At 39.0% G+C, this 288,358-nt stretch overlaps 1 protein-coding gene and 3 pseudogenes across 10 annotated transcripts; all 4 read right to left on the reverse strand.

Moving 5' to 3' along the window:
* Positions 1 to 9,942: 9,942 nt before the first annotated feature.
* NR3C1 (nuclear receptor subfamily 3 group C member 1) lies at positions 9,943 to 136,365 on the reverse strand. 7 transcript variants are annotated; one of them, XM_081232056.1, is made up of 9 exons: positions 136,119 to 136,365; positions 130,544 to 131,755; positions 43,715 to 43,881; positions 37,377 to 37,493; positions 30,243 to 30,521; positions 29,627 to 29,771; positions 25,571 to 25,701; positions 14,425 to 14,582; positions 9,943 to 13,854 (listed from the first exon to the last, which is right to left on the reverse strand). In XM_081232056.1, exons 2-9 carry the CDS (start codon positions 131,740 to 131,742, stop codon positions 13,702 to 13,704), a joined length of 2,349 nt encoding a protein of 782 aa, XP_081088182.1. In that variant the 5' UTR covers positions 131,743 to 131,755; positions 136,119 to 136,365; the 3' UTR covers positions 9,943 to 13,701. The 7 variants fall into 7 exon arrangements, with proteins under 7 accessions (XP_081088182.1, XP_081088179.1, XP_081088177.1 ...); XM_081232053.1 differs by lacking the exon at positions 136,119 to 136,365 and adding an exon at positions 135,349 to 135,469; XM_081232051.1 differs by lacking the exon at positions 136,119 to 136,365 and adding an exon at positions 134,961 to 135,326.
* On the reverse strand, positions 90,558 to 92,001 carry LOC308616064 (large ribosomal subunit protein uL4-like; annotated as a pseudogene). Its single transcript has one exon. The product of its transcript is annotated as a large ribosomal subunit protein uL4-like (transcript).
* Positions 136,366 to 177,960: 41,595 nt separating the features above from the next.
* Positions 177,961 to 178,734, reverse strand: LOC308617045 (chromobox protein homolog 3-like; annotated as a pseudogene). The gene is made up of 2 exons: positions 178,246 to 178,734; positions 177,961 to 178,023 (listed from the first exon to the last, which is right to left on the reverse strand). The product of its transcript is annotated as a chromobox protein homolog 3-like (transcript).
* A 100,788-nt stretch (positions 178,735 to 279,522) lies between these two features.
* Positions 279,523 to 280,423, reverse strand: LOC308616037 (NADH dehydrogenase [ubiquinone] 1 alpha subcomplex subunit 12-like; annotated as a pseudogene). Its single transcript has 2 exons — positions 280,187 to 280,423; positions 279,523 to 279,829 (listed from the first exon to the last, which is right to left on the reverse strand). The product of its transcript is annotated as an NADH dehydrogenase [ubiquinone] 1 alpha subcomplex subunit 12-like (transcript).
* Positions 280,424 to 288,358: the final 7,935 nt, after the last annotated feature.

Below are 288,358 nucleotides of genomic sequence, written 5' to 3' on the forward strand. Positions count from 1 at the left end.
ATATATATGTGTTAGCACACGGTATTTGTCTTTCTCTTTCTGACTTACTTCACTCTGTATGACAGACTCTAGATCCATCCACCTCACTACAAATAACTCAATTTCGTTTCTTTTTATGGCTGAGTAATATTCCATTGTATATATTTGCCACATCTTCTTTATCCATTCATCTGATGATGGACACTTAGGTTGTTTCCATCTCCGGGCTATTGTAAATAGAGCTGAAGTGAACATTTTGGTACATGACTCTTTTTTTTTTTTTTTTTAATTATTTATTTATTTATTTATTTATTCATTTATTTATGGCTGTGTTGGGTCTTCGTTTCTGTGTGAGGGCTTTCTCTAGTTGCGGCAAGTGGGGGCCACTCCTCATCACGGTGCGCGGGCCTCTCACTATCGTGGCCTCTCATTGCGGAGCACAGGCTCCAGGCGCGCAGGCTCAGTATTTGTGGCTCACGGGGCTAGTTGCTCCACGGCATGTGGGATCTTCCCAGACCAGGGCTCGAACCCGTGTCCCCTGCATTGGCAGGCAGATTCTCAACCACTGCGCCACCAGGGAAGCCCATGACTCTTTTTGAATTATGGTTTTCTCAGGGTATATGCCCAGTAGTGGGATTGCTGGGTCACATGGTAGTTCTATTTGTAGTTTTTTAAGGAACCTCCATACTGTTCTCCATAGTAGCTGTAGCAATTCACATTCCCACCAGCAGTGCAAGAGTGTTCCCTTTTCTCCACACCCTCTCCAGCATTTATTCTTTCTAGAGTTTTTGATGATGGCCATTCTGACCAGTGTGAGATGATATCTCATTGTAGTTTTGCATTTCTCTAATGATTAATGATGTTGAGCATTCTTTCATGTGTTTGTTGGCAATCTGTATATCTTCCTTGGAGAAATGTCTATTTAGGTCTTCTGCCCATTTTTGGATTGGGTTGTTTGTTTTTTTGTTATTGAGCTTGCATGAGCTGCTTGTAAATATTGGAGATGAATCCTTTGTCAGTTGCTTCATTTGCAAATATTTTCTCCCATTCTAAGGGTTGTCTTTTGGTCTTGTTTATGGTTTCCTTTGCTGTGGAAAAGCTTTGAAGTTTCATTAGGTCCTATTTGTTTATTTTTGTTTTTATTTCCATTTCTCTAGGAGGTGGGTCAAAAAGGATCTTGCTGTGATTTATGTCATAGAGTGTTCTGCCTATGTTTTCCTCTAAGAGTTTGATAGTTTCTGGCCTTACATTTAGGTCTTTAATCCATTTTGGGTTTATTTTTGTGTATGGTGTTAGGGAGTGATCTAATCTCATACTTTTACATGTCCCTGTCCAGTTTCCCAGCACCACTTATTGAAGAGGCTGTCCTTTCTCCACTGTACATTCCTGCCTCCTTTATCAAAGATAAGGTGACTATATGTGCGTGGGTTTATCTTTGGGCTTTCTATCCTGTTCCATTGATGTATATTTCTGTTTTTGTGCCAGTACCATACTGTCTTGATTATTGTAGCTTTGTAGTATAGCCTGAAGTCCAGGAGCCTGATTCCTCCAGCTCCGTTTTTCGTTCTCAAGATTGCTTTGGCTATTCGGGGTCTTTTGTGTTTCCATACAAATTGTGAAATTTTTGGTTCTAGTTCTGTGAAGAATGCCATTGGTAGTTTGATAGGGATTGCATTGAATCTGTAGATTGCTTTGGGTAGTAGAGTCGTTTTCACAATGTTGATTCTTCCAATCCAAGAACATGTTATATCTCTCCATCTGTTTGTATCATCTTCAATTTCTTTCATCAGTGTCTTATAATTTTCTGCATACAGGTCTTTTGTCTCCTTAGGTAGGTTTATTCCTAGATATTTTATTCTTTTTGTTGCAATGGTAAATGGGGGTGTTTTCTTGATTTCACTTTCAGATTTTTCATCATTTGTGTATGGGAATGCCAGAGATTTCTGTGCATTAATTTTGTATCCTGCTACTTTACCAAATTCATTGATTAGATCTAGTAGTTTTCTGGTAGCATCTTTAGGATTCTCTATGTATAGTATCATGTCATCTGCAAACAGTGACAGCTTTACTTCTTCTTTTCCAATTTGGATTCCTTTTATTTCCTTTTCTTCTGATTGCTGTGGCTAAAACTTCCAAAACTATGTTGAATAAGAGTGGTGAGAGTGGGCAACCTTGTCTTGTTCCTGATCTTGGTGGAAATGGTTTCAGTTTTTCACCATTGAGGACGATGTTGGCTGTGGGTTTGTCATATATGGCCTTTATTATGTTGAGGAAAGTTCTCTCTATGCCTACTTTCTGCAGGGTTTTTATCATGAATGGGTGTTGAATTTTGTCGAAAGCTTTCTCTGTATCTGTTGAGATGATCATATGGTATTTCTCCTTCAGTTTGTTAATATGGTGTATCACATTGATTGATTTGCATATATTGAAGAATCCTTGCATTCCTGGAATAAACCGCACTAGATCATGGTGTGTGATCCTTTTAATGTGCTGTTGGATTCTGTTTGCTAGTATTTTGGTGAGGATTTTTGCATCTATGTTCATCAGTGATGTTGGCCTGTAGTTTTCTTTCTTTGTGACATCTTTGTCTGGTTTTGGTATCAGGGTGATGGTGGCCTCGTAGAATGAGTTTGGGAGTGTTGCCCCCTCTGCTCTATTTTGGAAGAGTTTGAGAAGGATAGGTGTTAGCTCTTCTCTAAATGCTTGATAGAATTCGCCTGTGAAGCCATCTGGTCCTGGGCTTTTGTTTGTTGGAAGATTTTTTATCACAGTTTCAATTTCAGTGCTTGTGATTGGTCTATTCATATTTTCTATTTCTTCCTGATTCAGTCTTGGCAGGTTGTGCATTTCTAAGAATTTGTCCATTTCTTCCAGGTTGTCCATTTTATTGGCATAGAGTTGCTTGTAGTAATCTCTCATGATCTTTTGTATTTCTGCAGTGTCAGTTGTTACTTCTCCTTTTTCATTTCTAATTCTATTGATTTGAGTCTTCTCCCTTTTTTTCTTGATGAGTCTGGCTAAGGGTTTATCAATTTTGTTTATCTTCTCAAAGAACCAGCTTTTAGTTTTATTGACCTTTGCTATCGTTTCCTTCATTTGTTTTTCATTTATTTCTGATCTGATCTTTATGATTTCTTTCCTTCTGCTAACTTTGGGGGTTTTTTGTTCTTTCTGTAATTGCTTTAGGTGCAAGGTTAGGTTGTTTATTCGAGATATGTCCTGTTTCTTAAGGTAGGATTGTATTGCTGTAAACTTCCCTCTTAGAACTGCTTTTGTTGCATCCCATAGGTTTTGGGTCGTCGTGTCTCCATTGTCATTTGTTTCTAGGTATTTTTTAATTTCCTCTTTGATTTTTTCAGTGATCACTTTCTTATTAAGTAGTGTATTGTTTAGCCTCCATGTGTTTGTATTTTTTACAGGTATTTTCCTGTAATTGATATCTAGTCTCATAGCGTTGTGGTCGGAAAAGATACTTGATACAATTTCAGTTTTCTTAAATTTACCAGGGCTTGATTTGTGACCCAAGATATCATCTATTCTGGAGAATGTTCCATGAGCACTTGAGAAAAATGTGTATTCTGTTGTTTTTGGATGGAATGTCCTATAAATATCAATTAAGTCCATCGTGTTTAATGTATCATTTAAAGCTTGTGTTTCCTTATTTATTTTCATTTTGGATGATCTGTCCATTGGTGAAAATGGGGTGTTAAAGTCCCCTACTATGAATGTGTTACTGTCGATTTCCCCTTTTATGGCTGTTAGTATTTGCCTTATGTATTGAGGTGTTCCTATGTTGGGTGCATAAATATTTACAATTGTTATATCTTCTTCTTGGATTGATCCCTTGATCATTATGTAGTGTCCTTCTTTGTCTCTTCTGATAGTCTTTATTTTAAAGTTTATGTTGTCTGATATGAGAATTGCTATTCCAGCTTTCTTTTGGTTTCCATTTGCATGGAATATCTTTTTCCATCCCCTTACTGTCAGTCTGTATGTGTCTATAGGTCTGAAGTGGGTCTCTTGTAGACAGCATATATATGGGTCTTGTTTTTGTATCCATTCAGCCATTCTGTGTCTTTTCGTGGGAGCATTTAATCCATTTACATTTAAGGTAATTATTGATATGTATGTTCCTATTCCCATTTTCTTAATTGTTTTGGGTTTGTTATTGTAGGTCTTTTCCTTCTCTTGTGTTTCTTGCTTAGATAAGTTCCTTTAGCATTTGTTGTAAAGCTAGTTTGGTGGTGCTGAACTCTCTCAGCTTTTGCTTGTCTGTAAAGGTTTTAATTTCTCCATCAAATCTGAATGAGATCTTTGCTGGGTAGAGTAATCTTGGTTGTAGGTTTGTTTTTTGTTTTTTGTTTTGGTACGCGGGCCTCTCACTGTTGTGGCCTCTCCCGTTGCGGAGCACTGGCTCCAGACGCGCAGGCCCAACGGCCATGGCTTATGGGCCCAGCCGCTCCACGGCATGTGGGATCTTCCTGGACCGGGGCACGAACCCGCGTCCACTGCATCGGCAGGCGGACTCTCAACCACTGCACCACCAGGGAAGCCTGGTTGTAGGTTTTTTTCCTTCATCACTTTAAATATGTCCTGCCAGTCCCTTCTGGCTTGCAGAGTTTCTGCTGAAAGATCAGCTGTTAACCTTATGGGGATTCCCTTGTGTGTTATTTGTTGTTTTTCCCTTGCTGCTTTTAGTATGTTTTCTTTGTATTTAATTTTTGAGAGTTTGATTAATATGTGTCTTGGTGTGTTTCTCCTTGGATTTATCCTGTATGGGACTTTCTGTGCTTCCTGGACTTGATTAACTATTTCCTTTCCCATATTAGGGAAGTTTTCAACTATAATCTCTTCAAATATTTGCTCAGTCCCTTTCTTTTTCTCTTCTTCTTCTGGAACCCCTATAATTCAAATGTTGGTGCATTGAATGTTGTCCCAGAGGTCTCTGAGAGTGTCCTCAGTTCTTTTCATTCTTTTCTCTTTATTCTGCTCTGCAGTAGTTATTTCCACTGTTTTATCTTCTAGGTCACTTATCCATTCTTCTGCCTCAGTTATTCTGCTATTGATCCCATCTAGAGTATTTTTAATTTCATTTATTGTGTTGTTCATCATTGCTTGATTCATCTTTAGTTCTTCTAGGTCCTTGTTAACTGTTTCTTGCATTTTCTCTATTCTATTTCCAAGATTTTGGGTCATTTTTACTATCATTCTGAACTCTTTTTCAGGTAGACTGCCTATTTCCTCTTCATTTGTTAGGTCTGGTGGGTTTTTATCTTGCTCCTTTATCTCCTGTGTGTTTTTCTTTCTTCTCATTTTGCTTATCTTACTGTGTTTGGGGTCTCCTTTTTGCAGGCTGCAGGTTCGTAGTTCCTGTTGCTTTTGGTGTCTGTCCCCAGTGGCTAAAGTTGGTTCATTGGGTTGTGTAGGCTTCCTGGTGGAGGGGACTAGTGCCTGTGTTCTGGTGGATGAGGCTGGATCTTGTCTTTCTGGTGGGCAGGCCCATGTCTGGTGGTGTGTTTTGGAGTGTCTGTGGACTTATTATGATTTTAGGCAGCCTCTCTGCTAATAGGTGGGGTTGTGTTCCTGTCTTGCTAGTTGTTTGGCATAGGGTGTCCAGCACTGTAGCTTGCTGTTCGTTGAGTGAAGCTGGGTGGTGGTGTTGAAATGGAGATCTCTGGGAGATTTTTGCCATTTGATGTTATGTGGAGCTGGGAGGTCTCTTGTGGACCAGTGTCCTGAAGTTGGCTCTCCCACCTCAGAGGCACAGCACTGACTCCTGGCTTCAGCACCAAGAGCCTTTCATCCACATGGCTCAGAATAAAAGGGAGAAAAAGTAGAAAGAAAGAAAGAGGGTAAAATAAAATAAAGTAAGATAAAATAAAATAGTTATTAAAATAAAAAAATTATTATTAAGAAAAAAAATTTTTTTAAGTAAAAAAAACCCCAAAAAACGGACGGATGAAACCCTAGGACAAATGGTGAAAGCAAAGCTATACAGACAAAATCTCACACAGAAGCATACACATACACACTCACAAAAAGAGGGAGAGGGGAAAAAATAATGAATCTTGCTCTCAAAGTCCACCTCCTCAATTTGGGATGATTCGGTCTATTCATGTATTCCACAGATGCAGGGTACATCAAGTTGATTGTGGAGATTTAATCCGCTGCTCCTGAGGCCGCAGGGAGGGATTTCCCTTTCTCTTCTTTGTTCGCACAGCTCCTGGGGCTCAGGTTTGGATTTGGCCCCGCCTCTGTGTGTACGTCACCGGAGGGTGTCTGTTCTTCGCTCAGACAGGACGGGGTTAAAGGAGCAGCTGACTCGGGGGCTCTGGCTCATTCAGTCCTGGGAGAGGGAGGGGTGCGGATGCAGGGCGAGCTCGCGGCGGCAAAGGCTGGCGGGACGTTGTACCAGCCTGAGGCACACCATGCGTTCTCCCGGGGAAGTTGTCCCTGGATCCCGGGACCCTGGCAGTGGCGGGCTGCACAGGCTTCCCGGAAGGGAGGTGTGGATAGTGACCTGTGCTTGCACACAGGCTTCTTGGTGGCGGCAGCAGCAGCCTTAGTGTCTCATGCCCATCTCTGGGGTCCGCGCTGTTAGCTGCGGCTCGCAGCTGTCTCTGGAGCTTGTTTAAGCAGCGCTCTTAATCCCCTCTCCTTTTGGGAGGCCTGAGGTCTTCTTCCAGCGTTCAGTAGGTGTTCTGTAGGAGTTGTTCCACGTGTAGATGTATTTCTGGTGTATCTGTGGGGAGGAAGGTGATCTCAGCGTCTTACTCTTCCACCATCTTCCCCCCTGCCAAGCATTTTATTTTTATCTCCATTCCCTGCAATGCTAGCAAACAACCCTAATGGTTTTGGATGACCTAGATTCTTATTTCCAGCATAATCCCGTGTATACTCAAAGACAGTTCTTTCCAAGACGTTGCCACATTAATAGAAAAGCTATGGCTTATTTACATTGTGTACACATATTGACGATTTATGGTGAGGGTATAGAAGGTGAACAGTATAAACTGTCTTTTATTCAAGTGGGTTGGATAGAGTTAGGAAAGTTTTTTGGGTTTCTGATATGGTCTATATCAGCGGTCCCCAACCTTTTTGGCACCAGGGACCGGTTTTGTGGAAGACAATTTTTCCACAGACTTGAGAGGGGGGAAGGTTCAGGAGGTAGTGCGGGCGATGGGAAGCAATGGGGAGCAGCAGAAGCAGCTTCGCTTGCTCGCCCGCTGTCGCTCACCTCGCCTGCTATCGCTCACCTCGCCTGCTATCGCTCACCTCCTGCTGTCCGGTTCCTAACGCGGACTATCAGTCTGCGGCCTGGGGGTTGGGGACCCCTGATCTGTATGAACTGTTCTGAGATTAGCATGTCTGTAACCGAATAAAGTAAAAAATGTTTCCCTAGCAAAATACTGTTTCATTTTAACTGCGAAACAGAAGCTTGATAAAAGAAAAGGAGAGTGCTATAGTTACTAATGCTCTTAAGAGCCACTTACTGCCAGTTAATAGAGATTAGCTGAAGGTCTAAAAAAATATTCAACTAGTGTAAATGCCTCTGTATTTTCAACACCCCAAATCAGGCTCTTACTTGCCAAACTAAATAAATTTTGCATCAATTTTCATTTACAAACAACTGTCTTCCTCACTTTGAGTGTAGCCTATGTGCCCTCTATAGCTTGAAGAAGTAAGTTTGTTGATTTTCCTTTAGGTGTTAGTGAGACAGGTTCCTTGTATATTTGACAAACCAAAGGGTATTGTCATCTCTGGGCAGCTGTTTTTACCATCAACATCCCCAAGGGATAGGACACATGTTTATTTAAAAATTTATTTATTTATGGCTGCGTTGGGTCTTTGTTGGTGCACACGGGCTTTCTCTAGTTGCGGCGAGCAGGCGCTCCTCTTTGTTGCGGTGCACAGGCTTCTCACTGCGGTGGCTTCTCTTTGTTGCGGAGCCCAGGCTCTAGGCGCGCATGCTTCAGTAGTTGTGGCTCACTGGCTCTAGAGCGCAGGCTCAGTAGTTGTGGCGCACAGGCTTAGTTGCCCCGTGGCATGTGGGATCTTCCCAGACCAGGGCTCAAACCTGTGTCCCCTGCATTGTCAGGCGGATTCTTAACCACTGTGCCACCAGGGAAGCCCAGGACACATGTTTTTAAGAGAAGGAATTATCATTGTTAAATGTCTAAGTCAAAATCGATATGGTAGTAAAAATGATTAGATTAAATGAGATCATGTCAAAAAGCTGATATAGAATGGTCAATATGGGTTCATTTAATCTAGTTAGGAGCTTTGTATTAATAATTTCTCAGTAGTGCTTAAGAATATGGACTTTTGAGCCAGATGTCCAGTGTTTAAAAAAAAAAAAAAAAAGTTGTACTTAACTGCTTCCAAGCTTTGTGACCTAGGCAAGTTAGTTGTTTAAGCCACAGTCTCCTCATATTAATACAATGAGGTTAATAGTACTACTTTATAGTAGCACTTTATAGGGTTGCTAAGTTTAAATGAGAGAATATATTGAAACATGATGCCTGGCACAAAGTAAGTGCTCAGTAAATGTGAAACACTAGCTTAGTTTAACAACAGAAAAGCAACACCAGTTCCCTGGGAGCTTGTAGACTAGAGGCATGTTCTCTGACATGGGATAAATGTGGCCTCATTACAAAGATTTTTCATTCAAACTTCAATAAAATGGGAGTTAGTTAGCAGGTATGAATCAGTTTAAACTCTGAGCTTTTCCCCTTTTTTTATAAAATAGAGTTAATATCTTCCTCAGAACTTGTTTTTATTTCATTCATTTATTGGGTAGGCGAGGATTAACTAGTCTACTGTATGGGAAAGTGTTCTACAAATGTAAGGTTAATACTTGAGGTGAATGGGAAAGCAATAATGTGTATACATACTACTGCCATATCATCTGGCACTTCTGCATTGCACCTTAAGACACGGGGAAAGGAGGTTTGTTGTATACACTTTTGCAAGTGACTGAGGGTAGCAACAGTATTTTTCTTGTTCATATTCTAGCTTCAGTATTTATCATATAGTGGGTACATAGCAAATACGTGGTCCACATATGATGGGTAAGGCAAACTTGGTTTTAAAATCATAATACCCTTAGGGATGGAGGTCACTTGTGGAGAGAAGAGTATTGATAGGAAAGTTTGTTAGATCATCCAGTTCATGGATATGACCTGAACACAGTATGCTGCTTTTGGAAATACTATATAGATTGTATAGAAGAGCTGGCTTACCATTTTACCCCTTCTGCTTTTATTGTCTATAATGTGCAACATTGCTATATTTACTAAATGTTTATGTCCTTTTCTGGAGAAAGAGCTGATTTTAAATTAAGATAAGAATTTTGACTAGATAATACATTTATTTACATAAAATATCAATTTTCATGATAAAGAAAGACTGTTACAGTTGGAGAAGGCTTAGGAGTGAGTGAGTTCTTCCTTCCCTTAATAGCCTTTGCAGTAGTTGGTACATGACCATTTGAGGCATAGATGGGACAGTCTTTGGGTCTTTGAAGCCAGGGTTAAGCTCATTTTGAATTTCTGCCATATTAACATGTAACCATTGCCACATGGACATTTAAATGTCCACTTTAGCATCTTACGTCTTCCTGAAGTGGTAACTCCACCTTCAGTAGAAGAGGGAGGGAAAAAGCAGGAAAATTGGAACTGCATGAGTTCTACAAAAGCATGTTGGAGTCATATAATGAAAAAGCAGATTCTTTTTTATTATGTTTCTCCATATTTGGCATTGCTGTAAATGGCTAACTAACATTTACTGCCAATTCAGTACAAATGTGTGGTTTGGTAATACCAGAACAGCAAATTTAAATGAAAAATAAAAGTTAAACATTTCCACACAAGATTTTACAGTCTGACATTTCACTGCGTAGGTAAAAAGACACTTTTTTTTTAAACTACAGATTATTATTCAGCATGAATAAAAAACTACAACTTTTATTTTTAAACAGGAGTCACTGGTTTTAATTTTTACACATTTTAAAATTACTTTGATAAAAAATAATGAAAAAGCTTCTTAATAATGCCATACACAGTATAATATAGATTTGTCCCCATTATATAGCATTTGTTTAATATACAAAATAGAATATTGACACACTTGAATCTATGTGTAGTTAAGCAAGTTATTCGAGGAGGGTATTTTCATACAGCCTTTCATCAGAAAATAAAATCCTTCTTTGAGGCATTTTCTAGAGAGAAGGTAATCCTTTCCCAAAAACCTGGTAACTAATCCTTGGTGGACCAGGCTGACTGAAAACGATGAACTTTCATTCCAAGTGGTTAACATGTCCTCCTTACACTCTTATTTTCTCCTCCAATTCTCAAACCAGGCACAGAAAAACACTTTCTTCTACAGCTACAGTCTTTTGGGTGATCCACCAAGATCAAAATCTCACTGAGGGCTGCCACAGTTCTTGACTTCTATCAGATCAAAGTATAATAATATTGTTTATCTCATGGCGATGTAGTTTTAGGATATTTAACAGAGAACTAAAATGATAAGACTTAACGATAATAGGTTGTGTAGATAGATAAGTGAAATTGGAATTGCTCATTCTCCCATCCCCCAGTTCTGAAATGAGGCTGGCTTTCCTTTATATGCATATCCAGAGCTCATCCTATGCTAAATATTAAGCTCTTCATAAACACTAATCATGCTAGTTTTCCTTTTTGGGTGTCTTTTTTTTTTTTTTTTTCAGGAGAAGGAAGGTGCTCTTTTTAGGGTCCCCTCATAGTTTTAGACAGTTGGGTATACATATCCCAAAGCACTTGTATAGTATCCCATAGCAAGGCCTAAAAATACAGAGAGGGTCACTTTTCTCCACCAGTAATTAAAAATACTTTTCAGGATTTGTTGTGAGTCACCTAGGCACGTCACCTCTCGCTGAAATTACTACAAACGTCAACAGTTTGGGATGGCAAGATACCACATACATAGAAGATGAAGCTGCTTTCAAATAGCACCATAGCTTTCTTCACTTAAATCCATAATTATACTCACATATAATTCAGGTAAATTTCTTCTTTCCCACATATCCTAAATTGTCACAGCTTCTTTTTCCATTTAATGTACAGCCTCCTATAGTTTTATGAGTGTCAGTCCATTTCCTTTTAACCACAAAGTGCACATATCTTTTATTCACTGAGCTCTATTTTTGGGGAGCCAAGGTCGTTGGGGCTAAAGTCCAGATTCCCGTGTGATGTGCATTCTGCAGCGTTCTATAAATGAATAATTATCTTTCAGAAGCTCTTTCTGAAACGTAACACTGTCGCTGATGATAATATTCAAGCGGTATTTCTTAGGCACCAAAAATTTCACATCCAGCTGGGTTACAAACCATTTTAAAATACTTTGAGATCAATTTAAACAATTACAAAGGAATAGCCCCTTTTAGAGAGCATTCAAAAAGCAAATGATTACATTTTTTATTAAATAATTTCTCTAAAATACCGAAAAATAACATTCAAAAAGCATTCAAAGAAAACATAAACATGTCCTCATTTGGAAATGAACTCTTGTAGGAAAGAAAGGAATTAGTGTATTATTGGCAACCTATGAGATTCTGCACTATTTACATATTGCTGGTACCTCTATGCATATTATTGCCAAACTTCTAAAGCCTCTGTTTTTATTAAACTGTTGGAGAGGCCGTACGTGATGGTGCCTGTAGGTGTGTAAGCACCACCTTTCTGTCCCCTGATTACACACTTCAGTGCAAGGGGAGGTTCAGTAAACTAAACCTGCGCGGACAGACTCACTGTTGGAATGAGAAGGGTGGCCATTCTGGGAGGCAGAGGGTTACTTCCTCTCTGACCTCAATGGGACGGAGCCTCGAGAACCTTCACAGCACACAGGGCCAGTCTCCATTTCCCTCTTCCTCTAGAGCAGACCTGTTTGGTTTCTGAGCCCACTGCTGCCTGTATGAATGCTCGCACACATTATAAATCATAGAGGTTATCCGTCAACATTTCTTTGACCCCTACAAAAAATATATAACATGTCATGATAAAACAATCTCATCTAAAAATCATTCTTATTTTACACTATACAAGCTATTTTACAATCATTTTAATAAATTGCATGTAAAGCTGCAGTAGCCCTTCCCTTCCCAGATTAGTGAATACCAATATGATATATATCTGAAACTATAACTAAATATAAAAATATATTAGAAGTTTCATATTTTTAATATTAGATTTTCAGTTTTCTATTACACAAATAATTTGGCCACCTTGAATAGAAATCAAATTTCTTGTGGCTTAGTAAATACAAGTTTTTGAGTTTACAGAAAGTTGGTAAGGTGCACACAGAAAGGGCTACTACAGCTTCTATCTTGTTTAAAATGATAATTTTCAACAGTGAGGAGGAGAAATTCACATGACTTTTGTTGAACTCCATGGCACACATAAGGATGTGAGGGATGTATAGTTTTACGAACATGGAAGTCTGACATATAGTCCTAAATCAGAAAAAATCAGTAGCTGAGCTTTCCTATACCCCCAGGAAAGAAAGACCAATTGGTGACAAATGGGAATGTGAAAATGGGTGTCTAGCCACTTTTGCCATATTACAGATTTGGGGGGGGGTGCGTAAAGTTTAGTGGGAGGAATTACTTGGACAGATTAAAATCTTCTCAGCTGTGTTTCAGCTGGTTATCTGGAATCATAACTTTTAAGAAGTTATACAAACTACAACAAAAGGTCCTGAAAGACAGTTTACCAACTTTCTTGCCATCTAACCATTGCAGAGATAGGGCATTAGGTACAAACAGGGCCTCTTGGTAGTTTTATTATTTTTATTTTTTATTTTTTTATTTTTTTTAATTAGTCTTTTGTAATCCATGGTTTACCCAGCAGGTCACTGGACTAGGGGCTCTACACCAGTTAGGACGGTTCATTTGCACAATCTATATAATTCTCCACTGAAGCAGATATGTACAAAATATGAGCTTTTTTGACAAGAAAACTGGAGATTTGAGTCAATTTTTGTGGTCTTCTGATAGCTAAGTGCCATCAGGTTAGAAGCACCAACCCATTTTCACACAGAAGATTAATGTTTAGAGTTTATTTAGGAAAGCTATGAACTAGCTGCCCATCTTAAACAGCTGTACAATAACTTGAATACAAAAATTATGTAAGAAAAAATGAGCAAGCATAGTTCACTGAATATAAAGGAAATTGTTAAAACCAGACAGTAATAGCTATAAAAGGCACAACTTCCCTTTTCTGATATACACTTGTAAACTTTTTTCAGGTTTCCATGCATAAATCAAAAAATGCTATCCTAACTATACAGGGGAAAATACACCAACAAAAAGTCTAGAAAATTTTGTCCAGCCAACTGTGAAAAGTATGAGCAGAAAGTTCAGCACACAGACTTCAGGCACTGGTGGTTTAGGTGCCATCCTTCTCTGAAAGTGGAGCTTACCCCCATGTTATTGTTTCTAATTTCTGGGATCCACCAACTATCACTTTCTACTTTTCCCATCACTGAAAAGTGATGGCTCAACTGCTTCTGTTGCCAAGTCTTGGCCCTCTATAAACCACATGTAGTGCGTATTTAAAACAAAACAAAAACCAAAACCAGACAAAAACAAAAAAAAGAAAAAACTGCTACAGGACAGATTGACAGTGTGTACAATAAAAGCTATAAATTCAACTTTCTTTAAGGCAACCTTTCTTATTAAGGCAGTCACTTTTGATGAAACAGAAGTTTTTTGATATTTCCACTTGAATATTTTGGTATCTGATTGGTGATGATTTCAGCTAACATCTCTGGGAATTCAATACTCATGGTCTTATCCAAAAATGTTTGGAAGCAATAGTTAAGGAGATTTTCAACCACCTGCAAGAGAATATATAGTAATGAACAGTCAAAAAATTAGCAGTAGGGATATCTCATGCTTGTTGTTGGCCTCTTTTTTTAAATTTCTGACTTAGAATATACCAATCTCTGCTGGAATTCCCCAGGTGAAAAAGAAGTTTACCTAAATAAAATGAGCACTCAGGTACCAAAAATCTTTGAATTTCTTTAATTGTATATAGAATTATATGGAATTAAGTATTTTGTGAAGAATTGCAGCACCATAGTATATGAAGGACACATTCGAACTTACTGGATAAATGCATACAAAAATAAGGAATTCTACCTTTTAAAAAAATAGTGCTGTTAAATTCTGTACTAGCATCATGATGTTAGATGCACATAACTAGATGAAACAGTATTTCATAATTGGTCTTAGGAGAAATGTGTGCCAAGCTGAACTTTACAGGTTGAAATCAAACCATCACAAAAATCCATAAATGGGAAAAAAAAAACCCAACAACTACTGGTATATAATTATATACACTAATCAGGACATACTTTATGTCTCAGAAAATTCTTTTGATATTTGGATTTTTGTTTGACACTTACATCATGCATGGAGTCCAAGAGTTTTGTCAATTGGTAAAACCGCTGCCAGTTCTGACTGGAGTTTCCTTCCCTCTTGACAATGGCTTTTCCTAGCTCTTTGATGTAGGTCATTCTAATTTCATCAAATAGCTCTTGACTCTTCAAACCTTCCTTAGGAACTAAAAGGTTAAGATGTAATCAATTAAAGAATTTTCTTGTGATAACTTTTCATTTATACAAGTAGGCTATTTATTAGTAGTAGCACATTTCATGATTTACATAGTCTTATCTGTTCTTAATGCACTCCATTAAAACATAAGCATTTTTGAAGGATTATGAAACTACAGCCATGAGAGAATATGGGATAATAGAAAATTGGAGGACTTAACTTTGGGTTTATCACTTTGTTTCTCATCTATGAATGGAGCTGGTAAACACCTTCCTCCCTAGTTCACAAAGCTAATTTGAAGACCAAATAAATAATACATTGACTGTCATTCTGCCCTTGAGTTTAATTCTAGTACAGACATAGACGGTTTCAACAAAACAGTGTTTATTCTTCCAATTACATCTTGGAATGTCTGTGATATCACCAGTCAATTAGGACCTTAAAATCAGCATGCAGTACATTTTATTAATCAATGTGTTAACATACTGAGTTGGTATAATTCCAATCTAAAAAGAAATTTGATTTTTTATGTGGCTTATATATATGCCTTACTGGGGAGCAAATATCTGCCTTTCCTTATGTATAGAAATATAGAAAATACCTCATGGACCATAAAGTTGGTATAAAATCAGTTTTTTATACTATTCTTCAAAAAATGATGCCAGTAAGAAGGACTGTGAACAGAGAGTTAACCATGGTTTCACTTAGTCTTGCAGAGATTATGACTTATGTGGATGCTACATTTCTGAAAGTGTGCTCCAGTTCTGTGTTAATGATGATTAGGGAAAAAAGGATTTGATGGTCAGAACTTAGCAAAACTAAGTGTATAATACAAAGTTAGGCAGATTTCTGGATTTCAGGACTGCTCAGAGCTATAATTACACACTCTCTAGGGAGGGGAACACATTGTTTCCCCAACTTAAACTTCATTGCTGCTGACATCTTAGAAAATGCTGGAACAGAGGAAAAGCAGTGGGTTCAGGAGAAGGAAGTCTTTTTCATTCTTACTTGCCCTGTGGACTTGAGTATAACCTCCCTGAGCCCGTTTCCTACTCTTTCTCAGTGAATTAAAAAAATTTTTTATTTAAACAAATTTAGATATAATTAGTATATAACATTACATTAATTTCAGGTGTATAACACAATGATTCAATATTTGTATATACTGCAAAATGATCACCACAGTAAGTCTAGTTAACATCCATCACCATAAATTGTTACAAAACTTTTCTTGTGATCAACTTTTTAAGATTTTACCCTTAGCAATTTTCAAATATACAGTATCATATTATTAACTGTAGGCACCCTGCTGTACATCTCCATGAATTATTTATTTCATAGCTAGAAGTTTGTACTCTCTAAACCCTTCACCCATTTCTCCCATCCCCCAACACCACCACCCCCAACACACACACAACTCTGGTATCCGCCAGTTTGTACTCTGTGCCCATGAGCTTTTTAGATTCCACATACAAGTAAGATTATATGGTATTTGTCTTCTCTCACTTATTTCACTTAGCATAATGCCCTCAAGGTCCATCCACGTTGTTGCAAATGATGAGATTTCATTCTTTCTTATGGCTGAGTAATATTCCAGCGAATATATATACCACATTTTCTTTATGCAGTCATCCATCAGCGGACACTTAGGCTGTTTCCATATCTTGGCTATCATAAATTAATCTGCAGTGAACGTGGGGGTGCACTTCTCTTTTCCATATCTTTTTTCCTATGGTTAAATACCCCAAAATGGAATTGCTGGATCATACAGTAGTTCTACTTTTAATTTGCTGAAAAACCTCCATACTGTTTTCTATAGTGGCTGCACCAATTTACATTACCTGAAGAGTGCACAAAGGTCCCCTTTTTCTCCACACCCTTGCCAACACTTGTTATATTTGGGCTTTTTGGTAATAGTCATTCTAACAGATGTAAGGTGTGGTTTTGATTTGCACGCATTTCCCTGATGACTAATGATGTTAAGCACCTTCTTAGTACTTGTGGACTGTTTGTATGTCTTTGTGAGATGTCTGTTCAGGTCCTTCGCCCATTTTAAAAACCAGGGTATTTGTTTTTTTGCTATTGAGTTGTATGAGTTCTTTATATGTTGTGGATATTAACCCCTAATCAGATATATGATTTGCAAATATTTCCTCTCATTTGGTAGGTTGCCTCTTCATTCTGTTAATGGTTCCCTTTGCTGTGTAGAAGCTCTTTAGTTTGATATAGCCTCATTTGTTTATTTCGCTTTTTGTTGCCTTGGCTTATGGTGTCCAATCCGAAAAATCAACCCCAAGACGGACATCAAGGAGCTTACGGCCTATGTTTTCTTCTAGAACTTTTATGATTTCAGGACTTATGTTCAAGTCTGATGTATTTTGAGTTAATTTTTGTGTATGGTGTAAGATAGTGGTCCAGTTTCATTCTTTTGCATGTAGGTGTCCAGTTTTCCCAACATCTTTACTGAAGAGACCGTCGTTTCCCCATTGTATACTGTTGGCTCCTTTGTCGGTATACGCACGGCTGTATTTCTTGGCTCTCAATTATGTTCCATTGATCTATGTGAATGGTTTTATGCCAGTACCATACTGTTTAGTGACTACAGCTTTATAATATAGTTTGAAACCAGGGCGTGTGTTCAGCTTTGCTCTTCTTTCTCAAGATTGCTTTGGCTATTCTGGGTCTTTTATGCTTCCATACAAATTTTAGGATTGTTTGTTCTGTATCTGTGACAAATGCCATAGGAACTTTGATAGGGATTGCACTGAATCTGTTGATTGCTTTGAACAGTATGGACATTTTAACAATATTAATTCTTCCAATACATAAGCACAGAATGTCCATTTATTTTTTATTTCCTTCAGTTTCTTTCACTGAAACGTCTTAGTTTTCAGCGTACAAGTCTTTTACCTCTGTGGTTAAATTTATTCCTATGTTTTTTTATTCTTTTTGATGCAACTGTAAATGGAATTATTTTCTTAATTTTTTGTAAATTGAATTTGTATCCTGCAACTTCACTGAATTTATTAGTTCAAACAGTTTTTTTGATGGCATCTTTAGGGTTTTCTATTTATAAAATCAGATAATCTGCAAATAGTGAGGGTTTTACCTCTTAAAAAATTTTTTTTCAAATAGTTTTATTGATTACAATTAAACAGGCAGTAATAATTAGACCACCCAGGATGTGCAGACCCCAGTTAGAGTTTTACTTCTTCCTTTTTGATTTGGATGCCTTTTATTTCTTTTTCTTGCTTAACTGCTCTGGCTAGAACTTCCAGTACTAGGTTGACTAGAAGTGGCTAGAGTGGGCATCCTTGTCTCTCATTCCTTATTTCAGAGGAAAAGCTTTCAGCTTTTCACCACTGAGTATGACATTAGCTGTGGGCTTGTCATGTATGGCCTTTATTATGTTCGGGTACCCTATCTCTATACTGGGTTTGTTGAGAGTTTTTATCATAAATGGATGTTGAATTTTTTTTAACATCTCTATTGGAGTATAATTGCTTTACAATAATAGTGTGTTAGTTTCTGCTGTGTTACAAAGCGAATCAGCTATACATATATCCCCATATCTCTTCCCTCTTGCGTCTCCCTCCCATGGATGTTGAATTTTGTCAAATGCTTTTTCTACATTTATTGAGATGATCATATGTTTTTATCCTTCATTTTTTTAATGTGGTATATCACTCTCATAGGATTTTGGTTAGGATTAGACCAAAGAATACATATGAAAACATCTTGATTCCATAAAGCAAAGTTGACACTTCTGAGATGTCAGTATTAGTGTGAAAATGAAGGCCACTTAATCAGGAGTGATACTCTTATCACTGCCATGTTTAAAGTGGGTTAATTTTTACACATTATTATATTATAAATAATCTAGTTATTGCTAATTTTTAAAATAATGACTGCTTATTTATAAATTTTTTTCCCTGCTGGTTGTCCTCTTCTAAAAATAATTAGGGGAGAAATCCTATTCAGTATTTATATTTAAAAGAATTTCATCCATTCCAAATTACCCCCAATAATCCTTGGGATTTTTGCTTTATGTAGTTCAGGGCCATATATTCAGAATTATTTTCCTGGTGAGTAGAATGCTTTATCTAATGAGTATCTTTAAATATAGAACTGTTTTGGGGGGCCTTAGAGTCTATTTTGATAATAATGTAGCTGCTTCAGCTTTCTTTTGGGTGAAGCAGTGGTCAGCAATGACCTACTACATGCAGCCTGTTTTTGTAAATAAAGTTTTACTGAAACACAGCCATACCTGTTCTCCTTAAGTATTGTTGATGACTGTGGTCACGTCACAAGGGGCAGAGTTTGAGTACTACTGACAGAGACTGTATGCAAAGCTGAAAACATTTACCATCTGGCCTTTTACAGAAAGTTTGCCACCACTGGGTTACACTATGCATAGTGTATCAGCCACTCAACATCTTTATTTAGGTATATCTCTTATAAATAGCACAAAGTTGGACTGTTTTCTTAATCCAGTCTTGCACTTTCTATATCTTTTCATCTTGGAGCCTTGGAGCATTTAATTCATCTATATTTAATGAAATTGCTGATATATTTGAATTTATTTGTACTATCTATTTGTTACTTCCTCTTATCATGCCTTTGTTTATGCTTCCCCACCCACTGCCTCTCATTTCTTTTATTCTTTTGGATTGGTTTTTCTTACCATGTTCTCCCTCCAACCCCTCATGGTTTGGTATGTACTTTGTATACTCTGTACACTCTATTTCTTGTTGTCATCCTTGAAATTTAAACTCATTTTTAACTTATCAAACTTGCCTTTTAAAAAAAATAAATGTATTTATTTTATTTATTTATCTTTGGCTGCAGTGGCTCTTTGTTGCTACGTGCAGGCTTTCTGTAGTTGGGGCGAGTGGGGGCTATCCTGTAGCGGTGCGCAGGCGTCTCTTGTTGCGGAGCAGGGGCTCTAGGTGCGTGGGCTTCAGTAGTTGTGGCATGTGGGCTTATTAGTTGTGGCTCGCAGGCTCTAGAGTGCAGGCTCAGTAGTTGTGGTGCACAGGCTTAGCTGCTCCACAGCATGTGGGATCTTCCCGGACCAGGGCTCAAACCCATGTCTCTGCATTGGCAGGGGGATTCTTAACCACTGTGCCACCAGGGAAGCCCACCTTCTTGCCTTCTTGCATGTATGTAATTATTGTGTACTTTAGTTCTATTTTTTAACTCCCCAAAGACACTATTACTGTTATACAGTGTTAGTTTAAATGTATCTAAATATTTACCACTTTCTTTGTTCTTTTTTCTCTCTTTAAAGATGGGATTACTTTCCTTAGCCTAAGTATATCCTTTAATATTACTTTACTGAGGATCTGTGGTGGCACATTTTCTTTTGACCTTCATTTAAAAAAAAAAGGACTGGGCTTCCCTGGTGGCACAGTGGTTGAGAGTCCGCCTGCCAATGCAGGGGACGTGGGTTCGTGCCCCGGTCCGGGAAGATCCCACATGCCGTGGAGCGGCTAGGCCCGTGAGCCATGGCCGCTGAGCCTGCGCATCCAGAGCCTGTGCTCCGCAACGGGAGAGGCCACAACAGTGAGAGGCCCGCGTACCGCAAAAAAAAAAAAAAAGAAAAGAAAAGAAAAAAAAAGGACTATTGGTATACTTAGGCCTTTCAAATTTAAAGTGGTTGAGATATCTGGATTAATATCTACATGTCTGTGACTGTTTTCTACTCACTCTTGTTATTTCCTTTTTTCTTCCTTTTCTAGTTTTTATTGTGTTTCATATGATTCTATTTTTCTCTCCTCTCAGTATATCATTACTTCTTTTTAAAATTGTGTTTAGTGGCTGCCCTAGAGTTTGCAATGTACATTTACAACTAATCTACATCTCCTTTCAAATAGCACTGTACTATTTTATAGGTAGTGCAGGTGTCCTTAAAACAGAGTATTCCCAATTCTTCACCCCCATCCTTTTAACATTGCTAACATTCATTTCACTTATCCATGTTATAATTATCCCATACACTGTTGCTATTATTACTTTAAACAGTTATTAGATTAATTAAGAAGAAAAATGAAATTTTATTTTCATCTATTCCTTCTCTAGAGCTCTTCCTTTAAGTAGATCTGTGTTTCTGAACTAAATTAATCTCCTTTCCTCAGCAGAAGTTATTTTAACATTTTATGCAAGGAAGGTCTTCTAGCGACTAATTCTCCCAGATTCTTTTCTGAGAAAGTCTTCCTTTTGCCTTCACTTATGAAGGGTACTTTCACTGGACACCAGATCTTACATGGGTGATCTTTTTCTTTCTTTCAACACTAAATAGTTCACTGCCTTCTTGCTTGCATGGTTTCTAATGAGAATTCGAATGTAATTTTTATCCTTATTCCTTTATAAGGAACAAGTAAGCTGTTTTTTCCTCTGGCCTCTTTCAAGAGGCCAGTAACCAATAACTTTGGTTATTGTCTTTGGTTTTCTGTAATTTGAGTAAAATATGCCTAGGTGTAGATTTTTTGCTATTTATTTATTTTTCTGGGTATTTTCCGAGCTTCCTGGATCTGTGCTTTGGCGTCTGTCATTAATTTTGGAAATTTATTGGCCTCTATTGCTTCAAATATTTCTTCTGTTCCTCCCTTTCTTTTACTTTTGATATTCCCATTACTTGTAGGTTACACCTTCTGTAATTGTCCTCACAGTTCTTGAATATTTTGTTGCATTTTTTTTCATTTCTTTTTCTCTTTGCATTTGAGTCTGGGAAGTTTCTACTGAGGTATTTTCAAGCTCAGTGATTCTTTTCCTTGGCTGTGTCAAATCTGATGAGCCCAGCATTCTTCATTTTCATTACAGTATTTTTAATTTCTAGCATTTCGTTTTAATTCTTTCTTAGAGTTTCTACCTCTCTGCTTACAAAACCCATATATTCTTGTATGTTTACTTTTTCCATTAGAGCCCTTAATATATTAATTGTTGTTATTTTAAATTCCCTGTCTGATAATTATAACATCAGTGTCATGTCTGAGTCTGGTTTTGATGCTTTTCTCTCCAGATTGTAGTTTTAAATTTCTTGCTGGAAGCTGGATATGACATATCAGAACTGAGGTAATTAATTAGGCTTTTAATCTGGCTAGGAGCAGGTTGTGTTTAAGGCTTGCTGAAGCTACAGGCATTAAGAGGTTTCAGTTTCCTCTAATTTCCTTGTTCTTATTTTTTTCCCCCTGTTGTCTTTGAGTTTCCCTAAGAACACCTTCTTAAACAGCTGTGTTCTGTAGCTCTCCCAGTTGTAATTCTGGATTATACTGGAACTCTGTTAATATGGTTGTCAGGTGCTGGGGATGTGGAGTGTTTTATAACTTTTATGGTTAAATCTCAGGTTTTTCTTTTTTCTTTTTTTTAAATTAATTATAGTAGGCCTGAGTCCCTAGGCTCTGACCTTTAGATGTGCTTCTGAACCTTTTTTTCCCTCCTTCTCCTCCCTTACATGAGATACGAAGGTAAAGGGGGCTGGAATTATCTATTTGCCCTTTTCTCCAGGTCAGAAACATGAGGGAATCTTTCTCTGATCTTCACCTTGAAAACCTGGTGGGGCTTCTGGAGGTAAACCCCAGAAAACTGTGGGGGACACCCCCCTAAGACTGGGTCCCCAGAGTTTTTAACATGCCAGCTATTCTTCACTTGATCTCCAGAAATTCATCAAAAATACTGTAAGTGTTCCTATGTTACTGGCTCCAGTAGCTTCTGTTTCCAGAAAGCTGATCTTGGCTGAGCTTCTCTGTATTTGCCTGTTTCTCCAGATTTTCAGGTAGTGGTTTGCCCTGTGACCTTACTTCACTGATGGATCTAAAAAAAAAAAAAAGTCATTGACTGTCAGTTTGCTCAGCTTTTAATTATTTGTGAGGTTGGGAGTGATAACTGCCAAGCTCTTTAATTGTGAGAGCTGAAACTGGAAAGCCACTCTCATTTTTCATTTTTTTTTCCTTAGCTTTCTGAAAAAACTTACTCCACTTTCTTCAATTGCTGCTGTTCTGGAAAGTTTTCAGCCATTATATCTTTTCACCTTTCATTCTGGATCTCTGATGATTATAATAAGACCAGAGCTTTTTTCAACTGGTGTGCTATGAATGGGTTACGAATGTGTTGATAATGTCTGTTATGCTGGTCACCACTGGTTGCAAGTAGCCTTATTCATTTACCTCATTGTGCTATGTATGAATGCTATTTTTTATGTTCATTATGACACGAAAAGAGTTGTGAAGCACTGTTTTAGACCTCCCTCAATCATGCCTCTTATTGTTATTCATTTACATACATACATAACACACATATAAATATGAATACATGCACATGTATACACACATATATATGCATCTTAAAAATTGTATTCTGGCTAATTTCTTCAGATATGTATTTCAGTTTAAACTCTCTTCAAATGTGTCTAATCTGCCTTTACAGCCATCATTGTTTTTTTTTGTTTGTTTTTACAATTGCACTTGTCTTTAAACTTACTAAGTATACTAATTTACCAGGCGTTGCAAATATCCTCTAAGAGAAAGCTAGCTTCAGAATGCAGCTTACCTCTTTCAGTACCTGCCTGCACAAAGTTTTAGTCCAGCATTTTTAGCAGGAGGTAAGGATACCTATCAATCAGTGTTCTATCAGAATAGAAGTCTAATTATATCTTAAGGTATGTATTTTCATTCTTCTGATTTGATTTTATTTTTAAAGAACCAGTGTTATATACTGGTTCAATTTACTTTTTCTTATCATCTACAATAAAAAAAAAACCATATAGCTCAGTGAGTCTGGAATGTATAAAACTTAAAGCATCATTTTTTACCAGTAAGGTTAGTCAGTATCTTAGCACTGACCTGTACCTGGATATTACCAATCAAAATGATTCATGATCAGAAATTTAATTGTTTCCTCAAACAACATCAAGCTCACTTCTTTAACAAGAGTACTGCTACAGGTAACCTTAAAAATTAGTATTTTTAATGGGTTGTGGAAATTTTTCTTACTTTGATTGAAATATTAATATTCCTTAAATCTAGTGACATTAAGCAACCTTTTGTAAAATGAAGATAGTATGAAAGCATTAATATTGATGTGTGCTTTGGAAAAGCTTAGCTATAGTCATGTGCAGCATCCATAGCTTACAGTTATTTAGCAACTTTGAAACCACAGTTACTAATGGAATGAAGCCTTCTTTTATTAGTTGTTGAAAATGCCACATTTTTACTAAGATAGATAAAGATACTTTGTATTTTTCAAAAGTTTTCTAGTATGCCTTTGCTAACTGAAAGTAGTCTCACTGAAGTTCATATACCAATAACTTCATCCAAACTTTCAAGATTGTTCTATAAACTTTAGATAGAATACCTCTGTCCAGCAGTCCAGCTCCAGTGCTGCATTAACCAACCTTCTAATAGTAATCAAGCACACCTTTTGTAGGTTATATCTTTTTCTCCCATAATTTTTTTAAATTAATTTTTATTGGAGTATAGTTGATTCACAATGTTGTGTTACTTTCTGCTGTACAGCAAAGTGAATCAGTTATATTGTATATATACATATACCCACTCTTTTTAGATCCTTTTCCTCTATAGGCCATTACAGAGTATTGAGTAGAGTTCCCTGTGCTATATGGTAGGTTCTTATTAGTTATCTGTTTTATATATAGTAGTGTGTATATGTCAATTCCAGTCTCCCAATTTATCCCTCCCCCCGCTTCCCCCTTGGCAACCATAAGTTTTTCTACATCTGTGACTCTATTTCTGTTTTGTAAATAAGTTCATTTGTATCATTTTTTTTAAGATTTCACGTATAAGCAATATCATATGACATTTGCCTTTCTCTGTCTGACTTATTTCACTCAGTATGACAATCTCTAGGTCCATCCATGTTGCTGCAAATGACATTATTTTGTTCTTTTTTATGGCTAATACTCTGTTGTGTATTACCACATCTTCTTTATCCATTCCTCTGTCGATGGACATTTAGGTGGCTTCCATGTCTTGGCTATTGTAAATAGTGCTGCAGAGGACATTGGGGTGCATGTATCTTTTCGAATTATGGTTTTCTACAGATATATGTCCTGGAGCAGGATTGCTGGATCATATGGTAGTTCTACTTTTAGTTTTTCAAGAAACTTTTTATACTGTCCTCCATAGTGGGTGTATCAATTTACATTCCCACCAACAGTGCAAGAGGGTTCCCTTTTCTTCACACCCTCTCCAGCATTTACTGTTTGTAGATTTTGTGGTGATAGCCATTCTGACTGGTGTGAGGTGATGTCTCATTGTAGTTTTGATTTGCATTTCTCTAATAATCAGTGATGTTGAGCAGCTTGGCCATTTCTTTGTCAGTATTTCTTTGGAGAGATGTCTGTTTAGATCTTCTGCCCATTTTTGATTGGGTTGTTTGTTTTTTTGATATTGAGCTGCATTAACTGTTTGTGTATTTTAGAGATTAATCCCTTGTTGGTCACTTTGTTTGCAAATATTTTCTCCCATTCTGTGGGTTCTTTTCATTTTGTTTATGGCTTCCTTTGCTGTGCAAAAGCTTTTAAGTTTTATTAGGTCTCATCTGTAATTTCTTATACACAGTAGTACTCATTGTATAACTAAAATTTTTCACCAAATAACAGTGTAGTAGAGAAACAAAAATCATTCTTGTTGGCATTCCTTCTCTGTGTCTTCTATAGTGGCATTGTCAAAGGTTGCAGGAAGGAAGAAGGCTGTAGATATTCCAGATCGGTAGAGACCTCCTCCTCCCTGCCATGTGATTCTCATATACCTCTCCATTTCTCCATGATACCTATCTATCTTATTAATCTTGGTATCACTGGCTGTACCTTTCTAAAATTTTAAATTTATGAAAATCTAAGGTACCTGACTAGCAGGAAATAGTAGACTTGGTATAATTATTAGTGCTTTGTATACAAATAAACCTTTGTTTCTAGACTTCTATATTTTATGCTTTTGAATATTTAGGTGAATATTAGAAGAGAGTAGGTGTTCTACCAACCTGAAGAGAGAAGCAGTAAGGTTTTCATACAGAGATACTCTTCATAAGATACCTGAAGTCTGTTTAACTCAGAGGAAACATATAGCATATGTTTACATTGGTCATACATGCAGGGTAAAGCCATTCTCTGCCTGTGAAAGACAAATATCAGTGTTTGAGTTAGGAAGAAATAATTCTTGTTCCCCAAAAAAGTACTTTTTTGTTCTATTTTGCAAAGCCATGAACTCATCTAACTATTGCAATTAATGCTAATTCTCTCTGGATTAGAATTTTGGTAAACTTTCCTTAATATAGTGGAGAAATTGCTGTTCTACATTTGTTTTATTTAAGTATTTTAGAATTTATTTCTACAGAAGTTATTACCAGTTATTCATTTAAATAAAGGTTTTATGGTAGTATCTGAATATGTCCAGTTAGACACAGTTTTAAATCCTACCCATTTGAAAATCAAATGGTATTTTTTCTCACAGCATTCCATTCTAAAGACAACTAACTATATGTGTTCTGTTTACAGTTACGTAGAGGGTCAGAATTAGAACTTGACTCTAGGCTTTCTGATACCCCAAATCTGCCTCTGACTATGAGGCATTATGAAACTGAATATTCTTCCAACTAAAGGTACCCCAAATGAATTCTCAGTTAGGATTCTCAACAGTTAGTATCACATCTATGATTTTCAAATAGACTCTCAAACTTTTTAAATGACACTAAGAGCCTCATTCATGCTTTTAAAAATACTTTAAGATCTGTTTTTTTTTTAATTTTCCGACAGAATGTGATCTTGGACTTAACAGAAAAAAAAAAAGATGATTATCACAACAGCATAAGGATACAGAATGGGAAATAAGAATGCCCACTTAAAGCTATTGTTTCTGTAACCCATTTATCCTCCAATAAAGTTGAACACTGAGAAAAAATTTCTGTTAACTCCTACTTTATATAAGAAATACCAGGTTATGCTATAACTGTTTAAGTCTAAATTTGAGTGCCCCCCAAATAAAAACTCTGAATTAGATTAATTTTATAAAAGAGGATATGTTGATGTTTCATATAAATCTGTTCACAGTTTTAATCCCAATTAAATGACTTCAAATTGCCTTTTAGAAAGTGACTATGAAGAGTAAATATAGTCAACGTGTTGTTTTGGTTTAAAGATTTTTTTTTTGACGGGGACCATTTTTAAACTCTTTATTGAATTTGTTACAACATTGATTATGTTTTGGATTTTTGGCTGCGAGGCATGTGGGATCTTAGCTCCCCAACCAGGGATCGAACCTACACCCCCTGCGTTGGAAGGCGAAGTCTTAACCACTGGACCGCCAGGGAAGTCCCTGTCAACATGTTTTTAACTTTTTAAGCAAGCATGGTCAGATTCTGAAATGAGGAGCAAGTACTAAGAAATTTCAAATGTCTTTGATCAAACTTAACTGATAAAAATAAGTAGCTTATATGTATATTCAAACAACTTAAAATCTTGTCAAATTGTGATGCAGTGGTTTGAGGAGTCTTTTTTTTTTTGGCAATAGATAGTCAAGGTGACTTCTTTCTTTAAAGTAGATACCTAAGAGTATGTGTGGAGATCTGGTCTGGTGAACCACATGGCAGTGCCTACCAACTGACGGCAGAGATATGGCCCCTTCTTGGAATACAAAGAGTCTGATTATAGTACATATTTCACATGCCTCTTGTCATGTTTCTTCTCACTATGAAGACTGATCTTCTCCTTCAGGTCTCACTCAGCTCAAATGAATGACACCTCCTCCAACCAGCTATTAGCCACCCTATCTGAAAAAGACCTCTCTCTAGTAAAAACTCCATCACAGTCTGAGATTATTTTATTTATTTGATGGTTATCTGTGTCTCCTCAACTAGAGTGTAAGCAATAAAGGTCAGGAACTTTGTTTTTCTTGTTCTCTGCTGTAGTTCTTTGCTAATACTGTACCAGGTACAAATTAGGAGTGTGGTAAGTATTTGATGTTCCCCTGTAATCCACTTTTCATCATGTTTTCCTCTGTTTGAACCCCCCCTCCCCCACGCACTGGCTTCTTCATGCTCCAAGAATAAAATCTAAACTCTATTTCATGGCCTACAAGATGCTGCTTGACTTGGTCCCTGTCCACTTCTCTAAACTCATAGAACATCCTCAGTGACTTTCTCTCAGTTCCTTACACATGCCAAGGTTGTTTCCAGCCTTTGTACTCATCTTTTCTGCCTGAGATGCCCTACCTTTCCTATAAACTTGTTCTTTTGTACTATTTAGCACTCAGCTATTTAGAGAGGCCTTCTATGGTCCCCAAATCTAAAGTAGCCTATACCCCTCTCCCTTCCCCTCCCCCCCCCACTATTCTATCATGGCTCTCTGAAATAATTTTGGTCATTTATTTGATTTTCCTCATCAGTATGTTAGCAGGGGCCTCATCTACTATAGCTCAAGCTCTTAAATAGTGTCTGGCACTTGGTAAGTACTCAAATATGATTAAATGAATACTGTGCTGGAAAATAAGTATTACCAATAGAGCAACAACACCATGTTTAACTCAATAATTCAGCCTCTTTTAAAATATTTAGAGCTAGCATCATTCAGTCTCTACTAAAATAGATACAATAATTTGAGCTTATTACATAAGGCAAGCCCCCTCCCACTTCACACTCAGTTCAGCTCTAATAGATGCTCTTCTATAACTTCCACCTGTTATTTTTGTGCCTGGCATACCCAACAGATAAAACAATATGTTTGCTTTATCTTCACAGGATATCTTTTTAGGCTGTCCTCATTGTTCTCAAGTGTCCTTTTCTCCTTCCTCCATTCATCCTCTGTTCATCAGTTGATGTTAATTTCCAAACTCCTTGCCACTCTGGACATATTTACAATTATCAGTCACTGTTACTTTTAATATGGCATCCTAAACACAAACTACTAATGATGGGTTAACTCACATAGAGTCAATGAGTCTAATAATGTGGTTTAAGATTTCATTAATTTTTTTGGAATCCTTAGTCAGTAGCACCCAGAGCTCACAATTTTAAAATCTCTATCTTTTTTCACATGAACACAAATCTCCTTCAGTTTTCACTGTGCCCAGACCAATGGGTATGTACATGTGAGTGTGTGACTCTCCTGTTTGCATTCTAATAAAGGAAATAAGCTGTGAGTACGAAAAAGTAGTAATAAAAAGGTAGAAAGTGATAAGAGCTAGGGATGTACAGCAGAGAGGTTTTACATGGTGGTATGAACATTATGAGCTAGGGGTATGTTTGAAGAATAGATCACTCTGAGTGGGAACAAAGAGTATGTGAAGGAGAACAATGAGAGATAAAATGAGGCTGGATTCTGGAAAGCCAGAAACCATGCTGAGTATGCACTGAGTGCTTACTGAAGACACCTGTGTGTTGGGTGATACATTATATGATCAAACTGCGTTAGGAAGAAAAACTTAGAGGATAATGATGGAGGATAAATTGGAGGTGGAAAACTAGTTAGAAAACAGCTGCAATGGGTACGGGGGAATGGATATCTGAAGTATGTCACAGGCCTAGAGGACTAGAGAATAGCTGATTTATCAAATCTTAAAGTGTGGCTGGTTCCCTCCCGAATTTAAAAATAAAATCTTGTTCCCATGTTCTTTCCAAGTCACAGACATTGATTGAGTGAGCCTTGCCATGCAAAGAGATACCTCTTGTCTCTGGGTCCATACCTGTCATCCCCATCTGTAATTGTCCCTGCTGAAAGCAAGATCAGTATGAATTGCATCATGCAATGCAAACACTGCATCTGTTTCCTTTCTGAAATAGGGTTACATAATTAAAACAACGCCACAGTAAGATTCCTTTTTACTTGCTGTAGACTTTACTGACCCAAAGCGATGCTCACTATTTAAAAAAATATCCTTAAATTACAGTAATAATGCCACATGTAATTTGGTCTGCATTACACTTGGCCTGCCTTAAGCACTGATAAACTCTATTTCAAGTTTGCCCAGTTCCAAGATACCTGGTAGGATTGATTCAGTCCTGAAGGAATATGAATGCAGGGAAAATGACTCACAAATGACTTACTCATTAATAATCAGATCAGGAGCAAAGCACAGCAAGTTTGAACTTGATTGTCTATATGATCTCCACCCCAGGGCGAATGACATGAGGAACATCCATGAATATTGCAGTAGGGTCATTTGGTCATCCAGATGTAAGTTCCTGAATCCTGAATTAAGAGGAATAAAGGTATGAGGAAACATTCTAGTTGCCAAAGAGAAGATCATCTCTCTGGGAACTGCCAAAGACAGTTTTGGAGGACTCTTAACAGATAGAGGAAATGAAGCACAAAGTGGGCACAGTTTTCCTTTGTCATCTGACATGTTAAGACCAAAGCCCTCAGTACTTTTTAATAGCATTCAATGTAAGAAAACTTAAGAGTTGCCAGTTTTTGTCACCTTTTGCCTATGGGAGTAAACATGGACTAAATAGTAAAATAGAAAGCCAAGAGTCCTGTCCTGGGATGTTACTCATTCAGTGAATTTAAGTTAAAAAAATTTCCCCTGATATTTATACCTCTTTCCCCCTTGATGGAGTGGGGATGGCAGGAGGCCATGGGACCAGGGCGATAGAAAGCCCGAATGTTTTATTTAAAAGAGTCTAAGACTTGTGCCTTAGCTGCATTATCTTTGCATCTTACCTGGTATTGCCTTCGCCCACTTCACCGCTGCGATCACCTGCCGCCCACCTAACATGTTGAGTGTAGTCATGATCCGCCAAGTTGTATCTGGAATGGAGCTGTCGTAGCCCGCATATATCACCTCCGGCTCAATGACCTCCAGCAGTGACACCAGGGTAGGGGTGAGCTGTGGTAATGTTGCAGGGACTATTGTTTTGTTAGCAGAATTTTCAGAAGTTTCTTGTGAGACTCCTGTAGTGGCCTGCTGAATTCCCTTTATCTTTTTCTTTGTTTTTCGAGCTGTGGGTATATTAAAAAAAAAAAAACCAGAAATCAGCTGTAATGGGAAAATCTGGGCAGCACAGTTAATTAAAGAGGTATTTTAATTTCTGCAACTATTTAATTTGAAAGAGGAGAAATCTTTTATTTAGCAATTATGATAAGAGAAAAACACATTTTTGCCTGAAAGCAAAGGATCAAGAGGAACCCGTTCATTTATCAATTTCCTCTACAGATAAGCCATTCTTCATTATAGTTATACTTTATAGCAAACTGTCTTACAACACTATGTTAAAACAATATAAACAAATCACTCACCTAGATTCTTCCATAAAGTAATTTCTGTCTCAGTTTCACTCCAAAGTAAAAATTTTCACTACTTATACAAGGCAAATTACTTTTATTATCAACTGAAAGAAAGAATCTCAGTTTGTAATCCCAGACTAGTAACTGTGGCTTACGGTTAATCTAATTATGGGTATATGTAATGAAGAGAGTGATACTGTTTATACGTTTGCACGAAGTCCCCTTCTTATCAAGATAGTAAGATTACATAGGAGATCACACACTAAAAATAGTATTAGTTCTAACAGCAGAAAAATCCACTTTTTACCTTTATATGATGGATACTATATGGGACTTAAAAACCTTTGTGGAAATGAAGAGAAAAACTTTAAATTTCTTTACATAAATTACCAGTGGGTAATTTCCTTTTTATAAGAGATTTATATTCATGACTCTATAAGCCTAAAGTATCCATTTTCATGTAATATATAAAGTAACTAAAACCATCTTTTATTTTTGACTTAGTTTGGGACAGTATAATCAAATTACAGCATGGATTCTATAGATTTTTTAGTATTCATACTCTTGAAGTTACTTGTTCTAGTGACAAATAAAAATATTAGGCAAGAAAAGAATTTCAGTATTCCTAAAGAGAAAGTACTCAGAACTCCAAGGAAGGGCAAGGAATGTAATTTGTGTGAAAGAAGAAATGTACCTGTCTCAGTTGTCAGGTATGCGAACCATTTTGCTAAGGGAAAAGTAAATGCTAATCACATTTTAAAATAATTATTAGATCCCCTGTCCCTAAAATGCCAAAGTACCTAGTTTGTGGAGGACAGATGTGGTGGCGAGAACTATGTATCTCAATGTACAGTGTTGGAAAGGAAAAAAACCCTGTTGTTTACATTGAATAGAATGGTCCCATTTCTTATTGTGCTCTGTGCTGAGACATTTAAGAATTTTTAGTTAACATTTCAAAACAGAGAAACAGGATCACGATAGATCTGTTCTAATTTATTTTACCACGCTCTATTGAAGATACAGTATGCTGTAGTAGTAGAGACAGCATAAATATGAAACCAGCATGTTTGAATATAATCCTGGCTCTGCCACTGAGTAGTTGGGTATCTGTGCAAGTTATTCCCTGGGCCTTAGTTTCCTCTTCTGTAAAATGAGGATAATATTAGTACCTACCTCATACCGTCTTGTTGATAATTAAGTCAGTTAAAATATATAAAACACGTAAAACAGTTCTTGGCGCATATTAAGCACTATATAAGAATGATCATTGCCACAACTGGTGGTAAAATACAGTTGTAGAATATTTTGAATTCACATTAGTCCAAGTCTACAGAGGAGTGATGAAGTTTTAAAAAAGGAAGAGCTCCTACACGTAAGGAAACCCTTTAAACAACCAAAGGTTCTCACTGACACCCAGATCTCCAAATCGTGGAATGTACTTTGTTGACAAAGTAAACAAGAACATGCATATCCCCAGTCAATACACTGAAACAGTACGGTAAAAACTTCAATTAACCATAACTTTAAATTTGTCTAGAATGTGTGTTCCTACACTCCACATTAGAACAAAGAAGAAAGGACAATGACAAACTGGAGGATTTTAAAGTCTTCTCACCATAAAAACTCCTATAAGAGAACATAGGCAAAACATTCTGATATAAATCGTATCAATGTTTTCTTAAGTCTGTCTCCCAAGGCAACAGAAATGAAAACCAAAATAAACAAATGAGACTTAATCAAACTTACAAGCTCTTGCACAGCAAAGGAAACCATAAAAAAAAAAAAAAAACAACGAAAAGACAATCTACAGACTGGGAGAAAATATTTGTAAATGATGTTACTGACAAGGGCTTAATTTCCAAAATATACAAACAGCTTATACAACTCGACAACAAGAAACAAACAACCCATTCGAAAAATAGGCAGAAGACCTAAATAGACATTTCTCCAAGGAAATACAGATGGCCAATAGGCACATGAAAAGATGCTCAACATTGCTAATTATCAGAGAAATGCAAATTAAAACTACAATGAGGTACCACCTCGTGCCAGTCAGAATGGCCATCATTAAGAAGTCTGCAAATAACAAGTGCTGGAGAGGGTGTGGAGAAAAGGGAACCCTTCTGCACTGTTGGTGGGAATTTAAGTTGGTATAACCACTGTGGAAAACAGTATGGAGGTTCCTCAGAAAATGAAAAATAGAGTTACCATATGATCCAGCAATCCCACTCCTGGGCATATATCCACACAAAACTATAATTCAAAAAGATACATGCATCCCTATGTTCATAGCAGCACTGTTCACAATAACAACCTAAGTGTCCATCAACAGATGAATGGATAAAGAAGATGTGGTACATGTACACAGCGGAGTGCTACTCAGACATAAAAAACCCCCCAAATAATGCCATTTGCAGCAACATGGATGCAACTAGAGATTAGCATACTAAGTAAAGTAAGTCAGAAAGAGAAAGACAAATACCATATGATATCACTTATATGTGGAATCTGAAATAGGACACAAATGAACCTATCTACAGAACAGAAACAGACTCACGGACACAGAGAACAGACTGTTGGCTACCAAGGGAGAGTGTGGTGGGAGAGGGCTGGATTGGGAGTTTGGGATTAGCAGATGCGAACTGGTACATAAAGAATGGCTAGATAACAAGGCCCTAATTTATAGCACAGGGAACTATATTCAGTATCCTGTGATAAAGTATGACAGAAAAGAATATGAAAAGAATGCATATATATGTATAACTGAGTCACTCTGCTGTACAGCAGTAATTACCACAACATTGTAATTCAACTATACTTCAATAAAAAATAAATTTAAAACGTAAAAAAATAAAGATCAAAGGAAAAAAATTAAAAAATCATCTTCTATACTCAATATATAATCAGTTTAATTTCTTACTGCTTATCTATAGTCCTAAGAGAGAACTGATGCTTGTGAATAAAGCTCAGAAAGGCCTATCGGGCCCAACTGTGTTGTGCTGAATATGTACTATTTTCACGTAACTGTGGCAAGGAATCGTTAATTGAATTAGTTAAGCAATCACTATTTTTAATCACAATTTAGTTAATAAGATTTTTCTCTAAGTAAAGTTCCTGACCCCTTGGAGCATACAGGAGATTAGCAGTCAATATATGATCTCTACAGAAGTGTTCATGAGTCTGTGATAGCTCCATTTCATTCTTAAGTAAAGAAATCTTACTTAGCTTAAAACTTAGCTTAAAAATATTAGTTACGAAATCTGATACCATAAGCCTCCTTGCCTATAAGTTCCACTTGACCCTTATGACAAAAATAAAACTATAATTAGGAATGATTACAATACACCTTAAAATGAAAAAACATTTAGGATCACCATTAAAAAACTTACTGTACTCAAAGGCCAGGCACTTTAAGCAGCGAAGAAGGTTGCCTTAAAATAAATCTTGAGAGTCACTTGGTATGGAGCAACAGTATCAAAATACAGCACTTGCAGTACTAAATTACATTTATGGAGAGCACTGGGCTCTGAGAGAGTTGACTGCTTCTGCAAAATTACTCTGGGGCTATCGTGAAACTGCTTTGCTTAGGGGAAACACTCCGATGAACAAGAGAACATTTTTAAAGATTGTTTAAAAAAAACCCAGAAGAACAGTGTAGTTCAACCATGTGTTTCATGCTTAAGTACTAAGTAGTATTAAGTATTATTGCCCACCAAATACTTCTGGGACACACACATACCTACTCCAAATAGAAGTTTTTATATATACTGGAATAATTAAAAACGAAAGTGAGGCTTTCACACTAAAACCACATATACACAAAAACTCTATTAGATTTTCTAAAGCCTTTCTTTAAATTTTTCTACGAGTTATATGATCAACTGCATGATATGTGCTACCTAATAGCTAATATATTATTAAATAACAAACTAGAACTGTGTAGTGTAAGTGGACATACGGTTAACCTTGGTCCTACTTGAAGGTGGTTTTAATATGAGGGTCCAAAATAACCTCTTTGAGTAGAAGAATGTATATCAAAGACTAGCATGTAGTAGCTCTTGACAAAGGCTAGTTTCCCCACTATTCTGATATTTTATATGACAACTTATAGAAGCATGCAGTGTGGTTGTTTTTTATTTCAGTGTTTTGAGAAATTGCAGCTTAGTTTAATTGTACGTTTAAATTTTACTCATTCAAAAAAGTTGACTTTTCAACGGAAGACCTGATTAGAAATGGCAGTGATGGTATATTTGATAATACAGAGAAAATGAGATGTCACTCGCTGCCTTGGTCTTCTGGTGAGGTAAAGGCAAAGGGCACTACAGCTGTTACTAAATTGTAAGAAGGAGGAGAAATGGGACAAACTTACTAACCTGGTCCACCAGAATCATTATTTTATAGGTGATATATCTTATTTCTTTTGAATAAAAAAATTCCCTTGGGCCTCCCTGGTGGCGCAGTGGTTGAGAGTCCGCCTGCGGATGCAGGGGATACGGGTTCGTGCCCCAGTCTGGGAGGATCCCATATGCCGCGGAGCGGCTGGGCCCGTGAGCCATGGCCACTGGGCCTGCGCGTCCGGAGCCTGTGCTCCGCAACGGGAGAGGCCACAACAGTGAGAGGCCCGCATACCGCAAAAAGAAAAAAAAAAAAAAAAAAAAATTCCCTTATATTTGGGATAGGGGAGGAATTGCTCAAAAGAACATTATATGCTTAAGCTCCAAGATCAAAGTTAAGCTTGATGTGTATTTGGGAAAGCATCTAAAATGTTACTGGGTAAGCAACCACACTATATTAGTGATATGACAGAATTTTATTTGAGCTTGTCCTTTGAGTAAACTTATTTCTAAATATAAAATAGCTGAGATGAAAACATGGGGATTAAAGGAAAGTAGTAAAACTGGGGCTGGAGAAAAAAATATATAAACCGAGCACTAAAACCTGACATGCGTTAATACATATTTATTTAAATGGTGAGAGAACATGAAACTAAAATATGCACAGAGATGTGATATGTAAGAAAGTTAGGAATAACTATCTGGGGTTTTTTTGTAACAAGAAGAAATTATCCTTGTGGTACTGAAAGTGAACTTCTACATGAATGTGTAATCAATCTTTGTAGCTTTTGTAACACCTACAAGAAGATGGGCATTTATCATTTTCTTTTTTTTTTTTAAGTATTTTTGGGGTTTTGTTTTTTTGGTCGCACCATGCAGCATGCGGGATCTTAGTTCCCCAACCAGGGATTGAACCCATGCCCCCTGCATTAGGAGCGCAGAGAACCGCTGGATCGCCAGGGAAGTCCCAGTTATCATTTTCTTTAAAGCAATGTTTAACATGTTGACACTCTATAATAAAGTGTTTGGTGTGTCATGAAGGTCTGTAAACATGGTGAAGAAAAGACTAATTTAATCTGCCTTTTTTGCTATCGAAGTAATATGAAGGAACTGAGAAGATAATGTTGTGTGTCTGGTTTGCGGAATTAGACTACAGTCACATCCATAAATCTACTTTATATTTAAAAACATATACACACAGTGTGTACTAGATAGCATCGACAGTCTCTCTTCTGTCGAAAGAACCACATGGTTTCCATTCTCCCTCTAATATCACCATATTAGACAAGATTAGTCTTTCCAAAATACAAGTCTGATCATGTCTCTGCCCTTATTTTCCACCTACTCCTACTCAACTTCTCTAGATTTAAAATTCAATGTTGCTTCTTCTAGGAAGCTTTCCCTGCCTTTTAGGACAGAATTAGGTGACCTTCCTCTTGCTCCTGTAGCTCTCTATTCCTTCTGTAGTGTGCTGTACCATTTTGTCATTGACTGTGCAACCTAACTAGACAGTAAAGTACTTGAATACAGGCACTATTTTACTGATGTTGAATGCAGACACAGTTTTATGTCTAGTGCTTGCCTTGATGAGTACTTGCTGAATCAAAGTGCACAGGGTTATTAGATCACCACTACCACCTTCATGGAACTTGCAGTTTCAACTAAGGCAAAATTCCAAACTTTTTTCCAGAGGAAAGATTTTGAATAATGAGATCAGTTTTAATTATACAGCTTGTTATATAAACCAGGATATGAAACGTATAACTAGTTTCAGATTTCTTCTTTGCTTGAAAAACAAAACAAACAAAACCCATCCAATGCCTCCTTGAGGAGTTTCCCCCCCCTGCAGGTTTGTAACAAAAGATTTATATATATACATATGTGCCAAGTAAAAGGTAAATAACAGAATAATGGACATGTAACTATACCTGGTATAAAAACATTTCTAACCCTAGCAAATAGTTTTAAGGTTGAAAAAAGAAATACGAAAGATCAAAGTAATGTTTCTTCAAGTCTTATAAGTTTCATTATTACATAATTTTCTTTCTTAGCATATAGTCTGGCTACACCGAATTCAGTGTGTACAGTAAAAGTTGGTGAATAAACTTAAGCAGAATATGAAATACTCATTAAAAAATCCTTTTAATTATTACATCTGCTTATGTATATTTTAAAAAGTAAAACAATAAATTTTTATATGATGCAGAGACAGTTCATTTTTAGATATTTACATTACCTTCCAGGTTCATTCCTGCTTGAAGACATTTTCTATAGCGGCATGCTGGGCAGTTTTTTCTTCGAATTTTATCAATGATGCAATCATTTCTTCCAGCACAAAGATAATTGTGCTGTCCTATATGGAAAATAAAGGCACTATTAAAATTTCACAGGCCTTAAAGGATATTTTTATGGAGAGGCTCTTTGCTGTTGTTGTTGTTTTGGGGGGAACATAGCCAAGGACCAAAGGCATTGATTAAGGAACATATAGTGTACTTTCTTACATTCATTACAAAGTTGAGAGGTCAACTTAAAATAAAAAGCCCTTTGTATTCTGTTTGACATAGTTCATTAAAAAAAACTTTACTGCAGTATACATATAGAAAAGCTCACAAATCCTAAGTGTACCACCTAACCTAATAAATTTTCATAAGCCAAACACTTCCATGTAATCAGCTCTCATATCAAGAAGCAGAACAGTTCCCCCACAAACCCTCTTGTCGCCCCCTTTCAGTCACTACCTACCAGGGGTAACCTCCTTCTTGATAAGCTGTTCTTTAAATTGTGCTTTAAAGAGTTGTTTCTTCTAACAATTACAGAAGATCTCTGTATTTTATTTATTCTATTTATAGAAGATCTCACTATTTTACTATGACTTCTAACTTAATGCTAAGGAGGACTAGAGAAAGAGGAAACTGGTTTAAAAATACTGTGAGAGTCGCAAAGGAAAAATGACTTTAATTCAGCATTGCACCACCGTATGCAAATAAAGTGTGCTCCCCTTCCAAATTTTTAAATAAAGTGATAGGTAAACACTTAAATTATGTTAAGGTTGCCAGCAATTAGTTAGGTGTATCACAGACTTGGCAAACTAAGCTACTGTATATAGGACTTAGGGAGATTTGTTCATTATTTCACATGCTTTGTGACTCCAAATACTAAGGATCGTTACTGTCTAAAATCTTCTGCCACCCAGTATTAAATGTGCTAAGAGGTAGAAATGCAGTTTTCACCTGTCAAAAATTGGTGGCGCAGTGGTTAAGAATCCACCTGCCAAAGCAGGGGACACAGGTTCGAGCCCTGGTCCGGGAAGATCCCACATGCTGTGGAGCAACTAAGCCTGCGGACCATAGCTACTGAGCCTGCGCGCCTAGAGCCTGTGCTCTGCAGCAAGAGAAGCCACCACGATGAGAAGCCTATGCACCGCAACCCACACATAGCAATGAAGACCCAATGCAGCCAAAAATTAATTAATTAAAAAAGGGTGGGGGGACAGACAGAAAGTCTTCCTACCCTCTCCCTCCCCTCAACTGTACCCTCTTTTGTTGAAGAAAACTATCTGAAGATTTGCTAGCCTGGCAAAAACTGAAAGGATCCTCCTACACAAGACCAGCATATCTAAATAGATACACTAGATAATTAAGAGTCTGTGTCTTTACACTAGAGGGGATGGTCTTCAGAAGACTACAGGACATTTGTCTTCTCAAAAATAAATCATATTCAAAGAAAAAAGAAAAAATCATAATCATCAATTCATTAGGTTGAATATACCTAGTCTAATTTCTGGGAAAAGATACTTTATGCATAGCATAATCTACTTGACTTGGATGAAAACAAACTATATTCATTTCTTCCTAACATGTTAAATCACAGTGCTTGTTGAGCATTAGTTTGGGGTAGATGGTTAACTGTATCAGGTTCAATTCTTTGGAAGAATTAGGCCACAGAATTGACTAATGGTCTACAATTCAGCTTTGTTCCAGAGTTGTTCTCCGATGCCAAATGTGGGTACGAGCTGTTTCAATTCCTTTCTGTATTGTGTAAGTTTGCTACTTCTTTACTTGGACATGAAATGAAGGCACTAGTGCAATAATTCTATCCTCTATACAGTTTAAGTAGGAACAACAGATGCCATCATAATTGAAGCAGTTATAATACAAAGAAGTTCTACCCCATAAGAATATCCCTGAATCACTGTCCTGTAGTTAATTGAAAAAATTACTCATTGCTAAACACAGAAAAAGTTTCAGTGTGTTATTTATACCTAACCAAAAGATGAGAATGTGCATGTTATGCTAATAATGATTTCTTTATCCCAGGCATGTCTTGAGCACAATTAAGAATCTGAGCTACACGATCAGGGGGCATTGTACCTTCGTAAGTTCAAATCAGCTCTTTCTGGTTATTAGTATGAAGTTGGACAAGCCTTTGGGTGTCTTATCTATAAAAAGAGGAGTTTCGAATAGTGGTCACTGTTTACAAGGCATGGACATGTACCACTAATAGTCACTCCCTGTCAATCATTTTGATAAGACAATAAGACATCTTAGTTTGGAATTCCTGTGTCTTCTACCACTTGGTAAATTCCCTTTCTAAGTAAAAGAGAGAGTAGATGTCAGCAGAAGAGCCTTCGGGCCAGCTGGAATTTCTCAACATTGTTTTGTTTGCATTGTATTTATTTTTATGGTAAAAACCTATTTTTGGCAATTGATTCTATTTCTATTTCTGGTAGGTGTGGTAGCCAGCCTCCAAGATGGCCCCCAGTGGTCTCTGTCTCCAGGTATTCACACTCTTAGATAGTCCCTTCCCAAACTATACCAGCACTGGTCTGTGTGACCAATAAAATACGGCACAAGTGACAAGTATGTCACATCTGAGATTAAGTTATAAAGATACTATGTTCCCATATTCATCACAGCCTCTCTTGTGGGTCACTTGTTCTAGGGGAGGCCTGCTGCTATGTTGAGAGCAGAACTAGAGGAGGTGCACATATTGAGGAACTGAAGCTTCCTGCGAAAAGCAATGTTAATGGACTGAGAAGTGGATCCTCTAGCCCCACTCAAGCCTTCAGATTACTGCAGCTTCCACCAACAGTCTGAATGTAACTTCATGAGAGTCCCAAGACTACCCAGCTAATAAGCTGCTCCCAAATTCCTGACTCTCAGAAGCTGCGTGATATAATAAACATCTCTTGTTTTAAGCTACTAATTTTGGGGGTAATTTGTTACACATCAATAGATAACTAATATAGTAGGGATAGTGAAGTTGTTTTAAAATGAAGTTATAAAGAAGAGTGATCCCCCAAAAATATTAGGTAGTAAATAGAACAGTGATGCTTGGACATGATCAAGATAATGAAAGTGGTATAGGAAATGGGCCGCACAGCAAAGGGCATGTCCTAGGGTTTTCCGTAGTTTGTATACTCTATTGGAAGTATCCAAGTTTCAAATGTGAACTGTGACTGTCAGCTTGAGCATCTTTCTTTACTGCTCTCAGAAACAGTGTGGTATAGTGCAAAGTGCACTCGGCAAAGGGCCAGGAAGCCCTTGGTCTGATTTGCAGCTCTACCGCCTAGCTGTGTGATCTCAGTAATGTTTATGAACCTCTCTGAACCCCCTGTTTCTCCATCTGTAAAGTTGGAACATTAGCACCTACCTTGCTGTGCTTCTGCAAGGGTTAAAGGCAGTTGTGTAGAAGGTTCTTAAAATAGTGCCTAGCACATTGTAAGCACTCAATAAACACTAGCTAGTAAATAATTCCCTTGTTATTGCTTTCATCTCAGTATTTAACTAGATTATAAATGGCCAGGAGATGTGATTTTTATCCTTTCAGGAAGTCAGTATAGCATTGAGATTAAGAGCCTGTGTGGAGACAGCTATGTTTGAATCCTAGCCCTGTCAAACTGTGTGAGCTTCAGTTTTCTAGTCTATCAAATATGGATCATAATAGCATCTAAGATCTCACAGAGCTGTTAATTAAGTGGTATGACATATAAAACATAGTGCTTAGTACATCTTAAATTAAGGGTAGCTGATATCCATCTCCATTATGACCCACCAACAAAGATTATATGCAATTTGTGCAAAGGGAACATAAGAAAAAGGGACTCAGTGAAAAAAAAGATCATTCAGCTAGTATACATCTAAAGAAATGGAGCTACCCAAATTCTTCTCTGTATGCAAAAAAGCAACTCCCAGAATAATGAATAAAAAAATTCAAAGTATCAATCCTCGATCTGGGTTGTATGGATAATAAATAAGTAAAACTTTTGCAAATTTCTTAAAAATATTTAAATGTTTGGGTATTTACAATACTTTGCCAGTTTGGTGGACAACCTATAATTTCTAGCAGGTGTTAAAAATGGAATGAATGTAGTATAATGAAAATCATACAAGCTTCATCTTTGTAACTGTTCAAGAAAGTGCTCCAAAATATGTACCTGGACTTAAAAACAGATTTCCATCATGTCTAGAAAGGAAAAGTAGAACGGCCATGAGTTAGGTTAGCAAGTGATTACAGAATTTTAGAGCTGGAAGTGACCCTGGAGAAAATTTAAGTCCAAATAAAGGATTTACTTAACACAGTTCACATTTTAACCTTTTCTTATTAATCATGTAATCTAGCTATCATATTTAACTTAAATACTTATATGATATACATTTTGAAATAGTATAGCTAATATTCAATGAAAGTTTACCTTAAAACAAGTATAAGAATTTAATTCTAAAGCAGAGATTAAGCCCAGAGAGCATATGGCCTGCAGTGATGTCTTATTTGTAGGATGTTTAGCTTATTTTTTTTTTAATTGTATTTGGATGCTTTTAGGTAGGGCATGCTTGCACTCTCTAACATAAATAACTGCCCTTTTTGCCCAGTTGTATTATATTTGGCCAGAATGACCCACACTCAGTCCCTGTAGGCACTGGAATTGGAATTTGTAGCCCGTTTTAAGGAATGATTTTAGTTAAAATGAGGACAAATAAAAAAATGTTTTTTAATTCCTGTATTTCTCTTAAGGCTCCATTGTCTCATTCTGAATTTCACTTTCAGAATTAAAATTTGTCAAATTATTTTGATATACAGGAATACTGTAATACTGTTATCACTGCATTTATATATACCATGGAAAGAACTAATCAGCGAAGAAAGTGCTGAATAAACAGCGAAGAAAGTGCTGAATAAAGTAAGGACAAGAAGAAGCTTCTGTCTGTGGTAAATAACATCTACTTTGGGGCTTCCCTGGTGGCGCAGTGGTTGGGAGTCTGCCTGCCGATGCAGGAGACGCGGGTTCGTGCCCCGGTCCGGGAAGATCCCACATGCCGCGGAGCGGCTGGGCCCGTGAGCCATGGCTGCTGAGCCTGCGCGTCCGGAGCCTGTGCTCCGCAATGGGAGAGGCCACAACAGTGAGAGGCCCGCGTACCGCAAAAAAAAAAAAAAAAAAAAAAAAAAAAAAAAAAAAAATAACATCTACTTTGTTAGAGACATTGCATTAATTAGGGGTGGGCTTTACTTAATGACTCTACTCAGTAGTTGGATGATACCAAACTGGTTAAAGCCTGCATCTCTGTGCTCTCTGCGGGATAACCCAAGTAATTTTATAGTTTGTTAATATATTAAAAGCAATCCAAACAAAAGAAAATGACTCATCTAACTCTTAAGGACATGCAAACTCAACTGAAGCCAGATAATAATAATCTTTCTCATACTGTGAATGAATATGTTAACTTTTAAAAAATATAATTATCTAATCAGAGCTTTAGGTAATCCATTCAGGCCACACTGCCTTCCAAATGCTTTACAAAAATAACTAAATTACAAAACAGATTTTTCTAAGAGGATTCACTGGTAATATTAAAAAATTTTAGTGTGACTTCCAATAATTCGCTTATGGAATCAATTTTTCCTTCTTTAAGGAGCTGACGTGCAGGCTGCATCTGTAACAAGGGTAAAATTTATATGAATATAATATTTGTCAAGTGAAATCACCTTCTCTAAAACACCTTCTTTCCTGACCTCCTCAGGCAGTTTGTCACTTGCTCCTCTGTATTATAATCTCTGTACCTTGTAACTGTTAACTCATCTTTCACTTCCAAGTACACTGTGACCTCCCAGAGAGCAGGGATCAGGTCTTACACCACATTTATATCACAAAGCACGGCCCTGGCTTATTGGAAAACAAAACAAAACACTTTTCCCCCTCACAGTTCTCATTATCACTAATTTTTGCCAGTTGGTGGCTTTAAAACCAGCTAATTCATGGGAATTAAAGCCCATAATACTAACACAGTGAGCACTAGTTACTGCTGAAACCTAACACCATCATTTCACATGATAGCACTTCCTTAGTTATCTTCTGTTCTCTGACCATACTCCCTCCCTTCAGTTTATAGTTTTCTATTTTATTCGTCTGTTTTTTAAAGTATTTCTTCCCCACTAGAGCACTTAGGAGTTACCCACCTCTCCCTGCTTTTACTGACTTCTAGCCTTAATGGGCTTTGCATATAATAGAAATTTCAGAATCCACTCTGAGAAATAGGAACCAAACAGAGGAATAATAAAACTCTTCAAAACACACACTACCTTCCACTGCTCTTTTGAAGAATACTTTACAGCTTCCACAAGTTAAGACCCCATAATGACATCCCGAAGCTTCATCAGAGCACACTAGGCAGAGTTTGGGAGGTGGTCCTGCTGCTGCTGAGGAGCTGGATGGAGGAGAGCTTACATCTGGTCTCATTCCAGGGCTAAAAAAGGAAGAAAGCAGTGTGACGATTTAACTGTCATGATTGTCACAGAAGTATCAAAATACAGTTCTCTTACCTTCTCACTCCACAGTGAGCATGTTCACACTGAACTCTGGCTTCAAGTACTAGCAAGCATTAAAATATCCTACCTAGATATAGTCAAATAATATTTTATTCTTCTATACAAAATTAAGAGTGAGGTAATTTCTTTTTAAGTATTCCCTGGCAGTTCCCTGGCAGTCTGGTGGTTAGGATTTGGTACTTTCACTGCCGTAGTCCAGGTTCAATCCTTGGTCGGGGAACTGAAATCCCAGAAGCCATGTGGCGTGGCAAAAAAAAAAAAAAGAAAAGTATCCCTTAAAAAGAATGGACTTAGATATTATAATTTTTAGTTGCTTGGGAGTTGTTTATAATCACCTTTACTAAAGTATCATTTACGTACAATAACATTAACCATTTATAAGTCTACAATTGATGAGTTTTGTTAAATGGATAATTGTGTAACTACCACCATGATCAAGAGATATAGTATATATCCATCAACCACCAAAGATTCCTTAGGACATCACTTTTTTCCCTCTAATTTTAAGATATTGTACAGGGATCTTTCTAATTTCATTCAAGTCTCATTACAATTCTACCCATTCCTCTGCTTGAGTTAAAATTTCTTACAATATACACATAATTTGCTCTATTGTGCTTCACTTTATTGCACTTAACAGATGCTGCAAAATTGTCAGATGGTTAGTATTTTTTAGCAACAAAGTATTTTTTTTTGAATTTTATTTTTTATACAGCACATTCTTATTAGTTATCTATTTTATCCATATTAGTGTATACATGTCAATCCCAATCTCCCAGTTCATCACACCACCCCCACCACCACTTTCCCCCCTTGGTGCCCATAGGTTTGTTCTCTACATCTGTGTCTCTGTTTCAGCCCTGCAAACCGGTTCATCTGTACCATTTTTCTAGGTTCCACACATATGCATTAATATATGATATTTTTCTCTTTCTGACTTACTTCACTCTGTATGACAGTCTCTAGATCCATCCACATCTCTACAAATGACCCAATTTTATTCCTATTTATGGCTGAGTAATATTCCATTGTATATACGTACCACATCTTCTTTATCCATTCGTCTGTCAATGGGCATTTAGGTTGCTTCCATGACCTGGCTATTGTAAATGGTGCTGCAATGAACATTGGGGTGCATGTGTCTTTCTGAATTATGGTTTTCTCTGGGTATATGTCCAAAAAAGTATTTTAAAATTAAGGTATGTACATTGTTTTTCAGACACACTACACACTTAACAGACTATAGTATAGTGTAAACATAACTTTTACATGCACTGGAAAGTGACTTGCTTTATTGCAACATTTTCTTTCTTGCTGTGGTCTGGAACCAAACCAGCAGTATCCCTGAGGTATGACTGTATTAAAGTTTGGTCCAGCATCTCTCATTCCCAATGTCATCCTAGCTGAAATGACAGTTTTTTATGACTTAGAAGAGAATGATGCAGAAACATTACCTCCTATAACTTTCTAGTCTGGCTTGCAGCAAGTAAGACTTTTTTCCAGCACTGGGCTTTCAACAGTAAGGACTATGCTGCCCTCCCCACTCTGTGTACATATGCCCTGGAGAAAAAGATGGAAAATGGGAATCTGCTTCTCCTGCTAGGTCTTGTTTTCATTTTATAGATTTCTCACCACAAAAGATATTCTTTTTCTAACTTGTTGTTTTGAGAATTTTCAAACACTCAAAAGTTGAAAGTATTGTGCAATGGATATATAGCCTTTACTTATACTCACCAATTCTCAACGTTTTGCCACATTTGCTTATAAAGATATATTTTTATAAACCAACGAAACAGCGATCCCTTTAATGCTAGAGGAAAAATTAACTATAAAACTTTCATTATAGATGATACAGTGGTTTCCAGTGTTGTATATTTCTAAGGAATGTTCATCTTACATGCTAACTTTAGAACCAAAACTGTATTGTGTATTGTATAACTCAAAAGAGTTCCTAACCTTTCTAACCCTGTGTAACTAAAAAGAGTCCCTGAAAATAGTTTCTAGAGACTGCTAATTCCTTCTCTGGTTATGTGTTCTTCAAAAATATGGATGGTAGCAATCTGTTGATTTTGGAACTTTACACATTAAAGTGTATTGTTCATCACCTATATAAGAAATCTCTCTCTGAGATTTTCTTTATCTGCCTATTCTCTAAAAGAGATGGCATTTAGGGATAAATTATTCATAAATAATACATTATTATTAAATCTCAATTACAAATATGCTTAAACTAAATCACAGAGCAGACTGACTTAAGAAATTGTTTGGGTTATTAACATGGTTAGAAATTATATTTATTAAGTAACATCTTTTTGTTATTCTGTTTTTGGAATAAAGTTAAAAGTTGGACTTCCCTGGTGGCATAGTGGTTAAGCATCTGCCTGCCAATGCAGGGGACACAGGTTTGAGCCCTGGTCCAGGAAGATCCCACATGCCGTGGAGCAACTAAGCCCGTGCGCCACAACTACTGAGCCTGTGCTCTAGAGCCCGTGAGCCACAACTACTGAAGCCCGCGTGCCTAGAGCCCATGCCCTGCAACAAGAGAAGCCACCACAATGAGAAGCCCGTGCACTGCAACGAAGACCCAACACAGCCAAAAATTTTAAATAAATAAATATAAAAAAAGTTAAAGTTAATGTAGAATGACAATTTCTTTTGTAAATGTCACTTTAAATAATTAGGTCGATAAACTCCAGAGCTCCCCCTGAATTCTGTCCTCAAATGAAGCTAGCCAACCCTATATTTATCTAGAGGCTCAGCGATTGACAGCATTCCCACCACTCCAGTTCTGGGAATAGGCCCCAGGGTTTCATATTGTTCTCTGAACACTGTGTCAAGGAGAATTTCTGGATGCTTCCGTATCATAAGGCATTGATCCCCTGCTAGATTTGGGAGAGTGTACTGAGTGCATATTGAAAGCCTACAATGGAAGAGAATAACCTGAAATGACTCTGCTGTAGGTCTGGCACGAACCATCCTCGATTAATGGAAACTTGTGACTAATGTAGCAGAGCTGCTCTGGGCCAGAGTTTTACAGAGAAGTAGGAAGGTCTTGGAGTGAGTGAACAGAGCAATGTGTTAGGGAAGCAAAAAATTCCTTGGCTCCTGTTCTGAAGATGCTCCTATTCCTGTTCAGCCAAACTCTGTCATCTGACATCTATTTTTAGGGACCAACCAGTTGTTTGTATATTTAGTTTATGGAAAATAAGTGCAATATTTATTGATTTGAAAGGTTAACTCTACAATGTTTCCTCAACTAATTTTATACACACACACACACACACACACACACACACACAAAGAAATACATATTAAAAATTTTTAAACAGTACTTTGGTAGTAGTTTATAGTTTTAAAACACTTTCATGAATAGAATCTCATCTGTCCTCTCAACAACCCTGTGAAAAGGATGCCATCACCTCTGGATGAGGTCACGTAGTTGTCGGAGGTTGATCAGGGAGCCTGTTTGTGGTCAAATTGACATGTTTCAGATCCCAGTTCTACCATTTCAAAGCTTATGTGACCTTGGATAGGTATCTACTACTTTGAACCTCTGTTTTCTCACAAGTAAACTGGAAGGACATCACCTGTGTGTGTGTTGTGAAAACAAGAGAACACACAGAAAGTCTAGCACATAGTTCCTCCCTCCAGCAGGCACCTGATAAATGTTCATTCTTTTCTCCATCAGGAAAATGAGATTTTATGAGAAAGCCTGATATAAGTATTATGTAAGTAGTATTAAGTCTAAAATCTAGGACAGTATTCCCAAATTCTCAGTTATAATTAGAGCACATGCAAAACACGTTCAGGCCACTCAACTGTGAGCTAGAGATAGCAAACAAAAGAGAAAGTTAAAAAACAAATGAACAGGGCTTCCCTGGTGGCACAGTGGTTGAGTCCTCCTGCCAATGCAGGGGACACAGGTTTGAGCCCTGGTCCGAGAAGATCTCACAAGCTGCGGAGCAACTAAGCCCACGTGCCACAACTGCTGAGCCTGCACTCTAGAGCCTGTGAGCCACAACTACTGAAGCCCATGCACCTAGAGCCCATGCTCTGCAACAAGAGAAGCCACCACAATGAGAAGCCTGTGCACTGCAATGAAGAGTAGCCCCTGCTCGCCTCAACTAGAGATGGCCCGCACGCAGCAATGAAGACCCAATGCAGACATAAAGAAAAAAAAAAAACTACATGCACAAATGGACTGATCAAACTGCAACTTTTTGACCCACCTCCTAGAGAAATGGAGATAAAAACAAAAATAAACAAATGGGACCTAATGAAACTTCAAAGCTTTTGCACAGCAAAGGAAACCATAAACAAGACAAAAGGACAAACTTCAGAATGGGAGAAAATATTTGCAAATGAAGCAACTGACAAAGGATTAATCTCCAAAATTTATAAGCAGCTCATGCAGCTAAATAACAAAAAACCAAACAACCCAATCCAAAAATGGGCAGAAGACCTAAATAGACATTTCTCCACAGAAGATATACAGACTGCCAACAAACACATGAAAGAATGCTCAACATCATTAATCATTAGAGAAATGCAAATCAAAACTACAATGAGATATCATCTCACACCGGTCAGAATGGCCATCATCAAAAAAATCTACAAACAATAAATGCTGGAGAGGGTGTGGAGAAAAGGGAACACTCTTGCACTGCTGGTGGGAATGTGAATTGGTACAGCCACTATGGAGAACAGTATGGAGGTTCCTTAAAAAACTACAAATAGAACTACCATATGACCCAGCAGTCCCACTACTGGGCATATACCCTGAGAAAACCATAATTCAAATAGAGTCAGGTACCAAATGTTCATTGCAGTTCTATTTACAATAGCCCAGAGATGGAAACGACCTAAGTGTCCATCATCAGATGAATGGATAAAGAAGATGTGGCACATATATACAATGGAATATTACTCAGCCATAAAAAGAAACGAAATTGAACTATTTGTAATGAGGTGAATGGACCTAGAGTCTGTCATACAGAGTGAAGTAAGAAAGAGAAAGACAAATACCGTATGCTAACAGATATATATGGAATTTAAGAAAAAAAAATGTCATGAAGAACCTAGGGGTAAGACAGGAATAAAGACACAGACCTACTAGAGAATGGACTTGAGGATATGGGGAGGGGGAAGGGTAAGCTGTGACAAAGCGAGAGAGTGGCATGGACATATATACACTACCAAACATAAAATAGATAGCTAGTGGGAAGCAGCCGCATAGCACAGGGAGATCAGCTCGGTGGTTTGTGACCACCTGGATGGGTGGGATAGGGAGGTGGGAGTGAGGGAGACGCAAGAGGGAGGAGATATGGGAACATATGTATATGTATAACTGATTCACTTTGTTATAAAGCAGAAACTAACACACCATTGTAAAGCAATTATACTCCAATAAAGATGTAAAAATAAAAAAAAAATAAAAAAAGAATCTGGAACTTAAGTCAGGCCTTCAGCATCCCTTCTGGCAGTCAGTCTAGGCTACATCAGATAAAAACTAAATACGTGGAAAGCTTCTAAGTGTACCACTGACCAATGGAAAAAAATCAGTTTCTGTCACACAAATATGAGCACTATAATGGCCTATAGTGAACACCATTGGGAGAAATGAACGACCACAAAATGTTATTCAATTGCAAACGTGACCCTATGATACTGCTAAAAGGGCGGGGATTCAACAAAATGGTTAGAACTCAAAGGAGAACCATATGGAATCATCATCTTTTAATAAGGATACACGACAACAAGAAAGAAAAAGCACACCATAATAAGACTGCATATTACACCACCCCCCTTTTTTTTTTTTTTTGCGGTACGCGGGCCTCCCACTGTTGTGGCCTCTCCCGTTGCGGAGCACAGGCTCCGGACGCGCAGGCTCAGCGGCCATGGCTCACGGGCCTAGCCGCTCCGCGGCATGTGGGATCTTCCCAGACTGGGGCACGAACACGTGTCCCCTGCATCGGCAGGCAGACTCTCAACCATTGCGCCACCAGGGAAGCCCTACACCCCCTTTTGAACAGAAAAGCTGAATTGTCCCGGTCTTTTGCTCAGTGTGTTTACAGCTGTGTCAGACAAACATTCTGAAGATGCTAAGAGGTTCTATTATGAACTGACTGTAGCCAGAGTGCTTTCTTTTAAGTGAAGAGTGGAAATAACAAAATGTGTTGTTTCAGGTGAATACTTGAATGCTGTCTCCCACTCAAAATGGAAAGTGTGCTGGACATCAAGTTATTCCTGAGGCTACTGAGTTTACATTAGAGAGAGAAAAGACACGTATAAAGCAGGTTTTTCTCTTTAATTTTCTTGCAAGAAAGGCAGTTGATGAAAGGAGGATCACGGATGGATGGAAGTTACTCACCTTGAGAAACATGTAAAATGTGCAGGTAAATTACACCCTTTCAGCACATGATTCCTGGCATCTGAATGCCAGGCACTGTGAGGATACAGAGGTCATATCGTACATGAAAATGTGTTACTGAAATGATAGTGGACCTAGAAACTTTGATCTAGGTAGGAGTAGCAGAATATTTTTGGCTGCTTCAGTGTCATGGTAGTACTACTAGGAAGTGATTCAGCTATATATAGAGACAAATCTGGACTTACATCCTAGCTCCAGAGCTTTAACAACTGTGTGACAGTGGCTAGCTGATAAACCCTTGACTCTTTTTCCTTATTAGTACCATTTTAGGACTTTCTGTGTAGGTTATATATTTGAGTTACATAAAGTACTGGCACACACTTGGCGATCATCAAACAATATGTTTCTCCTTAACCCTCAGGCATTAACTTCTTTTTTCTCCCTCCTCCCAACTTCTCCTTCCTTTCTGGAGGATCCCAAGGAATGAGAAGTGCTTTGAAGAACCTTCTCTGTGAGCCAGGGGAGGTTAATGGTCCTCCAGAAAACTTAAGTTCAGGTAATTGTAGATAGTCTTTCTTGATTCTGCACCAAAAATCGACAATTCAGTTTTGTAAAGGTTAGTGTTGCAATGAGGAATCTAAAACCATATCAGTGCACTTTTTTGTATCTATGTTACATTAAAATCCACTGGTCTGTCTTGTACTTTGAATGGATCTTTTACCCATGCATGATTTTGAACTATCATGCATTAGTCATTTGGAAAATACTGGTTCACTAAGTTATGCAGATCTTCCAAATGTTGACACAGTTCATTATACAATATAAGAGTTGTATTTGTCAAGCTCACAGTGGCAGATACAAGGTTTCCAAAATTCTGAATTTTGTTTGGAAAACTCTAATTTTTATTGATTGGCAACAAGTACTGTCAGTTGTCTTCCTTGAAGTGATAAGTTCACTTCAGTCATTTCTGAGAAAACATTTGCCAAATTCCCAAGGCTGAAAACCCGTAGTTTATCCATTCTATACCATGAAAAAAGTAGTTTGTTCAACTCACAACTTAAAGAAAAGCACATGTAAGACTGTTTGAGACAACCATCAAATACTATATGCAGCATAAGTGCTTTACACAAAATGGATATTAAGAAGACACATATATTAAAGGGTGGAGATTTAAGTGAATTAGTATGTTGCTTCCTCAAAGGTATCTTTAAGTGGAACTGGCTTTCTTTCTTCTTTAACTGTGAGTATACTGCAGTTAAATACAATGACTACTGTACCCTAAGACACCAGCAGTTTTACTCATCATTGGTTTTGGTACCATCAGTGCAAATGTTAACAGAGTGAAAAATGCAAATAAAGACTATGTATTATCATGAAAATAGTTTTGAAAAGAACGGGGACTCCCAGGGGTCCATAGGTCACATGTTGAGAACTGCTGTTAAAGAGGACAGTGAGGACTTTAAGTGAGACATGCTAGAATTCATAACCTAACTGCAGTGTAGTAGCGTGTAATGTCTCTAAATCTCAACTGCCTTATTTCTAAATGGGGACTGTAATGTACTTGGCAAAATGATACAGTATTGCTACTAAGTGAGAGGCTTTCCCCCACAGAGGAAGGAAGAGAGATGATAAACTACTATAAACCCAAATGGTGTGGTTGGCTTAGCCTTCAATTTAAGTGAATTTAATCAACAATTTTTCAATAAAATGCAAGAAATTCATTTTGGAAAAAAGGAAAACTGATATTATCTCAGAGAGCAAATATTAACATGGGAAAAACTCCTGGAAATAAAGCTGCTACAACTCGATTAATTTTTACCAACTACAAATGGAATAGGTATATTCTCACTGGCTTACTAGTTTTTGTCCTAATACCATAAAGCAGTGGTTCTCAATTGGGAGCAGTTTTACTCCACAGGGGACATCTGGCTACCTCTGGAGACATTTTTGGTTGTCACAAGTCGGGAAATGCTACTGGTATCTAGTGAGAAGAGGCTAGGGCGCTGTTAAACCTCCCACAATGCACAGCAGACAGTCTTCCACAACAAATAATTATCCAGCTTCAATGTCAATAGTGCTGAGGTTAAGAAATCCTTGCTATAAATCTTTAAGCAACATAAAGTGGAAAAAAAAATTCAACAAGGACCAGAAACTTATTGTAAAACCTTCTAAACTATCTTTTAAACTGGAGCAACTGCCCTACTGAGGTAGCTGTAAATATTCTTTGATTCAAGACAAGTCCAGAAAGAGATTCAAAACAGAGCTGAGGCCAGGGACTACACAAGTTTAGTGATTAGCTTGAGTTAGTAATTTACTTTTATTTTTCCCTCTAGCACTAGCACTAAGAGGTGATTTTTACACATTAAAGTCACCTGCACTTTTCTTATCTTTGTTCATTAGGAAAAATGTAAATACTCAGCTGCGCACACCAGGTGATTATGTTTTCTGACTGCCCATTTATCCCTGCATTAGCTAAAGGATTACTGATTTGTTTGATAATAAGCTATGGAATAGTTTTCAAATCAAATAGAAAAATACTCTGGGGTAAGGCTTTCACAATATTTCTGTTAAATGGTTTTAGCAGAGTGCATTTTATCTTACTTAGCAAGCCAAAAAAAGAAAAAAGACTGATTAATCTCTTTGCTTTGCATTTGTTGAGAGAGGTTTCTATTGGTTTTAACTTTAGGTGCCTACTAAGACAGTTTCGTCAAACTATGCATCATTTATACTCACTCATCTTAGGGAGGAGGTTAGAGCAACAAAACCTGTACTGTAAACCTGTACTGTAGTGTCCAGGAACATTTTCAGTAAAGGATGACTGTTGGAGATGTCTTTTTTTAGATCTCTGAGACACCAATGGCCTGTCATTTAACATCTCCACACTTAGTTTCCCTGTCTGTAAAATGAAGGTGTTGAATCAATAAACTCCAAAGAAGCTGTCACTATTTCCCAGGGGAGGGGTAGGAAGTAGGCAAGAATATACTTGGGTCTGTGAAAGACTTCTTTGGACCTGTATTTTTATTTATATGAAGAGAGAATATGGTCACCCTATCTATATATGCTCCTTTCTTAAAGTCTAATCTAACATGTTTTCCTCTGTTTTTCTTTCTCTCTGGAAGGGTCAGTCCTCAGTCTAGTGATGGTGCTGGGTAACTTAGTTCCTAAGAGATGAAATCTTGTTTCGTGTTTTCAGTTCCATTTGCTCAGGCCTGCACTGAGGGACATGAGTTTCAATGAAAGGAGGAGTAATGATGTTCTAGTAACAGAACACTAAGACCAAGAGTAAGTAGCAAGCACAGTGAGGAAAAAACTTTTTTCATTACATGGTTATTTCTAGAATGAAGACCTGTTTTCGTTCTATTTGATGCTTTCTTGCTTTTTAAGAGCACACAAGAATAACTATGGTTTAGTACATGCAGAATTATGAATGTGACATCTTCAAATAAGGCAAGAACAGGTTTGAGACAATGTTACACTTACTGCCTTCTTCTAATGTATATATTTATATATCTAGGGTTGATGGCTGTGGAGTTATATTTTTGAGCTTGAATCTCACTTGTGATTAATTTTTTAAAATGTCCTTTCATGACTTGTTTTTTCTCATATACCAATGTATTTGTAGTTTTACTTGGGTTTTATTTTTAGGGAGTGGGGTGGTAATAATACCTTGTCTTCCTACAGTGCTATTCAGTAGGTAACTTAGGAGTCAAGTCCCATAGCTGAATGCTGTTGTTATAATTATTTGTAATTCCATTATAAGCTTTAATTGGGGCTTGTACCTGCATTTTTTGTATTTTGTACATTCAGTTATTTGGAATTTGGGAGTCCTCTTTGGTTTTAGTCATGTGTGTCACTTTGTAGATTTCACCAACTGTGGTCTATTTTGGGTTTGTACTTTAATTTAGAATAGTGTTAAGTTGGTGGTTTGTATTTTATTTCATTTTACATTAGTTTGAAGTAAATTATTTAATTTTCAGATTCTGGAATTTTGATCATTTACTGTAATTTGTAATATAACTGCTGTGAAATGCTTGACAAGAAAAAAACGCTGTGCATTTCCACCTCAACTACAACCACCACATATTTCTAAATATCTTACTCTGTTCTCAGAGAGACCTGACTTCCTCTCACTATACTTAGTAACCCTTAGTACTTAGTTGCCAGTTCCAACCCTTTTCCACATCCTATTTATTATTCCCTATGATGTACCTTTCCCTTTCCATCCACTCTGCCTCCATCTTAATGCATGTCTTCCCTCACCTCTTGCCTTAACCACTGCAGTGGTTTACTAAGTAGTCCTCCTGGCTCTGGCTGCTTCTCTTTCCATTATGTCCCCTACAATGCTAAAACTCATTTTTCTCATCATAATTAAAAATCTCTTAGGCTCTTCCATGTAATAAGCAGTACAAGCCCAACATGGTCCACAATCTGGTTCACCTTTCTTTGTCCAATTTTATGTCTTCCCTCTCCTCTACACGAACAATTTGGTTTCTTTATCACCTTAGGGATCCTGTATTCTACAAATATTTATTTTTTATTTAATATTTATTTTATTTATTTATTTGGCTGTGCTGGGTCTTAGTTGTGGCACATGGGATCCTCATCATGTACGGGATCTTTTTCAGTTGTGGCATGAGGGACCTAGTTCCCTGACCACAGATCAAACCCAGGGCCCCTGCGTTGGGAGCGCAGAGTCCCATCCACTGGACCACCAGGGAAGTCCCTCTACAAATATTTATGAAGTTGACTACTATGTGCCTCATTTCCCTCGAAGCTTGTCCTAAGATCTCTTCTTCCAGCCTGGAGTGTCTGCCGTGGCCTTTCTGATCCAAGACAACCTCTAGACTCCCTTAAACACTGCCATGTAGCACTTTACACATGATACCTTTTGATTTATATTTCCATCAATAATTCCTTTTAGGTAGGGTCCACGTCTTAGGCCTCTTATATCACCAGCATCTTGTTACAGTGTCCAGTATATGTTATTTTATTTAGCTTATTTATCTGTTACATCTTTTTATATTCTGCAAAAGAATTTGAGGCAGCTAACATGTTAACTGTATTATGGGTACAATCTCAGAAACATCTATCACCTCACTACTACTAGGAGCTACTCTGCAAGCTCTTTCTTTATATACATTGTCCCCTTTAATCCTCTCCACAAACGTACGAGGTGGGTACTGTTTTCAGTGTTTTACAGATGAGGACGCTGATTTAGAGAAGCTGACTTGCCTACAGTGACACAGTAACTAGCAAAGTCAGGATTCAAATGCCTATCTTTCTGACACCAAAATCAGCGTTCTTAACCAGTATTCCACCTCCCTCACTACAATAAAGTGGCAAAACTGAGAAGACGAGGTAGATCTAGGTCTTCAAATTGAGGAATGAATTGCCTTCTACTTTGAGGGCTGTGGTTTGATGTCTCAGTGATATACAGCAAAAGGAAGCAAATTCCCTGTACCTGCTTCCAAACATGATCTGAAAAAGATTTTTGCCCAAATAAGGATTGCCAGAGCAGGTCAAATAGGTAAAAACAATTGCCTTATAACTGTGCGACAGTCTGTGTATCATTTGAAAATTTAGTCAATCTAATGTATATCTCATACTGTACAATTAGCACAATTCCTACTAAGATGTTTATAAAATCAAACAAAATGCAGAACAGCTGTGTCTACATTCATATTTATTTTAGTATAAAGGAAAGAACAAAACCCTCAAAACCAACCTGAACTTGGTCTAAAGCCACATACTCCCACCTTCAGTCAAAAGCCAAGACTTGATTCCTAAATTAGATTAGATTCTTAAATTAGTATGAGAATTTCCTTGCTTATATACATTTTCCTCAGGTTTTGATGATGATGCTCTCACTGCACACCCTGATTCTTAGATACCCACCGAAACAATTTAAAGTATTTATATACAGTGAGAACACTGGTGAACTTGTCCCTAGAAGAGGAAGGAAGAAAGGAATAAGAAATTAGTCTCTGGAATGATGTCAAAGTTACTTATTCCTTTCTTCCTTCCTCTTCTAGGAACGTCTGCAATGCAGGCAGTTAGATGAAAAATTTAAGACTAGGAAGGTTTTCAGGTAGGTGGAACAAAACACTCCCATCATAGTAATAATCATATTGGACACTAACTGGTTGACTTTTAGTTCTACAAACCAAGATCCATGGCTAAGTACTTTAATAAATGTATTATCTCAAATAATCCTTACCACTAGTCCATTTTACAAATGAGAATACAGAAATTAAGTCAGGTGTTTGGCCAAAGTCGCATTAGCACAATCTGGATTTGAATTCAGCACTGTCTGATTCCAAAATCCAGGCTCCTTACCCTCATCACTGTGTTATCTGGCAGGGACCCACAGGTTAATATCTGTTCAGCTTGACAGAGTTTTTAAAAGAGTGTGTGAGTCATCAAGTAGATAGTCCTGAGGTAAAGGTAAACATCAAAAATAGTTTCTGTTTTTCCCTCTTCTGACTGTCCTTGTTATCACAATGAAGTAGAAATTATCTATAATTAAAAAGATACAGAAGTATCCTAGTCACTTCCATTTTTCCTTTAGATTCTTGTTTTACTGACTTAAATCTTAAATTAGCATATTCACATTCTACATTATTAAGACAATGTCACACGAGCCATTAAATACCGAGTTAATAACACGGAGACCTCCAATCAAAAATACAAAAATAGAAATAGGAGTGTTTTGCATATTCAAAACACCATTTTTGCCCTTAGAGGAGCTTTGAAGCAGTTATGCCTGACTACCATATTAGACCTTAGATTTTTTTTTTTTTTTTTTCGTACGCGGGCCTCTCACTGTTGTGGCCTCTCCCGTCGCGGAGCACAGGCTCTGGACGTGCAGGCTTAGCGGCCATGGCTCATGGGCCCAGCCGCTCTGCGGCATGTGGGATCTTCCCGGACCGGGGCACGAACCTGTGTCCCCTGCATCGGCAGGCAGACTCTCAACCACTGCGCCACCAGGGAAGCCCTAGACCTTAGAATTTTTTGAAATGCATTTAATTTTTATGAAATATACTGCTCCACCAAAGTATCCAGCTGGGGATATACAATGATGTGAATAATTTCTGTATTAGTTTGAAAAATTCATAACACTTAATAGGATACAGCCTTAACTAGAAAGGAGCTGTCTAGCCACACTACCAGTTTTATAGATGGAAGATTTACGTCTATTGACTAGAAGAAAATCATGGACATAAATTAACATGTCCACTGATGTCAAGAAGACTGATAGAGCCAAAAAAAAAAAACTGTAGTTATTTAATTTAAAAAAAGGTGCTAAGGTAGTAGAATTATATATTCAACTGGACTATATAATAACCGCTACCATTTAGCACTTCTTATGTCTTAGGCACCTGATATATTCTGTAATCCTCATTAATATCCTGAAAGCAGATGTTACTAATCCCGTTGCATAGAAGCATAAATTGAAACTCAGAACTTAGAAATTAAAGCTCAACTAGTTAGAGAACTAGTCCCAGGACGCTTTATACAAAATCAATACACAGAAACACAGAAATCTGTTGCATTTCTATACACTAACAATGAAAGATCAGAAAGGGAAATTCAAGAAACTATCCCATTTACCATCACATCAAAAAGAATAAAATACCTAGGAATAAAACCTACCTAAGAAGGCAAAAGCCCCATACTTGGAAAACAATAAGACGCTGATGAAAGAGATCAAAGATGACACAGATGGAAAGATACACCATGGTCTTAACCTGGACGAATTAATGTTGTCAAAATGACTATACTACCCAAGGCAATCTACAGATTCAGTACAATCCCTATCAAATTACCAATGGCCTTTTTCACAGAACTAGAACAAAAAAAACCTTAAAAATTTGTGTGGAGATATGAAAGACCCTAAATAGCCAAAGCAATCTAGAGAAAGAAAAACAGAGCTGGAGGAATCAGGCACCCTGACTTCAGACTATACTACAAAGTGACAGGCACCAAAACAGTATGGTACTGGCACAAAAACAGAAATATACATCAGTGGTACAAGATAGAAAGCCCAGAAATAAACCCACGCACCTATGGTCAGTTGATCTATGACAAAGGAGGCAAGACTATACAATGGAGAAAAGACAGTCTCTTCAATAAGTGGTGCTGGGAAAACTGGACAGCTACATGTAAAAGAATGAAACTAGAACATTCTTTAACACCATATGCAAAAATAAACTCAAAATGGATTAAAGACCTAAATGTAAGACTGGATACTGTAAAACTCTTAGAGGGAAACATAGGCAGAACAGTCTTTGACATAAATTGCACCAAGATGTTTTTTGATCCATTTCCTAGAGTAATGGAAATAACAAAAACAAACAAATGGGCCCTAATTAAAATCAAAAGCTTTTGCACAGCCATAAACAAAATGAAAAGACAACCCACAGAATGAGAGAAAATATTTGAAAATGACGTGACCGACAAGGGATTAATTTCCAAAATTTACAAACAGCTCATGAGGCTCAATATCAAAAAAAACAAACATTCCAATCGAAAAATGGGTAGAAGACCTAAATAGGCATTTCTCCAAAGAAGACATACAGATGGCCAAGAGGCACACGAAAAGATGCTCAACATCATTAATTATTAGAGAAATGCAAATCAAAACTACAATGAGGTTATCACCTCACAGCAGTCAAAATGGCCATCATCAAAAAATCCACAAACAATAAATGCTGGAGAGGGTGTGGAGAGAAGGGATCCCTCCTACAATGTTGGTGGGAAAGTAAATTGGTGCAGCCACTATGGAGAACAGTGTGGAAGTTCCTTAAAAAACTAAAAACAGGGGCTTCCCTGGTGGCGCAGTGGTTGAGAGTCCGCCTGCCGATGCAGGGGACACGGGTTCGTGCCCCAGTCTGGGAGGATCCCACATGCCGCGGAGCGGCTGCGCCCGTGAGCCATGGCCGCTGAGCCTGCGCGTCCGGAGCCTGTGCGCCGCACGGGGAGAGGCCACAACAGTGAGAAGCCCGCGTACCGCAAAAAAATAAAAATAAAAAAAAAAAAACTAAAAACAGAGCTACCATATGACCCTGCAATCCCACTCAATGGATGGACCTAGAGATTATCATACTAAGTGAAGTAAGTCAGTCAGAGAAAGACAAATATGACATCACTTATATGTGGAATCTAAAAAAAAAAAAAAAAAAAGATGTAAATGAACTTATTTACAAAACAGAAACAGACTCACATACTTAGAGAACGAACTTATGGTTGGGGGCAGAGGGGATAGATTAGGAGTTTGGGATTGACATGTGCACACCGCTATATTTAAAACAGATTAACAACAAGGACCTACTGTATAGCACAGGGAACTCTGCTGAATACTCTGTAATAACCTAAATGGGAAAAGAGTTTGAAAAAGAATAGATACATGTATATATATATAACTGAATCACTTTGCTGTACACCCAAAACTGACACAACATTGTTAATCAACTATACTCCAATATAAAATAAAAAATACTATTGAGAGGCAATGTCTAAATCTGAATCAAAATTCAAATTAAAAAAAATTATTTAGATGTATTTTTAGTTTATTTGAAAAGTCTACTGCTTTTTAAATTTTTAGCACATACAGTAATAGACTTCTGGCTAACTATATGGTAGATTAAATTAGTACAACATTATAGTGATAATAGGATGTTAAGAGCTCCTATTTCAGAGAAACTAAGGTCAAGTGATACCCAAAGTAACAGTTACCATAGATCTAGAATTACTACTTTTCACCAATACTCATTTATTATCTATTTACTGTGCATTCTCCAGACATAGATAAAAAAGGCTGACTACATTTTGAAAACACATGTGAATTGTTCTAAAATTCCTTTGCTAAATTATATAATTAAATATCAGTCAAAACATACTGAAAATATAATGTACTATGACTTCAATATGTTTGTGTACAGATTTTCTCAATAAAATTTCATAAATAACAGTGATAAGCAACGTAAGCTATCATATAGTTTCACTTCGCTGAACTTAACAATAAAGAACAAGCAAGCTTTAATTTTTCTGTAGATTACTGCAGTTCAATTTAGAATATTACACAAGTAACTTGTTTCTTCTAAAATGGTGTCTGCTAACATTTCAGAAACCATATGGGAATGGAAAAGAAGCTTTGAAAGCAAGTGATGACATGATTTTTGCTTTAAAAAGTTTTGGGGATATTCCTAGGAGTATAAAAATTTCAAGGGCACGAGCAGCACTTTTTTGAGAACAGATAAAAATGGTAGCTACTGTTGCAGTGGGAAACTTGCAATCTGCAAGCTCTGAACTTGATATGCAATTATGATCAAATAATAGTAATTCTTTTTCTAAAATAACTTGCAGAAGATTTAAAAACAAAATGAACGCTGTATTCTCACAAACTTATCTTAAACGCTTTATCAAAAGTATTACAAAAATTGTTTTTAACCAAACCACATCCCGTCCTTAAGAGAATAAGAACGTGAATAGCCATTAGTGTTTTAAAATTGAGTTCTTATGTAAGCAGTTAGTTCTGTATGCAGGAAACAGAACGTGCTGAATACCAGTGCAGATCTGACATCCCTGTTTGAAATTTCAATTTTTCTCATAGTCCCCAAAAAGAGTAATATAAAGGAAAATTTTTATTTTTGAAATGTAGTGTAAGCCTGAAAAGAATGAGAAACAGTTTTACGATAGAGAACATGAAAGGCTCACACTTTTCTTGCCACTGCAGTGGGTAGCTGAAATAACTCGTTGACTCTATTTGTGGGCTTGAAGGTCTCACTTGGAATAGAAAATTGCTTTTCTCCCTGCAAGCATCATGTGCAGTAGAGTGTTACTTGCTAAGGCGGTTCTAGGTGTGGACTTGCCCCATTTTTCATTCATGTGGGAAAGGAAAACTGAATAAACTCAATACAACTATGATCGCCACACTGAGGAAAACTTGTTACTATGTCCATAAAAAGCCCAAACTATTTTTTCCTTGTTTATTTCTTTATATCTAATCCATAATCTACTCCAAGATTGCTTTACATTCATTTAGAAATATACAAGTAGATACATTAAAAAAGTAATTTGCCAAATAAAGCTAAACTGGAGGATACTTTTTAAAATTATAAAAATAATATTTAGTTAAGAAATTTGGAAAACACCAAAAAGTTTAAATTAGAAAAAATGCCATCTTACTTTTGTCAGAGAAAACCCAGCAAACACTTCTATACAAATACTTCATCTTATTTATTTTGGGGATAACACTATAGATGGCTCAGCATTTTATGTGAGACATGGTTCATTTGTTGTTCGTTACTTAGCATTTTGAGAAAACATCCTATATGTCAATAGATAATCTTTTATTACATGATTCTCTGATGGTGGCAAAGTTTTAACTTAGCCAGTCCCTCATTATTGGTCATTCTTTGTTTTTGATTTTTTCACTATTAGAAATACCACTGCATAAACCTTTCCAAACATCTTTGATTATATACTTAAGTTAAATACCTAGAAGGGCAAGGAAAGCCAATGGACAATTTAGGGCTTTTCACACATGGTGTTAAACTGCCTACCCTCCCCTTGTTCCAGGAAAGCAGGCACATGCATGTCCCTACATCCATTCCAAATAGAAAACAAATCTGGTCAGCTGTCAAGTGATGATCACTGCCTATTTCTCTACTGGGGTGTTTGTCTTCCCTTGATTTATAATAATGTTTTAGACATTAAGTATTTCAACACTTAGTCCATTGAGGATGTATCTATAAAGCCCTAACTTTAAATCAATTTAAAAATATTTCAAGTCTGATGGTACAGTCTGTGATGATCAGAGCCTGTACTATTGCTCACTTGATACTTCTTTTAGCCATATTATTGTTTGAAGTGTCTGTGAGCTTGAAAATAAAATGTCCAGCCATCTATAGTTCTGGTTAAAGATGATATTTTTAACGCAAGCTTTTATTTCAGCTCCCTCTGGAGCCCAGTAAAATGAGAGTAATGACATTTGTTTTAAAAGGCATAAACCTCTAAGAATAAAGATAAGAGAAGTGATTTTTTTGTCAATTATACCACAATAGCGCTGGGGGGAAAAAGAGAAGAGACAATACCAGCAATATTTTATATTGGATTGGGTGTTCTGGGGTCTGTTAAGTTACCAGTGGGGAAAGCTAAGAAGCAACCTAATTAGTATGACAGAACTTCCAAAAAGCTCAGAAACTTGGGTTAAAGGTAGGGTCAAAATCAGGAAGATTGGTTCAAAGTCCGTTGAGCATTTACAGCTTTCTTTTTTAGAAATGGCAGGCCAGGTTATGGGGCCAACTTGCCTGACAAAAACAAAATGCTGGATAAAAAATTTTTTGAAAAATCACCTTAAAAGCACTAGTGAGCTGACAAAATGATACAGGATTTAGGCTAAAATCTAAGGAAAAGCACCTTAGCCACTTGTCCTCTGAGAATATTTACAAATTTAGGTTTCAACTAAAAGGACAGAAAACCTGCTAGAAAAAATGGACAAAAAATGTACACAGATACTTTATAAAATAGGAATTCCAAAATTTTATCAGCCTTGTTAGTAATCAGGGAAATGTAAATTAGAACCACTATGAAATACCATTATACACACACGCCAGATTGCCAAAAATTAAACATTTAACAATAAGAAGGAACTGAGTTTAAATGGTACATTACTTTTAAAGGCAGTTTGGCATTACCCAGTAAAGATGAAGACAAGAATATCCTAAGATCCAGCAACTGCACCACCTGACATATACCAAGAAATTAATATTCATCAAGACATTAATGTGCAGATACAGTAAAATGTATACCAATGCTGACAGCAGCATTTTTTGTAATAAACCAAAACTAGAAACTACTCAAATGTTCATAATAATGGAATGGATATATAAACTGTGGTACAATTCTAAACAGCAGTGAACTACAGTTCAATATAGTAACATGGATGAATTATGTAATGTAGAGTGAAAGAAACTAGACACAAAATAATACATGTAATATTATTCTATTCATTAAAGTTCAAAAAGATGCAAACTAAGATATTGTTTATGGGTGTATGTATAGGTAGTAAGGAAAGCAAGAAAATATAAGTGTCAGGATAGTGGTTACCTCTAGGGAGGGGGAGCAAAATGGGACTGTAATCTGGGAAGGTCACACTGCAGGCTTCCAGGGTACTGGCAATGTTCTTTTTCTTTTCCTGCTTGATACTGACACAAGTGCTAGCTTTATAATTATTCAATAAATTGTATATACGTGTGTTTTGTTTATTCTTATGTATGCTTTGTTTTATAGTAAATTCTTTTTTAAACTCTAAATAAAATAAATAGGGAAAGGCACAAATAACTTAATTCCTATATTACATCTCCTATTCCAATCCCTGATGATTTCTTTCCTTTTGTTGTCTACATTTTCTTTTTCTGGAACTCTTTGGTCCTCTCATTTTCTCTCCTATTTTCCATTTCTTTGTCTCTTTGCTCTTATTTCTGGGTTAATATCCCTATCCTTCTACTGAGCTTTGCATCTATGCTGTCATCTTTTTAATTTCCAAGAGTTTGCTTTTATTCTCCAAAACGTCTTCCCTTTTTTAAAACCCCTTACTCTTATTTGATGAATGCAATATTTTTCTTATCTCTGAGCATATAGATGATAGGTTTTTGGAAAGTCCCTTCTCTCTGCACATTTTCTGTTTCCTCCAAGGTGGATTCCTCTGTTATTTTGATCCCAGTTTTTGAAACTAGAAGTTATCATCCTTCCTTTCACCCTATCTATCCCCTCCTAGACAGAAGATTGAAGGCCTTTCTCTGTAAAGAGCAAAATAAAAGGGCTCTGGAATGAAGGATTCCAGACAGAGCTGAGGGAAGAGGTACCTTACAAAAAACAGGAGGATTAAGTGAACTGTTACATACCCAATATCCATGGAATTTTCATATGGTCTGAAGAACAGAGAGGTAAAAAAGACTTGATGAAAAATTAATAGTACTTAAGGGACCTGAGAGACGATATCAAATGGCCTAACATACATGTAAATGAAGTCTCCGAAGTGGAAGACAGTGAGAACGAAGCAGAAAGATATTCAAAGAAATACTGGCTAAAAAGAAATTGGAATAAAACAATAAATTTAGTATGGTGACAGAGCACAATATATAAACATCAACCCTCTTTCTATATATTGCAACAAACAATTCAAAAATGAAATTTAAAATTAACGTCACTTACGATTACAGCAAAACAAATACATATATATACACACAAAACATAAAAATAAATGGGAAAAAAAGGTAAGAGCTCTAAAGGAAAATTAGAAAACATTGTTGAAAGAAACTAAAGAAGATCTAATTAAATGGAAGGATATAAAATGTTAGTTATGTGTATTCTCACCATACTGATCTATAAATTGAATGCAATACCAATCATAATCTGAGCAGGCTTTTTGTGTGTGTGTGTAGAAACTGACAAGCTGACTCTCACAATTTACATGGAAATGCAAAAATTTCGAAGATCCAAACCTTGGTTCTGCCTTCCGGGAGGGTTAAATATTTTGAAAGATGGTATCATTCATTTACCAAATATTTTTGAGTGCCAGCCATTAAGTATACATATTGAAGGCAGCTCATCCATTAAAAATGAAACAATTTTTCAATCTGTGGGCGTATGCAAACTCTTCTTTCAGATGTTTTATAAGCTCTTGTAGTTTCAAAATATTAACCTATATTACTTGGTTTAGTCAAAAGCCTGAAATATATTAAACAAGTCATGGCTCCAAAGAAAAAAAATCAGCAAAAATTGACAGTGGAAAGTTAAAGGAAAGCAAATCAACTTAAAGGAAAGTTCCTTTTGCCAAAGGCTTGGTTGGATGTGTTGACTCCGAATTATAGTTGTTCTCTAATTTATGAGGTTCTCATTTGAGCACTTTAAAAAATTAAAGGTAAGTGCTCTGATGGCTTATAGTAAAAGGAGGTGCTCTACTTAAGCAAAGTCATTAGAACAATAGTGAGTTTGAACAGAAGAACTGAAAACAGAAGTCAATCACTCAGCAACCAGAATGCCAATCTGTATAAAAGTACAAAGAACTACATCCACCATTGGTCTTTTCAGGGACATCTGTATATACTGTTCACAGCTGCCCTAAGGAACATGCCTTTTCAACGCCAGAAGACAAGTCGTCTAACTGCCAAAACTCTTTTAACAGGACATATGCTTCATATCCTTTAGTATTAATATAGTTATTTTGCTTTACAACCAGAAAGTTCAAAGTGAAATGACATTAAATACTTAATATAAACCTGCTCTTAAATATTCTTAGAGAATTATTATTCTTTCATTATTAAAGTAGAATCCTTGGGAAAGAAAAGACCTATTTGAAATAAATTATGACTGAATATAGCATTATTCAATTTACAACAGATAATATACACAAATGCCCTCAATTTTCATTATGAATTGAGCTGAAATGTTCTTACTATGGAACATTTGGGCTTGACATGACTAGAGTTTTGTGGCAAAGAAAACACAAAGAAGGAAGAGAGGAGAAATGAATGTCTTTCATCACATCATGTCCTGGCTCACACCCATTTGATGCTTGTCCAGGACGACGTGATTGGTGAGTCATAAGCTCTTCTACTGATGCCACGTTCAAAATGACAAATTGGTCTCTCAGACTTTCAACAGGAATCCAGGACAGCCACAGTCAAAACAGTATGAATAACAAAGAGGTGCCTTGCAGGTGTTGCACAGAAAAAAAAGGCTCTGAAACATGTTCTAACAGAATTTCTTTCCTTTTGGTTACCTCATTTAATCTGTTAATTTGCTAATTTAATCTACAATTAATTATTGTTAATTTTCACTTAATATGTGTTAGGCACTGTGCCAAATGCAGCACAGGAATTATCTTGATTATTTTCATCTTGGTGACATCTTTCGGAATGGGCTCTACTACTATCCTCACTTTAAGAATAAAGAAACAGGGCTTCCCTGGTTGCGCAGTGGTTAAGAATCCTCCTGCCAATGCAGGGGACACGGGTTCAAGCCCTGGTCCACGAAGATCCCACGTGCCATGGAGCAACTAAGCCCGTGCGCCACAACTACTAAGCCTGTGCTCTAGAGCCCACGAGCCACAACTACTGAGCTCACGTGCCACAACTACTGAAGCCTGCACACCTAGAGCCCGTGCTCTGCAACAAGAGAAGCCACCACAATGAGAAGCCCTCGCACCGCAACAGAGTAGCCCCCACTTGCTTCAACTAGAGAAAGCCCGCACGCAGCAACCAAGACCCACCACAGCCCCCCCCCAAAAAAAAGAATAAAGAAACAGGCTCAGAGGGTCAATTGTCCAAGGCCACCAAGGTGGTAGCTCTTTGAGAACTGGAATCTAGATTCTCAGACCTCTTGCTGAGGAGTTTGTTTACTGAGTTCTGTGCTCCTCTGCATTTTGATGACAGATCAATAACATTTACTATGCATACACATTTGAAGAATCAATTTTTAGGAGAAGTTGGAAAAGCCATCAAAAGGCAGTTAGAGAAAAATGTTAGCAAAACCAAGAGAAAGACATGCCCCAAAATGTTTTGAGATGGAACCAGAAAGTCCTGAGCAAGGAAGGAAGGATGACCGAATTCTTAACCAGGAGCTATAGGAGATAGGAAACGTGCTATGTACTTAGGATTACAATGAGAAGTTAGACACAGATTCTGTTTTCATGAAGCTTCTATAGCCCACTATAAGAGACATGCAAGGAGATGGGCAGTTATAATATTCTATGATTCATGCTGCCATGGGAGAATATGGAAGGACCTTTAGGTAGAGAGAGGTGTCAGGGAAGTATTCGTGGAGGAGATGACATCAATGCTAAAAGTTGGAAAGGTAAGGAGAAGAGGGAGTGAGGTCAAGGGAGAAAAGACAGCATGTGCAGAGGGTCTTTTGATACAGAGTATGGCTCTTTTGGGAACCTCAAAGTAAAGACAACAGAACAGGACCAAGAAAAATACTAAAGGACAGTAGAAAATACTATCTAACCAAGGTCCCAAGAGATCTGGAAGCCATGAAGTACAAACGTTAGATAGCATCTAGGGAAAGGTGGTAAGACAGAAATTTTAGTAACAAATGGCCATAGTGCATTTTCATATTTAGAAAGGCACAGCATTTTAGTGCAAAGCAGATCCCTGTACCCCCCATTCCCAGAAATGGGCAACCAGAGAAATTCCAGATGTCTTACCACCAACTCACTGAGTGACCATCAATAACTCATTTAGCTTCCCTGGAATTTCAAGCTCCCTTTTCTGTGACTCACAGATAAAGCCACTTATCTTGCAGGTGGCAGGAGCTGGACCTGATACTTTTCTCAGGATTCTTTCAGTTCTAATATCCATGATTCTCTAACTCAGACATATAATGGCAAACAACCAGAGATGAACAACAACAATAACACTATCTTAGAACCAGTAATAGCAGGTGTGTATTAAGGACCAAGCAATGTGAGTGAACTCGACATTCCTTACCTTAATCAATCTTCACCACTGCCATATGAGGTAGGTACTATTACTATCCCCAAACAGACAAGGAAAATGCAAACTCAGAGAAGTTACCTGTCCAAGGTCATGTAACTAGCAATTAGTGGAGCCAGATTTCTCTTCTAGGCATTCCAGCTACACAGAGTCCATGCCCTTAACTAGCAGCATGTGCTCTATGCTGCCTCTCTTTTATGCACTGTTAGTAGCAATAGTCCCAGTACTGTCATCCTGTGTATACTGATAATACTTAACCTTTTCAAAGTATTTTCACATTAGAAATTGGTCTTATTTTCATAATATTCTTGGAAGGTAAACAGTATTATTATCCCTATTTAGAGATGAGGTAGCTGAAGCTCTGCAAGGTCCTGAGGGATTTAGTGATGGCACTAGGACTAAAATCCAGGTTTTATGACCTCCATTTCTGTGCTCTTCCAAATACAGCAAGTAATATAGATTTAAAAAGCTAACATTACAGAGAGATGAATTGCATATGTTCTCATTCAACTGTTTGTGGATAATTTATAAAAGGACAGTTAATAAAAAGTATTTACTTTTATAAATCAATTTTAGGCTAGCATTTTTTCTGAATTACAGTTTTATTAATTATGTTCCTGTAAGGTATAACATGGAGCAGTCTTTAAGTTACTTTACTCTGATACAGTACTTAGCATTTAAATATTATATATTACTATATCTAGTTTGGGGAATCCAGATTTTAAAAGGACTAGGATAAATTAGACACAAAAGAGAGAAAAATAGACTCCCAACAGTCTTCCACTACTTATCATCATTTTGTGTAAAAGTTTGCTTTTCTCTAACATGAAGTCAGTTCTTAAACTTTATTTCAGTGTATCCTGTTAGCACACAAGTCAACCAAATAGAGCCATATCAAAATAATAGCAATGATAACAATTAATATTGAGTAATTACTATGTACTAAACACTGGTCTAAGTATTTTATAAATATTAGCTCTTTCTAACCCTTATAAAAACCTTACCTTATTCAATCCTCACTACAACCATATGAGGTAGATACTATTATTATCCCCAAATAGCCAAGGAAAATGCACTCAGAGAAGTTACCTGCCCAAGGTCATAACTGGCAATTAGTGGTGTCAAATTTCTCATCTTGCACATGCATTATTATTAGCCCCATGTTATGGATGAAGAAATTTCGGCTCAGAAAGGTTAGGTAATTTTCCCAAAGAAAGTGACACAACTAGAAAATATCTGTATCTGGATCCCAGATGAGGTAGACCACTCCAGATGCCACTCTCTTAACCACTATGCTAAACATACAATGTTATACCTTTAATAAAGGGCAGATTATTAAGAGGCATACATTGCATGCTGTCAGAATCCTAAATCTAGGTTATCAAAGTAAGTTACTGAAAAGCTAGAGACAACTGGCAAGCGACTGAGCTGATATCCACTTGGTTAAATGAGCAGTGGCTGTGGCCAGCCAAGGGGCTATGTCAGGGTCACTGTTGCACTGTTTCCTTTTTTCCCCCTTCCTCACAACAAACTTAAGATTTCGGGCATTTGCCATTTTAAGTATGGCACAGTCTCCTAATTTGTTCCCACCTAGGTCCCACCCACAGACCTCAAATCTTCAATCCATACAGAGTGGTCTCCCAAAGAAAAGATGAGACAGGATGGAAGAGGAAAATAGGTCTCTATCCAGCTACTTAAAAAGTCAGCATCAGTTTATGATTTTTCCATCTACTATGCCATCAATACATTAAAATAATTTGACAAAAGGCCTAGGGCCTTGAACAATATATAGGAAACTGGATTTTTGTGTTTCTAAAATAAAATTATAAATCTAGAAAATTAAAATTTCCCAAATTTGGATACTCTCAGGATTACAAGGAAAAGACTGCCACCAAAATAACTTTCAGATCTCAGGAGTGGTTAAAATGAAACATTTAAAAGGTGTTAATAAAGTATAGCAGCAAAACTGAAATGACCAGAAACTTCAAAACTTAATCATACTTTTAAAAACTAAAAATGTAGCAAGCAGTTTTTAAATTTAGGGAGAAAAAATTAGAATCAGAAAATCAAATAAGATTCTTTTATAATTAAAGGTTGCTTGGCAGAAACACAGTACATGTTACAAAGGTTACTGAAAACTGGTTTCTAATGTTACCAAAGCAGCAGTAAGAGGGTGACCTTGTATGTGCTCAGTGTCTTATGATTTACAATACAGGCTTCAGTAAGTAGCACTGTAAAAGACATCCCTTTTCAGAGGAGAAGCTCCTCTTAATAAGAAGTCCCCCCTCAATCTTTTCCTGATGCTTAGATGTAACAGTATATAAAATGTATATTTGATACAGAAAATGCCAAATATCACATATCCATAAATATAAAAATCTTTTGCAATTATCTTTAACTGCAATTTATTCTAATTGTCTTTTATTAAAGTGGTAAGAAAGTAGAGACTAAAGTTCAAAATATTCTCATCTGTTACAAAAGGGAATAAAACCTGTAATATTTTTATAAATTGCAGTCACTACCATTTGTAAGAAATGAAACTGGAATTAGTACTGGCATTTCCCCCTTACTTCTATTAAAAAACAAACAGAAGGGCTTCCCTGGTGGCGCAGTGGTTGAGAGTCCACCTGCCGATGCAGGGGACACGGGTTCGTGCCCCGGTCCGGAAAGATCCCACATGCCGTGGAGTGGCTGGGCCCGTGAGCCATGGCCGCTGAGCCTGCGCGTCTGGAGCCTGTGCTCCACAACAGGAGAGGCCACAACAGTGAGAGGCCCGCGACCCCCACCCCAAAAAAAAACAAAGAGAAAAAAACTTGCACACGAAAACTTGCAACTTAAGCCAGTGCCACTACCTCTGTGCCCCAAATCTTATGTTAATTATTTTTACGGGGTTATCACACTGTTAAAGAATTAAAGGCCACCTTCTTCTCTTGTAAATTCCACTTAAATTACATGACATTTCTGATATCTGTCATAGACATGAGAGGGCATACACAATGACTTTTTGGGAAACCCATTTTACTATGCATAGAAATGGAGATTGCCAAGAGCTTAATTAGGTAGGAACTTTTGGTACCCACGAACTTCAGCTCAAAAAGGCCACCACCTCTCCCTAGTCAAGAATGTGCAATCGCACTCCCATGGTAGAAACTTAGACCAAACTGTACACAGAGGAATATCATTTGGTGAAATGACATCGATACTTTCAGGCAGGTAAAAGCTCTATCAACTATATGTCACTAAAATGCAGCTTCTGGGGCTTCCCTGGTGGCGCACTGGTTAAGAATCCGCCTGCCAAGGCAGGGGACATGGGTTCCAACCCTGATCCGGGAAGATCCCACATGCTGCGGAGCAATGAAGCCCGTGCACCACAACTACTGAGCCTGCGCTCTAGAGCCCATGAGCCACAACAACTGAGCCCACAAGCCACAACTACTGAAGCCCACGCGCCTAGAGCCCATGCTCTGCAACAAAGAGAAGCCACCGCAATGAGAAGCCTGTGCACCACAACAAAGAGTAGCCCCCGCTCACCGCAACTAGAGAAAGCCCGCGTGCAGCAACGAAGACCAAACGCAGCCAAAAATAAATAATTTTTTTTAAATGCAGCTTTTATGCAATCCCTCAAAAGATAATAGCTTTGCTTTGTAGAAGATAGAGGCCAAGTTTCTTCAGTTAGCAAGTACAGCTCTCCACTGCCTGTGCACAGTCTGCCTTTCCAGGTTGAGCTCTTGCCCCTTTAAGTACACACTCCAGTGTCAGCTTTCAGACTCTGTCCTCTGACCACATTATCTGAATTCCTGTCCATTTGTGTCGTTTTGGTCTGAGGCCTAGACCCTCAAAATACAGGTAGCCTGATAGAGTTACCCTGCACACGATTCTTTAGTATTCATCTCAAATCTCAGGACCTCCATGAAGGTTTAAAATTTTTTCCAGCTCAAAGTTATGATGATAGATATCTGTTGATTTTGCCTCACATTCTCAACTTACCTTTCGTATAGCATACTTTGGGACTTCAATTATAAGATATGAAACGTGACTTCTGATAAAACTACTGAAAATGCCCACTGAAACTATAAGCTACAACATTGACTAAAAATCAGGGCAGGTTCTAAGGTACTGTAAAACTACTTTTAAAAACTGATTTAATGATCAGATAAACTGGTATAGGTGATTCTCAGTATTTGCAGCTTCCTTATTTGCAAGTTCGCCTACTTGCTGAAATTTATTTTTAACTCCAAAATCAACTGCTCACAGTGCTTTCCTGGCCTTTTGTGGATAAGCACAGAATGGTGAAAAATTTGAGTTAATGCACATGTTCCCAGCTGATGTCAAACAAAATGACACTATGAAACCCTATGTTTCAGATCTCATACTGTAAACAAGTGTCCTTTTTGTGGTATATTTAATGCCATGTTTTTGCATTTCTGTGTTTTTTGCTGGTGACTTCCCTGTTTAAAATGAACTGTTTAGTATTCCTAAGCACAAGAAGGTTGTGATGTACCTTAAGAGGAGTGATATAGTATCAGAAAGGCTTTGATCAGGCCTGATTTATAGTGCTATTGGCCATGAGTTCAATGTAAATGAATCAGTGATACTTACTAAATAAGGCATCTTTAAATAGGAACACACATGAAACAAGGTTACATATTGATACGTTGGCAAAAACACTGTGAACAAAGGATCATAGAAACCTAACCCTGTATTTGTCCTGGTAGTATCTGGCTCTCAGTTTTTGCTAATTCGATGTTCATTGAGAGTACTCTGGAACATAACTAGAGTGAATAATGAGAACAGACTATATATATCCATATGGTGAATATCATACACCCACTGAAAAGAATCATTAGATGAAGGGTCAGCAATTTTTTTCTGTAAAGGACTAGACAGTAAATATTATATGCTCTGTGGACCGTGTGTCACGTACTCTTTGTTTACTTGTTTTTACAATCCTTTTAAATATGTAAAAACCATTCTTGGCTCATGGCTTTTGAAGGGCCAGGTTTGGCTTGTGGGCTGTAGGCCTGTCAACCCCTGATGTAGATCTAGATGCATTATCCATACCCATCCATTATCCTTATCATTATGCATATCCATCCATCTTTCCATAAATACGTTCATGCATTTATCCACTGAATCACTCCTTCATTCAACACATTATTATATGAATATACTTTTTTTGTCAGAATATTAATTGCTTTTCCTTTTTAAAAAAATCTAAGGGCTCAATTTAAAGTTTGTATATGAATATAGAAAGAGAATGGGTTTTACTATATTGTAAATATTTTTCCACAAATACTCCTTGGATTGGCAGAGGAAAACATCCAAATAATTACTATTCTCTCCATGCATGCCATCCTAGTGAAATTTTATACAAATTCCTAATTATTGCTGAGTAACGTGTGGTAAAAACTGAAATAAGGAATGGGTGGAGGGTAGAAGCTTCTTACACTCAGAAGAATTCTTCTCTTCTTAGCCCTCCCAAGTCCCTGAGAAAGGATGGAGAGTCAAAGATGATCATACTGTCTTTTTTTGGTGGTGGTGGTGGTTAAAAAATGTTAGCACAATCTTCCTTAGCTGCACTGCTTTACAAAACACCCAAGCTTCCCCCTTGACACCATTTTCCTTATGACACTGTCTGACCATGGCTACTCCTCCTCTCACAGCTTCAATCTGAGATAAAAGGCCAGGAAGAGGAATTAGAAATCTCTTCCTTCCCTCTACCACTGCTGTGACTCTCTTTACCATGACTCAGTAATCCCTTATATGCCAGAGCTGTATGTGGAATAGGCTTATCTTTCCATCCCCTAATCCTCCTTGCTAGTATTTATCATTTTAGAGGACTTTACTCCTTCTTCTAGGTCTACTTTGGAGCTTGGATATCCTTCCATTCTGTCACCTACCACGACCCATTGTTTGATGAGTCTGCCCACACCCAGGCCTCAGTTTTTTGCTTCAGTTACAGTGGTCTAAAACACAGTATTTCCTAAAACAAATTCAACTCTTCTACCTCTTATCCTGCTCCTTTCCCACATCTTTCATAGTCTTGTTTCCTTGCCTTCCAACTTCCTCTCTCTTCCTGCTCACTTTTTCACATTTATTTTTTGCATAAATGCTTTGAATATTTATGAATATTTATTGAGCACCCATCATGTACCAGGCACTGGGTACATCACAGTGAAAAAGACAGACACACTCCTCTACCCTCACAGAACTTTTAGACTAATGGGAGACAGAGATAAGTAAACAGGTAGCTGTAATACAATGGGATAAATGCTAGGATAGAGAAAATGCCTGGTACTAAGGAGGGACATCTCACCCAGATGTGGGGGATCAGGAACGGGCTTGCTTGAGGATGTGAGTTTTAGCTGCCTTTGGCTACCCAGGAGGAGGAGCTGGCTAGCCAGGTGGAAAGGATATGGAGTTAGAGGTGGGGTGATGTACACACAACAGCATTATGCAAAGGCACAGAGGCAAGAAAGAGGGAAATAATAGCAGTTTGGAAAGGTTACACAATAAAAAGCTTATTGCCAGATCCTAAAATTCCTTGAAATCACGGTAAACTGTTAGACTGTCCTGAAGCAATGAAGACCTTAAGGCATTATAAACAGGGGAGTGATCTGATCATTATCTGTATGTTTGAATGCTCTAGCTGCAGGACAGAGTATAAGATCAAAAAAGGAAGCAAAAGGAAGCATGGCTTGGAATAAGTTGATGAATTATTTTGGACATGTTGAGCTTGAGAGGACTACAACTCATCCAAGAGAAGACAGTCAGTAGGTAGTTGGAAATAAGTGTCAGGAGGTCGAGAGAATGCATCTGAGCTGGAGATACAGAAAATACAGGTCCACTGCATATGGACAGGTTGTAGCCAAAGCAACAGAAGAGATAAGATTATTCAGGAAGAGGGAGAAAGTGAGATGAAGGCCTAGTTCAGAGCTCTGAGAAACTCTAAAAGGAAGAGGAACTTGCAAAGAGGAGGACAGAGAGGTAGAAGGAGGAAAACTAGAAAGAGTAACTATGTTACAAAAACCATAGGAAGAAGCCTTTACAAATAGGATCCTGGTATCTGGCATAGGGCTGGTACACAGTAGGTTCCTGGAAAGTGTCCACTAGATTTAAGAACAAGAAGGTAATTGGTAACTTTGGAAAGATGTCAATAGTGTAGACAAAAACCAGTGATTCTCCAAGGTCAATCGGTTGCCTCATCATATCTTCCAAGTGACTCTCAACGTCTGTCCATGCATTTCCTTCTCCACTGCCACCACTCCAGTTCATGCTTTTACTACTACTTGCCTGACCTTTGTTAATGGCTCATATAACCACCTTTCTATATGGTCTCTCTTCTGCAGCTCTCCCTTCCTCAAATAAAACAAAGCAATAAATATATAACTAATCCTACAGGTGACTGCCAGAGTAATTTTTTTAAGATACAGCTTAGAGCAAATTAATCCTGGGTCAAAAACATAATGGTTCTCTACTGCCTTCAGAATAAAATCCGAACTCCTTACAGTGACACTGAAAGACTTCCATTATTTTGTACCAATCTGTGTCCAGTCATTTTGCCCACACTCTTAACAGCCCACACTCCACACACTTGACTTTGTAAAAAATGATCTTAAAATTTTTTTAACATTTTAAAAAAGTCAAGATTTTAATTATAAGCATGTAGGTGAGAGTAATTTTTTCTTTTATTAAAAAAAAGGGGGATGGATGGGTCCGGGGCTGTATTTACCCCGCCACCATGAACAAAAACATCTGACAGAGCAGAATTGTCATATAACTCAGATACTCCCTGTTGTGTTATGGCATGAAACATATAGCTTAAAGAGGGGAAGTGGTGTTTTTTTTTCATTATTTTATTTTATTTTTTGGAAATGGTGATTTAAACACTTAAAAATGAATTTTATAAATACTAAACTGTTTGTAGAAAATATTTCCACCCTCTTATCAGTTCACTCGTTCTACTACATTCTCAGCTAAGTAAAATGACAAGAAATAATGGCTTTCTTTTTAAAGGTTTCCCCCTACCAATCTTGCAGAAGCTGTCCAATGGTTTGTAATTGGAAGACAGTAGTTTGTACATACTGCACTAGACCAGCAAGTGTCATAGCTTCATAACTTTCCAGTTATACCACATGCTTATTAGGAAATAATTATATGGGTCAAAAACCATTTAAGACTTTCAGACCAGTTTTACTCCAAACAGATCAGAGAGGCCTGGGACACATCTAAAAGAGATATTAAAGATGACCTAACAGGTCAGTGGGTTTTGTTATGTAATTTTAGGCATAGCTGAATCCCTCACAACATTCCCATTCCCTTAATTTTGGGGTTTTCTTTTGTGGCTTTCTAAGATTTTGCACAATGACACACGTGGGTAAACACACACTTGATGCAATGCAGTGATGATAAAAATGCTTAGCAAAATGTTGCCCTTTTATAATTTGTGCTGCTTGCCTTGGTACTACATTACGTGGTGAATGAAATAAATGATACACAAATATAAATGCATATATAAGTTCACATATATATAGATATATAAATGAAATGATCCTAGGATCAATCAGAAGATTACTGTGCACTTTATAAATCCAATATCCCAAACAAATAATATTTATGAAAAACTTTTTCTGAGATCGGTACAGCAAAAATTTATTATTGTGAACTTAAAATTTCACTTACTAGCATGAATTGATTATCATGGACATATCTTCTTGGTTTATAGAGGAATGCCATGAAGTCTGTTTCCCTTCTGTAATTGTAATTTATCATGTTCTCAATTAGAGAAAAAAACATTTTCATTCATTGCTGAGAATCTCAATATCTTCTATAACGTGTCCTTTTTTACATGCCGGGTTAATTTTTCAGTCACAAAATATTGTTAATACCTAATTATGACAGAATACTCCTATAATGGCCACCGCTATCATATTACCAGCAATTCTCAGAAGAAATATCTGAAGCATTTAGAAGGCTTTATCAGTATATAAATAACCAATCCTGAGCCCCCAAATTCAAATTTATTAAATCTGCTATTTTCTCAGCAGCCCGAGAATTTCCCACAGGATTCTAATTTGGTGATTAGCTACTTTTTACTCATCACAGTCTTTGCACCAGTTAGAAGTGATAGAACATATAACTTATATGTTACACTTTTGGGGCACACAATCAAAATAATTTGTTTGGTGCCTCTGTCATTGCTAATTTCTAGTTTAATTCAAATTAAGATAAATGTCCCGACTTCACGTTTTTTTGGTAAATTGCCATGGATACTTTTTAGAGATAATGGCCAATTTCTTAGTACTGTTTACATCATCAAATATCCTAATTTTTAACCCATTATTACAATTCAAAATAAGTAAAGCATTATTGTACGAAATGGCAAATGCTAATCCCAGTACTGACCTGCTTTCTTAGTTTTTAAGAGGAAAGGAGTTTCACATTATTTGAGTTCCATAAACTTTGGTAACAACAGAGATGTTCAAACCTAACCCTTCTAGATTTTATTCTTTCTGAAATGTTGACAGAACCATAGGGCTTATTTATTAACTTGAGTTTCATGAATGAGCTTTAGCTAGTTCCAAGAATTTCGTCATTGGTAAAATGATAAAATATTGTATGTATCTGTGCCTCGTGAAGTTTTTCTTTGGGAGCAGGTCAGTTACTTTCATCAGATTCTCAAGAGGGTTTATGGCCCAAGAAAACTTAAAAATACTGATTCAGGGAGAACTGAAACATTCACTAAAGTACACTATATGCTCTAAAAAAATTATTTTGATATTTTAACAATGAAAGAAGGACAGGCTATCTAAAATCAAATGTCCTTCTGTTTACAGCTTGTAGTTATATTAGTTTTAAATGCATTGAAAGAACAGACAGGAATTTAAGTGATCTTAGAAAGGGAAACATATGCCACCTCAATAAATGTCTCTTCACTGAAAGAAAACTTACTGATTTGTTTTAATAATCAGGTATTATGCCACGCAGTTAAATCCTACCTGAAAGACTTTCAGGTATGAAAGAGGTTTTAAACTATTTAAGGGTGAAAGATACAAACGAATGTACTACTTTATTCTTAAGTGATAATATAAGATTTTACTGTCAAAAGACACATATTTTTCTTAGATTTTAATGCTCTAATTTTTTCTTAACATCTTTATTGGAATATAATTGCTTTACAATGTTGTGTTAGTTTCTGCAATATAACAAAGTGAATCAGCTACATGTATACATATATCCCCATATCCCCTCACTTTTGCATCTCCCTCCCAACCCTCCCTATCCTACCCCTCTAGGTGGTCACAAAGCACGGAGCTGATCTCCCTGTGCTATGTACCTGCTTCCCACTAGCTATCTATTTTGCATCTGGTAGTGTAAATATGTCAGTGCCACTCTCCCACTTCGTCCCAGCTTACCCTTACCCCTGCGCATGTCCTCAAGTCCATTATCGAGGTCTGCGTCTTTATTCCTGTCCTGCCCCTAGGTTCATCAGAACCTTTTTTTTTTTTAGATTCCATATATATGTGTTAGCATATGGTATTTGTTTTTCTGACTTACTTCACTCTGCATGACAGACTCTAGGTCCATCCACCTCACTACAAATAACTCAGTTTCATTTCTTTTTATGGCTGAGTAACATTCCATTGTATATATTTGCCACATCTTTTTTATCCATTCATCTGTCAATGGACACCTAGGTTGCTTCCATGCCCTGGCTATTGTAAATAGTGCTGCAATGAACATTGTGGTACATGACTCTTTTTGAATTATGGTTTTCTCAGGGTATATGCCCAGTAGTGGGATTGCTGGGTCATATGGTAGTTCTATTTTTAGTTTTTTAAGGAACCCCCATACGGTTCACAGTGGCTGTATCAACTTACATTCCGAACAACAGTGCAAGAGGGCTCCCTTTTCTCCACACCCTCTCCAGCATTTACTGTTTGTAGACTTTTTGATGATGGCCACTTTGACTGGTGTGAGGTGATACCTCATTATAGTTTTGATTTGCATTTCTCTAATGATTAGTGATGTTGAGCATCCTTTTATGTGTTTGTTGACAATCTGTACATATTCTTGGGAGAAATGTCTATTTAGGTCTTCTGCCCATTTTTGGATTGGGTTGTTTGTTTTTTTGCTATTGAGCTGCACGAGCTGCTTGTATATTTTGGAGAGTAATCCTTTGTCAGTTGCTTCGTTTGCAGATACTTTCTCCCCTTCTGAGGGTTGTCTTTTGATCTTGTTTATGGTTTCCTTTGCTGTGCAAAAGCTTTGAAGTTTCATTAGGTCCCATTTGTTTATTGTTGTTTTTATTTCCATTTCTCTAGGATGTGGGTTAAAAAGGATCTTGCTGTGATTTATGTCAAAGAGTATTCTGCCTATGTTTTCCTCTAAGAATTCTATGGTGTCTGGCCTTACGTTTAGGTCTTTAATCCATTTTGAGTTTATTTTTGTGTATGGTGTTAGGGAGTGTTCTAATTTCACTCTTTTACATGTAGCTGTCCGGTTTTCCCAACACCACTTCCTGAAGAGGCTGTCTTTTCTCCATTGTATATGCTTGCCTCCTTTATCAAAGATAAGGTGAACATATGTGCACGGGTTTACCTCTGGGCTTTCTATCCTATTCCACTGATCTATATTTCTGTTTCTATGCCAGTACCATACTGTCTTGATTACTGTAGCTATGTACATCCCATTCCTGGGACAAACCCCACTTTATCATGGTGTATGATCCTTTTAATGCACTGCTGGATTCTGTTTGTTAGTATTTTGCTGAAGATTTTTGTATCTATGTTCATCAGTGATATTGGTCGGTAGTTTTTTTGTGACATCTTTGTCTGGTTTTGGTATCAGGGTGATGGTGGTCTCGTAGAATGAATTTGGGAGTGTTCCTCCCTCTGCTATATTATGGAAGAGTTTGAGAAGGATAGGTCTTAGCTCTTCTCTAAATGTTTCATAGACTTTGCCTGTGAAGCCATCTGGTCCTGGGCTTTTGTTTGTTGGAAGATTTTTAATCAGTTTCAATTTCAGTGCTTGTGACTGGTCCGTTTATATTTTCTATTTCTTCCTAGTTCAGTCTCGGAAGGTTGTGCTTTTCTAAGAATTTATGCATTTCTTCCAGGTTGTCCATTTTATTGCCATATAGTTGCTTGTAGTAATCCCTCATGATTCTTTGTATTTCTGCAGGGTTAGTTGTTACATCTCCTTTTTCATTTCTAATTCTATTGATTTGAGTCTTCTCCCTTTTTTTTCTTGATGAGTCTGGCTAGTGGTTTATCAATTTTGTTTATCTTCTCAAAGAACCAGCTTTTAGTTTTATTGATCTTTGCTATTGTTTCCTTCATTTCTTTTTCATTTATTTCTGATCTGATCTTTATGATTTCTTTCCTTCTGCTAACTTTGGGGATTTTCTGCTTTAGGTGTAAGGTTAGGTTGTTTATTTGAGATTTTTCTTGTCTCTTGAGGTAGGACTGCATTGCTATAAACTTTCCTCTAAGAACTGCTTTTGCTGCATCCCATAGGTTTTGGGTTGTTGTCTTTTCATCGTCATTTGTCTCTAGGTATTTTTTGACTTCCTCTTTGATTTCTTCTGTGATCTCTTGGTTATTCAGTAGTGTATTGTTTGCCTCCCTATGTTTGTATTTTCTAGTTTTTTTTCTACAATTGATATCTAGTCTCATAGTGTTATGGTTGGAAAACATACGTGATACGATTTAAGTTTTCTTAAATTTACCAAGACTTGATCTGTGACCGAAGATATGATCTATCCTGGAGAATGTTCCATGAGCACTTGAGAAGAAAGTGTATTCTGTTGTTTTTGGATGGAATGTCCTATAAATATCAATGAAGTCCATCTTGTTTAATGTGTCATGTAAAGCTTGTGTTTCCTTATGTATTTTCATTTTGGATGATCTGTCCATTGGTGAAGTGGGGTGTTAAAGTCCCCTACTATTATTGATTGGGTCGCTGTCGATTTCCCCTTTTATGGCTGTTAGCATTTGCCTTATGTATTGAGGCGCTCCTATGTTGGGTGCATAAATATTTACAATTGTTATAACTTCTTCTTGGATTGATCCCTTGATCATTATGTAGTGTCCTTCTTTGTCTCTTCTAGTAGTCTTTATTTTAATGTCTATTTTATCTGATATGAGAATTGCTGCTCCAGGTGTCTTCTGATTTCCATTTGCATGGAATATCTTTTTCCATGCTCTCACTTTCAGTCTGTATGTGTCCCTAGGTCTGAAGTGGGTGTCTTGTAGACAGCATATATACAGGTCTTGTTTTCGTAACCATTCAGCCAGTCTATGTATTTTGGTTGGAGTGTTTAATCTATTTACATTTAAGGTAATTATTGATATGTATGTTCCTATTACCATTTTCTTAATTGTTTTGGGTTTGTTTTGTAGGTCTTTTCCTTCGCTTGTTTTTCCCACCTAGAGAAGTTCCTTTAGCATTTGCTGTAAAGCTGGTTTGGTGATGCTGAATGCTCTTAACTTTTGCTTGTCTGTAAAGGTTTTGATTTCTCCGTGGAATATGAATGAGATCCTTGGTCGGTAGAGTGATCTTGGTTGTAGGTTTTTACCCTTTCATCACTTTAATATGTCCTGCCACTCCCTTCTGGCTTGCAGAGTTTCTGCTGAAAGATCAGCTGTTAACCTTATGGGGATCCCCTTTTATGTTATTTGTTGTTTTTCCCTTGCTGCTTTTAATATTTTTTCTTTGTATTTAATTTTTGATAGTTCGATTAATATGTGTCTTGGCATGTTTCTCCTTTGATTTATCCTGTATGGGACTCTCTGCACCTCCTGGACTTGATTGACTATTTCCTTTCCCATGTTAGGCAAATTTTCAACTATAATCTCTTCAAGTATTTTCTCAGACCCTTTCTCTCTTCTTCTTCTGGGACCCCTATAATTTGAATGTTGGTGCATTTAATGTTGTCCCCAAGGTCTCTGAGACTGTCCTCAATTCTTTTCATTCCTTTTTCTTTATTCTGCTCTGCATCAGTTATTTCCACTGTTTTATCTTCCAGGTCACTTATCCGTTCTTCTGCCTCAGTTATTCTGCTATTGATCCCTTCTAGAGAATTTTTCATTTCATTTTTTGTGTTGTTCATCATTGTTTGTTTGCTCTTTAGTTCTTCTAGGTGCTTGTTAAACGTTTCTTGTATTTTCTCCATTCTATTTCCAAGATTTTGTATCATCTTTACTGTCATTATTACTCTGAATTCATTTTCAGATAGACTGCCTGTTTCCTCTTCATTTGTTTGGTCTGGTGGGTTTTCTCCTTGCGCCTTCATCTTCTGTGTATTTCTCTGTCTTCCCATTTTGTTTAACTTACTGTGTTTGGGGTTTCCTTTTCACAGGCTGCAGGTTCGTAGTTCCCATTGTTACTGGTGTCTGCCCCCAGTGGGTGAGGTTGGTTCAGTGGCTTGTGTAGGCTTCCTGGTGGAGGGGACTGGTGCCTGTGTTCTGGTGGGTGAGCCTGGACCTTGTCTTTCTGGTGGGCAGGGCCGTGTCCGGTCATGTGTTTTGGGGTGTCTTCGAACTTAGTATGATTTTATGCAGCCTCTCTGCTAATGGGTGGGGTTGTGTTCCTGTCTTGTTAGTTGTTTGGCATGGGGTGTCCAGCACTGGAGCTTGCTGGCTGTTGGGTGGAGCTGGGTCTTAGTGTTGAGATGGAGATCTCTGGGAGAGCTCTCGCTGACTAATATTACATGAGGCTGGGAGGTCTCTGGTGGTCCAATGTCCTGAACTTGCCCTCCCGCCTCAGAGGCTCAGGCCTGACACCAGGCCAGAGGACCAAGACACTGTCAGCCACATGGCTCAGAAGATAAGGGAGTAAAAAAGAAAGGAAAAAAAATTTTTAATAAATAAAATAATTAAAATAAAAAAATTATTAAAATAAAAAAATAATAAAAAAAGAGCAACCAGACCAATAAAGAAATCCACTAATGATAAGAAGTGCTAAAGACTATACTACGATAAACATAAAAATCAGAAACAAGTCAGTTGCAGAAAGCAAACCTCAAGTCTACAGTTGCTCCCAAAGTCCACCACCTCAATTTTGGGTTGATTGTCTATTTAGGTATTCCACAGATGCAGGGTACCTCAAGTTGATTGTGGGGATTTAATCTGCTGCTCCTGAGGCTGCATGGAGAGATTTCCCTTTCTCTTCTGTGTTTGCACAGCTCCTGGGGTTAAATTTTGGTTTTGGCCCCACTTCTCATGTAGGTTGCCCTCAGACTTCTGTTCCCACCCAGACAGGATGGCGTTAAAGCAGTGGCTGATTGGGAGGCTCTGGCTCACTCATGCCAGGGGGAGGGAGGGGTACGGTAGTTATAATTGGAATGCGGGGTGAGCCTGCGGTGGCAGAGGCCAACACGACATCGCAACAGCCTGAGGCGCGCCATGTGTTCTCCCAGAGAAGCTGTCCCTGGATCACACAACCCTGGCAGTGGCGGGCTGCAAAGGCTCCGGGGGCGGGTAGTGGATAGTGACCTGTGCTTGCACACAGGATTCTTGATGGCTGCAGCAGCAGCAATAGCGGTTCATGCCCATCTCTGGGGTCCGAAGTGATAGCCGCGGCTCACACCTGTTTCTGGAGCTTGTTAGGCGGTGCTCTGCCTTCTGTGGGCAGACAGGGAAGGAATCCCCTCTTCTCACGCACAATGGTCTCTTGCCTCTTAGGCAGGTTCAGAGTTTTTCCTGGACTCCCTCCCAGCTAGCTGTGGCGCACTAGCCCTCTTCAGGCTGTGTTCATGCAGCCAACCCCAGTTCTTTCCCTGGGATCTGACCTCCGAAGCCTGAGCCTCAGCTCCCAGCCCCCGCGTGCCCCAGCAGGTGAGCAGACAAGCCTCTCAGGCTGGTGAGTGCTGGTCAGCACTGATCCTCTGTGCGGGAATCTCTCTGCTTTGCTCTCTGCACCCCTGTTCTGTGCTCTCCTCCGCGGCTCCGAAGCTTCCCCCCTCCACCACCCACAGTCTCTGCCCGCGAAGGGGCTTCCTAGTGTGTGGAAACTTTTCCTCCTTCACAGCTCCCTCCAGAGGTGCAGGTCCCGTCCCTATTCTTTTGTCTCTGTTTTTTCTTTCTTCTTTTGCCCTACCCAGGTACGTGGGGATTTTCTTGCCTTTTGGGGAGTCTGAGGTCTTCTGCCAGCGTTCAGGAGGCATTATGTAGGAGCTGTTCCTCATGTAGATATATTTTTGATGTATTTGTGGGGACGAAGGTGATCTCCACGTCTTGCTCCTCTGCCATCTTGAAGGTCCCCCCTAATGCTTTAATTTTTAAAGTAAATTTTAATTTAGACAAAATATCCTTCATCCAATTTCCAAGTAAATAAAGATCTACAAAAATCTTTCAGAAACCTTCAGATCAATAACTTGATTCCATAAAACTGTTCTAACCTTAATAAAAAAAAAAACTAACCACAAGCATTTCGTGAATTGTGGATACAGTATAATAGAATATTCAAGAACACCATTAGGCCTTGGCTAGTTTTTCAATAAAAAATTGTACAGAGTTCAGGAGCCTCCACTTTTCATGCAGGGATGACTCTCAGTATAAAAATCTACAGAAATCTTTTAGAAACCTTCAAATTAATAATTTGATTCCACAAAACTGCTCTAACCTTAATAAAAATAAAAAAAAACTAACCACAAGCATTTCTTGAATTGTGGATACACTATAATAGAATATTCAAGAAGACCATAGGCCTTGACTAGTTTTTCAATAAAAAATTGTACAGAATTCAGGAGCCTCCACTTTTCATCCAGGGACGACCCTCAGTTGGCTTAGGTGGTTAAATTATTCACCAGCTCCAAACAATTGCTTTGGGCATAATACATCTTTAGAGGAAAGGTTAAGTTCTTTCCCTCTTTCCAAGATATTTTTTGGGTTTATCTTATGTAAGTAAAAAAATAAAATGAAAAAAAACTCAGTTTTTTATACAACATTTTTTCCCCAAAATAGTGTTGGCCAGTAAATTAAATTCTTTGAAACTAGGTCAGAGAAGCTCCCAAATAGAATCCCAAATAGACAAGGTGAGGGCAAGCCAATTCGAAAATTTTCTTTTAATATTTAAAACTGCCTTTTAAAACTTATCATTGTTACGTGAGAAGTATTCAGATCCAGTGAAATAGTACTGATAAGTTCCATGGGATTCCTAAAGATCTTGTAAGCCTTGAAAGATCTTATGAGGTACTTAAATCAGTATAGTTGTGCCTTTTTTCCCTGTTTAAAAGAAGCGGAAATGAATAAGTTAAAAGGCATTTTTCTAACCCTGACTGCAAATCACAAGTTTGAGGCTGCTTGAAGCCAGCTGGCGTGGTGCCCATTTACAGTAAGTTGTTTACTCGTTGTCGACCAATCATGCCACAAAGAATGAATGCCTACAGACAGAGTCAGACTGTCTTTTCAAGACAGAGCAATAGAGAGGTTTATAAGCTTTATTAAATTCTTAGAGGTATTACTTTTAATACTGCTGTAAAATATTATAATCCAGTTTCCATAACCTCAGCGTTTTAAAGTCAAATAATTGCCCCTCAATAGACAATCTTAAAATAATAGTTTATCAGTGGAATGAGTGGTGTCCTCTAATCATTTTAAGTACCTTTTAAGTATAACTTTTAAAGGCTACAATATCTTAAAATGGATTGGAACTTGATTAGACGGAAACCTTTAAATACACAGTGTTTTTAGCATGCAGATTGAGAATAGTAAAAGAAACAATGTCCAGAGGAGGAGTAAAAAACAGAAAAAATGAACTCTCATTAACAAGAGAGACGTGGGTAAGAATAACACGATGATTCAAACAAGTGATTCCTGGTCTGCCCTCAGAAATCATGTTTGCTACTTGGCACTTGGAGAGCCTCTTCCCACCCACACTGGCTAGTTTAGGGAAAACCAGGTAGTAATAATAAACCTTTTTCTTTTGGACCAAACTTGTCTACTATCGCTATTCCCTAAATGTCTCCCCAAGGTTACCTGCCATCATTGTTATCAGCTGCCATTGAAAAGTTCAGAACATATCTTTCACTCAGTGTGTTCAATGAATGTTAAAATGAGTGACAGACATAAAAAGGGAATGTCTCATCAAATAATCCTAGAATCAAGTCACCAACCATTTTGAACAAACCCCAGCTCAAAGGGCCCTAGGAACCAATAGTACTTTTAAAGCTGCATATCTGGAGCAAAAAGATGACCAAACACAGAAATGATAGATACCTTCAACAGCCTCTGTGGAAAGAGGACGAAGCTAGTAAGACCACAGAAGCATCCAAAGCTAACTACTATAAAACAGAAAGCACTATTATTACTTGGCTTCTCTGGCTTCTTCCTTATATGCTTCTTGAGTCAATTTTTCAGTAGGTTCTAGAGACTTACACCTTTAACTATTAGAGGACCCTAAAAAAATCATTTCATGACAGACATTTTCTGGTTATCTCAGTAATTTTACCTAATTTCCAAGCCCAAATGGCAGAGTGAATCATTTTATTAAATGTAGGATTATGTAGGCCCTTGGAGCTAGTATGGGTTGTTTTTTGTCTGTTTGTTTCTCCATGTTCTAAGTCCGTTATGCCCAGTAAATTCGGAGTGTTAGTTACTGCAACCTTTGGCCCTATGATAATAATTCTTCTGTCACGTCTTTAACTTTTTTGTGTTTCTCAATTTCCATTTCTTTAAAAAAATCATGTGCAAATTCTATCAAATAACTTACTAAATTATCCTATACTACTTTCTAAAAAAAATTAGGGGTGGGGGGTTTAGTGTTAATGATCATCATACTTAGGTTAAATTTCTCTTTTAGGAGCCCCAAAAGAGAGAGAACATACACAGAGTACTGGGACTAGTTACAGGTCAGAGTACATGTTATTTCTAAGATCTCACTAGGGTGTGAGGTTTGAATTAGACTTCACTAGGTAAATAAAATCAAATTCTATCTTTGTTACAATAGTTAATACCTGGAAAGGTGCCAGATTCATGGCCTTGGGAATTATATAGTTTATAAACAGGATTTCAAAATAATGATGAGGCAAAAGTGGTACTTCCTCACTTCCTCAATCACTTCTAAACCCAAAGGGCTAATAACAATCATCAACTATTCATTAGCTAGGTTGAAAGTTTTATTTTATATGGGTAATGTATTTCCTAGTACATTTTCTACAGGACAGCAAGTTGGTTTGTCAACACAATGATAAGTAGCCTGGTAATAAGATTATGCATAGTATTGACAAAATTCAAATTTAATAGGTTGATAATTAAATATAATTCTTTTATAAATAGTTCCATTTTTCAGATAAATTTCTAACCTCACTTTCCCTTTCAATTTTAACCAATGAAAAAAACATAAATAAAAAACATAATTAAAAATTAATAATAAAAAACATAATTAAAAAAATTTTAATGAATTCTATAATCCTCATTTTAGAGCTGAACAAAAGAAGGGCAATGTAGGCACTACAAATAGGGTAATGAACTACAAATAGGGTAATGCCATGGGCTTTTTTTCCTCCTTTTCTTCACCTCCCCCACTATTTTTTATATAAGTTTTTCAGAGTAGTACCTTCAAATTAGCATTTTTAACACTCGATAAAAAAGAAAATACTGTGGTAATATATTAGTTGTCCTCACTGAAAAATACATACCTTCATAATTGTAATTTAATTGTCTCTTATATTTAAGGTGGTATGTATTCCTGAGTATCATCTCATCTTCCCCCAAGCCTCTCCTTCCCTTAGATAGTTGTTAGACATCCAGAACTAAAAGTAGTTCTGAAATTTTGGTTAATAGGTAACCAAAAAACCTGAGGTAAGCAAGAAAAAACTTTAGCAGATATTTTCTTGAATATCTTTTTAAGCCAAATGAACAGTTCTTTCATCTGAAAACAGCCGAGTTAAGATGCCTTGATCTTTAGGTTATTATGTGCTACTGAATAGGAAATTTATTTTCAGTAAAGTATGTCAGGATTTGGCTGAATGGGGCTGGGCTACAAGAAAATGAAAGTAGACATCTCTTCTCTTTGCATCCTCTCTTACCAGCAGCTCTTCCCATTCCCCACCCCAATAAACAAAACATTTATAGAATTGTTAAGTGTTGTTCTTTTTACTTCTTTATTCATCCTTTCAAATATTTTGCTGCCATTTTCCAAAAGACATTATTATTTAACATTCAGTATACAGAGAATTCTCCATCAGAGATGTTTTTTCTTAATCATATCCAGTGAGACTCATGTTAGTTCAGCAGTGGACAGGTCACAAGAGGACATGAGAAAGGAAGAAAGGCTCTGGGACACCTGCATTAACAGCAAGTATTCCACACGAGTAAATGATGTAATTTTGAAGAGAGATAGCCTTAATGTCATTTTGATCATGAGTCATGAATATCGTAGCATCCTCTGAACACTTTAGCCATTACAACCGTCTAATATCTGGTACCATTAAATATTTCTGAAAGGAATGCTACTGTGTAAATGTTACCAAAGGAGTCTGAACACAAGAACCTCGTAACTCTGCTCTTTGTAGTTTTACCCGCTTTAATCCGTTTCCCTAAAACAAGAGTTTTCAAGCCCTTAGCTGCAAAATGCTTCATTTTAAAAAGTAACCCTTATGCTGAACCCCCAACACATAAAACAGGTAGAAGTGATATTATACTGATAAAGCATATTTTATACAAAATCATAATACTAATCTATATAGGAAGCAATCAGATCAGTGAAGCTGTTTTGCTGAAACCAGTAAAACTAAAATTGGAATGCCAGGCTTACCATCAAACTTGTATTTGTATTTAAACAGAGTTTGGAAACCACTGCCCTAAAACTTCACATTGTCTCCAGTATCAGCCCCAAGCCTCATTTCCAAACCTCTATCAAACCTTCTTTTCCTTATAAAAATAAAGCCAGAACTTTAACAAGGCCCACCAAAATCTGGACTGTAGCATATCTCTCACCAATTTCTTGCAGGAACTGTCTTCCAGTTGGTACGTTTTCTCAGTGTCCCTCAATATGCCAACTTAAATTCCTTCATTCATTTACTTAACGTATATGTTCTGAGTGCCTATAATGAATCTCTAGATTTTTGCTTATTCTGCCCCTTTTTGCCTTAGAATCTTCCTCAATGATCCTCAACAAAAGCTTTCTCCTCTTATTTCCCAAAGTACTCAGTGACTTCTGCCACTCATGAATTCTGAAGTGATTGCCTTTATTAATTAATGGGCCACATGGTGTATAGTCAGTACTAATAGAGAAATGTACCAAAGTACACAATTGTTTCCTCAGTTTGGATTTTTAAAAATCAAGCTTTTATTTCTACTAAAGAAAATAAAACCACTTTTGAATTTCAAAATTACAGATTTGAGTTTCATATATTTTATAGGAAAAAGCATACATGAATGTATAGTTTAATTTAAGTGGTATGTGTGGTTGCAAGCTTACTCTGTTGAGTAATTAAAAATTTAAAAGCCACAGTGACACTGTGAAAAGCTTACTAGCTTGCAAAAGAAAAGCCACATTTTTCACATACGTGATTAAAGAATAATTATCCAAGGTATTTTTTATAGCACAATATTTGATCAAAATTTTGGAATATAAAAAATTTTTTTGAAATATACTAAATGCATGAGTTCTAATCTCTGCCACTAGTTGCAAACTTAGTAAAACTACTTCTAGTATATTATATATGATTTGGTTTTGAAAGATGTTTAGATTTTTTTCTCTGCAATTTTATGTACTATCAAGCTATTTTTTTAAAAATTGGTAAAAGATGCCAGCCTTGTTTCAGAGAGGACTTGAATCACCTTTAAAAGATAGGTAAAATTCAAGGTGGTAATTTTAAAGAGGGTGAAGTTTTCAAGATCATCAATTACATTTCTATAGGAGTAGCTTACTAGATCACTGTTAAATTATTTAGAAACAAAATATTCAGGATACTCTCAGATTTTTTCTTTGCTGATTAATTTAAGACTAATCTAAAATTTACTATTGCCACATAAAACGTCAATATAAGAATAAAGAAATTTACCCATATTTAATCACATAGTTGCCAAAAGTGGTACTAGGCTTTGTCTTACCTGTAACATACAATGAAACATTAATGACATTGCTCCACCTACTGATGTTTCTTTGGTTTCTGTTATCTCATTAAGGGACCCCTGTAAAGCAACTGATAAATAGTAAGCAGAGTGACTTCCAAGTTAAGCACACAGCCTAGCTCTACTGTAAACTGTCTCCACTATAAACTGACAGCTACTGCTGTACAGCACCTAAAAAGTTTTGTCTAGAGTCTATCCAGTGAAAAATAAAAACAAACAAAGCACACAGAAGTTACAACATACTGATTACAATTTAAAATAAGTTAAATACCCCACAGAAGAAGGAAGGGGGATGAAGAAAAATAATCGTGTCGCAGAACAATTCTGGATGGACCATTTTCCTTTCAGCAACTGGAGAGTAGTGAATATTTATGTTGAAAACAGATTAGAGCTGTTTATCTAAACTCAGTCAATAGCTTTCTTTTTTGATGGTTAGATTAAGCTAGTTTTATTGACTATAAGTAGGAAGCACTGCTGAATGACAGAAGACAAACTAGGCAGCAGCGATACAGGAATTAATGTCACTGGATTAAAACCTTTGGATTATGGCATAATTAAAAATATTAAATTTTAATAGAATTAGAAAAGGAAATGAAAGATAAGTTAATTGGCAAAAGTCTTCTATCAGTTATTTCCCAGATGATGGAGAGTCTTTTTTTTTCACTGCCTCTTTGATCAGGTCTTTATTCAAAATCAGCTGTCCAAAATGATTTGACCTTTACAGAATAAACAAATTTAAGTTTATGCAGCAGCCTTCTTTTCCTCTCTGGTGGGTTTCTTTTCTGTGGGCTTCTTTTTAGTGGGCTTCTTTTCAGCTGCTGGTTTCTTGGTCACTGCAGCCTTTTTTCCCCACCAAAGCCTTCTTTGGTTTCTTCAGCTTCTTAACCCAAACAGCCTTCTTTCCTTTCTTTCCCACCACAAGCTTCTGGCCTGGAACCTCCTTCTCATCTGATTTGGCTTCTAGTGCTGCTGCTGCCCTATCTATCTGGATTCTGTGGTTCTTGGCCTGGCGAAGAATGGTGTTCCGGCTCATCGTCTTTGCATATGGGTTTAGCTTCAACATGATTCTCAGGTTTTTCAGTGGATTCTTCTTCAGGACTCTGCGATGAACTTTCTTGCATGGTGCCCAGAGGGCTCTTTGGATCTCTGGGCTTTTCAAGATTCTGCTAAGGTGTGTGTTGAGCATCTTGTGCGTGGGGAGGTTGTAGCTACTCTTGAGGAGGCAGCTTTATGCCAAGTGCCATACAGCTCCTCTAACTTGGGGGAAGCACTTTCGGTCCAAATGCAGGAACGTCCCACACGCCCACTAGGAGCAAGCTTCAAAACGTTCAGTTTGCTTACATTAAGCAGAGTAATTCCAGGGATGTTTCTGAAGGCCTTGATGATACCATTGTCCTCATTATAGATGATGCAGGGTCCCCTGCGCTGGATACGGCGACGGTTTCTCATTTTGCCTTTGCCAGCTCTCATTCGCTGTGAGGCGTAGAACTTTTTGATATCACTCCAGCCCTTAAGTTCCTTCAGAAGCAAAACAGCCTCCTTGGTCTTCTTGCAGTCTTCAAGTTTATCTTCAACCACCAAAGGAAGTTCTGCAACTTCCTCTATACGTTGACCTTTAGACAGGACCAGTGCTGGTGAAGCCGAGGCAGCCAACGCAGAGCAGATGGCATATCGCTTCTGCATTGTATTCACTCCGTGGTGCCAACGTTGCCAGGTCTCGGTTGGCCCAACACGAGGCCCCCACGACACATATCTCCAAAAGCACCCTGGCCAGAACGGTGAGTGCTGTCACCTCGAACCCTGGGAATTCGAGCCACAGCTCTGCCAGTACCCCGAGACCCAGCACTGGTTTGATGACCTGCTGATTCACTGGCAGCACAGAGCTGTCTGTTGTTTTTGCGCAAGCTGATGAACAAAGTTCACAATATCTGGTTGAATGGGAGCCTTGAACATAGCAGGCAAAGTGACATTTTTGCCAGATGACCCCCCCTTTTCAGAGTACACTGGTATCAGTGGACGAGCACACGCCATGGTGGGGAGAGGAGAAGGCCATGCTCCCCTCAACCCGGCGGCTCCCACAGGAAAAGCCGATGGAGAGCCTTGATTCGGTGATAAATCAAGCATTCCCTGTTTCTATACACAATGCTTTTTAAAAATCATTTGTGATAAGTGAAAAGACATGTTTTACAAGGGGGTGTGGGGATGAGGTGGGTAATGTCCTATTCCAAGAAAGCGGAAGTATACTACAGAATCCCTAGTTGTACTTCATTCTAAAGATACCATATTCAGTGATATATTTCTATACTTCACACATGTTCTCTGATTTTTCCCCCCTTTATTACTGAACAAAAAGTACACCTGATTAAGTGCAAGGAGCACGCAGGTAAAGCCAGAGATTGACTATTTGGTGCACACTCACAATTTCTATCACTGTCCTAATTTTATTAAATATAGAAACCCAACATTTTAATCCCTAAATCAGCACCATAATTTTTTCTATTTTCAATTAATTTCACTAAAATTACATAAAAATATCATATAACAAATGGCATTTGAAATAAATTTTAAAACCCTAGAACTCTTTCTTCAAAGAAAAGCTTCAATGGAAATAAGGTATGTAATAAAACCTGGGTAGATTTCTCTGTGTTAGACCCCATCTCCTGGAGTTACCACTATAGTTCATGACAGTTCTTCAGAGTAGTCTGAAAAACACTACTAAATCAATCAGTTGCTCAAATACCACCATACAGATAAAGATGACACTACTACTGAAACTTTCGGATGGTGGGCAAGTACCACCATAGAGTGGCTTGAAATGTTTGCCAGCAGCTATAAGAATTTTCTAGGTTTCCCAAGAAAAGCAGTTTGGTGGAAAAGGCATAAATATGTACTTTTCAAACAACTGCAACTTCTTTACAAAAAAGCTCATTTGTTCCAAAGTTGAACTTGTGACAGTTCAGGACCACTTGTGTAGTAGCCAATATACAAGACGAGAGATTGTAAAGTTAAGACCAACAGTAAAACAGTTTGCAAGAGCTCTAATGCTGGCTTTTGGCGAATATGGATTCATTTTCCAAACCAAAAGGCCATAATAGTATTTTCCATTATTCAGAATTGGAGAGACTTCAGAGAAAAAACATTTGGGTTTTACAAAAAGCACTTGTAATATAAGAGAGTGAAATTAGCATTCTGTAATGACCTATATGGAAAAAGAATCTAAAAAGGAGTGGATACATGTGTATGTATAACTGATTAACTTTGCTGTACAGCAGATACTAACACAATGTTGTAAATCAACTACACTCCAATAAAAATTTTAAAAAAGAGAGTGAACTTAGCAAAAATGGTGGAATAAGGAACTCCAGATTCCACCCCCCATAGGAGCAAAGAATAAGAAGGCACAAACGGTCAGAACCAATGTTTTTGGAACCCTCAAAGGCTTGCAGCAACCCAGACAATGCTTATTCCAACACCCACCCCACCCCGAGCCCCGCCACTGATTCTTGGTTAAGAATAGCAAACTTTGTGGTGTTTTTTAACTTACCCAGTCCCATCCCCTACTCTCCCGCTTAGCAGTAGTCATGAAAATAGCAGCCCACATTCCTAGTACCAGAGGTAGTAAAATGAACCTTATTTGCAAAGAATTCTAATTATTTGTTATGACCATTCTGGTGGCTCCCTAGAAGACCACCTCAAAAAGAGTGTCTTTATTTTGCCTAACTCAGACCTGGCTCAGTGCTAAAGTGCTATATTTCAGCAGTAGGGGGCATGGTTGCAATGTGTGGCTGGGGGTGAGGGATTTGTTGGCAATGTTCATGCTAATGTCTTAGTTTGCTGTTGCTTGAGGTGATGGATAACAGTTGGGGGCAAACAATAAACTAACCAGAAAGCTTAGAAGGAAAGTCTGGAGCTTTGAAAAGGTCTGAGATATTCTGGAAATCTAGAAGGCCAAATGCATGGCCTCAGGAAAGATCTAAGAAGGCCCCAGGATTTCACCTTCTATTGACCTTGAAGCTCTATGGAAGCTGGAAGTAAAGGCTAAGGCAGAATTGTAAACTCCAGAGTTAAAGGCTCACCCTGACACACACACTGAGCCCCTGGGCAAAGACTGGAAAATTTTATTGTTTCCAGATATTTGATAAAACCACTATTCAATCATTAATTGACACTAAGCAAATGGAACAGAGTCTTCAGGGTCCACAATGGACAAAGAATACAACCTTTACAGAATTAGTTCAAACAGTCACTAGACAAACAACATCTACAATACACATCGAAAACAACAAACACTGCAAAGGGGGAAGAGGTGCCATATTGTAATATTTGAAATATCCAGTTTTCAAAAAAAATTACAAGGTATGCAAAGAAATAAGAAAGTATGGCACATGCACAAGAGAAAAGAATAGAAGCTGACTGAGGAAGCCTAGATGTTGATCTTTCTAGACAAAGCTATTTTAACTGTGTTCCATGACATAAAGTAAACTATCTCTAAAGAACTTAAAGGAAAGTTAAAAACAAAAATGTGTCATTAAATTGAGTAGATTAATAAAGAGATATTATAAAACTGAACCAAATGGAAATTTTGGAGCAGAAAAGTATAATAACTGAAATGAAAAATTCACTATTGGGGCTCAAAAGCAGATGTGAGCAGGCAGAAGAATCAGTAAAGTTGAAATGGAAAAACAAACAAACAAAAACACCAAACAGAGGCGCAGAGACCTGTGGGACACCATGAAATACACCAACATATGCATAATGGGAGTCACATAAGGAGGAGAAAAGGGGGCAGCAAGAATATTTAAACAAGTAGTGGCCAAAAATATGCCAAATTTTATGAAAAATATCCAAGAAGCCCAACAAACTCCAAAAGAATAGACGCAAAAAGATCCACACATAGGCACATCATAAACTATCAAAAGCTAAAGACAGAATCTTGAAAGCAGCAAGAAAGATGCAACTCATTATGTTCACGTGATTCCTAATAAGACTAACAAGTGATTTCTCATCAGAAACTATGCAGAGGCAGGCCAGAAGACAGTAGGATGACATATTCCAAGTGCTATAAGAATTCAGAGTTACTCAAGAATTCTATGTCTGGCAATACAATCCTTCAAAAATGAAGGAAAAATTAATACATTCCCAAATAACAAAAACTGAAGCAGCTCATCATTAGCAAACCTGCCCTCCAACAAACGCTAATAGGAGTTCTTCAGGCTGAAATGAAAAGACACTACACAGTAACTCAAATACACATGAAGAAATAAAGTACACAAGGAAAGGTAACTACATAAGTAAATGCACAAGACAGTGTAAATGTATCTTTTGTTTATAACTCCTTTTCCCTTATTGAAAAGACAACTGCATCAACAGTAATTATAAATCTAGGGGGACAGGCACACAATATATAAAGATGAAATCTGTAACAATAACAGACAATCTAATATAGAGATATATAGAGACTATGTAATCTCCAGGGCAACCAGGAAGAAAATAACTCAAAAAAGAGAGTAAAAGAAATGACAAGCGAATTAAAATTATCACACTAGAAAACTTTAATACAAAAGAAGATAGTAATGGAGGAACTAAGGAACAAAAGAGTCCTCCTTGCCAGTAACTATATTAAATATCAACAGATTAAACTCTCAAATTAAAAGGCAGAGGATGGCAGAATGGATTTAAGAAAATGATCCAACTATATGCTGTCTATAGAGACTCAGATTTAAAGACAGATATAAACTGAAAATAAAGAGATGGAAAAAGATATTCCATTCAAACAGCACACACAAGAGTGGCTATACTAATATCAGATAAAAGAGACAACACAAAAATTGTCTCCAGAGACAAAGGTGGACAGTGTATGATGATAAAAGTGAGTAACAAATATAAACATATATGCACCAAACAACAATATAAAGCAAAACCCAGCAAAAGAAAAATAACCCAGTAATACTAGCTGGACATTTTAATACCCCCACTTTCAATAATATAACAACTAGAAAGGAATTTAGCAAGGAAACAGACACTTGAACACCACCCTATAACAATTAAATCTAAGAGACATCTGTAAAACACTCCAAAAGAAAAACACTCCAAAAGAATAATATTAATTCTTGTCAAGTGCACAAGGAACATTCTCTAGGATAGATTATACATTAGGCCATAAAACAAATAAAATTTAAAAGGCTGAAATCATACAAATTATGTTCTCTGACCACAACAGAATGAAGTTAGAAATTAATAGAAGAAAATTCAGAAAATTCACAGATGTATATAAATTAAACATTCCAAATAATTAGTGAGTTAAAGAAAGAAAAAAAATCACAAGGGAAATGAGAAAATACCTTGAGATAAATGAAAACAAAATATAAAATATACCAAAATTTATGGGATGCAGCAAAAGCAGTGCTAAGAGGGAAATTTATAGCTGTAAATGTTTACCTTATAAAGAAGAAAGAACTGAAATCAATAGCTGTACCTCCCACCTTAAGAAACTAGAAAACGAAGAAGCATAAATAAAGGAATAATAAAGACTAGAGTGGAAATAAATGAAGTAGAGAATAGAAAAACAATAGAAAAGATCAACAAAACCCAAAGTTGCTTCAGTGAAAAAATCAATAAAAACTTTAGCTAGATTGACCAAAGGAAAAAAAAAAAAGAGAGAAGACTTAAATGACTAGAATCAGAAATGAAAGTGTGAACATTACTACTGACCTTAGAAAAATAAAAAGGATTATAAAGAAATACAATGAACAACTGTATACCAACCAATTAGATAACCTGGATGAAATGGACACATTTCTAGAAACTACCAAAACTGTCTCGAAAAGTAACAGAAAATATCATAGAGCTATAATAAGTAAAGAGATTAAGTTAGTAATCAAAAAAATTCCAACAAAGCCCAGATGGCTTAGCTGGTGAATTTAACCAACTGTTTAAAGAAGAATTAGGAACAGGAGAGGAGGGAACACTTCCTAACAGTCTGAGGCCAGTATCATGATATCACAGCCGGACAGATATATTACAATGAAACTACAGAACAATATCCCTTATAAAGATAAGTGCAAAATCCTCAACAAAATACTGGCAAACTGAATCTAGATGCCTACAAAAACTGTTATAAACCATAACCAAGTGAGTGTAATCCCAGGAACACAAGGTTCGTTCAGTGTATGAAATCAATTAATATAATAAACTATACAAGAGACTGAAAACAAAACCACATAATCTTCTCAATAGATGCAGAAAAAGTGTCTGACAAAATCCAACACCCTTTCATGATAAAAATACTTAACAAACTAGGAAAAGAGGGAACTTTGTCAATCTGATACAGGATATCTATGAAAAACCCACAGCTAACAACAATACTGAAACTGAAAGTTTTCCCTCTGAGTTCAGGACCAATACAACATGCCCACTTTCACCATTGCTATTTAGCATTACACTGGAGGTTCTAGCTAGGGCAATTAAGCAGGAAACAGAAGTAAAAATCATCCAGATTGGAAAAGAAGACACAAAACTATTTCTACTTTGAAATGACAGGATCTTATGTACAGCAAATCTTAAAGAATCTACCCAAAACACTTACTAGAGCTAATAAACAAATTCAGCAGTTGCAGGATACAAAATAACACAACATATCAGTTGCATAGCTATACTGTAGCAATAAACAATCTGAAAATGAAACTAAAAACAAACACAAAAAACAAATTTACAACTGCTTCAAAAAGAATAAAATACTTAAGAATACATTTAACCAAAGAAGCACAAGAGTTCTATACTGAAAACTACAGAACACTGTAAAGAAATTAAAGATCTACACAATTGGAAAGATATCATGTGTTCATGCTAGAAGACTTTAATATTGTTAAGATGGCAATACACCCCAAAGTGATCTATAGGTTCAATGCAATCTCTATCAAAATTCCAACTGCCATTTTTTGGAAATGGACAAGCTGATCCTAAAATTCATGTGGATTTGCAAGAAACACAGAATAGCCAAAATAATTTTGAAAAAAGAACAAAGTTGGAGGGCTCATATTCCCAATTTCAAAACTTAGTGTGTAAAAATAGTTAATAAAAACTGTGTGGTACTGGCATAAAATCAGGCATGTAGACTGATGGAATAGAACTGACTGTCCAGAAATAAACCTATACATTTGTGGTTGGTCAGTTGATTTCAACCAGAGTATTGAAATCATTCAATGGAGACATTAGTCTTTTCAGCAAATAGTGGTGGGACAACTGGGTATCCATATGAAAAAGAATAAAGTTTGATCCCTACCTCATACTATATACAAAAATTAACTTAAAACAGATCAAAGAGTTAAATGTAAGTGCTGAAACTATAAAATTCTTAGAAGGCAACACAGGTGAAAAATCTGTGACCGTGGATTAGGCAACTTTTTTTTAAAGATATGACAACAAAAGCACAAGCAAAGAAAAAATAAATTGGACTTCATTAAAATGAAAAACATCTGTGACTCAAATAACATGATCAAGAAAATGAAAGGACAACCCTCAGAATGGGAGAAAATATCTGCATATCATGTATCTGATAAGGGTCTAGTATTCAGAACATATAAACAACTCTTACAAACAACAATAAAAAGACAACCCAGGGCTTCCCTGGTGGCGCAGTGGTTGAGAGTCCGCCTGCCGATGCAGGGGACACAGGTTCGTGCCCCAGTCTGGGAGGATCCCACATGCCATGGAGTGGCTGGGCCCATGAGCCATGACTCCTGGGCCTGTGCGTCTGAAGCCTGTGCTCCGTAGCGGGAGAGGCCCGCGTACCACCAAAAAAAAAAAAAAAAAAAGACAACCCAATTAAAAAACAGGCAAAGGATTTGAACAGACATTTCTCCAAAGATATACAAATGGCCAAGAAGCACTTGAAAATATGTTCAATTTCATTTGTCATTTGAGAAATGCAAATCAAAGCCCCAATGAGATACATACACCCACTCAGATGGCCCTTACAAAAAAGACAGGGAATAACAAGTATGGGCAAGGATGTGGAGAAATTAGAATTCTAATATGTTGTTTGTGGAACTGGAAAATGGTATAGCCACTGTGCAAAAGTTTGGCAGTTCCTCAAAAGGTTAAACACAGATATCTATTAACGCCCCTCCTAGGTGTCTATGAAAGAGAAATAAAAAACATATGTCCACACAAAAACTTATACACGAATGTTCGTAACAACATTATTCACAATAGCCAGAAAGTGGAAACAGCCTAAATATCTATCAGCTGATGAGTGGATAAACAAAATGTGGTATAGTCATATAGTGGAATATTATTTAGTCATAAAAAGGAATGGAGTACTGTTAAAATGTGACAACAGAGATGAACCTTGAAAACATTCTAATTGCAGGAAGGCAGACACAAAAGGCCACTTATTGCATACCATTGATGTGAAATTTCCAGAATAGGCAAATCCATAGAGACAAAAGGATTAATGATTGATCGCCAAGGATGTTGCTAAACAGCGTACAATGAACAGAACGTCCCCCAACAATAAAGAATTACCCAGTTCAAAATGTCAGTAGTGCTGAGGCTGAAAAATCCTGTTCTAATGTGAAGTTTAATCTGTTAAATAGGAAAAAATAATCCATCATGTAGAATTATATTATTTTGAGACAACTACTCCAAACTTACTAGAGCTCTAATTCCTCATACATTTTGACAATATAAAATCAGATGGTGAAGGTGTGTTCAAGTCTCAGTTTCAAGTTTAGAGTGTACCTTAAAGGTCACCTATCTTTAAGATTTTGCAATTCAGATAAGTTTCTCTTTCTGAGAAGAGTTCAACCATATTGGATATAAGGATTCTGGGAAATTTGAAAGCCATCACAGTGTTTTTAGAACTTGTTTTAAGGATGTTTCATCTGTAGAAATCTCCTACCTATTATACATTTACCTCTACTCATTGGAGAAGACGATATTATGGGTTTTGAGGTTGGGACCCAGGACTTCACATTTGGCTTGGTGATCAGGTCATCTGGGCATCGTGCTGAAGAGGCTCTACACGATAATGTGTGTAACTGTAAGAAAGCTGTGAGCACACTGGTACCTGTGTATCTTCTCTAATCAGTTTCCCTGGAACTGGAATCTGACCAATCACTAGTCATTTATTCTTCTTTGAAAGATGAGATAAAAGATGTTCACAAAAGCTTTCAAAGGGAGCTCCTTATGGATGAAAGTGTTTGAAAACCATGAATATGGGGAGAAACGCCTTAATTTACAAAATCAATGCACTTTTGAATGAAAAATATGAGAAGTAAATATTCATGTTTATAATTCTGTGAAGCAGAAAGCACTCAAGTATAGTGGGAAAAGGCACAGACTCAGAAGTAATGACCTAGTTTCAAATCGTGGCTCTGCTGAACTAACATCCAAGTCACTTAATCTCTCTGAACCTGTTTTCTTATTCAAAAGAATAGGAATAATTTTATATTTGCTCTAAGTACCTCACCAGATTATGAGGATCAAACAATAATACAATTTGTGAAAGGTGTTATAATAAATACTCACTTGCCTAATAAAGAATGTATTTCAATGGAGAGGTTTTTTTTAATGAACAAAGTTAAAAATTCATGGAAAAGGAGATTAAAATGGAATCTTGCTCTTTGGTACTAGTACAATGCTAAAGCAGCTCAATGGATCTTCATAATAGTATAGTCCCTCCAAACCCTTTTCCCCCAACCCTCAAAAAAAGATGTTTTCTGATATCTATTCAAAAATAATAGCTCTGAAACACGTTGCAGATGCTGTCAACTTAAGTTTACTCTCTTTGGCTAACTTGATGTCATCTTGGGCTGGCAGCTAGGAGCCAATGACAAAATGGTACCACTTGCACAGTCTCCAGGCAGAGGAAGCCTATTGACTTTTTGTTTTTAAAAGACCTACAAAATGGTAACTCTGAAGTATAATGTGCATTATCATCATCCTTCTCAAAAAGCCACTAATTATAAATATGTCATTATTATTTAGCCAACTTTACTTAAAATGAGGGAATAAAGTTAATTTTGAGATTCTCTCTTCTGGGGCAGAATGATAATGAATTTCTTAAGCTGCATATTTACAGAAGGGAGTCTTGAGACATGAAGCCAGTATATTAAGGACACTGGCTACAGATGTGTGTATTACAACACATTGGTCTTCCCAGGCTTTAGCAATGACTGGCCTTTAGCTGAGGTTATATTGGTCTGGCTTCAGGCTATTATCAGTTGTACCCCTACGCAAACACCTACTCGCCTCACAGTTTCATGACAGATGCAGAAGCCCCAAAGCTCTCACTTAGAAGTTTTTATTGACTCCCAAGAAATCAATAAAATGGCTTGAAGAAAAGAAAACTGAAGTTCTAATACAATGGAATTAGCTCTATATAAAAGCAAATTATCAGGAACTGTAAGTAGTTAGAAGCTTAGTATCTGAGATCATGAAGGCAATCTGACACTAATGATGTATCAATTCAGAAAAACTGTTAAAATTTGTTTTTTAAATGTCCATGAATTCTTTAGACCACAGCCAAATGAAAAATCAAATGAAAAGTATGGAGGGCTATTAATAAAAGTATAGAAATATAGGAAACTAAATGTTTTCCATGAGTCTTACTCATAACTAAATGAGTCCTTAATTGACCGAAGACCCGAAAAGGAAAAAACTGTATTTTACATTTGGGTAGTAGTCTTTAAAAATGCTTTTGGTTTTTCATTATATGTACATCCATGTTACATTACGTGGCTACTTGAAGTTACCAGACAAACTAGTAATACCTTAAATACCAGAATGGAAGTGTTTTTCTTAAAAGAAAACTCAATTAGAATTTTGAAAATAACTTTAACTTTCAATTTCCACACTTTTATTCCATTCTGGAAAGTGCCCTTGATTTCTGATTTACAACTAGAGCAGATTTGTACTGCACAGTCTAGCATTTAATTAGAAACCATTTTGATCTCTTCTTGTTACATATCAGTCTTTTTCTTCATTCCATAAGACTGTAAGCTCCTGAGCAGGAATTCAGCTTTTTTCTTCTTAGTCCTTACCAGGACATCAGAGTGCTCAGAAAACAAGAGGAGCAGTGCTTGTTGACAGACATTACCCTCAGCAGAAACTGCAGCTGTGACGCTCAGGAGTAAGAAAAGTATGAAGCAAAAGAACTGTGAGCTTGAGAAGAAGAGCCCTGATGGGTGTCAACTTGTTTCACCTCTCTTACCTTTTGTCTCTTTATCAATAAAGCAGTGGTAAATGATACATTTCTCCTAGCATTATCATTAAATGAGATCAAAAATGGGAATGTTCTGTATATTGTTAAGAATTCCGGGGGGCTTCCCTGGTGGTGCAGCAGTTGAGAGTCCGCCTGCCGATGCAGGGGACACGGGTTCGTGCCCTGGTCCGGGAAGATCCCACATGCCACGGAGTGGCTGGGCCCGTGAGCCATGGCCGCTGAGCCTGTGCGTCCGGAGCCTGTGCTCCGCAACGGGAGAGGCCACAACAGTGAGAGACCCGCATACCGCAAAAAAAAAAAAAAAAAAAAGAATTCCGTGTTACTATAACTTACAGTTACGTATGCTGCTGTTGCTAGGGTAAAATACTAATCACATTTTTCTTTCCTTTCCCAAAGAATTGTTTTGTCTACCCATAAACTGCTCAACTGATTCTCTCCAACCTTTTTTTCCCACCTCTCTTCCTTAGCCTTCATTTAACACTTGTAGTAAGTTTCAAAATTTTCTGCAGTAGGCTCCTATGTTCTAACATAGGTGGTCACCACCATTCTCATCTAACATGAGTCTTGAAAGCTTATTGGAACTTTTAGCAGCTATAAGTTGGGGAGGCCAAAAAGGACCCACAGCAAGTGTCCTTAGTACAGTCACTCAGAAACAGCTTACTATCATTCTGTTCCATAAGCACAATTATTGCTCTGACTTCTAAACCATGTGTAATTTAACATACTAGTGTTATTCAATGAGACAGAGTAGCTCCAGAATACCAAAAAGATTTCCTTTTAGGCACTTTTGTAAACGATGTTTATTCCAAGTCCTAATCTCAATTTCTGCATTAAAAGAAAACAGACAAAAAAAACCTGCCTTGATTTCTAAATATTTTTTAAAAATCTACTTATAGGGTACCATGAAAAACCAAAATGTAAATATTTCACATACACCAAACTGGCACAGAAGACCAGCACTACCACATGTTGGTGAGCATGTGGGGCAAAAAGAATACTTATAACACTGCTTGGAAACAATCTGGAATTATCTATAAGCTGTGGAGGTGTATACCTTCTCACTGAGTTGTTCCCTTCTAGATATAATTCCCTAGGAAAACATTCTTACAGTATGTACACTAAGAGACACTTTCACAGTGGCATTGTTCAAAAGAGCAGAAAACTGGAAACAAACCCAAATGTTCATTAACTGGAGAACAGAAAAATGTACTATATTTATTCAAAGGCATAACATACATCTGTATTAATATACTTCAGATTATATGGATGAACCTTACAATATTGAATTTAAAAAAATATGTTGTAAAGACCACATTCAACCTGAGTCCATTACATGAAGTTAAAAAACATCTAAAACAAAATAATGTATCATTTGGGGACACATAAATAGGTAATAAAATCATAAAGCAGAAGAAAGCAAAAACACAAAGTTCAGTATTATAGTTACCAAAGGTTGGGCAGGAAGGTGATATGACTGGGAAGGGGCATGCAGTGAGCTTCAAAGGTAACAGTAATGATCTCTTCCTTATGTTAGGGAGATGAGTACAAAGAAGTGTTTGCTTTATTATTCTGTAAATCATACATATGTTATATACTTCTTTTGATATGTATGAAATAATTCATTTAAAACGGTACCTATGGGAGCCTGAACCAAGATGGCGGAGTAGAAGGACGTGCTCTCACTCCCTCTTGTGAGAACAACAGAATCACAACTAGCTGCTGGACAGTCATCGACAGGAAGACACTGGAACTCACCAAAAAAGATACCCCACATCCAAAGACAAAGGAGAAACCACAATGAGACGGTAGGAGGGGTGCAATCACAGTAAAATCAAATCCCATAACTGCTGGGTAGGTGACTCACAAACTGGAAAACACTTATACCACAGAAGGCCACCCACTGGAGTGAAGGTTCTGAGCCCCACGTCAGGCTTCCCAACCTGGGGGTCTGGCAACGGGAGGAGGAATTCCTAGAGAATCAGACTTTGAAGGCTAGTGGGATTTGATTACAGGACTTTGACAGGACTGGGGAAACAGAGGCTCCACTCTTGGAGGGCACACACAAAGTAGTGTGCGCATCAGGACCCAGGGGAAGGAGCAGTGACCCCAGGGGAGACTGAATGAGACCTACGTGCTAGTGTTGGAGGGTCTCCTCCAGAGGCGGGGGGTGGCTCTGTTTCACCGTGGGGACAAAGACACTGGCAGCAGAAGTCCTGGGAAGTACTCCTTGGTGTGAGCCCTCCCAGAATCTGCCATTAGACCCAGCAAAGAGCCCAGGTAGGCTCCAGTGTTGGGTTGCCTCAGGCCAAACAACCAACAGCGAGGGAACCCAGCCCCACCCATCAGCAGTCAAGCAGATTAAAGTTTTAATAAGCTCTGCCCACCAGAGCAACACCCAGCTCTACCCACCACCAGTCCCTCCCATCAGGAAACCAGCACAAGCCACTTAGATAGCCTCATCCACCAGAGGGCAGACAGCAGAAACAAGAAGAACTACAATCCTGCAGCCTGTGGAACAAAAACCACATTCACAGAAAGACAGACAAGATGAAAAGGCAGAGGGCTATGGACCAGATGAAGGAACAAGATAAAACCCCAGAAAAACAAGTAAATGAAGTGGAGATAGGCAACCTTCCAGAAAAAGAATTCAGAATAATGATAGTGAAGATGATCCAGGACCTCGGAAAAAGAATGGAGGCAAAGATCGAGAAGATGCAAGAAATGTTTAAGAAAGACCTAGAAGAATTAAAGAACAAACAAAGAGAGATGAACAATACAATAACTGAAATGAAAATTACACTAGAAGGAATCAATAGTAGAATAACTGAGGCAGAAAAACGGATAAGTGACCTGGAAGACAGAATGGTGGAATTCACTGCTGCAGAACAGAATAAAGAAAAAAGACTGAAAAGAAATGAAGACAGCCTAAGAGACCTCTGGGACAACATTAAATGCACACCATTCGCATTACAGGGGTCCCAGAAGGAAAAGAGAGAAAGAAAAGACCCGAGAAAATATTTGAAGAGGTTAAAGTTGAAAACTTCCCTAACATGGGAAAGGAAATAGCCACCCAAATCCAGGAAGCGCAGCAAGTCCCATACAGGATAAACCCAAGGAGAAACACGCTGAGACATAGAGTAATCAACTTGGCAAAAATTAAAGACAAAAATTATTGAAAGCAGCAAGGGAAAAATGACAAATAACATACAAGGGAACTCCCATAAGGTTAACAGCTGATTTATCAGCAGAAACTCTACAAGCCAGAAAGGAGTGGCATGATATACTTAAAGTGATGAAAGGGAAAAACGTTCAACCAAGATTACTCCACCCAGCAAGGATCTCATTCGGATTCGATGGGGAAATCAAAAGCTTTACAGAGAAGCAAAAGCTAAGAGAATTCAGCACCACCAAACCAGCTCTACAACAAATGCTAAAGGAACTTCTCTAAGTGGGAAACACAAGAGAAGAAAAGGACCTACAAAAACAAAAAAATTAAGAAAATGGTCATAGGAACATACATGTTGATAATTACCTTAAATGTGAATGGATTAAATGCTCCAACCAAAAGACACAGGCTGAATGGATACAAAAACAAGACCCATCTATATGCTGTCTACAAGAGACCCACTTCAGACCTAGGGACACATACAGACTGAAAGTGAGGGGATGGAAAAATATATTCCATGCAAATGGAAATCAAAAGAAAGCTGGAGTAGCAATACTCATATCAGATAAAATAGACATTAAAATAAAGAATGTTACAAGAGACAAGGAAGGACAGGACACTACATAATGATCAAGGGATCAATCCAAAAAGAAGACAGAACAATTATAAATATATATGCACCCAACATAGGAGCACCTCAATATATAAGGCAACTGCTAACAGCTGTAAAAGAGGAAATCGACAGTAACACAATAATAGTGAGGGACTTTAACACCTCACTGACACCAATGGACAGATCATCTGAAATGAAATTAATAAGGAAACAGAAGCTTTAAATGACACAATAGACCAGATAGATTTAACTAACATTCATAGGACATTCCATCCAAAAACAGCAGATTACACTTTCTTCTCAAGTGCGCACAGAACATTCTCCAGGAGAGATCACATCTTGGGTCACAAATCAAGTCTCAGTAAATTTAAGAAAATTGAAATCATATCAAGCATCTTTTCTGACCACAGCGCTACGAGATTAGAAATGAATTACAGGAGAAAAAAGGTAAAAAAAAACAAACACATGGAGGCTAAACACTACATTACTAAATAACCAAGAGATCCCTGAAGAAATCAAAGAGGAAATAAAAAATTACCTAGAGACAAATTACAATGAAAACACGACAATCCAAAACCTATGGGATGTAGCAAAAGCAGTTCTAAGAGGAAAGTTTATAGCTATACAAGCCTACCTCAAGAAACAAGAAAAATCTCAAGAAAATAATCTAATCTTACACCTTAAAGGATCTAGAGAAAGAAGAACAAACAAAACCCAAAGTTAGCAGAAGGAAAGAAATCATAAAGATCAGAGAAGAAATAAATGAAATAGAAACAAAGAAAACAATAGCAAAGATCAATAAAACTAAAAGCTGGTTCTTGGAGAAGATAAACAAAATTGATAACCAATTAGCCAGACTCATCAAGAAAAAGAGGGAGAGGACTCAAATCAATAAAATTAGAAAGGAGAAGCAACAACAGACACCACAGAAATACAAAGCATCCTAAGAGACTACTACAAGCAACTCTATGCCAATAAAATGGACAACCTGGAAGAAATGGACAAATTCTTAGAAAGGTACAACCTTCCAAGACTGAACCAGGAAGAAAAAGAAAATATGCACAGACCAATCACAAGTAATGAAATTGAAACTGTGGTTAAAAATTTCCAACAAACAAAAGTCCAGGACCAGATGGCTTCACAGGTGAATTCTATCAAACATTTAGAGAAGAGCTAACACCCGTCCTTCTCAAACTCTTCTGAAAAGTTGCAGAGGAAGGAACACTCCCAAGCTCATTCTGTGAGGCCACCATCACCCTGATACCAAAACCAGACAAAGATACTACAAAAAAAGAAAATTACAGACCAATATCACTGATGAATATAGATGCAAAAATCCTCAACAAAATACTAGCAGACAGAATCCAGCAACACATTAAAAGGATCATACACCATGATCAAGAGGGATTTATCCCAGGGATGCAAGGATTCTTCAATATATGCAAATCAGTCAGTGTGATACACCATATTAACAAATTGAAGAATAAAAACCATATGATCATCTCAATAGATGCAGAAAAAGCTTTTGACAAAATTCAACACCCATTTATGATAAAAAACTCTCCAGAAAGTGGGAATAGAGGAAACCTACCTCAACATAATAAAGGCCATATATGACAAACCCACAGCAAACATCATTCTCAATGGTGAAAAACTGAAAGCATTTCCTCTAAGATCAGGAAAAAGGCAAGGATGTCCACACTCACTGCTATTATTCAACATAGTTTTGGAACTCCTAGCCTTGGTAATCAGAGAAGAAAAAGAAATAAAAGGAATACAAATTGGAAAAGAAGTAAAACTGTTTGCAGATGACATGATACTATATACATAAAGAATCCTAAAGATGCCACCAGAAAACTACTAGAGCTAATCAATGAACTTGGTAAAGCTGCAGGATACAAAATTAATGCACAGAAATCTCTTGCATTCCTATACACTAATGATGAAAAATCTGAAAGAGAAATTAAAGAAACACTCCCAACAAAAAGAATAAAATACCTAGGAATAAACCTACCTAGGGAGACAAAAGACCTGTATGCAGAAAACTCTAAGACACTGATGAAAGAAATTAAAGATGATAACAACAGATGGAGAGATATACCATGTTGTTGGACTGGAAGAATCAGTATTGTGAAAATGACTATACTACCCAAAGCAATCTACAGATTGAATGCAATCCCTATAAAATTACCAATGGCATTTTTTTTTTTTTTTTTTGCGGTATGTGGGCCTCTCACTGTTGTGGCCTCTCCCATTGCGGAGCACAGGCTCCGGACACGCAGGCTCAACGGCCATGGCTCACGGGCCCAGCCGCTCCGCGGCACGTGGGATCCTCCCGACCGGGGCACGAACCCGTGTCCCCTGCATCGGCAGGCGGACTCTCAACCACTGCGCCACCAGGGAAGTCCACCAATGGCATTTTTTACGGAACTAGAACAAATGATCTTAAAATTTGTATGGAGACACAAAAGACCCCGAATAGCCAAAGCAGTCTTGAGGGAAGAAAACAGAGCTGGAGGAATCAGACTCCCTGACTTCAGACTATACTACAAAGCTACAGTAATCTAGACAATATGGTACTGGCACAAAAACAGAAACATAGATCAATGGAACAAGATAGAAAGCCCAGAGATAAACCCACGCACCTATGGTCAACTAATCTATGACAAAAGAGGCAAAGATATACAATGGAGAAAAGACAGTCTCTTCAACAAGTGGTGCTGGGAAAACTGGACAGCTACATGTAAAAGAATGAAATTAGAACACTCCCTAACACCATACACAAAAATAAACTCAGAATAGATTCGAGACCTAAATATAAGACCGGACACTATAAAACTCTTAGAGGAAAACATGGGAAGAACACTCTTTGACATAAATCACAGCAAGATCTTTTTTGATCCATCTCCTAGAGTAATGGAAATAAAAACAAAAACAAGTAAATGGGACCTAATGAAACTTCAAAGCTTTTGCACAGCAAAGGAAACCATAAACAAGACGAAAAGACAACCTTCAGAATGGGAGAAAATATTTGCAAATGAATCAACGGACAAAGGATTAATTTCCAGAATATATAAACAGCTCATGCAGCTCAATATTAAGAAAACAAACAACCAAATCCGAAAATGGGCAGAAGAGCTAAATAGACATTTCTCCAAAGAAGACATACAGATGGCCAAGAAGCACATGAAAAGCTGCTCAACATCACTCATTATTAGAGAAATGCAAATCAAAACTATAATGAGGTATCACCTCACACCAGTTAGAATGGGCATCATCAGAAAATCTACAAACAACAAATGCTGGAGAGAGAGTGGAGAAAAGGGAACCCTCTTGCACTGTTGGTGGGAATGTAAATTGATACAGGCACTATTGAGAACAGTATGTAGGTTCCTTACAAAAGTAAAAACAGAATTACCATATGATCCAGCAATCCCACTACTGGGCATATACCCAGAGAAAACCACAATTCAAAAAGACACATGCACCCCAATGTTCACTGCAGCACTATTTACAATAGCTAGGTCATGGAAGCAACCTACATGCTCATCGACAGACGAATGGATAAAGAAGTTATGGTACATATGTACAGTGGAATATTACTCAGCCATGAAAAGGAACGAAATTGAGTCATTTGTTGAGACATGGATAGATCTAGAGACTGTCATACAGAGTGAAGTAAGTCAGAAGGAGAAAAACCAATATCGTATATTAATGCACATATGTGGAACCTAGAAAAACGGTACAGCTAAACCGGTCTGCAGGGCAAAAGTTGAGACACAGATGTAGAGAACAAACCTATGGACACCAAGCGGGGAAAACCACGGTGGGGTGGGGATGGTAGTGTGCTGAATTGGGCGATTGGGATTGACATGTATAACTGATGTGTATAAAACCGATGACTAATAAGAACCTGCAGTATAAAAAACCAAACAAAAACAACTAACACTGTACTTTCTTTGGGTTATTTGTATGGAAATCTATTAATATAAATGTTTCAGACATTACATGAAATTTCTAAAAATCTTATATGTTCTGGTATAATGTTATAAGTCATAATTCTAGTTATTACTTTAAAATGTGTATCTCAGAAATAACTAAATTTCCTTGTCAATTGCATTATTATGAACTTTCATCAAATCTGTAACCGTGGTCATTTTAAGGTCTTTTGTCATTTACAGACAGTTCTGGGTGTACTCTGATGCTTTTTCAAAAATGTTCCTATAAAAGGGTTTCATCTTCAAGGAATTCATGGAAAAGACTCTGACAAGTACAGGTTTCTGGTAACTGACTATACTGCTGAACTGAATGAATAAGCATTTTCAGAACTCTAACGGAAAACTGATGAATTCATAAAAGTGCTAACAAAAGATCAAGATAAAAAAATTAATTACATGGGACTGAGTGAACTGATGAGGATGATTATAACATTTGTGACTTTCTGTTTGAATAAAAAAAAATACCGTAAGGACTCAGAGGCAAAAAATATACAAATAAATTTTCACAGCAAAGTAAAGGAGCTGTTACAGTGGACGATTACTGGACTGAATGTCAATATTATGGCATGGTATGAGTGTGTTTCGTGTTTGGTAATTGCAATCATTGTTGCTTTTGTTGTGGTCATCCATTTACAATGCTTGGTGTCAGTTTATTTATCTCTTGTAAAAATAAAATACAGTGTGTGTATGTGTGTGTGTGTGTGTGTGTGTGTGTGTGTGTGTGTGTGTGTAAAAAAAGGGACTGGAAAGCAAATTATAATCATCATAAAACTCACTGAAACGGCTGTGAATTTAGGAGTATATGTAATAGGCCTGTAATATTAGAAAGGCATAATTGGGCAGGGGCGAGATGCTAAAAGTATTATAGGGTCTGGTCTGCTTGGGAGAATTAAGACAAAACAAAATCAACTGAACCAAGTATATAATTAGGTAGGCTGCAGGATAACCCTATGATCTGGACTCAAAAGTCAGCAGAGCCTCCAAGGGCCTGAAGCTTTCCTAGAAATTTAAGAAGTGTAATCCCCCCTACCTCTGGGTTTTTCATATGTTTACATCTTTATCTAGAAGTCCAAAGGGTTTGTGAGATGTCTGGAGCTTCATGGGTTCTTTAGAGAGCTTCAGTAGAGTTGATGGCATTTGGAAGACCCCTGAAATTCCCTGGATGATGGCCAACTTAGAAATGTAGACTAGGTATCTTCCATGCATGTTAACTGTGTACTAGAACAATGTTTTTCAAAGTGTGGACCTCAACCAACAGCAGCAGCAACATCTGGGAACTTAATAGAACTGGAGATTCTTAGGCCCCACCCCATGACTCCTAAAGCAGAAACTCTGGAGATGAGTCCCAGCATCTGTGTTTTAACAAACTCTCCAAGTAATTCTGATGCAACTGAAGTTTGAGAACCACTGATCCAGAGCAAAATGGAAATGAAGTTCACTAGCCAGACTCTTGAAACACCCTTTATGATGGTTCACATTATTGATCTGTCAGAAGATAATGGAGTTGCTTTGCAGAATAACTCCCAGAAGAGCTCTGGATAACTCCCAACTAAGTTCATGAAGAGTTATCATGGCTTTAGTGTAGATTATACTGTTAGCTGGTCCTTTATTCCATAAATAAATAGACTCTATAATTATATGGAAAAAAAATGGATTAGAGACCTAAATGTAAGACCAGACACTATAAAACTCTTAGCGGAAAACATGGGAAGAACACTCTTTGACATAAATCACAGCAAGATCTTTTTTGATCCATCTCCTAGAGTAATGGAAATAAAAACAAAAATAAACAAATGGGACCTAATGAAACTTCAAAGCTTTTGCACAGCAAAGGAAACCATAAACAAGATCAAAAGACAACCCTCAGAATGGGAGAAAATATTTGCAAATGAATCAACGGACAAAGGATTAATTTCCAGAATATATAAAGAGCTCATGCAGCTCAATATTAAAAAAACAAACAACCAAATCCGAAAATGGGCAGAAGAGCTAAATAGACATTTCTCCAAAGAAGACATACAGATGGCCAAGAAGCACATGAAAAGCTGCTCAACATCACTCATTATTAGAGAAATGCAAATCAAAACTATAATGAGGTATCACCTCACACCAGTTAGAATGGGCATCATCAGAAAATCTACAAATAACAAATGCTGGAGAGGCAGTGGAGAAAAGGGAACCCTCTTGCACTGTTGGTGGGAATGTAAATTGATACAGCCACTATGAAGAACAGTATAGAGGTTTCTTAAAAAACTAAAAATAGAATTACCATATGATCCAGCAATCCCACTACTGGGCATATACCCAGAGAAAACCACAATTCAGAAAGACACATGCACCCCAATGTTCATTGCAGCACTATTTACAATAGCCAGGTCATGGAAGCAACCTAAATACCCATCGACAGATGAATGGATAAAGAAAATGTGGCACATATATACAATGGAATATTACTCAGCCATAAAAAGGAACAAAACTGGGTCATTTGTTGAGATGTGGATGGATCTAGAGACTGTGATACAGAGTGAAGTCAGAAAAAGAAAAACCAATATCGTATATTAATGCATATATGTGGAACCTAGAAAAACGGTACAGCTGAACCAGTCTGCAGGGCAGAAGTTGAGACACAGATGTAGAGAACAAATGTATGGACATCAAGGGGGGAAAACCGCGGTGGGGTGGGGATGGTGGTGTGCTGACTTGGGCGACTGGGATTGACATGTATACACTGATGTGTATAAAATTGATGACTAATCAGAACCTGCTGTATAAAAAAAGAATAGAAAAAACCTATTAATTAGGTTTACAGATGTGTGCAATTAAAAAAAAAAAACACTACTGTTACCTTGAGAAAAAAAAAGGTACCTATGGTAAAACAGAAAAATGTGTTTTCAAGATATCACATAGATTCATTTTTTTCTTTCCTGTCTTTCAGCTTCTACAACTGTCTTATTTAAGCCACTCTATTAATATATAAAATATGCCACTGCCTTTATTGTCTTTTCCCAACGTTTGTTCACTCCTCAATATTTATGTTGTTTAACTTTCCAATATTCTAAATCATGCAGGGAGATGCTAGCTAGATTCAACACAGTACCTTGCCAGACTTCAGGCTGACATCAGGTCAGCAGCTATATTTGAACTTATCCAAAATCCTTCTCAGGCCCTCACTCTTTCAGCTAAGAAAGTCTAGTCATCCCACCTATTCTTTTTTCTTTTTTTTTTTTAAATTTAATTTATTTATTTTTGGCTGAGTTGGGTCTTTGTTGCTGTGCGTGGGCAAACCATAATCTGAAAAGATACATGCACCCAATGTTCATTGCAGCACTATTTACAATAGCCAGGACATAAGCAACCTAAATGTCCATCAACAGAGGAATGGATAGAGAAGTGGAGTAATTACAATGGAGTATTACTCAGCCATGAAAAAGAATGAAATAATGCCATTTGCAGCAACATGGATGGACCTAGAGATTGTCATACTGAGTGAAGTAAGTCAGACAGAGAAAGACAAGTATCATATGATATTGCTTATATGTGGAATTGAAAAAGGGTACAAATGAACTTATCTACAAAACAGAAAAAGTTACAGATGTAGAAAACAAACTTACCAGGAGGTAAGAGTGGGGTGGAGGGATAAATTGGAAGATTGGGACTGACATGTATATACCACTATATATAAAATAGATAACTAATAAGGACCTACTATGTAGCACAGGGAACTCTACTCAATACTCTGTAATGGCCTATATGGGGAAAGAATGTAAAAAAGAGTGGGTATGTGTGTGTGTGTGTGTGTGTGTGTATATATATATATATATATATGTATATATATATATATATATATATATATATATCTGATTCACTTTGCTGTACACCTGAAACTAACACAACACTGTAAATCAACTACACTCCAATAAAAATTAAGAAAAAAGAAAGATTTGTTTGACATAGAAGATGTCTGTGATACATTTTTTTTTTTTTTTTTTTTTTTTTTTGCGGTATGCGGGCCTCTCACTGTTGTGGCCTCTCCCGTTGCGGAGCACAGGCTCCGGACGCACAGGCTTAGCGGCCATGGCTCACGGGCCCAGCCGCTCCGCGGCATATGGGATCCTCCCAGACCGGGGCACGAACCCGTATCCCCTGCATCGGCAGGCGGACTCTCAACCACTGCACCACCAGGGAGGCCCTGTGATACATTTTTAAGAGATAAAATTTTTATATATACACACACATTTTACAAATTAGAATGTTACTCCAATTTTTAAAATATTTTAAAGAATTGAAGATCATGTACTTTCATTTACAAGCAAATTGTCAACTTCTGGAAAGCACAAAAAATATCAAAAGTAATCAAAAGATCAGCATCTATCATAATAGCACACCGCTACTTAATTTCTGTCAATCTACTTCTCTGAGAACTATCATTACTTGCCCAATTGATTAATGAAAGAGGAATAAAAGAGTAAAGTGTAAAGTGCTTTTTTAAAAAACTAAGAAAAAAATCCTTATTTCAAAAAAATTCATGTTAATTTCTTAATGGTCTCTGGATGAATATTTGAGAGATGCAAAAACAGGGCAGGGTTTGGTATTTTGCAACTTTTCGCTATTTTTCCCCTTTTAAAGGAGGCACAGTGCTCTATCACAGTTTTGGAAACCCTCAGTGTTATTTAGCTTTCAAGTGAGGCTTCCTGAAATTAGGTCTGTGCCAATTAGAATTTTTCTAAGGCACAATAGGTAAAGTCATTACCCAGTAGAAAGTTGAAAGGTGTAGAGGAAAAAGAGAGTAAACTTAGATGATTACAGGAAGCTGAAAAAGTTCTCATACTTGACGCACAAGAGAAGTGGGAGAAATAAACTGAAAAATTGAAAGGGTTAAGCACAGCCTTTCTATGTCTCACAAATGCTGTAGCAATTTGATTGCTAAGAGTGGTAAGGAACCTTAGATAAGTTCTCAGATAAGGACTTGGAGGCCCTACAGATCTACGACATTAAGGGAGCCTCCTCTTCTACAGAATTCTTTCTATCTCACCTTCTCCGTCTTGCCCTGGAACACTCTTCAGCACCTGCTACAGTTCATTGTTTCTTAATTACTTTATGGATCTACATCCTGTCTCCCCAGCTAGATGGAGGCTCCTTTGAGATCAGGAAGAATATGATTTCTCCACCTTCCCTGAAGCACAAGTGCAACACTGAACAGGTGGAAGGTCCTCAGTAATACACTTAGTGACCCACGTGATCAGCAGGTACTAGTGGGGAGAAACACTCTTCTACTGCCATCTCTTTATGACCATCCACTTCTGAGTACTGAACTTTACAAGCCTGACAAAATTTTCTTCTTTCCAAGTAACTGTCCTTCCAAACAAATCACCTGACTTGTGTTCACACCCTTAGCTAATGCCAGAGGTGGTTCAGTCTCAGTTTTCAGTTTTTGAGAACATGTACCCGGTACCCTCCTAGAAGAGGCAATAAGAACTCCAGCTAACATTTCTGATTGTCTGGATTCTGAAATACCTGGCTCTTTGTGTGAGTTGAGCTAATTTAATTTTACCATATGTATGTGTGTTTGTGTGTGTGTGAACTTTTCTATTTCCTACTAGTAGGATAGAGAGATTTGTGTCTAGTTGCTACCCAATACGACAACTATTTTCAACACAAGGAAAAGAATTCATGTGATTTTATTTCTAGGTGGCTCCTTTAATTTTTTAAAAGCAGTCTACTTAGAACTGTTAATGTGGGATGATACTGTTCTTTTCCCTGATTTAGGTATGACAGTCCCCCAATCTGATGTGAAGGCACCCAGTGTGTCTAAGAGGGGCCAGAATTCTTTTTTTTAAAATGTAGATTTGGATTGTGTCTAATGTTACAACTCTCACCCCACAACACAGTGAATCCTACCCAAAGAGACCTATGGATTTTCTCTCTTAATTATGGGTCTCAGCCATTCTTTTCTTATAGGAAAATTCCCCAGTGAATGGTCACTTCATTTTGAGGCCACAATTAGTCAAATATTCCTCTTTCCTTCCCTAACACGCTTTCCTTCCTTTTTATTCCAAAGAAGTAACTGAGTCTTACACCTTGAGTAGAGTATGGGAGCCAAGAATAAAAGCAATTTTTATCTTGCATGAATAAAAGCAATTATTTAAGTACTTAGCAGATACCTAACCTAACCCTTTCTTTCTAATAAATTACACATAAAGAATATGAAATTCAGGTGAATCAACCATTACTGAGTGCCTACCAGGAAGGGTAAGTAAGTTGTGCAGGACTGCAGAAATAAGTGATAGAGCTGGAATTTGAACCTCAGTCTCTGAATTCCAGGCTTTTATCCTTTTGGTCACAATGACTCTGCCTTTCTACCCTGGGCAAGTTTCATAAGCAATTAGAATATCACCAACCGAAGGATCACAATTTCAAATCCACCCAATTCCATAACTATAGGGACACAACGCAAGAGAGGCCCCTCCCTCTAGTCATGCCCTTTGCAGTGTAACTTCGTGGCTCCTGTCCCTCCTGCCTGAATCTTGACCTGGACTTGTAACTTGTTTTGACCAATAGAACCTTTGACAATAGGTAGAAATAAGTCTAGGCCTGAAGAAGCTTTGCATGCTTCTGCTGGTTCTTTTGGAGCCCTGCTGGTACACTCTGAATAAGCTCTGGAGAGCCTGCTGGATAATGAGACATGGCTGTCAGTCTTCATCACTACAGTCAACCAGCCAGCTGCCACAGACACACTGAGTGAGCCCAGCTGAAATCAGCTGAGCCCGGCCAGATCAGTAGAACTGCCCAGCTGACCTGAAGACTCATGAGGGGAAAAAAATGGTTATTATTTTAAAGGCATTAAATTTGGGGATGGTTTGTTATAGAGCAAGTACTACCTGATACAGCTATCAAACAAATTCACTTTGAGAAAGCAGAGAAAGGGAAACAAAGTTGCTCCTGAAAGATGGCTCCAACATGGAAAAGCTTGTTGAAATATAATAAATTTAGATATCAACATGAACAATTAGGTATCTGGAAATCTACATCCAGAAAGTAAAAGTCCTTTTAATGGTGAGATTTAATTCATTTTGAATCATTAAAAAACTATTTTCTTAAAGTCCCTCTCTGAAGAGGTAGAAACTTTATACTGTAATATGACTTTTAGAGAGTTAATATCCTCTTTAAGAAGAAGCTAAAGATACATGAAGAGATCAGATGATAGAAGCAATGAACTTACTTATAAAACCGCAGAAGTTTGTCAAGACATGAGAGGATTGCTCTTCTTCAGACAATTATCCTGATTTACCTTAACGGAGTTCCTAAGAGGTTCCAGTAGTGGAAGAGTGACTCAGAGTGGAGGAGCGTGGTGGGGAGGGAGGACGCAGTGGAGAGGGAGCCAGAAGGGGAGGAAGCACTCTGCACTCATTTTAACAAAACATCCATCACATACGCATTTTTCAGTTCCTCTTCAAACTTATGGCCAAAAAATCTGATAATGGTACCAGAGGTGAAAGTCTCCATTACGTAACTATAATTACTTAGTTTGAAAGTTAAGATCATAATGAAGCTAGTTTAAGAATTACCTTAATTAAAGACAGCTTACGAATAGCAATGGTATGGCATAATGGACACAGTTCTCAAGCAGGAACCTTTGGCATTTAAGGAGCTGTCTAATCTTAGCCATGTCACTAAAATTAGCTAACAGTTCGCAAGTGCTTTACAATGGCCAGACGCTGTGCTATGAGGTTTATACCCATTATCTCATTGCGCCCATTTTAAAGGTGAGGGAACTGAGGGCTTACAGGGTTACAAACTTGCTCAAGGTCAGACAACTGTTAAACAGTCATACCCAGAGAATTTGACTGCAGAGTCCTAATTCTTACCCACAGTACTGTACTAACTGTACTTGGCCTTCGTTTCCTCATATGAAAAGTGAGGACTGGACAGAAAGACTGGCTTCCGCTGAAGTGAATGACAGGAGCACACTCCTTGGTGGTTTGTGTTTTAGGTAGTGATGGGGATTGGCACCCTTCCTGAACAAGGAATGCCCCTAGAGTACACGCTAACATTAACTACTCTGTCTATTCCTTTGCTGCTATACACAGATACAGAAACGGTGAAGCTAGTTTGGGAAACAGGTCTATCACCAACAAGCAGTCACCCTGGTTAGTTTGCTGTCTCCCAGCAAAGGTCTGGCTGCCTTTGGGCTTTCTCTTCAGTGCCTGGCAGAATTGGCACTAAATGTTGAATGAATAGATAAATATTCCACAGCCTCTGCTGCAAAGAGCCTGAAATTGGACACCATTGTTTTAACATTTCCTACACATATTTTATCTTTTTTTTTCCTACCTACAAATATTTTAAATGTAACATCCATAAGACCATAAGCTTCACAAAGACAGAAACAACACTGGCCTTGCTCGCTGCTGTATCCTTTGCAGCTCGGCTTGTGCCTTGCATATAGTAACTGCTGAACACAAATGTTGTTACTGTTATTGCTGGTACTGGATTCTTACAGTTCCAATTTGCCCTAAAAGGGGTAAAATATATGACTAAAGGTAAAACCACATTATTTGCTCTTCTTCTCTGTGGTTCTTTGTTTAAAAAGCCAACCTAAATTGAGTATCTTAAGTGCTAAGTGCTGTAGCATTAGCTTTGCTTGTCTTAAAAGAATGGATCTAGTTGAAGAGATAAATAATAAATAAAGAAAACAGTATTAATCCAACAAATAGTTATTGGACACCTACTATGTGCTGTAGCACTGACTTAGGTATAAAAACCTGTATGGTCAGTAGTTGCCATTGGATACCATCAGATGAAGGAAGAGGTTGCTATGGGCTGGGCTACATAAAGGAAAGTGTACAAAGTGAGTGGGCATCAAACTCGTCTAGAAGGTTACACAATGTTAAAAGCAGAGAGGATGAGGCTGAATTCAGACTGCAGTAGTCCTCAGCTACATCATATGGCACGCTGGTATGTTGTGATCAATTTTAGGATTTGTGGCAAGGAATCTGTTATTAATAATGATTTATGTATTTTCATTATAAAGTAAAAACACTGCCAGCTTAGACTGATTTGCTGTAATCCTTGTGAAAAGTAATTTGGAAATACCTGTCAAAAATATAAGTGTATATACCCTTGACTCAGCAACCCTACTTTGGGGGAATCTATGTTTAGAAACAAAGTTGCTATTTGTAAGGATACATAGAAAAGGGTGTTTATTGCAGCCTTGTTTGTAGTGGCAAAAATCATGAAACAACCTGAATGGAACATTGTACAACTAATTAAAAAGAATGGGATCTACATCTGTTTATCTGGAAGGATGTTCAGAGTGTACTGTTAGAAAAGCAAACTGCAGAGAAACTGGCATATGATGATCCTATTCTTATTTAAAAACAAACAACCCAGAACCCTTTATATGTGCGTGTGTATGCTTACGTGATTATACAGAAATGTGGAAGATAAGGGGAAACAGGAAAGGAAAGGAAGGAAGAAAGAGGAAAGGAGAGACAATGAAGAAAAGTTTATTAAATTTTCTTGGTATAATTTTGCTGAAGGGAATAAACACATTATTTTTGTAAATTTTGAAAAGGCATTTGTGAAAATAGTAATAAACAAAAACAATCTTTAAAAGAGCCAATTCACAGACTATCCTGTGATCTCAGTTACACTCAGATGTGCTTTCCTGGATATGATAGATCAGGATACAGCTGCATGAATTGTGCATAACCCACAGTCTCCAAGGGTTCTGGAGTATCCATGTGGCTGCTATTTGGCGTATGGGTTGTGGTAGAAAGAAGATGGAGAACCACAATGCTATAAGTAACAGAATCACAGGCGTTTTTTGATTAGGGGAATAATAGTGAAAGCAGTGTTGCAGTCAATTTGAACTAGGGTATGGCCAGTTTTTTTTGGTTTTTGTTTTTCTGTTGTGCTGGCTTCTCCGGGAACAGAAACTTAATTCCCTCCTGGTTTCCTGCCTTTGTCCCTTACTCCCAACCCAGTGTCAGTGTCTTTGTGGTCTCACAAGCATGTTTCTTATTATCCACTTCAATATTTTCATCTAAACTTGAAAGACTGATTAAGATCTCAAACTGAGGGTTTCTTCCTTTCTTTCTGAATTTAAATAACTAAATGAAATCTAGTTGTGTTGTTGTTCCATTTAGGATTTCACTGATTTCTCTTTGACTTTTGAGAATGTTTATGTATTTTAAAGACTGGCTTCAACAACAGTCTCTCATATTTAGGATATTCTGTTCTCTCTCTTCTACCCTAGTTGACTTTTGACAGCATATACTGCTCTCTCCCGCCCCCATTTAAAATTGTTGTCTCCTAATTCTCCAGCTATTCATTATCTTTTGTGGCTGCTCTCTTTGGATGCCTTCCAGAGCACTGTCCTTGGTCCTCCCCTCTTTTTTTCCTGAATACTAAAGCAGTTCATTCTTAAATGACCACATCTGATTTTCTGGCTTTAGCTAATACCTACTTACCTTACATGTTCTCTTTTCTGTGACCGTCTTTACCATATTAGGTTGAACTCTCCTACCACTCTTAGTAGAAGAGATAACTTATCTTACTAACTTTGAATTGCTGCTATATACCATAGATAGAAGAAGTCAAAACTATAGGTAGAGTAAGTCAAATCTAAATAAGCTGAAGAACGATAATTTGGAAGTTCAAGCAAAAATAAGATACCTCCTCTCTTGGAGTATTCAGTCATTGTACACACAGTTATCTGAAAAATGGGCAAATTGATTTCTTGCCTGACTTGTCTAGATAAATCAACACAAATGTATACATTAGATGTCTGCAAGCATAACCTCAATTCTTAAACAAGTGAAAAACATAAAGATGAAAGCTACAAAAGGTTACTAGCTTAAGCAGGATAAATTTGAAAAAGCCAAACCTCAAACTCTTCATTTCAAACCTTTGGTTACCCTAATTTGTTCAATGGTAAATGTACCAGAGTTGTTGTAAGACACTGTGAAAAAGCAATTCATTTCAAAGTCTTAGAGCAAACTTAAAGGCTGACAACAATTAAAAATAAAATTCTTTATGTACACTTTGTCTCTGGATACATAAGCACTTATCCATCTTAAAACCTGTTTCCTATCTGGAGAAGATAACCTGGGCTATCATCACTCTCAGTGATACTATCTGCTGACATTTCCTTTCTCTGGAAAGACAGGCGTGCAATCCATCCTTATACATCTTAGTTTATACGTCAAGTTTGTTTATTCATACATATTCAACGTGTATTTTTTGAGGTCTTACTATGTGCTAGACACTCTTTGACTTGCTGGGATATAGGAATAAGCAAGGCAGACAATATCACTGCTCTTATGGAACTTAGATTTCAGCAGGTGAGCAGATAAGACACAATTAGGTATATAATGTTGAGGGGAAGGGAAGAGTATGTGAACGATGCTACTATTTCAGATAAAGCAGTCAGAGAGGTCTCTCTTAGGAGCTGATGTTTAAGTGGAGACCTAAATAAAGTGAGAGAAAGAGCTATGTAGATATCCGGGAGGAAAATGTTCCCAGGCATAAAATGCATCAGGGGACCTAAAAAGAGGATTATGCTTCTTCTAGAGAGTAAGGAGATAATTCTTAAGTGACTAGAAGAAAAAGAAAGTCTTACACCAAGGGGGCATAACCTGAGGTTATGCACTAAGCATGCAAATCATGTTTTCTCCTTGTCTTATATCACATAACATATAGGATGACAACACTGTACAGATCAGTTTCCTCCACAGGTGACGAAGTCTCCTGCTGGCTCATTCCCAACTACTCATTCCTCATCTAATCAGCTCATTCTTTCCATCTGTCTCAGACTCCTTGTTACCGCCTTTTTATTCCAAATAACTGAATCAACTCCTGTTTCCCATGCATCCACACACTCTCCTCCTCTGAAGTTTCAGTTATGCCTTCTGGGGTAAGTGGACATTTCAAAAAGCAAAATGGATGTGGAAAGTTGTGGGGTGGGGTGCAGTGGGAGGCAGGGTGGAACAAGTATGAAGATCTCGAGAAGATCTGTGAAGTCGAGGTTGGGGATATTTCTCTTCTTTATCTCCGGATGCCCAATGCCTAGCTCAGTAAGTGTTTGCTGCTGCCGAGGCAGTTAGGAGGGCCTTTGAGATGTTGTAGTTAACCTCCCACTCCACCCATCTCAAGAATTCCCTTCCTAGGACAGGCCTTTGTGGCTCGTCCACCTATTAACACAGTGTAACTAGGCTGCTTATATATTTCCCAGTATTCATACAGAAGCACTTAGGCATTAGAAAAATCAGATTCAACCAGACACTGGAACTGGCATTTAGAACTTCCATTTTCTTCTTCCATGGATTTCTTAGTTCTAACTTTTTCTCCCAGATTCTCTGTTTTCTCTTTCAAATAATGTCTTTGGTACCCCCAAAGCACTGCACAGTCTTGTTAAGTGATTATTATCTTGTTAAGTGATTATTATCTTGTTAAATATTATCAATTAAAGGATCACTCATCCCTAACATATTAAATTAGAGATTATTTCACCTATTTTTCTTACCTTTCCTTTAAAAACATTTCTTCTTAGATTATATTCAAAACCTAGTACCCAGGACTTCCCTGGTGGCACAGTGGTTGAGAGTCTGCCTGCCGATACAGGGGACATGGGTTCGTGCCCCGGTCTGGGAAGATCCCACATGCCGCAGAGCGGCTGGGCCCGTGAGCCATGGCCACTGAGCCTGCGCATCCGGAGCCTGTGCTCCGCAACGGAAGAGGCCACAACAGTGAGAGGCCCGCGTAAAAAAAAAACAAAAAAACAAAGAAACCTAGTACCCATAGACTGCACCAACACCAGCCCACTGTATGTGTTTAGTGATAAGAAACTGCCACTTGACCGTGTTTCTGTACTTAGTTCTTTGTTATCTAAAGAGATTTATATCTTTGGTTTAATCCACTAAATTTTTCTACAGTTTTTTTCAACCACTTTATCAAAAAGAAAAAAGTTAGTAAATAAAGTCAAATGAGCTTCATAATTCTCCCAAATTTATGAACTTAGGATAAATTTTGGTATTCATTATAGTCAATATAGTGTTTAAAAATTCATTGATGACAAATAAAAATTATTAAAGATCCAAGAGGGATTTCTAACACAATATCAAATATTTCCCTTCAGATCACTATTAAGTATTACTACTTTTTTCTCTTTTTCTTTAAATGTCTCAAATATCCCCACCTATAAAATTAAGGTAAATAACAGCTGCCTTCAATACTACAAAGCTATGGACAGAATCAGTAACAATATAGAAACTAGAATTAAAAATCTTCATAGGATTGTTAAGAGGTTTAAATGAGATGAATGCATACAAAGTCCTTAGCATAGTGGTGCCACAAAATTATATTAAAGATTTTTAATAATCTTTTTTCCTAAGATTTTTAAGGTTAAAAATATATAGGAAAGAATATGGATAATATAGTTAACATCAAAGTAACTTTCATAGAATACCTGCCTAATCTGTATTATGTTTCAGATCTCTACAACTAGAGACTAGATGTTGAGAGAAGCCTTCTGAGGAGCTTAGACTATTGAGAATTAGGTATTCAAAGTGTGATACCACTAACTAATTCTGTGATCTTTCTCTAGACGCTTTCTATAGGTCTCATTTCCTCATCTCAGAAATGAGAGTGTGGGGAGTAGATGAGCTCTCAACTCCCTTTAAGCTCTCATCTAAAATCATTGTACTGGGCTTCCCTGGTGGCGCAATGGTTGAGAGTCCGCCTGCCGATGCAGGCCATGCGGGTTCGTGCCCCAGGCCGGGAAGATCCCACATACCGCGGAGCGGCTGGGCCCGTGAGCCATGGCCGCCGAGCCTACGCGTCCGGAGCCTGTGCTCCGCAACAGGAGAGGTCACAACAGTGAGAGGCCCGTGTACCGCAAAAAAATATAAGTAAATAAATAAATTTATAAAATAAAATAAAATAAAATAAAATAAAATAAAATAAAATCATTGTACCAAACATAGAAAGCAAGCTTTGAGAACCCAAGAGCCCCACCTCTCTGGCTCTACCAACAACAGTGTTTACATATTATTTTCTATGTACCATCAACTACATTATTTTAAATTATTATTTCATAAAAATACCAAATCTGCGTTCATTCTTGTCTTGTGCTTCTTGATAATGTACAAAGACCCAGTTTTAGTATATCATTCCCTACCCCAGTTGCCTCCTTCACTAAAACAATAGGTTAAGAAGATTGCAGAATTTTAGAAACAGAAGTACACACACGTTTTGAAAATAATTCATATATAATTGTAAAGAAAATATTTTGACTCTAAAACACCTAATTACTCAAGGTCATAGATTGGTTCAGCTCAGCCTTAGAACTCAAGTCTTCTAATTTTTAGTCTAGTTCCTTCTGCTATTTCTACTATTGAATAACTAAATTAAATTGTTTGGAAGGGATTTGAAGATTAAAAAAAAAACACCACCAAACTTGCAATTTATATCATCTTAAAATTAAGAAAACCCTTATCCTCAATAATTACAAAAGCACAAAAACATTAAAACAACAAAGTAAAAGTGTCCATAGCAAACCGGTAGAGCTTTAAAGTTCAACATGTGACAATCATAAGGTCATAAGTCATTGCATTGCCCCAACCAGCATGAAATAATAAAGCATGTACTAAGTTAGATGTCATTTCACAATAGCTTTAAAAAATTGGCTATCAAATATACTTTCATAATAGCCACAGCTAAATATTAAGAATAATTATGAAATCAACTAGAATAAAGGTTAATTTTATTATAAAAAGAAAAGTTAACATTTATTGCAATAAACTGTATGTCCTAAACACTGCATACTTAAGTTGAACTCTCAAATTGTTAAAAAAATAAAAATTCAATGTAAGATAATGTGCTAAACATTTACAACGAATCATATCATTAAACCTTTCTCTCCCCACAGATATTTTTGGAGTGCTATCAGCGTGAATGAAAAAAATTCTAAAATAAGAGGCTTTCACTAAATTTGTTGTATTATAGACATTTTTAATCTCGCTGAAACTTGCTCAAAAGAAAAAAGTTTTAAAGCACTCAAAATTAATATTTGAGTTACTCTGGAAAAGTATGTTTAAGCATGCAGCTCTACTAAGATAAGTCATTAATATTTAAACTGGCCCAGAGATAAAATTAGGTGATGACACATTTCCATTCAAAATAATTGGCTTTAAGGACCATATTGCAATATAAATAGTTTAAATGACCATCTGGCAATTGCAGAATCCCATAATTTATTATATATATGTAACATAAATAAGAACTTATTTCCTTAACATTCCAGCAGAAAAATATGCAACCCATGGAAATACATTACTAAAGAAGAGGGTTGTACTCCATAGTCAGATGACAGTGTATGTCAAAGTGCACTAGGAAATATAAAGTGGTTATATCAACATAACACATCATAATTGTTTCAACTACATGCCAGTAATTAAATTTTTATTGATTAAATAGCAGCCTATAAACATGGGGAAAATATGAACTTGATCTTAGCTGAAATAATCTAAAAGGAATTAAAATTTCCATTCCATCTTTTATTTTTTTGGTAATAAAGTATAGCAAAAGACAACAACGTAATCCTATAAACATCAGGGTTATATTGCCACAATTAGCTTTAGATTTTTACCTTAAATAAAAGAAACTAAATTGTAATCCTGGTTAATGCAATCCTCTGCACATAAACACAGCCCTAAATTTTTCTTTTTTTAGTCCTCTGACTTCATGTCAGCTGATCCAAATTGTTGGTTTTCGGAATTGCTCTTGATGTTTCTAAACTTACCTTCCACCTTTCCACATCTCCACTGCCCCTCCCTCTCTTGCCTCCCTTCCCCCAATACCCTTTAATTCACAAACTCCACTGGAAACCCGTATTCCAGGGACATTTGTGACGGTAGTGAGGAATAAAAAGGCAACCTGTCAAAATTAGGTGCTTGGGGGTTGAAATCACTCTCTACAACTAATTTTTGAACCACTATAAAATTGCTTACTTTCTAAAATATAACTTACTGGGTAAAATCAATACAAAAATTACCATTAAAACTCACACTCTAATCCAAGTTAACATAAAAATGATCATGCACAATTCAAAGAGAGAGGAACACTTAACAGATCTTTTCTTTTTTTTTTTCCCCTAAATGGAAGTTCCCCATAAGAATATTTTTATTTACTTGAAAATACAAAACACGAGTAGAACAAGCCAGAAGGAAATGAGAGCAGTTGGCTCTCTGAAATTACAGAAATAAGGAGAGCATGGGCTTTTAAACACTTCTATAAAGGTCAATAAGTAGTTGATTTTTTTCAGTTATAGTTTACTTCAACAAAATATTTCTTGAAAATTCTTCTGCAACACGATTTACCAATATACATTTTCCTTGACTCAGAAATATGGAAGTAAGTGCCCATTAATTTGGCAAATACCTGTAAAAACGGCATTACACAATTACCAGGATTCCTCAGAAGGGTAAATGCTATTAGGCACAAACGTATTTTGTCTATTTAATTTGCTCAGATAAATAGTAGTACATAATGAGAACTTACTGCTCAGTAAAATTAGGTGTGATATTAAAAGTAAGAAAAAGTGGGTTTTGAGAAATATGCCCCAGGCTTATTTTAAACCCAACGTAAATTAAGATTTCCTAACAACTAGCTTATTTCAATCACCTGCAGGTCAGAGTGGATTACGACTTATAATCAACCAATTAATACAGATGTTCTTTCACATTAGCCACTCATACTAAAATAAACCCTTTTGATCCAATCTCTCCTTCACTAAAATCTCAAAAAGCCCCTAAAGTGACTCTACACACATATGAATTTTACTACTATTACAATTTGCATTTAAGCTACATTTATGGAAGGTATGTTTCAGAATAGGTCTTTCATGAAATTTATAAACAGTCAACATAATATTGAAAGTGGTCAGATTAACTAAAATATCTGTAACATCAATAGATAAAACCAAAACAGCATTATAATACAAATGATTTTATCAGTTATAAAAATATAATGGAATAGCCAAAGAAACATCACAAGGAGTAATTTCAATAAAATCTGACTACACGCTAATCACACATTTCTGTACTGGAGTCATTCCACACTAAATTGACACACCTGAATACACAATGTGTTTTACCTTGTGGTTTTTTTTTTTTTTTTACTAATAATATAGCCATAAAGAAGTACAGGGTTTTAAAAAAAGGAAAAGATTATCATAAAGCTAAAGATAAACGAAGAGCCAAAAGCAAATCTCCTTTAACATTCAGAAATCGTTTTATGAGTGAATATCAGAAACATTAAGGTTAAAAAAGACACTGACAGAAACTTTGGAAGGAGAGGAAAAAGGAAGTAAAGAAAGTATCCATTAAAAAGGGGGAAAATCAATAAAAATCTCTTCTTTATGCCTCCCTTCTCTGAGAAAACATTCAACATGATGTTAATAAGAAAAATGAAAAAGGGACAGAATTTGCTTCACTCATCCTGTGCTTGTACAGGTCTTCATTTGCATTATGTTAATAAAATTAGACATAGGTGCAATTAATAATGAGATGTTAAAATCTACATAAAGTTTCATAGCTTCATTAAATGGCAACGAACAGAGCCCTAAACTCCACCTAAGACTGAATTTACAAATTCATCTTGCATCATTCTTTCTCTCCAATAATCATACCCTTCAGAAAACGATCAACTTTTTAATACTAAAGTTTCAACATAATCCCAATAAAAGCTCTAATTCCACCTGAAACCATTTACTTCTTTGCCTCTTTTCAACAGTTTCACCATTAATGCTCAAGTGAAACAATGCTGAAAATCAAATCATGCAGAAATCTGCCTTCATCAATGTTACAAGTTTATGTCAAATTTACTGAATTTCAGAATTTAAAAAGCATATTAAGGTAGAATGGCTAGTTCGTTTTACTTAAAGAATGTATTTGAGTATCAATAAGCTTTCTCTTGTTTTACTATCAACGAACTTAAACCTTAAAAAAAATACTTTACTATACTCAATCATGACACTCATAATTTTACAATTTAACGTAGTAACTGGATGTTGTGCTATGTAGACACATCAGAAGGCACTGCCTTCCCTCCCAAAACAGAGTGTAAAGTGTCTTTTTTCAAGCATACTAAGAAAAAGCAATTTTAGGTGACATCTTAAAAAGTCAAATTACAATTTTTGCTTTAAAAAAACTTAAATAGAATGCAAGTTATTAGTGGATTTAATATTTCTATATCGAAATTCAGAAAGTCAGTATTCAGTATAGTTGTGGTCTCAACATGTTGATTTACCTGCTGATTACTCAGGGTCACTGGTCTTAATGTTTGGCTGTTACCAAAGTAACATATAGAGAAGAGAAAGCAACCAATTTTAGTTATATCAAGGCTATTGTTTGGAAACAACAGGCTAATTCAATGATGGTAAAAAAGAAACATTGTTTCAATTTATTTGGAAGAAGCTTTGTTCTGGGTAATCACAGCTCCCAATGTTAATCCCATAAGGTACAAAATTTTCAAACTTTCTCAAACTATCCTGTAAAGATATTATACCTTTTCATTAGGACACAAACTACTGATTATAATTCCAAATCACACATTGGCATAAAATAATCATTTCACTGGATATTAAAGAATCTTGAAAGAGCCACATTATCATTGCTTTGTCTACCATCATATGGCTGTTAAGAGGCTGACACACTTTAAATATTATAAACTACTAGAAAAAGTATTTAAATGTTCTTTAATGATTTAAGGATAACTATATTCATCTAAGACTTATTCTCCAGATCCTAGATTCTATAGGGCTTAATGAAAGTTCACTGTGAATAGAAAATGATAAGTTCTTGTTCCATGCCTTTTTTATAGTAAGGAAAATGATAATATTACCATGCTGATTATCAGAACAAAAAGCATTAATAATCACCAAGCTTTTCCTAAGATATATGATTTTTCTTTGTACAATTACATGTTTTATAAATCAATGTAAGTTCCTACAGAAAGCTTAGTCAAACCAACTGTACTTACTCTTTCAAGACAAACAAGCACATTCAATCATGAATTCCACTGCCAAAAATTTGAGATTGAAAAATTTAAAACACAGCATGTCTTTTAACATTTAAACACAACAGCTTATGCGGTAACATCTCAAATCTCCTTACTGAAAACATTTTAAACCTTCAATTCAGAATGATAGCAATAAAAAGTTGAAGTGTTCTAAGTAAAAGATAATTATTATTTTAATAATAGATTAGTAGGTAGTTTACGTTAAGACACACAAGAACCAAGGATTTTTCTTTTGATAAGAAACATCTAAGCCTTTAAAAGGAACAGAACATAGCCTAAATCTAAGTCTAAATTTTTTCCCCAACAAGCAAAGCTTCCTACTTAAAGAGGAAAGAAAAGAGATACCTCAGTATTAGAATATACCTTTAATAGAAAAAGCATTTTTAAAGAGAGTTTTAAATAAAATCTTCAATGACTAGTTAATGTGAACAGTGACTATCACGAATATTTAAGAACTTACAGTACTTACATACAAAGAAATCACTGTGTCTACTATGCCCTTCCTCCCCCCTCAAAAAAACCCACTGATTAATCAATCTTGTGTCTCTACAATAACATTTTTATATTTTCCTTCACACCTAAAATGTGATATACATTTATCTGAACTGGGGGTGGGGGTGCAGGATAGAGAACTTAACCCCTAGGAAGATACACCTACATTTAGAACTTTCTCCTGGTAATTACATTTTAACAGACCTTTTTGAGGTCAAACGGAAATGTCAATATACTTATAAATGATGGAGAAAAAAGGAGACAGAGAAACAAATCAAACATAGCTGAGACTGAAGCTCAACAATGTAGGCCATCAGCTATATACTTGAGAACTTGTAAGAACATTTTAAAGTAAAATCAAGCACCGTGTTGCCACCAATTCCTTTCTTAAAGAGACCAATTAGCAGACACAACTTATCTGCTTTAGGTCAGGAACTCTGTGGGCAAGTCCCACGTCTAATACTCTCGTCAGGTACACTGTGCACTGACTGCACTGCTTTAGCAATCTCAGAACTCAGATTCTTCAAGGTTCAGTTTCAAGAAAAGGGTTCATTGTTAGTACTTCTAATTTTTAACCCTTTAATCTCCTCAGGCTAACACTTCACAAATGTACAAATACAGCACAACGTTTGATTACGTGAGGTATTACAGGTGTTTTTCATCATAGTGTAAGAGCATGTTCTAAAACAGCTTAAAAAATATGCACAATAAATATATATTTCTAAACATTATACCCCCTTGAATTTACATAGTTTTTACTAAAGACACCTGTTAATGAACAGTATTCTTCTAAATGTTTACATAAAAATTTCAATTACTGGCCAATGGGATACTAAATACCATTATTTCAGGGGAAAAAAAAACTGGGAAGGGTTTTGTACAGACCAATCACTTAGGTTTTCTACCATGCCTACTTTCAAGAGCCCGCTTAAACTGATTCACATGAAAAAGCACTTGAATTGTTGTCGAACACATTCAAATAAATGAATATTTAAATCTATCAATTGATCTTAAATGTACCATTCTCAAGAAACAGAAAGCATTAATCTTACCTTGAATAGCCATTAGAAAAAACCGATCGACCGGAGAAGTTCAAAGTCCCTAAGGAAGTCAAGTTATCATCTCCAGATCCTTGGCATCTATTCCAATTTTCTGAACCAACAGGAATTGGTGGAATGACATTAAAAATAGGTTTCTGATCCTGCTGTTGAGAAAGGGATGCTGTATTCATGTCATAGTGGTACATCTGTCCCCCAGAGGTACTCACACCATGAACAGAAATGGCAGACATTTTATTACCAATTATATTTGCTCCAGAAAAGCTGGCCTGACAATAAACTGGGCCCAGTTTCTCCTGCTTAATTACTCCAGGGGTGCAGAGTTCGATAAAATCTTCTTTTTCTGTTTTCACTTGGGGCAGTGGCACACTGTTAGGGCTTGATAAGATCAGATCTCCATTATCCTTAATTTTAGGTTTAGTGTCCGGTAAAACAAGAGGCTTACAGTCCTCTTTTGAGTTTCCTTCCAGAAGGAATGGATCATCCTCTCCTGCCAAAGGAGAAAGCAAACAGTTTTCATCTATCAAGAGGTCTGAGCTCCAAGGACTCTCACTTGTCTCTTTACCTAGGGACCCAGAAGAAAACTCCAAATCCTGGAGTTTTTTCCTCCATATGTCAAAGGTGCTTTGGTCTGTGGTATGCAACTTCACATTACCCCCATTAGTGCCAGTCTGGCCCTTCAAATTTTGCTGTTCTGAAGATACATCAGAGTGAGTTTTTGGAAACTCCTTCTCTGTGGGGGCAGCAGAGGCAGCAGCTGATGCTGAATTCTTGGGGTTCTCTGGAACACTGGTCGACCTATTGAGGTTTGCGATGCTTTCTTCCAGAAGCCGAAAGTCTGTTTCCCCAGAGGAAAGGCTCATTTGGCCCTGCTGTGGGAATCCCAGGTCATTTCCCATTACTTTTGTCTCTGTCTCTCCCATATACAGTCCCATTGAGAGTGAAACTGCCTTGGACAGATCTGGCTGCTGCGCATTGCTTCCGGAGCCTTTTGGAAAATCAACCAAAAGTCTTTGCTGCTTGGAGTCTGCCTGAGAAGCAGCAGCCAGTGAGGGTGAAGATGCAGAAACCTTCACAGTAGCTCCTCCCCTTAGGGTTTTATAGAAGTCCATCACATTTCCCCTCTCTCGACCAAGCACACTGCTGGGTATTTCTTCTCTACTGGGGGGGCTTAATGATTCCTTGGGGTCCATCAGTGAATATCAGCTACCAAAAAAAAAGAGAGGGGGACATAATAAGCTATAAAATCACATTATCTCTGTGATCCGATTAGTAAGAGCCTGTTAAATGAACCTTTTAGTTAATTCCGAATCTAATTCCTTGTTATCAGAAGAGTAGATTCTGTCTTCCATAATATAAAAGCCGTGTCTCCTGCTCGCATTCAGTGCCACATTTAAAAGTACAATTCAGTCCATTTGCACAGCTGAGAACAAAACTGTATCAAACTAAGCTTGGCTATTCATACTGCCACTCACAAATTGGTAACTTTGTTAATCACAGACATTATAATTCATTACATCTGATTATTCTGAAGGTTCAAGTTGATGTCAAAGTATTTAATTTAAAAAAAGGAAGTATGATCATTGAAATTCCCACCTCTTTTCAACCAGTCAAGGCTGTTGGCTTTTCTGAGAACTAATAAACATAAAATCTGATAAACACTATGCTAGAATTCTCTATCTCTAATTACTCCCAATTCCTCTCCTACCGGCTGGTCACACATCCAAACCTTTTAGTACAACCTCCTAGTGAACCATGCATTTTACTTGGAAGATAAACAATGATGGTCTGCTCATCTTCCAATAGGGTAGGAAAAGGCTCCTATTTTAAACCCGTATTTCTTACTGAATGTGCCTAATAGTGCCTGCTTTCAAATTTGGACACATGAAATGAAACACACTGTATACAGGCTAACTAAAATTTAGATTTACAAAAGAATGTGTAGTAGCTTCTCATTACAATTTTTTAAAATACGGTATAAGAAATATAGCTCTCTCAAACGCTTAGAACACAATAAAATCTAGATGAAGCTACATTTTCTTTTAAAACTGCTTAAGACCTTCAGTATGAAATACTATTATGTCTCTAAATTAAGATTTTTCCTTTCCAAATATCGAAGTATTGAAAAACAAAGGGAAAAAAAAACCCAGAACTGTAAAATCACATTCATATAAATCTAAGTAAAATAAAACATAATACAATGCTCAGAATAATCCTCCCTGCACTCTAAACCTTCACCTATCCTAATTCTGAGCCTACTCTCAAGAGGGTTAGGTTGCTAGAAGACTGTCGACAATCAAGATGTTTTAAGAGGCGGGCAGAGACTTTGATAAGCATATTTGCGACAGTATAGTCAAATCCTGTCCAATGAAAGGAAACTTTTCCCGTACAGAGACTTTAAGAAGCATAAACTTCACTGGCCCTCGCTAAAAGTGGAGCGTGATGAAGGTAGACAGAGAGGTGGGGACGTGCCACTACAAATCTTGAGGGTAAACTGCTTATCTCCCCGCCCCTCCGCCGTGTTTAGCTGATAACGATCTCTAAACACAAGGTATCAAATGGAGCCTAATGAATTTCCACGCCACTTTGACAGCTGCCTTCAAACTCGAAACCAAAACAATACTTCATAAAACGAAACGATCCCTCAAACGATTTTGTCCCCCCGTTTAAATTGCAAATAGCCGTGTCACAGTAATTGGCCTTAATGAACCATGCCAAGGGGTCTTAAGCGGCATTACAAGGCTGCAATTACCAAGTCTGCAACCTCAAAACGTCCGACTAGCGCTTGTCAAAAATCGCATCACGAAACTATTATGGTTAGGGAGGGTCTTCTAAAAGGGGCCACTTCAAAACGTCAGGAGCGAAGTGATGCCAAGCGCTAAAGAACAAACCCTCGCGGGGGGTGGGGTGTAGAAAAAAGCGCGAGGTTAAAAGAGAAATGTGTCCAGACCTGTTGAGTTCTTTCCCCGACACGCCCACTTCCACCAGATAACACCAGCCCTGGCCGAAGTCTCCGAGTAGCAGGCTGTCAGCCCCCTGCGTGTGTACACGCGCGCACACATACACACTCACACACACCCCTGCGCGCCCGCCAGAAAGGAGACGCGCTGGAGCCTCGACACAAACCCCGCTCGCGCTCGGGCGCTCTAGGGTGGAGCGGACAGAGTCGGGCGAGCAGGATTTAGACGCGGCTCAGCGTTCACCAAAAAAATGGGTGTCTGGGAGGCCCCCTGGGAGGGAAAAGAAAAGGGACTTGGGGAAGAAGGGGAAAAAAAGAGAGAGAGAGAGAGAGACCAGGATTCCTCACCAGCGAACGAGAGCCTGGAAACCCGGACGGCTCGACGAGGCTCCACTCGCAGAGAGCTCGGGTTCCTCCCCCTCGGCCAGGGGACGGCGGTCCAGGGAGAGGAAGAGGCCAGCGCTGTCACCCGCGCGCTGCCCTGTCGTCACCGTCCCCCGGCCCTCGCCAGCCCCCACCCCCACTAGCCGAAGCTAATAAAACTTTGCAGGCTCCCGCGGCGCCCCCGAGCCGGCCTCCCGGCCCCGGTCCGCACCTCGGGGAGCGAGCGCCCGTGGGGGCCCAGCCCCCGGCCCTCCCCTCCCCTCCCCTTACCTCTGCCGGCGGCGCCAATCACCCTACACCGTCCGCCGCTCCCACCGCAGCCGAGATAAACAACTTAGCGTGTGAAAGCAGGAGGAGCGGGAGCGAGAGATTTTTTTTTCTCTAAAAAAAGGAAGTAAACAGCCGCCCCCTTCTCCATGGGGGGAGGGGAGAGCCCCTATTTGAGAAAGTCTCCCATTTCCCGGCTGACAAGCCAGTTCCCCGCCCCGCGCCCGTCTTCGCGGGCCGGGGCTCTCGGGCGCGCGTCCTCCGTGCCGGCGCCCCGCCGCTCCCGCCGCTCCGGCTGCGGCGTCTCTTTCCACCCACTAGAATCCGTCCCCGACGGGCGGGTGGTGACTGGGGCTCCCGTCACAGACTCGAGCTCGCAAAATGGAGGAGGAGGAGGAGGGGAGGCAGCGCGGACACGCGAAAGGGCCGCCCGGCCGCTGCAGACGAGCGGGACCGAGCGGGGGGCGGGCGGAGGCGGCGCCGCGGCGCGCACACACTCGCACACACACGCGCTCCCACCCCACCCCCGGCCGCTCCCCGCCCGAGGGGCCGCGCGGCGGCGCGGGGAACGGTGCAACCTGTTGGCGACGCTAGGCAACTGCAGGGGCGGCCGCGGCCCCCGCCCCCACGCCCTCCGCGAGGGCCCCGCCACCCCGGCCGCGACGGCGCCTGCCCGCCCGCTGCCCCCCGGCACGGCCCCTGCCGAGGCTGACTCCCGGGCGCGCGAAGCTTCTCCTCGCCCCCCACCCCTCACCCCCCACCCCCCAGGAAAAAGGAGAGGAGGCGGCGGCGGGGGCCGACCTGGTCTTTCTGGGGCGGGCTTCGGAGGGAAGCCGAGTTTCTCTAGTTTCTCTTCTCGCTGCTCCTTCCCGCCCCAGCCCAGCTCCGCGACTCCCGACCCACTCCTCCCGACTCGCCGGTCCCTCGGCGGCAACCGTCAGCGTCCCTGCGGGTGACAGCGGGCTGGCTTGGGGAGCCGGGGCGCGGCCCGCAGCAGAGCCGCGAGGGTGGTCCGCGCCGCCGCCCCCGGGCCGAGTTGAGCGAAGTGTGTCACTTCGCACGAGGCTACAGGGTTGCACGGAAACGGTGCAGCGGCGTCTCGGCCCCTCGTAGGGCCGGACGGCCAGACACGCCCTCTGGGGAGGCTTCAGGGAGGGGAGGGCAGGGAAGGGGGTCGGCGCATACATACTCTGGGCCGGGGGGGAGTCGCGTGCCGGCGGGTCCCCCACCCCCGCATCGTCTGGGCGGCCCAGTCTGCAGCCGCCGCCGCGTGCTCGCACCGGGAGAGAAGTTGCAAAGCAGAACCCACCCTCCCCTGCGCCCCGACTGTCCCCCACCCTCTTCTCCGAGCCTGCGAGGCGGCGGCGGCGGCAGAAGGAGGCACCGCCTGCCAAGTTCAACCCCCATCCCTCCCTCCCTCCTAGCGCGCTTACACTTGAAGGAAGTTGCACGCCAAATGCAAAACCTCCAGCGAAGTGGATTTCTTTGCATTTTTAAATTATTATTTTTAAAGAAAGCGGGAGGTGGCAGGCTTAAAAGCAAGTTGCAAGCGAAACAGTAAGTTGCTTGCACAGTACGCCCTCCTTCCCCCCACCCCAACTCCTGACCTCTCCTTCCACCCCCTTCGGGGCCCACGTCCAAGTTTCCCGCTGAGGCCCCTCCCCCGACTCTTGACATTTGCTGCACTCGCCTTAATGCGTCGCCCACCCCTTCGTGTTCGTGGGACCCCCATCCCTCCAAATAAAACAGAACACACGCAGCTTTAAAATGTCAGCATTAAACTCCTTCCAGCTCTTCCCGTTACGCGCCTCCCCCTCTGTCCGAGGGAAACACGTGGCCTGTCCCCAATGAGAGGGGAGTGGGGCGAGAGGAGTCCGCGCCGGAGGCCCCCGCCCCAGCCCCCTTCCCCAGCTCGCCGCGTCCGGAGGACTTGGGCGACGCCGGGATCGAGCCTCCTACCTTGGGCGGCACATATTATGATTTGTGTGACTCGGAGAAAGGTTGTGCTGTGTTGCTTTAGGGTTTGGGGAGGTAACTTTTGCGACCCCACAGGTGACAGCGCTTGCCAGCTGCAGCCGGGGGCGGAGGCTGCCGCAGCTCCACCTAGCCCTGCCCGGGCGCTCGGCCGCAGCCACTCTCTCCCCGGGCCGCGCTCAGACTGGCGGCGGCTGCTCTGCCCTGACATCTTGCAGAGGATTTGGGGGGAGTGCGTGCCGGAAGCCGCCTGCCGCCATCTTGGTAAAGGCAGCTGACACCGCCCGGCCGCGCGTCCACCATCTTAGCCAAGGTTCTCGCTACCGGGCGGCCTAGGTCGCCCTTTCTCGGTTCTGGGGGTGTAGGCGCTGCCCCGTGTGTCGTTCGAGATGACGGGAGAGAATTAGGCTATTAGCGAGCCGCCTGCCCAGAGGCGATCTGCGCGGGCCGCCTCCAGATGATGCCAGGGCCGCCATCTTGGCAAAGGAAGATACGCTCACAGCCTCGGAAGAGAGGGAAACCAAGACCTTTGCCAACCCTCAGCCAACCCTGGCTGGTAGAACCCTCAGCCAGGAGAATTTTTATGAAGGGCGCTGAGCAACCCAGTTGTTAACAAAACCCCTCTGGATACAGACGAGACGACTCCTCTTTTCTTTCCCTTGGTTTAAGTCAACTGGAGGGAGGCCCCTGTCTTGGGTGCTTATAGTGGATACTAAATGAGAATTGCCTCGAGAACGCTACTTTCCCTACTTGCCAGGTGTCCTACCTTCCGAGTCTCAAATACTAGAATCAGATGTCTTTACTGCATTGGGTCCCCAAACAACCAACAGCTTCATGAAAAAAAAAAAATCAAACCTACAATACATAATATGCTACGCATGTTTTAAAAATGAGTTAACGTACTGAAATGATCATCCTTGTACATCTGCTTAGAAGTTATAGTAGGCACTATTTATATATGTAGTATATTATATATAATAATTTGTACATATATATGTAAAGGGACCATAACAGATACCTAATTAAGTACCTCTTCCCATACCATAAACCTATTTCATAGTTGAATCTGTGCTCTAAAAAAACCCACCTCATCTCTCTTACCTGTTCACATTGTAGGTGGTGGATACCCTGCTTTTAAACATCTGCTTTTATAAGAGTTCCCAATTAACTTTCTCCCCACTCATTTTTTCCTGCAGGTCCAGTGGATCACTTTAAAATGGGAGAGGACACATCATTTCAAATTAAAAATCGCCCTTGAAAACACTCTCAATGGAGCAAAAGTGTGGAATTTTCCTGATTTTTTCTTTTCAGTGGTCTAAATATGCCTGTTAATTTTTTAATTTGATAGAAAAAACTCTCATTCTTTAGTCTTGCATGTTCATTTGAAAGCATGCACAAACTGTAGATTAGCCCAGTGTTTGCTTTTCAGAGTTAGAATTGTGCTTTATGGCTAACATTTATTGATTAACCCAACACACACATACACACACGTCTGCTGCCCACTTCTGACAATAGCTGAATAGATAGGTATTACTCTAATTTTTCAACATGAGGAAACTGAGGCTTACAGAGCTTGAGGTGTATCCAAGATCACACAGCTAAGCATGGAGGATAGAAATAGACAATATGAAAGAGATTTTTCTTCACTGATCTTGTAACTTCCATGAAAGAGTATGTAAATTCCATGATAGGCTTGCAATAAGTGTGTATGGAATTTAATTCAAGAAATGAAATCCAGTGTACCAGAAAAGACATGAGATTAAGCACTGTAATAATAACAGCAATTCTAACAGTAGTTAATATTTATTGAACTTCTACTATCTGCCAGGCACCATTGAAAGTGTTTTATATATACTATCTTAAATCTGTAGATATGAAAATAACTAATCTGTAACCCTGGGAAGTTATAATTACTACAGGAGAAGAAATGGGATGAATCCCCATCTGAGGGGGAATATATTTGATTGTCTCAGAAGCAAAGGTGAGAATGAAGGTAATATATCCAAACTCCATCAAGGCAAGAACCTTTTCTGTCTTGTTCATTGCTATATGTCCCACTCCTACAACAGAGACCAGTACGTAGTTATAATAAAACATTCAGTCAACTAGTCATAATATCGCTTTTACTGAATTGTTGTGGAGGCCAAATGAGTTAATGAAATGTGTACAGGTAGTACTCGAGATCCTCATTTTAACTGTCTTATGTTTAAACACCTGAGTACTCCTTCCTAAAACAAACAAAGACCTATTACTGTTTGTTCCTATACTGTCCTGTACTTTACTTTGGTAGAACATTACAGTGATAGTTTGTTATTTCTGGATTCATTTGTTAAATTTCTGTGTCCTCCACTAGAATATAAAAGCCCTGTGGTGGCAGAGCCTGTGTCTGTCTTTTTCATCGCTATATCACTAGCACATAGTAGGTGCCCAGTGGATATCTGTTAAATGAATGAGTGAATGAAGGAAGGAAGGAAGGAATGGAAAGGGCCTGAGACTGTATCCTAAGGTCAATAAAACCTTAAACCTGAATAGTAACCAAACCACTTTTTACATTTATACAGCAGTTGATATATTATCCAAGTGAGTTCTCCCATTTTGTTCATCTCTTGTATCATTTCTATTAAAATAATCCAGGCCTCACTGCCAGATTACTCCTCCAAATCAATTAAATCCTGTCATGTTCCTGCTCAAGTATCTACAGTAAATCCCTATGCCAGTGTACACAGATCTCAACTCCCATTCTGGTATGTATTTAAGACCACCGTTTTCACTTGCCCCTTTGTAGAAGGCAAAACCTTCTCACTGATGGGATTGGACTGGTATTTAATTTAATTAAAAAGTCAGTTAAAAAAAAAGTTAAAGCAAGGAAATCGTAAAAAAAATTATACTTGGAAATTTTAAGCTTTAAAACCTACAACCTGTGATTGAACATTTATTTTCTAATCCTCTGATGAAGGTCTAAAGCTTTGGGGAGCCCACTGACTGGCATTCCGTGTTTTCATTCATGTATAAACTGTACCCAGATGGCATCAGTACAGCATAGCTGTTAAGAGCCAGACTGGCTGGCTGGCCTCCACCACCTCTATGAAGAATGTAACCTTGGGCAACCGAACTCTCTGTGCCTCAGTTTTCATCATCTATAAAATGGGGATGATAATACTATTAATTCAAGTTATTATAAACAGTAAACAAGTTCGATATATGTGAAGAGCTTAGACTAATTCCTGGGGTATATTAAGTGTTCAATCATCGTTAGCAATTATTATTCATATGTAGTATTACTATTTCCCCAGTTTTCTTTAAAGAGCAACAAATTAAAATACTTACAAAATGAGTGTAGATTTCTAAATTTTTATGGTTCATCCCCCTGCCCTTGCCACAATCTTTTAAAGTAGTCTTCCATCCACCTAGTTTGACAGCAATTATTTATAGGGCGTTTTTCCATTTAGATTTTATAGAACAACAACTATTTCTTCTATTACCCATATTTCATCATTTTACTTAATATTTAATTAAATCGAGTAATTACAAGAATGACACAAATGGAATAAACATTTTTTGGGGAAAAAAACTCCCAAAACACCAGGAAGTGTTAGTAAGCATAGAGCATAACTGGTGGGAACAGCAATGTGTGGAGTATAGGAAGTAATCTTGGCCCCAGTGTTCAGCCTGCCCTGCATCAATCAGTATGTTTTCCAGGGAGAATGGAGAACCTGGATTACTTGAGATGAATGCATTCAGCAGTTTCATTTAAGAGACAGCCTGATGAAGAAAGAGCACAGCGTATACCACATTCATTCCCACCTTTACTGTTGTTTATCACACATATTTCCTTTGACATAAGGAGACCTTGTAACTTATTTTCCAATAGCCCATGATTCCTTGTTGTGGCTGTAGTTTCCATTTATTCTATCCTCCTATCCCTCCACCCCACTTTAGATCTATGATATTAAATGAAAATTGGAATCAAATAAATTTTTATCATTTTTGTATGTATTAATAATTTTGAATGATAGTTCATTGAATATGTTAATTTTATATTAAGCCAACACGAGCATCTTGTGTGGGTTGTCAGAACTTACTTAAAAAAAACTGTCCCTGGAATGTCTCTGTGTGTCTCATGGTTCTGTTCAGAATCAGCTGGGACCCCGTTTGACCAGGACATCTCATTGCCGTGTGGCTGACAGGGTCTTGGTGCTACAGCCAGGTGTCAGGCCTGTGCCTCTGAGGTGGGAGAGCCAACTTCAGGACATTGGTCCACCAGAGACCTCCCGGCTCCATGTAATATCAAACGGCAAAAGCTCTCCCAGAGATCTCCATCTCAATGCTAAGACCTAGCTCCACTCAATGACCAGTGAACTACAGTGCTAGACACCCTATGCCAAACAACTAGCAAGACAGGAACACAACCCTACCCATTAGCAGAAAGGCTGCCTAAAATTATACTAAGTTCACAGACACCCCAAAACACACCACCAGACGTGGTCCTTCCCAGCAGAAAGACAAGATCCAGGCACATCCACCAGAACACAGGCACTAGTCCCCTCCACCAGGAAGCCTACACAACACACTGAACCAACCTTAGCCACTGGGGGCAGACACCAAAAAAAAACGGGGATTACGAACCTGCAGCCTGTGAAAAGGAGACGCCAAACACAGTAAGTTAAGCAAAATGAGAGGACAGAGAAACACACAGCAGATGAAGGAGCAAGGTTAAAAACCCACCAGACCAAACAAATGAAGAGGAAATAGGCAGTCTAGCTGAAACTGAATTCAGAGTAATGATGGTAAAGATGATCCAAAATCTTGGAAATAGAATGGAGAAAATACAAGAAACGTTTAACAAGGACCTAGAAGAACTAACGAGCAAACAAACAATGATGAACAACACAATAAATGATATTAAATATTCTCTAGAAGGAATCTATAGCAGAATAACTGAGGCAGAAGAACACATAAGTGACCTGGAGATAAAAGAGTAGAAATAATTACCACAGAGCAGAATAAAGAAAAAAGAATGATAAGAATTGAGAACAATCTGAGAGATCTCTGGGACAACATTAAATGCACCAACATTTGAATTATAGGGGTCCCAGAAGAAGAAGAGAAAAAGAAAGGGACTGAGAAAATATTTGAAGAGATTACAGTTGAAAACTTCCCCAATATGGGAAAGGAAACAGTCGAGCCCAGGAAGCACAGAGAGTCCCATACAGGATAAATCCAAAGAGAAACACACCAAGACACATATTAATCAAACTATCAAAAACTCAATACAAAGAAAAAATATTAAAAGCAGAAAGGGAAAAACAACAAATAACATACAAGGGAATCCCCATAAAGTTAACAGCTGATCTTTCAGCAGAAACTCTGCAAGCCAGAAGGGAGTAGCAGGACATATTTAAAGTGATGAAAGGGAAAAACCTACAACCAAGATTACCCAGCAAGGATCTCATTCAGCTTCAACAGAGAAATTAAAACCTTAACAGACAAGCAAAAGCTAAGAGAATTCAGCACCACCAAACCAGCTTTACAACAAATGCTAAAGGAACTTCTCTAGGCAGGAAACACAAGAGAAGGAAAAGACCTACAATAAGAAACCCAAAACAAGAAAATGGTAAGAGGAACATACATATCGATAATTACCTTAAATGTAAATGGATTAAATGCTCCCACCAAAAGACAAAGACTGGCTGAATAGATACCAAAAAAAAAAAAAAAAACACCTGTATATATGCTGTCTACTAGAGACCCACTTCAGACCTAGGGACACATACAGACTGAAAGTGAGGGGATGGAAAAAGATATTCCATGCAAATGGAAATCAAAAGACACCTGGAGTAGCAATTCTCATATCAGACAAAATAAACTTTAAAATAAAGATTATTACAAGAGACAAGGAAGGACACTACATAATGATCAAGGGACCAATCCAAGAAGAAGTTATAACAATTGTAAATATTTATGCACCCAACATAGGAGCACCTCAATACATAAGGCAAATACTAACAGCCATAAAAGGGGAAATCAACAGTTACACAATCATAGTAGGGGACTTTAACATCCCACTTTCATCATTGGACAGATCATCCAAAATGAAAACAAATAAGGAAATACAAACTTTAAAAAATACACTAAACAGGATAGACTTAATTTATATTTATAGGACATTCCATTCAAAAACAATAGAATACACTTTCTTCTCAAGTGCTCATGGAACATTCTCCAGGAAAGATCATAGCCTGCATCACAAAGCAAGCCTTGGTAAATATAAGAAAACTGAAATTGTATCAGGTATCTTTTCCAACCACAAGGCTACAAGAGTAGATATCAATTATAGGAAAAAAATCTGTAGAAAATAGAAACACATGGAGGCTAAACAATACATTATGAAATAACCAAGAGATCACTGAAGAAATCAAAGAGGAAATCAAGAAATACCTAGAAACAAATGACAAGGAAAACACAATGACCCAAACCCTATGGGATGCAGCAAAAGCAGTTCTAAGAGGGAAGTTTACAGCAATACAATCCTACCTCAAGAAACAAGAAACATCTCAAACAACCTAACCTTACACCTAAAGCAATTACAGAAAGAAGAACAAAAAACCCCCAAAGATAGCAGAGGGAAAAAATCATAAATCAGATCAGAAATAAATGAAATAAATGAAAAAGAAATGAAGGAAACAATAGCAAAGATCAATAAAACTAAAAGCTGGTTCTTTGAGAAGATAAACAAAATTGATAAACCATTAGCCAGACTCATCAAGAAAAATAGGGAGAAGACTCAAATCAATAGAAGTAGAAATGAAAAAGGAGAAGTAACAACTGACACTGCAGAAATACAAAGGATCATGAGAGATTACTACAAGCAACTCTATGCCAATAAAATGGACAACCTGGAAGAAATGGACAAATTCTTAGAAAAGCACAACCTTCCGAGACTGAACCAGGAAGAAATAGAAAATATAAATAGACCAATCACAAGCACTGAAATTGAGACGGTGATTAAAAGTCTTTCAACAAACAAAAGCCCAGGACCAGATGGCTTCACAGGTGAATTCTATCAAATATTTAGAGAAGAGCTAAGACCTGTCCTTCTCAAACTCTTCCAAAATAGAGCAGAGGGAGGAACACTCCAAACTTACTCTAAGAGGCCACCATCACCCTGATACCAAAACCAGACAAAGATGTCACAATAAAAGAAAATTACAGGCCAATATCACTGATGAACATGAATGCAAGAATCCTCAGCAAAATACTAGCAAACAGAGTCCAACAGCACGTTAAAAGGATCATGCACCATGATCAAGTGGGGTTTATCCCAGGAATGCAAGGATTCTTCAATATATGCAAATCAATCAATGTGATACACCATATTAACAAACTGAAGGATCAAAACCATATGATCATCTCAATAGATGTAGAAAAAGCTTTGACAAAATTCAACACCAATTTATGATAAAAACTTTCCAGAAAGTAGGCATAGAGGGAATCTACTTCAACATAAAAAAGGCCATATATGACAAACCCACAGCCAACATCATTCTCAATGGTAAAAAAATGAAACCATTTCCACTAAGATCAGGAACAAGACAAAGTTGTCCACTCTCACCATTATTACTCAACATAGATTTGGAAGTTTTAGCCACAGCAATCATAGAAGAAGAAGAAATGAATACAAATTGGAAAAGAAGAAGTAAAGCTGTCACTGTTTGCAGATGACATGACACTATACATAGAGAATTCTAAAGATGCTACCAGAAAACTACTAGAGCTAATCAATGAATTTGGTAAAATAGCAGGATACAAAATTAATGCACAGAAATTGCTTGCATTCTTATACACTAATGATGAAAAATCTGAAAGAGAAATTAAGGAAACACTCCCATGTACCACTGTAACAAAAAGAATAAAATATCTAGGAATAAACCTACCTAAAGAGACAAAAGACCTGTATGCAGAAAACTCTGACACTGATGAACGAAATTAAAGATGATACAAGCAGATGGAGAGATATACCATGTTCTTGGATTGGAAGAATCAACACTATAAAAATGACTATACTACCCAAAGCAATCTACAGATTCAATGCAATCCCTATCAAACTATCAATGGCATTTTTCACAGAACTAGAACAAAAAGTTTCACAATTTGTATGGAAACACAGAAGACCCCGAATAGCCAAAGAAATCTTGAGAAAGAAACATGGAGCTGGAGGAATCAGGCTCCTGGACTTCAGACTATACTACAAAGCTACAGTAATTAAGACAGTATGGTACTGGCACAAAAACAGAAATGTAGATCAGTGGAACAGGATAGAAAGCCTAGAGATAAACCCACAGACATATGGTTACCTTATTTTTGATAAAGGAGGCAAGAATGTACAAAGGAGAAAAGACAGCCTCTTCAATAAGTGGTGCTGGGAAAACTGGACAGCTACATGTAAAAGAATGAAATTAGAACACTCCCTACCACCATACACAAAAATAAACTGAAAATGGATTAAAGACCTGAATGTAAGGCCAGACACTATAAAACTCTTAGAGGAAAACATAGGCAGAACACTCTGACATAAATCACAGCAAGATCCTTTTTGACCCACCTCCTAGAGAAATGGAAATAAACACAAAAATAAACAAATGGGACCTAATGAAACTTCAAAGCTTTTGCACAGCAAAGGAAACCATAAACAAGACAAAAGGACAAACTTCAGAATGGGAGAAAATATTTGCAAATGAAGCAACTGACAAAGGATTAATCTCCAAAATTTACAAGCATCTAATGCAGCTGAATATAAAAAAAAAACCCAATCCAAAAATGGGCAGAAGACCTAAATAGACATTTCTCCAAGGAAGATATACAGATTGCCAACAAACACATGCAAGAATGCTCAACATCATTAATCATTAGAGAAATGCAAATGAAAACTACAATGAGTTATCACCTCACACCAGTCAGAATGGCCATTATCAAAAAAGCTAGAAACAATAAATGTTGGAGAGGGTGTGGAGAAAAGGGGACCCTCTTTCACTGTTGGTGGGAATGTAAATTGATACAGCTACTATGGAGAACAGTATGGAGGTTCCTTAAAAAACTAAAAATAGAATTACTATTTGACCCAGCAATCCCACTACTGGGCATATACCCTGAGAAAACCATAATTCAAAAAGAGTCATGTACTAAAATGTTCATTGCAGCTCTATTTACAATAGCCAGGACGTGGAAGCAACCTAAGTGTCCATCGACAGATGAATGGATAAAGAAGATGTGGCACATATATACTATGGAATAGTATTCAGCCATAAAAAGAAACGAAATTATTTGTAGTGAGGTGGATGGACCTAGAGTCTGTCATACAGAGTGAAGTAAGTCAGAAAGGGAAAAATAAGTACTGTATCCTAACACATAGATATGGAGTCTAAAAAAAAAAAAAGTTTCTGCAGAACCTAGGGGCAGGACAGGAATAAAGACGCAGATGTAGAGAATGGACTTAAGGACACAGGGAGGGGGAAGGGTAAGCTGGGACGATGTGCGAGAGTGGCATGGATTTATATATACTATCAAATGTAAAACAGCTAGTGGGAAGCAGCCACACAGCACAGGGAGATCAGCTCAGTGCTTTGTGACCACCTAGAGGGGTGGGATAGGGAGGGTGGGAGGGATATGCAAGAGGGAGGAGATATGGGGATATACGTAGAGGTCATTCACTTTGTTATAAAGCAGAAACTAACACACCATTGTAAAGCAATTATACACCAATAAAGATGTTATAAAAAAACACAAAAGTGTTCCTATAGCTATCATAGGTAGCAGATGTCTCTTTAAAATAGTATCTTGTCTTTGGGAAAAACTGCTGTTTTTGTTTAACTTTAGAAGGTAAGAGGTTCAAGGGAATCCAGCTGAGCTTCGAATGCCCCATTTCTCTCTGCTTCAATATTTGCATTTTACACCAGACATGGCTTTTATAAACAGTTCACACATAGAACAGCAAGTTCTTAATCATAATGAATTCCACTTTGGTACTTCTTTTTTAATTGGAATTAACATTCTCACATGAACTGGGAAATGTTAAATTGTTATCAGCATCCCTGGTGTTTTGCTGCTTCTCATGATGCTTTCAGTGATTTCATCATAAGCTACCTAAAATATCACAATTTGTACTCATATGCATGATATGCTTCTGAGTGTCCTGTTAAGTCTATATGCTTTATGCCAGCAGAACTTAGTCTAAGCAGTACCTGATTCAAAGTTGAAGTAAATATCAGCAGATAAATGAGATAAATGTTGCAGTGAGCAGGAACGTAATGTTTTTAGTGTTTGGAGATATTAGAGCAAGCACACTGAATCATTGTAACAAGTATTATGTACTTTGTTTTTCATCTGTGGCATTTGTGGCTGGCCATTATGTCATTAGCTTTCTTCCTCTTCTGATTTAATCTCCTTTCATATCCCGTGTTCCTTTGGTAGAGATTGTCTCAATTGGCTCCATTTCTAGGTGGGACCTCAGCTCATTTCTGAAAACCTACATTTTCATTTTAGTGCTTACACCTTATTTATTTATTAGGTCACCCTGGGCTTTTGTTTTGTTTTAAGCTAAGTTAGAAACAGTGGCATTAAAAGATCAAAACATCCTTGGCATGGGGGTGGGGTCCCTTAACAGGATATGAATGTACTTTATATCAGACTCCAAAGTGTTAAAAAGGACATTGGTTACAACTTTAAAAAATTTTTTTTTTTTTCCGGTACGGGGGCCTCTCACTGTTGTGGCCTCTCCCGTTGTGGAGCACAGGCTCCGGACGCGCAGGCTCAGCAGCCATGGCTCACGGGCCCAGCCGCTCCGTGGCATGTGGGATCTTCCCGGACTGGGGCACGAACCCGCGTCCCCTGCATCTGCAGGCGGACTCTCAACCACTGCACCATCAGGGAAGCCCTACAACTTTTAAATTTGATGTCAGTATTAGTCAGTTAAATTTTCTGTAGCCTCTTGTTTGTCAATATGAGACCTGAATTTGAAATCCAGTTCTGTCACTGGCTTAACTGAATCAGCTGGGGCCAGTCATTCACTTCTCAGTCTTGCTTTTCTATTTGTAAAAGAAGGATAATGATATCTACCCCTGCTACCTCACAGGAATCTGTAAGTCAAACAGGATGATGCATACAAAGGAGATTTTAAACACCAAGATTGGGAAAACAGGGAGGGATGTGTAGAATTTTTTCATTGTTAATTCATCACAACAAAAGTACTTATTAATTTTATTGAGAATTGTCATTGCCTCTCTTTACTCATTGCCCAGATAATCAGTGCAATGGGTAGCCTGAAAGTTTGAGCAGAGGAGTGACAGTTCAGAAGAGTGCTGGAGCCAGCTTTACCAGCTTGGGGAGCTGATTGCTAAATTTTCAGGAATTCTGTAAGTCAGTTGTTCATCATGGCCAAGATTAAAAATGAAATTATTTAGAAACTTACAATTAAACAAAATACTTTAAAAAGAATGGTAATAAATGTTCAAAACTTCACTTCTTAATTATTTTACTATTATCTATGCTTTAAAGTTATTTCTGTCCGTCCTGCATAATGGATATCCTATATAATTGGTGTGATACAGCATCTCTTCCCAACTTTGCATTCAGAAATGTTATTTCAGTAGTTTGAAATCAATCATGGTGTAGTATTTACACTATGGACATTGGAAAACACTGCCAGTCAGAGCTTGATTTATTGTGTTGATTGTCTAAACCTAAGAAAGTGATAGGAGAAAATTTCAACAGTAAAGATTGAATTTCAAAGTGTGTTCCTCTATGAATAACACAAAAAATTGAGGAAATATTTTTCCAGTACTTGAAAACTATTATCTGATCAGCAAAGAAGCACTCATATTGTTGACAAAGTGTAGTCCGAATGTACATCTTTGTTGTTTCACTTTCATCTCGCCCATTAATGTAAAGAAATCACCAACATTCATGTTTGAACTTTGGTGGCATGAGCACCTTCTTTGCTGAATTGAATATTAACCAAACATGATCTGCTTTTGCCAAACATAATTGAATTGCAGCTGTAGGTTGACTGTGGATACAAGAGTTTGGCAAAAATCACTGAAACCATTCTGGGAAAATCAATGGGTTATATATGGATAGAATTTACTGTAAAAAAGTGTTGTATATTTTATTACTTTTTGGTAAATTGTGTGATATGCATTCTTTATATCAGTAAAATGTATAATAGATACATAGATACTCTCTCCCAGCAGCTGTTAAACATTTATCAGCACACTGATTGTTGATGTAATCTAATTTACTACTTGAAAGCTTATTCCGCCTGTAACGTGGAGCCTGGGGTGCAGAAGCTAAGACAGGAAGCAGGCAGAGCAGCGGGGAGACAGGCACATTGGTCCAGGGTAAGACACAGGTTTGTACTGGGGTGGTGGCGGCAGAGGTGGGAAGATATGGTTGGACAGGGGAAGCATTTTGGAGGCCAAAGGAAGGCGAACCAGTCATTTAGCAGCTCCATGGAAGAGATGGACTTTCAGAAACTGCCCTTGCCGAAGGAAGACTGTCTGGCCAAGACTGAGAAGGCCCAGTGGTTGGAGGAAGTGAGTGCACAGAAAGCTGCACCTGAGAGAAGGAGTCGGGAGCAGCATGTGGAAGGAGGGAAGGAAACAGAGGCAGTGCTAGAGCTCAAGTCCAGATCTTTGAAGCACATGAAGAAAGTTAGGCTTGATTGCTCTGCAGTGGTAAAGGGGAGGGGAAACCCCAAATACCAGTAACATGTCATAACTGGAACTCAAGTACTCAGAAGTTTTCTTACTCATCTCGAAATTTTATCAAGATTTTTGCCCATATATCTGGAGAAAATCATAATTCGGAAAGACACATGCCCCGCAGTGTTCACTGCAGCTCTATTTACAATAGCCAGGACATGGAAGCAACCTAGATGTCCATCAACAGAGGAATGGATAAAGACGATGTGGTACATATATACAATGGAATGTTACTCAGCCATAAAAAAAAGAACGAAATAATGCCATTTGCAGCAACATGGATGGACCTAGAGATTATCATACTAGGTGAAGTAAGTCAGACAGAGAAAGGCAAATATCATATGTCATTGCTTATACGTGGAATCTAAAAAAAAAGGGTACAAGTGAACTTATCTACAAAACAGAAATAGAGTTATAGATGTAGAAAACAAACTTAGGGTTACCAAGGGGAAAAGGGTGGGGGAGGGATAAATTGGGCGATTGGGATTGACATATACACACTATTATATATAAAGTAGATAGCTAATAAGGGCCTACTGTATAGCACAGGGAACTCTACTCAATACTCTGTAATGACTTATATGGGAATAGAATCTAAAAAAAGAGTGGCTATATGTATATGTATAACTGATTCACTTTGCTGTACAGCCGAAGCTAACACAACATTGTAAATCAACTATACTCCAATAAAAATTAATTTAAAAAAGATATTTGCCCACATAGAGGGATTATTTTTTCATCCCAATGCCTTGATCCTATCCCAACCTGCAGTAGATTTTTTTTCTAGAGTTCGGCCATATTAATTGTAAAACTCGTTCTCACTTGATCACCCTGTGCTACACAGATAGTGCTGCCTCTTTTTACACTTCTCAGTATCGTGTTATTCTTTGCTTTGTCACAGAAGGCCCCTACTGTAAGCCACCCTACTGGATTGCCTTCTAGTTACCAGCAAGCTTCTGGCTACCACTGCTCTCCCTGCTTCCACCCTTACAACCTACAACCTATACTCTATGTTACAGGTTGTATGTTTCAGTCTTAGCATTTTGCGAGAGGTTATTAAATTTTATGGAATTTAAAATATAGCCGATGTTTTGCACAACAAACAAGCAAACAAAAACAACAACCATCTCCTTCCCATTCACCTAGCTTCTCAAAAGACAATTTCTCAACTAAACAGCCACCAATGACTGACAGTTTGAGGATTCAGTTTGGATATATCAGTTTGGTGTACTTTGGTCTTCTGATACTAGTTATTTTATCCACAGTTCCCATTAATCATGGAATCTTTATTAATAGAAGGGACTTTTCCGACTATTTTTCTCTCCCATTCATTCATTTCTTCAGCAAAATACAATTTCTTCAACAAAATAGCAGCTATTACATGTTAGGCCCCAGTGTAAGGCTGCAGGGATATAAAAATTATGAAGATACAATCTGTGTTCTGGAGGACACGGAGACAGACACAGTAACAAGTCATTATCAAATAAGGCAGACTGGTAGAAATGTGGTGATAGCTGCATCTGCACTACATATGCATCAAGTCACCTGGGTGTTTAAGGGTAGGGAGGAAGGTGTGGGTGTAGAGATGGTGGTCAGGGAGGGCTTCTAGGAGGTGAGCATGACTCGTTTGAATTATGAAAGGTCTTCTCCAGTTTATTTGGTTATTTCTCATGGAAATAACACAAAGAAAACTTGCCATCAGTATTTTATCAGGACATTTTTGTGATGGATTTAAAAGAAACCCAACTGTTAAAGCAAAAAGAAAGTTTTTTGATTTACTTAAAAGTCAAAAGGAAGTTTAGTTTTAGGCATGGTTGGATACAGGGGCTCAAATGATATCAAAAGGACTTGAACTCTCTCTCTTAGCTTTACTTTCCTCTGTTTTGGCTTTATTCCTGGGAAAGTTATCTCCACCTGGTGGCCCGCAGCACCTGGATTTAAAACACTCTACCAGCTTAGTAACTTCAGTGGAAAGAAAGTTCTCTTCCAAAAATCTTAGTGGATGTCCTTGGGAGGAGCTTCATAGGTCTAGTTGGGTCATGTGCTCATCCCTGAAGCAATGACTATGACCAAGAGATGTAAGGGATGTATACTCTGATTGCCAAAGCCTAGGACAAGTGCCCACCACTGACATTTAAGAGTAGGGTACAGGGCTTCCCTGGTGGCGCAGTGTCCCCGATGCAGGGGACACAGGTTCGTGCCCCGGTCTGGGAAGATCCCACATGCCGCGGAGTGGCTGGGCCCGTGAGCCATGGCCACTGAGCCTGCGCGTCCGGAGCCTGTGCTTCGCAGCGGGAGAGCCCACAGCGGTGAGAGGCCCGCGTACCGCAAAAAAAAAAAAAAAAAAAAAAAAAAAGTAGGGTACAAATGGGAGAGAAGGAGAGAGAAGGAAAGGACAGAGAGAGAGAGGAGAGACGCTCCTCTCAGTAACTGGGCTTTTAAATTAAAGTAGGAGAAAAGGCCATGCAGAAAACAACAGATGTCCACTACAACAGCTATTTATCAAAATACTAACAGTGACACAAATATCGTATTTTACATTTTAGGGAAATTAGTCATGACCTAAAATGTTTGTCAGCAAAGAACCCTGAAAATTACGTATAGTTGTTACAAGTCCTACTGATTCCTCTTCCCAACTTTAATAGAATAAGGATTTGTACTTTAAAAATTTCAGTGTACAAACGAACTGACTATTGCTTTGCAGAAATAATACCTCTAGTAATCGGCTCTTTTAAGTTGATGTAGTGATGTTTACAACTTTTAAGCTAGTTTTATAGTCTTTCACAGAAGGAAATTATCTCACTTGCTTGTGATTCCAGTGAACATGATGGGGTGTTAGAAGGCTGCTGTGAGCCTCTGCCTGCTTATTTTGCTCCTTCTGTCTTGACAAGCTGACTGTCGCGCAAATGTCTCCAGCCTGGGCACTGGGCAGGCAGGAAGCCAGAACCAGTAATAGAAGCAGGAGGCACTCCATGAATACTTGCTGATTAATTTTAGCTCCATAGGCCTGATGGGTTTTCCATTCCTATAATTACCATCAGCAAATAGTTATTGAATTATGTGCAGCATATTTTTATTCCTCTTTCCTTGGTCCTGATTTTCATTTCCTATTTTACCTCCCTGTGATTTCACATGTGTTTCTGTTCATCAGACCAACAAATCTGTTTCTAATTGCTCAATTTCATTCCACATGAGATATCTATCTATCTATCCATCCATCCATCCATCCATCTATCTAAATTTAGTTTTATTATAAAGAGTTCAAGTAATCCCTGATATTAGTGAGGGGATAAATTGTGAGGGGGGAAAATAAATAAAAGGTTATTGAATGGCTATTCTGTTAGTACATTCCACATATGCCTTACAAGTCCATTTTTTTATTAGAAATAATGCCTAATAGTGCTGTAAGTCTTGACTGGGTCATTCTGTAGAGAAAATGGAGAGCAGTGAGGAGTGAGGATATGAGTTATGAAAATGATAAGTGGAGAAAGATTTTACAGAGGGAAGATTGGGGGCTCCCAAGAAAAAATGACTATCTGCGTATGGATGGCATTAGAAGAATAAAACATAATTTTAATTTATTTTAGTTTTGGCTGCACTGGGTCTTTGTTGCTGCACCCAGGCTTTCTCTAGTTGAGGCGAGTAGGGGCTACTCTTCATTGTGGTGCACTGGCTTCTCATTGCGGTGGCTTCTCTTGTTGCGGAGAGCCGGCTCTAGAGCGCAGGCTCAGTAGTTGTAGCGCACGGACTTAGTTGTTCCGTGGCATGTGGGATCTTCCCAGACTAGGGCTCGAACCCGTGTCCCCTGCATTGGCAGGCGGATTCTTAACCACTGCACCACCAGGGAAGCCCAAAACATAATTTTAGATATTACTTCTGTCTTAAAAAGAACTTTAAAATATACATGCTAAAAAAATACATACTTATTTTTAAAAATCCAAACATACAGAAGACAGAAATGCATAGATTAAAAAGTAAAAACTCTCCCCCATATGATCCCATCTTGCAGGTGTAACAGTTTTAACGAGTTGGTGTACATTCTTTCAGACCCTTCTTGTCTATGCATGCACACAGTTTCTTAAGAAAACAAAAATGGGATTTTACTATACATTTTTTCAACTTTATTCATCAAATAAGATGTTTCTGGACATCTTTCCATAAAACATTCTCAGGTAATACCAGCACAGCTTTCTATTGTTTGGCTATAATTTATTTAACCTTGCCCTTATTGACAGATATTTAACTTGTTCCCAATTTTTCACGATTGTCAGCCATGCTGCAATGAATATCTTTGTATCTGTATCTTTATGCACCATCGTGAAAGTATTTCTGTAGTATAGAATTGGAATTACTAAGGCAAATGTGATGCATAACAACCATTAAGCACCCAAATGTGCCACACTAATGGGCTTATTAAAAAATGGCTTGTCTATTACCAGCTCAATTTCTACTTTCATCTTCCTCTAGGCATTCTAGAAAAATTCAGTTAGAGCACTAGTCATGGATGGCTATGCAAAACAAGATACCACCTGAAGATCCTTCATGTCTTGCTTATGGATCCAGTTTTGCTGGATGCATCCTTATGTTAACTTATTATAAATTCAAGAGGATTGGTTTACATATGAACTAAGAAGAGTCACCTGCATGGAATCATTTAGGGGCACCACAAGGCTTCTGATGCTCAATCTCCATCCTGTGAGGGTACCTGGTATGTCTTCTACGATAACCAGATGGGGTAGATACTGTTCATGCCTGCCACACATTCAGTCTCCACATATGGTACTAGGACCTCAATTTTCCTTTGGAAAACTATCCTCTTCCCAACTTGAGTCCATGTGTTTGTGGTGGGATTAACCCCATCCCAAACTCTATAGATGGGCTAGGACTGGCCTTAGGTCAGAGATGGGCATGTGACAGGCACAAATGAGCCTTCATTCTAAGGCCTTCAGGGACTTGCCCTTTTTCAACAGGAGTAGCTAAGCTGATAAGATTCCAGCTTGGAGCAGCTGTATTCTACTACTTAGAACCTCTGTCAGAAAGAGGTTTACAAAAAAATAAGAAAAAGGAAAGGGATCTGGAGATAGATTCTCAATTACATAATATGAATGTCTAGATCCTCAGGCTAGGGCCACCCCTAGACTTGACAATTACACACTCTGATAAATTCTTTTTTTTTTTTTTTCCCCTTCTGCCAGTTGGTGTTAGCTCTTTAACACTTGCATCTGAAAGGATCCTGACATAAGAAGTAAAGGTCTCAAACACAGGGTGCTGCTCCTTCTGGAAGAGAGAGGCAGGCTAAGGTTACTAGGCATCTAGGGTGACCCCAAAAGAGAAGCCAGAGAGAGAAGCCAGTTGAACGCCTGAAAATAAACTTTACCTGCTTCATGAGTTTGGCTAGAGTTTCCAGTTAATGATTAACTAGGTGAGATGGTCAATCTCCTTCTTTATTTAAAACACATGTCTATAAATGAGACCATCAACCTGCAGTTAATTCACTCATTCTGGCTACAGCTGCCTCAGATTTCCATTTTTTTTTATTAATATAGAAATTGCTTCTCTATTTTAGGTTGTGCTTTAAAAGAAAAAATAAAGCCTGGTAATATTCCAAAAGAAATGTCTTATCTAGTTTCTCTTTAGGGAAGCCTAAATTATTACCTCTGCTTTCCATATTGATCCAGCCTTATATTTTATTGCTTTGTTTATAGTAGACTTGATAATATATTAACTTAAATACAGTATCTGTAAATACAGCTTAGTGAAGTATATATTAAAATATCTTTATATCTTCTTCTAATTTGTGTTTTTGAAACTCTAACTTGATAGCTGAAGGAAAACCTCCAATAATATGAAAAACCAATCCTCAGTTGAATTAAATCCACAATACTTATACAAATATTGCTATTGTTTTCCATATGCAAGCTTTATACTTTTCTCTCATCTGCAGCAAGGGAATGAGAAGCGGTGGTAGATAGGGATATCATTAACTGGATTCAGTAAACATTTATTTAGTTATTAATAGCTCCAGCTCTCTCTGAAATAAACTTGAGACTGTACCTCTTAGTAGACATGCATTTTTAGGCAAGTTAGCTAACCTCTCTGAGTCTTAGTTTCCTTATCTGAAAAATAAAGGTAATAATAGTCTTTGCTTCATAAGTTTCTTATACAGCTTAAACAAGCTATTCTATGTTAAGCATTTAGCACAGTCTCTGACATTTCATAAGTACTGTTATGTTACATGATTATTGTTGTCACTAAGCCCTGTGCTAATGACTGGCAATGTAAGGAAACCAACAAATCAAAAGCCCTACAGAAACTAAGACGGACACATAGGCATATGCCAATCAGAAAGGACACACGCACACACGCATGCACTGCACTAGCTTCCTTCAAATTGAACCACTTTCCTCCTTACATCATGGAATGTGAAGTGAGACTCATTGAGCACCTGCTGGGGATTGTGTAAAAGAAATTCAGCTGGAAAATTTCACTGTGTGATTTATCAGGCTCCCCAAAGCTTTGGGGTTCTGTAATTGTATAAACCACACAAGTTACAGATCACTGTGGGATTTTATCCTTCTAAAACCCAAGAGAGCCACAGATTTTCCCAATCCAGCTGAGCATGCTCAAATAGAGAAAGACATTTAAAAGCACAGAAGTTGATCACATGCTCTTTAACCAGCAAAATTCCACAGCCAAAAGAAAGAAAAGCACAGAGAAATGGAATGATTTGACTGGAGTTTCACTGATTTGCCAAGGAACCAAAATGAACATGCAAGCCTTCCTAACTCCTGGTCCAGTTCTCTACACAGTAAACATAGTGACCTATAATCTTCAGATGTCAATATTTACCTTTTATGAATTTATTGTTGGCCACGTGTCAACCCACAAATTCATTTGTTTACTTTTATCAGTGCCATCAAAACCCCTTTCAGGGGCTTCCCTGGTGGCGCAGTGGTTAAGAATCAGCCTGCCAATGCAGGGGACACGGGTTCGAGCCCTGGTCCAGGAATATCCCACATGCCGCAGAGCAACTAAGCCCATACGCCATAGCTGCTGAAGCCCACGCGCTTAGAGCCCGTGCTCCGCGACAAGAGAAGCCACCGCAATGAGAAGCCCGCGCACCGCAACGAAGAGTAGCCCCCACTCATGACAACTAGAGAAAGCCCACACAGTAGTGAAGACCCAATGCAGCCAAAAATAAACAAACTCACTTCACCATCAATGTCTGTATAACACAGTGGACAAAGCACTGAGCAGGGGGACAGGGACTGGGTTTCGGTTTTGGCTTTGGGGACCGCTTCTTGCCTCACCCTCAACTACATGATCTTGGGAACGTTTCCTCTTTTCAACTGTCTTTCTCTGCTCTGGTCCCTGGACTTCTCCTCCCAAACTCTTTCAACCCATGCAGAAGTAATCCTGTTCCTAGCTGCAAAGTTTTTACTGGACAGCCCATATTTATTGGGCTCCTCCTGTATGCCTATATGTAAGGCACTGCAGATAGAGATAAATAAGGGAAGCTTCTGACCCTCAAATCTCTCCCAGTGAAGAGGGGTCAGAAACACAAACAGATGATGTGACACAGTAAATGCAGTAATGAAGATGTGTACAGGGTGTGACAGGAACAGAGGAGGTCAGGGATCAGGGAAGGTTCTGGAGACTTAAAGGATGAGCAAGAGTTGGTGTCGAGCAGGGGCAGATATAGTGTGAGTCGCTCGAGAGACGACAAAGCTCATGACGTGAGGAAGAAACTGGCTTGGACTAGGGCAGAACCAGAAAGAACACAGGCTCAGATGCTTCTGTTCTGATATGTGATCTTGACTTAGTTACCTCAGTTTCCCAGTCTATTAAATAGGCATAATGATTGGATTCCCTCTTAGGGCTGTTGTGAGGATTCAATGAGATTATTTATGCTCATTTGAGCACAGTACTTGATACTAATAACAGTAGTAGTAATAGTTAATAGTAATAATAATAGTAGTATTACCAATTTACTATCACCAAGAACATATGTGTCCCTCTTCCAAGGACACAAACATATTCATATCCTGCTATGAAATGTATCTTGTTTATAAATATTTTCAGGGATAACACCTGAGTATTTGAAGCACTGTGCTTGGAATGTGAACATTTCATGCAAAGCGTGAAGAGATCATGGAGGAGCCATTAATTATAATGGTTTCCCCTAGATCAGTAGTTGTCAGCTGGGGGTAATTTTTGCCCAGTGAACAGTCGGCGATGCTTGTTTATCACAGCTGGAATGGGGGGAATCTCACTGGCATCCGATGGGTAGATGCCAGGGATGCTACCAAACATCCCACGATGCACAGGACAGTCACCACGACAAAGAATTATCCAGCCTAAAATGCCGGTAGTGTGGAGCTTGACAATTCCTGCCCTAGATGTAACCCACTCACTGCTGGCTTTCAGTCACCATCAGGAAACACAGTAAAGCAATGTTTCTAAAGATCCTAAGGTCAATGCAAAAGTATATCCTCCAGACATTTTACATGTTTTAACATCTCCAGAGATAAAAGGGGCTCCTTCAGAGCTCCTGGTAGCATCATTCAAACTTTTCTTGCTACCAAAATAGTGGTAATTTTAAAAAGTCATTTTCCCCTATCTAGGTAGTAACTCAGCACAAATACATTTTTTTTCTTTTTTTTTAGATGGTTGCTTTAATGAAATTTACCAAAAAGAGACTCAATTAACCCTAATTTGGGAGTCTTAGACACTTGTAACAGTCTTGGCTTGTCTCCACTACCACAGGAGTCCAAAGGACCAGCCACCCATGGTGGCCCCTGTAGTCTCTGGGAGGAGGGAGCCAAGTGCCCTTTGGGCTCCCATGATCTTCCTAACATTCCTGCCAGAGCTGGGCCAGCAACAGGGGGCCTCAGAAGGGTTTGTGTGTTCACTTCTCTCAAATGAAAATTTGCAACCAAGTCACTTTTTTTTTTGGCCACACCGTGCACCATGTGGGATCTTAGCTCCCCAGCCAGGGATGGAACCTGTGCCCTCGGAATTGAGAGTGCAGAGTCTTAACCACTGGGCCTCCAGGGAAGTCCCTTCAAGTAGCTTTTCTAAATCTCAGCATTAATGGCCTCATCCTTCATTCCTTCTTTTTATCTTTTGTCTAGAAGCAGCCTGAGAGTGTGAGCTCTTGTGCAAAAGTTCCTGGGTTTGAATCTGGCTCTGCCATTTGTTACCATGTGACCTTGGCAAGCTTCTTAACCTCTGTGTACCTCAGATTCCTTACCTGTAAAACGAGGGAAGACAATAGTACCTGCCCCATAGGATTGTTATGAGAATTAAGTAAGTTCTTATACATAAAGCATCTAGAACATAGCCTGGCATGTAATAAGAAGTAAATAAATGTTAGTTCTTTCTCTTACTATTCATTCTTATTTGCCCTTATGGTTCATTCATTTGCTCATAGGACGCTCTGAAATCCTATTATTTTAGGTATGATGAGGACTTGGTAGAAGGTACATGTCACTGCAGGATATGCCATACAGTCACAGCCAGGGCCAGCTGGGGGCCAAAGTAGGGGGTGGCTGACGTGTTCATTGCTTGGTCAGTTCTACTTCTTGTTTAGACCACCAGTAGCTTGTGTTTTTCTTTCCCCCTCGTCTTTACTAGTACCCCAGTTTCCTCTTGCTTTTCCTGGCATTTCCTCCCAAGTGTGACATCACAGCAAAATCCTCCTTGTTTTGACCCTCCATTGTGTTTTATTTGGCCATTCCTTACAGCATTGGTTTCCAACTGAGCGCTCCACCAAATCATTTGGGAATTTGTTTAAAGTACAGATATCTGGGCACCACCTCAAACCTACTGAACCAGTCTCTAAACGGAGCCCAAGGATCTTTATTTTAGTCTTTATTTGAGAGGCAGCCTGGCATAGTATTGAAGACCATGACCAAGGAGCCAGACTGCCTAGGCTACTTGCTAGCTGTGTGACTTCAGGCAAATTGTTGAACTCTGTCACTCACGTTCTTTTTTTAAATTAATTAATTAATTTTTGGCTGCATTGGGTCTCTATTGCTGCACGGGCTTTCTCTAGTTGCGGCAAGTGGCGGCCACTCTTCGTTGTGGCGCGCAGGCTTCTCACTGCAGTGGCTTCTCTTGTTGCGGAGCATGGGCTCTAGGTGCGCGGGCTTCAGTAGTTGTGGCATGCTGGCTCAGTAGTTGTGGTGCATGGCCTTGGTTGCTCCACAGCATGTGGAATCTTCCCGGACCAGGGCTCGAACCTGTGTCCCCTGCATTGGCAGGCAGATTCTTTTTTTTTTTCCTTTTCTTTTCTTTTTTTTTTTTGCTGTACGTGGGACTCTCACTGTTGTGGCCTCTCCTGCCGCGGAGCACAGGCTCCGGACGCGCAGGCCCAGCAGCCATGGCTCACGGGCCCAGCCGCTCCGCGCGCGGCATGTGGGATCCTCCCAGGCCGGGGCACGAACCTGTGTCCCCTGCATCGGCAGGCGGACTCTCAACCACTGCGCCACCAGGGAAGCCCAGCAGGTGGATTCTTAACCACTGCACCACCAGGGAAGCCCCATCACTCAGGTTCTCATCTGTAAAATGGGGATTATAAGAGTACTTATCTCATAGGGTTGCTGTGAGAATGCATAAGATAAGGCCTCTTAAAACAATGCCTGGAACATTATAAACATTTAGTAAGTGTTAGCTGTTTCTTTTCTCTTTCTCTTTTACTTTGCTTCCCTTCTCAAGTATCCTCCCTTCTTTCATTATTGTCTTCTCTCTTTCCAACACACACATATTGGCCCTCTACTCAGGACATGACTTTGGGATCCAGAGACAAATTAGACATGATTCTAGTCCTCTATGGGGTTATAGTCTAATGGGGGGAAATAGACACATAAACAAATAAATATAATAAAGTGTTCCAGGTGCTGATAGATGTATGTACAGTGTATGAATGAAGAAGTTACTGGTTTTCTTAGAAAGGAGAAAGGGTTGAGGAAAGGCTCAAAGAAGAAGTGACTTTGGCATTCAGAATTAGATTAGAGATTAAATCAATCCAGTCTATGCAATAAACATTTCGAAAGTAGTATATACCAAGCACAGGTCACAGTGACTGCTTGAAACTGTCTTTCTTTAGTGAGTTGCAGCTTCATTTTTAACTTGATGTTTTAAAAAGTTATTAACCCAGAATAGCAAAATAATCTTTTAAGAGGAGAGTAAAGTTGGAGGACTCATAATTCCTGACCTCAAAACTTCCTACAACGTCATAGTAATCAAGATAGCGTAGAATGGCATAAGGATAGACATTTAGACCAAAGGAATAGATCTGAGAGTCCAGGAACCTTTATGTCTATGGACAACTGATTTTTTGCTGAGAATGTCAAGACTATTCAATGAAGAAAGAATAATCTTTTCAACAAATGGTGCTGGGACAACTGGATAGCCATATGCAAAAGAATGAAGTTGGATCCTTACCTCATATCATATACAAAAATTAACTCCAAGTGGAACAAAGAATTAAATGTAAGAGCTAAAACTATAAAACACTTAGAGAAAACACAGGTGTAAATCTCCATAACCTAGGATTAGCAATGGTTTCTTGGATATGATACCAAAAGCACAAGCAAACAAGGAAAAAAATGGATAACCTGGACCACATCAAAATAAAAAACTTTTCTGCTTTGAAGAACACAATGAAGAAAATGAAAAGACAACCCACAAAATGGAAGACATATTTGAAAATCATGTATCTGATAAGAGTCTAGATGCAGAATATATTAATAACTTGTACAACTCAATAATAAAAAGACAACTTTATGTTTTAAAAAATGGCCAAATGACTTGAATAGACAGTTCTCTAAAGAAGACATACAAATGGTCAATAAACACATGAAAAGATGCTCCGCATCATTAGTCATTAGGGAAATGCAAATAAAAAACACATGAAGTATCACTTCAAACCCACTAGGATAGCTAGAATTAAAAAATAAAAAAGGAAAATAATAAGTGCTGGTAAGGATGTGGAGAAACTGGAACTCCCAAACATTGCTGATGGGATTATAAAATGGTGCAGCCACTGTGGCAGTTCCTTAAAAAGTTAAACATAGAGTTGCCATATGACCCAGAAATTATACTCCTAGGTATCTACCTAGGAGAAATAAAGACATATATTCACACAAAAACTTATACATGGCAGTTCATAACAGCATTATTCATAATAGCCAAAAAGTGGAAACAACCTAAATGTCCATCAACTGATGAATGGATAAACAAAATGTGGTGAATCCATTCAACAGAATTTTATTCAGCCATAAGAGGGAATAAGTACTAATTGATATATACTATAACATGGATGAACCTTTAACACATTATGTTAAGTGAAACAAGACAGACACAAAAGGCCATATATTATATGATTCCATTTATATTAAATGTCTAGAATAGGCAGGTCCACAGAGAGAGAAAGTTGATTAGTGGTTGCCAGGGGGTTTCAGAAGAAGGGAATTGGGAAAGACTGCTAACAGGTGCAGGCTTTATTGTTGGGGTGATAGAAATGCTCTGGCATTAGATAGTGGGGATGGTTGTACAAAATTAAGACTATGCTAAATCCCATTGAATTGCACTTTAAAAAGTGGTGAAGTTTATGTTATGTGAATTATGTCCATAGTAATAATAAAAAAGAAAAAACCAAAAACATATGCTTTCTATTTTTTTTGGAATGTTGCTACATTGATACAGATCAGCTAAAAGAATAAAGCACAAGAGTTATTCCATTAATATTTGTTTTGTAAGAATACATGTGTTCCATTCTAGGTGAGAAGTTGAGGTTCATTTAGATTATGATCAGGAGTAGTTTAGGGGGCAAGGGAGGGCCAAGTTTAAAGGACCTGATTGTTAAGAGTCAGTTGACTAATTTTTGAACTCCCACATGATAATTCATCTGCTCATTAAAGCAGCACTTTGAAAAAACAAAGTTTATTACAACTTTATGGTGCACTAATTTGTGGGTCAAACACTGTCCCAAAGTCACAAGTTCGTCCTTTTGAGAGGTGTGCAGGCTCTGGAGGGCACTGAACAGCTGTGTATCTGGGGCTAGCCCATGGGGCCCTGTGATTACTGGCTCCCCCAACATGTTTCACAGTGAAGTACCTCGCTTGTTCTCTAGGTGGTGCATCCATGTTAGTAGGTGGAGGATTTGACTTGTTCATGGGGATGTAATTCATAAATCGTACGGACCCTGTTTTGTTTACCAAAGCAGACCTTTTCCTCCATTGCTGCTTTCTTTGAAGGAGTTCAAAAGGTGGATGCAGGGCTTCCCTGGTGGCGCAGTGGTTGAGAGTCCGCCTGCCGATGCAGGGGACATGGGTTCGTGCCCCGGTCCGGGAAGATCCCACGTGCCGCGGAGCGGCTGGGCCCGTGAGCCATGGCCACTGAGCCTGTGCGTCCGGAACCTGTGCTCCGCAACGGGAGAGGCCACAACAGTGAGAGGCCCCCGCACCGGAAAAAAAAAAAAAAAAATTGGATGCCCTGGACCACACTGTTAGAGATAAGGATTTTCATTATCTAGTGGGGCAAACTGTGTTCTTCTTAAACATCCCACTTCAGATATAGCTGCTTTCTTTCTTTCTTTCCTTTTTTTTTTTTTTAACAGGAGGATATAAATAAGGATTCTGAAGTACTTTGCATATTATTAGGTAAGGATGATTAATCATGTTTGGGGACTGCCCTGATGGTCGGGTGGGGTGGAAGGAATTACCCTCATAGTTTGACTATGAAATTCACTTAAAATAGATGCAAAGTCATCTAAAGGGGCAGAGTGGCAGATAAGACCAGATGCAGAGGGAAAAGAGAGTTAGCAAAACAAAACTCAGAACTGCTTTCTTAGGCCCCATCTAGGAGATAACGGGATTTGGGAATTCCTGTTTGAGCAGGAAGGCCATGGCCAGGGTGGAAGTGGGTGGAAGGCTGTAACCAAAGGACTTTGTGAGGTGAGGACCCGCTAGCAGCATCACTCTTCTGTGAAACGGTTGCACCTTAAAACTGGATTTTCTGCCTTCCTTTCCCTCATGGATTTAACGTCCCCTAGCAACCTTCTGAGCATATTTGCCTTCTTTGGGACACCAGGTTGTAGAAGTTAAGAGCCCCGACTCTAGTTTGTACCATGTGGTTCAGTTCCTGGCTCTACCGTCCACTAGATTTGTCATCTTACAAGTTACATAACCTCTGGCTTTCTCTGTAAAGGGGGCTTAACCACAGTTCCTACCTGATAGGCCTGTGGTGAAGATTACACAAGGTAATCAGGCTGAGTGCTTCATACCATACTCAGCACATGTTAGTAGAGGCCAACCATTATGATTATTGTTATGTTATTCCAATGTAGATATATTGATGGGGACAGCTCACTGGTGGCAACTATGGTTTTCACTGACAGTTACTAAGCTGGGCTTCTGACTTAACACGTTTATCATTTGAACTTAGTGTAAGTCTGACAGGAAGAAAGAGATGTGGGCTGACGGATTCGGGGTTCTGATACTGCCGTGGATTAATGCTAAAGCCGTGGCAAATTCACCAAGGTTATAAATGCTGCCTCATGAGGCGCCTTGGGGTCTGGCTGCTGATACCATCTCAGTCAGAAGCTTGCTCTGAGTTTCCATAGGAGGAGGCACTACAGAGGAAGTAATCAAGGGGGACCAGTGGTTCACATGGTGATTGAAAACTGAAATACTGGTCGACTGAGGGCTTATTCATACCAGATCATACTCCTTCCAAAACCCTATGAAGGCTTCCCTTCTGCTCTTCGGGTAAAAAGAAAACTTCATGCTGGGGTCCACAAGGTCTTTCCTATGGGGCAATTTCTGCATTTCCAGCCACGTCGTACAACTCTTCCTTGCTTGCTGTGCTCCAGTCCAGGGGCTGGCAAACTACAGCAAAGTTTCATAAGGTTGCATTGGGATATAGAGCACGCATTTGTCTGCATACTGCCTAGGGCTACTTTCATGCAGCAGTGGCAGAGGTGGGTGGCTGAGACCGAGACTACAAGGCCCACAATGTCACATGGTAACACCTAACTGCAGGGGACCCGGGACACGGGATCCACTTGTCGGTCCAAGGAGAAATGGTTTTGTTCATCAGCTAACAATTTTTGCCATGAAAACAAAGCTATGTTCTTGGTGGGGGGGTCTTGAAATTCCCATTGCCCTTACCATTCAATTTAGCACGACATTCCCTACCAGGTCCCTGGGGCACACTGCAGAAATGATAACTTCCAGGTGCACATTTTGAAAAACACTGACTTTACTAATTTGCTTGGGCCTTTTGAATAAAGTTACCTCGGTATTCTGGTAACATTTGTAACTGCGTGATATAGACATACTCACACCACCAGTGCTTTAAGAACATCCAACGGGAAGCCAGTGACTTCCAAACAGCTTCACCCTGAGTCTAAATCCACTGCTTAATAGTAAGTTACAATGACAATAATAGTAACTAATGCATGCTACACGCTTTAAAAGCATGATCTTAACCTAATCCTCACCTATGAGGTGCTTTTGTTACCCATTTGATAGATGAGGAAATGGAGGAAGAGAGAAGTAACTTGCCTAAGTTACATAATAATAAGTAATGAATGATGGATCCAGAAATCAAAATCAGCCGTCTGAGGCACAGCACTGATGAATTCACTTAGCTCTATAAGCACATTATATGGTTAAACGAATGCCTCATCTTGTGTAGGAGTTTATCGTTTACAAAACCGATGAGGTTATCCTTGTTTTCTAGATAAGGAAACTGAGGCAGGTAAGTTAAGTGATTTGACAAGGTAGTGTAACCACTTTAAGATAGAAGAACTTTAGGAACTGGGTGTCCGGATTCCTCCCACCAGAAACAAAAGCTGCAGTTGAACCATGTGCTGCTGCCTGTTCTCCAGCCCAGTCACCCACCTAGAACCTGGTACCACATCACAACCGGCTGTTTGCATGGCATTATACCCACAAATGCCAAATATCTATCCCTTGAGAAAGAAGTTCTGCTCCTAAGTATATGTCCTACCTCACTAAGAATAAGGGAGGCACTGTGTGCTAATAAAAAACTAGAAAGCACCCTAATCTCAACCAGTGGGAGAACGGTTAAATAAATTATGTCGCATCCATGAGATGGAATGCTGCCATCATAAATCATGATTTCCCCTTAAAGGAAAATGACATTTTTTCTTCTCAAGCTAGGACAGGTAACAAGAACTAACAAAGGGTCAAAGAGGATTTTTACATGTGAACATGCAGGTTTTGGGTAACTCTGTATCTATTTAATACAAAGAATATGCTATACCTGAAACAGTGTGGTCTATTGTTATTTAATAAACAAACCTATCTAAAATAAACCCCATGATTTCCTAATTACCTGGGAAAATGCTTACAATAAAATAATAAGTATAGGTATACTTATTGTATTATACTTACTAGTAATACATATTTATATATACATATATATCGGTATGTATAAATTGTGTGTGTATAAAACATGTATAATACTGTCTTTTAAAAATATATCTTTACTGGGACTTCCCTGGTGGTGCAGTGGTTAAAAATCTGCCTGCCAATGCAGGGGACACGGGTTCGAGCCCTGGTCCAGGAAGATCCCACATGCCGCAGAGCAACTAAGTCCGTGCGTCACAACTACTGAGCCTGTGCTCTAGAGCCTGCGAGCCACAACTACTGAAGCCCGGGTGACCTAGAACCCGCGTGCCACAACTACTGAGCCCACGTGCCACAACTACTGAAGCCCACACTCCTAGAGCCCGTGCTCCGCAACAAGAGAAGCCACTGCAATGAGAAGCTCGTGCACCTCAAGGAAGAGTAGCCCCTGCTCACCACAACTAGAGAAAGCCCGAGCACAGCAACGAAGACCCAATGCAGCCAAAAATAAAAATAAATAAAACAAATGAATTAAAAAAAATCTTTATGTATTTCATGCCTTTATATTAGATTATGTTTTCTAAAATATATTAATTTATGCTAAATAATTTCAAAGGAAATGCATTAAAACATTAACCGTGGTTATCTCTCAGAAGTGGATGATAGTTGATTATTATTTCCTTCAGCATATTTTTCTGTAATTTTCTACTTTCTCCAATAAAGATGTATTACTTTTATGAGGAGAAAAGTTTCACAATGCATGTTATTTTAAGGAAAGATGTTGGTAGCCTATATTTCACAGCCTGTCTCCTCAGCCAGGTTCCACCCTGTTTGGGAGTGTTGAGCATTTACATGCAAACACTAAAAACACATTCCCATTTTGAACTTGCAGATAATTCTGACTTCCACTTAGGAACTCACAGTTAACCATTAGTACCAGCTAAACAAGTCCTGAATTCAATCATCTACAATGTTCCTTGAGCAGAGATGTGGGGAAAAGAGAGGAGGTTTTAGTCTTTGTGGCTTCATGGGATGGACTGTTGGTTGTCCTTTCAGGGGAGAAGAGGGAAAAGGTTCAGACGTGGTTTAGGACAACAGAGTCCAGGAACTGGCGTAGACTGTGGCTCCGGAGCTTCTAGGAGGGAACTAGTCCACTCCCTTCCCCAATGCATTCATTTGTCTCTACTGATTTTCAATAGAAGGGCTTAGGAACCTCCCGAGAAAAGACTGAAATCCTGCCCACCAAGGCACTGCAAACCAACATCTGCAAAACGAGGTGCTCCCAGGTGGAAGACATGTTGTAGAGGAACAGGAGCCTCCAGGGAAGAACGAAACTGGCACTGCAATTCCAGGAGTAAAGGCTGACAGTAGTGGAGAGTGGGAATTACAGGTAGTCTCTCAACTGATCCCAGAACTTGTCCAGCCTGGGGCATGTTTGCAACCTTGGAGAAAGGCACAGTGGGTGTGACTTGGGAGAATGATAACCCTATAACGGTAGAAACACATTGGCACTCAAGCAACTTTGCAGCGGGCCCCCTAGCTGAGTGTACTACAGCAACGACATCCTCTGACTTTGAATCCCAGTTATCCTGGCTTGGGCACAGAGATGACTCGCCCTGAGGAGATGAGAGCAGCTGCAAAGGTGACCGCAGCGGAGTTTCAACCTTGGAGACGCAGTGCTCGGGGAGAACTGTCGGGGTATGGGCTGGCAGTGCCCTGCTTGGCTCCCACACCTCCGTTGAGGAAGCCCTACCCTGAGCCACTGTGACCTCTGAGGCTGAGCAAATGTGCCGTGGGACTTTTGGCTGAATGTCACCCCGAGCGTTCTCCTCTTGCTTTGCTGAGCGGGGACGTGACAAGAGCTTCCAGTTTAGGGAACTGGCAGGTATTCCACATTCACCAGGAATGCAGGTGGTGGTCACTGTAACAGCCACGGGGATGGGCACAGACTTCTAGCCCCGAGGATCATCTCTGGGGAAGCGTCAGAGTCTCAGTCCATGGATTCCCGCCATGGTGGGGACACTCAGCCAAATTATTTCTGATCACATGTCAGTATCCCTGGGCATTTCCAGAAATATTTAGGGGAAAAGAACTCTGTAAAAGGCTGAGGTAATGTAGGGACACTCATAATTAGAGAAGCGTGAGATGCCTGGGGGGAATTTGTTTAAACAAAGCAAGCCAAAGGGGCTATTAAGGCATGCTATTCTCCACGAATTCAACGTTTTTCTGAAACAGTTTGCTTTCCGCAGCTACTTGTTGCAATTATTTCAAGGAGGTGCCCTTCTAGGACTGCATTATTATTAGATGAGAGAGACTCTATGACGTGAGGCAAATCTGGATAATATTTCACAATAGACAGAATTTATTTTTGGAGGTTCTCCCTGAAAGGGATCTTCTCAATCTGTCCACAACGTACTCAGCAACTCCCCAGCTGTCGTATTCTCTGCCCCGTATTTATTCTTCCCTTCCTCCCATTCAAACTTAAGTCAGCTATAATGGCAGAAAGGCAATCTGATATGTAAATTCACCTAAAATGGCAAAGGACCGACAGTAGCTCGAGTTAGAGTTTCTGTTTTAAAGGAGTATGTCTGGGGTCCACCATGCCTGAACAGGGAAGAATCGGACAAAGTGTGAAATCCTTTCATCATGAGAGGCCATTAGAGGGAGACTTTTGGGCAGGGGAGCTTCCTGGAATCTATTAATGATACCCCAAAGTCAACTCAGCTGACTCATAAAGTTAACTCTGAAGGTGCTTACGACGTTAACTAATAATCATAATCCCTAAGCCTGAGCTGTCTACATTCTAGACTTTTGTTCAACATCTCCTTTTGAAGTAAGTGGAGAGGAAATGACCACCCCTCATTCTCAGCCAAGATACTGAGGACCTGAGAGGGCCCCTCACGTGCCCTAGTCTCTCACCTAGTGATGGGTGGAACCAGGACTAAACAGATAGTCATCTAGTCAGGCTGAAAGGCCGAGTGTCCAGGAGAAGGGTGGGTATTCCTTGGCCCGATGGGTATCCTGGAATACGAGGTTGTAAGGGATGGACAGCACAGCTAAGTTTTCTGATCTGCAAGCCTCTCTTTCTCTCACACCCCATCCCCATCCTTCAGCCAATCCTGCAGACTTCACGCGGAGAACCTGCGCGGAGACGACCACCTTCACCAGGCCCTCTGTTCCACCTCCACCCGAGGCTTCACCGTCTGTCATTTACAGGATCATTTTCAGCAATGGCTTCCTGACTGCCTCCCTGCTTCCTCTCACCTCGCTCCAGTCTGTGCACACACCAGCCAGAGGGATCTTGTTCAAACTAAGTCAGGTTATGGCAAGTCCTTGGCTTGAAACCCTTGATTGCTCCCTGTCTCACTCAGTGTCAAAGCCAGAGTTGACCCCCTGGCCCCTGGCGGCCTTGCTGGCCGCGTCTCCCCACCACCCCAGGTTCTGTGCGCTCCGGCCATGCTGTTGCTCAAATTTGCCAAGCACCTTCCTTTCTAATTGCTGTTCCCCTGCCCTGAGTCCCCCAGATCCACATAACGAGCTCCTTCCCTTTATTCAGACTTCTGTTCAAACGTCATCTCCTCAGAGAAGCCTCCCACCCACTCCATCTAAAACAGCCCCCTCCCAGCATGCTTTATCCCCTATGTTTTCCTTTTCTTCATAGCACTTCCCACCTGATGCACCATATATATTTTTTAAAATGTCTTGTCTGGCTCTCTTATCTAGCATCATATGAGTTTTGTTATAGCCTCATTGCTAGAATAGCACCTGGCACCTACTTGCTGAGTAAATGAAACCGAGAAACTCAGAGCAACACATTTCTTTTTAGATAAGAATGTTTTCCTCCTTTTCATTTTAAACTACCCAGCTACACGAAATCAGCCCTGTGATCAATTTTTTTTTTTTCTGAAGCTCTGACCTCTGGGTGACGTTTAGCAAGTAACATGACTTTGTTAGAACTCACTTTACCCAGCTGTAGAATGGGAATGAAAATACCACCTACCTCCCTTCCCTGACACTTGACTGAAGCAGCCTCTGACATGCCTTCTTTGTTCTTTGAGGGAAGGAGCCACACACAAGAAAATTCTCCTCATGAAGTTAGTTAAAAGCCCCAAGAGGGTAGGAGCTGTACTTTGTTTCTCTCCATTCTTACACAAAGTAGGCCTCCATTAAGTGCTTATCAAAGTTAGTATCTGCGGGACATAAATTGCACCTGCTTCTGCAGCCCTGCTCACAGAAGCTGGCCCCTTTCTGGGCTAACACTCAGAAACAGCAGAAGAACAAAATCTAGCTTAGTAGTGACGCAGATTCCTTTTTCCAGAGGAAGCCAACTGCACAGCCCTTGATGGACAAATGGTGACCATCAATGTGTTCTTTGCTTTGAACGTGGAGCAGGGAATTTCACAAGATGAGAAAAATTCAGATCAGAGGATTCTTCCTCTCGGCTATAACTTTTTTTTTGGAGTGACCCTAATTAATACCATGATTCTCTTAATTTGGGTGAATTTCCTTGTTCAGCTCAAAGGTACTGATTCAGCAGACATTCCCAGAGTCACACCCTAGTGGAAACTAACATGTGACGTGTGGTGCCAGGCACTTCCCCATGCTCAACAAGGATTTATAGATGAGTGTGTGGATATTCACACCACACTGTTTCTGTTTTCACCTCTTTGTCTTTCTTTCTTCTTCTCTTCCCCTTCTGACTCTTTTTTATTCCTTCCCCATTTATGCCCCAATGCTCCTCTGAGACACGTGGGCACTTTATGGTTTTGTTGGTCTTGACAGATGACTGACCTTCCAAAGCCCAGTGGTTTGGTATCAGAAGATCTAAGTTTTTTCCTTTTCTCCACGTACTAAAGAAGCGTGTTGTAGTTTCCCCAGCAGAAGTGAAAGTGATTAGCGGGCGACTCAGATGTCTGCACAGGCACAAGAATGAGGGGGAGAAGGGGCAAGACAAGAGGAAGGGGGGACTTTTGGAGGGGCTGAGAGCAAATCCGCACACACGTTCTGACTACCCAGTGGAAAGAAATGAAATCCTGTGTTCCAGGGCAATATTGCCATTGATGATAATTCTCTGTCATCCAGCAGGTGCCAGGAAAAAAACCCTTCATTTTGATTTTTATACATTCATTTTAACAACTGGGACTTCCTCATTTGCCTGAGGAGGAGGTATACAAGGGTGCACAATTTATAGTTAATTTGAAGATGAATAAAATATTAGCATATCTTTTGTTGCCCCTAAAAACACAATACCTAAATTAGCACAGTGCCCTGATTGCCATCCCGCACACGCATTTAGATTGTAAATGAGCTCCATTTCAAGCACATTGGTAACGGTTGAGAAAGTGAGGGACCAATTATGTGGCCATATTGATACTAATGATGGTGACGTCCAGAGAACTGTCCCAGCCTAAGAACACCCACAGTGCAACCAACAATCATGGCTTCAGTCCCAATCAGAAGGTTTTCATTCAGTCCTAATCATAGTGGAATCTGTCAAGTGGATTTGTTTCCAGAAAGCTTGCTCGACACAGGTCAAATGGCAGAAGTTGCAAAAATGTCACTGTTTTACATAAAATATCTGCAGAAGTTACACCTAGAAACTGTTGCCCTTTTATCCCATTAACTGGCGTATACAAAGTAACAGCCATGTCAAATGGTTACCATGGTGGCAATGATCATTTTATGGTACAATGTGTAATTGTTCTAAAACAATTAATATGAAATAAAAGTTACCAGAATTAAGAGGTGATGTTTTGCTCAAGAAGGGGAAAAGATGAACAATTCATTAAGAGCCTAAGAAGAAACTGGTTCTAAGAAACATGTTATTGTATTTGTTGAAAGAATATTGTCAAGGTCTTTATCCATATTATGTGGCTCCACAGAATATAGCTTCTTTAGATTTTAGTCTTAGCTTCCACAATAGTGCTGGTTTATTTTAACCTTATAGAAACTGTAGGTTTTTATACATTATCATATTTTCTTCTTTGCTTTGGTTGGTAAGGAGCTCAAAACCAAACTTATAGACTATCCCTAATGACTCTGCAGAACTTCATGTTTGCATTTGTTTTTCTTTATTTTTCTGAGGGAGGTGAGTGGTTGTATATTAATTTTATCCTTCACTTTATTTTCTTATCAATATTTTCTCTTCACTCTGTTTCCTTCACTTGTTTCTTTTCTGCTTTTCTATTATTTATATTCTTAAAAGCTATCATACAAGGATATGGAGCATGAATATATAAATAAATCTGGTCTCAAGGTGATAAATTTAACACATCCAAGTCATCATCCTGGTGCTACTATTTATCCTATCTTGCTATCTTTTTAGAACAATAAATTTAGAATGCTGTCCTCCTTCCTGAAGTTATAAAAACATTTTTCTGAATTAGCATATACTGAACTTAGGTTTTCCTCTTAGTCTTTTAAATTTTGTTCTATTTTTATCCTTTGCCTCAAAATAAATTAATGTGAACTATTACCTTAAGTTCTATTGGTCATCAGCTTGGGGACATACTGCTGCTACACTGGCTACACTTTTTTTTTTTTTAATTGTTCCAAGAGGGGTGATGAATCTATCCTGAGCCATCACATTCCTTTACTCTGTCTGTCTCCTTGCATTTACTTCTTTACTTTCCAACTCAACTTACCTATTTATTATTTGGCCATTTCATATTCTCTCTCTCCCTCTCTCTCACTCTCTCTCTCTCACTTTCCCTCTCTCTCTCCCTCTCTATCTCCCTCTCTCTCTCAACAAACCGCCCCCCAACCTTTGCCTAGCTTTTTCCCTTTAGCTCTCTTTTTTTTTTAATTGAAGTAGAGTTGAGTTACAATGTTGTGTTACTTTCAGGTGTACACCAAAGTGATTCAGTTATATATATATATATATATTCTTTTTCAGATTCTTTTCACTTATAGATTATTACAAAATATTGAGTAGAGTTCCCTGCACTATACAGTACGTCCTTGTTTGTTATCTATTTTGTATATAGTACTGTGTATATATTAATCCCAAACTCCTAATTTATCCCTCCCCCTGTTCCCCATAATCATAAGTTTGTTTTCTATGTCTGTGGGTCTATTTCTGGTTTGTATATAAGTTTATTTGTATCTTTTTTTTTTTTTTTAGATTCCACATATAAGCAATATCATGTGACATTTGTCTTTCTTTGTCTGGCTTACTTCACTTAGTATGATAATCTCTAGGTCCATCCATGTTGCTGTAAATGGCATTATTTCATTCTTTTTTATGGCTGAGTGATATTCCATTGTATATATGTACCACATCTTCTTGATCTATTCCTTTGTTTGCTTCCTTGTCCTGGCTATTGTAAACAGTGCTGCAATGAACATGGGGGTGCATGTATCTTTTCGAATTATGGTCATATGGTAGTTCTATTTCTAGTTTATTAAGGAACCTCCATACTTTTCTCCACAGTGGCTGTACCATCCCTTTATCTCCTTCCTCATCCATCCATCCATCCATCCATCCATCCATCCATCTATCCATCCCTCTATCCATCCATCCATTCCCTCCTCCTTTCCTTCATCTCTCCCTCCCTCCCAAGTATGTTTCCCCAGTTTAAAAATAACAACAAAACTCATATACAATCAGGCCATGAAAACATAAATAAAATTCTAGAAACCATAGGAAAGGAAGAAGAAACATGTACAACAAAAATCTAGTTACAATGACAGTCAAACTCAGTCTGGACTCTGTAAGCTCATATGAAGGGAAAATCAGAATAGATTCTGTAAGGCCTAACGGCAGACAACTTGTATTAACATATTGGCTGTAAATATAACTGGACCTGGGGTGGGTGGAGGTAGAGAAGAAGAGGGTTGTGGTGGATGTTGAAGATTTATGTGACTATATAATGGAATGAAGGTAATGAGACCGTATTGAAATCATCCTGACTTCTCCCTTTCTTTCATACCTCACATGCAGTCCGTTAACAAATTCTCTTATTTCTAGTCTCAGTATATCAGAATCTGCCACAGGCTTCCTTCCCCAGTACTATCATGACACAAATCGTCACCTCCTGCCTGGATTGGCATTGTCCCTTTTGGTGGGTCTGCCCCTGCCCTTGCCCTTCTTGCTGTTCTCGAGCCAGCAGCCACTGTGATAGTGTGAAAATGTGGGTCACAGCCCTCTGCTCAAGCATCCCCAGTGTCTTGTCTTTTCATCTCACTCACAGTTAGAGCCAAAGTCCTTCCAATGGCTACTCAGCCCTACAAGCTCTGGGCACCAACCTCTCTGAGCTCTCCCCCTCACTCACAGTGCCTCTGCCACTCAGCCCAAAGGTCTCTCCTCAGGCTTGTTCCCTTTTCCTGAAAGATGCCTCAGAAAAAGTCAGCCCTCAGTATCCGCAGGCTCCACATCGGTGGATTCAACCAACTGCCGATGGCAATTCGATCGCTTTACATAAGGGACTTGGGCATCCATGGATTTTGGTGTCCACCAGGGATACTAGAACCAAGGGATCGTATACTCGTGCCTCACTCCTTATCTCTTTCAGGTCTTTGCTCAAGTGTTTTCTCATCAGAGAGTCCATCTGCCTCGGCTCCGTATCATCTTACTGAAAATTAAGGCTCCTTTACTACCCCTGCCCTTTCTAGCTCCTTGTTTCATTTTCACCGTAGCACTTATTACTTCCTAACACACCATATGTGATCATACCAATTTATTTATGGTCTATCTCTGCCCACCCTCCCACCTGAGTGCCAATTCTGTGAGGGCAGAGTTTTTAATCTGTGATGTTTATGCTGTATGCCCAACACCTAAAACAGTACCCAGTGGGTACTTAGCTCAATACGTATTTGTTGAATGAATGGATGAAACTAAATACTCTGACAGCATTGGCACCAATTCTAAACAGCTAAGATAATATAGCAGAGTGCCATCCAAAATAAATTAATAGAATGAAGCAAGTTCCCCATTGCCAAAGTAAAATAGAAAGTCAGAGCAATAACTGGGTCATTTGTAGAGACATGGATGGACCTAGAGACTGTCATACAGAGTGAAGTCAGAAAGAGAAAAACAAATATCATATATTAACGCATATATGTGGAATCTAGAAAAATGGTACAGATGAACTGGTTTGCAAGGCAGAAATAGACACGGATGTAGAGAACAAATGTATGGACACCAAGGGGGGAAAGCAGGGGGTAGGGGGAGGCGGGGAAAGCAGGGGGCAGGGGGAGGCGGGGTTGTGGTGGGATGAATTGGGAGATTGGGATTGATATATATACACTAATATGTATAAAACAGATAACTAATAAGAATCTGCTGTATTAAAAAAATAAAATTAAAAAAATAATAAAAACGGGCTTATAGAAAAAATAACTGGTTATTTAGGGCAAAGGGTTTTTTTTTTTTTTTTTTTACTGTTAGAGGATCATAGAGAATCATAGGAGTGAAAGAAATCTGAGGTCTCACTCAGTCCTGCCTCCTGACAACAAGAATGAGGGGCACATTTACATCAAGTGAAAGGGGATCTTTTCTGTGTTTAAGGGCATTTGGAGAAATACTATGGTTTTCCAGTCGTTCATAATTTTTCTTTTTGATGTTCAACCATTCACCATCCACTCCCCTTCTTAGGAAAGTCATATCTCGAACTTAAATCACACTCACTGAAATGAAAAGCCAACTGCAATTACATCCACCTCCCGCTTCTCTTTCTCTTTAACTATCTGTTCCTAAACAGCAATAGAAAAAAGCACAATGTTGCTCAGGTATCTATGGCACAAAATCAAAATTCTACCAAATAGTAATGAAGACTTTGGTCTTTTCCTAAGTTAAGTCATTTCCTTTGAAATACATTTTTCTATTATAGGTTGCAAACAGCTTTCCCTTTTAATTTTTTTTTTTTAAGTAGGAAGGAACTGCTAACTCATTGGTTTTTTTGGTGTTTACACATTATAGGTTAAATTCTGTTATGACAATGTGTTACAATTTAAAAAAATCACATGGGGTAAGATTTTCTGGTCTAGCAAAAGGCCCAATTTTAGCTATAATATTATTTATGTTGGAAGTTGTTGGAAGTCAACTCAAACCAATAGCAAGTTTCCAGTGAAACAAAATGTGAGAGAAGGTATATTAAGACTGGAAGTCAGGAGACTGGGCTGGAATCTGATTCTCATTCGGTTATGAACATGCTGTGTGAGCTTGAGGGAATTTACTCAACCTGACTGGGCTTCAGTTTTTCTTCCTGCAAAAGGAAAGCTTTAGATTTAAAGGAACTTTGTATTCCCTTTCATCCCTAGGATTTATGATTCTTTGTATAATTGAAATGAATTTAGCCTGAAGTTTTATATTTTGATTTCTCTTTCCTCCCTGCCTCCCCTGCTTCCTTCTTTTCCCTCCCATCTATCCATCCATTTACTCATCCATCCATCCATCCTCCATCTTTACTTATATTTTGATTCTCTTCTTTCTTTCCTTCTATTCTTTCTCCCTTTTTTACCTTTCAATTTTCTTTCAATAACTTTCTTTCCTACTTCTTTGTCTTTTTCTTTTCCTATTTCTTTCCTTTTCTTTTACTCTGTCCTTTCCTTTTCTCTGTTTATTTTCCCTCTCCCTCCTTTCCAGCTTTCTTTCATTCTTCTCTTTCTTAAATTCTTTCTCTCAGCAGCAAATCACTCAACATTTCAACAAATCCATAAATTAGCGGTATTTTTATGGGCTGGTGCTAACACCTATTCTGATCAACCAGGCATTGCAAACTGATGTGAGTGCTGATAGTGTGGCTTTCAGTGCTGATAGTGTGGCTCAGGCCTTGCATGGAAAGTAGCCAAATCAGCACATGGCTATTATTTAATGATGCCAGAGACTAATAGGAAGTCTTCTGCAAATTGCCTCACAAATTATACAGTGGTTCCCTGCCTTCTTGTTATTGGCACGAAATAGATTGGTGAAACTAGGCTTAAAAAAAAAAGGTCTAATTTCCATAATATATAAAATGTTCTTGCAAATTATTTATATATACACACATATGTTTCAATAGAAAATGGCAAATTTTATGGATAATTCAGGCAGAAGGAAATAAAAATGGCCAACAGACATAGGACACTCAACCTCAAGAGTTAAAGAAATTCAGTTTGAAAGGTCATTTTTTCGAAAGAAAATTTATTATTATTATTTTTTATTTTTATTTTTTTGCGGTACACGGGCCTCTCACTGTTGTGGCCTCTCCCGTTGCGGAGCACAGGCTCCGGATGCGCAGGCTCAGTGGCCATGGCTCACGGGCCCAGCCGCTCCGCGGCATATGGGATCTTCCCGGACCGGGGCACAAACTCGTGTCCCCTGCACTGGCAGGCGGACTCTCAACCACTGCGCTACCAGGGAAGCCCAAAATTTATTATTTTTAACAAAGTGTAATGCTTTAAATTAGCCTGAAGAATAATTAGTATACATTTTGTTAACTTTTTTTTAAAAGGAATATAAAACTATTTATTGACCACTGTTCACCAGTATTTACAATACAGTAAACAATATATAGTTGAATAATATTCTGATTACTACAAAGTTATTGTTTTTCCTGGCTTCTGCTGAACCAGTAACCCAAAATACTGAGAAGATTGAGCCTACATGTAAGGAATGGGTTGGGGTAAAGTTTGAAAAAACATGAAGGTCAAGTTTAGATTAGAAAAGTTTGTTCACTCATTTATTCCTGCAGATCCTAAATTGCCAACATCTCTAACCATCTGATTAGGTTTCCATTAACAAGGCTGAGACATTCCATGTATCACAGTCTTTCAGTAAACACAGCATGGGGATTTCAACTTCTTAGAAAAGAATGGTTTGCCAAAAGGAAGCTTTAAATGTCCATTTAACTAAGTCTTGCTTGGCTAATTAAAACATACCAGAATTTTTCTAGTTTTTTCATTTGGGTTGACAGAGATAAAATTTTCCTTTCAGGGGCTTTACATATAAAACTGCCTTTATATGATGGTAGATATGGATGCAGATTCTGATAGGGCTGCTTTAAAAAAATATCCAATTTAAATTGTTTACATTAATTTGTCTAATTAATTACAAAATTATTTAATTTGAAAGGTTAAGACTTAAATTTTCAATTTAAGTTGAAGTGATTTCTTATATTTCTCAAAATGACAATCCCAGAAACATGGGCTTATCCATGGTTGTGAAAGGCTGGTTTTGTTTTGGTAAATGTATTTAACCAATAACCAAAAAAAAACCCCAAACCATTTACATATGTGTTTCATGTATACACATACAAAAACCCCAGAATGGTCCTTAGGCATATATGAGTTAAATGCAAATTCTAAATTCTGATTAAGTAATGACTCTGGAGATTTCCCCCAACATTTAGAAAAGCTGTTCTCTAATGCAGAGGAAATAATATACCGTGGTATCAAATGTTCTTTTCTGCTAAGGGAAGCAACTACAGAAAGCTTTTATTTGTTCAAAGTAACCAGTGTTACAGATGCAAAAAAAAGCAAAAACAAAACCCCCCCAAAACCCCACAACTTCCCCAATACTACTTCAAAACGAACATATCAAACTTGATTTTCATTAGAATGTAGTTATTTCTTCACACTAATAAATCAAAAAACCAAGACCCAGATTTTATATATATATATATATATATATAAATATATAAATAAATAAATAAATAAATAAATAAATATATATATATATATATATATATATATATAAAGCAATGCAAACAATTATTGAGCCTCATCTTCTGGACAAGAATGTTAAGTTAGTCTCTCTTCATAAAAAGCAATTACAGGGCTTCCCTGGTGGCGCAGTGGTTGGGGGTCCGCCTGCCGATGCAGGGGGCGCGGGTTCATGCCCTGGTCTGGGGGGATCCCACGTGCTGTGGAGCGGCTGGGCCTGTGGGCCATGGCTGCTGGGCCTGCGCGTCCGGGCCCTGTGCTCCACAGCGGGAGAGGCTGCAGCGGTGAGAGGCCCGCGTACCAAAAAACCCCAAAAAAACAAAAAACAATTACAATTTGAGGACACTTCGTATTTGCCTCTTTTCCCAGCACCAAGTCCGCCTCATCTGAATCTTTCCATTTCATGAGAAACATGAATTCTCCACTGCTGTCACTGGTACCAGTTATTCACTCTGGGTCGAGACCTCTGGCTAAACCTCTTGGTTTGTCAGCAGCGTCTCTTTTTTTCTTTGATTTGCTATCATCAGATTCACTGTCAGATAAAGATTTTCTTTTTGTTCCATCTTTTTCTTTACCAGTTTTTTGAGAATTAAGAAATGCTTCAATTAACTCTGGACAATCTAAATTTTCTTCAGGTTCCCAAGTATTGTCTGCATCTGTAAATCCCTTCCACTTCAGGAAATACTCCACCTTCCCATTCACTACACGATGGTCCAGTACTTTTTCTACCACAAATTCTTCAGGTTCTGCCTCTTCGACTTTTTTACTCTTTCCATGTTGTTTCTCTCCCATTTTTTGCAATGTAGTTTTATTGGAGGCCATTTTTTATTGCAGACTTGAAGAACTATTATTCACCCCCTCCGAGCCGCTCTGGGTCCCGGGTCTGCCGTGTCTCCGGCCCTGCACGCCTCAAGCTCCAGCCACATCTGAGGGGGAGGGGGCTGGGGAGCTATTTTTCCTTAACTTTTTAAACCTTGCCATGAACACCTTTTTTTAAAAAAAATACATTTATTTATTTATATTTTTGGTTGCGTTGGGTCTTCGTTGCTGTGCACAGGCTTTCTTTAGTTGCGGCGAGTGGGGACTACTCTTCGTTGCGGTGTGCGGGCTTCTCACTGCGGTGGCTTCTCTTGTTGCGGAGAACGGGCTCTAGGTGTGTGGGCTTCAGTAGTTGTGGCACATGGGCTTCAGTAGTTGTGGCACATGGACTTCAGTAGTTGTGGCTCGTGGGCTCAGTAGCTGAGGCTCACGGGCTTAGTTGCTCCGCAGCATGTGGGATCTTCCCGGACCAGGGCTCGGACCCGAGTCCCCTGCATTGGCAGGCGGATTCTTAACCACTGCGCTACCAGGGAAGTCCCTAGCCATGCATACCTTTAAATGTGACTTTAAAAAAATACTGTCTCTCAATAAACAATTTTGCCAAATCGTCTCCCCTTCCTGTTCTCTTAAAAATGTAGGTTATAAAGAAATGGGGGGAGTCCGGAGGAAGATGGCGGAAGAGTAAGACGCGGAGATCACCTTCCTCCCCACAGATACATCAGAAATTCATCTACACGTGGAACAACTCCTACAGAACACCTACTGAACGCTGGCAGAAGACCTCAGACCCCCCAAAAGGCAAGAAACTCCCCACATACCTGGGTAGGGCAAAAGAAAAAAGAATAAACAGAGACAAAAGGATAGGGACGGGACCTGCACCAGAGGGAGGGAGCCGTGAAGGAGGAAAGGTTTCCACACACTAGAAGCCCCTTCGAGGGCGGAGACTGCGGGTGGCGGAGGGGGAAAGCTTCGGAGTAGCCGAGGAGAGCACAGCAACAGGGGTGTGGAGGGCAAAGCGGAGAGATTCCCGCACAGAGGATCAGTGCCCTCAGGCACACACCAGCCCGAGAGGCTTGTCTGCTCAGCCGCCGGGGCGGGCGGGGCTGGGAGCTGAGGCTCGGGTATCGGGTTTCGGTCAGAGCGCAGGGAGAGGACTGGGGCTGGCGGCAGGAAGAGCCTGAAGGGGTTGGTGTGCCGCGGCTAGCCCGGAGGGAGTCCGGGAAAAAGTCTGGAGCTGCCGAAGAGGCAAGAGACCTTTTCTTCCCTTTTGTTTCCTGGTGCGCGAGGAGAGGGCATTAAGAGCGCTACTTAAAGAAGCTCCAGAGACGGGCGCGAGCCGCGGCTGAAGGCACGGACCCCGGAGACGGGCGTGGGACGCTGGGGCTGCTGCTGCCGCCGCCACAAGGCCTGTGTGCGAGCGCAGGTCACTGTCCACCCCCCCTTCCGGGGAGCCTGTACAGCCCGCCACTGCCGGGGTCCCGGGACCCAGGGACGGCTTCCCTGGGAAAGCGCACGGAGCGCCTCGGGCTGGTGCAACGTCACGCTGGCCTCTGCCACCGCAGGCCTGCCCCGCACTGCGTGCCCCTCCCTCCCCTCGGCCTGAGTGAGCCAGAGCCCCCGAATCAGCGGCTCCTTTAAACCAGTCCTGTCTGAGCGAAGAACAGACACCCTCCGGCGACCTACGCGCAGAAGCGGGGCCCGGTCCAAGGCTGAGACCCGGGAGCTGTGAGAGCAGAGAAGAGACAGGGAAATCTCTCTGTGCAGCCTCGGAGGCAGCGGATTAAAGCTCCACAGTCCATTTGATGTGCCCTGCGTCTGTGGAGTGCATGAATGGACAGTGAATCATCCCAAATTGAGGAAGTGGACTTTGAGGACAAGATTTAAGACTTTCCCCCCTTTTCCTCTTTTTACAACGAATTATCCCAAATTGAGGAGGTGGACTTTGAGAGCAAGATTTTCGATTCCCCCCCCCCATTCTCTTTTTGTGAATGTGTATGTGTATGCTTCTGTGTGAGATTTTCTCTGTATAGCTTTGCTTCCACCATAGGTCCCAGGGTTCTATCCGTCCATTTTTTTCTTCAATAATTACTTTTTTATTTTTAATAACGCTACTATATTTTATACTTTATTCTATTTTACTTTATCTTCCCTCTTTCTTTTTTTCCTACCTTCCCTTCCTTCCTCCCTCCCTCCCTCCACCCCTTTCTTTTCTTTCCTCCCTCCCTCCCTCCTGTCTGTCTTTCTTTCTTTCCTTCCTCCCTCCCTCCCTCCCTTCTTTCACTCTTTCTTTTTCTTTCCTTCCTCCCTCCCTCCTTCCTGTCTGTCTTTCTTTCCTTCCTCCCTCCCTCCCACCCTTCTTCCTTTCACTCTTTCTTTTTCTTTCCTTCCTCCCTCCCTCCCTCCCTTCTTTCATTCACTCTTTCTTTTTCTTTCCTTCCTCCCTCCCTCCTTTCTTCCATTCACTTTCTTTTTATTTCCTTCCTCCCTCCCTCCCTCCTTTCTTTCTTTCTTTCCGTCCTTCCTCCCTCCTTTCTTTCTTTCTTCCTTCCTTCCTTCCTTTCTTTCCTTCTTCCTTTCTTTCTCTCTCTCTTTCTTTCTTCTACTAATTCTTTCTTTCTACTTTTTCTCCCTTTTATTCTGAGCTGGGTAGATGGAAGGCTCTTGGTGCTGCAGCCAGGAGTCAGTGCTGTGCCTCTGAAGTGGGAGAGCCAACTTCAGGACACGGGTCCACAAGAAACCTCCCAGCTCCACATAATATCAAGTGGTGAAAATCTCCCAGAGATCTCCATCTCAACACCAGCACCCAGCTTCAGTCAACGACCAGCAAGCTCCAGTGCTGGTCACCCTATGCCAAGCAACTAGCAAGACAGGAACACAACCCCACCCATTAGCAGAGAGGCTGCCTAAAAACATAATAAGGCCACAGGCACCCCAAAACACACCACCAGACGTGGACCTGCCCACCAGAAAGACAAGATCGAGCCTCAACCACCAGAACACAGGCACTAGTCCCCCCCACCAGGAAGCCTACACAACCTACTGAAACAACCTTAGCCACTGGGGACAGACACCAAAAACAACGGGAACTACGAATCTGCAGCCTGCAAAAAGGAGACCCCAAAAACAGGAAGATAAGCAAAATGAGAAGACAGACAAACACACAGCAGGTGAAGGAGCAAGATAAAAACCTACCAGACCTAACAAATGAAGAGGTAATAGTCAGTCTACCTGAAAAAGAATTCAGAATAATGATAGTAAAGATGATCCAAGATTCTATTTCCAAGATCCAAAATCTTGGAAATAGAATAGACAAAATGCAAGAAACAGTTAACAAGGACCTAGAAGAACTAAAGATGAATCAAGCATCGATTAAAAACACAATAAATGAAATGAAAAATACTCTAGATGGGATCAATAGCAGAATAACTGAGGCAGGAGAACGGATAAGTGAGGTGGAAGATAAAATAGTGGAAATAACTGCTGCAGAGCAAAATAAAGAAAAAAGAATGAAAAGAACAGAGGACAGTCTCAGAGACCTCTGGGACAACATTAAACACACCAACATTCGAATTATAGGGGTTCCAGAAGAAGAGAAAAAGAAAGGGACTGAGCAAATATTTGAAGAGATTATAGTTGAAAACTTCCCTAATATGGGAAAGGAAATAGTTAATCAAGTCCAGGAGGCACAGAGAGTCCCATACAGAATAAATCAAAGGAGAAATACGCCAAGACACATATTAATCAAACTGTCAAAAATTAAACACAAAGAAATCATATTAAAAGCAGCAAGGGAAAAACAACAAATAACACACAAGGGAATCCCCATCAGGTTAACAGCTGATCTCTCAGCAGAAACTCTACAAGCCAGAAGGGAGTGGCAGGACATAATTAAAGTGATGAAGGAGAGAAACCTGCAACCAAGATTACTCTACCCAGCAAGGATCTCATTCAGATTTGATGGAGAAATTAAAACGTTTACAGACAAGCAAAAGCTGAGAGAGTTCAGCACCACCAAACCAGCTTTACAACAAATGCTAAAGGAACTTCTCTAGGCAAGAAACACAACAGAAGGAATATACCTACAATAACGAACCCAAAGCAATTAAGGAAATGGGAATAGGAACATACATATCAATAATTACCTTAAATGTAAATGGACTAAATGCTCCCACCAAAAGACACAGATTGGCTGAATGGATACAAAAACAAGACCCATCTATATGCTGTCTACAAGAGACCCACTTCAGACCTAGAGACACATACAGATTGAAAGTAAGGGGATGGAAAAAGATATTCCATGCAAATGGAAATCAAAAGAAAGCCGGAGTAGCAATTCTTATATCAGACAACATAGACTTTAAAATAAAGACTATTAGAAGAGACAAAGAAGGACACTACATAATGATCAAGGGATCGATCCAAGAAGAAGATATAACAATTGTAAATATTTATGCACCCAACATAGGAGCACTTCAATACGTAAGGCAAATACTAACAGCCATAAAAGGGGAAACCGACAGTAACACACTCATAGTAGGGGACTTTAACACCCCACTTTCACGAATGGACAGATCATCCAAAATGAAAATAAATAAGGAAACACAAGCTTTAAATGATACATTAAACAAGATGGACTTAATTGATATTTATAGGACATTCCATCCCAAAACAACAGAATACACATTTTTCTCAAGTGCTCATGGAACATTCTCCAGGATAGATCATATCTTGGGTCACAAATCAAGCCTCGGTAAATTTAAGAAAATTGAAATTGTATCAAGTATCTTTTCCGACCACAATGCTATGAGACTAGACATCAATTACAGGAAAAGATCTGTAAAAAAATACAAACACATGGAGGCTAAACAATACACTACTCAATAACGAAGTGATCACTGAAGAAATCAAAGAGGAAATTAAAAAATACCTGGAAACAAATGACAATGGAGACACGACGACCCAAAATCTATGGGACGCAGCAAAAGCAGTTCTAAGGGGGAAGTTTATAGCAATACAAGCCCACCTTAAGAAACAGGAAACATCTCGATTAAACAACCTGACCCTGCACCTAAAGCAATTAGAGAAAGAAGAACAAAACCCCCCAAAATTAGCAGAAGGAAAGAAATCATAAAGATCAGATCAGAAATAAATGAAAAAGAAATGAAGGAAACGATAGCAAAGATCAATAAAACTAAAAGCTGGTTCTTTGAGAAGATAAACAAAATTGACAAGCCATTAGCCAGACTCATCAAGAAAAAAAGAGAGAAGACTCAAATCAATAGAATTAGAAATGAAAAAGGAGAAGTAACAACTGACACTGCAGAAATACAAAAGATCATGAGAGATTACTACAAGCAAATCTATGCCAATAAAATGGACAACCTGGAAGAAATGGACAAATTCTTAGAAATGCACAACCTGCCAAGACTGAATCAGGAAGAAATAGAAAATATGAATAGACCAATCACAAGCACTGAAAGTGAAACTGTGATAAAAAATCTTCCAACAAACAAAAGCCGAGGACCAGATGGCTTCACAGGCGAATTCATTCAAACGTTTAGAGAAGAGCTAACACCCATCCTTCATAAACTCTTCCAAACAATTTCAGAGGAAGGAACACTCCCAAACTCATTCTATGAGGCCCCCATCACCTTGATACCAAAACCAGGCAAGGATGTCACAAAGAAAGAAAACTACAGGCCAATATCACTGATGAACATAGATGCAAAAATCCTCAACAAAATACTAGCAAACAGAATCCAACAGCACATTAAAAGGATCATACACCATGATCAAGTGGGGTTTATTCCAGGAATGCAAGGATTCTTCACTATACGCAAATCAATCAATGTGATACACCATACTAACAAATTGAAGGAGAAAAACCATATGATCATCTCAATAGATGCAGAGAAAGCTTTCGACAAAATTCAACACCCATTTATGATAAAAACCCTGCAGAAAGTAGGCATAGAGGGAACTTTCCTCAACATAATAAAGGCCATATATGACAAACCCACAGCCAACATCATCCTCAGTGGTGAAAAACTGAAACCATTTCCACTAAGATCAGGAACAAGACAAGGTTGCCCACTCTCACCACTCTTATTCAACATAGTTTTGGAAGTTTTAGCCACAGCAATCAGAGAAGAAAAGGAAATAAAAGGAATTCAAATTGGAAAAGAAGAAGTAAAGCTGTCACTGTTTGCAGATGACATGATACTATACATAGAGAATCCTAAAGATGCTACCAGAGAACTACTAGAGCTAATCAATGAATTTGGTAAAGTAGCAGCATACAAAATTGATGCACAGAAATCTCTGACATTCCTGTACACTAATGATGAAAAATCTGAAAGTGAAATCAAGAAAACACTCCCATTTACCATTGCAACAAAAAGAATAAAATATCTAGGAATAAACCTACCTAAGGAGACAAAAGACCTGTATGCAGAAAATTATAAGACACTGATGAAAGAAATTAAAGATGATACAAATAGATGGAGAGATATACCATGCTCCTGGATTGGAAGAATCAATATTGTGAAAATGACTCTACTACCCAAAGCAATCTACAGATTCAATGCAATCCCTATCAAACTACCACTGGCATTTTTCACAGAACTAGAACAAAAAATTTCAAAATTTGTTTGGAAAAACAAAAGACCCCGAATAGCCAAAGCAATCTTGAGAACGAAAAACGGAGCTGGAGGAATCAGGCTCCCCGACTTCAGACTATACTACAAAGCTACAGTAATCAAGACAGTGTGGTACTGGCACAGAAACAGAAAGATAGATCAATGGAACAGGATAGAAAGCCCAGAGATAAACCCACGCACATATGGTCAACTTATCTTTGATAAAGGAGGCAGGAATGTACAGTGGAGAAAGGACAGCCTCTTCAATAAGTGGTGCTGGGAAAACTGGACAGGGACATGTAAAAGTATGAGATTAGATCATTCCCTAACACCATACACAAAAATAAGCTCAAAATGGATTAAAGACCTAAATGTAAGCCCAGAAACTATCAAACTCTTAGAGGAAAACATAGGAAGAACACTCTATGACATAAATCACAGCAAGATCCTTTTGGACCCACCTCCTAGAGAAATGGAAATAAAAACAAAGATAAACAAATGGGACGTAATGAAACTTCAAAGCTTTTGCACAGCAAAGGAAACCATAAACAAGACCAAAAGACAACCCTCAGAATGGGAGAAAATATTTGCAAATGAAGCAACTGACAAAGGATTAATCTCCAAAATTTATAAGCAGCTCATGCAGCTCAATAGCAAAAAAACAAACAACCCAATCCAAAAATGGGCAGAAGACTTAAATAGGCATTTCTCCAAAGAAGATATACAGACTGCCAACAAACACATGAAAGAATGCTCAACATCATTAATCATTAGAGAAATGCAAATCAAAACTACAATGAGATATCATCTCACACCAGTCAGAATGTTCATCATCAAGAAATCTAGAAACAATAAATGCTGGAGAGGATGTGGAAAAAAGGGAACACTCTTGCACTGCTGGTGGGAATGTGAATTGGTACAGCTGCTATGGAGAACAGTATGGAGGTTCCTTAAAAAACTAAAAATAGAACTACCATATGACCCAGCAACCCCACTACTAGGCATATACCCTGAGAAAACCATAATTCAAAAAGAGACATGTACCAAAATATTCATTGCAGCTCTATTCACAATAGCCCGGAGATGGAAACAACCTAAGTGTCCATCATCGAATGAATGGATAAAGAAGATGTGGCGCATATATACAATGGAATATTACTCAGCCATAAAAAGAAACGAAACTGAGCTATTCGTAATGAGGTGGATAGACCTAGAGTCTGTCATACAGAGTGAAGTAAGTCAGAAAGAGAAACACAAATACCGTATGCTAACACATATATATGGAATTTAAGAAAAAAAAATGTCATGAAGAACCTAGGGGTAAAACAGGAATAAAGACACAGACCTACTGAGAATGGACTTGATGATATGGGGAGGGGGATGGGTAAGCTGTGACAAAGCGAAAGAGAGGCATGTACACATATACACTACCAAATGTAAGGTAGATAGATAGTGGGAAGCAGCCGCACAGCACAGGGAGATCAGCTCGGTGCTTTGTGACCACCTGGAGGGGTGGGATAGGGAGGGTGGGAGGGAGGGAGACACAAGAGGGAAGGGATGTGGGAACAGATGTATATGTATGACTGATTCACTTTGTTATAAAGCAGAAACTAATAAAAAAAAAAGAGCCATGAAGATACAAAGGACTTACACTGTAATTTTTAATAAGTTAAAGGGGGAGGGCTTCCGCGGTGGTGCAGTGGTTAAGAATCTGCCTGCCAATGCAGGGGACATGGGTTTGATCCCTGGCCCGGGAAGATCCCACATGCCACGGAGCAACTAAGCCATGCGCCACAAATACTGAGCCTGCGCTCTACAGCCTGCGAGCCACAACTACTGAAGCCCGAGCACCTAGAGCCCCTGTTCTGCAACAACAGAAGTCATGACAATGAGAAGCCTGTGCACCATAACGAAGAGTAGCCCCTGCTCGCTGCAACTAGAGAAAGCCCGTGCACAGCAACAAAGACCCAACACAGCCAAAAATAAAAGCAAGTAAATAAATTAAAAAAAAAAGTTAAAGGGGGAAAGAAACATAGATTCAATTAAATGAGAAAGCCACCAATTGTCAAGACCTCTTTTGTGACCAGACATCTTAAAAATAGCATAAAGAATATATTTCTTACTTGCTGTCAATGTGCACTTCAGATTGCCGATTATTCACTTGATTATCACTCTTGTGGCGAAACTGAAAATCAAAGTGTTGTGAAAAAACATTAAATCATACTTTGTCAGCAAAAAAAAAAAAAAAAAGAAATGGGGGATGTTTTTCTAAGTAATGTTTTACTTAAGCCCAATTCTTCAGACTGGGCTGCCAATTATTCTTCCCCATTTCCTATCCCTACTGAAATACTCAGAATATTAGGTATCACTGCCACTTTTCAAATATATGTTTTAAAACTTAATGAAACAGGAAGGAATTGGGTCACCTTTGAGATCCCCTTCATGTTTATCTCTTGCTTAGTCAGTACAAGGGCAAGGTAAGCTCACAGGATTTGGAGTCAAACCGAACCTGAGTTTAATCTTTGCTCTGGTATTTAGTTACCTATATCTGATATCTGATAAAAGTTTCTTATTCTCTTGAACCTCAACTTTCTCATCTGTAGAATAGGACTAATACTGGCATGTGTTTCACTACTCTAAGTGATACAAGGCAAGTGGAGCATTTAGAGTAAACAGAGTAACAGAGGACCAGATAAATACACTGCTGAGACAATGATGGCGATAATGATGAAAGCTTAAGATGACGGGGGTGGGGATGATGGTAATGATGAAAGCTTAAGAACGTAAGAGAACTGATCAGAACTATGAGGGGAACTCCAGGTCGTATCTACTTAATTTAGAAGGAACAGATAAAATCTCACCTAAATGCTAAGAAAAGAACTTGGCAACTTATTCAAGGTTTGAATCTAAGTCCCTTGAAATCTCACTGAGTCAGTATAATACAGAATATCTCATTCTGGTAAAGAGCCAGGCTTTAAAGTCTTTCATCAATTTAAATACAGTAGAATGAGGGAAACAGATGAGAAAAGAGAGAGAGAGTAGTCAGAACAGTAGGGGAGGCAAACACACATCCAGGTCTATGTATAATTTTGACACAATATGGGTCAACATCTAATAATATTTCAAAGATGATGCAGGTAACCTTGACAACTCAGCTGATGCAGGCACTGAAAGAATAAGAGATTCACAGGGAGACCCAGGAGAAAATCTGGGCCATTTTCTTGGTTGACTGATGGCTCATAGCCTTTACTCTGTAGAAAATTTGTTATAACTTGTAAAGCAGTCTTTTTTTACTTAATCAACAAACATCTATTAAACGTTTGTAACATGCCAAGACACTGTGCTAGGTCTTGGGGATATAGAGACATTCCCTTGCCATGAGAAGCTTCTCAAGAAGGACATTCCCATTTACAGCCAGTTAGAATGCAACCCCGCACTTCAACCCCACCCAGGAACCCTGCAAGTCATGGCTTATTAGTGCCATTTTATCGACCAAGGTAACTGAAGTTCAGAGAAAATACAACTAGAAAGGGCCAAGGCTAACATTTCAACTGGGCTCGATTCTCAGAAGAGTGACCAAAATGAAGTGATTTATTTTGATTGGGATAATGCTAATAATGAGAATAAAAACAGGCTAGGTTTGGGGACTTCCCTGGTGGCGCAGTGGTTAAGAATCCACCTGCCAATGCAGGGGACAAGGGTTTGAGCCCTGGTCCGGGAAGATCCCACATGCCGCAGAGCAACTAAGCCCGTGCACTGCAACTGCTGAGCCCGCATGCTGCAACTACTGAAGCTCACACACCTAGAGCCCGTGCTCTGCAACGAGAGAAACTACCCCAATGAGAAGCCCGTGCAACACAACGAACAGAACCCCCCCTCACCGCAACTAGAGAAAAGCCCGAGCGCAGCACCAAAGACCCAACGCAGCCAAAAATAAAATAAATAAATAAATTTATATTTAAAAACCAAAAAAACAGGCTAGATTTGTTGCAGTAGCAACAGCAGCAAAAAAAAAAAAAAAAAAAAAGCCTCTTCACACCTCAGTGGCTCAACACAATTTCATCTCTCAATTATGCTCCATGTCCATGTAGGCTGGCAAGGGACTCTATGACATGGAGCCACTGAGCTCCACCATCTAGAACCGGCAACCTCCTCAGTTGCAGAGGCAGAGGCAAAGGGCATGGAGGATTATCCAGTACTGGCTCTGAGGGTCATGTCCAGGTGCAGCTCACTGGCCAGCCCTCGTCACATGGCTTTACTCAGGGTTGGGATGAGGCTGAGAGGAGTGAAGCCCTTAGTGTGACATCTAAGGAGGCATGGGCTCTTTGGGTCACGCAAACACAGGACTGGCACTGGTGTGACCCCAAAAGCCAGTGGCTCCTTGTATTTTTTACCTTAGGCAACTTACCGGTCTCACCCTAGTCCCAGCCATGGCCCCCACCTAACTGATAGGAGGCTGGGAAATGCAGTGTCTCTCATGTTTGGGAGGGAGAGATAAGGTGGATACTGGTGAGGACTAGGAATGTCTAGTAACCTGGGCTTGAAACCTCACCCTCATCTGTGACGCTGCCTTCTGCTCCTTTTCTCCCTACCTCTCTAATCCAGGCAGTTGCCAAGCTTTGGGATTTTAACCAAATATAACAAAAGCTGTATGTCAGATGCTTGCTGTGTGTCAGGTATTATACTATCCATGCTTATGCTCATCAATGCATTTATTCATTCCTCACAACAGCCCTCTGAAGAAGTTCCTATGGGTGGGATGGGAGGGAGGTCCAAGAGGGAGGGGATATGTATGGCTGATTCACTTTGTTGTATAGCAGAAACTAACACACCATTATAAATCAACTATATCACAATTTAAAAAAATTCAGTTTTTAAATGAGAAAACTGAGGCTTAGAGAAATTGAATAACTTGCCCAAGTCATTTCTATAAAGGGTAAAGCTGAGATTTGGACTCATATCTAACTAGAGAGACTTTTTTCCTCCTCTTTAACCCTATGCCACCCATCCTTGTGGGAGCTTACAATCGTGCTGTATTCCAAGTTTATTAAATGAGAGTGTGGATACATCAGCCCAACCCATGAGATAGTTGGAGAGAAATATTGACTTGCCACTGGTAAGAAGTAGCTGTAGCATCATCATCAGTGATACTAAGCCTATGTCATTGATAAAAGGTGATGGGATTTTGTTGTTGTTGTTTTCTTTTGGTTTTCCACATGAAAATTCAGTGCCATCTGTTATTAGCAGATGTGGAATAGAGAATGAGGGTCAAGGTGTCTCTACCAATTAGATGTATGATTGGGGCAACTCCCTCTGTTTTGCCAGCTATCAAAAAAGGGGGCTGAATCAGATTTCCTAAGGTCACCTCCACTATCGACCTTACGAAATTCAGTGTTGATGGCAGAGATAGGTAAGATCATAAGGGTGGAAAATATTTTATTATTATTTTTTTAATTTTAATTTTAATTTTAATTTTTAAAATAGATCTTTATTGGAGTATAATTGCTTCACAATACTGTGTTAGTTTCTGTTGCACAACAAAGTGAATCAGCCATATGCATACATACGTCCCCATATCCCCTCCCTCTTGAGCCTCCCTCCCATCCTCCCTATCCCACCCCTCTAGGCCATCACAAAGCACCGAGCTGATCTCCCTGTGCTATGCTGCTGCTTCCCACCAGCCAACTATTTTACATTCGGTAGTGTACATATGTCGATGCTACTCTCACTTTGCCCCAGCTTTGCTCTCCCACCCCAGGTCCTCAAGTCCATTCTCTATGTCTACCTCTTTATTCCTGCACTGTAACTAGGTTCATCAGTCAATTTTTTTTTTAGATTCCATATATATGGGTTAGCATATGGTATTTATTTCTTTTTGACTTACTTCACTCTGTATGACAAACTCTAGGTCCATCCACCTCACTACAAATAACTCAACTGCATTTCTTTATATGGCTGAGTAATATTCCATTGTATATATGTGCCACATCTATTTCTTCTTAAATTTTTTTATAATAACTTTTTTGACATCTTTATTGGAGTATAATTGCTTTACAATGGTGTTAGTTTCTGCTGTATAACAAAGTGAATCAGCTATACATATACATATATCCCCGTATCTCTTCCCTCTTGTGTCTCCCTCCCTCCCATCCTCCCTATCCCACCCCTCTAGGCGGTCACAAAGCACCGAGCTGATCTCCCTGTGCTATGTGGCTGCTTCCCACTAGCTAGCTATTTTACATTTGGTAGTGTATATATGTCCATGCCACTCTCTCACTTCGTCCCAGCTTACCCTTCCCCCTCCCTGTGTCCTCAGCCAATTCTCTACATCTGCATGTTTATTGCTGTCCTGCCCCTAGGTTCTTCAGAACAACTCTATTTTTTTAGATTCCATATAAATGTGTTGGCATATTTTTGTTTTTATTTCTGTTACTCTAGGAGGTGGGTCAAAAAAGACCTTGCTGTAGTTTATGTCAAAGAGTGTTTTTCCCGTGTTTTCCTCTAAAAGTTTTATAGCGCCTGGTCTTACTTTTAAGCCTTTAATCCATTTGGAGTTTATTTTTGTGTATGGTGTTAGGGAGTGTTCTAATTTCATTCTTTTACATGTAGCTGTCCAGTTTTCCCAGCACCACTTATTGAAGAGGCTGTCTTTTCTCCATTGTATGATCTTGCCTCCTTTGTTGTAAATTAGGTGCCCATATATATGTGGGTTTATCTCTGGGCATTCTATCCTGTACCATTGATCTATATTTCTGTTTTTGTGCCAGTACCATACTGTCTTGATTACTGGAGCTTTGTGGTATAGTTTGAAGTCAGGGAGACTGATTCCTCCAACTCCATTTTTCTTTCTCAAGATTGCTTTGGCTCTTCGGGGTCTTTTATGTTTCCATACGAACTGAATGATTATTTTGTTCTAATTCTGTGAAGAATGCCATTGGTAGTTTGATAGGGATTGCACTGAATCTGTAGATTGCTTTGGGTAGTATAGTCATTTTCACAACATTGATTCTTCCAATCCAAGAACATGGTATATTTCTCCATCTGTTTATGTCATTTTTGATTTCTTTCATCATTGTTTTATAGTTTTCTGAGTATAAGTCTTTCGCCTCCTTAGGCAGGTTTATTCCTAGGTATTTTATTCTTTTTGTTGCAATGGTAAATGGGACTGTTTCCTTGATTTCTCTTTCTGATTTTTGTTGTTGCTGTATAGGAATGCCAGAGATTTCTGTGCATTAATTATGTACCCTGCAACCTTACCAAATTCATTGATTAGTTCTAGTAGTTTTCTGGTGGCATATTAAGGATTTTCTATGTACAGTATCATGTCATCGGCAAATAGTGACAGTCTAACTTCTTCTTTTCCAATTTGTATTCCTTTTCTTTTTCTTCTCTGATTGCTGTGGCTAGGACTTCCAAAATTATGTTGAATAAGAGTGGTGAGAGTGTCTTTTTCCTGATCCTAGCTGAAATGCTTTCAGTTTTTCACCATTGAGTATGATGCTTGCTGTGGGTTTGTAATATATGGCCTTTATTATGGTGAGGTAGGTTCCCTCTATGCCCATTTTCTGGAGAGTTTTTATCATAAAGGGGTGTTGAATTTTGTCAAGAGCTTTTTCTGCATCTATTGAGATTATCATATGGTTTTTATCCTTCACTTTGTTAATATGGTGTATCACATTGATTTGTGTATATTGAAGAATCCTTCCATTCCTGGGATAAACCCCCCTTGATCATGGTGTATGATCCTTTTAATGTGCTGCTGGATTCTGCTTGCTAGTATTTTGCTGAGGATTTTTGCATCTATGTCCATCAGTGATATTGGCCTGTAGTTTTCTTTTTTTGTGACATCTTTGTCTGGTTTTGGTATCAGGGTGATGATGGCTTCGTATAATGAATTTGGGAGTGTTTCTCCCTCCACAAGTTTTTGGAAGCGTTTGAGAAGGATCGGTGCTAGCTTTTCTCTAGATGTTTGATAGAATTCGCCTGTGAAGCCATCTGGTCCTGGGCTTTTGTTTGTTGGAAGATTTTTTTTTTTTTTTTTTTTTTTTTTTGCGGTATGTGGGCCTCTCACTGTTGTGGCCTCTCCCGTTGCGGAGCACAGGCTCCGGACGCACAGGCCCAGCGGCCATGGCTCACGGGCCCAGCCGCTCCGCGGCATGTGGGATCTTCCCGGACCGGGGCACGAACCCGTGTCCCCTGCATTGGCAGGCGGACTCTCAACCACTGCGCCACCAGGGAAGCCCCTGGAAGATTTTTAATTACGGTTTCAATTACATTACTTGTGATAGGTCTGTTTATATTTTCTAATTCTTTCTGGTTCAGTCTTGGAAAATTGTATCTTTCCAAGAATTTGTCCATTTCTTCATGGTTGTCTATTTTATTGGCACATAGTTGTTTGTAGTAGTCTCTTACAATCCTTTGTATTTCTGCAGTGTCAGTTGTGATTTCCCCTTTTTCATTTCTAATTTTATTGATTTGCATCCTCTCCCTTTTTTTCTTGATTAGTCTGGCTAAGGGTTTATCCATTTTGTGTATCCTCTCAAAGAACCAGCTTTTAGTTTTGTTGATCTTTGCTATTGTTTTCTTTATTTCTATTTCATTTATTTCTGCTCTGATCTTTATGATTTCTTTCCTTCTACTGACTTTGAGTTTTCATTGTTCTTCTTTCTCTAGTTGTTTTCAGTGCAGGTTAGACTGTTTATTTGAGATTTTTCTTGCTTATTGAGGTGAGAATGAATTGCTATAAACTTTCCTCTTAGAACTGCTTTTGCTGTGTCCCATAGGTTTTGGGTCTTCGTGTTTTCATTGTCATTTGTTTCTATGTATTTTTTATTTCTTCTTTGATTTCTTTAGTGAACTCTTGGTTATTTAGTAGTGCACTGTTTAGCCTCCATGTATTTGTGTCTTTTACAGTGTTTTCCCTGTAATTGATTTCCAATCTCATAGTGTTGTGGTCAGAAAAGATGCTTGATACGATTTCAATTTTCTTAAATTTTCCAAGGCTTGATGTGACCCAAGATGTGATCTGTCCTGGAGAATGTTCTGTGTGCACTTGAGAAGAAAGTGTATTCCACCACTTTGGGGTGGAATGTTCTAAATATCAATTAGATCTATCTGGCCTATTGTGTCATTTAAAGCTTGTGTTTCCTTATGTATTTTCTGTTTGGATGATCTGTTCATTGGTGTAAGTGGGGTGTTAAAGTCCCCTACTATTATTGTGTTACTATCGATTTCTCCTTTCATGGTTGTTAGCATTTTCCTTATGTATTGAGGTGCTCCTATGTTGGGTGCATAAACATTTATAATTTTTATATCTTCTTCTTGGATTGATCCTTTGATCATAACGTAGTGTCCCTCATCTTTTGTAACAGTCTTTATTTTAAAGTCTATTTTATCGTATATGAGTATTGCTACTCCAGCTTTCTTTTGATTTCCATTTGCATGGAATATCTTTTTCCATCCCCTCACTTTCATTCTGTATGTTGTCCCTAGGTCTGAAGTGGTCTCTTGTAGACAGCATATATATGGGTCTTGTTTTTGTAACCATTCAGCCAGTCTGGGTTTTTTGGTTGGGGCATTTAATCCACTTACATTCAAGATTATTATCAACATGTATGTTTCTATTATCATTTTCTTAATTGTTTTGGGTTTATTTTTTTGGGTCTTTTTCTTCTCTTGTGCTTCCCGCTTAGAGAAGTTTCTTTAGCATTTGTTGTAAGGCTGGTTTGGTGGTGCTGAATTCTGTTAGCTTTTGCTTGTCTGAAAAGCTTTTCAATTCTCCATCGAATCTGAATGTGATCCTTGCTGGATAGAGTAATCTTGGTTGTAGGTTTTTCTCCTTCATCACTTTAAGTATATCCTGCCACTCCCTTCTGGCCTGCAGAGTTTCCACTAAAAAATCAGCTAGTAACCTTATGGGGATTCCTTTGTATGTTATTTTTTGTTTTTCCCTTGCTGATTTTAATATTTTTCTATCAATTTAATTTTTGTTAGTTTGATTAATATGTGTCTTGGTGTCTTTTTCCTAGGGTTTATCCTGGATGGGAGTCTCTGTGCTTCCTGGACTTGGGTGACTATTTCCTTTCCCATGTTAGGGAAGTTTTCCACTATAATCTCTTCAAATATTTTCTCAGACCCTTTCTTTTTCTCTTCCTCTTCTGGGACCCCTATAATTCGAATGTTGGTGCATTTAGTGTTGTCCCAGAGGTCCCTGAGATTTTCTTCAATTATTTTCATTCTTTTTATTTCTTCTGCTCCTTGCCAGTTCTTTCCACCATTTTATCTTCCAGCTCACTTATTTGTTCTTCTGTCTCAGTTATTCTATTATTGATTTCTTCTAGTGTATTTTTCATTTCAGTTATTGTGTTGTTCATCTCTGTTTGTTTGTTCTTCTAGATGTTTGTTAAATATTTCTTGTATTTCCTCAATCCATGCTTCCATTCTATTTCCAAGATTTTGAGTCATCTTTACTATCATTTCTCTGAATTCTTTCTCATGTAGATTGCCTATTTCCTCTTCATTTATTTGGTCTTGTAGGTTTTTACCTTGCTCCTTCATCTGTGACGTATTTTTTTGCCATCTCATTTTTTTTTGTTTTTTATGAGTGGGATTGTGTTCCTGTTTTACCGCTTGTTTGGCCTGAGGCTTCCTACACTGGGGTTTGTAGGCTATTGGGAATAGTTGGGTCTTGGTGCTGAGATGAGGCACTCTGTGAGACCTCACTATGATGAATATTCCCTGGGGTTTGAGGTTCTCTGTTAGTTAAGTGGTTCAGACTCGGAGCTCCCACCGCAGGAGCTTCCCCACAACTCTGGGCTTTCAAATCAAGATCTCGCACGCCATGTGGGGTGGCAAAAAAAAAAGAGAACAACAACAAAGTAAAAAATAAAATTAGACTAGGAAACTAACAGATATGTTAGATAGAATGTAAAAATAAAAATATAAATGAATCAACAACTGGAAGGTACATCAGTACCACAACAGTAAAAAAGAGAACAAGGGAAAAGAAAAAAAAAGTGTGGGGGGAAGGCCTTGGCTGTGGAGGGCGGGGCCTAAGCAAGGGCAAAGTTTGGGTGGTGGGCAGGTCCAATGCTCAGGCCCCACAGGGCTGGAAATGGTGCTGGGGGCTGTGGGGGATGGGGCTTAGGCTCAAGGAACAGAAGGGGCCCAGGCCTGCCCCCCAGCCCGGTCTCAAAGGGCAGGGGGCCTCACCTAGGAGCTAGCAGGCTTCCTGGGCTCAAGAGGGCAGGGCAAACGCCCTCCTCTCCTCTTCTGTTCCTCCAGTCTGGGGTCTGGGAGGACCCCTCCCACCTGCCTCCCCTGATCTCCTCAGCCTCCCTCCTATGCCCCCAAGGACCCATGTGGCCTGGAGGGCAGGGGATCGGCCTGGGAGCTCAGCAGGCTCCCCTGGCCCGAGTGGGTGGGGCAATTGCCCTCTGTTCCTCTCCCGCTCCTCCTGGATGGCCCCTCCTGCCTGCCACTCCTGATCTCCCCAGCCTCCCTCCTATGCCCCCAGAACACTGGATGGGGCTTTGGAGTGGGGGGAACCAGCTTGGGAGCTCAGCAGGCTTCTCTGCCCGAGTGGGCCAGGCGATCGCCCTCTGCTCCTCTCCTGCTCTTCCCGGAGAGTCCCTCCCACCTGCTTCTCCTGATCTCCCCCGCCTCAGGGGCACTGATCTTCTGGAAAATATTTTAGAATACATAGAAGTATTCTCTAGCAAAGCTGAAAACCTTGCTATCTGAAACAAAATAGAGCCTGACTGCTAATACGGATGCAAACTTATCATAATATTTCAACACAGAGTGTAGAATCATCCTTTAATCAGACAAAACTGTAAGGTTAACTGGAGAGAGAACAGCAATTTCACAGGTTAATTTGCAGGAGTGAGTTCTCATCGGTCAAAAAGCTAAAGTGTTTACTCTGGGTTTTAAAAATATAGGATGAGTGTGAGTGAAGCTGTTTAACCCCTCCTGAGGGCACACGGGACAGTCACACATGGCTGAAATGCTGAGAGTTTGTGAAGATGGAGACAATAGATGTTCTCTACACAGGAACTGGAGGAGAACTAATTCACTTAATTAAGGAGGCGGAGCATTTTGAGGCAGTTATTAAGGATGAAGTCATATGCACCAATGCACACAAAATACTTTGCCTTACACTTTTTTTTGGTGGAAACATCTGGCAAAAATATGTTGAGAAAAGAGAACTTTTGTGCAGCAGGATCTTGCTGTGAAGAGATGAAAACTTGGGCTAATTACAGGATGTCTGTAAAAAGAAAGGGCTAGCTTTATATTTCAGACCCATTTTTCTCCCTGTAGGGTAAACATCTAATGTAAAAGCAGTGGTATGCTGTGGGAAATAATATGGGGTGAGAAATAATGAATTACATCTAATATATAATACTGTACCATAAAGGTTATTAAAATAGCATTCAGTTTATACTTGTTTTTATAAGCGTACCAAGAGAAAACCAGACAAGTCTGAAACCTGTATGAGAAAGAACACAAAACTGCACAGTTTCTTATATGTAGAATGTTGCAGACCTCTTAATTAAAAATGACCCAGCTAATGTCCTATTTAGAAGTAAATAATGTGCAGTTTGGAATTTTGCTTCATATTTATTTTAAAACTATGATGACCCCAAACTCTTTTGAAATCTCCTCCCTCAATGTCCTTTAGCTCCTTTTGCCTTTCCCTATAATCCTACCTTCATTCTGTTCCTTATCCAGAGTCCTGTGATGCTTCAGCCTAAAGACCAAAATTTTAGAAAAAGAAAAAGAAAAAATTTTTAAAAGTTGGGTGGTCCTAATCTCTCTTGGAGCACCCCACGGGGCTCTGTCAAGACTCTAATCATAGGCATCTAGGAGATTAAGACCAACCCCAACCATTTAACAAGTCCTATAGACGTTAACCATTCTAAAAGCACTAAGATTTAATCTAGCAGAGGGATGCTTAATTCTATTGGCTTCTTCCCACAGGAAGAAGATACTTAAAATCACCTGGAGAGGAATTTTCTGACAGTTTTCTCAAGATGACTAAATGAAAAGTTTTTTTTTTCCTTCCCCATTTCTATAATTTGGGTGAATGTTAAAAAAGATCTCTATAAAAGAGGTAGGCCAGTCATTATCGTCCTAGTTGTGCAACAGTGCCTACACTGTCAGGTACGTGGCTGAGCCTTGTGGGCTCAGGGACTCAGGGAATATGGCTCCTATAACCCAGTCTTCTGGAGTTCATACTATATCTTACCCATGGCCCTCGCAACTGCCTGCCACCCTCTGTCCATTATAAGCACCCCACTATCGAAAATCAGTTCTCTTCAGACTGATCTGAGCCAGAAATCTCAAAACCATTCGGAGACTGTGCCACCTTTACTGTTCAGTAGTAGCATTCTCCTCTCCAGCGAACCACACTTCTTACCATGCACTATTGTCTCTAAAACTGAGACTACAGTGTCTGCCATTTACTAGCATTTTTATAATCCTGTTTTTTTTTTAAGTTGAGAATGATTTCTCTATAACTATGTGTCTACCATAAGTGGGAAAATTAAAGAGAGCAAAAAGATTGTGTGGCTCTTCTGACATCTGCCTGTTCCCTGTGAGTTTTTGATTTGCAGTCTTTGCAATAGGACTCTTGTCTTCATGAGGGCCATGACTGCACCTGTTTTTGCTCATCTTTGTTCCTTCTTCCAGACCCTAGAACTGTTTTTGGTACCCAGCAGATGCTTAGAAATTTAACCTGTCAAGTAGAGGATTGAATGCATCTACTTTGGCCATGCATTGTGCTAGGTGTTTTGAACATAGATGTGAATGAGACACAGTTCTCGCCATCAAAGCCTGACAAAGGACTAATCTTTCCAACGTGACTTTCTGCACTGTTGGACGTAAGCAAAGCAATTTAAGTGGACATTTCCGTTAAAGCTCTGGTTTAGGGATCCTAAAGGAAACTCTGCTCCCAAATGTCTCTCCCATGAGCCAGACAGCACGTAATATTTTCTGCATTTATTAACAATGGTAACAGCCATGGCAAACATGACTTGTGGGTGCCTCTCCTATGTTGGACACTTGTACAATGTGCCTTGCATATATTCTGTAATTCTCACAGTCTCCCCTTTATAGTAGATGTTACGATCATTTCATTGATGAGGAAAGAGAGGCTAAGCGAGGTTATGTGTTCTAGTCAGTATACCAGCTACACAACTGGTAAGATGAGGTAGCTGCTTTCAGCCCTGGCTGGTCAGATTTCAAAGACCAGACCCATAACCACGCTCTGTTCTACCTCCCACTGAGAAAGTAATTTTCTCAGGAAAGGGCATTACATTGACAGGTATTCCTTGGTCTGACTCTGTCACTTGTGAAAAACAAAACTGGGTACCTTTTGATTCCATTCTTCCAACCATTCTTTGATATGGGGACCAAGCATTGTACCAGTACTTTGTATAGTTGAGGGACTTGGGAGTCCCCAGAGTCACATGGGGAACAAGTAGCAAACTGCTGGTCTGACTAGTTGCCTGTACAGTATTCTCTCCACTGTATAGGGAGGGGAGCCTCCAGGCATTTCAGAAAGACATTTTCTGTCCCATGTTTTCACCAAGGGATGGGACTCTATGAAGCATTTCAGCATCCAGTCCAAAGTGGTTTAAGGAGACCAAATTGGTGATTGGAAAAATATATGACCAAAAAGGCCAATGATGGGTCTTGCCTCATCTAGGTCTACCTTTCTTGAAGGATGAAGAAACAGTCTCTGCCTGCTAGCCTCTCCCACCCTCTAAACCAACGGTTCTCAACAGTGATGATTTTGCTCCCTGGAACATGTGGCAATGTCGGGACACATTTTTGATTGTTATAACTCTAGCTGGGTGTATGCCACTGGAATCGAGTAGGAGAGGCTAAACGTCCTACAATGTACAGAACAGCCCCCCAAAACAAAGAATTGTCAGGTCCAAAAACCCTGCTTCAAAGTAATGTTCTACCTATCCCATAAAAAATCCTTATTCTTTCAAAAAGTATAGAAAACCCAGACAGTTCAACAGCCTGGATATCTAAATTAATCGTATAAAATACGATGTGTAGGACCATTGAAGAGAAGGGAGATGTTTTACTTATTTATTTGAACGTGATGTTCTTAAAAAATATTTCTCTCACTCCCAAATAGGAAAGACATGTATAGTATCCTAAATTTTAGAAGAATCCAGTACTTTGAAAACAAATTATTATATAGCAACTAATAAGATATCAATTGGGGTCCTTTTTCTATTTAAATAACTTAGAACAAAACAGAATGTTGCAGCTATTTTTTTAAATACAGTCAGTGACATAAACATCAAACAGATGCACATGGCAAATTAAAACAATTTCCTGTAAATGAAAAGAAAACTGAATTGAGGTTAATATAAACCTTTAATTCACTGACTCCTTTCTGAGGCTTTGAGAAGCATTATTTTTAGCAATAATTCTGCTTATGTGGCATGTAGTCTGTGCTTCGTTCCCTCTGGTATTTGTTTTGGGGACACATGTGGGTAACCAAGTATTCACCCTTAAGCATCCTGCGGCAGGAACTGGGACCCCAGAGGTGCCGTTGCTAGGGGCCCAGGGCTTCAAACCCAGAGGCTGGGTGGTATCTCTCCAGGGACAGCAACAGCAATCTGTTTTCTTCTTCTTCTTTTTTTTTTAAATTGAAGTATATTTTATAATCTTATATTACCTTCATATGTACAACATAGTAATTCAATACTTTAACAGATCATACTCCCTTTAAAGTTATTACAAAATAATGGTTACATTCCCTGTGCCTTGCAATGTAGTATTCTTGTTGCTTATCCATTTTATACATAGTAGTTTGTATCTTTTAATCCCATACGCCTAGTTTGCGCCTCCCCCCTTCCCTCTCTCCACTGGTAACCACTAGTTTGTCAACATGGCTGATCGTCAGGGAGATGCAAATCAAAACCAGGAGATATCACCTCACACCTGTCAGAATGGCTATCATCAGAAAGACCGCAAATAGCAAGTGATGGGTAGGATGTGGAGAAAAGGGAACCCTCGTACCCTATTGGTGGGAATGTAAATTAGTGCAACAACCTGTCTTCGGAAGCCAGGCTCCTCATTTCAGTCTTCTCAAGGCTGTGTCCTCTGCAGAGTAAATGCTTCTTCTCATTAAACATTTCAAGAAACATTTATTTATTTTTTGATGCAAACCAGGCACTGTGTGAACACTGAGTATGTACAGCAAGAAAATGACGGACGTGACCCCTTCCTTCAGGGAGCTGATAGCCCAGTCAGGGAGAGAGAGAGGCAGCTGATAATCTCGTAAATGACTATTTACAAATGTGATTAATGTGATGGGCTAAATAACATAGGATTTGATGAGGGCATATACAGGGGACCCTGATCAAGTCTCCATATCTGGGGGTAGGAGTGGGGTAAGAGGGTGACGATAGGGTTGACTAGGGAGGCTTCTTCAGGGAGGTGACGATTAAACTGGAATCCGTCAGATTAATGAGCTGTGTGTGGAAAACGTGTACCAAGCACAATGAGCCCCTCACAGTTTGTGCTTGCTTATACTTCGGCTCAAATATAAATTTACCTTGCACACCGGTCTTCCTGCCTTTTTAGCTGCTGCTACTTCTGCTTATAGCCTTACTATCAAATAGTTCTGCCTTCATTTCATAAGGGAAGCTGTTGAGGCTGGTTCATCTTTTCACCCTTGGCTTGTAGGACTTCTGAGTTATTCCTATTTCTGCAACTGGAGTCAAATTTCTTCTTGGGCAGAAGCCAGGGTCCTCAGATAACCCTGCTTTGCATACTCTGGAAATCTTCCTGGCCACACGACAATCCCTCTTTCATATGGGCAAAGAGGGAGTTTTGGACTGCGTGGCAATGCAACACTTGGGCTAATCCAATGTCATGTGTAATTTCCCTTGTGACAATGAGAGGTGGAAAGGAAAGCATGAGATACTCTTCTACATCTTTATATCTTTCTCTGAATAAATCATTTTGGGCACAAAAGAGAGAGAGGCATGTCCTTCCCCTACATCTCCAACTGAGCCTGGCTATAGATGGACCTCTCTATCTGTGCTTCTGAAAATAGGGTATGATCTTGTTTGGATTTCTCAAACTATTCAAGATGCCTTATGGTTAGAACCTGAGAAACAGCGTGGATAATATCTTATTATTACTTAATATTATCTTGAGTAGAAAATAAAGTCTTTATTGAAAAATGCTTTTGGATGATTCCCATCCTTGAGAGTTCACAATCTTTCACCCAATTACTTAATTTAGGGTTGACAAGGAGAAGGGGATCTCTTATGTCAGGCCATGAATTACCCTAAAACACACAAGGATGCCATCTAATACTTCTTTTGTATTCACGACAATGCACAGTAGGGGCTGAACAAAAGGTGATGCCTAAGAAGACTGCCCCATAAATATTCAGTTCAATGAACAAAAGAGGGAGAGCATGAAGTCTTAGCCCTGACTAACTCTTTGGAATCTCATTGACATCCTTTCCCAGAACATTTTCTCATTCTCCTGTTGTAGCACTTACATTACACAATCATCAGTATTATTATTATTGTCATCATCATTGCCAACACGAATTGTGAGTAGCCTACTAAGGGTTGTTACTAAGGGTGACCTTGGCATGATTGCAGAAGCTTGACTGTCTCGGTCATTCACCTTTCCATCCGTCCATCCATCCATCCATCCATCCATCTAATCACCCAGCCCTTTAAATAAGAGCGTCTTGGTCCCTAAGTTATTTAAAGTCTGATAACACTATTTTGACCACAGACAACTACTTCTTAGTGGTTTGAGTCCTTAAGATACATACAATGGGAGAGTGAGGTAGAGTGGGGGACATGAGAGAATGTGTGTGTGTGTGTGTGTGTGTGTGTGTGTGTGCGTGAATATGAGTACTCATAGTAGCAAGGACGTACAGATTCCCTTATCAGCTACTTTTGAATGAGACCAATAAATATGTAAAATTATCCTAGAGATTTACATGGCTTTCTCTGGGAAAACCCCAAGGTCTTGAACAAAGACCTTATGAGAAGCCACAAATAATGAAAGCCACCCGTTTAAAGAAAGCATGCACAAAGAGGAGAAACTAACTCAAGGGAAACATTGAGAAACAGGGAAGCGTTGAGAAACAAGGAAGAACCTTAGTGAAGAGGAAGTGGGGTGGGAAGGGGATAAGCAAAACCCATTATGCTTAAAAAAACTAGTGTCACTATTTTACTTCTCTGCCAAAAATAGTCTCAGGCATTGAGGCAGAAAGTGGGACTCCAGGAGGAGAAAGGACCCTGACTCTGGCCCTAAAGAATTCCTTGCAGTTTCTCTAGACTCTGCACCCCACCCTGCCACTCAACACCACTAAGCCTGTTTTCTTAATCTTTGTGAAGCTGTCCTTGATTTTCCAAGTCAGTATAAGGCATAACCTGATTTCTGCAACCATAACTCCCACCCTGTTCATCTTCCTCCTAAGAATTAATTGTTTTATTATACTTTATTTACTTGTCTGGACCCCCTCACCTGGCTGTGGACTTGTGGGCAGGAATTCTGCCCAGGTTGTCTTTTGATTTCTAGAGCTTAGCACAGAAAACCTGTTGATACGTAATAAACATTTGAGAAAGGGAGGAGAATTAAAGGAGAAGTTAGATGACTCTATTATAGTTACTAAATAAAAAGACACATTCAGTGAGACTTTAGACATTCATTCATTCATTCATTCACTTGTTCAACCAACCAACAAATATCACTAATTTACTAAACGCCAATCACTGGGATAAGACATGATTCTAGCCCTTGAGGGTTTACTCTCTATTAGGGGATTCATACTTATCAATAGGCAAGTAAAATGCAATGTGATACTAAGAGGTAGGTAGTAGTAATGGTTGCACACATTGTGAATATGATTAATGCCATGGAATTGTATACTAAGTGATGGTTAAAATGGCAAATTTTATATTAAAAAAGAATATATATATCTGTGTATAACTGAGTCACTTTGCTGTACAGCAGAAATTAGAACAATGTAAATCAACTATACTTCAATAAAAAATAAAAATTTTTTTAAATGGCAAAGTTTACTGGTGATTACATGGGTGTATACACTTGTCAAAACTCACCCAACTGAGCATTTAAGATCTGTGCTTTTAATTGTGTGTTACGTATTTCTCAGTTAAAAAGTAAGGTAAATTTTTAAAAAGGAGGTGAGGAGAGGCGTTTATATGAGCAACAGGAAGGGCACCAAATCCCCCTAAGTGATGGGGGTCAGAGAAGGCTTCTTTAAGGACAGACATCTAAGTATGTGCAACATCAGAGAGATGTTTACACATCTGAAGGAAGGGAAAAGAGACTCAGAGATGGGAAGTGATATGTTCAAGGTCACACCTGGCTGATGGCAGAGCTGGAAAGAAAACCTAGTGTTTTGATTCCTAACCCAGGGCTCATTCCCTAATCCTGTTGTTCTGGTTATTATCTAAGGTCTTTCAGCCCCAAGCTCACTGCCCCATGTTCTGCTCTGTGATACTGCATTTCCCAGACACCTGAGTTTCCAAGTTAGGTTCTGCCGGTGGGAAGCAGTGATGGAAATTTGGAAGGCAGGAGACAGGCAGGGAGAGGGCGCAGCGTGAAGCTCTAGTCCATTGTTTCTTGGTGTTCCAAGTACCAGTGACAAACATTCATTGGAGGTCTGAGCACCAGCCCTGCAGTTTTCCCACAGAGGTTCAAGTACTAGTCACCTAGTGATCCCACTGGGAGGTCCCAGTGCCAAGCCCCTAATCCCAGAGGTATGAGTTCAGGTCTGAACAATGAAATTAAAACCAAACTCATGATCTTTCCCCCCCAACCAAGTCTTCTTTTGTTGCTTCCAAGCTTGTGGAATGACAGGTTATCCAAAGAGTTACTCTTGACACCTGCCTCTCCCTCACTTCCTCTGTCCAAAACCAACACCAAGTCCTGGTCATTCTACTTCTTAGAAGCCTCTTAGATATGTTCACTTCTTCTCCCTACTCTCACCCTAGGCTAGGCTACCATCATCTCTTGCCTGGACCTCCATAATCAATTCCTAACTGATATGGCCTTCACTCTGCCCCTCCCTGTTGACTTTCCATTCTCCCTTGATTTAATGCTGTTTTCAGCCACTGAATCAGGAGACTTGATGTCTAGTCACAGCTCTGTTGGTATCCAGTACAGTCTTGGGCAAGTCAGTTAATTTCCCTTATTTCTAGTTTCCCCAAATACAAAATATCAGGATCTATACATACACCAATGTTTTTATGAAAAAGGAAGGTTTTACAGAGGAAGTAGCACTGGACCAGGACATTGAAGGATGAGAGGCTTTTGACCTGTGTTTCAAGTGAAAACTATGGCCCAAAGAATGGGTAGCGTGTCCTTGTGTGTTTGGAATAGCACAAAGATAGAAAATAGCTGACAAATGTATTACAAAGTTGATTTCCTGGGATATGTGATGAGATGGCCTAGAACAGTGCTCCTTCCCATCTTCCTCATCTTATTAAATGGCACCACCGTCTAGGAACTGCCCAATCCAAACCCTCAATCCAAAGCCATCATCTATAATTCCTCTATTTTTTCCCCACCAACCCACATTCAATCCATCAGTAAATCTTGTTGACACTGTGGCCAAACCCAGTCAAACTCCTTCCCACCTCCCACTTCTCTCCTCCGCTACCACTCAAGTCCACGCCACCACTGCAATTGGCTCTTAAGTGCGTTCTCTTCTTCCACATTCATCCACTTAAAATATGTACATAAAGCAGCCAGACTACTCTTAAAGGTCAATCAGATCATTTTTCTTACTGTGTAAAACTCTCTTTTGGCATCCCCCTTCACTTGGAATAAAATTAAAATTCTTTACCATGACCTGAAAGGCTCAGAAGGATTTGCTCCTACTGTGTTTTGCTGCCCAGATTCCCTTCCAGGACAAAGGACTTCTCCTCCCAGCTGTTGGCAGTGCTGCCATCTGACAGTCCTCACCTATCAGCACTAGTTGGCAGAGAGCAGCCCAGGCCTACTGACTATTCAACATTGGGACATGAAGGCTGTCCCCCTTGTCCCAACACTGAAGGGCATCCCAGTTCAGAGCTCCCTGCAGAGTCAGCTGAAGTCTTCTTGTGACTGCACCATAGCCCAACTTCTCCGTCCACCTAATCTTACTCTTTCCTCTTCTCCTCCTAGTTGGTGATCCCAAGAGCCAGGGAACCCAACTGACAACAGCCCCTGTGTAGCTTGTATGCCATTTCCCTTCTCCAAGCCAATCACCTCACTCTTCTTCGCTTCCTATATGGCACCATGCTCCTTCTGGCCTTGGGGCCATTTCTCTTCTGGTTTTCCCCCTCTGTCTGGAAGTCTCTGTCTGCTTTTTGCCTGATTAGTTCCTACTCCATCAATACTCAGTTCCAAAGAGACTTCCTCAGGGAATTCATCCATGATCTGTCAAGACTAGGGCAGGGGTTCCTGTTACAAACTCTCACAACACCCTATAACTTTTCCTGGCACTTAGCTCTTGTGACATGTTTAAGATCAACCTTTCATGCTAGAATATAAGCTTCAGGCAGGTAGTGACTTTGCCTGCTTTCCTCCATCATGTCTGCTTAGCGCTGAGCAGGCTGCCTTACATTTAATAGCTGTTTAATACATTCATTTGTTGGATGAGTAAATGCGTGAACGATTTAATTCCCTTGTTTTGGCCCATGGTGATAGGCAGAAAAAGGCAATGATAAGGGTCTCTGAGTAACTGTGGCTGACAACTGCTTGTTTTCCTGCTCATGAGAAAACAAAGCAAAACAAAGAAATGCAACAAAAGAAACAAAAGCGGCAACTTAGAAAAAGTGTCTGGACCACAGCCAGAGTGAGAAACATGAGTTCCCAGTTAGAGCTGCCATCATGTTTCAGCCAACGGGATAATCAAAGTAAAATGTCCCCAGGCAAGATTAGCAAGATTCCTTCTCTGTGTCTAATGTGGAGTTAAGTGGGTCCCCAAACATGCAAAATGTGTCAATTAAATTGGACTCAATTCAAGTCAAGAAGCATCTGTCTTTTCTTTTAATACTCCCGAGGTTTCCATTTTTACAGTGAAATCTTCCATCTTTTTGGATTGTTATCTGTTGTACAATGAAACAGCCAAATCAAAAAAACTATATGAAGGCCTTAATAACTATGACTCAAAATCTAGAAGCCATAAAATAAAAGATTAATAAATTAAAGTATGTAAAAATTAGAACCACTTTGCCTAGCAGAAACCACAAGAGCAGAGAATAAATTCAAAGGACACACCGAGAAATTGCAATTCATATTGAAAATTATTCATCTCTCCGATATATAAGGAATGACTTGAAACTGAAAAGAAAAAGCCCAACAACTGTAAAGAAAAATGGGCAAGGGATAGGTATAGACAATTCACAAAGAAGGTAAAACAAATGGTATATAAGCATATAACGAGAGTCTCAGGTTCCTATAAGAGAAACTACATTGAGACACCATTTTCTACTTATGATTTTGGTAGAAATCCCAGTGTTTGATCACTCATTTATTGGCGAGGCTGTTGGGGAACAAGCAGTGTCATTCAACATTTGTGGATATATAAATTGGTAAGCTCCTAGGGAGGACAATTTGACAATATCAATTAATAATGCATAAATTCTATACACCAGAAATTTCACTTTTAAGAATTTATACTACAGTTGTACTGGTACATGTGTGAAAGGCCTGTATAAAAAGTTTTTCACTATAGCATTTTTGTAACAGCAAAAGATCAGAAATAACTTATAGCACATTAATCAATAGGACATTTTATGATGGATTTCTATGAGTGATTTGCAAAGAGGTTCAAAGTATATTGTTAGTTGAAACAAAACAAAATGCACAAGTGTTATGGTAGCTACCTTTTATGTAACAAAGAGGGAAAAATAAGAATATGTATCATATTTTCACAGAGAAATATGTGGAATAACAGGAGTTTTCTTTTTTTTGATGGTATTGGGGGCATGCGAACCAGATAGAAGAGAGGTTGGGAAGAGGCTCTTCACTGAATATTTTTTATTATTTAAAATTCTTGAACAATGTGAGATTTGTCACTGAATATTCTGCCTTAAAATTTTGTATTACCTATTCACAAATTAAATAATAACACAGAGAAGCAACTGTGGAATACTACCTGGGTACCTCCCATACTCCCGGGGTGTGGAGATAGCAGAGAGAGTCCTGGTCTCAAGGAGCTTGCAGTCTACTGTGGGGATCACATTTAAACACAGGGAAAAGGAGGAGAGTGCTAGAGGGCTCTATCAACATGTGAGGTGAAGAAATAAAGTACTGAGCAAGAGAAGGATCAAGAACAAAGTGGTGAGGGCTAGAGTTTAAGAGGGTGAGTTCATAGAAAAGATACAAGGACTAACTAGGTCTTCAAGACTGAGCCTATTTGGTAAGGTAGGAGATCAGGTCAGGCACTGTGCTAAGCCGGTTTCAGGGGCTACATTCTTTAATCTTCCCAACAAACATAATTAGATTGGTATTATCATCATCTCCATTTTTAGATGAGGAATGTAAGTTATGGAAGGTTAAGTAACTTGCTCAAGGTCACTTAGCTAGTAAGCGGTCAAGCCATGATTCCTAGGTACCTCTTCCTTCAGCAGCACCCTGTCTCCCCTTTAATAGAAAAGAGATCATTGTTTCTACTGAGGTAAATTTTACACATGGTGAAATGCAAAGATCCCAAATATTTGTTCAATTTGGTGAGCTTTGACAAACATATAGACTTTTGTAACCAATACTCCAATCAGGATAGAGAATGCTTTCATTACCTCATTATTATTTCATTACCTTATTATTCCCTTAGAAAGCTCTCTCGTGCCTCCTTCCAATCAATCCTAATCTACTGCAGAAAACCACTGCTCTGATTTCTATCACAATAGTTTTGTCTATGTTGTTGGACATATCAGTACTGCGTTCATTTTTATTGCTGAGTAGTATTCCATTATATGAACATATCACAGTTTGTTTATCCATTCTCTTGTGGATGGACATTTGCTGACAGGTTCTGGATGTTAAATAAAGTTGGTATGGATATTCTTGTATAGGGTTTGTGTAGACATATGTTTTTATTTCTCTTGAATAAATACCTCAGAGTAGAATTGCTGGGTTACAGAATAAGAGTATCTTTAACCTTATAAGGAATTGCCAAACAGATTTACAAAGTGGCTATCCCATTTTGCAATCCCACCAAAAACGTATGAGAATGCCAGCTGCTCTACATGCTTACCAAAATTTGGTATTGCTTTTTTGATTTTAGCTACTCTAGTGGATATGAAATTGTATCTCATGGTTTTAATTAAAGGTATTGAGCACTTTCATGTGTTATTGGCCCCTCATACATCTTCTTTGTGAGGTATCCAAGTCTTTTTGCCCATCTTTACTGTTTTTTAAAATTAATTTGCAATAGTTCTTTATATATCTGGATACAAACCCTTTGTACATAATCTATACATTATAAATATTTTATCCCTATCTTTTAATGAGCAGAAGTTTTAAATTTTTATGAAGTCTAATTTATCATTTATGATTCGTGCTTTTTGTATCATCTAAGAAAACTTCATTTATTCCAAGCTCATGAAGATACTATCCTAAGTTTTTTTTTTTTTTCCTTGAAGTTTCATGTTTAGGTCTAAAGTTCAAGCTTTTATGTTTAGCTCTAGGATCCATTTAGAATTAATTTCTGTATATGGTATAAAGTCCTTCCTTCCTTCCTCCCTCACTTCCTCCCTCCCTCCCTCTCTTCCTTCTTTCCTGCATACTTATCTAGTTTTTCCAGGACAAATCATTGAAAAGATTTTATTTTCTCCAGTAAATTGCCATGGGTTCTTTGTTGAAAATCAGTTGAAAAATATGTGTAGATCTACTTCTGGACTCTGTATTCAGGTTCATTGATTTATTTGTTTACCCTTATACCAAAGCACACTGTCATGATTCCTGTAGTTTCATAGAAAGTCTTAAAATAAGGTAGTGTGAGGCACTCCAAATTTATTTTTCTGGGTCAAAATTGTTTTGGCTGTTTCAGGTTCTTTTCATTTCCATATACATTTTAGAATCATCATATCACTTTCCTCAAAAAGTCGACTTGACTTTTATTAGGATTGCTTTGAATGCCTTTCCAGGAAAGACAAGTTATTTTTTTAAGGAATTTGTCCAATTAATCTAAGTTGTCAAGTTTTATTGGTATAAAGATGTTTATAATATTTTCTTATTACCCTTTAATGTCTGTAGGACCTGTAATGACACACCTTCTTTCATTACTGACATTTGTAATCTGTATTCTCATCCTTTCTTTGTTAATCAGTCTCGCTACGGGTTTATCAATTTTATTAATATTTTCAAAAAATAGCCTTTTTGTTTTGTTAAATTTTTCTATGGTTTGTTTTTCATTTCATCTCATTGAATTTTGCTTTTATATTTATTATTTCTTTCTTTCTATTTATTTTGGTATTGATTTGCTCTTTTCTTTCTAATTTCTTAAGGTGTAAACATAAATCACTGATTTTTGCCCTTTTTCTTCTTTTCTAAATAAGCATTTAAATTTACAAATTTCCTTCTAAATGCTGGTTAACCAATATCCCACACATTTTGATATGCTGTATTGTCTTTAGCATTCATTTTGAAATATTTTCTTATTTCTTCTTTGGTCCACGTGTCATTTAAAAATGCATTGTTTAGTTCTAAAATATTTGGAGAGTTTTCAGATATTTTATTGGTATTAAGTTCTAACTTAATTTCGTTGTGGTCAGAGAATATGCTTTTATCTTAATCTTTTTAAAAGTTATTGAGACTTATTTTATATTTGAGGATATGGGGTGTTCTGCTGAGTATTCCACATGCACTTGGAAATAATGTATATTCTGCAGTGATTTCATATGATCTATAAATATCATTTAGGTCAAGGTGATTAATAGCATTTGGATAGTCTATATACATCACTTGCTCTACCAGTTACTGTCTACTTGTCTACTTGTTTTACTAATTACTGAAAGAGGGAGGTTAAGATCTCCAACTATAATTGTGACTTTATCTTAATTCTGCCTTTAGTTCTGTCAGCTTTTGCTTCATGTATTTTGAACCTCTGTTTCTAAGTTAATACACATTTATAAGTGCTATGTCTTCCTGATGAAATGACCCTTCTATCATTATGAAATGTTTGTCCTTTTCTCTGATGTCACTCCTAAGTCATCTTTGTTTCATATTATGTAGCCACATTAGCTTTCCTATGCTTACAGTTTGCATGATATATTTTCCCATCTTTTTGCTTTTAACCTTATTTGATATTTAAAGTGTGTATCTTACAGACAACAAATAGGTCTTGGTTTTGTTTCCCATTTAAAAGTCTCTGCCTCTTAATTGGTGGCTTAAGCTATTTATTCTTAATGTAATTATTGATAAGGTTGGGTTTAAGACTACTGTCCTATTGTTTGTCTTCTATCTGTCCATTCCTCTTCATTCCTCTATTTGTTCTTTCCTATTTCCTGTTAGGCTAATCAGGTATTTTTAAATATTCCATTTAATTCCTTTCTTGGTTTTTTAGTTTTTTCTCTAGGTATTTGAATAGGCATTATCTCCTAATGGCAGTCTATTTAGAATTAATATTGTACCACTTCCTACAAAATGCTTAGAAAAGTATTTTATTATCTCTATGTCCTTTGTGCTATCCTTGTTTTGCATATTCCATCTGTCACACAGTAGGAACATGATAAATATGTATTGAATGAATTGATGGCAGGTAAGAGTAAAATATACAAGAGAAGAGAAATGTCTCATTATAACTTTGACCACAGTTAGTCTTGCTGTGTGTGTTTCCTAAGTCCAAGGTTAGTGGTATTTGTATGGCTTCACTGTGATCATCATTTTCAATTAACTGCTTACTGAGTATCTAGGGGGTGCAGTGGTGACAGAACAGAAAGAGGAGGAAACAGAGTCAGGACTCTTGTTTTGCAAGTTAAAGAAACCCATGTCAAACTGGTTAAGCTAAAAACAAAGGAGAAGGACAGGTACTGATCAGCTTTCATAAATGAGAAGTTTAGGAATGCTTTCTCCAGAGGCTCAAACAATGTCATTAAGCCTCTCTGTGTCTTTCTCTCTTTCCTCTCTCCCCACTGTCTCTGCTTCTTTTTGTTTGTTGGCTGGAGGTAGATTCTCCCTACCTAGCAGAAAAATATTTTCTGGAAACCCCAGGCATATATTTTTTCAGCTTGTCAGAGTTACAGATTTTGATTGGCTCTGCTTAAGTCACATGGTCTATTCTGATCCCATCACTGCTCACCAAGGAACTTGGTATTGTGATTGACCACCACTGAGTCATGGGCTCTTGTGCTCATTGGCCAGGGAATGACTGATACTCCCAACAGGGTCTCATGGAATGAGGAATGAGTTCCTCTAAGGAATCTGAAGAAAGCAAATGGGAAAGTCTTTTGGGCAAACAAAAACTGGCCACTGCAGGGTACTATAATTTCCTTTAAAGTCCTGTGTCCACTCGCTTCTCTACGACTTTAGCCAAATCACTTCCCTCCTCTAGCTCCATTTTCTCATCTGCACAATGATCTCTGATATTTATTCTATCTGTACTTTGGAAGCAATATAAATGTCTCTCAAAAGTGGAATGAATAAATTATAAAATGCTCCTATAATGAAATATAACACAGTAATGAAAATGAATTAACTAAAATTACATATTCCAACACAGATAAATCTTAAAAACATAATGTTGACCAAAAATGTAATTTGAAAAAGGCTATGGACCACACTATACCACTTAAATAAAATTTTAGAACACAAGATAAAAATATAAAAGCATGATTAATACAAAATTTGGGACTGTAGCCACTGCTATGAAGGGAGGGATGGGAATGGGAGGTGGGAAGAGTACAGAGGGGGCTTCAACTCAGTAACACCTGGAATGTTTTGCTTCTTAAAAAAGATATGAAAAAATATGGCATAATATTATGATTTGATAAAGTTGAGTGGCTGGGGCGTGAGTATTTGTTACTTTCTATGCTAAACTTTTCTGTATGCTCAAAATATTTCAAAATGCCAATGCCAATAGCTATCAATACAATACTATTTATCATGTTCTAGGCATTCATGTAATGACTTTACATAAATCATCTCATTTAATCAATGTACTAGCTGTCTATTGGACGGCACACAGCATGACTGGGAAACTCTGAGTGACTGTGCAAGCAGGTAGTGGGAGGCAGGTCTAGAACTACGGGATGTAGTGTAGTGATGGAGGCCAAGAATACCAGCCCAAGGCCTAAGGAAGTCTAGAAAGATAGCAAGGCAGAGGGAGGCACCTCAGAGCTAGGCTTTAGGAAGGACAAGGGCAAACTGGGAGATTAGAGGGAGGAGCCTAAAGTATGGAACCAGCCATGAAGCTATCCAGCGAAGGGGGGGTAATGGAGGTGGTGGCTGACAGTTGGACAGGTGGAGATGGACCAAGAGTATCCGAGAACTGAACTAAGTGTTTTACAGTTGCTATCTTGTTTAATCCTCACCAAAGCCCCATAGGGTAAGTACTATAACACCCATTTTGTTGATGAGGAAACTGAGTCCCTACTCTCTGAGACCTGGTTCCTGATGGCGAATCCCTCTGCTCTAGAAGGAAAAAAAAACTATGACATCTACCTTCTGTTAGCCCTTCCCAACTTGCAGTTTCTGACAACTTCCCTGCAATGACCTAAAAAAAAAAAATCTTCCTTGCTACTAAATATAGACCAGTGAAATTACTCATTATTAGATCGTTCTTGCCTTAAAAAAAATCTACAGATAGTTTCCTGGAATGGTGGAATAGAGAAGAAAATAGCCTCATTTCTTTAAAAAGTAAATGGGACTGTTAGAAGTGGCTCATGCACTGGAGTTTCACAAGGAGAGTTAACCCCAGGTAAAACTGTGTGCGGCAGGAAGTTTGCTTTGGTAGTGCTGTGCCTCTCTGTCCAGGAACTTTTAGGAAGAGAGGTGGTGCTTCCTAGAAGTTTTTCCCAGCAGTGTCTATTACCAGCTTTAATGAAGACCCACTGCAGGCTAAGCCCTGTGTGTGGATGGGTGGTACAGGACCCTGCCCTCAAGCTGCTGATGAAAGCTTAGCCACAGATAACAGCAGGGCACGGGGCACAGAGAACCTTCACAACTACGCTCATAAAATTAAGTTTGTCAGTTTGCCTGTCATCACATCCCAGGAAACAGCTGGATAGACTTTCATGATACCTGGAGGGTACGTTTGGGATAGTGTGACATAAAACGTCGGCTCTATGGAGTATTAACTTTGGATGCCAAGGAGGGCATTTCAAATAGATGGGCAATCATCCTCCAGGGCACCTGAAACTGGATAGAACAAGTCTGTGAGACCAACAATAGGGAAAAGTATGGCGTGGCATAATAATGCTATTAAGAAGAACTAATGTGTGTTGAGTGCTTACTTTGTGTTAAGATGAAGCGGACAGAGTACCAAAACAATGGCTTTATATATGAGCCTCAAGAGGAAAGTCACTGACAGCAGATGCTCGCCAACTGTCGACACTTACTAGCAATGGTCTAGTTGCTCTCACCAAGGCAAATATATACAGTGCTTCAGGATGAGTAGCAGCAGGAATTTATTTATTTCACTATATTTATTAATTCTCCCGAACAATGTCAAGGAGGCCCATTACTTCTTCTACTACCACCATTAATAATAGCTACCATTTGCCATGGGCTTTCTACGTGCCAGGAAATGAACTACGTGCTTTTACATTGGTTATCTTGTTTATTCCTCGCAACAACCAATGAGGCAGGTACTATAATGATGCCCATATTATAGAGAAGGAAACTGAGGCTGAGTAATGAACCACTAACATGTGCTAGGCCACCACGGTTAGGATAAAACCTTCTCAAACCCCAACCAGACCCATGGAACAACAAAATATCTCTGCGTGATTTATGTATTTATAAGAATTTTAACCAATGTATAAAAATTCACATACACTTATTCAATAATGAATCATTTCTATTGAAAATATTAAAATGATATCAAGTTAACACTGTCCTTGGAAAGTCTGGGCTGGAGGGTTACTGGTTTGGGGTACAGAGAAGGAAATCATCCCTATCAGAGGGATGCCAATGCCACTTGATTCCTCCCTGTACCACCTCTGCCCTGTTTTGAGGATCTCTGCCAACACTTCTGTGTTTTCCATGACTCCAGCCTCCTTCCTTTGCCAGTCCTGAAATTCAGATCCAATTGCACTCCTCTTCTGCTAAGAAACCTTTAATGATCCATTATTTTCAGAATCAAATCCAAACTCTTTAACATATCTTCTGGGGCTCTTCATAGTCTTCTCGCAGCCTGCCTAATCAGTCTCTATGCAGCCTCACACCAAGAATAATTTTAAATATTTAAAAGTAATTTAATAATTTAAATTAAAATTTTTTTAAATAAAAATAATTTTACTGAAATAAAATCATACTTAAATCCCTTTCATATCTGTGGTGTGCAGCAGAGTTTAGAAAGTACACCCACATACATTAAGCCATTTGATATTCATAGCAACAATACCAGGCAGGCAAGCAGGTGAGCATTCCTATCTATTCATTCATTCATTCATTCATTCATTCATTCATTCCTGTGGTACGCGGGCCTCTCACTGCTGTGGCCTCTCCCGCTGCAAAGCACAGGCTCCGGATGCGCAGGCTCAGCGGCCATAGCTCACGGGCCCAGCCGCTCTGCGGCATGTGGGATCTTCCCGGACTGGGGCACGAACCCGTGTCCCCTGCATTGGCAGGCGGGCTCTCAACCACTGCGCCACCAGGGAAGCCCTACATCCCTATTTTTTAAAATAAACTTTTCATTTTATAATCGATTTAGATTTACAGAAAAGTTTAAAGACAGTGCAGAAACTTCCTAATACCCCACAACCAGTTTCCACTATTATTTATATTTTGCATTAATGAAATACATTTGACACATTTATGAACCAGTATTGATCCATTACTATTAGCTGAAGTCTATACTTTCTCCAGATTTCCTTACTTTTTCCTCACTGTCCTTCTTGTGGTCCAAGATCCCATCCAGGAAACTACATTACATTTAGTTCTTATGTCTTAGGCTTCTCTTGGCTGTGACAGTTTTTCTGACTTTCCTTGTGTTTTATGACCTTTACAGTTTGAGGAGTGCTGATCAGGTGTTTTGTAGAATGTCCCTCAATTGGGATTTTTCTAATTTTTTTCTCATGATTATTCTGAGGTGATGCATTTTTAGGAGGAAGACCCCAGAGAAGAGGCACTTTTCTCATCCCATCGTACCAAGGGTGCATACGTTCAAGATGTGGTACATATATACAATATTACTCAGCTTTAAAAAGGAATGAAATTTTGCCATTTGCAGCAACATGGATGGACCTAGAGATTGTCATACCAAGTGATGTAACTCTAACAGAGAAAGACAAATATTCCATGATATCACTTATATGTGCAATCTAAAAAGTAATCCAGATGAATCTATTTACAAAACAGAAACAGACTCATAGACATATTAGAAAACAAACTTCTGGTTATGAAAGGGGAAAGGGAGAGATGAGGAATAAATTAGGAGTATGGGATTAACAGATACACACTACTATATATAAAATAGATAAGCAACAAGGATTTGCTATGTAGCCCAGGGAACTGTATTCAATATCTTGTAATAACCTATAATGGAAAATAATCTGAAAAAAAAACCTGAATCACTTTGCTGTACACCTGAAATTAACACAATATTGTAAATCAACTATACTTCACTAAACAAAAGGATGACTTATCACTTTTGATGCGAGCTTTGGTCACCTAGCTCAGTCAGTGTTTGTCAGATTTCTCCCCTGTGAAGTGACACTTTTTCCTTCCTTTTCCACACTGCACTGTTTGGAGCGAAGTCGTTATGCACAGCCCACCTGGTGTTGGGGACTGATGCCCTCCTTCTTGAGAATATTTACGTAAGTTATTTGGAATTCTTCTGCATGGCAGATTAGTTCTTTGCCCCCATTTATTTATTCCATCCATCATTTATATCAGTGTGGACTTACGAGTATTTATTTTTTACTTTGGGTTCTAATTCAATACTACTTTATTTCTTCCTCAAATTGCGCCACCTGGGGCCACTGGGAGCTCTTTCAGTGGCTCCTATGTTCCTTTGACAGGCTCATCTTATAAATTTCCTGCCCCAGTTCTAGGGTTTGTCATTTCTCCAAGCAGCCCTGGTTCCCTTCATTGGAGGATGGTATTAGAAACCGAGATCTAGGCATTGGGAGGTAGTTGCTCCCAGGCCTTCTCCGCTAAGGTAGCTATCACCCCTATTTTCTGTTGGAGAACAGTAAGGGTCCAGGATATTTTCATTATTTCTTGAAAGCACCAAAAATCGTCCTACAGTCTCACTGCCTTTGAACACCTCTGCCTCACTTTTCTGTGCAGTGAAGTAGCTTCTGGGGTGCACCTTGTGAGTTTCCTCCTCTGAAACGCCCTCTCCCACTGCACTTGTTAATAGTATCAGCATATGTTAGAATTAATTAACATCCGCCTGATCAGCTGCTCTGTGTTGCTCATCTAGCATACCTAGTAGGTGCTCGATAAACACTGAATGAACTGTGTTTACAAACACAGATACTATTTGAAAATAAAAAATAGGCAGAGGTGTGAAGAGGATGCCTTGCAGGAGGCCTGAAGTCCCCTGACCTCTGCCCTCCCCACTTCCCACTAAGAATTCTTCCATTTAGTTAAGATTTATGGCATCATATGTGGAAGACAGGCCCATAGCGTCCTTGTAGGTCATCCAGGTAAGGTTTTCTTGGTCTGAGTCCTATAGCAGCTATTCCTAAACATGACTACACATAAGAATCACCTGAGAGCTGTTAGTATACTGAGTCCTTCCCCCAACCTCCACTCCAGAAATGTGGTTTCCGAATGTCTGGAATGGGGACTGGACAACTGTATTCAACACCCTCTCCCAAAGAAAGCAAGCCAGTAAAGCCAAAGCAGACTGCCTGCAATCTAATAATTTTGGAACGTCTGTGAAATACAGCCTCTCCAATCCAATCTGTAATATTTGAACAGTTAAAAAAACTGCTGCTGGAACCTACATCTCCTCCCATGGTAGACATACAGGGGAAGTAAAATATATCAGCTTAAGTGAGGAGGCTGCCTCAGAGGAGCCTGTTGAAGACTTTTCAGTATTATAACCTTAAAATTCTCTTTACAAGGTTAAACTGGGCCAAATCAAATTTGAAAGGGACAGCTCAGAGTTTGATAACTGGGCAGTCCATCTAGTCTCAATGGTCATGATTTATTTGAAGCTCCCTCATCCTGTGCTGTGGTTTTGAGAAATATTCTGCTGGGAACAAAGGACTGAGTTAACAGGGTAAAATCTGTCAGTCCTTACAGCTGTTCCAAAGTTGCTTAGGGATGTGGCCTTACTCATCTTCCACAAGCAAAGATGGTTTTACAGTAAACCTCTTTTCTAGCAAATGTCTTCTTTACAAGTAAATTTATAAAAGACTTTTCTTTCCTCCTTTCCCTTTCCTCTTTCCTTCCTTCTATACTCACAAAACTCATTTGTTTGAATTCAGAATAGGGTAAAACCTGAGTTTTATAATATTTTTAAAAGAATTATAGTTTATAGCTTTCAACTATATTTAGTGACACAAATGAAGCTGGAAACATTGACAGAAATGTTGATACAATGAGATTTTTCAAAGCTAAGCATTATAGACGAGCACACTTGTAACTAGTTTGAATGCACCATTTCTGGGAAATTTTTTTTTGTAAAAATTGATGTTGCTGATGTCTTAACATTTTTTTAATTATAGAAGTATACTCTTCCTCTCACAACCTTGCTTATTTTATGAGTTTTCTTAACAGGATGAATTTTTTTCAGAGTCCGTTAAAGGTAAACACTTCAGTCTGGTCCCAAATGACCACACATTTTACTAATTTTTGTGATGATGATGATGATTCTGATGATAATAATAAAAAGTCAATGATTCTGAGTGCTTGCCTTGTGCCAGGCACTTTACACGCATTGTTTTATCCAATCCTCATATCAACCCTACGAAGTGGATAGATATTATTATTATTCCTATTCTCAGAGAGGTTAAATAACCCGCCTAAAGTCAAACTGCTAATAAATGGAAGACTTAGCTTGACTCTATAGTACAACAGACCCCACTTTGGACCATTACGCTATAGCATCTCAATGACTCATACAGGAGCTAGGGCTGTACACATTGATATGAAGATGACAACAATGTTGATAGAAAAAAAATTTATATACAAAATTTTTAAAGTCTTCTCAAGCTTTCACTGAAGAGTGACATCAGCAAAATGGTGGAATCAGAGTTTTCAGCTGTCATCCCACCCACAGAACATCAATTTTGACAACGTCCATGGATGAAAGTACCATTGTGGGAGTCTGAAAATCCAGCAGAGAATTTCCAGCACATGACTGGAGAAAATAATAATTAATGAATACACACAATGAAGAGGGTAAGAAGAGCAGTTTCACTTCATCAGCATCACCCCACTCCCAAGGTGGCACAGCCCGATGTCAAGAAAGACCTCCTCAGACCCAATTTCTCCCACAGGGGAAAGTGAGAGTGTAGCCAGTAAGAGCTCAGCTTTCCAGCTGTATGGAATGTAAAACAAGAGGCACACTTGTTTCTCCCTCACCCAAAATACTGAGAGGATCAGCATGGCTAAATGGTTGGGAAAGACTGGGAGTAGGGAAGAGAAGTGGGGACTCATAGCCACCAGGATTCAGAACTCAACAAAGAGGGCTGTGGGTCCTATTAACTGCTTTACAGACTCCATCAGGAGGTCAGCCTTGCTTGCGGACTCCCCATATGGCCCAGAGGCACCCCCAATTTTCTGGTGCCTCCCCCCAAACATAGCTGGTTCCTGTGTGCTCCCCCACCACTAGGTGAGTGCGAGTTTTTGCATACAGCTCACAAGCAAACCCAGAAAGCTGGCTGTGGTATTGGGAGAAGGCACACAAACTTAAGCATGTCCAGGTAGCACCCTGGGGAAAACAAACAGAAGGCTCCTTATTTGGTCTTGGTGATGATTTTGGGGGTTTGACAGCAAAAGCAAAGGCAACAAAATAAAAAATAAGTGGGATTACATCAAACTAAAAAGCTTCTGCACAGCAAAGGAAACCATCAACAAAATGAAAAGGCAATGTACAGAATAGGAGAAAATATTTGCAAATCATATATCTGATAAAGAGTTAATATAAAAAATATATAAAGAATTCATGCAACTCAATAGCAAAAAAACCCAATCTGATTAAAAAACGGGCAGAGTATCTGAATAGACATTTTTCCAAAGACATACAGATGGCCAAAAGGTACATGAAAATGTGCTCCACATCACTAATAATCAGGGAAATGCAAATCAAAGCCACAATGAGATATCACCTCACACCTGTTGGAACAGCTATCATCAAAAAAAAAACAAGAGATAACAAGTGTTGTCCAGGATGTGGAGACAAGGGAATGCTTGTGCACTGTAGGTGGGAACATAAATTGGTATAGTCACTATGGACAACAGCATGGCAGATCCTCAACAGATTAAAAGTAGAACTACCATATGATCCAGCAATTCCACTTGTGGGTATCTATCTGAAGAAAAAAACACTAAGTCAAAAAAATATCTGTAGTTTTGGCCAATATCACTGATGAACATAGATGCAAAAATCCTCAACAAAATACTAGCAAACAGAATCCAACAACACATTAAAAGGATCATACACCATGATCAAGTGGGGTTTATTCCAGGAATGCAAGGATTCTTCAATATACGCAAATCAATCAATGTGATACACCATACTAACAAATTGAAGGAGAAAAACCATATGGTGATCTCAATAGATGCAGAGAAAGCTTTTGACAAAACTCAACACCCATTTATGATAAAAACCCTGCAGAAAGTAGGCATAGAGAGAACTTTCCTCAACATAACAAAGGCCATATATGACAAACCCACAGCCAATATCGTCCTCAATGGTGAAAAACTGAAACCATTTCCACTAAGATCAGGAACAAGACAAGGTTGCCCACTCTCACCACTCTTATTCAACATAGTTTTGGAAGTTTTAGCCACAGCAATCAGAGAAGAAAAGGAAATAAAAGGAATCCAAATCGGAAAAGAAGAAGTAAAGCTGTCACTGTTTGCAGATGACATGATACTATACATAGAGAATCCTAAAGATGCTACCAGAAAACTACTAGAGCTAATCAATGAATTTGGTAAAGTAGCAGCATACAAAATTAATGCACAGAAATCTCTGGCATTCCTATACACTAATGATGAAAAATCTAAAAGCGAAATCAAGAAAACAATCCCATTTACCACTGCAACAAAAAGAATAAAATATCTAGGAATAAACCTACCTAAGGAGACAAAAGACCTGTATGCAGAAAATTATAAGACACTGATGAAAGAAATTAAAGATGATACAAATAGATGGAGAGACATACCATGTTCTTGGATTGGAAGAATCAACATTGTGAAAATGACACTACTACCCAGAGCAATCTACAGATTCAATGCAATCCCTATCAAACTACCACTGGGATTTTTCACAGAACTAGAACAAAATATTTCACAATTTGTATGGAAACACAAAAGACCCCGAATAGCCAAAGCAATCTTAAGAACGAAAAACGGAGCTGGAGGAATCAGGCTCCCTGACTTCAGACTATACTACAAAGCTACAGTAATCAAGACAGTATGGTATTGGCACAAAAACAGAAATATAGATCAATGCAACAGGATAGAAAGCCCAGAGATAAACCCACGGACATATGGTCACCTTATCTTTGATAAAGGAGGCAGGAATTTACAGTGGAGAAAGGACAGCCTCTTCAATAAGTGGTGCTGGGAAAACTGGACAGTGACATGTAAAAGTATGAGATTAAATCACTCCCTAACACCACACATAAAATAAGCTCAAAATGGATTAAAGACGTAAATGTAAGGCCAGAAACTATCAAACTATCAAACTCTTAGAGGAAAACATAAGCAGAACACTCTATGATATAAATCACAGTAAGATCCTTTTTGACCCACCTCCTAGAGAATGGAAATAAAAACAAAAATAAACAGGTGGGACCTAATGAAACTTCAAAGTTCTTGCACCACAAAGGAAACCATAAACAAGACCAAAAGACAACCCTCAGAATGGAAGAAAATATTTGCAAATGAAGCAACTGACAAATGATTAATCTCCAAAATTTACAAGTAGTTCATGCAGCTCAATAACAAAAAAACAAACAACCCAATCCAAAAATGGGCAGAAGACATAAATAGACATTTCTCCAAAGAAGATATACAGACTGCCAACAAACACATGAAAGAATGCTCAACATCATTAATCATTAGAGAAATGCAAATCAAAACCACAGTGAGATATCATCTCACACCAGTCAGAATGGCCATCATCAAAAAATCTAGAAACAATAAATGCTGGAAAGGGTGTGGAGAAAAGGGAACCCTCTTGCACTGCTGGTGGGAATGTGAATTGGTACAGCCCCTATGGAGAACAGAATGGAGGTTCCTTAAAAACTACAAATAGAACTACCATATGACCCAGCAATCCCACTACGGGGCATATACCCTGAGAAAACCATAATTCAAAAAGAGTCATGTACCAAAATGTTCATTTCAGCTCTATTTACAATAGCCCGGAGATGGAAACAACCTAAGTGTCCATCATCGGATGAATGGATAAAGAAGATGTGGCACATATATACAATGGAATATTACTCAGCCATAAAAAGAAAATAAATTGAGCTATTTGTAATGAGGTGGATGGACCTAGAGTCTGTCATACAGAGTGAAGTAAGTCAGAAAGAGAAAGACAAATACCGTACATTAACAGATATACATGGAATTTAAGAAAAAAAATGTCATGAAGAACCTAGGGGTAAGACAGGAATAAAGACCCAGACCTACTAGAGAATGGACTTGAGGATATAGGGAGGGGGAAGGGTAAGCTGTGACAAAGTGAGAGAGTGGTATGGACATATATACACTACCAAATGTAAAATAGATAGCTAGTGGGAAGCAGCCGCATAGCACAGGGAGATCAGCTCGGTGTTTTGTGACCACCTAGAGGGGTGGGATAGGGAGGGTGGGAGGGAGGGAGACGCAAGAGGGAAGAGATATGGGAACATATGTATATGTATAACTGATTCACTTTGTTATAAAGCAGAAATTAACACACCATTGTAAAGCAATTGTACTCCAATAAAGATGTAAAAAAAAATATATATATATATATTACACCTGAACAAAGATTAAGGATATAATGCCTCAGTGTAAGAACAAGATATTTTGGGTTCTTAAAAGCTTTGGGGTTTTTTCTGTTATTGTTTTCAGTTAACATAAACCAACAATCTACAGATCATATTCACTTTGATTTTACCCTTTTATTTGTGAAAACACAAAGACATGTTTTGTTGATGCAAACTGACAAGAATCTAAATAATAAAACAGTGCCTTACTTGTATGGTGTTTTAAAAAAAAAATCTGTGCCCCAGGGATCATTGCAGAGTTATTTACGATAGTCAAGACATGGAAACAACCTAAGTGTCTATCAATAGATGAATGGATAAAAAATGTGATATATATATCCAGAATGGAATATTATCTAGCCATAAAAGGAAGGAAATCTTGCCATTTGCAACAACATGATGGACCCTGAGGGCATTATGCTAAGTGAAATAAATCAGACAGAGAAAGACAAATACCATATGATCTCATTCATATGTGGAATAAACAAAAACAAAAACAACAATGAACCCAAGAAAGCCTGATGCCTGAACTCAGATACAGAGAACAGATTAGTAGTTGCCAGAGGTGGGGGTTAGGGAGTGGGTGAAACAGGTGAAGGTGGTCAAAAGGTACAAACTTCCAGTTATAAAATAAAATAAATTCTGGGATATAATGTATAGCAATGGTGACTATAGTTAGTAATACTGTATTGTATATTTAAAAGTTGCTAAGAGAGTAGATCTTAAAAGTTCTCATCACAAGAAAAAAGTATGTAATGATGTGTGTTAATGGATGTTAAATTAACTAGACTTAACTGTGGGGGTCATTTTGTAATATGTACATATTTCAAATCATTCTGTTGTATACCTGAAATTAATATAGTTTTATGTCAATTACATCTCAGTTAAAAAAAAAGAAAAAATTAATTTGAAGAAGTTGATCTGGTGTGATGATAGGTATGCCTGAAGAGGCATCTTTGAGACTCACATATCCCCTTGGTACTTGATAATGCAAGAGGAAAGCATTTCTCAAATAAAGCAAATCTTCCAACCAAAGCATGGGCAACATTTAGCCTGATTTCTTACAAACCTTATAGACAGGTGTTTTTTAATGCTTCACCACCAGGAGTTGAGAAACCATGTCTGTGGGCCAAATTCTATGTTTTTGGGGTTTTTTTGTAAGTAAAATTTTACTGGAACACACATACACACACACACACACAATGCAATTGACTTGTATGTTGATTTTGCATCCTGAAAACTTGCTGAATTCATTTACTAGTTCTAACAGTTTTTTGATCGAGTCTCCAGGATTTTCTACATACAAGATCATGTCATCTGCAAACAGGGACAAATTTACTGTTTTTTCTGGTTTGGATGCCTTTTATTTTTTTTTCCTGCCTAATGGCTCTGGCTAAGCCTTCTAACACTATGTGGAATAGAAGTGGTGAGAGTGGGCATTCTTTCTTGTTCCTGACCTTAGAGAAAAAGCTTTCAGCTTTCACTATTGAGTATGATGTTCACTGTGGGCTTGTTATATGTGACTTTTATCATGTTGAGGTACATTCCTTCTATACCTAATTTGTTGAGTTTTTATCATGGAAGGATGTTAAATTCTGTCAAATGCTTTTTCTCCATCATTGAGATGATCATATGATTTTCATCTTTCATTCTGTTAATGTTGTGCATCATATTTATTCACTTGCATGTGTTGAACTGTCCTGGAATCGCAGTGATAAATCTCACTTGGTCATGGTGTATTATCCTTCTAATGTGTTCTTGAAATCAGTTTGCTAGTATTTTGTTGAGTATTTTAGCATCAATGTTCATTATGGATATTGGACGGTAATTTTTTTTTTCTTGTAGTGTTCTTGTCAGGCTTTGGTACCAGGGTAATGCTAACCTGGTTCTGGAAGTTGTCACTCTTCTTCAATTTTTTAGAAGAGTTTAAAAAGGATTGGTATTAATTATTTAAATGTTTGGTAGAATTCACCTGTGAAGCTATCTAGTCCTGGGCTTTTCTTTATTGAGAGATTTTTGATTACTGATTCAGTCTCTATAATCATTATTGGGCTATTCAAATTTTCTTTCTTTATGACTTAGTCTTGTTAGGTTGTATGTTTATAGAGACTTAATTATTTCTTCAATTTGTTGTCATATAATTGTTCACAGTAGTCTCTTATGATCCTTTGTATTTCTGTGGTATCACTTGTAATGTCTTTTCTTTTAATTCTAATTTTATTTACTTGAGTCCTCTCTCTTTTTTTTCTTGGTAAATCTAGCTAAAGGTTTGTCTATTTTGTTTAGCTTAAAAAAACAGCTCTTAGCTTCATAGATATTTTTAACTGTGTTCTTAGTCTTAATTTCATTTATTTCTGTTTTGTTTTGTTTTTAGAATTTTCAGGATTTGGTAAGCTTTTTTTAAAAAATATTTATTTATTTATTATGGCTGTGCCAGGTCTTAGCTGCTGCACACAGGATCTTCGCTGCAGCATGAAGGCTTCGCAGTTGCAGCATGCAGACTCTTAGTCGTGGCATGTGAACTCTTGGTTGTGGCATGCATGTGGTTTGATCTTTCTTATTTCCTTCCTCCTACTAACTTAGTTTGCTCTTTTTCTAGTTCCTTGAGGTATAAAGTTGTGTTGTTTACTTGAGACTTTTTTCCCTTAATGTAGGCATTTATCACTATGAACTTCCCTCTTAGAACTGCTTTTTTGGTTTTGTTTTGTTTTATATCCCATAAGTTTTGGTATGTTGTATTTCCATTTTCATTTGTCAAGATTTTTTTTTAACTTCAGTTTTTTTTAACAGATCTTTATTGGAGTATAATTGCTTCACAATACTGTTAGTTTCAGTTGTACACCAAAGTGAATCAGCCATATGCATACATATATCCCCATATCCCTTCCTTCTTGAGCCTCCCTCCCATCCTCCCTATTCCACCCCTCTAGGTCATCGCAAAACACTGAGCCAATCTCCCTGTGCTATGCTGCTGCTTCCCACCAGCCAAGTATTTTACATTTGGTAGTATATATGTGTTGATGCTACTCTCACTTTGCCTCAGTTTCCCCCTCCCACTCCAAGTCCTCAAGTCCACTCTCTATGTCTATCTCTTTATTCCTGCCCTGCAACTAGGTTCATCAGCCATTTTTTTTTTTTAGATTCCATATATATATGTTAGCATACAGTATTTGTTTTTCTCTTTCTGACTTCACTCTGTATGACAGACTCTAGGTCCATCCACCTCACTACAAGTAACTCAATTTTGTTTCTTTTTATGGCTGAGTAATATTCCATTGTATACATGTGCCACATCTTCTTTAACCATTCATCTGTCAATGGACACTTAGGTTGGTTCCATATCCTGGCTACTGTAAACAGTGCAGCAATGAACACTGTGGTACATGTCTTTTTTTGAATTATGGTTTTCTCACAGTATATTCCCAGTAGTGGGACTGCTGGGTCATATGGTAGTTCTATTTTTAGCTTTCTAAGGAACCTCCATACTGTTTTCCTTAGTGGTTGTATCAATTTACATTGCCACCAACAGTGCAGGAAGGTTTCCTTTTCACCACACCCTTTGCAGCATTTACTGTTTGTAGATTTTTTGAAAATAGCCATTCTGACTGGCTAGAGGTGATACCTCATTGTAGTTCTGATTTGCATTTCTCTAATAATTAGTGATGTTGAGCATCTTTTCATGTGCCTCTTGGCCAGCTGTATGTCTTCCTTGGTGAAATGTCTATTTAGGTCTTGCACCCTTTTTTTTTTTTTTTTTTTTTTTGCGGTACGCGGGCATCTCACTGTTGTGGCCTCTCCTGTTGCAGAGCACAGGCTCTGGACGTGCAGGCTCAGAGGCCATGGCTCATGGGCCTAGCCGCTCTGCGGCATGTGGGATCTTCCCGGACCGGGGCAAAAACCCGTGTCCCCTGCATTGGCAGGTGGACTCTCAAACACTGCGCCACCAGGGAAGCCCTTCCACCCATTTTTTAATTGGATTGTTTGTTCTTTTGATATTGAGCTCCATGAACTGTTTGTATATTTTGGAGATTAATCATTTGTCTGTTGCTGCATTTGCAAATATTTTCTCCCATTCTGAGGGTTGTCTTTTTGTCTTGTTTATGGTTTCCTTTGCTGTGCAAAAGCTTTTAAGCTTAATTAGGTCCCATTTGTTTATTTTTGTTTTTATTTCTGTTACTCTAGGACATAGGTCAAGAAAGATCTTGCAGTGGTTTATGTCAAAGAGTGTTTTTTCTATGTTTTCCTCTAAGAGTTTTATGGTGTCTGGTCTTACATTTAGGTCTTTAATCCATTTTGACTTTATTTTTGTGTATGGTGTTAGATGGTGTTCTAATTTCATTCTTTATATGTAGCTGTCCAGTTTTCCCAGCACCACTTATTGAAGAGGCTGTCCTTTCTCCACTGTATGTTCTTGCCTCCCTTGTCATAAATTAGGTGACCATACGTGCATGTGTTTATCTCTGAGCATTCTATCCTGTACCATTGATCTGTATTTCTGTTTTTGTGCCAGTACCATACTGTCTTGATTACTGGAGCTTTGTGGTATACTTTGAAGTTGGGGAGCCTGATTACTCCAACTCCGTTTTTCTTTCTCAAGATTGCTTTGGCTATTCGGGGCCCTTTATGGTTCCATACGAATTGTAAAATTTTTTGTGCTAACTCTGTGAAGAATGCCATTGGTAGTTTGATAGGGATTGCACTGAATCTACAGATTGCTTTGGATAGTATAGTCATTTTCACAATATTGATTCCCCCAATCCAAGAACGTGGTATATTTCTCCATCTGTTTGTGTCATCTTTGATTTCTTTCATCAGTGTTTTATTGTTTTCTGAGTACAAGTCTTTTGCCTCCTTAGGCAGGTTTATTCTGAGGTATTTTATTCTTTTTGTTGCAATGGTAAATGGGATTGTTTCCTTAATTTCTGTTTCTGATTTTTTGTTGTTGCTGTATAGGAATGCCAGAGATTTCTATGCCTTAATTTTGTATCCTGCAAGCTTCCCAAATGCATTGATTAGTTCTAGTAGTTTTCTGGTGGCATATTTAGGATTTTCTATGTATAGTATCATGTCATCCGCAAACTGACAGCTTTACTTCTTCTTTTCCAGTTTGTATTCCTTTAATTTTTTTTCTTCTCTGATTGCCATGGCCAGGACTTCTAAAACTACGTTGAGTAAGAGTGGTGAAAGTGGACATCCTTGTCTTGTTCCTGATCTTAGACGAAATGCTTTCAGTTTTTCACCATTGAGTATGATGTTTGCTGTGGGTTTGTCATATATGACATTTATTATGTTGACGTAGGTTCCCTCCATGCCCATTTTCTGGAGAGTTTTTATCATAAATGGGTGTTGAATTTTGTCAAAGGCTTTTTCTGCATCTATTGAGATGATCATATGGTATTTATTCATTAATTTGTTTATGTGGTGTATGACATTGATTGATTTGTGTATAATGAAGAACCCTTGCATCCCTGGGATAAATCCCAGTTGATCATGGTGTATGATCCTTTTAATGTGTTGTTGGATTCTGTTTGCTCATATTTTGTTCAGGATTTCTGCATCTATGTTCATCAGTGATATTGGTCTATAATTTTCTTTTTTGGTAATAGCTTTTTCTGGTTTTGATATCAGCATGATGGTTGCTTCGTAGAATGAATTTCGGAGTGTTTCTCCCTCTGCAGTTTTTTGGAAGAGTTTGAGAAGGATCGGTGTTAGCTGTTCTCTAAATGTTTGATAGAATTTGCCTGTGAAGCTCTCTGGTCCTGGACTTTTGTTTGTTGGAAGATTTTAAATTATGGCTTCAATTTCATTACTTGTGACAGGTCTATGTTTTCTAATTCTTCCTGGTTCAGTCTTGGAAAATTGTACATTTCCAAGAATTTGTCCATTTCTTCGTGGTTGTCCATTTTACTGGCATATAGTTGTTTGTAGTAGTCTTTTATAATCCTTTGTATTCTGCAGTGTCAGTTGTGATTTCCCCTTTTTCATTTCTAATTTTATTGATTTGCATCCTCTCCCTTTTTTTCTTGATTAGTCTGGCTAAGAGTTTATCCATTTTGTTTATCTTCTCAGAGAACCAGCTTTTAGTTTTATTTATCTTTGCTATTGTTTTCTTTGTTTCTATTTCATTTATTTCTGCTCTATCTTTATGATTTCTTTCCTTCTACTGACTTTGGGTTTTCTTTGTTCTTCTTTCACTAGTTGTTTTAAGCATAGGGTTAGATTGCTTATTTGAGACTTTTCTTGTTTCTTGAGGTGAGAATGAATTGCTATAAACTTCCCTCATAGAACTGCTTTTGCTGTGTCCCATAGGTTTTGGGTCTTCATGTTTTCATTGTCATTTGTTTCTATGTATTTTTTTATTTCTTCTTTGATTTCTTCAGTGAACTCTTGATTATTTAGTAGTGCACTGTTTAGCCTCCATGTATTTGTGTTTTTTTACAGTTTTTTTCCTGTAATTGATTTCCAATCTCATAGCGTTGTGGTCAGAAAAGATGCTTGATATTTCAATTTTCTTAAACTTTCCAAGGCTTGATTTGTGACCCAAGATGTGATCTATCCTGGAGAATGTTCCATGTGCACTTGAGAAGAAAGTGTATTCTGCTACTTTTGGATGGAATGTTCTATAAATATAAATTAGATCTATCTGGTCTATTGTGTCATTTAAAGCTTGTGTTTCCTTATTTATTTTCTGTTTGGATGATCTGTCCATTGGTGTAAGTGGGGTGTTAAAGTCCCCTACTATTATTGTGTTACTGTCGATTTCTCCTTTTATGGTTGTTAGCATTTTCCTTATGTATTGAAGTGCTCCTATGTTGGGTGCATAAACATTTATAATTGTTATATCTTCTTCTTGGAGTGATCCTTTGATCATTATGCGGTGTCCCTTCTTATCTTTTGTAACGGTCTTTTCAAAATTTCAACGCTATTTTAGTGAACTGGAAAAAAATTTAGTCTGGGGACTCATACTTGAGTAAAATGTGTTTCTCTTGCTATTTTTCTTCCATACTAGGCCACCTTTAGAGTAATATCAGTAATGGTAGACTTAATTTTGACAAAAAAATACTGCTCTTTGCAAACCAATTATTTTTAACCAGTCTTAACTCTGGCACCAAGTCCCCTTAAGGCTGTAACCTTCCATTCTGCAAAAAAGTTTCTTCCCAAGTTCTGTTTTCAACATTCTTTGAAAGGTTCAGATAACTTAGAAACCCAGAAACTTAGTGCAACCTTTTCCCAGCCTGTGTTGACTCAATGGGGAGACTGAAGCAGTCGTGCATCAAGCACCCATGGATTGATATCTTCCTCTCAGTACCAGCATCTCCTTCCCTACCTAATGGACTCTTTGAAGAATCCACCAATGTGGTCACTTAGCAGAAAAATGTTTTTTCATGTTCGGTTATTGATGTTTCTGGAATGAAAATCGTTTCCGTCATTCATTTGGCCTCCCTTGACCTAAAGCATGTTTCTCTTAATTTTACATTCAAGAGTGGTGAGGGGAGAAAGCTATAGTCTTACAGTAGCATCACATCATAGTTCTTTTCATAGAAGAGAACATATTTACCAGAAATGTGCCGTTCTTAACACCAAGCTGTTATGAGAAAATTTTATAGCATGCCTTTTTCTACATCACATGTAAGCATCATTCTTTCATCTAACTGGTCAACAATATTTAAGGAGTACTCCCTGTGGAGGTAGTCACTGCTTAGTGAACAAAATAAACAAGATCCTTGCTCTCATGAAGATTACAGTCTACCACAGAAGGTGTAAAAACAGAAGAATAATTTTTTCAATTTTCTTTACTGACACATATTATGATTTGCCCTAAATAAAATAAATAAGAGAATGAATAAAGATTTTTGTTTTGGACCTTGGTAAGGATGGAATGGCCTCCATTTTGGTTTGGGCTAGCTGATTTCACTCGGTTTTTCCATGGCTATTAGAGATAACTCTCTCACCTACCAAACCTCTTGCAAAATTCATTTTATTGATCACAGGGGGCCTGCATAACAGAATGTAGATGGATGAATCTGCCCTTACATTGATACCTAGACCCAGAAGTCAAAATGTGTGTCATATGGTCTGACTGATAATGCATCCAGATGGCTTATCTATCATCAAATGCCCAGACTGCCTCTTCATGATGCCTCCTGAACACTTGCTAATAAACAGAATTCAGCCTAAATTATATCATGGAGAAACAGATCATCTCTCTATGTCTTTTGGATTTAAACAGAGGCTTCAAAGTTCAAAAGTGAAAGCAGTCCAATTTAGCACTGGAGAAGGTAACATTTTAGCTTGTCTAATAAAATAATTCCAGTCTTTTATACTGAAACAATAGAACCCACTATTGATTTGTTCATTCATTCACTCACTTATTTTTTCTACAAGCACTTTTTACCTGCCTGTAATGGGCCAGAAACTATGCAGGCACTGCCGACAGAAACCTGAAGAGTATTTGGTCCATAGCTTGAAGCATCTTGCAAACGGGAGATGGAGGAAAACACAGAAGCACAGCGTTCAATTCAGGTGTTAAGTGTGTGGGACCTGAAGGTTGTATAGGGTCTCGATCTGATGTTTAGGGAGGCCTCAGAATATGTACCTTTTTTTCCCAGGTGGAGGGAGGGGATTGGGGGTAACTTGAGAAACTGTGAGTGGCTTAGCAAGGCTCAGCATAGCTTGTGTCTGGGGAGATTAGTAGGGAGGGTAGCCAGACAGGAACTGGTCAGGTGTAAGATGTAGGAAGTAAAGAGGATCCTGCAGCATACAAATGATTGTAGAGTTTCGCAAGTTGTTTAAAAGACCTCTTAGAGAGAAACAAGTTTGTGAAAGTCAACTGACTTTCTTCTCTCTCTTTGCATTAGCGTCAGGCTGTTTGGGTGCTGTTTTGTTTCCACTTGTACAAACTTTGTCCTACATCATAATGCAATCTCATTGCTGTAGTTTTACATTTTTGACTGTAACCTCTCCAAGCAGGTCAGAAGTACTGTAGCAGGAAAGAAAACTTACACAGTCCAGGAACTTTGTACCTCAGATCAGAGAGAAAATTCAGCATGGGACTGCCAAACTGGCAGCTTTCTTGGTGTTGAAATCAGTGTGAATTTGTCGAACTTTTTACAAAGAAATTTAAAAACATCAGAAGTTATGTAACTTGGCTTTGAGAGCCATTTTCTCTTTTTTGGGGGTACTGGGCCTCTCCTCTCTGCCTGGTGTGAAGAAATGTGCTCATCTGAGTTGCTCTCAGAATGGGCCTTGCACGTTCCTCCCGACCCTTCACTCACAGTAGATTTTTCTAATTGATCACAGCCCCCTTTCTTGGTGAGTCAGATATGCCCAATGGAGGAGTGAGGCAGGAAAAGCAGAAACCTCTGCAGCTTTTTTTGTCTGAATGTGAGTCACATATAGAAAATTTTCATTAAGAAAATTAAGAATAATTAAATTAAGAATAATTTAAATTTGGAGACCATAAGTGGACTACAAACAGAATGTTGGTATTTAGAGAAGATATTTAGAACAGATCAAAGACTCCAGAATGTTAGAGCTGGAAAAGACTTTGAGTTCAAGTTTACATGCTTGGACACTGAGAGCCACAGAATTTAAGGGGCTTTATCCAACAGCTGGGTGGAGACAATGCTGGGTCTAAAACTCAGTTCTCTTAAATCGTTATCCTAATACAGACACCTTGGCCCTATATCATGAGGCAACATGACATTGAAAATGAACCATTATTGAAGGAATATGGAGCTAATTTTAAGACTGCAGTTCATAGCAGCATTATTTACAATAGCCAAGGTATAGAAAGCAACCTAAATGTCTATCATCAGATGAATGGAGAGAGAAGATGTGGTGTACGTGTGTGTGTATATATATATATATATATATATATATATATATATATACATACACACACACATATATATCATACATATATGTGTGTGTGTGTGCGTGTGCGTGTGTGTGTGTGTGTGTGTGTGTGTATTGGGTTGGCCAAAAAGTGCCTTCAGTTTTTAAGTAAAAATAAAAGACACAGTTTTCATTTGCACCACAAATTTTATTGAACAACATATTCACCCTTTTGTTCTACTACCTTCTGACATTTTCCAGGCAACTTCATAATTTCATCTTCCCAAAACTTTTAATCTTTTGGAGCAAAGAACTGTTCCAGGTACCTTTTACAGTCTTCCAGGGAATTGAAATTTTTTCCATTAAGAGAATTTTGTAAAGATCTAAATAAATGGAAATCTGAAGGTGCAATGTCTGGTGAATAACGCGGATGAATCAGAACTTCCCAGCCAGGCTGTAACAGTTTTTGCCTGGTCATCAAAGAAACATGCGGTCTTACGTTATCCTGATGGAATATTATGCGTTTTCTCTTGACTAATTCTGGACACTTTTCATCGAGTGCTGATTTCAGTTGGTCTAACTGGGAGCAGTACTTGTTAGGATTAATCGTTGGTTTTCCAGAAGGAGCTCATAATAGAGGACTCCCTTTCATTCCCACCATATACACAACATCACCTTCTTTGGATGAAGACTGGCCTTTGGTGTGGTTAGTGGTGGTTCATTTCACTTGCCCCACGATCTCTTCTGTTCCACATTATTGTACAGTATCCACCTTTCATTGCCCATCATAATTTGTTTTAAAAACGGAACATTTTCACTACGTTTAAGTAGAGCACCTCATGCGGAAATACGGGCAAGAAGGTTTTTTTCTCTTATGTGGAACCCAAACGTCAAAGCGATGAACATAACCAATGCTTGATTTGGATATTTAAAGTATATTGGCTATATCCCACATGGTATAATGTTGACCATTCTCAATTAATGTCATGATTTGATTGCTATCAACTTCAACTGGTCTACCCGACCGTGGAGCAACGTCCAGCAAGAAATCTCCATCACAAAACTTTGCAAACCACTTTTTTTTTTTTTGTGGTACGTGGGCCTCTCACCGCTGTGGCCTCTCCTGTTGCGGAGCACAGGGTCCGGATGTGCAGGCTCAGCGGCCATGGCTCACGGGCCCAGCCGCTCCACGGCATGTGGGATCTTCCTGCACCGGGGCACGAACCCGTGTCCCCTGCATCGGCAGGCAGACTCTCAACCACTGCGCCACCAGGGAAGCCCTGCAAACCACTTTTGACACATTCGATCAGTCACAGCACCTTCTCCATACACTGCCCAAATCCTTTTTTGTGTTTCAGTTGCATTTTTACCCTTCTTGAAATAATAAAGCATAATATGCCGAAAATGTTGCTTTTTTTCTTCCATCTTCAATATTAAAATGGCTACAAAAATTCACCGATTTAGATAATATTTTTTGTTTTAAATGCACGCTGATATGACAGTTGTCACAATACAATCTAACAAAATTGTTTTGGATAAAGTTAAAGACAACTAAGCACTACTAGAGCCATCTTACGGAAAAAACGGAACAAACCTTTTGTCCAACCCAATACATGCATGCGCGCACGTGTGCGCGTGCACACACACACAATGGAATACTATGCAGCAATAAAAAAGAATGACATAATGCCATTTGCAGCAACATGGATGAACTTAGAGATTATCATACTAAGTGAAGTAAGCCAGACAGACAAATATCATATGATATCACTTATATGTGGAATCTAAAAAATACAGCAAACTAGTGAATATAACAAAAAAGAAGCAGACTCACAGATATACAGAACAAACTAGTGGTTACCAGTGGTGGGGGGAGGGGCAATATATAGGTGGGCAAGTGGGAGACACAAATTATGGGGTGTAAGATAGGTTCAAAGGATGTATTGTACAACACAGGGAATATAGCCAATATTTTATAATATTTTATATTATATTTTATAATAACTGTAAATAAAAGTAACCTTTAAAAATTGTGTTAAAAAAAGACTGCTTCTACATATCTAGACATCATCTGGCTAACCTCATCTATGAGAGCAAATAAATAAATTGTTAACATGAATTTTATTTTGTGGGTGGAGGTGGATATTGGCTTCCTTTTTCAGATGTGCTTGTTTTTATCCTGGTCAATTTACCAAGCAACAGTTACTTTGCTCTACATTATGGAGGAAAAAATAAATAAAAAGAGACAGAGGTGTACACAAAGAAAGTAAAAGAAAGAACAAGGGCAAATATTTGGATAAACGAGGTCAAATAAGACTGTCATGTGAAGACTGGGGATGAATGACAGCCAGATGGCTGCCTCTCTCACCCACCCCATTTTGTTGGACTTCACAACCTTGAGGGTTCCCTTCAATGTCAAACGCCCAAGAGTCTTAAGATCTGTGTGACATTGCTTCTCAGAACTAGGGGGGAAAATGGTTCTGGTTCTGAGTGATTTTTAAAGGGAAAAAAATGTAAGCAGATGATTTAATTACCAGCTCTTAAACTGATTTATTTTCAGCAGTAACAATAAAGTCATATAAACCAGTGACACGAGTCAAGTGATTACTCTTTAAATGTGGGCGATAAAGAGGAGAGAGAGAGAGGAAAAAAAGCTCTGACTTCATATGATGGCTTCAAGCCAGACTGCAAAGAAGGAATCTGTGAAATTCAAGGTCTTGGAGTCTATTATTTCTCTTTGCTATTATTTCTGAAACAAGACCTGGGCAAAATCAATTCAGGTTCAGAAAGAATATGACTTTAATGTTCTACATAAGATTTTCAGGAAGTCTGAGCTAGAAGAGGGGAAAAGACAGACAACTATCACCCAAGAAGAAATTAAATGAATAAATTAAATGAAGCACAGTACATTTATATTACCAGAACTCTGGCCATGAGACAAAATAAATCTTCTGGCACAAACTCATAGGGATATAAAAACACTAACCAGCCACAAAGATGATGAGGTAATGTCCCCCAAAATAAATTCTCCCTTGAGTGTTAGAAAATCAGTGCTAGATCAATCAAATAGAATTTTATTTTGATGCAAATGTCTCCTTAACGCTTTGATTATATTTCATCCTAGAATATGTGATTTTCCTAAAAGTTTAACTTATATTTCCCCCTCCTCAAGTAACTGACATAATTTTTGAAAAATGGGGAAGCTCTTGGGCAAGTCACTCTGCCTAACAATGATGAAATACTGACTTTTTTGTCCTCCTTTCAGATTAGGTTTTCCACCAACCATAAATTCAATCTGCCTCTCATTCAATCTCTACCAGATGTCAAAAGAATAGCAAAGGAATCTGAAGAAGTGGGTGATAGCACTTAGATGAGCCTTCCCTGCAAATGTTCAAGTCGGTTCAGTCTGGTGGGACTATCTTATTGCTATTAAGCTTTCAGCATTTTATGGAGCTTTAGTTTTTATTCTTTAAGTTTTTGTCCTTCCCTCTTGGTTGGCAAAAGCTTTTTCAGAGGTTTTTCAGGCTGAACTGCAGGCCTTGTGGGAATCTGTCAGGATAGTCTGTGGCTGTTTTTATAACGTTTGTATGATATTTCCTGCACTCTCCCCTTATGAGGTAAATGCCAGTCCATCCTCTGGGTGAAGAAGCAGAAAAAGTTGGGTTTTGGCATTCCATTCAACAAAATTGTTGAGTGCTTACTCTGTGACCAGTGCATGCTAGATGCTGTGTCTGTGAGTGGCCACATGCTTTACGTGGTGAGCTTACATCTGGAGATAAAGCAGTTCTATTTTTCATCACTTGGTTTTGGATGCACACTGACCTTACTCCCTCTTAAGTATACAGAATTCATGTGCTGCCCAGTTTGGGCTGGGGTATTGCCTCTTGGTTAGGACTTATTCTGAATCTTTGCCTGCAAATCAAAACTTACTTTCTCTGTGTCTCATTCTCTCCTGATTTTTCTCTCCAGTGACAAGAGCTAGACTGATCTTTCAGAGCTGGAAGGAATCTCATAGCTTACACAGTCCAATGTTCTCATTTTAGATAAGGGGGAATGGAGTTCTGAAATGTTCAGTTCAGTAAATATTTAATAAGCATCTCTTTGGGGCCAGTGAGCATGCCAGCACCTGGGGTGGTATATATAAGTAAGGTGAGATTTCTACCACAATTATTTTGTTGGATTAGAATCACAAGAAGGTAATTAGATTACTTCAAGTGCTAAGGGAGAGGTATCTTTAGGGTATGATGGTGCTCATGGAAGCACGGAGCGGAGGGTTTCTTGAAGATGATGTCTAGGCCAGGTTATCAAGGATGAGATGGAGTTGGCAATGTAAAAGTTGGGTGAGGAAAGGTGAAGGGCACTGCAGGGAAAGGCATGAGCAAAGTCATGAATAGATTCAGCTCGGGGTGTGTGTGTGTGTGAGTGTGAGCTACAGGGAACTCAGGTTGCTGGGATGACAGTGTGAGGCCAAGGGGGATGAGGTAGAAAAGCAGGCAGAGGGTCTTGCATGCTACTGAGGGGCTTTGGACTTGATCCTGCAGGCAGTGGGGCTGGGGTTGGGAGATAGGGGTGGGGTGGGTGGCAGTGAAGAATTTCATGCTGAGGCATGGTTAGATTTGCATTTTAGCTGGATCAGCATGGTAACACCGTGGAGATGGATCTGGGGGTAGACAAGAGGCAAGAGAAATAGTGAGTCTAGAATGCTGGTCTCTTCCTTCAGAGCCCAGTGTTCCACCAACTACACCATGTTGCCTCCATGCACTCAGCTGGAAGCAAATGCCTCCAGAAAGCCTTAAGTGATTCCCTTGGTTTTCTGGGCATCTGCTATTTTTGCCTGATGGGCACTCATTCCTTTATCTTATGGTAACAACATTTCGATGTCCTTTTTGGGGAACCATTCCCATCCCAAACTCAATCTGAGCTTCCACGGGAGGCTGACCACTCCCCCAGGCTCCAGGGATTGGTACCTGACCCAGATCTAGCTAATCAATATATTCTGTCTTCCTAGGAAAGTGACTGGGTCAGTGTTGGATATGTGGCCAGGCCAGGACAATAAGACTCAGTACTACCCTAGACTCTTCAGTTATGTGAATCCCTCTTTTGGCTTCAGTTTCATCAGCTATTGGAAGGTTCCTAACAAATATGTCCAGAAACGTTTCCAAATGCTTTCTATATCTCAGGCACTGTTTTAGGAGAGACCCCCACATGGAGAGTCCAACTGCCGTCGCATGGGTGTGGACAAGGATATGTGGGGACTCATATCTAATGGTCAACTGTTTTCTACTTTGGCCAATCCTGAAAGCCAGCCCTGATCTCCAGATCCAACTGACTATAGCAATATAAACTTATTAAAACATTAGCCCTACAAAATTACTGGCTGCCTTGGCAGGTAGAATAGGTGGTAAAACCTCCAAGGGTGAGGCTCAGGGGAGCTCAGTGGCTTGGTCTCCTTCTGTGGGTGGTGACCGATTTCTCTCTTCTTATCGGAATCACAGCTCCTGGCACTGAGGGAGCCACTCAATGATGACTGGTTGATTGAAGAGATCACTGAATGAGCCTGTCCTTGGTCCCTCTGCATTGTAGTTTGGGATTCTAAGGAGCGGAGTAGTTTGGAAAACCCAGTAAGGCATAAAGAAGAATAAAAACCCAGTAAGTCTGAGTCCCACTGTGCAGATCTACCTGCTGTTAAGAGTTTTTGTGTACTGACTTCTAGGCTTCTTTTCTATGCAAACATATTCATGCATACTTGTAAGTACATGAGCACATAGAGACACCCAGGGTGTTGGATGCTGCCTCTGTTGCTTTGTCCCTGGCTTTTCCCACTGCACAGTGTAGCTTGGGCATTTTCCTCATACGCATGGCATGCTTAAACAGGCTAGTTTAACCTCCAAACAGTTCCAAGATGCCCTTATCTGACTCCCACGTTTCTAAGTGTGCGCCAGCTGCCTGAAAGCAGTTTCTCTTGGCCACTCTTCCAGGGGAACATCTGCCTGCTGCCTCTTTCTCCCTCTGCTGCAGCCAAGTGATCCATCGACCCCAGAAGAAGTGCAGGGCCAGGGTCAGGGATAAACCCTGTGGACAGGAAGAGGAGGAAGCACCTTACTAACTCCAAATACGTATGCAGTGCTAGTCGCAGTAACATTCACATTATTGTTGGTGTTGATGAGAATTCAAACATAAACCTGATCTCTCTACCCACCCGCTGCTTAAAAATGCTCCTTGGCTGCTCAGTGCTTTTAAGATAACTACCTACACCCTGATCAATGGAGGGGGCCGCTGGGTAGTTTGGTCTGGGGACCTCCCTGGCATCATGGCCCCATCTGCTCTTGTGATCTGGCCTTACTTCCTCATTCTTAGAAATTAGTCTGCACTCATCATATTTGCAAACGCACATCAGCTGATGTGACTGCTTGCTTGAATCAAATTCCATGAGGGTAGGGACACCTGCCTGAGCTGTTCACTGGGTAATCCTTCGTGCCCAGGTCAGTGCTGAGCACGTAGTAAGTTCTCAATAAGTCAATGAAGGAAGGCATAATGCTGTCATTATTGTCACTTGGGTGGGAGGAGAGGAAGGAGGCACACAGAGAGGAATCCGCTTCGTGGCTGTCCCTCTCTCTCTTCTTGCCTCTCTTTCCCTGCCACCAACTCTGTTGACTCTTCTAGCAACCCCTCCCCCGATGCAAACCCCCAGCAACGACTCCAAACCCCTTTATCTGGCTTCCCTCCTCTATTTCCCTGCTAGAAACGGGAGGCAGGAGGGAGAAGGGTCAGGACCAGAGCATTTTGTTTCTAAAACACACAGATGTGAATCCCTGCTCCCAACTGCCCTAAGGGCCTTGGGTCCACCAGAGCAAGCAGAGACCTCATACTAGTCAAATTAGCCAAGGTCCTGGAGGCAGAGGAGATGAAAGCTCTGCTGTGGGAACCTTGGACGTGGTACAGCCCATGCTTATGTAACTCACCAAGTCAGGAATTATAAAAGGACAGTAGTTACTGTTTTCCTGCTTTCTGCCGGGAGCTCTGGTTTTCTACTCTTCTCCTTGGAGGGGGAGGCAGTGGCTATTACTATAATAACAACACCTCTAAATCGGGCTTCCCTTTGAGGGTGGAGAGTTTCCCATCCGTGAGCTCACAGAATGGCGCAACAAATCTGCCCACTCAGAAGAGTGTTTTTGTGCTTTGTTGCTGAATCTCAGCTTGATTTTGTGTTTCGGAAGTGCGCCCCCCACCCAGTTACTGAGAAGGACCGTATCTCCCATAGCTAGCAAGCATCTGTCACGGCTTTACATAGTCATTTCTGGGCTCAGAAACCAACGATGGGTCTTTTTTGTTGGAGAGGAAGATTCCAGTTCTTCACCAGACATCCAAGGCCCTCCTGGCCCAGGCTTCCTCTCCAGGGTCCCCTTCCGGAAGGTGACTAAACAGGAAAGTTCCACTGTGACACACATCATACCCCAATGGCTACTTTGCTGTTTGGGTTTTAGGCAGTGGTGTTCCCCAGCCCAGAATGCTTGTCCTCCTCCTCTGCATGTCTGGGTACCATCCCCACGCTGCTTCTCGGGATCAGCCCAACCCTGATGTCACCACCTCAAACTAAAGCCAGTAACTCCTTCCATGCCCTCATTTACTTGGCATCTTGGCAGAACTCCTCTGACCTCTCTTGCTCCCTCTTCTTTGTGATACCACCCCCCCACACCGCCTCCCTCTGTCTCCTCTGTGGATACATCTTTTTCTATCCAGCGTTTCTCTAAGTATGGCCCTAGGCTCTCTATTCTCATTTCTCACCTGTGTACAAATGACTCACAGATTTGTATCCTATCCTAGATATTTCCTCCGAGCTCTAAACTCTTGCATCCAGCTCTCGGACCCTCAGCCATACCTCATCCCCAGTATGGCTAAGACAAATTCATGATTGTGTTTCCCCGCTCCCTGCTTCCTCTGCTGCCAGTCTTGACCTTTCCAGTGTTTCTTCTCTCAGTGAATGGCTTTACCATCCATCCAGGCACAGAAGCCAGAGCGCTGGGGTCCCTCCTGGGCCCTCTTGTTACAGACACATTTACTGATGCTGACTATGGACCAGACTCTGGCTTCCATTCATGTCTGTCATATTGTCTTTGTTCTCTGTACACATGTGACCTCTCTCTCCACTAAGACTGCAAGCTACTGGAGAGTAGAGACTCTATCTCTCACACATCCTGCCAGTCCTAACTCCAGCACACTGTCACATTCCCAGCAGGCACTCGAGTAGATGTTTACTGACCGCTTAAGTGGCCATATACCAATCTACGATGTGCAAACAAAGTAGATATTCAGAGGCTAAAAGAGGAGTGCTCTTTCGTTCTTTAGGGCCGCCCAATACCAGAGGCCCGACCTGAGTAAACATAAAGGATTTTACGGTCTCTTCCTGCTTTAAAATCTGTGATATTAGGAGAATGTGTGTGTTTTTAAACCAATGGAGATCCTAATTCCAAGCTTTACTTCTAAGTTTTCAGATGCATGTATGCTAATAGAAGGGCTGGATTCAAAGCAGTAATTTTGTTCCTCATAGAGTAGTGCTGGGATAGGAAGCAAATCTTTCTTCATCTTTTCTCAAGCGTTATGGTGTAACACATTAGGTCACCTGCATGAAAAAAAGGTTGAATCCTTTCTGTCATAATGTGAAGGGTTATGTAAATTGAAAAGGCCGTAAGGGAAATGATTTATGAAACTAACCACAGGCATAAGAAAGGGTCAGATTTACGGCATTTGGTGAGCAATCGCAGGCATTTGAATATGAAAATCATCAGATGGACAGATATGAATTTTACACATAATCATGAGGGATTTTTTTTAAAAAGTGGGATCTTGGGACTTCCCTGGTGGCACAGTGGTTAAGAATCTCCCTGCCAATGCAGGGGACTAGGGTCTGATCCCTGGTCTGGGAAGATCCCACTTGCCCCGGAGCAACTAAGCCCATGTGCCACAACTACTGAGCCTGGGCTCTTGAGCCCACATGCCACAACTACTGAAGCCCATGCACCCTAGAACCTGCGAACCACAACTACTGAGCCCACGTGCCACAACTACTGAAGCCTGTGCGCTCTAGGGCCTGCATGCTGCAACTACTGAGCCTGTGTGCTGCAACTACTGAAGCCTACACGCCTAGAGCCCATGCCCTGCAACAAGAGAAGCCACTGCAATGAGAAGCCCGCACACTGCACTGAAGAGTAGCCCCCGCTCGCCGCAACTAGAGAAAGCCTGCGCGCAGCAATGAAGACCCAGCGCAGCCAAGAATAAATTAAAATAGTAATAATAATAATAAAAAGTGGGATCTTGAGTGAACTAAAATGACACACTGCATTTTATAAAATTTCAGGGAATAGAGAAAGACTTTACTAGTCCAACTACTTATCTAATGTTTTATTCCTTATACAATGGGTTTGCTCAGTAGTTAATCAGGCTGTTCTTGAATACCTCCAGTGATGGGGTATTCACTACCCTATCTTTGAACATATCTGACCATTAGAAAGTTTTTTGTTCTGTTTGAGCCCAAGTCTTTCCATGTACCTTTTACCTGTCTAAAATTAGTCTTCCCTTTAGAGCAATACAGAGTAAGTTTGAGGACTTCTCTACACAAAGACCACAGAGGACAGCTCCCAGATTCCTTAGAATTGTGTTTATTCGTTGTTTATTCATTCAACAAATCTCTTTATATGCCAGACAGACTTTAAGAACTGTAAAGACATAATAATATCTCCAGGGCAAGGATCTGTATCTCCACTGCTTTCACAGTGTCTGGCATATACACTAGTGGATATTAATTGAATGAATGGTGGAAGCCATGACTCAACTAGAGATGCTCATGGTCTGGCGGGGGGAATGAGACACAGAAAGATGTGAAAGATAAGGAAAAGAAAACAAATTCATGGGAAAATGGGTGAATGAGATCAACAGGAAATTAGAGGAAGGGGAAAGCCGAATGGCCAATAAAAATCTGACATAATGCTCAATCTCGCTAGTAATCAGGGAAATTAAAAGAGACAACACACCATTTCACATTCATGAGATTGGCATAACCTGAGAAGCCTGACAATGCCAAGAGTTGGTGAAAACGTGGAGCAATTAGAACAATAATACCCTGTGTTGGATGGTTAACTGATAGATCAGTTTGGAGAGCCATTTGGCAATATTTTGTAAAATTAAAAGTTCAGAGAACTTTTGACCCAGCAATTCCACCTCTGGGTATATGCCTCAGAGAAATAATTTCATGTATGCAGAAAGAGGCATGTACTAGAAATTCACTGCAGCATTCTTACAGTAGCAAAGAATTATAAATAAACTAAATGTCTATCAATGTAGGAATGGATAAACAAATTGTACTATTTTCAACAAACGCTTTTTATACAGCAGTGAAATTGAATGAACTAGACCATATGTATAAACATGAATCATTCTCAAAAATTATAATTAGCTAAGAAAGGAAATCGAAGAGGGCTAAGTTACAGTACTTGCACAAATTTTAAAACAGCCCAAGCGAGACTATGAGAATAACCATATATAGTGAAAATATGTGTGGGAATAATAGATCCCAAATTCAGGATAGTGGTTGGTTATGGGGTCAGGGTAAGGAAATGCAACTGAGAAGTGTACAGGAGGCTTCAATTGGATTCGTGATTTTTTTTTTTTTTTAGCTGAGTATTCTTGCTTGGGTGCACGTTACAAACACTTTTTATAGTAATGAAACTTTTGCAGTTGTGTCTGTATCTTAGCCACAGCTGATGGGTCAGGGTGGATACCTGACTAAGCTAGACCAATCAGATTCTCTCTTTTATATATACCTGAAATGTTTCTTTTTTTAAAAAAGGAAAGGAAATAATGGCAATCGTGGCAGATAGTAGTGTTTGGCTGAAATATAGCTATTGTAGATCTCATTTTTCCTTGTCACCTTCTAGCAAATACCTCCCCAGCCTCTCTTGCATTAAAGGTGACCATGAGACACAGTTCAAATGAATGAGATATAAGAAAATGTCTTCTTTGAGTTTTCCCAGAGAAAGCTTTTGCTTTTCTGATACTGTGGACAGATCAAGCTAATAGCCCTCTTTCTCCACTTTTTCCTGCTTTGAACATGGATGAGATGTCTGGAGCACTGACAGCCATCTTGCAACCATGAGGAAAGGTCAATCACATCAACAGAGACACTAGCCTTAACATCATTGGACCAATGACCCGACGCCAGAAACAATCTTCTGTAGACACTTTCCTATGTAAAAATAAATAAATAAATACATCTCTAACTGTTTAAGACCCTGTGGATTGGAGTTTTTAAAAGCTTTTCTAACTTATATGAAGGTATGCTGTAAAGAAGTATTGATATTATTAAATTCTGCCATATCCTGTCTCAGTTTGCCAATATCTCTTTTAGTGAGGTACCTCAAACACAAGACTCTACTCCACAGGAATCAGATGTTTATCCAACAGAAGAAGGCTGTCATCACACTCATTTTAACGCATATACTTATATTATTATGATCCAAGATCATGTTTGCTTTTTTGACAGCCTCATAAGACTCGTGATTCACCTTAAACTTACAGTCAACTCAGGTCCCCAAATCCTTGACTAGCAATTTAAGGTTTACAGAGTAGTGGTCCTTACAGTAGGAGGTATAATTGATTTTACTGATAAACAGAGGCTCACAGAGGTGAAATTACTTTCCCTGAGGTCACACAAGTCACAGAATTCCTTTAACCCTTCTTTCCTCTGAGAGCATCTCTTCAGTCTGCTCGGGTCGGGTCCATGCACCCATGTTTGCATTCTTGGTCCTAGTTGTTTGGCTCAGGGATGGATACCTGATTGAAGCTGGACTATTTATATTATTTCTGTGGAATGCTTTCAGCGTTGGAAACTGGCTCTGATTGTTTAGAATTCACTGCAATAAAATATGAAGTGAGACTCAGAGACCAAATATTATTTTAGGGACATGTTAATCTTACAGAGCTGGTATGCACAGGTAATCAGAGATGGGAATGGAAAATGACATCTGCAGAAATTGGTGTGCCTCTCTTATTTTGTGCTCACACCTTACCTGACCCAGCCCTGGTGAGCATGTCCAGCCTGGTCCAACACCACTGTGGTTTAGGTACCCCATGTCTTTATCTCTGTCTCCTGTTTTTTGTTTGTTTGTTTGTTTGTTTTTGTTTGTTTTTCGGTATGCGGGCCTCTCACTGTTGTGGCCTCTCCTGTTGTGGAGCACAGGCTCTGGATGCGCAGGCTCAGCGGCCATGGCTCACGGGCCTAGCTGCTCCGCGGCATGTGGGATCCTCCCGCACCGGGGAACGAACTCGTGTCCCCTGCATCGGCAGGCGGACTCTCAACCACTGCGCCACCAGGGAAGCCCCTCTGTCTCCTGTTTTTGTCTCCCCACATCCAACCTAACATTTTTCTTCCTTCCTCACTTGAAGCAACTGTGTGCTACCACATCTCTTACCATGGAGTAAGAAATTAACATTTTTTTCCCTAAGTAATATACACTCATTCTGCCTCTGTATCTACCTATAGGCATATCTACAAAAAGAAAGCAATGGGAAGAAAACACTTTGAATTCCAAGGTAGGGAAAGATTTAACAATTGACTACAAGTTATTAGGGATTGATTACATTTTTCCTCCTGTGGTTATTAGGGATTTTAAGGGAGTTTTCACAAAAGGTAGAATTCACGCATTAGAGGGAGAGAGATTTTAGGGCCTCTCTGGCAACACAGGGACAGCACCTAGGGGTTGGCCATCTCGGCTTGTGCATGGGATTAGCTGTGAGTATAAACTAAAAGTTTATGCAATAACTTGGGTGGATCTTGGACTTTCATTCCTGAGGAGTACAATGAACTTTTTCTCCCGAGAAAGCCTCCATTTGAATGACATGTTTTAGATTACAAGAGCCCTCAAATTTCAATTTTAATTAGCTGAAAAAATCTGACATTTTTTTTTTGGTATAGAAGACTTGAAGAATAATGATTATTCTTTGTCTCTGAAACAGTCTTGAGGAAAAACAAAATAGTTAAGGTAATTTCCATAAAGACCCCTATGCATGGCAGCAAACTCCACTGATAGTCAAACCCATTCAGAGAGATGGGTATGGAATTCAGCTAACAACTTTTTTCTCTGCAGGAAACATTTAAATATCTCTCATACTGCTGACTGTCACTTGGGACTAAGAAAATTTTAGAATGTAAGGGGAAGATAGAAGAGACTGTTTGGAAGCAAATAAAACAGCCTATTAGGTCAAGATGATCATGCAAGGAGTCCCTGTGGGGTTTGTATTGAGCATAGCTTTACAGAAAATACAGATTGAGGCAATTAGTCCCTTCCAATTTTAAGCAAGCAGTAGCAATGGGAAGTATGCCAAGAGGGATGATTAAGGATTAAACAACAGCATGGGCACTTGATCAGAAGTTCCAAAATTTTGTTGCCAGCACCTGATATTTCTACATCACCACCTCCTTGATTATGAAAGGCGGGGGCCCTTCTCCTGGACCCCACTCCTTAGTCAACTTATTGCTCAAGGGAAAGTTATGGAAGAGAAGGCTTCTGTCTCCACCAACTTTTAAGAGAGAACACAGCCAAGAGAGGCAGGAAGAAGCATGCTCACTTCCAACCTTTTTGGCAAGCCTGAGTGGGAGCAAAAGCCATTGCCAGTTCTATTTTTTAATACAGATTTAAAAAGGGTTGTGTCTACACATGCAAAAGGAAGTGCTCAGTGAGCTGTGTTAAACAGCACAACAATTTTTTTTAATTAAAAAAAAAGCCTAGATCTTTGCCTCACTATCCAGGTATTTGTTTTCCGTGTGGTAGGTAGATCTAGTGGACCCTGATGTGAGTGGCACTTTGATACTTTGAGTTGGACAGCCATCAAGAGAGAGGAAGATACCAAAGGGAAAAGCGGGGGAGGGATAAATTAGGAGGTTGGGATTAACACATACATACTACTATATATAAAATTAACAACAAGGACCCACTGTATAGCACAGGGAACTATACTTGATATTTTGTAATAACCTATATATAAAGGAAAAGAAAATACATATATATATATATATATATATATAAACACACACACAACTGAATCACTGTGCTGTACGCCTGAAACTAATGTGACATTGCAAATCAACTATACGTCAATAAAATAAATAAAATAAAAAAATAAATTCAAAAAAGAAGAGAGAGGAAGAGAATGAGAGAATACACAAGTCCCAATTCTGTCTCATCTAGTCTATGAATATTTCCCACAGCCTGTTCCCCAACAATATTTAAAAAGTCAATTTGTACAAAATTAATGCACAGAAATCTCTTGCACTCCTATACACTAATGATGAAAAATCTAACAGAGAAATTAAGGAAACACTCCCATTTACCATTGCAACAAAAAGAATAAAATACCTAGGAATAAATCTACCTAAGGAGACAAAAGACGCGTATGCAGAAAACTATAAGACACTGATGAAAGAAATTAAAGACGATACAAACAGATGGAGAGATATACCATGTTCTTGGATTGGAAGAATCAACATTCCAAGATTCAATGCAATCAAGATTCAACGCAATCCCTATCAAACTATCAATGACATTTTTCACAGAACTGGAACAAAAAATTTCACAATTTGTATGGAAACACAAAAGACCCCGAATAGCCAAAGGAATCTTGAGAAAGAAACACGGAGCTGGAGGAATCAGGCTCCTGGACTTCAGACTATACTACAAAGCTACAGTAACCAAGACAGTATGGTACTGGAACAAAAACAGCAATATAGATCAATGCAACAGGATAGAAAGCCCAGAGATAAACCCACACACATATGGTCACCTTATCTTTGGTAAAGGAGGCAAGAATATATAATGGAGAAAAGACAGTCTCTTCAATAAGTGGTGCTGGGAAAACTGGACAGCTACATGTAAAAGAATGAAATTAGAACACTCCCTCATACCATACACAAAAATAAACTCAAAATGGATTAAAGACCTAAATATAAGGCCAGACACTATAAAATTCTTAGAGGAAAACATAGGCAGAACACTCTATGACATAAATCACAGCAAGGTCCTTTTTGACCCACCTCCTAGAGAAATGGAAATAAACACAAAAATAAACAAATGGGACCTAATGAAACTTAAAAGCTTTTGCATGGCAAAGGAAATCATAAACAAGACAAAAGGACAATCCTCAGAATGGGAGAAAGTATTTGCAAACGAAGCAACTGACAAAGGATTAATCTCCAAAATATACAAGCAGCTCATGCAGTTCAATATCAAAAGAACAAACAACCCAATCCAAAAATGGGCAGAAGACCTAAATAGACATTTCTCCAAAGAAGATATACAGATTGCCAACAAACACATGAAAGGATGCTCAACATCACTGATCATTAGAGAAATGCAAATCAAAACTACAATGAGGTATCACCTCACACTAGTCAGAATGGCCACCATCAAAAAATCTGCAAACAATAAATGCTGGAAAGGGTGTGGAGAAAAGGGAACCCTCTTGCACTGCTGGTGGGAATGTAAATTGATACAGCCACTATGGAGGTACTTTAAAAAAACTACAAATAGGACTACCATATGACCCAGGAATCCCACTGCTGGGCACATACCCTGAGAAAACCATAATTCAAAAAGAGTCATGTACCACAATGTTCATCGTAGCTCTATTTACAATAGCCAGGATGGAAGCAACCTAAATGTCCATTGACAGATGAATGGATAAAGAAGATGTGGCACATATATACAATGGAATATTACTCAGACATATAAAGAAACGAAATTGAGTTACTTGTAGTGAGGTGGATGGACCTAGAGTCTGTCATACAGAGTGAAGTAAGTCAGAAAGCGAAAAACAAATACTGTATGCTAATACATATATATGGAATCTAAGAAAAAAATGGCTCTGATGAACCTAGGGGCAGTACGGGAATAAAGATGCAGATGTAGAGAATGGACTTGAGGACACAGTGACAGGGGAAGGGGAAGCTGGGATGAAGTGAGAGAGTAGCACTGACATATATACAGGACCAAATGTACAATAGTTAGCTAATGGGAAGCAGCTGCATAGCACAGGGAGATCAGCTTGGTGCTTTGTGACCACCTAGAGTGGTGGGATAGGCAGGGTGGGAGGGAGACACAAGAGGGAGGAGATATGGGGATATATGTATATGTATAGCTGATTCATTTTGTTATACAGCAGAAACTAACACACCATTGTAAAGCAGTTAAACTCCAATAAATATGTTAAAAAAAAGAATACATATATATTCAGAGCGTCTTCATGGATATCCTTAAGATTTCATTTCTATGAAGAGGAAAGCTGGGAACAGAGAAGCATGTGACACCAGAGATCTGTTAAATCTTTTAGTCCAGAAATCAACAGAAGCACAGGACTACGTGTATTTCTTATACTGGGAATTAAATGGCACTGATTAAGGAAGTTGTAATGACTATAAAAAATTAACCTTCCATCTGAGGAAACCAAAACAGGGGGGTGGAGCTAGCTACATAACATGAACTTGGCTGGGAACAATGGACTGTCAGGCCAGACAACCTGGGGAAATTCTTTCCGATCAAGTAAAGTGTGATATTCCAGAAAGGGTAGGTCGGGTTCCTAAAGGGTGAGACTGGTTGTTCCAGGTTAAGTCCTTTACATCCATCATCTCATTTAATTCTCACAGAAGCTGACCGAGGCAAATGGGATTATTGTCCCTGTGTGGCCAAGGAGGAAACTGAGGCACAAAGAGGTGATGTGACTTGCCCAGGAGTCTGTGCTCTTACCCATCACAGTTAGCCTGGAGAGGAGGTACAAGTTTGTCCCATAGAGAGTACGGTGAAGATGACACAGATGGGGGTTTGTCCAGGTGGGTAACATTGGGCCACATACCTCATAGTTGTGATCCTCTGTGTTCTCATCTGTAAAATGGGCATAGGCATGGTATCTAACTTATAGGTAGAGCAGTACATAAGGCAATTCATATAGAACACTGAGCACAGTGGCTGGTACATGGTTAGCACTTGAGAAATACATTAAGAACCATAATATACAGATTTCTTCTACATTTTTTTTTTACTGGTATCAAAAATCACAATGATTAAGATTCGGCCTTTTATATATAGATTGTAACTATTTTATATTGTAATGAGTATCAAAGTGTCTCTTGCCCAGGAAGTAGAATAAATATAGCGTAGACCATATGTCACTAGTTCTAATGAAGCCAAGACCACAGTTATGGATTGACTATTTTTACCAGCAACTTGGTGGACTCCATGTGGCTTCAGAATTGTCCTCTATGGGACTCAACTGTGCCATCCACAGAATAAGGTTCCAACTACAATTTCTAAATTCTTAAGAAAACTGAGAAATCTAAGAAAATTCTAAAAATAATCGCCCTGCACACAGAATAAACCCTTGCTTGGCTCTCACTGATGGAAGAATGTGTCCTAGGGGTAGAAAGTCTGAGTTACAGATTTTTTTTTAAAGAGAAATAGTGTTGCATCATAATATGATGATAAGAGTGACTGTTCATGAGCCTTATGACTTGGCCTGGCCCATGTGCCTGACACACATCAGCTTATCTAGTCCTCTCAACAGTTCTGTGAGGTCAATAGTGGTATTTGTTCCTTCTTAATTAAAAAAGAAGTTGAGGATCTCAGAGAGAAGATATATCAGCTTCTCTGTTATCCCATTTCCCCCAAACCTTGTCATAACAGATATATGTGTTATGAAGTCCCTGTAAATAGCTGGAATGAAACAGACAAAAGAGTCCTATAATGGGTTATCTAAAAATTGTTTTACATATAGTTATCGTTTTTATTGTATGGCATGATGACCTGTGGCAAGTAGTTTCCTGGCTTAGTTCAAATCACAGGCTTTCTCAATTATGTGCTATCATGAGCTTCAACCATGTAGGCTGTGCTGCTTTTGAAATCCTGAAGCAAAAAGGACAGGGAAACAGACTGGCTGACTCTCTGTGCCCCTAACCCAGCAAGGTTCCCTCCTGTGTGTAGTTGGCCCAGGGCCACTGTCCCCTCCCACAACCTCAGGAAGACCCCTTCAGGAGGGTCCCCTTGCCCTCCTGGTGTTCGTGCCGGCAAGACTGTTCAGCCTCCTGCTTGTAGGCAGCGGGGGATGATGATGAAAATGGCTGTCCTTTAAGTTGTTCAAAGAGAAAGCACTTGGGGAAAGATTAACCTGGAGCTAAGAACCTTTAGTGTGATCCCAAGTCAAGGTCAGCAAGTTTCAGAGAAGCACGCTTGGAGGGTGCCTCCGAGCCACAGTCTTAGGACAGGCCTGCTGCAAATAGGAAACAGATGAGGGGGAAGTCCAGGCTCCCCATGGAAGTCTCCTTGGTGGACCCGCCTTCAGCCTGAGAGGATCAGGCTGCGGAGGGCGTGCCAGGTTCACCATGGCCAAAGGCAGCTCCAGAGGGCCACATCAGCTACTCTGGCCTTAAATGGCTTCCATTATGCACAATTACGCACATGATTTTCAGTTTCCTCGCTTACATTTCCTTGAGCACTTCCCACGCTTGCTGTCCCCCCTGTGAGGAAATGTCTTTCCTCAGCTCCTCCTATTTCAGGTCTCGCCTGCTCAGAGCTCTTCCCTGACCATCTTCTCTGTAAGGTCTTTCCTGCTGTCCTCCCTTCACTCTGTTTGCTCCCTTCATGGCACGTGGCATTGAGTCTAATTCCAAATCTTTTTATTTGTTCGTCTGTTCAGTGTCTGTTTCTGCCATCAGTCTGTAAGTCCCAGAAGGGCATGTCTGACTGCTCAGCGTTGATTCCAGTGCTGAGTGCAGAGCTGGGGACAGAGTGTGTGTTCAATAAATGTTTGCCAAATAAATAGAGGGAGGAGTGAAGCTCCCAAACACCCACAACATATTTGGAAGAAAATTTCAATACAGCCATGGAGTAAGGAATTATTAAGAGCCTTTGGAAAGAGCTTATTCAATTTTTCAAACATCCTCAGAGAAGAATCCCAGGAGGAAACGACACATAAGTTTGTTTGTGGTATTTTCTGAAACTGTCTTAATGACAGGCCTATCTGACATCCAAAACCTGTGGGAATGTTGCCCCTTTCCGAGTCCTTCTCTTCCCAGTCTCATTTCCAACACATTTATCACGATAAAAGTTCTAGAAAATACCAGAAGAGTTAGATTTTCCATTATCCTGGGATTACATTCATGGATTTGAAGGGCTGTCATGCCAATGTTGTCATATTGGCCACTTTACTACTCCACAGCACGAAAAAATGAAGATGAAATCTGGATACTTATTAACAGTTTTAGTAAAGATGTGAGAGGAGAGGGTGTAAATGCTATTGGCCAGGCTGAAGCTTATATTAGAACAGAAAATTTCATTTATTTAGACATCCCTAGGCCCCATGACCGTGGTCTAAGATGGGGAGTATCTGAATCACAAATCCGGCTCCAGATTGAGACAGTGATGGTTGTGACTGTCACCGGCTGGGGCTGGACCTGGGCCTGGTGGAGCCTCACAAGTGGCTGCACTGACCTGCTGGTTGAGGCACTTAACCCCAGCTTCAGGGCCATTATTAGGGCTGCAGAATTAATCTGAGCACAAAGCAGATCTACTCCTTGGAATATGGGCCATGCATTCAGACGGAGAGGAAATGTCAAACCACACTGGCGAGGGAGGAAGGGGATATCCTCTTTCATTCCTAGTATTTATATAGGGGAAGCCCACGTAGGACTCATTCATTCATTCATTCATTCATTCCCTCACTCATCCAGACTCAAAATTATATCTGTGTGAGTGTATGTAGCAACTAAGTACAATGCAGCAGTTCTCACTTTGCACAGTAGCTCAGGACCATAAAAATTACCCTGCAAACTGAAACTTGCAAATTGATCATCGATCACTTTGGGAGAAGTATGATTTTTCTATGACCTTTAAAAACTCTCTTACTGGGCTTCCCTGGTGGCGCAGTGGTTGAGAGTCCGCCTGCCGATGCAGGGGACACGGGTTCGTGCCCCGGTCCGGGAAGATCCCACATGCCGCGGAGCAGCTGAGCCCGTGAGCCATGGCCGCTGGGCCTGCGCGTCCGGAGCCTGTGCTCCGCAACGGGAGAGGCCACAACAGTGAGAGGCCTGCGTACCGCAAAAAAACAAACGAACTTAAAAAAAAACTCTCTTACTGTTGGTTATAAATGTACAGGGAAATGAAAAAAATAGTAAGACCATTATTTATTTAGTACTCTGTAATTTAAAACAACAGAAACATTGAGAATTAGTATAAAAAACATATCCAGAGTCATTTGAACAGTGCTTCCCTTCTCTTTTCATCATATAACAACACGGAACAAACGTACTTTCTATGTCTTGAGAAATGATCATACTCTTTTTTAAATTTGGATCAGCTTCTAACATTTTACCCTTTCCTCTTTCTATGTCAACGTGAAGTATCTCGGAGAGTTCCTTCAATGTGAAATGGTTTGCCAGGATCACTTCTTCTGGGACATCAATCATCCTTTTTGTCATGACCACTTTGCTCATTTATGTCAATAAATTTGCCTTCACCAAGTTCCTCTGGCTGCATATCTAGACCATGTCCAATGGGAAAGATGGCAACATTCCATGGTCAGCTCTTCCTTCTATAACTCCATGTACATTTGATTTAAGTTTGACTTCCAAGGTAACCACTCTTCATTTCTTTGCTGCACTTCAATCTTTTCTGGCTAATTCCCTCTTTCGATTATCCATATTTATAAAATGTCACATGGGTTTATCACTGGGAGACAAGGAGGCAACGCAACTACTACCTTTGCTGCCTTTGTGTGAAATGAATAACAAAAGTGCAGTGACCACTCACCAATAGAATTTTGAAAAAGTGACATAATTTGTTAGTGATCATGATGTGAATCTGTTCTTCACGAAGTGATTTGTGGACTGAACAGCCAGCAGTGAAGTTTATACAGCTACTCACAGTTCATATACCGTGGTAACTCAAGTTTGAACTGTGTTGTTGGAGGACTGATGTTATATAACTAAATTGCGGTAATTGAAGTTCATGCATACCAGAGCTACACAAAACGAGGACTGCTCACACATAATAGGGGTAAATAGAGAATGTCATGGCGGGTGCGTAATAGAGATTCCCAGCCTGTGGAGGCAGAGGTTTCTTGGAGAAGGTGACATACAAGCTGAGACTTGATAAATGAATAGAAATTAATCTGATAAAGGAGGAGTGTAGGGAAGATTGTTCCAGGCAGAGATTAGAGTAGGTATAAAGCCCCAAATGTAACAAAGTGCATGGGGCCTGGGGTGGCGGCTATGATTGTTGCAGGCTGATTGTGGATGATAATCCCATTCCATCATCTTGACTGCAAGCTGTTGTTCCTGGTTACCAGGCAGCACTGGCTGCTGTGATTGGGAATCTGGAATGCTCTGTTTTGGGACAGTCACCTGAAGAAAGTGTTAAAGGGCAGTCTACTGCTTCCCCCAGACCAAGAGGCCCACCTCTGACAGCTAGGAAAGTCACCAGGAAAATGGAACCAAATCAAAGTGACCTTAAAAGCTGGTTTGTTTACATGATCCAGGAAACACTAATGATTCAGATACAAATGCCCTAAGTACGGGATGGTACAAAGCAGAGAAAATCCCTTTCACAAGTCACAATTCAAAGGTTCAAATCTTTAAATGATAAACTGTATTTCTAGTCAAGCTAAATACAGAGTACAGTATCTTAATCTATTTTGCTAAAATCTGAATGGTTTCAGCCAGGCAAAGCACTGAAAATAATCTCATGTAATTTCCACCACACCCTTATGAATTAGCTATTATTGTTCCCATTTTACAGATGAGGAAACTGAGGTTAAGTGAACATGGGGTCACAGAGCTGGGATTCAAATGTAGGACTTACCCTAAAGCCTGTTCCTTTAGCTAATACAACATCAGTATATTTAATCGCAATAAATGTAAACAAACACAAATGCCAAATTGAGTTATTATTTGGTATAAGATAAATAGACCAAGATAACTGCTAGTTGAAGAACAGGGCAAGAATGTTCCATCCTCATGGAAACATTGAGACACAGAGAATGCTCAAGAGCAGCAGTTTTAAGAAAAGTTTGGTGCAACTGTGTGGAGTCCCAAGCATGAGAAATGCATTCAAGATTCTATTAGGAAAACAAAACAATGAGATTACCTCAATTATTGAGTTAACCATGAGATTTCACCATCTACATTCTAGCCATGAGTAAGACGTTTGTTTGAATTAGATAAGAAGATATAATGTCATTTGAAGGAGGCCCAGTCAAATTAATAACAGCGATAAATGAAACTGAGAATGATCTCACAGTTTATAAATCTAAACATGGGACCAAGGTTAGACACAGGGACCCTAGCAGTTGATGAATGAGCTTGAATGCTGCTTTTTACACCACCAACGGGAGACTGGACATGATTTTTTATGTTCCTTTCCTCTAGCCGAGGAGATTAAGAAAGAATTAATTCAATTCCCTTTAAACCAAAGCACAGGAGGAAGAAACAACCTTGAACTTTTCCTCCTCAAATAGCAACTTTGTTGGTAATTTAATCACTAACTGAGTTGTGTAACTTGCCTATGACAAACGGTAAAACACCTTTCAGTGTGGAAATGTGCCAGAGCCATTCCTTCGTAGGAAGGGGAGGGAAAGCCTTAGCTGGCGTACACACATTTTCTGTCTCCCAGTCTTTTGCACCCTGCCTTAATTGCTGAAATTGCTTCTGTATTAGGAGAGAATATGGGAACAAGTCTGGATCTAGCAAGAGAGTAAAGTCACTGAAGCGTTTACGATATTCTGCTTCCCTCCCCACCCTTCCCCCCCAGTTCTGTACTTGTCAGCATGTAGCCCCATACCAGGCTCTGTCAAGTTGAAATGGCAGCACTGTGGAGAACAGTATGGACATCCCTTAAGAAACTAAACATAGAGCTACCATATCATCTTGCAATTCCACTCCTGGGCATATATCCAGAGAAAACCATAATTCAAAAGATGCATGCACCCCTGTGTTCATAGCAGCACTGTTCATAATAGCCAAGACGTGGAAGCAACCTAAGTATCTATCGACAGATGAATGGATAAAGAAGATGTGGTACATATATGAAAAGGAGTACTCCTCAGCCATAAAAAAGAATGAAATAATGCCATTTGCGGCAACATGGATGGACCTAGAGATTATCATACTAAGTGAAGTAAGTCAGACAGAGAAAGACAAATATTATATGCTATCACTTATATGTGGAATCTAAAAAAATGATACAAATGAACTTATTTACAAAACAGAAACAGACTCACAAACATAGAAAACAAACTTATGATTACCCAAGGGAAACGGGGGGGTAGGGAAAAATCAGGAGTTTGGGATTAACATATACACATTACTATATATAAAATAGATAACTAACAAGGACCTACTGTAGAGCACAGGGAACTGTACTCCATGTTTTGTAATACTCTATAAGGGAAAAGAATCTGAAAAGGAATATATATATACAGCTGAATCATTTTGCTGTACACCTGAACTAACACAACATTGTAAATCAACTATACTTCAATTAAATAAAACAAGTTGAAATGGCAGCAAGGAATGAATGGGAGGTCCTGCATGGTCTGGCTTCTTCCTCATTGTCCAGCCTTATCTCATGCTTCTTTCTCCCTTGCTTGCTCCAACGTTAGTTTTAGACATGGACATTTGGAATACAATTAATCTGGGCTGTTCCTCCCTTTCCTAATAACTAAATCTTTTCATTCTTTAGCCTTGGCTTAAGTTTCGTTGTCTCTTGGAAGCTTTCCTAGGTCATCTGAATTATATTTGGTCTCTGTGTCACAAACTTCCATAGCCCCCTGTGCTTCCTAGCATGACACCTGCTTCCTCTATCTTCTCTGCTAGATGAGAGGGTCTGTGACAGCAGGTGCAGCGTCTACCTTGTCACCACGTACTCCAGTACCCAGCACCATGCCTGACATGGTACCTCCCCTCAGTCAATGTTTGCAGAATGAATGATTGCCTTCTTCACTCTTCTTTTTGAAAAAGGTATTATAAAATATTTAAGACATACACAAATGTGTAAAGAAAACCATCACAACCCCCAGGTATCCATTATATATGCAAGTTTACATCCCTGCTTACCACTCCCTGATCACACTCTGCTCTTTAGAGGCAGCTAGTAGTCTCAAGTTGGTTACTATTTCCACACATTTCTTAATGCTTTCACTACACACATATGCAAACTTATAGTATTATTCTGTGTTTTTATAGTTTATATGTGTTATAGGTATCCTTCTGCAACTGGCATCTTTTGGGTTTTTTTTATTTTTTATTTATTTTTTTATTTTTTTAATTAGTTTCTGCTTTATAACAAAGTGAATCAGTCATACATATACATCTGTTCCCACATCCCTTCCCTCATGCATCTCCCTCCCTCCCACCCTCCCCATCCCACCCCTCCAGGCGGTCACAAAGCACCGAGCTGATCTCCCTGTGCTCTGCGGCTGCTTCCCACTATCTATCTACCTTACGTTTGGTAGTGTATATATGTCCATGCCTCTCTTTCGCTTTGTCACAGCTTACCCTTCCCCCTCCCCATATCCTCAAGTCCATTCTCAAGTAGGTCTGTGTCTTTATTCTCGTTTTGCCCCTAGGTTCTTCATGACATTTTTTTTTTTTAATTCCGTATATATGTGTTAGCATACGGTATTTGTCTTTCTCTTTCTGACTAACTTCACTCTGTATGACAGACTCTAGGTCTATCCACCTCATTACAAATAGCTCAGTTTCGTTTCTTTTTATGGCTGAGTAATATTCCATTGTATATATGTGCCACATCTTCTTTATCCATTCATCCGATGATGGACACTTAGGTTGTTTCCAGCTCCGGGCTATTGTGAATAGAGCTGCAATGAACATTTTGGTACATGTCTCTTTTGGAATTATGGTTTTCTCAGGGTATATGCCCAGTAGTGGGATTGATGGGTCATATGGTAGTTCTATTTGTAGTTTTTTAAGGAACCTCCATACCGTTCTCCATAGTGGCTGTACCAATTCACATTCCCACCAGCAGTGCAAGAGTGTTCCCTTTTCTCCACACCCTCTCCAGCATTTATTGTTTCTAGATTCCTTGATGATGGCCATTCTGACTGGTGTGAGATGATATCTCATTGTAGTTTTGATTTGCATTTCTCTAATGATTAATGATGTTGAGCATTCTTTCATGTGTTTGTTGGCAGTCTGTATATCTTCTTTGGAGAAATGCCTATTTAAGTCTTCTGCCCATTTTTGGATTGGGTTGTCTGTTTTTTTGCTGTTGAGCTGCATGAGCTGTTTATAAATTTTGGAGATTAATCCTTTGTCAGTTGCTTCATTTGCAAATATTTTCTCCCATTCTGAGGGTTGTCTTTTGGTCTTGTTTATGGTTTCCTTTGCTGTGCAAAAGCTTTGAAGTTTCATTAGGTCCCATTTGTTTATCTTTGTTTTTATTTCCATTTCTCTAGGAGGTGGGTCCAAAAGGATCTTGCTGTGATTTATGTCATAGAGTGTTCTACCTATGTTTTCCTCTAAGAGTTTGATAGTTTCTGGCCTTACATTTAAGTCTTTAATCCATTTTGAGCTTATTTTTGTGTATGGTGTTAGGGAATGATCTAATCTCAAACTTTTACATGTCCCTGTCCAGTTTTCCCAGCACCACTTATTGAAGAGGCTGTCCTTTCTCCACTGTACATTCCTGCCTCCTTTATCAAAGATAAGTTGGCCATATGTGCGTGGGTTTATCTCTGGGCTTTCTATCCTGATCCACTGATCTATCTTTCTGTTTTTATGCCAGTACCAGACTGTCTTAATTACTGTAGCTTTGTAGTATAGTCTGAAGTCAGGGACCCTGATTCCTCCAGGTCCGTTTTTCGTTCTCAAGATTGCTTTAGCTATTTGGGGCCTTTTGTTTTTCCAAACAAATTTTGAAATTTTTTGTTCTAGTTCTGTGAAAAATGCCATTGGTAGTTTGATAGGGATTGCATTGAATCTGTAGATTGCTTTGGGTAGTAGAGTCATTTTCACAATATTGATTCTTCCAATCCAGGAGCATGGTATATCTCTCCATCTATTTGTATCATCTTTAATTTCTTTCATCAGTGTCTTATAGTTTTCTGCATACAGGTCTTTTGTCTCCTTAGGTAGGTTTATTCCTAGATATTTTATTCTTTTTGTTGCGATGGTAAATGGGAGTGTTTTCTTGATTTCATTTTCAGATTTTTCATCATTAGTGTACAGGAATGCCAGAGATTTCTGTACATTAATTTTATATCCTGCTACTTTACCAAATTCATTGATTAGCTCTAGTAGTTTTTCGGTAGCATCTTTAGGATTCTCTATGTATAGTATCATGTCATCTGCAAACAGTGACAGCTTTACTTCTTCTTTTCCAATTTGGATTCCTTTTATTTCCTTTTCTTCTCTGATTGCTGTGGCTAAAACTTCCAAAACTATGTTGAATAAGAGTGGTGAGAGTGGGCAGCCTTGTCTTGTTCCTGATCTTAGTGGAAATGGTTTCAGTTTTTCACCATTGAGGACAATGTTGGCTGTGGGTTTGTCATATATGGCCTTTATTATGTTGAGGAAAGATCCCTCTATACCTACTTTCTGCAGGGTTTTTATCATAAATGGGTGTTGAATTTTGTCGAAAGCTTTCTCTGCATCTATTGAGATGATCATATGGTTTTTCTCCTTCAACTTGTTAATATGGTGAATTACATTGATTGATTTGCGTATATTGAAGAATCCTTGCATTCCTGGGATAAACCCCACTTGATCATGGTGTATGATCCTTTTAATGTGCTGTTGGATTCTGTTTGCTAGTATTTTGTTCAGGATTTTTGCATCTATGTTCATCAGTGATATTGGCCTGTAGTTTTCTTTCTTTGTGACATCCTTGCCTGGTTTTGGTATCAAGGTGATGTCGGCCTCGTAGAATGAGTTTGGGAGTGTTCCTCCCTCTGCTATATTTTGGAAGAGTTTGAGAAGGATAGATGTTAGCTCTTCTCTAAATGTTTGATAGAATTCACCTGTGAAGCCATCTGGTCCTGGGCTTTTGTTTGATGGAAGATTTTTAATCACAGTTTCAATTTCAGTGCTTGTGATTGGTCTATTCATATTTTCTATTTCTTCCTGAGTCAGTCTTGGCAGGTTGTGCATTTCTAAGAATGTGTCCATTTCTTCCAGGTTTCCATTTTATTGGAATAGAGTTGCTTATAGTAATCTCTCATAATCTTTTGTATTTCTGCAGTGTCAGTTGTTACTTCTCCTTTTTCATTTCTAATTCTATTGATTTGAGTCTTCTCCCTTTTTTTCTTGATGAGTCTGGCTAATGGTTTGTCAATTTTGTTTATCTTCTCAAAGAACCAGCTTTTAGTTTGGTTGATCTTTGCTATCGTTTCCTTCATTTCTTTTTCATTTATTTCTGATCTGATCTTTATGATTTCTTTCCTTCTGCTAGCTTTGGGGTATTTTTGTTCTTCTTTCTCTAATTGCTTTAGGTGCAGGGTCAGGTTATTTACTCGAAATGCTTCCTGTTTCTTAAGGTGGGATTGTATTGCTATAAACTTCCCCCTTAGAACTGCTTTTGCTGCGTCCCATAGGTTTTGGGTCGTCGTGTCTCCATTGTCATTTGTTTCTAGGTATTTTTTAATTTCCTCTTTGATTTCTTCAGTGATCACTTCGTTATTGAGTAGTGTATTGTTTAGCCTCCATGTGTTTGTATTTTTTACACATCTTTTCCTGTAATTGATGTCTAGTCTCATAGCATTGTGGTCGGAGAAGATACTTGATACAATTTCAATTTTCTTAAAATTACCGAGGCTATCTTTTGGTTTTTGTGATTCACTCACGCTGTTGAATTTAGCTAGTCATTATTTATTTCAGTGCTGTGTAGTATTCCACTGTATGACTACCCCACTATTCATCTGTTTTCTTGTTGATGGATTATTTTCTAAATTTTTCCTTTAATACATTGCCATGAGTATCCTTACTTGCAATGTTTTTCTTTGTTCGGATAGCACTGTGGTATCCAATATACTGGATCTTTTCATTATTTGCCCATTAAAACTGACATGGACTGGGTCTCTGAAAGCTATATGAGAGACAGATAACTGGACAACCCAATTAATGTTTGTGTGAAAGTGTGTATCAGTGGATTTTATGAGCAGCTGTGTGGAATAATGATAACTGCAGAGCACTGATTTGGGAGTTAAACATGGGTGGGTTCCAGTGCCCACTCAACTGCTTAGCCATTGTGCCACATCCAAATACAAAGCCTCAGTTTTCATTCTGTAAAACTGGAATAATAGTCTCCTATCTGCCTACCTCACAAAATGATCAGATGAAATAATGCTGCTGAAAAGATTTTGAAACCTGATGTATTATACAACATTGGAACACCAACAACCAAATTTTATTACTCAAGTGTAATATGACAGAAGAGTTGTAATAAAATAATAAATAAATAAATAAATAAAAGAATATTAAATAATTTATCATCACCTATATTTAAATTTGTTATTACCTATAACTTATTATCTCCTATCTCTATTTACCTGGGGTGTTCTAGAGATAATACCTTACCCCCAAAGGGCAGACTAGGGGAAAATCAGGCTCTTGAGAGAAATATATTTAGGTCAATGGGTTTCCACTGCCCATAAAATCCTACCGGGAAGGTTACTGAAATGAGTCAAATTGGTTCCAGAAAGGTATTTACCGCAAAGGTCATTTCTTCATGCTTAGATGTACGTTGAGTTATGAGACTTGTAATGGTTATAGGAAGGGTTTTAGAGCTTGAAAGACTTGGGTTCAAACCTTGCTCTACTTTCCTTCTCTTTACTGAGGATAATAAGATAATCGTGTAGGACTGTTGGGAGGATTAAACGAGCTAATGTACATAACGCAGCATACTCATCCCCTTCAGGATGTGGCTGAAAACCAGCCTTAGTTGAAATTTCCCAATGGGTGAGGCAAGGCTGTTGGGCTTTTGTTCATCCCATGTGATCTCAGTTACCTCAGTTTAACTCCTATTTATTTATTTTTTTTTTACGAACTTATTTCTCACAGTTCTGGAGGCTGGGAAGTCTATGATCCAGGTGCTGAGTGATCTGGTTCCTGGTGAGGGACCTCTTCCTGGCTTGTAGATGAACAACTTCTTACTACATCCCCAGGTTTGGAGAGAGAGATCTCATCTCTCTCACGTCTCTTATTTTTTATTTTTATTTATTTATTTTTTTGGCCGCTCTGCATGGCATGTGGGATCTTAATTCCCCAACCGGGGATTGAACCCATGTACCCTGCAGTGGAAGCATGGAGTCTTAACCACTGGGCAACCAGGGAAGTCCCCCTCTTCGCTTTTTTAAAGTGTTGGTCAGGCCATTCTGTCAGGACCTTCAGCTGTCATATGTCTAACTGCCACTTCTGAATATATGACCAAGGCAGCTACAATGTGTTCAATGCACAAAGAGTGTTGCCACCACTACAGTTTTAGATGTGCCAGGGTCTTCTGACCAGAAATCTTGACTTCTGGTTTAGAAACGGAGAAAGAGCAGCCTGGTTAATTTGTCTGATTCATTAGCAAGGAACCAAAGAGAGGGCTCCAAATGAGTCAATAAAATCCATTTTTAACCATGCCGTCTTGGTCCCTTGTAAATGCTGGGGACAGATAAGGTTAAAACCCAGTGTCACAACTCTGGGTTTCTGCAGAATTTTCACTCTCCATATTCTGCTGTACCAGAATCTTGTTGTATTCTTACAGTGATAATGGGTCAAAGAATAGATTTACTTTGTGCATTTGCTCACTGATATCTGGGTTCCTGGGAACTGGCTTGCTTTGCAAAGCACACATTTTTCTCTATAAGCATATCCCCTGTAAAGGTCTTTCCACGACTAGGAAAGAGGTAAAAGAGCTGGGAGGAGGGACAACAGAACAATGTCCTTTCTGTTCTAGTAATCTGGGGAGGCTTCCTTGAGGGCATATGCCTGGAAAAGATGGGTGGAGGTGAACAGATGGAATTTTGCTGTCGTAGATTTCTTTTGTTGCTCTATATTCTCTCCTTGTTTACTCAAAGAGGTTTATTAAGCTCCTGCTACCAGGCAACACAGTCTAGTGGCTTGGGTGCTAGAGTCTTGGGTTTAAATCCCAGTTCCGCCACTTACCAGTCGTGTGACCTTGGGCAAGTTGTTTAATCTCTCTGTATCTCAATGTCCTCATCCAGTAACATAGGGATAATAATAGTACCTATCTCACAGGGTTGTTGTTGGTAAATTAATTATTTATATCTCTATCTCTCTATCTCTATATATTTAAAGAGTGCCTGGGACATTGTAAAAGTTCAATAATTATTAGCTGTTATTATCATTCTCTGCCAGGGACTGTAATTGGTACTAAAAATAGTAGTCTTGTGAATCTTAAAGACGGAGCTTTTCTGATAGGTTATCAGTTCTTCAGGGTTATGAAAAGGCTTAAAACAAAACAAACAAAACAAAAGCGCTGAGGTTATAATCTTCTTGGCCATGACAAATAACTGAAACTTGGTGGGCTGATGCCTAAAACTGGTTTGGGAGGCAGACACCAAACTATGTTCAATGGTAAAGAAAATAAATGCTATTACATATCTGCTAAATAAGCCATCCTTTCCAAATGGAAAACATCACTGTCATTTCAGTTTGCCATTGAGCTTGGCCAATGCCATTGGAGAGCACAAATGGAAAGTAATATAAAAGTATACACATAATGTACTGTTCTAAATTCAGAGTGCATTTCTCTTACATGGCTGTTCTCTGAAATTTTCAGAGAGATGATGCATAGAATGAGGTGGTTATTAAGCTCAAAAATGAACAACAGTAAAACAGAGGAGAAATCCCAAGGCCTGAGAGAGTTGAAGGGAAACCATTAAGTATTATAGGTAATAGGAATGAAGGGGGATTATAAGAAAATGTGTTTGCCCTCTTACTTTATGAGAAGACGAAACCCACGGCAGTTTGGAGTTCACAGATAAAAATCTTTAAAGAAACAAGACGGGAATAAAGACACAGACCTACTACAGAATGGACTTGAGGACACAGGGAGGGGGAAGGATAAGCTGTGACAAAGTGAGAGACTGGCATGGACATATATACACTACCAAACGTGAAACAGATAGCTAGTGGGAAGCAGCCGCATAGCACAGAGAGATCAGCTTGGTGCCTTTGTGACTGCCTAGAGGGGTGGGATAGGGAGGGTGGGAGGGAGGGAGATGAAAGAGGGAAGAGATATGGGGACATATGTATATGTATAACTGATTCACTTTGTTATAAAGCAAAAACTAACATACCATTGTAAAGCAATTATACTCCAATAAAGATGTTTAAAAAAAAAGAAACAAACAAACAGATGTCCATAGATGGAAAACTTACATGTTTGCTCAATAGCCCATTGTTCAACAATGTTCCTAAGAAAATGACTTTTGTGTAACCTAAATTCCTCACGCTGCAGCCAACGTCTGCCTAAAAGATGCTGCTGCAACAATAGAAAAAAACCCACATAGCTAGAATTCTTAGGGAATGGGTTGGTTTTATTGTTGCTGTCTTAGTTGTTCTGCTTAGCTTGGACTAAGAAGAAAATTTATTTCAATCTTTCTGTTCACAGACTTTTTGGGCTTGGGGGGAGGCTTAGAAAACATTAGAGAGAAAATATTTTAATTTTCTTTGAATAATTCAGGACTCTCTAGGGTTTCAGGGCTCAGTAGGAGGAAGATGATTATGACTGGGCAGGAGAGCAGACATAGAAAGTTTAGAAGACCTGACCTAATTTTCATTTCTTCCATCTCAGTCTTGGAAGTGGCGTTTTTTTATGGGAGACGGAAGGGTGGAAAGACACTCAATATCAGAGCCTTTTGTCATGAGTTAAGGGTGAAAAATTAAAAAAAAATGCAGTTCTGCCCTCCTAACACTGTTGATGGGAATGTAAGTTGGTACAGCCACTATGGAAAACAGTATGGAGGTTCCTCAGAAAACTAAAAATAGAATTCCTGTATAATCCAGCAATCCCACTCCTGGGCATATATCCAGACAAAACTCTAATCCAAAAAGATACATGCAACCCAATGTTCATAGCAGCACTATTCACAGTAGCCAAAACATGGAAACAACCTAAGTCTCCACTGACAGAAGAATGGACAAAGAAGATGCGGTACGTATACACAATGGAGTACTACTCAGCCATAAAAAAAATGAAATAGTGCCATCTGCAGCAACATGGATGCAACTAGAGATTATCATATTAAGTAAAGTAAGTCAGAAAGAGAAAGACTACTACCATATGATATCACTTATATGTGGAATCTAAAATATGACACAAATGAACCTATCTACAGAACAGAAACAGACTCACAGACATAGAGAATGGACTTGTGGTTACCAGTGGGAGGGGGTTGTGGGAGGGATGGAGTGGGAGGTTGGGGATAGCAGATGTAAGCTATTATATATGGAATAGATAAACAACAAGGTCCTACTGTATAGCACAGGGAACAATATTCAGTATCCTGTGATAAACCATAATGGAAAATAATATTAAAAAAAGAATGTATATATAACTGAATCACTTTGCTGTACAGCAGAAATTAACACAACACTGTAAATCAACTATACTTCAAAAAAACAGTTCTAGTAAATTCGAGGATTGTGACAGTACTTCTAGTTCTTATAAGTTTTTTAAAACACCTTTATTGAAGTATAGTTTACATACCAGAAAATTCACCCATTTAGAATGTACAACTCAATCGTTTTTAGTATAAGATGTTATGGAAAAACCTTAACGAACTTTTTGGCCAACCCAAATTATTTAGAGTTCTGCAACTGCCACCACAGTCTTAGAACATTTTCATTACCCCAGAAGGAAACCCCATACCTATTAGCAGCCACTCCCCATCCCTGTCCCAACCTCAGGCAACCACTAATCTACTTTCTACCTCTGTGAATTTGCCTACTCTGGAAAGTTCACATAAATGGAATCAACAAAATACTAGCAAACAGAATCCAACAACACATTAAAAGGATCATACATCATGATCAAGTGGGATAGATCCCAGAGATGCAAGGATTCTTCAATATATGCAAATCAATCAATGTGATACACCATATTAACAAATTGAAGAAGAAAAGCCATATGATCATCTCAATAGATGCAGAAAAAGCTTTTGACAAAATTCAACACCTACTTATGATAAAAACTCTCCAGAAAGTAGGAATAGAGGGAACCTACCTCAACATAAGAAAGGTCATATATGACAAACCCACAGTTTGCTGTGGTTTCATCATTCTCAATGGTGAAAAACTGAAATCATTTCCTCTAAGATCAGGAACAAGACAAGGATGTCCACTCTTGTCACTATTATTCAACACAGTTTTGGAAGTCCTAGCCACAACAATAAGAGAAGCAAAATAAATAAAAGGAGTCCAAACTGGAAAAAAAGAAGTAAAATTGTCACTGTTTGCAGATGACATGATACTCCACATAGAAAATCCTAAAGATGCCACCAGAAAACTACTAGAGCTAATCAATGAATTTGGTAAAGTTGCAGGATACAAAATAAATTGCACAGAAATCTCTTGCATTCCTATACACTAACAATGAAAGATCAGAAAGAGAAATTAAGGAAACAATCCCATTCACCACTGCAACAATAAGAATGAAATACCTAGGAATAAATCTACCTAAGGAGATAAAAGACCTGTATGCAGAAGACCATAAGACACTGATGAAAGAAATCAAAGATGACACAAACAGATGGAGAGATATACCCTGTCCTTGGATTGGAAGAATCAATATTGTGAAAATGACTATACTACCCAAAGCAATCTACAGATTCAATGAAATCCCTATCAAATTACCAATGGCATTCTTCACAGAACTAGAACAAAAAATCTTAAAATGTGTATGGAGACACAAAAGACCCTGAATAGCCAAAGCAATCTTGAGGGAAAAAAATGGAGCTGGAGGAATCAGACTCCATGACTTCAGACTACACTACAAAGCCACAGTAAGCAAGACAATATGGTACTGGCACAAAAACAGAAATATATATCAATGGAACAAGATAGAAAGCCCAGAGATAAACCCACGCACCTATGGTCAACTAATCCATGACAAAGGAGGCAAGGATATACAATGGAGATAAGACAGTCTCTTCAATAAGTGGTGCTGGGAAAACTGGACAGCTACATGTAAAAGAATGAAATTAGAACACTCCCTCACACCATACACAAAAATAAACACAAAATGGATTAAAGACCTAAATGTAACACTTAACTATAAACTCTTAGAGGAAAACATAGGCAGAACACTCTATGACATAAATCACAGCAAGATCTTTTTTGACCCACCTCCTAGAGAAATGGAAATAAAAACAAAAATAAACAAATGGGACCTAAAGAAACTTAAAAGCTTTTGCACAGCAAAGGAAACCATAAAGAAGACAAAAAGACAGCCCTCAGAATGGGAGAAAATATTTGCAAATGAATCAATGGACAAAGGATTAATCTCCAAAATATATAAACAGGTCATACAGCTCAATATTAAAAAAAAAAAAAAACAACCCAATCAAAATATGGGCAGAAGACCTAAATAGACATTTCTCCAAAAAAGACATACAGATGGCCAAGAGACACATGAAAGGATGCTCAACATCACTAATCATTAGAGAAACGCAAATGTAAACTACAATGAGGTATCACCTCACACTGGTTAGAATGGGCATCATCAGAAAATCTACAAACAATTGCTGGAGAGGGTGTGGAGAAAAGGGAACCCTCCTGCACTGTTGGTGGGAATGTAAATTGATACGGCCACTATGGAAAACAGTATGGATGCTCCTTAAAAAAGTAAAAATAGAACTACCATATGACTCAGCAATCCCACTACTGGCTATATACCCATAGAAAACCATAATTCAAAGAGACACATGCACCCCAATGTTCACTGCAGCTCTATTTACAATAGCCAGGTCATGGAAGCAACCTAAATGCCCATCTTCAGACAAATGGGTAAAGAAGATGTGGTACATATATACAATGGAATATTACTCAGCCATAAAAAGACCTAACGAAACTGGGTCATTTGCAGAGACACGGATGGACCTAGGGAGTGTCATACAGAGTGAAGTAAGTCAGAACCAAGGGAGGAAAGGGCGGGTGGGGGTGGGGTGGTGGCGGTGGGATGAACTGGGAGATTGGGATTGACATATATACACTAATATGTATAAAATAGATAACTAATAAGAACCTGTTATATAAAAAATAAATTAAAACATTTATAATTCTTCTATGAACATCTGTGTACAAATTTTTATGTAGACATATGTTTTCATTTCTCTTCATTACAATTGAATTGCTGAGTCACACGGTAGCCCTAGGCTTACCATTTTAAGGAACTGCCAAATTGTTTTCCAAAGTGGCTGCACCATTTTATATTCCCACCAGCAATGTACGCTGCAATGTCCACATCTTTGCCCAACATCTGTTATGTCTTTTTTATTATGGCCATCCTTATGAATATGAAGTGGCATCTCACCGAGGTTTTGTTTTTCTAGTCCCTAGTGACAATGATGTTGAGCATCTTTTCATGTGCTTTTGGCCATTTGTATATCTTCTTGGAGAAATGTCTATTTAAATCGTTTGCCCATTTTAAAATTGGGCTATTTGATTTTTAATCATTGAGTTGTAAAAGTTCTTTACATATTCTGGATACAAGTCCCTTGTCAGATATATATGATTTGCAAACATTTTCTTCTATTCTCAGGGCTGTTTTTCCAATTTCTTGAGAGGGTCCTTTGAGGCATCGCCATTTTAAATTTTGATGAAATTCAATTCGTGGGTTTTTTTTATTGCTTTTCCTTTAGGTGCCATATATAAAAACTGCTGCTTATTCTAATGTCAAAAAGATTTATATTTATGTTTTCTTCCAGAAGTTTCATGGTTTTAGCTCTTACATTTAAATCTATGATCCATTTTGAGTTAATTTTGTGTATAAGGTAAAGGAGCGGTCTGACTGTATTCTTTTGCATGTGGATATCCAGTTTTCCCACCATCATTGGTTGAAAAGACTATTCTTTCCTCATTAGTTCATACATAGTTGACCCTTGAACAATGCGGGGGATGGTTAGGGGCACCGACCCTCTGCTCAGTTGAAAATTCTCATATAACTTTACAGTCAACTCTCTGTATCCATAGTTCTGTATCTGCAGATTCAACCAACCACAGATCATGTAGTACTGTAGTATCTATTCACTGAAAAAAAATCTGCATGTAGGTGGACCTGCACAGTTCAAACCCACGTTGTTCAAGGGTCCACTGTACTTTTAAAACTTATAGCTAAATATTAGAAAAATCAGCTATAAAACATATATGTGTGTGATATGAAAAATTGATTTTATGGATTTTTTTCCTCCCTAGCACAACTGTTTGACTTTGGAGCAAACAGTTTTCATGCACTCGTCCATTTGTTTCATTCATTTATCAGTGATGTGCTGAATGTGTATTTGGCAACAGTGGGCACACAGTGGAGAATGTGACAGTGGGTGGATTTAACTTGAGGCTATTCCCTCTCTTGGTAGAGAAAATGACACAAGAAGGTATAAGAGAAGGGATGAGGACAGTACATTCTTGCATCTTCTGTCCTCTTCCCCTCCAACACACCACTATTTCTTAATATGTCAGGGTCTTCAACTACACTGTTCCCCTCTCTCTGAAATGCTTTTCCCTTTTCTCCTCTCCTGGTTAACTCCTCACGTCAGCTCTCAACTGAACCATCACTTTCTCAGGGAACATTTCCTGATCCCACAGGTCAATTCCTCCCATTCAACACATGCACAGGGTCCTCTACTTCAACCATGTAAACAGTACTTTCCATAATGGTAGGAAATAATTAATTGGGTAATTAGTGGCTGACAGTACATCTCCTCTGTTGTTGTGATAGATTCTACGGGGTGGGTATCATGTCTACCTTTTCATGCACACTATTCCATAGTACTTAAGAGAGCACACTCCAGAGTCAACAGACAGACCTGCTGAGAATACCAGCTGTAGTTAACAGCTATGGATTTCTCTTTTCCCATCTATAAAATGGGGATAATAATCGCTCCTGCCTCTCAGGGCTTTTTTGAGAATTAAAGAATAATAGCACGTGAAATGCCCAGGTTGGTGCTTGGCACGTGGCTGTCAGTTGGTTAAGATATACTGAATGGGGCATCTGCCATGCCCAATGGACCTGTGTGGGAATGTGCACTTCCCATGGTGGCTGGGCAGAGAATGCTGAATGACAGAGCCGCCCAATGACTCCTTAATAACATCCTGGAATCATAGGTATTCCCTCAGCATCTTGGGTGGAGGTCAAACCACTCTAAGGGGGCGGATGATGGCTTTCTGAAGCATTGTCTATAATGCCATTAAAAACAATTAGCCAAACTATATATACTTTTTATTTCCACAGAATTCCAAGCAACTAAGTTGGCTAATTTAAAGAAAGAATTTTTATGCCAACATTATTATATCTTAGTGTTTAACCTAGTGCTTAAGAGGGGAAGCTCTGGAGTCCCATTGCATGGGTACCCATTCTAGCTCCTCAACATCTAGGCAAGTTACACACTCTTATTGAGCCTCAGTTACCTCCTCTGTAAAATGGAATCATGCATCATATCTTTTTTTTTTTTTTTTTTTTTGCGGTACGCGGGCCTCTCACCGCCGTGGCCTCTCCTGTTGTGGAGCACAGGCTCCGGACGCGCAGGCCCAGCGGCCATGGCTCACAGGCCCAGCCACGCCGCGGCATGTGGGATCCTCCCGGACCGGGGCACGAACCCGTGTCTCCTGCATCCGCAGGCGGACTCCCAACCACTGCGCCACCAGGGAAGCCCATGCATCATATCTTCATTGTGGGTTTGTTGAGCAGATTCGGTGGGACAGTGTACACATAGCACTTAGCTCAGTGCCTGGCACATCCCACGGGCTCAGAGAACTTGAGTTCCTTCCAGTTGTTAGTGTTGGAGAAGCTCGTTTCTTGTTATGAGAGATTTAAATCTCTAAGTATTAGCTTCATTAAACCTTTGACAATCTTCCAAGGAGAATGGGAAACAAAGGGCATATAAAACACCCATTTAGTGCTATTTTATTGTAAGCTACAGTTAATCGGATTGCCAAATTTTCCATTCATTCCTAAGAAGTCATAATTAGAAAAAAACACTCTGTGTGTGTGTGTGTGTGTGTGTGTGTGTGTGTGTTCGGCGGTGGTTAAAAGTCAGCCAACTTATTTTTGTCTGAGTTTATAGAACATGAAACAAGTTAATCTCTTGAGTATTTCCATTGTTCCAAATGAAGGTAAAATGTCAGTATCCACTCCTATTATTCCTGTTCTTCAGGGAAATTTCTTTTGCTTTAGGTCTCCCCCAGTCAATTTTCCTTCTATCCCTGAAGAAAGCTGAGACCTCTGCCCTTTTCCTCCCTCCCTCCCTTCCATCCTTCTGTCCTTCCTTCCTTTGTCTGTCCCCCCCCTTTTTTTCCTTTCTTTTCTCTCTCTCCCTAATAACGAGATAATGGCATCTCGTCATTATTTTAATTATCCCCATTTGACGTAAAGATGCAACGCAAAGTGACAGAGTTGCACCTTCATGTCAAATGGGGACAATTAAAATAATGACAACTTCACAGGACTGTTGGAGAATTAAACGAGGCTTGTTGGTCCCTAAAGCAGGGCCTGGCATGTAGTAAGCCCTTCTACATTTTGACCATGGTTCTGATCACCGTTTGAAAAAAGGCAAGTTACCTGTCTTTCCTCTTGGTTCTTCTGTTTTGTCTTTTCATACTCCAAGTCTTGGGAACAATTTGCCTGTATTTCTTCCCCTAGTTCTTTCCATTGAGGCCCACTAGTGGCTGTCAGTAATATGAGAGAGTCAGAGCTGCTAGTAAATATTTGTGTACGAGATGCCTTAGGAGCCATGCATCGAGCCAGTGTCTCATATGAGCTGGGATACGCTCAGGGCACGGTCAGTGTCTGCTTAGGGCCTGGTTGCCGCTCTCATGTTCAACCTGTCCCAAGGGTGCAGGGGCTGTGCAGCAGACGGGCAAGGGCAGGCTCACAAGCAACACCTGTTTCCATAGGAACGGGTCAATACCCCCAGGGTCAATTGTGAGTGCCTACAGCCTTGTGCACCATATTAAGTAGCATCAATGGATCTCTGAAGTTCAGTGTTTTAAATTAATGCATAGAGAGGGTCAAGTTCAATTCTTCACCTTCTGATTGTCAGCTGTTTAGTCTACTGGAGATGTTTCTCTCTTGTCCTAAGGACTGGGCCCATAAGAAAAGTAGGAAAGATGCTGGTGTTCTCCTTCTCTGATTCTTCCCCTGTGCCTTACCAGGGGGAACAGTGGTCCTTAACTTCAGCAAGCATCTAAATTCTCTTGTGAAAAGCGTATTTCCAAGATTCCACCCCCCAAGACTCAGACTCAGTACGTCTTGGGGGAAGACCAGAAAACTGCATCTTGAGAAGAACCCCAGGTTTACCACTTTTGAAATCCTTTCTTTATCTGTGTCCCTTTTGCCTCCCTCCACCAGTGTGGAAGCTGTTGGAAGACAGGACCTCGTCTATGTTGGTTACTGCTGTATCCTTACGGCCTGCCTTCCAGGAAGGGAGGGAAATGCAGTCCAGCATCTCCCAACCTTCAATCTGCACACAAATCACCTGCGAGCTTGTGAAAATGCAGATTCTCATTCATTCAGTTTGGAGGAGGGTCCAAGAGCCTGCATTTCTAACTCTCTCCTGGGTGATGATGCAAGGTTGCCACTCTGAGTAGGCAGGGGGGCATCTTGAAGAGTACAACTGGTATCAGACCACCTGGATTTGAATCCTGCTTCCACCTCTTGCTAGAGGGGTAGGCCCTGGGACATTCTCTGTTATTGTAAAGTGGGGCAATTACAGCACCTCCCTCACAGGGTCCTTTTGGGGTATTCAGGAGGTAACATTCAGGAGGTAAGCATTTAGCCCCATATATGGTGAGTGCTCAATTAGTTTTAACTGTTATTATAATTATTATGAAAAACACTAGGAAGTTAAATCTCGGTCACAATTTAAGAAACTGGCCTTGTGGTTAGCACACAAAGTTCAGCATCAGACTGCCTGGGTTTACATCCTGGCTCCACTACTTATTAGTTGTATGACCTTGGGCAAGCTTTGTAACCTTGCCATGCCACAGTTTCCCCATCTGTAAAATGGGGCAAATAGTAGCACCTACCTCCTATGGTTGTTGGGAAGTTTGGACAAGTTAATGTATCCAAACTCCTCACTCTGGTACCAGGCCTCTGGGAGCCCCTTTTATTCTTACTATTATTATCGATCAGTTGTAGCTGGAGAACTTTGGTGTGAGGCTGTAAACTACTGGGACATCTGAGCTGGCTATTCCAAACTACTGGTCAGGTGCATTGAACACGCTTGTCTAGTCCTAAGATGTCAATGCAGGTACCACTCTTCAGCTATTCCCTTAGAATAATCACAGCTGCATTTATTAGCTGTATGCTTTTGAGAGTTATTTAATATCTGTGTACCTCACTTTCCTGATCTGTAAATAGGAAAAATAATAGTAGCTGACACATAGTATTATTATATGCATATAAAGCAAAGAATAATCAGAACAGAATTTGGTCCATGGTAAGTGCTCAACAGATGTTAGCTATAATAGCAGTTATTATTATTGTTAATTATCATTACATTATAATATAGTGTATAAAGTAGATGTTAGCTATGACAATAATATAGTATAGTTGTATATTATACAAAGTATATATTATAATATAATAATTAATATCTATGTTAATACTTATAATTAAACTGTAATAGTTTGCATTATTTATGTCTGGAAATATCTTTATTTTGCCTTCATTTAAAAAATTTTAAACTGTGGTAAAATACACATAACATAAAATTTACCATATTAACCATTTTTAAGTGTAGAGTTCAGTGGTATGGAGTACATTCACAGTGTTATGCAATCATCACCACTATCCATCTCCAGGACTTTTTTCATCTTGCAAAACTGAAACTCTGTACCCATTAGGCAATAACTCCACATTATCCCCTCCTCCTCAGTGCCTGGCAACCACCATCCTGCTTTCTGTCTCTATGAATTTGCCTACTTCAGGTACCTCACGTAAGTGGAATCATACAGTATTTGTTTTTTGTGACTGGCTTATTTCACTTAGCATAAGGTCTTCAAGGTTCATCCATGTTGTAGCATGTGCCAGAATTTCCTTCTTTTTTAAAGCTAAACAATATTCCACTGCATGCATATACCACATTTTGTTTATCCATTCATCCCAGTGGACACTTGGGTTGCTTCCACCTTTTGGCTACTGTGAATAATGCTGCTGTGAACATGGGTGTGCAAAATCTCTTCAAGATGGTATTACTTTTGTGGTCATAGAAGTTGTATCTGTCCTTATAACTTCTGAACCTAGTCAGAGATGCTTCTCTTTTACACTATCATATACCATGTAAAGGAGAAAGCCAAGAAACAAATAAGCAGCAAAAACTTCTTTCATTTGTTTACTCATGCTCTTGTCTGTCCATTCCCAATATTTCTTTGATCATCTCCTACGTAGCAAGGTATGTGCTAGGTGCTGTAAGACCCTAACAGTGGCCAGTATTCTAGTTGGCTATTGTATAGTGTGGAAAAGTTATATATACATAGTGACTTTTCTTCTTTCTCACATGGCTACCTGGAAACTCCTTCCTCTGCAGGAAGGAGAACTCCAGCCTCAGGCACACTCAGGAACTTTGCCTGAGTCCCAGATGGCACAGCCCTCTCAGATGCGGCAGTTTTGTTTTTTTTTTTCCCCCAAAGGATTTCAAAATAGTCTCAATCAAGACTTTGCAGGAATTGGGAGTCTGTAGAGGTAAAACTTGTGTAAAAATTGGAGAGGATTTTTTGGAGGGCGGGGGGAACATACATTTCGATTTAACTTTAGGCAAAGCCAAAGCCATAAACTTCTACACAAAAGCACTTTCCAATCCCCTGTGTCTTAAAACCCTTGTGGTGAGGTGCCTGCAGTGGCAGGACCCCGTGCCTGTGGGGAGGCACAGTGGCTAAGAGTGTGAGCGTGCACGCCAGACAGCCTGGGTAGAAATCTCAGTTCAGTTCGGAGGTGAGACCTTTGGTTCAGGTTTAATATCACGAATCCTAACCTTCCTGCTTCACAGTTTCCCCTTCAGTAACGTGAGGTGAACCATGGTCCCTACCTCAGAGGGTCGCTGTGCAGGTCTAGTGAGCTAATACTCACAATGGGTCTGCTTGTCAAAGGCCTGGCACAGAATAAGTGCAAATGAATACTGGCCATCCATCACCAAAATGAGTGCACTCCCTACTCCCTGCTGCAGCTGCACAGACCATTTTTTAATCCCTCAAATACGCCACGCTCTTGTTCCTCATCTGCTCCTACTGTCATTCTAACCCTATCCATTCTTCATGTCCCCTCCAAGGTGTTTTCTCCAAGAAAACTGGTTACCTGTGTCTTCCTTGAGCTCCACAAATACCCTGCATGTATCTCTGCCAGGGCATCCATCACCCTGTACTGTCAATCCAGTCTGGTCACACTCTCCCTGAGCTGTGAGCTCCATGAGGCCAGATGGAGGTCTCTGGGGGATCTCAAGTGAAAGGAGTTAATGAAACATAGACCTGTACGTGGAGTCAGCTTCCACTGGCAGGACTGCTACTTTGGACCCCCAATCTCAGTCACCCTGGAGACCCCCGGCGCAATGTACGTCATGACCCGCCCACACAGTGTGTCTTAGAAAGGGTGTTAGTCAGCGCCCAAGGCACCACTGGTTGGCTACCAAAGTGCCAAGACTGACTTAGCTTCTCAGGACTCTAATTCAGCTCTTGGATGGAGCCATGAAGATTTTCAGATAGATGCTCTTGTTCGGGACCACTGGCTAGAGGTTCTGTCCACAGCACACTAGACTGACTGGTCTTCTTTCTTCCTCAAACCACTGTCTCAGTCCTCATTAGCCATTCTCCATCCTGATTCTTACAATGGCATAGTTGTCCCCCTTTCATTCCAAATGCATTGTAATTAGCTATTGGCCTTGCTGGGCGGCTGATTTCTCAGAAAGGCTATGTTCTCGGTGATAAGACACTTCTGTGCTATTTCTATTCAATCTATCAACCTTCCTGCCAAATTAGTTCCTCTTGGATTAATGTAAGACCCATGGCTATAATAATGAACATGTATTAAGTGCTTCTTTGTGCCAGGCACTTTGCGAGGGCTTTACCTGTGTTATTTCGTTTAATTTTTACAACCACCTTGTTAAATAGAAACTGCAAATATCCCCTTTACAGCTGAGGAAATTGAGGCACAGAGAGATTAATAATTAGTTCAAGGCACACAGGAAGAAAGTGACAAAACAGGAACTCAAACTCAGGTCTGCATAACCTCAAAGGCTGTGCTCTTAACCATGAGTTTCCATCACTGACCTATAATTTTCAGTTATTATAATGTCCTGATTTGAAAGCACCAGGTACACTCAAAAATATACACTTTGTACCCAAAGTGACTTAGCTACTGTGATCTTACTAAACCTGTGCTTTTCGTATTACATCCTACCTTACATTTTGTCTTTTGTTTGAAAAGTAAATGGGACAGAAATGTTTCATTTTCTCCTCTACTTCCTTTTGGAATCAGGCACTGTTTTGTTTGTTTTGGATGAATGCAGACGGTTATAGGATTGTCAGTGGTTACTGGTTAGCTGGTTACCTGGCTAAGCAAGATGAATCTGATGATTGTTTTTATGGGAGGCACTTTGCTCCTCTTTGATTCCAGAGCTCTGGCATAACTCATACTACCCATTTAGCAAAAAATATTCTTGTACATGAGAGGGAACGAAGGGACAGTCTGAATAGCCCTGTGTGCAAATCCCTTTCTGTTACTGAACAAAATAATACGCTCACTAAACTTCCTCTGTTGTTTGTGTGTGTGTGTGTGTGTGTGTGCGCGCGTGTGTGTTTCAAGATGAAGAGAGATGGGGAGAGATGAGAGAGATTGAAAATCAGTAACTCCCACCTTTGATTTCAAAGTAAATTCTTCTGATTTACCAAATTCAGAAAATTAAATTTGATACACATAGCAAATTGTTCATTCTTATTCAAACTGCTTTTATATACAAACTATGACAGTGGAAGAACTTAATACTTCTCGGAAAAAACAAGAAGAAATGGTGTTTAAATCTCACATTCATCATTCATTAAACACTTATCGGCCTTCTAACATATACTAGGTACCACATTCAGCACGGGGCTTGTGGAGGCAAGTCAAAACTCCCACCTTCGCTAAATTTACAGTCTGCATACAAATACTTAGAGGTGATGAACAAGATTAATTTGACAATGGAACATAGAAAGCAAGAACCATCTCACAGGTATTGTTAACACAATGGATGAGACTCTTGGATGGAATATAAAATGGAGGAAGTAGTACCCTCTTGCCTTTGGTCTACATAATCTTTTATTAGGAAAGTATTTTCCCTATTTTTTTACCTAGCTTGGTATCAATAGAAATCATAGTTAATGTCTATTGCTTTTTATTTTTTCTATGTAATGTGACAAGTGCTTGATTTGCTTTGGCTTTATCAGTCAAAAAAAAAAAAAAACCCACAAGAGGTTCCCACTGTTTTTGCTACAGGTAAAAGTCCACTGATTAGTGATGTGGAAAGGATGAGGACCTGGGAGAAGGTGACCCTGCCATTAAAGCTAGGTGATTCTAGGCACTTAGCTGTGTGTCCCAGGTTTTGGAGATAGCTTTCAAATGACCTGAGCACGATTGTTATGGCAGAAATTCTAAATGAGATCTAGATCAAGAGATGTAGGTACTAAAGATGATAATTTTGACTGCCTATTTGTGAATAATTCCAATGAAGAGAAAAGGGAATATCTAAACCAGGCACAGTGAATAAATGTGATCTCAAATGTCAACCCAGAATAATTGGTAGCAGGGATTGAAACACTGTTTGAGAAGGATTCTGAATCTTATCTAGAATACCACTGATAACAGACTAAATACTAAATGCATTGACATTAGATTCAGATGTCCTTGTATATTGTAACTCCTCCTGAATGTCTGAGTTAGGATTCAGAATAACTTGAATATACTAAAGCAGTGAATCAAAACCAACAAGATAAAGGCTAATGAGGATAACTATATGTTTCTGTATTTAAATGCAAAATTCAGTGATGGTTTCCATTGTGGGATTGGGGAAACTTGGCTTGATAGCAGTTCAGGAGGAAAGACTTGACCCTAAACTCCATATGAATCAATAGGATGGTGTGGCTAAAGGAAAATATCAGGGCAATTGTGGGCTGCTAGAGTTGAACAGGGTAGCCCAACATCAGCCACTCCACTGGAAATGAATTTCAGTGTCTCTTTTTCCCAGCCTGCTGCTTTGCTTGTAGACTTGAGGATGTGGATAAGCTCTTAGTTTCTGGAGCTGGACATTTTCCCTCTCTGAGGATGGTAAGGAAAGTGCTCATATAGAAACAAAGAGTAAAGGTGCCTAGAAAAGATCAGGAATTCTTTGTCCTTGAAATAGGCTAGATTTTGAATCAGTAAAAAAAAAAGTGCATCAAATGATTTTTGCAAATATATGGGTTTTTGAAAAGCTTGGAATATGTTTTGCCCCGAGTGTTCTACCCTTAAACATACCCACATGCATTTCAGGAAAAATTTCATACATAAGGTATATTCATTAGCAGTTAACTCATCAAAATCACTCTTGTGTCAGAACCATTTGATTTTGGACTTGCCATTTAAGTTGTTCCAAAAAAAAAAAAAACCACTCCTGAAAGCTTAGTTTCTTGAACTAGGATATGGAGTTTGGTAAAAGGAATAAAGAGAATGTAAATTTCTCAGTTTGAATTTACTTATTTATTTATCAAATAACTTTAATCAAGTTAACAGTAAGCAGTAAAAATACTATTACAGGAAAAGCCCCATACTTTACATGTAAATTGTTTTTCATTGTCTTTACCTGTAAGGTGTTGAAGGTGGGACCCACTCCTGAATCTTCTTTCTAGTGGTGGAATAAGGTACATATTGTTGTGGAGTGCCACTCACGTTGAATTTATGGTTTGTCCAAATGAATTTACTAGCAGTAGGTGGTTTTGTTGTTGGAGGATAATCAGTCATGAGTGAAGCCAACGATGACGTTCAGGGGGGCACCATGCTTCCATCCACACCCCAGAATGTGTTTTTCAAAATTAATTAATTACTTAATTAACGTATTTATTTATTTTTGGCTGCGTTGGGTCTTCGTTGCTGCACGGGCTTTCTCTAGTTGCAGCAAGCGGGGGCTACTCTTGGTTGCGGTGCGCAGGCTTCTCACTGCAGTGGCTTCTCTTGTTGCAGAGCACGGGCTCTAGGCACATGGGCTTCAGTAGTTGTGGCTCGCAGGCTCTAGAGCATAGGCTCAGTAGTTGTGGCGCATGGGCTTCGTTGCTCCACAGCATGTGGGATCTTCCCGGACCAGGGATCGAACCCATGTCCCCTGCATTGGCAGGCGGATTCTTAACCACTGTGCCACCAGGGAAGTCCCCCAGAATGTGTTTTTTCCATTCATTTCAGTAGTATATATAACCCATCGGTGACGGCCAAAAAACTGCTTGTTGTCTTTGTAGCATTTGCTTCCATATTTGTCTTTCCCCACTAATGCACCAACCCTCACGTCATTTGCCCTGAGAAAAACCTGTAGATAGCCGCAGAGGCCGCTGTGGCCACTGACCTGCTGCAGCCGGAGCTTCAGGACCTGCAGCAACTCCATCTTGTCCCACAGGCCCCACCTCTCCAGCACACCGCCTCAGTTTGAATTTAACACAGAGAGAACATTCAAGAATTTTAAGCTTGTTGGAATCTGTTTTGTTGTTGTTGTTGTTGTTTTTGCATTTTTGCAGTACGCGGGCCTCTCACTATTGTGGCCTCTCCTGTTGTGGAGCACAGGCTCCGGACGCGCAAGCTCTGCGGCCATGGCTCACGGGCCTAGCCACTCCGCGGCATGTGGGATCTTTCCGGACCGGGGCACAAACCCGTGTCCCCTGCATCAGCAGGCAGACTCTCAACCACTGCACCACCAGGGAAGCCCTGTTGTTTTTTTTTATATCAGGTTAACCTTGCCACCTTCTTATAAGAATAATGATGATAATGATGATGACTGTGGTTATTCAACTGATTGGGTTTGGATTATTTTGTGATTGTTCCTGGAACAAATTTTTTCCTAATAATTATGCTGTAAAAATAGAACAGGCATAAGAATTGGAAGGGAAAATTAGAAAACAGGGATAGTCGGGCTAAAAGCAATGGCACACATAAAGGACATTAAGTTTAAAGGCAGAAAATCTAGTCTGTGAATTGACTTTCTAAGTAAAAGGTATCTAAATCAGCTTTCACTTAGTCTCCTTGCAGGAAGGCAAGTTCCAAGGTTGGGAAGTTAACAGTTGGGTTGTTAATGCCTATGCAGGGGCCATCTGGTTGACATGCACCTCACAAGAGGGACTGGGGACCTGGCTTAAGCTAAGATAGTAAATGCAGATTGGAGCACAAGTTTCCAATGGCTGTTTAGTGGACATTTGCTGTTTTTTGATGAATTTTTACATTCTCCTCATCTAATTGTCTTTTCATCAAAGACGTGAAAAAAGACTAGAGGAATAGTCTCTGGCATCTTGCAAAGTAAGTAAAAGTAACCCATTGTGGACTTGAATCCATAATTTTGGTCTCATTAAGACTTGGTCTAATGATTGGTCAGAGGCCTGTTTTCAGGTCAGAGCCCCAGCTGCCTTCTGACTTAACAGATGACAATTGAGAGGGGTAAGCAATTTCACTTTATAGTCTTTGAATTCACTTTTCTCAACTGATATTTGAAGAGAAGGCCATGAAGAATTTTACCTAAACTGAAATTCATGATAAAGGTTAGAGAATAGATACCAAATCAGAAGGAAAGGTATAGGTGGTTGTAAGTACAGTTGACTTGAACAACACAGATTTAAACTGGGTGACTCCACTTACATGCAGAATTTTTCAACAGTAAATACTAAAGGACTGTACAATCTGCAGTTGGTCGAATCTGTGGATGCTGAACTGTGGATACGGAGGGACCTCGAATACTGAGGGCCTTCTATGAATTATACACAGATTTTCTACTGTGCAGAGGGTCAGTACTCCTACCCCTCATGTTGTTCAAGGGTCAACTGTAACATCAACTTGGGTATTTTGGTGAGTACATAATGAAAGGCCATGGAATAATAGGTAATTGTTGGATGGTAAGGAATCAAGAGGATTTAGCGTCTCTCATTTTAATTCTAGCATCCTCTGGAAAGTATTATTTGTTACACATTGTATTATTATTCTATAGGAATAGTTAACTTCAAACAGGCCACGCCTCATCTCCTATGCTTTTTCTAGCCAAGGAACTTTGAACATTTTTAGTGACAAGCAGTCATTACTGTAAGTTGTAAGTTATAATAGACACAAACAAGTTGCAGGTTTATGGCTGCTAGGTGTTCATTTTGCCAAGGCTGTCATAATAAATACATATTTACCCTAGCAACTCTTCATAATATTCTAGTTCTGTGCTCCTTTGTGAGATTCTAATATTTTCTCTAAGGCCAGTGGAACTGTTAAACTGGCTCCAACATTTTATAAAACAGCCAGGATGATTTTGATTTTGAAAACAAAAATGTAAATATACTTGTCCAAGGGAAGAAAACTCACTGTCTTAGGAAGAAACTTCCCAGATAGCTGGCTAAACCAGACTTACTTCATGAACAATTTCTAAGAACAATTTAGACTCAAACTTTTTAAAAAGCCTGAGTTCTATTTACTACACATTATAGATTCTCTCATTCTTCCATTGGCTTGGTCATTGATTCCAACCTCTTTTGGGCAAAGAGTGTTAAGTAAGTAAGGGAGAGGGGAAGGCTTTGGTTTACCATTCTACCTAGCCATAGAGAATTGGATTTCAGGGAGCTGGCTTTTCCCGTATCATCTAATGAATTCTCTGACCAACATGGTGGTATTCTTTGAATAAATAAAAAGGACTATACTGTTTTTAGGAAACTGCAAATCATATCACAATGGTAGAATTCCATTTTGCGGTGACCAAAAACTATCACTTTCCTTGGCAAGCTCGTTTTTTGTTCTTTTTTAATGTTCAAAGAGTTTGTCTTACTTCTCGTTATTTTATTTTTCCCTACTTCTGTCATTTCTAAGCCCAGTAAAAAAAAATCTCATTATATGAATCTCCTGTTTATTACTTATTTTTACTTCTATTAGCATTAAATCACTCTTTGAAGCACACTTACAGCCACAGAATGGGAAATTATAACACATCCCCTGAGAACAGAGGAAGTTCTCAGTAAAAGTTTGTTATATCGAGTAGCCACAAAATAAGGTCTAATGCAAGAATCTAATTGCCTAGGAATGCTTCCTTCCTTCATTCATTTGTTTATTAGTTTAGCAAATGTACCATGTAGCAGACACTGTTGTGGGTGTTGAGGACTTTGCAGTGGGTAAGACAGAGAGGGTCTTTGTGCACATGGAGTTTACTTTCTAGTGGAGGGAGGCACACAGCAAGCAAGCCAACCAAACAAATAAGGAAACTAGCAGAGTGCCATGCATCATTTAATTTTATTAAAGAAGGTGATGAGATAATTGGGTCACCACTTTAGATTGGGTGGTCAGGGAAAACCTCTCTGAGGTATTTAAGCTGAGGTCTTATTTCAGCTGCTATGGCTGCATACTGAAGTACCCAGGACCTTGGTGGCTTTAAAACAACAGCTTATAATGTTCACGGATTCTCTGGATCAGGGATTCTCAGAAGGCATAGTGGAGACAGCTTGTCTCTGCCTCATAATATCTGGGGCCAAGCTGAAGGGCTCAAAATCTGGGGCTTGGAACCATTTCAGGGTTTGCTCAATCACATGTCTGGTGGTTGATACTGGCTGCTGGCTGAGTGCTTAAGTGGGACTGCTGGCCAGCACACCTCCACAGGGCCTCTCCATGTGTCCCGGTCTCCTCACAATGTGGTGGCCGGGTTCCAAGGGTGAGTGTCCTGAGAGAGAGTGTGAGCGAGCCAGGTGGAAGCACTATTATTTCTTGTGACCCAGCCTTGGAAGTCATTTCTGCTGTGCTCTGTTGGTTACGATGATTACAAAGATCCACCAACTTTCAACAGGGAGCAACAGAGACCCCACCTCTTGGAGGAGTATCAACCTCACATCGCAGGATATATAGTGGTGTGGCCATCTTTGGAAAATCTCATCTGCCACGGGTCTGAATGACAAGAAGGAGTTAGGAACGTGAAAATCAAGGGGAAAAACACTCCAGGCAAAGGCCCTAAGCGAAAGCTAACTCGGCACATATTTGAATCACAGCTGGAAGCCCAGTGTGGTAGGATATAAAGAAGAAGGGAAAGAGTAGTACAAGATAAGTTGGGAAGGTAGGTAGGACAAGATCATGAAAAACTAAGAAGTACCTCTATCTACTCCAGGCAAAAGGAAAAAGAAGACTGGGTTTGTCTTGGAACTCATTCATGCCATCTTTGGGTCAGTGTCGATTTAGACCTATAACTCTTTAGATTCTCACAGTACTCTTCCTAGCAGTGCTCTCATTTGAAATTCTCCCAGCTCTAAATTTTTCCCCTTTCTAGATACTGGACATTGTGGAGTGGGGAATGTAAAGAAGCATTTTATTCCTTCAGCCTTTCAAGTTGCTTTTAATCTAGTTGGAGAGATTAATATGGGCAACACACATACACAGATGGTAACTAAAATATGAGTCAGTACAAGTTAAGTATGAAATATGTGCTAAGAATCATGTGATTCAAGAATTATGAATTCTTGATTCTGATTCAAGAATCACAGCATTCTGATTCAAGAATCAGAAGTCACACAAAAAAGAAATCATCAAATGTCTAACTAAAATGAATATATTCCAGCAGTTATAAAGGGAAACCACATAAATGAAATAATTCTGTGTTGTAAAATGCCATAGAGAAAGTAAAAAGATAAATAATAAAATAGGAAAGAAATATTTTTCTCGAATGCCTTTTTTCCCCTTTTCAGTTGAAAAAAACTTATATACTCCCTAAAAACAGATTTTTCAAACTTTCGTTTTTGACATATCACGTTTGCAAACCCATAAATAGTAAAATTGTACTAAAACAAAATGGTTAAGATAGTTCAATGACAATGACAACTACATCAGTTAAGACTGTCCTGATTTAAACAATGTTAACATGTGAAAATATCCTCAAATAAATAGCTGTGTACTAAAAAAAAAGAAAAAAAATATTTGCTGCACACATGACAAAGCCTATCTTTATATAGAGATAGCTTGTACCATTCACTGCACAAAACAGAAAAATTTAAAAATGAGCAAAGATTACAAAGAAGAGGCTCACAGAAAAAAAAAAGTGACCAATAATCATGAAAAGATGTTCCACCTCATCATAATGAAAGAAACACAAAGTAAAGCAACACACTTCACTAGATTGACAAAACAGTATCAAACAAAATCTTTTTACTAACTCGACAATAATTACTCTGCTTGATAAAACTCAGTATTGGTGAGGATGCAGGGGAATATTGGCACTTTTGTACACCACTGGTATAAACTTTTTCCATGGAAACTTGGTAATATTTATCAGTTTAAAACGCATATTTTCTTTGCTCTAGCAATTCCACAGTTTGAAAACAATTTTATGAACATACTCACTTCTATACGTAATTATATATATATTTGAGGATGTTGATTTCCATATTATTTATAATAGCAAAATAATTAAAATTCTTCAGATGCTTATAACTAGAGGACCAGATTTATAAATTATGGTGTATGGACCTCTGGAATACCATGCAGCTATTTAGAAGAATGTGGAAGATAAAAAAGTATTGACTTAGAAAGATGTCCAAAATGTATTAAGTGAAAAAGTGAGGTAAAGACAGTAGGAATAAGAGGATGTTATTTGTTTAAAGGGCTTTTATGCACTGACATTTCTACATATATGTCTGTCTACCTTTCTTTCTATCTATCTATCTATCTATCTATTGTACACTACCCGATTTCTGGAAGGATATATGGCTTATGAAATGTTAATAGTAGCTTAGTAGCTTTTGAAGTATACAACTCTAGGCTGAAGGAAGTGGAGAGAGAAGTTTAGCTCTCATCGTATAGCCTCTGTAACGTTAAAAAATTTTTCTTTATAATCTTGTACATAGATATTAATTTAAAAATAAAGACTAATACTAAAAACATCATGAACATGTCTCTACCAGGCCCTTAGGTAGTGAGGTTAATGGCGGAAATTTCAGGCACTGATACATTGTCATATTTTAGGCCCTTTGGTGCCCCTTAAATTATATCGTTTGCCATTCTTGCTGGCTGGGTGTGCCAAAGCATAGACCACAAACAGTGCTCTGAGTTGAAAGTAAAAAAGTCATAAACCATTGTTCCTACCTCTTTGACTCCTATTACCAAATCTTAAAAGTTTCCATCCTTGAGGAAATTATACTCCAGGGTATAACTGCAAAAGTATCCTGCTCTAATTTCAGTGGCAGATGCTTACGTCACTGTTCGACTCCTTCATTTTAATTTAGAATCACGGTGGAGGTGTTGGGAGTATAAGGAGTGATATGGGTAGGGGGATGGAAAGAACTGTATTACGTAAGAGACGACAGTAATCTTTCTTGGTCCCCTTGGGCCTTTAACACCTGTAGATGTGTCTATCTTTTGTTTTCCCATTTTTAAAAGTTCCACGATATGGAACTCTGTGCCTAGATTTTGCAGGAAACAAGTATCACAAGTAGTGTGCTTACAAGTGTTATATCTAGATTTAAAATTTAAATGTTCTTGAGTTTAGAAAACCTAGTTGATTACAAATGGGTCACTAATTTCTTGCTGATAAATACCCTACTGCTCTTCAGTGCAAATCTGTCATCTTCTGTGAAAATTCATCATTCTGACATGTATATGCTTTTTTTCCTTTTACTTGGTTTAACAGTATGTGAACTGGCTGTCACTTGTCCACTTCTTTCTCACTAAATAAGAGTTCTTTAGTTTTCCTCCTAAATATAATTCAAAGTCACATTTCAAGCCAATGGTAAACATTCAATGATAATACACGCCTGTCTGACTCACCCACGTGTGTGCACACACAGTCTATAGCAGGTAGGATAGACCAGGATACCAACTTAAGCAGAATACCCAGCAGAGTCTGGAAGTAGAATAGAAGGCCCAGAAAGGCAGAAGGCAGTCTTCGGATTGAGAAAAGATCACCATAACTTTAACCTTGACAGTGAAGGGGTTGGGGGGGGGGCGGCTCTTGGCCTGAAAATAAATCTTGGAGGCTTTTTCAAAGCAGCTAATCACCCACCTCCTTCATCTCCTTTCTGACTTTCTTGAGTTCCTGTAGAGATCCCTTCCCTTGGCCCTCTTGCAAATGAGAGCTCTTTGTTCCAGCTTGGCAGCACCATTTAAAAATAAAAATGTGTCCCATGACCCAGCAGTAACATCTCTAGGTATCTACCCTAGTAATCCCTTGATTGTGCCTAGGGGCCCACAGATAAGGATGCTCAGTGCTGGATGGCTTAGAATAGTCCCACAGTAGAAACAACCTCTAGGTCCAACAGAAAGGAAATAGAGAAACTACAGCGAAATCATAAGACGAGATACCACATGGCACATGGATATGTATCATTATGATAGATCTCCCAAACACATTTTGCACCGGAAAAAGGAAGTTGCAAGCAGTATGATACCATTACTGTCAAAAAAAAAAAAATCCAAAACCATATTATATATTTTATAAAAATTATGAATATGTGTGTGCACACATGTGCACAGGTATGCTGTATATGTAGAAGTAGGAGGCAAAACACTCTCATTACCTCTGAGACGTGGGGGATGGGACTGAATGTGAGGATATTGGTCAAAGGGGACCTCAGCTTTATTTGCAACGCTCTCATTTTTAAAAGGAGGATTGAGTCATATGTATTACTTGGGGAACTAAAAATAAGTTTAAATATTTAAAGAATTCTTAACATTCTGCCTTTCAATAAGGCCTGGATAAGGTAAGATAACATTCCCCAAACTGGGTTCTATGGAACATTTGTGCTCTGTCGGGGTCAGTAGGTTTTTACTGAGATTTAGTTTTATTAACCCAACAGAGGTCAAAGACTGAAACAGAATTAGCAGTGAACTCAGAGGGAGCAGAAAACTCTCAAACTTTCCTCCCATCTTTAATCCCTGCCAGGATGGTCCTGCCGGCTCCAGCAGCTTCCCTTTCTTTTAGCTGCATTAGAATATTTCTGTTAAACAAATACCTCTTTAGAGGTAAGGACTTAACTTCAGTCCTCTGTAAATAAGGGTGAGGGAGGTAAAAAATGCATGTTGCCATCTACCTATAAATTGAGGTTTCTGAAACCTAGTAAAGGTTCAAATCAGCCTTGCCGTGGCCTGTGTGCAATATTCAAAGAAAGGATGAGATCTAACAGGACAGGGGCTGCCGTCTCTCTTGGTAAGCTCCGTCTCCTCTTCCCCAACTTCATCATGACGTAGGAAATGACATCATCATGACAGTGTCTGTGAGGAGTGGTTTGGAACTGCTGGAGGAGATTGTGGGCAGTTGTTTTCATTTTGGATCGTTGTGAAAACCTTTCTGGGTCAGGATGTTCTGGGACTCTCAGGAAGGAGGTGGGGCACCATG

This window comes from Mesoplodon bidens (assembly GCF_964165515.1).
Source record: "Mesoplodon bidens genome assembly, chromosome: 4".
NCBI lineage: Eukaryota > Metazoa > Chordata > Mammalia > Artiodactyla > Ziphiidae > Mesoplodon > Mesoplodon bidens.

Coding starts and splice junctions, on each gene's coding strand:
- NR3C1 (XM_081232056.1), bottom strand. CDS start 131,742: ATGGACCCCAAGGAATCATTAAGCCCCCCCAGTAGAGAAGAAATACCC. Junction 14,583..25,570: donor CTTACTGCTTCTCTCTTCAG/GTTGGTAGAACA, acceptor TTAACCTTTTAG/TTCCTAAGGAAGGTTTGAAG. Junction 13,855..14,424: donor TCTTGGACTCCATGCATGAT/GTAAGTGTCAAA, acceptor ATTCTCTTGCAG/GTGGTTGAAAATCTCCTTAA.